The sequence below is a fragment of the Falco punctatus genome (genome assembly GCF_963210335.1).
Source record: "Falco punctatus genome assembly, chromosome: 16".
NCBI lineage: Eukaryota > Metazoa > Chordata > Aves > Falconiformes > Falconidae > Falco > Falco punctatus.
This window is the reverse complement of record NC_137596.1, coordinates 6896477-7183650: the sequence shown is the minus strand read 5'-3', so window position 1 is coordinate 7183650 and position 287174 is coordinate 6896477. Positions and strand designations below refer to the sequence as shown.

The following is a 287174-nucleotide window of genomic DNA, read 5'->3' as shown; positions in this document are numbered from 1 at the left end:
TCCTATCTGCAGGCAGTTCACTCTTTACTTCACCAGTTCATCACATTCTCTTTTAATGCCTTTGGTTTTGTCATAGTTTTTTTTGGTTTTGGGTTTTTTTTTGTTTTTTTTTTGTTTTTTTGTTTTTTTAATGTGTGTGTGCTCATGTTAAATCTGGGCAGGAATGTGTTTGAATGTTTAGCCAGATTAGCCTGGGTTTTATTTATTCTTGCTGGGACGTGCACTCCAGCCCCTGGCTGACATTATATTAATTGTTTCTGTTTCATTATCGTTACTTACGAGGAAGGGGTGTGCATGAAATGAAGAAAGCCTCATATGCCTTGCAAACACGTTTTATCTCCCCTTCCATTCCTCACCAGCCTGTTCCAGCATTGATACCTGCTGTGAGCTGGTAACCCTGACACTTCTTGCCTCTCCCCACTACCTGTTCGCCCCTCTCCAGGAGCATACTGACCTCCTGCTCTGTCCTCCTCTGCCCTCCACCCCAGCCCCTCCTGAATTCCTCCTTCTCTCCCTGGCCTGCCAGGGTCACCCTCCTCAGTGCCCACCCTGTGGGCAAGGCACCTGTCTCACATCCTTCGCTCTCCTGTACCGAAGCCCCTCAGCCCGCAGCCGTGCGCTCTCTCAGGATGGCACACCTGCGCTTCTCCAACAGTTTACTGAATCCTGGCTAATCCCAAGCCCACAGAGAAGAGTAGCAGGGCAGGGAAGGAGAGTCTGAGAGCATCCTTCATCGGGGAGGGACACTGCCGCTGCCTTTGCTCCCACCCCCTCTGCACAAACACTCGTGTTTAGGGCTCAGGTGGCTGCTGGGTGAATCCAGGATGCAGCAGAGCTGCCCACGGCAGTGGCCTGCCTGTCCCTTGCTTCCTTCTGGAGCAATAAAAGAAGATGCTACCGGGGCCTCTCGCTGCCTCTCTGTGCTGGCAGGTTATTTATATGCAAATTTCTTGTCTGTGCAGCTTCTAAACAGGATAAGGAAGCCTTCCATGGAGATGGGATGTGGGAGAGGCGTGCAAGGGCCTTTTGATCCAGTCAGGAGAGCCGATGCAGTATTATTCACAACCAATTAGCCATTTGCAGCAGGAAGGGATAGCTATACAGCGAGACACAGTTCGTCAAACTGAGATTGTGGCTGGGAGCTGGGGAAGGCAGAGGGGAAAAGCCCCTGGAAATGTATTCAGCTACAATTAGACCATATCCAAACACCAGCTCTTGCCCACTGCAGGGTGAGCAGTAACACTTCCCGATGGCAGCAGTAAGAACTGCGCCACTTGCATTCCCATTTGGTTCCTAGTTTCTGCAGAAACTTTTGGGCTTCACTTGCACTGTGACTTGGGACTGCAGCGGGATCAGCTGAGCCCTTTCTGTGCTGTCCTGCTGTGGGTGGCCCTCTCCTCTTCCTAGGATTCCATGCCCTGTGTTCTTTCCCTCCCCAAGACTCTGCATGAGGACCAAAGAAACACCTCCTTGATGATTTTTGTCTTGATTTTCTGTGATGCAATGCATTCCCCGTTTCTGTTCAAGATAGTGTCACCTAGGTAAGCACATTTTCAGCCAAGTTGCCTGGAGCCCTCTCCAGTCTGGTAGTGTCTTGCTGAAGGTAGGTCACAGCCAAGTCCTCTCTCTGTGCCTTTGTAAATTAAGCTTTGATTAACTGAAACATGGACATTTTAAGATCCTTAGATAGTATTAGTGTGGCTATGAGAACAGTAGATTCACAGACATGAAGAGGTCACACTTATAATGAAAATCTACTTCCCACCCAGAATAGGCTACAATTTCTGTGTGGGCAAAATTAGATAATTTTTTAAAGCCCCATAATCTTGAGCTTAATCCAGAGAGGTTCCTGGTCCTTAACAAATACTCTCAGCTGTCCATTACTGCTGAGAGTAGCACCTGCACGCCCTTCTCAAGTTAGCACCAAGTCTGCAAGTATTTTTTTATGGGAAGACAGGAACAGAGGAGAAGGGGAGATTTCCCAAGAGGGGTAATTTTTTTCTGGTAGAAAATAACTAGTTTATGACTAGTGCTATAAACTCCCTGGAAAGGTAGGACTGTTTCCCAAGAAGTGAGTGTGAGTTAAACCAAAGGTGTGAGAATAGGAACTCGCACCCCTCTGCTCAGTGCTGAGCCTCACAGCTCCCTACCCAGGAGAACCACTTGGCCTCACCGCTGGCTCTCCCAGGCCCTACCTGTTTCCCTCGCCAGTTAAGGAGCTGCTGCTTCCAGAGATCCCCCCTGGACTCGGGGACGCCAGGGCCGGCAAGCACAGGGGCTCCGTGAGCCTGCTGTTCAGGGTAGGTGAGGAAAGCAGCCAGGCGGAGGCTTTGCTACTGGCTCCTGCCCCCCTGTGCACCCCCAGGGGCCATCCCTGCTTCCCCATCACTCCTAAGAGGAGATGCTGATGGGATGGGCCAGCCAGGCACTGTGTCAAGCCTGCCACTCACTCCCTCTGCTTCCCCAAAGAGAAGGGTTAGAGGCGCTGCCTGTCACAGCGGCTGTACCTCGCCACGACAGACCCTGTCAGCTCTCGCTTCCCCTCTCTTGACAACTTTAGGAAGTTCAGAGGCTTCACAGTGCCTCAGGCGCCCAAACTTGTCTTTCTTTTCAGTGACTGCCGCTGCTGTCGAAGCGGGGAATGGTAGCAGGGAAGAAAGAGGGAAAGACAATCTACTCCAAGAAGGAAGGAAAGGCCAGCAAAGAGTTTGGCTAAACAGAGCAACATCAGTGACCAGCACGGAGAAGCCAAGACTAAGGGCACTTCTTCCTCCAACAGCTACTGAAAGTCACCTCGGTACCAACAAGCAAGACCCCCCACCTCGTCCTCCTGCCGGCCCCATTGCCTGCTCTGTTTGGCAAACGCCTTTGCCATGGAGGTAGGACCTTGGCAGCGCTTAAATAAACTCCAGGCCTGATTTGCCTCCAGCTTACGCCAGGCGAGGCCAGCAGCCCTCCCACACAAGCAGGCTTAGCAGTGCTGGCGTTACCGCCGCCTGCATCCCACCCCTCCAAGCACCGGCTCCTGCCTGGGCTGCACGCTGCATGGCTGCTCAGCCCCGCCGGCCCCTGCCTCAGGGCTTTGCAAAAAGGACGTTGCTTGTAAATTTTTTGTGTGCTGGTGAAACACTGGCAGACTTTGATAAGCACTAAGTCTGCTGGTTCCAAAGAGGCTGTGATGCTCACTGCATGATCCACCCATCCTCCAGAAACCCTGTTTTCAATTGCAATTTTAATTACAGATGAAAACAGGAGTGTTGGTGTGAAATTAGTCCCCCAGCCAGGCTGACACAAGCAGCTGTTTTGGTTTGCTCATTGCCTGTCCTCTCTCTACCTCTCAGCTGCTGAGTTATTGATGTGTCTTCCAAAGACATAGGGCTGCCAAGCCCTAAGATGCTTATTATATCATTTGTTTGGCATTTTGGAGCTTTCTCATGGTCTAGAGAAGCAACTTGCAAACGTGCACAAAGCCAAACCCTTGTTCCCCTTCACAGTTCTGAAAACACCCTTGCACAGAAACCAGTGAAGCAGCAGCTGTACCTGGGGGCTGCATCTGTAGCCCACCGTGACAAACTACCCTTGCTCCTTGCCTCATTTTTGCCTGTTTTCACACCTTATCTCCCGGCATGTTTAATTTGAACTGTCTGAGGAGAAGACCATCCTTTCTCCTGAGTCCTTATTCCTCAGCACCAGAGGGACTGAACTATACCTGAAGCTCCTAAACAAAACCACTGTACAAGTGATATACTTAATTTACAACAGTAATTCCATTATAGCAACACCAACTCTGATGGTACTGAAGTATAAAGGGGTCCAAAATCTCTCTACTGAGATCTCCCCCCTTCTCCTTGCCTTTTTTATTTTATTTTTTATTATTATTTTTTATTTTATTTAAATCCCTGCCTCATCAAAGCCAGGAGTGTGCTTCAGGGATTGCTCCAGATTTCAAGCCTGCTTTAATACTTTAACTGCTTGTGACAAAGACTAAGGCAGTGCTGGTTTCACATCCACCTTTGAAGACTGAGTGGAGAAAGGGATCTGTGTCCCAAGGCCATCCTTCGTGATTCAGAAAGCCTCTCCACCTTCAGCCCATGCTTTCTGCTGAAAGGAGAGCTTTGGTCTAGCAAATGGTGTCACAGGGAGACAGGGATTCCGTATAGCTACCTCTAGATATCTCTCTTCTCCAGAGTGACACGAAGCAGAGAGCTTAGGGCAGAAGGGATGGTTGTGGGGCTGCTGAGCCACCTTCTTCAGCCTCTGGCGTGAGTGAGACCTGCACACCTGGACGCCAGCAAGGAAAATGGATGGAGACCTCTCCCCTCTCCCAGGACTCACTCGGCAGATGCCAGGTGAACTACAACAGGGCATAGCCAGGCGGAGGGAGCAGCAAATGAGTCTAACTAGCTGTTTGCTGTCCTGGTGAGCAGTTCCCCTGCAGAGATGGGGCCTGTGATCTCTGGAGGAACCTGTCAGATAGCACTAGGAGCTGCACAGGGATTTATGCTGGCAGGGGCACAATATTTCACTTCGATGACACTTGCTTTCTTAATATTTTAATCATGCTGTTAACCTCAAGACTTGAGAGACACAGGCGGCTGCCACCCTTCCCACTGTGCCCTCCCCGATGGAGCCAAGCCCTGCAGTGAGCGCTGCGCTGACAGCGTTCCGCACAGCACAGCAGCTCCGAAGCTCGCCCAGCTCGTGCGTCACAGCGCACATCACACCAGAGACCAAGGGACCAATTACCCATTCTCTTCTGCTGAATTCGGTGGTGCTCATATCTCAGAAAAGCAACACAGAAAAAACAAGAAGGAAAGTCAAGGTCAAGGCAGCCAGGGCTGCAGAACTCGCTTCTGCATTCCCTCACTGCAGACAGCCCAGTGCCCCCGCACACCGGCTCTCCAGCTGGTTCCATGCTGCACTCTTATGAATGGCTGGTAATAGAGGCATCAGAGAAAGGCAAGAACCCCCAGCGTTCAACCCCACGTGCAAGATTCATCGGACCATTTATTGCCTAACAAATTCCCTGCTATTCCAGCGACTTCAGAAATTTTTACTTCCTTGCTCTGTTTTGCTTTCTTCCCTCAGGAAGCTTTAGCTTGGGAGATTTTGGGTTTGTTTTAAATGTATTATCCTAGCATGCGCATATCCTAGGGAAATGCTTCCAAGACTCATGCATGGAGAGGACATTTGCAAGATGTTTGTGGACATATCTGTTATGGAACTGCATATTTGTAGGGGACTGTATCTGATGAGCCCGATGATTGCTTCTAATCAGAGGTCCTGTGTTATATGTTAGCTTAAGCTGAACATTTACATTGATTATACGCAGATCATCCAGAGAGATGATTTCTGTAGTGAACTGGGTTTTCCAAGTCTAATTTGCAGCTTAATAAAGTGCTTTCTAGGAGAAAGCAGAAAGCAAAGGTGCTGAGGGCTCAGGTCTAACAGGCTGTACAGGTCAGCGTGGGGCTGAGCCACGGCAAGCCCCAGGCAAGGGGTATCACAAAGCAAGCGGGGGGGCAATGGCAAGGACCCCCAGGCTGCCCCGTGGGCTGTACCCAGCCCTGCACGACAGAGGATTGCAGGCAGGTGCCTGGTCACTCACAGGAGACAGGACAATAAATCCCTCCTGCCACCGAGCGCGTTCCTGCTCTTCACCAGTACATTTTGACAGGGAGAGAATTGAATAGTGCCACTAACAGACAGGGAAGAAATTATAAGGTTCATTTAGAAGGCAGTAAAGAGGGAATTTTCAATTTCCTTTTAAAATCACAACATAATAATTCTTTCCTAGTGGCTTCAACAGGGTGGCAGAAGCCAAAGGGACCTCAAAGGATTCCAGTATCCAGCCCCACAACTGGGATGGGTGCCTATGCCCTGGCTGAGAGAGCAGCTTTGAGACCCCAGTGGGCTTCAGGCAAACATAAGGGCTGGTGCCCAATTCCAACACCTGCAAATTCCAGCTGAAACTACGGGCTCTTTATACTGAAGCACATTACAAATGGATAAGGAAAAGGTTCTTTTCCTTAAGGAAATGGAACACTGTGTTATCACTGGGAAATAAACCCCCCGAAGACGCTAGATGACATGACCAAGGTCTTGTCTGTAATCTGTGGTGGTTCGAAGATCTGATTCCAGGTTGGGCTCATGTTTAGGGTGAATGTAAAAATCCGGCTTTTGCACCGTGTGTATCTGCATATATATTCTATAAAAGCCTAGGAGCGTGTGCGTGCTCACACATTAGCGGACAGTAGGGAGGGTACACGTGACAGTATTAAAGTCGGTTCTGCCATTAATTCCTGTTGGTTCCTTGCATGAAATGACTGTGATTTCAGGAGCATTCCTGGAAAGCTGGAGCAGATATTAGGCACGTGTGCAAGCATTGATTCAAGGTCTTTGAGTCAGTATAGATTGGTATGCATGAGTGAGGACAGGGTCCTGGAGAGGATATGAATACACGCACATGCTAGAACTATGGAGCTCCCGATGGAACAGGCACATAAGCAGAGTATGCCTTTGCATAGTGCTAGGCAAAGTAATCACAGGCTTTTCACAGTTAACTGTTTTCCTATTCTTCTTTCCATCACCATGTAAATAGCTACAAACCGGCCTCAGCTGGATGTACAGGGAGATGATTGATGCAATCAGTTTATAAGTAATTAGTGACCAAAGCAATAAGGGCAGTCTCCTGGTGTTTCACTGAGGATCTAATAACGATGCATACAGCATATACAGAGACATACACATACCATTTTCACACGCACATATATTTATAGTTATGCCTCTGGTTAGATGATTAAGAGCCCTGAACACTCCTGAAGGCTCTGTTTTGCTGTTGTATTAGGAGTTTTGAGGGGATGCCAAAAGCTGACTGCTCCTACAATGCAACAGTTCTTCTTTGGATCAGAAAGGCCACACAAAAATATATTAACTGTTAGTTAAAACCACTGTGCAATTGCTATTCTTCTAATTTATTCCATTTTGAATTAGTGTATTTTTTCATAATATGGACACGAGTTTCATTTGCTAAAGCCAAGTGTGATGCCACAGAAATCAATAGCATGATGATTAATTTTCTGTAGCTTAGGATCTCATTCCCAATCTTTTATCTGAATTACTGCATTGATCGGTGGAAAAAAATGGATTACAAATAAAAATACAAGACAATTAAATGCTATGCAATTAGCAGTAAGCCTCAAGAAAGATGATTTAGAGAGGAAGGGTAGAACTCGGCGATCAGCTTTCATTCCTACTTTTTTAAAGGATATAAACCCTTATGGTTCAGTGCTCAGGCCGGCCTCTATTGGGTGTATTTTAGGAGGAAGCTTTCCCTATGAGAAAACAGTTCTTCTAATTATCTACCAGTGACTTCCTCTCCACGTGGGGAGCCATTTACTGTGGGAGGTAGATACTGCTTTGGTAGACCAATGGCTTGATCCTCCAAGGCTCTTTCACTGGGACAATAGCCGGGCTTGAATACCAACTATCTCGTTAGAAATCTGGAATAACTCCATTGACTTTAATGGGAATGGTTAAATTTGGAATAACTTCATACAGTGGGATTATCCAGCCTGAAATGTGCATCGAGGACAGTATATTTCAGCCTAAACTAGAAGGAACTCTCATGCAACACCACTGGGAACAGCATGAGAGAACAGGGAGTGCTCTGAGTGCTGTTTTGAGGTAGAGCGACAAGAACATTCCTGCCAAAAAACCCAGTCGCAAAGTAGTTCTATAAATCTCTGCATTCACTGGTATCATTAAGGATTCGTGGATGTGGAAGCGGAAGAGAAAGGGCAATTTGATTTATTACTTTGGAAATAAGAGCAAGGCGTCCTCCAAAAGTAGAAATGTTTTGGGACAGATTAAGCCTGACATTTAGGCTATGCTATGGTAACACACTTGGCTACTATTATCCTTTAAAAGCACTGGATCAAAGTTGCCAATAGGCCTTTATTTCCAATGCATAAGCACCTATAAGTTCGATAGCTCACCATGAGCTGATATGTGGCCATAGGTCACTCTCAAATCTTCATTTCTGTCAGGTAATGCCATGCACCGTTGATTTCAATTGAGGAGACTTATTAGTAAGATTTAGTGTATAGGGTTGTAAGACTAGCAGAAAGACCATCTGTGCCACCACAGTGATCCAGAAAGCTGGAATAACTCATTGTGTCCCTATGTAATTTTCATTAGATGCTTGCCACAGTTTTCAATGTTAACAGCTTGCTTAGGACATGGGGGCTGTTCTACAGCTACGAGGATCTAAGACCTATATGGAAAATGATGTGAAGACTGCAAAGGCTTCTGTATTAGAAGTGATTAAAAATATTAAGATTAGATTGGTTTGGGGAGGAGATGAATAAAAGGTGACATAATAGGGGCATGAGAGGTAATAAATGGCACAGAGAAGGTCAGCTGCAGGCTCCTGGTTTTACTTTTCATAATACAGGGGTCCAATTAAATTAAAAGGCTATTCATTTAAAGCTGATAAAAGGAAATACTATTCTCACATGCAGTGCAGTTAGGTAGTGGAATTCATAAGTATGAGATATTACAGATGTAGAGAATTTAGGATGGTCCCAGGAGAGGGAGGCTTCACGGAGGCAGAATATGCATCTCTAGCGCTTTAGGATAAAAGGTTGGAAGGGGATATAGACTCGTACCTTAGGCTATACCTTAAGCATAAGAGACGTGGCACAAAGCTCAGAAAAGCTGCCCCAAAGACTCACTTTCATTTCAGACTTGTTCCTGTCCGGAGCAGCTCGGGATGGAAGGGAATGCCCTCACAGGTTTTCATTGCTGGCCTTAGTGCCAACGACACGCTTTCCCTCCGCAGAAACTGCAGCACCTCAGGCTTTTGCTGGTGCAAGTCCCAGACTAAAGCAGCCATCAATCTGAGTCTGGTGACAGTGACACAGGAAAAAATTCCCCTAATTCCACTCTCGAATGAAAAAATTCAGCCTTACAGTTAAGTGATAGAACCTCGCCTATCTTTGTGTCAGAAAAATGAATAATAATAATAAAAGACCGCTTTTTAAAGCGAACCTTTAGGAGGTACCTTTTTCAAGTTAAGTAACACTGTGAAGACCCAGTTAATACGTCTAATGCCTCGTCTTGGGATATCAGATGAGCAGTCACCACCACATCTACTATTATAATGATGCAGTATTATTTCACCGTTGTCATTATTTATTAGCATGCCAAAAAGCGCTATCCAGATTAGGCTCCTATTATGCTAGGAATTGTGTATACACATGGTAAGATAAATGCTGCTAAAAAGCACTTGTGATCTCAATTTAAATTAAGCACAACAGGTATAAGCAACAAACAAATGCAGGCAATGAAAGAAAATGGATAAAACCTCTAAAGATAAGAAGCGCCCAGAGGCTTTTCATGTTTGACTTTTTTTTTTAATTTATTTTGGTTTGGTTTTTTTTATAAGAATCATAGTAAATGAATTGCTGGGAAGAAGTGTCTTAGACACTGTGTTTTAAGGGGATGTATCACTGAAAAACAAATTCTGAGTTTCATAAACATTTATACGGGAAACGTGATGCTGTGATTTATGCTTATCCAATCAGGGATTTAAAACATGCCATGTAACCACAGACAAGAATCAAAGCTGCTCCAAATACACTTCGCAGACACTCACGACTGACAAGCTTTAGGCCAAGATTTATCAGTAAAACCTATTTTTTAATATCATGTTGCCAATAAACACCTTTCAGAAAGTTGCAATCATAGCGTGTTCACAGCAAGCAAGCAAGGTGGATCAAACCACCACCGAAAATTCATTTCAAATATAATGAATGAAGACTTGAATGGAACTGTTTTGCATTTGAAAACGTCATTCTTTCAAAATCAAAATACGTTGTGAAATTGTGCTAATTTTGGCCGGGGGGTATACAATAATATTGACAATGATGAGATGTCTTGGTTTGGCAGTTTTAGAATAATAGTCTTTGATGTCTCTTTGTGAGATGATTTAAGTTCATTTTTTTACCTGATAAAATAAGACATATATCAACACTGAAGCAAACCATTTCAATTTTGAAAGCCAACCAAGTTCCACCTAAAAACAGGGTGTTTTTTTTTTAATCTGTTCCTGTTATATCACTGCTTATAAAAACCTTCTTATGTCTAAGCTAAATGTATTCATGAACCCATCTGTTAGGTCCTTTTTTAGCCTAAACAAGACATGGGCTGAGACCTACGAAAAGTCATCTGCAGAACAAGTAGTACCTCACTGGAGCTGGCTACAGGAGGGAATCCATCCTGTGATGTTTTTTCAAAGCGATTTTGCTTAGAAAAACCAAAGATTTTGAGACATATCTCCCTTCCTCCACTCCATTTTGAAATGCTGAAACAGAAAGCAGTTCTTTGCAGGTCGGGGTTGCACGCTTGCCTTGCTCGCATTGGAGTGTTCCTAACTGTCCGGAGCCGTTTGCCCACTCGTTGCTACAAAAATCTGACCTTGTCTCTGACGGGATAGCCCATGTGGCCAACATGCTTTGGTGCCCTTCAGTATAATGGAAAGAAAGGTATTTGGCTCAGCTTCTAGAATGAAATAGCTGTGGCTGGGGACCCCCGCTCTCCCGCTTTTCTTTTTCTTACCCTGTTTCTGAGCGTCTCCCTCCATTCCTCCTGGCAACTGCCTGCCGTTGTACATGCTCTGCAGATGCACACTCCCCTAGAGACTGTGGCGGGAGGCTTTGACAAAGGTGTCTGAGACAAGCCACTCTAAAAGTGACAAAAATGTAAAGCCCTGCTGAGCTAAATGCAGCGTGAAAAGGGCAAAGCTAAAGTCAGCTCAGCAAAACCAGCCCCCCCTGTGCTCGGAACAGACGGCCTGAGCAGAGAGCAGGGCTGGCCCACTGTCACCTCACAGGTCTGAACAACAGGGCGTTTCATTTAGCACCCAGGGGGCAGGAGGGAAAGGTCTGTGCCTGGTGACATTTCTTGTCTCTGATCCCATCTGTGGCCACCAAAAGTTCACCTGGCATCTCTGAACATGATGTCTGTCTGGAAGGCGTCTCACTGCCAGCAGACATTCCTGAACGGCTTAGCCATCCCGTCAACTCAGAAAGAAAAACCTCTGTTTTGGAAAACCATATGGAAAACTATAAACTCAGACAGGAAAACCTTACCCTGAACACCTGAATTAAAAGGTAGGGCTGAAGGTCTTCAGAGCATCTGTGCCTGGTCCTGTACATCCTCTGTGCACTATGCAAGCAGCCTACTGCTCTAACCTGTGCGGAGACAAGACCGTACACAGTCATTTGTAGCAAAGGAGCAAAAAAAGATCTTACAGATTGATTGGGAAGAGAGGTCTAAGTGAAGATGTGGCTTCAGCATTAGCACTTTGGGATCACACCAAAACCCAAGGGACGTTGATCAGCAACAGATTTGGGCTGAGTGTTGATAGACCACCACCGGTGAAACGCCGTTCTTCACGTTGGCTTCTCTACTCGTGAAATAACTCAGAGAAGGCTCTATTGAATTAAACCTGCTTGCTAAGCTTGGGATGCAGAAAGCTAGCGTAGGGAGCAAACCAGGTGACCTGCCTTCACACCAAAGCCTTTGCCTCTGCTCTCCTGCGCAGGTAAGCTGCTTGCTCCCCCTCTGCCTCTATTCTGTGGCTCACGGCGCATGGTGAGATTTGCAGAGCAACGCAATCAAATAATGGAGCTAAATATTGTGAAAGTAAAACAAAACTTTGGCACTCATCAAGCAAAGCATCCATTGAGGGGTGTGTGTGTGGATGTATGCCTGTGAGTGGGGATTCTTAGGCTGGGTGAGGGGCTGGGATGGTTGACAGCAGCCACTCGAAGGCTGCAAGCCAGGCACAACAGCCACTGCTGGAAAGAGGGACGTTTGGCAGCAGCCGGTGCACCACACTACCTAAGGAAACAGTGGAGAAGACAAAGGGGTGAATTCAACGCCCACAGCTCTGGAAAAGTCCTGCTCGTTTCCTCACAAAACAGGCTCTAAATGCTGTGAACCACCCAATTCCTGATTTAATTCTGAAAGTCATTCAAGAGAGGGAGAACAATAGAGGAACATCTGTGCTGCTAAGATATACTGGGACCCAGATACTGAACATCATTTTAGTACAAATTAAACCCTGTCCCCTTCCTCATTCTTGCAGTTGACAAGAATCTTCAGACAACTACAGGGAAGGAAATAAAAGCATTTAGCAACACCTCAGTGGTTGCTTTTTCCCAGACAGCTGCCTTAGCAAGGCTTTTATCTGACCAGAGGTTACAGTTGACTAGTTGTGCTAATGTCATCAACAAGTAACATAAGAGCAGTTCTGGAAGAGACAAACATCAAATCGATCCCACTCCTGGTCCCTAGCGGTGGCCACTGGCAGGCATCTGGGGAAAGAGTACAAAAAGAGGACAAAGACTCTACTGCCCTCACTGGCTTTCCTGACCCCCAGACTGTGACTGTAGGATTTGACTACACTTCTAGACGAGGGATGCCTCTGGATACTTCTGACTGTAGCGTGAAGTCCAAGCATGTCCCACCCACCTCCATGGGGTGGGCAGGGAGGGATGCTCCCTCTGTTTCCCATGGCTGATCTCTGCAGCAAACAAACTGTGGTGTGGGCTGGAGGAAAGCTGTAATTGCTTTAACCAAACATCACCTTGGATGACAAGGGACTGAGGATGCATGGCTGCATGCTCCAACAGGGAAGGCTAGCTGCAGCTTTGGGGGCTTCTTTTGCACAACATCAGGATTTCAAATTACATTCTGATAGCTCCTTAGGATTAGAATAATGTTCTGCTTTGATGGCAGCACAGAGGCTGTGAGGATCTCTGTGCTAACTAATGATTTTGTATCAACTATGTTTTAAAAAACTCTCCCACAAAAGAGAGAGGAAAGAATTCACATCAAATGACTGGATTTCAAGAGAGTTTCATGGGACTTGACAGACTCAGACAAAATGCTAGGGAGGGCACTTCAGCTCACTACTTCTCTGTATGGGCTCATTAATTAAGGACTCATATGAAAGCATCCTATAGTTCTCTCCCGTGGTGGCCAGGCTGTTCACAGAGATGCTGCTGCTGTTCTTTCAGGGCTGTTACTGCATCACACACACGAGCTCTGAACTAGCAGAGGGACAGGAGCAGCTGCTCCCACAGGAACTGGAATCTGGGAGAACTGTTCCAGCACATCCATGCTGCTGAACACCTCATGGAGCTGCACCAAATTCTCTTTCTCCAGCGACGTTACTCCTTTTTGACTGATCAAAAGGCACCACCTCTTTGCCTTGCAACATGTCTTTTTGAAAGGCCCGGTTCATACAGTGACTTAATCACACGAGGACTGCTGAGCAGACTTAATTCTTCTACTGTGGATGAAAAAGAGTTTACTACAGGATGGGAGAGCTCTCCAACAACCCAGGAGACCCTGTTCTCATTGCTGCTGGGGGGGGGAGCAACGTCCTAGGAGTGCCTCTGCCTGAGCTGCAAGGTCCGTGTTTTGCCATCTCTGTAATGGCAGAGGGAGAGGGAGTTCTCCTCTAGGACAAAATACAGGCTGTGCCTGCTTCGTCCTTAAAAACTGACAGTTAATAATGTACTTAAAACTGGCTGGCGGCATCTTTAAGCTTGTAAGTGAATGCAAACAGCTAGGGCTTTAAACCGAGACCCTGCCCCGCTGGGAATTCTTGGTTAAGACAGTGGAATTATTCCCTGGAACAGTTTCATCCAGCTATTGCCTTTGTAAGATGGAGCTGGCCAGCTTTTATAAGTGCCTCAGAGCTCTCATTTCTAGCTTGCCCTAACTTGGCCCGCATCCTATTTCTTCCATGCCAGAAGTACGAGGAGAAAAGAAGACGTAAGGCAAGGTCTGGCGCAGCCGTGGGCTGCCTGGGTTTCTACACGGTGTTATAAGGAAGTCTCACTCTTGCTTCTCCTTGGAACCTGGGCTTGTCTCAGCTCTTTGAATTTACCCACAAAACTGTGTTGTTGCAGCCTGGTCCATGGAGTAGCTGGCAATAGGACAGCAGAGCGCTTGCCTCCACAATAAGATTCCTTACCTGACAACATAATTTTCCCCATTCCCTTTCCCCTGCTCCAAATCCTGCCCACTTCACTGCATGCACACTTAGAACACTGCCCAGTCAATCCAAAAAAACCTAACCAAAACCCAAAAAACTCTTGCACTGAGCCTAAAAGGACCAAACAAGGAAGCAGGCTGTGCGTATATCTATATTAAAAAAAATCAAAGAAACAAACAAAAAAATTCCAGCCACCACACAAACCACGCACAGGTGGTAACTACGATCAAAAGGCAAAGTTAATTTAAAACAGGCATTTCTATATGTAAGGACGAAGAAGTAGATATAAGGTTTCCATGAATATATTTAGGTTGAGAATGAGAAGGTTTCTACCCACCAGAGTGATGAAGTTTTGAAAGGGGCAAGGGAGGGCAACAAACAACCTGCACAGCCTGGCTGCCTTCCAGGTGGAGCCTGAACAAGGCACTATATTGCACTTTCACCAGGAGCCCTGGAAATGGATGAGAACTGCAGGCAGGAGGTGGGGAGGAGTAAAAGGGAGACAGAAAAGTGCCCTTAAAAAGGTCATTTCAGATGAAAGAGTATCATCTTCCATGGTCACATTACACTTAAGATTATATACTAAGGTACAAAAACGTCCCTAAATATCAGGCTGGGGCATTTACAGTCCTGGTGTAGAGATACATGGATCCCAAGAGCAAGGCAAATCTTTATCTATCAGTAGTCCAAGCAGAGAAAAAGTCTAGACACTCCTGAATTTTCCTCTCAGTTTAGCTCTATTTTGTTCCTAAGCCCTCTCATGCAACGCCACAGCAATCTGTCCTGGAAAGGGATATATTTGATGAAAGTTTGGGATAGTCAGTGATCTTTCCCTTCTTTCGTGGAATGGAAGGAGAGGAAAGGGGATCTCTAAAGCTTATTGGGTCTGCAGAACGCTTTGAAGCCCTGGGATGTGGTGAGCTGTGCATGACCAGATGCAAATTCCCATCATCTCCCTTTGGGTTTTCAAATAGCGTGAACATCATCATCCCTGTGTCAGACAGCTGGGGAACCGAGCCTGCAACCCAGCCCAACACGAAGAAAAACAGCAACCGTGACCTCTCCAGCCTCCTGTGGCCCATTTCGGGAGCTGTCTGCTGCTTTCCCACCCTACCTGCAGTAAAACTGGCTGCAAACCCCAAAGCAGACTTGTGACCCTGGTAGGAATTTCAGGCATGAGGGACTTGGACATTGCTGGTTTCAATTTCATTCCCTCCTGCCCTTAGCCAGCAATTTCCAATTGTCCAGCATTTCTCACCTCTCTCTTTTCCTTTCTCCCCTCTAAACCTATCAGACAGATGCTGCTGGTACTGAATTCCTTTTGGTAGAAAAAAAAAAAAAATCAGCTTCTTCCTTTTTCTGAGAGTCTGAGCTTAATTAGGCTCATTCTGCACCTGTCTTGATGACACATGAAGAAAATTAATGGAATAGCAGCCATTTCAGACTTCCATGTGGCCTGTGGGAGCCTCCAATTACATCCACTATTGGGCTATGTCATGGTTAAGAATAAAGGACTTTAATTATTGACCCCGCTGTGCTGGGGAATGGCAAGAAGATAGATATTTGGCTGCATCACATGATCAGCACAGGATCCTGACAGCAGGATTTGGAAGGGAATACAGCAAAGGTTGTCAGGAGCAAATAAATTCTGAGTGGGGAGCCTTCCAGCAGCCTAAAAAAAAATAAAAATCGGCACAGGTCTGCTTCTGCTGGCAAATGAGCCAGGGCAGCATGATGAACAGTGCTACTGAAGTACACGGGACAACCCGTGATGCATGTTTCTGAGCACTTGCCGAACCCAGTCCTGTAACAGAGTGTCTGAGCATCCACAGAACCACCTCTCCACGCGCAACTTCTGACTTCGCTCCCCTTTGCTTTAATCCTCCATAAATCGACTGACTACGGTGAATGCAAGCTATTGCATGACCTTGAGGGTGGAGAGAAGAGAGATTATGTGGAAGCAGGAACATGGAAGTCAATATTTTTTTCATCTAAGGTATTTTCCTGGAGCAAAATACTTTTTCATCAACATAGAGAAAAGAACAGAGATGAAAAATAAGAGCAAGAGGTTTCTTATATTTTGGGGGAGTCAAACACTGGCAACGCAAGGAAAACTTTCACAACAGAAATTATTTTTTACAACAAAAATTTCTTTGAAACCACGTTTTCACATGTTCTAAAAACATCTGTGAGCACACCTAATCTCATGTATGTGCACGCTCGCTTGCAGCACAATGTCAACAAAGCCATTTCTCACAGAAGTTGTAGAAAGCCAAAGGAAAAAACTTCCAAAGCACTTCCCCCACCCCCATCTCTAGACACGGAGGTTAAAATTCAGTTTCCTACAAATTCTAGCACAGAATTCATGAGTTGTGGAGCTGCCAAGGCTCCTGTACTGCTTTAGCTCACAGCAGTCCGTGGCTGCAGCTGTACACAGGCCCTATTCTAATATCTGGCACAAATTTGGCTCTTTCCTAAGGCCGCTCTGTTCAAATGAAAAGCCTGAAATGCTTAGGATGGATGAGCTAAGTATGTCATGAGGTTTTAAATAGACCCAGCTTTCAAGTCATCATCTCCAGTAAATAATTCACTATTTCATGTAAAAGAGGTGGCATTTATTACCTATATTTTTATGGAGTAGCCAATGAAATTTTATAGAAAGTGTTTGGCTCCTGATGAATCAAACCCAAAAAAGAGAGGATTTGTCCTATCTCCATCAATGCAAGTCTATATTCCAACCAAACAGGTTTGCTGTAGCCAAGCTGGCTGTTCCCCAGCACCGGCAGCATCACATTCTGCTGCAGACCAACAAAACCCGGTCTTTACGGACCCGTATCGCGTACCTGCCGCCGTCGTGTTTCACATTTCCCAGCAATGCGTCACACCCAGTTAGCATAGAGAGTGTGTGGGCTGAACACCATATGGAGAAACGCGAGCAATTTAGGGAGGTAAAGAAACATCTATTTGGAGTTAAATTTAGCCAGGAGTCAACTTCTTCTGTTTGGGTTTGCTTTGTTGGTTTGCTGTTGTTTTTTACCTAGGAAAGATTTTTAACTTAGGTCAGGAGAAAGTTAAAGCAGCCTCACATTTGCTTTCCCCCTCCCTATACCAGCTTATTTCCTTGTGTCAGCTCCCATCAGCTCCAGCAGCCAGCTTTCCCCCCAGCTCTTGGAAGACAGGGCAGATGAAACCGAGACCCACAACTCGGGCTCTGTAGTTATGAACTACCTACGCCAGGAAGGCAACTTCATCCTGATATCCAAAGCTTCACAGGCCATAGCCTTTTTTAACATAGTCACCCATCTGCAGGTCTGGCCACCACCTTCTCTTAGAGCTCTGAAGGAAGGTGGCAAGGAGATTGGTGCCTCTTTTCCCAAATACCTCGTTACAAGGAAAAGGGATGCCGTTTCTCTGTATCTCGGTTCCCAGAGTCAGCCACTCTCTTCTTTCTTGAATGGATATAAAAAATCTGCTCGTGTTTTTAAGACACATAAAAACAATGAAGCCTGAAATGATATGAAGATGTGTATGACGTATGAAGGACAACTTCACTCAATCCTATAGCTGAATAATGGTTCTTTGGGTAATTAGTATCAGATATTTTTAAACAGATGGGTCCCTCTGGCTGAGGGTAACTATAAGGCTGAAATCAATCCTGAACAAGTATTATATTAATTTCAGAGATCTTTGTCTCTGCGGACAAAAACCCGCTGTCTCCCTCTGAACGTTATAATGATGAGAACATTAATATTAGATAATTATGACTTCGAAAGATTAAATGAAGAATGGTGATGACTAGAAAAAGGCATTATGTTAAATAAAACTCCTGCCCATGTAGGCTGTAAACACTTGGCTGTTGACAGATTCAGACTGAAACAATAAAAGCAAGAGGAAAGGAGAGGTGGTTTTGTCTCTGCCCAAAGTGGCAGAGCTGCAACTCTGAGGCAGGGAGTCCCAGGGAAACAGAGTTATTCACACAGAAAAGGCATCTTCACTGATCTGTAGTAGAAATGCTTAGCCCCTTTTTATAATGCTTTTCATCCTCAGAGCTTTTAATCTTTGCAGTGCATGCTCAGGGTTTTGATTTGCACGATTATGCTTGTAACAATAAAAACACAGAGCACTTTTAGAATCTTTCTTTGAAGGATCCCAGAATGTCAGGGAGAACATCTGCCTAACCTGTGCTAGGGACAAGTCGTCTCATCTATCATCAGAGAGATGCAGTTGTACAGGACAGGGGTGCAGGTGGGCAAGCCTTGAAGTTAGAGCCCAACACATGAAGAAAAGATAAAGGCTGAGTGTCTGAAATAACAAACAAGAATCAAGGTAGTCACCAAAGATGTGGGGATGAAGAAAGCATCAGTGAGGTAAGGATCAGAAGACGGCACCAGAGCAAGCTGTGAGGTAGGAAAGACGCAGGTTATACCCATCAGATGCTCCAAGCTGTCCTCCCAGACAGCAGCTCTTGTCTCTCCATTGCCTTGAGCATAGGTACCACCCTCACTAGTCCATTAGATACATCAAGGAACAGGAACACAGTCCTGCTTGTCCACAGGGCTGATGGCTGGAGCTGGGCAGAGCTGCTGGTCAGACCCAGTAGCCTTGGCAAGGAGATATAAAAAAAAAAAAAAAAAAACCAACAACCAAAGAAGCAATTCCCTAGATCATTCCAGGAGTGTTCCCTCCTTACCTTAGCTACCGTACCCCTTACTCTCCTGGCCAAACAGGTACCACTTCTCTGGATGGCTGCCAGCCCCGAGGTGACAGCTAGCCCCCAGTCCCCCAAACACTGCAGCCTCACACATCCCTGGCACTATCATATTCTTTCCTTACCATTTCAGATTTTTGCACCTCGCCCCCTGGATGTGCCCAAACTAGGTTCAAAGAGTACTTAAAAGAGGTAGAGACTAACCTGTTCACACCTGTGTCCTTTGCTGAAGGCTAGCACAGGGCAGAATGCTAATTACTTGCCCAGCCCCATTCCAGAGCATGAGGCATGTTTTCTTCCTACCTCTTTTTATTTTGCTTGCTCCAAAGCAATTTTATGAATATAAAAACCTTACCACTGTGTAATAAGCACAATCCTCTTAGAGCAAATCTGACAGGCACTGAAGGTATCTTAATGGATGTATTATTTCAAATGTTCCCTTCTGTTTGATATCTGGCAAGCAGAGGGAAACGTGATTAGAGGATGCTGGGGACAGTGTATAGCTGGCCTGCCTTCCCACCTCTCCCATTCAGATCGCTCTGTTGGTGACCATTTGAAGCTGGCTCTGATCTGGACTTGAATTTAAAATCTATGACCCTTTGATGAGAAAGGTAAAAAAGTTTGTGTACGCTAAGTTCCTTTTCTTCTCCTTTAAGAAAAAAAAGTTCTTAAATAAGGCTCAATAAAATCCTTTAAGCCAGTTGCTTTTATCTATTTTTATATGGAATTTAACGATTTATGTCTTTTTTCCCCACCTCCCTGTTGGTTCCTTTTCGAATGAATTGCATCAGGAGCCAAGAGGCACAGCGTTTGCTGTAGCCATAGTGAAACTCCAACATCGCAGAAGCTGCATCGCACACTAGCAATGATTTCAGTGGCCATACCTCTGGGTAAGGATACAAGCACCTCCTTCAGCTTCACCGTCCTTAAGATTTTAATGCACATTTGGCTTGCAAGCTGGTGAGATGCTACATTTTTTTCCAGCTGTGAGCAGGCACTGATGTCCAGGCTTGCCAGGCTGTCAGTTATCAGCTATGCCTTTACCTTTGTCCTGCCCTACTTGATGTAGAAAACATCAGTGTTTCTAGCAGACCACTTAGTAACTTCACGGCTTGGGCAAACATACTCACTACTCTCCCTTGAGGAACACTATGTCAACAGATCCTCATCAAATCACTAATTATAATAATCAGGACAGGACAATCTAGGAGTTAACAAGCTTGGTGCCCACATCTGAGAACCAGCCAACATCCTCATCCTTCCTTACCCCTCAGCCTACTCCCCAGCCTGCAGTCAGGTCTAAAGACAGATCTACCTCCCCTCTTCTCCCCAGCTGGCTGATGGGATTCAGGCCACTGGGGTGCTCTGGTAAGGAAGAGGAGGGAGATTCCTGAGCTATCCCAGCTTCTGCAGTTAATCAGAATAAATTAGGGTATGTCAGAGAAAATTCAGAAGCTACAAAACGCAAAGCAAGAAAAACTCGTGGATGCTTTGAAAACTTGATTGACTGTGTTCTGGACTTCATATTTCATGGCCCTGAAAACCTCCTATAGATTTTAATAGCATAGATCAGATCCTGACGCACATTGATTTCCATTATCCTTCTGTTCTGCCACTAACGCCCATTCTCTTGGGATGCAGCAATCCTATTTTAACATACTGCTTTCTCTGCAGGGGATATCGCTTCATTAGCGGTCTCAAAAGGTGGGAGGGAACCAAGTTAGCTCTGGGACATATGGCTGAGACAGATCTATCCCTGGTGTTAATTCCGCTAACTCAACGCATTCATGTGTTCTAGAAGCAAATCTGGATTTGACCTATTTCCCCGTGGGACACGTGCTTTCAAGTTCATTGCTGGGTTCTGAGCCAAGCAGAGCCCCATTCTGGATATGCTGTTAGCCTGTGTTGAGGCTGAGACCAAGGATCAGTCATCTGCAGAGAGGAATACAGGGACATGAAGGGACAGATCAAGAAACGCCTTCTCATCTATATTCTCAAGGTCTTGATAAGAAAGTGGCAAGACAGGTAAAATGATGATAATTTGCCTTCTCTACTTTAGTTCTCTCCCCCACCCTCAAAAAAAAAAAGTTTCAAAGAAAGGAAGGAAAAAAATCTCAAAGCTAAAAAAGCACATTTTCTCCATTAAGCTTATCGATGGTCTCAGCAGACCACAGCAAGATCAAAGAGAAAGAGGGAAAAACTGCAGCTGCTTACAGAAACAACCGAGTACAAGACAAATACCAGCAAACAAGACAAAAGCCTGATATAGACTGGCATGAAGCCACAGTCAGACCACACCAGCACAAAGCCTTCAGCACGCAGCAGACTGCAGGGAGCAAACAGCCAGCCTTTGCCACAGCAAGGTGGCCACAGACTCAGCTCAACCTAAATGCCTGTCCCAGGCAAGATACACCTGCAGCATAGATCTAGCGGCGAATGTGGCGAATTCCTGTATGCCCCCTCTTCACCAGATCCAGAGGCTGATCCAACGCTCACCGATACCGCTGGCTCAGCCTCCCCTAATCTCAGTGCTACTTCATCAGCCTCCGCTTCCTAGCTCAGCCTTCATGCTTTTGGGGAGCTTTGAACATCCAGAGCCCCGGATGCTCCAGCAGCACCCGCAGCCTCTGCGCTGCCAGGAGAATCTCGTTGCAAGGAAGTTGTGCCACTCTCTTGCTTTTACAGTCGTCGGAGCATTTGTTTAAGGCTTGATTTTCAGAGGTGCTAAGCAACCTGTGGAGCTTAACAGGAACTGCTGTCACATTTGAAAAATCAGAACAAGAAACATTCTGTCACACTAGCGTGCTGGGTGCTGTATAAGTCAATAGGAGGATCAACAGAACAAGATTAGTATGGGGGCACGGGTGTACCAGCTTGTTCGTAACTCCTGGCTATTGGTAAACACTCGCACATCCCTCTTGAAATAAATACATCTCGCATGCAGATGCTTTTACACATGGATAAACCTACACAAATGCTCATATAAATTCAAATTAGGAAAATACTTTATTGACATGACAGGCACGATAAGCGCTGCCAAAACATAAGAGGAGAAACCTGTCAGAGGGAGATATGATTCAGCAGCCAGGTTGAACGTACAGCGCTTCACCTGGCATGGGAACTGGAGAGACAGAGCATAAAGAGTGAGGGAAGCAGTCCTGCATCACCAGCTACGCCAAGGTGACCCGGGGCAGAGGCCAGGTCCCCTCACCCGATGCGGCCTCACTCCCCAACACATCTCTGGCACCTGCTTGTGCCTCACTGAATCTGCTGTGCCAGAAATGCATTTCCGTATTGCCAGCACACTTTCTGGAATGCTCTTTCTTCCAACCAACACAGGCTGTTCCCTCCCTTCCCTGAAGTATGTTTCCTTCTCAATTGTCACACATTCCTGGCTCCTCTTGTTGCCTCACACCTCTACAGCTTTTCGGAGAGCAATGGGTAGGAGTGAGCCAGAGTCTCTCAGCACCTTGGCAGAGCTGAGAGAAACAAGGCACCAGTGAGTTCTGCATCCACCGACAGGTCTGCAACCAGCTGAGACCCAAATGTGTGAGCATTAAGGTGCAAAGCTACAGGTTATAAGAGATGTGGGTGGAAACAGCTGGGAAAAGTCCAACATCTCAGAAACAAATCATGCAGAAATCTGAAGCTGGAATGGAATTTCCCTGTGGGTTATGAAGGTGCAGCTGATGGAGACAATTGTGGTTGGGAAGGAATTTCCCCCAAGGGAACTTAGCAAAGTTTAACTTTGGGGAAGGAGGACCCAAAAAATTTAACATTTTCCTCTTGAGCACAAAGCAAGAATTCAGGGCATGTGCTGTTCACCTTTATGGAAACATTCCTCTGTAACAGTTCTCAAGTCCCTACAAACATCAGATTTGAGTGCTCCCTGTGGCTGTGCGTCAGCCTTTCGAGGCCCAGGAGGTCTGGGATTCAGCTCCATCTCTACTATGGATGTGCAGGGGAACAGCGAGCAAATGCTCTTCCACCCTTTGCTTTAGCTGACTTCTCCACCGGTTCCATGAAAACATGTAAAAGATTGGGCTGGGTCAGGCTGTGGGTCCACCTAGGCCTTGGCTCATCTCAAAAAGGGATGCTAGCAAATACTGAAGGAAAGAACAGAAGGTGTAAAAAATCATTCTACAGATTATGGAGAGCAGGGAGCAACAATGCCAAGAGACCTAATTTTATGCATCTGCAGATAAAAGCCAAAGTGTAGAAGATCAAAGTTAAATATTGCTGTCTGCTGTGTGCACATTGACCTGTTGTTCCGTGCCACTAAAGAGATCTTTCTGCTTACAGGAAAACGCACGTTGAAAAAAAAAATGTTTTTGATAAACCATTAAAAAAAAAGCCACTTTCTATTCCAAATGTTCACAGTATCTGCCTCCACAGGTGACTGCTAAGTAGACCTCTAGCAAGAAAGCACATTTTGTTTGCATAAAATGATCAGCTCTGTGAATAAAGCTAGATATTTATGACTTCTGAGATTTCCCCTCCACCCCAATTTCACTATGAATCTCCTCCAGCCACCGATTCAGCTGTGAATCATGGTCTCAGTCCCTGGGCCAGGCAGTCAACGTCCCTCATGTGGCTGCCTTCATGCTCCTCCTCGTCCAGAGCATTGAGCGACAGTGTGGCAGGCAGCGTGTGCCGTGAAAACAAGGGAATTTTAAAAATAGCACCCGTGGCACACAGAGCTGAGCTGAAGGCAGAGGGACTGCTGTAGAGGTGACAGCACTGACCACTTCTGGAGGGAGACACAGCTGCTGAGTGCCATGGGCTGTCACAGCAGGAGACACCCGTGCTTTCACAGCAGTCACCACAGCTCTTTGCATTCAGCCCTCGTGCACCTCTATCTAGCCACTGCCTGTGAGCAAGAACTGCATTCCTCACCACTCAATCCACTCTTCAGGCAGTACATAAACATCTATACACACCTAGCTCTCATCATCTATCCATTTCCCAGGGTGGAGCATGGCAGCTGGTTAAAACAGCGCACCGGGGCAAGATAAAAGGGGTGTTAGGCCAGGAAATGAAGGAGAACACAACATCCATTTGAAAGCACAAAATTTCAATTAGATGGCACAATGCAATTACTCATGTTGGAGTTCCGCCAGCTAATATTCATGCAAAATATCACAGGTCTGAACAGATAAAAGGCTTGGGGACCTCTGCTTTATATCACCGAGGACACACAGCTATCCTGCTCAAGGACAAAGTACAAAAATCTCGGTGGCCTGCAGGGCAGCCGGGGAGGCTGACATCCCACCCTGCAGAACACAAGTGCTGTCAGAACAACAAAAGGATGAATGAAAGAGCAGCTCTCTGATGGAGCAAGCACAGGTCACCACTGCTTTCTGCACCCTGTGGTTCAGCACAGCGGGAACAATCCAGGGGTAGAGCGCAAAGTCTGCTCCCTCCCCAAGCACAAAACACTAAAATGCATTTTGGGCCAAATTCTGGACTTCAACATGCAGCAAACCTGGCTCTCACTAGAAATCTTTCCATCTGCCTCTGCTCCCTGCCTTTAGCCTCGTACAACAACAGGTATCTGCCTGCTCTTCCCCACGTGGTGCCTCTGTAGGGTGTCACAGTACTGGAAGAGCTTGCATGAAGTGTAGCACCCCATTTAGTCAGCTCAGTATGGTAGCAGAAGAGGGTATGATGCTGCAGGCAACAACATCCACTTCTGTTTGCCCTGTAAAGGCAGAAGTGAAATGAAATGCAGCAAAAAGAATCCAGACAGGCAGCCCACCTCTTGTCCCATGGGAGGGTTCGAGTTAGAGGAGTTTGCATTGCGTTGGCTGATTGCAATTACACCATCCGCTGGCTGGCTGGAAATAAAATGAAATCGCAACAGAGTTCCAGCTTTAATTGAAATTTCCTGGGATCTGTTATTACATGGCAGTGATTGTTCTGCAGCACTAATGAGCCTTTGCTCATCAAGTGTCTCTCCAGTCGCTATTTCATTATTGTATTATTAATGATCAGATAGGATTGTCACAGCTGAGATGAAACTTGAACATCACACAACAGGCAGAGCAGTGTGCAGATCAGAGCACACAAACATGACTGCTTTGACACACATCCCCCGCTACGATGGCTCCAGCATCAGTGCTGGTACATGAAAAACCACACGCCAGTTTCATTGGAGGGTAGGTGGGACCTCCTGTATTTCTTTTTTGGTACACGGCACCATTAGTCTGTATTAACTCTGCCATCCAGATGACCACCTGTGTCCAGTTGTGTGTGGACTATTGGGAAGATGGTGCTCCCTAGACTTCATCTTCCAACAAAGAGTTTTGTTCTTTCTTGGTTTGCTTATTTTGTAATTACAAGGCTAAAGGGTTTTTTGGGGTGGTGGTGGTTTTTTTTGTCATTCAGTGAAGTGAGGACCACAACCTTCCCCTGTCCGTACTGGTATGAAGAACCTCCAAGATTCCCCCTGAGCGTGTATCTGGGTTGCGTGGCCTGAATTGATTACTAACATAGTTTTAACATTTAGGAGCTGCTTACCCAGCCCACATTCTGTTGCTTGGAAGTAATTCAGACCCCCCTCTCATTCAACAGATTGCCCTGTGCTGACTCCTGCATGAAATCAGGCAGGATCCTGCAAGCTATCCACTTGGCATGAGGCCGGGCCAAGACTGGGAGCTGTTAATTTTGGCAAGAAAAGATTTGCAAGATTTGGCAGCACAGAGAAAGACCTGGCTCGCTGCAACCCTAACTGCTTTGGGAAGCAGCTTTCCCTGCCTCCAGGAACGACGTTGTACAGAGTAACGTTGCTGACAGGACATAGCTACATCTGTGCAGTTACATTCATCAAATTCATCGCTCTCCCACTGCTGGCTCTCCGGTGGATGTGTGAGCAAAAAGTGACCCATTCCCTCTGCCAGCTGCAGGATCCCCCCATCTCAACACTGGGAGTCAGAAAGCCATCATTCCTAGAAAAGCCCTTAACAGTGTTAGATAAGCTTATAATCTCAGGTTCTCAAATACTCAGAAAAAGGTGTATTTTCATATGCCTGAAAGGCCTGTTTCCCTTTCTAAATAGGAGCGATAAATCCCACATCTCTGCTATAAACAGCACAACGTAGCCCACCACTACAGAAGACCAGCTCATCCAAACCTCACTGCTCATCAGCATCTCTTGGCTAATTGGCAAGCACATTTCAAACAGGCAGAAGCATTTCTCAACCAACTTCCAGCAACACTGCATCTGTCCCTAGGCTAATGCAAATCTTTGAAATACACAATCCTTTTCAGTTTTGACCAGAATCCAAAAGGAGTTATGGATTTGGTTGGTTGGGTGTTTGTTTTTTTTTTCTAATTTCACATGCTCCTTTTTGTGTGATGTTGGGCAAATCACTTCTCTATTTCAGTAACTTCAGATGTAAAATGGGGGAAGAAGTTTAAGCCCAAAGCTGTGTGACATTTCAGTTGTCTTGTGTAAATGTAGTCAGGAACAGAAAAGGAACAGTTTTAAACCAGCAGGAAGTAACTGCAAAATCAGGGTGAGCTCAGGGAACGGTTTCAGTCAACAGAAGTGTCTGTAAAAAATGCAGCACTGCCAAACTTTTATTTTTGTCACTGCAATTGCTTTTTATTTTTTTCTTCCTAAAATAACTTTTTCTTTCTGTTCCTACTTAAGCTAAATATATTGTTAACCCATGAATGAAAGATAATGGCTCCCTTGGGTCTCGCTGAGTGCTTCAGCCGCTGTTACTTTTTTACTGGGCTTTGTTGACCAGGATCCTAACCATGTATTGATAATCAGACAAAAAAAATTCTTTCCCTAATATTTGGTTTTACTGTTAAACAAATATTCCGATATTTGAATAACCTTCTTCACCCAGGACTGTAAAAAGTTTTTTGATCTTCCTGGGGGAAGATACATTGGGTAAGTGCTAGATATTGTTCTTAATGTTTATAAAAGACAATCTACATGTCCAGGAATCATTTTCTTAAAATTCTAGCATAGATTCTTGCTCTTTTTGTTCTTTCTCAGAAACATACCATACACGATTAGATCATTATGGTCTATCAATTTGTCATATTTCAGCAATTTTTTTCTTTAAGGATCCAAGATAAGGAATGCCTAAAAAGGTCTAAAACTAGAGAAAAGTAATTTTACAAAAACAATTGCTCCATTTTGATGTCAAAACACACAATATTCTTTTCCTTTGAAAGTATGTTAAAAAAAATAATCACATCCCCCTTAGCAGCAATCATTTCCCTGTGATTTTTACACACTGTGGTTGCAGATACCTTTCTCAGAAATGATAGTGAAGGCTTAATTTACACGGCAGCTGTTTTCCCGTTGAGAAGCTCCACCTTAAACCAAACCCCCGTTTCAGACTATTGCCATTTTGTGTATTTGTTTAATCTGCATAACACGTACATACACCCATACAGCTGTGAGCGCGGGCGAGATGAGAGAGTAGGTGAGATTCAAGAAGTTCCGTGTTAGCAAGAAGCTTGGCACAAGCAGACGAGCCCATTGCTGTCCCAGCTTCCCAGGCGAGCCCAGATGCTGCAGGCAGTACCTGAGCCAGCTGACTCCAAGCTAGCTTGGATCTGGCTACCCAAGCATCTCCCCCGGTCAGCTGTAAATTAGACTGGTTGCAGTGTACAAGAGCTGTGGGATTAGTTCGGTACGAAATAAAGATACGATGATGAGACAACATTGCATTAAACTGCTGGCCCAGGCTGACTCCCAGGGGAGAAAAGCAGCCCTGATCCATGACTTCATCTAAATGTGCTTCTGCAAGTTCTCCGGTGGTGCTGGCTATTCCCTCTGTCCCCAGGCTGTTCGCTAGCAGGTCAAGGAGGACAAAAGGTCCCTGCAGCTCCCATCTGCCCCGCTAGAAAGGATGAACTGATTATGTTCTACATTCAATCACAAGAAATAATCAATCTGTAATTAAGAGACTTCTCTCCCACCCCTCTGTCAGGCCTTTGCTTCTTTTCCCATCCCCCACCAAACCTTCCAGCATGAAGTCAATTTAATGAGATTTCTTGGTAACAAATGACCAGTTTGTAATAATTATATTTTCTTCCGCAATTGCAGTAAAAATGATTTAAAGCAGAGAAGGCTCCAATTTATTAAGCATCAAATTTTCTGTGGTGAACTTTTAACTATGAAAAGAGCCTTGAGACTGAGGGACCTCTCCTCCCCCACTCTGGGCTTTGCCATTGCCCTGAAGTATTGATGGTTTGTAGATGAAAATCTGACTCCTTTATGAAAATAAATCAATCTGGTGGCAGGCAGAGCCCAGCTGCATTTTCCACCCTTTCATCAAGACTTATGGCAGCATGGCAAGGGAAGTGGGCAGAGAAGCCATACAGAGAGCAACCAACCCATCCTCAACCAGCTCCAGCCCCATATTTTCCCAGCTAACGTTAGCAGGCATTAGCAGAGGGACGTCTAACTGCTGTGCACCTTTCAGGCTGTCCGGGAAAAGCTCAAAGCCAAAGGGAGTCCCAGGTTCTCAGCTGTGGTAGATCTGGGCTCAGTGATTTACAGAGATGCTACGAACACAACAGTCAGCCTGAAAAACGTCAGGATTGTGGCTCCTGTCCCTTGGAGTACCAAACACCTGCCTCAGCTGTGCTCCTACGCGCTTGCAGCTCAGGGACTAACTTTAGGGAATAGCCTTGAAGGTGGGGATTGACTTCTCTCTCCTCCACAAGGTCAACCTCCACATCGACAACATCCCTGCCCATTGGTGCTTCTTGATCTTTGACAGCCTTGGCTTTCCCTCAGGCCTTCCACCCTACCATTAAAATAAAACTCTCTTATATGTCCATAGTCTCCTCATTTTTTTTCTTTAATTTTTTTTTTTTTTTTTTTAGCTAACATGCCATCTGGACTTTAAAAGCAGTTGAGACAGAGCATCTGGCTGGAGGAGGCCTGGAAATGAAGTTCCAACTTTAATGCTTCGTTTGAAAGGCGCTTTATTGGCTTTGATAAAATACAATGTGCAGGTTCTGCAATTGTTCCTACTTTAGAAAGAGACCATAGCTAAATTAGTTCTTTAAAGTAATGCAGAAATACTGGGAGAGTCCAACATTCTTAGACTATTCCCTGCCAGCCAGAGCTGGGAAGAGAACCCAGGAGTCCTTGTTCTCCATCCCATTCATCTAACACAAAGCTCCTTCTTGCGTTTCCCTGATTGTTCCTGTCCATTAAACTTCAATGTAGTTTGCATCCTAAGTCTTTTCCCAGCAAATCTGGCATTCTTTCATTTTTATTGTGGCAGATTATTTATATCACAAAAAGCAGAGCCACCCAGCTGTGAGGCGATACAGAAATGTCACTAATGCTAAAGAAATGGATCCCACATCATTAATTTTCTCACGGCTCTCATTTTGAATCAGCAGTGTGTCCTGCATTTTTGGACCTTTGATACGTGAGATGAGCAGAGAAGATCGTGGGGATTTCACTACAACCGGCAAGCACAAGGAAGCAGCCACAGCAGTTCTGCCTGTTGCTCCTCAGGGGATGCACGCTGCAAGATCCGGCTATAAAACCGGACTCGATGCAGCCTGGCAGTGTCCTGGGAGATGAATTCCTGGTGTCTTGGTATTCTTACTGACATAGTGTACCTGAACTTCTGTCTGAGACAAAGAGTGCTGAAATGGGCATCTGACAGCTGAATATTAAACATACCAAGTTCGGATATCGAAGAGCAAGATTCAGTCATCAGTCTGGTGCGCGTTCCCTAATTAATGGGAGTTTCATCCCATTGTGCACCTGGAGAGCAACAACAATAAAGCAGATAAGATCTTGCCCTCAACTTTTTCTGGTTAGCCAGTGAAGTCTTGAGGACTACAGTTTATCAGGAGTTCCCACAAGTTTCCTGTGCAGTCAGTCCTGGTTTGTCTTAAGGACCTCTTGGGACTGCTGCAACCCATTAATAGCACAGGAAGGCTAGATACAGGTAGAGGTACTTTGAGATCCCTGTGGAAAAGATGCTAGACAGGATAAAAACAGGAAGGTGATTATGGAAACGAATGAAACCTGAACTTAAGGAACAGATCTGGAGAGGTGCATCTCTCTCCCTGGTTCATTTTAAAATGCCAGCAATAATTCTCTGTGCTGGGGAGATAAGTGACACCTCAAAAAAAAAAAAAACAACCCCAAAACCAAAACAACAACAACCCAAAAAAACACCACCCCAAAACCCCTCAAACAAAGCACAAAACCCAAAAGCCTGCAGCATCCTGATGCCTTCCAAAACAGTTCACAGCCAGACTGCAAAGCGCAGACCCTGGCTCCCTATAGTTTGGAACCAGTCCTGACACACGTCTGAACCCTTTTCACAGCAGAAGCCCACATTCCACGCTACACGTTGCTCAAACTACTCCCCAGCTGACTTAGCCCTACAGGACCCTTTGCAGCTCAGCCAGCTGGTACCAGCAGGCAGTCGTACCTCCCCAGTGGAGCTGGCCAGTGGTTAAAAATGGGCAAGTCCCAGTCAGTGGCTGCTGTTCTCTGAATAATACCATAAACCTCTCGTTCAGGCTGTGGGAGCACAGGCAGCCCAAAACAGAAGTGGTAGCAGAATGAGAGAATCAAGTCCATGCAATGAGATAAGCATATTCCTTCATGGATAATTACAGTATAAATAAAAATGCAATATTACTTCCTTTTCCCCCCACTTTGGTCAACTCAGAGGAACAAAGGTCAGTTAAAAGAAAATCTGCCCCGATGCAGTACACAAGTAGCTCCCCAAAACCCCAAAGCAAAGGTTTGCCTGAAGTTTTCCCCTGTGTCACCAACAGTTTTTGCAAAGTCCTTATTTTATTCTCTCTGGTTTTGCCCATACGCCCCTCACAACAACGCCAGGAATGAAAAAAGGCAGTTTTTCTGTAGCACAGCAGCAACTGCTGAAACAGCTCTCAGCATGAAGTTCATTGGAATGCAGACCAGCTCACGCACTTTCTTTTACCTTCAGCTGAACAGAAAAGGAAACGGTTTCTACCAGCTGATTGACCTTTCTGCTGAATAGGTTGTCTTGCTCCAAAGCGATGATCCGTGACCCCGAGTGGAGTGGTTTGGAAAGCCGTGGATAATTTTAACCCACCAAGGCCATCGTTGATAAACCAAGAGGGTATTCAGATAGTTGGTGCTGCTTTCCTACTTAAAGTGACAAGCGATGTTTACGGTAACTGATCCTCCCCATCTTTCTCCTCCTTGCCCAAGGAGTAGGGAATGGATGAAAATGGCAGATTTCTTTAATTAGAACAAGGGGTAAATCGGGAAGGCAGGAGGAGACTGAACAAGTCTGGCTCATGGGGGAAGAGATTATTTTAATACGACCTAATTCTATTACATGAAAGATGATGAACGATCGATGTGCAGTCATGCTGACAGGGAGTGGTTAAAGATTTTAGACTTTGGTATGCATGAAAAAACAGATTTTCTACACCTAGCGGAAAGAGAGCAAATATGAAAGAGAAGAGGATAGATAAAAGGAGCTGGGTCCTTGCATAGGGTAAATTGGCACAATTTGACTATTTTCTGATTAATACCAGTGAAAGACGCGGCCAAGAGTATTAACCTGCACTTTGTTTACCAACGGCTGTTGAAATCCAGCGTCTTGTTTCAAAGCACACTCATTACACGAACCTCCAGCACGCCTACAAAATGCTGTTAATTTAATTAATTATCCCTGGTAAATGGACCCCTAAGGGCTCCCAGAGGTAACATGCATCTTGGCAAGGAAACAACACAACTGACAGGAGCATCTGCCTTGCAGAAAATTACCGTGCCCACCTAGTGACATTAAGCAACAGAGAACCAGCCAAGTCTCCTTGCTCCTTCCTCAAGGGGAGCGAGGCATCAGTCACTGATCCCTGGCTCATCTCTGGATCTCTCCGAGAAGTTATACCAGTGTCTGAGGCCAGAGAAAGACTTTGATCAGCTGTGGGTATTTACTGTCCTGGAAATAAGAATGGTATATAAATATTTCACCCCTTTTTTTCTGATGCAGCGTGTTACTGAGCAGCCAGAGCACTGGGCAGGACTGGGTTCTGGAGCATGTTTTGCAGGATCAGGTTCTCACCTAGCACAGACCAATCTCACTCTTGTAGTCGCTCCAGTGAATCTTACTGCTGTTTTTTTTCACAATCTCCTTTTTGTTCTGCTACAGGCCAGGTATTTCTAGTCAAGTGTGTACAACGGCACGTATAGCTGCATACCCTTATATTACATGCTTAAGCAACTATTTGTGGAAGCACATCCACGATTTATGCATGCCCGCTAGCTCTGCATACATTCACGTGGGCACCCGTACTCAAAACCAAGGTTTTCATGTGTCTAGCTTGAAAATTTCTGTGCATAACCACCTCCTGCTCTGCTGGCTTAGTGCTCAGACAATCAATTTTTGCTTTAGAAGCTAATGAGGTCATTTTTAACAAGATGAACTCAATCACACCCATGGAATGGGACTTGGCTGCCTGATCATTTCCACCAAATTGACTAAAAACAAGGCCTTTTTCCTCAGCTATTTGCAGTTGCTGGATGAGCTCTAACTGGCGTAAATCAGATGAATCCCAGCATCTTCAGTGAAGCTTTGCCAATATTTGGAAGCTGAAGATCATGCTCAGAAGACCTTGGGAAGGTCATTCTACACATTATCTGCAAAGATCTTGTCTCCTTTATCTGGAGTAAGGTCTCATATATCCCTTGAGGGGAGTATTTTATTATTGCTCTTCTTCCTTACCTGCCATCCACACAATTCTCACAGTTTGTTTAATTTATTTCTTTACCTCTGGTGGAAGGACATAAAATACTACAAGTCTGGCTTGCCAACACTTCAACACTGTTGTTCTCAGTTATTGCATAAAGGCCAGAGAAGAAAGTTACCCTGACCTCCAATATACTATAATCTGAATTTTTCCAGTAATAATTCCATATTTGTTAGGACAGTCATTTTAGATACATGCACACACAAGCCTCCCTACACCTCCACGGCTGCAGTGGAACTTTAATATAACAAGAAGCCCAACTGCAAATGACTGATTATTTTTAGCTTAACAAGCAAGAGGACAAACAATAAAAGAGCAGGGATAATGCATCATGAAATGTACTTTGTTCATTTATTTGACAACTGCAGTTTAGTTGTAATTAATTATGATAATACTTTATGGCATACCAGTTAATGTTCTGTAGTATAATTTGTTAAAGTCTCAGCAACATGAGGCCTCCCCTCCAGCCTTATGCTGCTAAATCTTTACTGGGTAGTAGGGAAAAATGTGACATTTTGGAGGTGAATGTTGTGGAGGACACTGTGGAAGGAGGGTACAAATGAAAAATTCACCCTGGGAAATCTGTCAGAGTTACATGCACAGAGACAGGGGTTTGGGCAGCTCTGCCTTTGATTTCTAGGACAGATACGAGGGGCTGCACAAATCACTGACGCCATATAGAAGTCGTCTGCTGTTGCCGTTTCTCAGGACCATGACATTCCGCTGTAGTTCAAGATCTCTGCAATTAGTGCCCACATCTGACTGCCCTGGTCTCAGGCTCCCAGCTGGCTGCAGCACTTTGCTCTCCAGCACCCATCCCCATCACTGACTGGTATGGTGGCCATAGCCTACTGGGAGCTGCCACCGAGCACCCAGCCAGAGCCGAGCCCAGACCTGGTGCAGCACGCTCTGCCCCCCCACGAACACCGGCTGAGCCCCCGCCGAAAGACCAGGTGCCAGAAGTTGTCCCCAGGGAGCATCTCTGCCCCAGCGCCCGGACAGGGACCACGTGCCAGGCTGGGGCAGCTGCAGCCTCCGCTGAGGCTGGTGGCATCGGAGGCCACCGGTGAGAGCCGAGCCCTGACAGCCTCCTCAGCTGCTACCAGCTCCCCTGGTTGGGCAGACAAGACGTTTTTTGTGACAGTACGTCTCCCTGCGCGAGGGCCCAGACCTAGGGGAAGCCTCTTGATGCTGGTGTAAGACAAACAGTGAAGAGTCGTGTCTGTCAAGGTCACGAGCGGCGCACACAACGCTGTAGACAGCTCTAATAGCTTTAGACATTTACCCTTCAGGCCTACATAGGTTGGCTGTCTCTCTCATAGGCTGAAAATAGATTAGCTTCACACTATGTATTGTTTTTCTTATTAAATCTGGCCAGATCACCTCTTGTCTAGAAAGCCACAGCTGTCCCATTGGTTTTCCCTGAACGTGTTTGGTGCTCTGGACTGGTTCCAGCCTAGCGACAGATCCATTCCTTCCTGCATGGGTTAGGGCTGGCTTGTGTTCTTCTCCCTCCTTTTCCCACACAGCACCCTCCTCCACATGGAGGGAGTCAACCCCATCCTCTCTCCTCTGCCCTCTCCCCATGCTTCTCTGGAACTTTGCTGCCAGGTTCCATGCGTTGCTCAAGGAGATGTAGAAGCAGCCAAGGAAAAGGCATCCAGCTGCTGTTTCCCCTTGTAATGGCTTCACTTCGTGGGTGAGCAGAGGGCTATCAGGTAGAGGTTGCCAACTATCCCAAACACCTTAACATAGTCAGTCCTTGATAGAAGGTGAAAAAATAACCCTTAAAACCAGAGTGAGACCACCTCCCAAGGATTGCTCCAGACAAGTCTCTAACCTCAGGAAATTCTCTGCTGTAAAATCCCGCAGGAGGGTTAAAAACTTTCTTGTCAAAAAAAAAAGCATCTTCCTCTAAGAGACTTTATAATGTTCCAGGAGCCCCCTCATTCCCCATTAATGGTTTGTGCAGCACCAAAGCAGGCGGGCTAAAAAATCGCCAGGTACAGGCTAACATAGTTCCAGGCATTTAGACGAATCTAGGGCAATTTGCATTTATTTAGTGGTGATTTGCCAGGTTGCACTTACTCAAAATTTGGCCTTGTAGACATCTGCATAAGGTCCTGCTCCTTCTCTGCCTCACCTGGTGCCCTTGGCTGACAAGGTGACATCAGTCATCCTGAGAGCATCCTTCCTCTGCTGATATCATTGTTGAGATGAAGGTTGCTCCTCAGGTACCTAAGCCAGGCCCACAGCGAAGCTGATTCGTGTTACGCAGGGGTAAGAAACCTTCCCTGGAGTACTCATATTTTGCCCTAATAGTTTTCTGGATGGCAGCTCAGCAGGGAGGCAAAGCATACAACAGGCCACAGTAAGATCGAACCCTTTCCATCTTCCAGAGAAACTGGCAAGTGATTAACCGCTTCCCGGAGAGAAGTGACACAGAGACATGAATAAAGAGACACTAGCTGTTAGACTATAAGTGCAAGTGGAAATTACTGATAAGCCATGGGATTCAGAGAAATCTGTGATCGGTAACTGAGCATATAATAACTGTATCACCAGAGGAGCTCCCTGAGAGCCCATCTCTCCTCTTCCTCGCACCACTGCAGACGCCCATGGTGCCTGTCAGCTGCTGTGCTGAAACTGAGATAAAGAGACTTTATTGTCTTCATTAGGATCTGGATGGAGATTTACGTCTCCCCTTTTTTGGTGCCCAACATTATTTTACTTCATCGCTTCCATGGGATTCTTGGCCAGTCTCTACACACAGTGTGTTTTTACCTCTAGGGAAAGAAATCTCCTGAATCACCAAGACAGAAGCAGGAAGATAGGGGTGAAAAATATCCTAAGAGTGCCTTGTCTACCAATAGGTTATTTTTAGCTTCTGCTAAGTGCAACCACTGTTGCATCTCATGGAGTCACATAAAGTTGGAAAAGACCTCCAGACGTCACTTAATCCATCCTGCTGCTGAGAGCAGGACAACCACCATCAAAAGATCAGGTCAGCTGTGGCTTTGCCTCTCTCACAAACCTCAAGAAGAGCTGTCTTGAGGTAGCACATTTCAGTTTTGCACCGCCCTGCTAGCAAAGTTTTCCCCGGTATTCAACCTGCCCCTACACATTTAAAAATTGCAGCTGTTTCCTCTTGTTACTGCAGACAGTTTTCACTCCTTAATCTGTTTATCCAGAGACTACTTTCTCAGTTTCCAAATAAGAAAGTCTTGGGAGACATTGTCAGAAGCTTTATTAACACGATGGCAGACTGTATCGTCTCATCCACATAGGCAACCACTCCTTGTAGAGGGCTGTACAGTTGATCGAGAATGACCTGTTCATGGCAAATCTGTCCTGGCTGTTCAGAGCTTCCCCAAGCAGATTTTAGCTTTGAATCACTCATGAATAGCAAGGCATTGTCCAATGGAAAGGAAAAAAGAATCTGAGGCAGGGCTGTCTTTGGAAAATTTGAATTCCCTGCAACTGGTCAATAGACAAAGCTACAGTACTCTGAAGAGCAATCCACAGGTCTAATTAAGATCTTGTATAAAAAGCCAGGTGAGAAGACAAACTGCTGGCCACAAGGCTATAGAACTCATTAGACTATCTCAAGACAACCTTCATGCCTTAGGCAAAGCTACATAACAAGTCGTGTGCTGAATGATGCTGCTGCGCTCAAACCTTTTAGCTCCAGCATCTTGTCCTCTGCATTATGCTTCCTGCTTTGTGTCCTGAGACTGTGGCCATAAACTTAAATTATCATGATTATTCTTGCAGAGGTGCTCATTGTAATGAACATCCCAGCCCTCCCTGGGACGTGCACACCGGTGATTATGTTTATGTACAACCCACTATTACTTTAAAGGATCCCAGGAGAAACCTTCCTGAAAGCCACCATACTAAAGCAATCCGAGGAGGAATTTTCTCCTCACCAGGTTCAGGAAATCCCAGGACAGATTCATGGGCAAAGAGAATAAAAAACCAACAACAACACAAAACACAACCAACAACAAATTGAAGCCACTTACTGTGTAGTGCTTAGTGTGAAACGCTAACTGTCATTTTTAGGATTTTAGGATTGCAGCAGGAAAGCAGGGTCCTCTCTCAGGCTCTGCTGAGTGTAAGAGCACCTTGTAAAGGGCCCTGATGTTCTTCCTCCTCAACACACTCCCTCACCTCCCTTATCTTGCCCAAGTTTTCTGAATGTCTCTTATGGTGTTCCTGCAACAGTAGTCATTAAGGAGGACCCATTCTCACCGTGAGCCTTAAGCTGTACCCATGGTACAAGTAATAATAAACATAGGCAGATCTCAGCATAGAAGAATTACCAGGTTTCAGTGGCTGTAATAATACCCAAGTTATCAGGTGAAAGCCTTATGGAAAAGCAATTAGATAACAGCCAACTTGTATAAGTCATCAGAGACTTTTCGTACTGTGCTAGACAGAAAATCAGGACCCAGGATAAATTTGCTTGGATTTAATGAAAGAACTGATCTAACCTCCTCATGATCTCCTACATGGAACTGAAGCTTTACAGAGCTTTGAAAAAGCAATCACAATGCTTTGTTTCCAGATTTCCTTCATTCCTTCCCAATCTTGCAATAAGAACGTGAAATAGGAATCACCTCTGACCACCTTCTCTCCTGAATGCTTTCTGCTTTATCGCATTTTTCAGGAATTTATCAGAAAAGTCTCCAGACCAAAAATCCCACTGATAAATACAACAAGGTGAAAAACTGACCTCGCTCTTCCCGCTGATGCTTCAGAATGCAGAAGTGGAGGAGTTTGTGTCTCTTGTCCATTCCCAGAGTGCTTGGAGCTTGCCAGATGGAACTCTTGTTTGCAGATATACGCCGTGCCCAGCACTCTGAATCAAGCAAAGGCAACCAGCAGCCTGTGAGAGCCACCTGATCTGGGCTTTAGCCCAGCTGTAAAAGACACCACAAAGAAAAGGCAGTCCCGTAACAGGGTAGCGCTGAATACATCTTCATTAAGCACCATATTTTCTGCTCCTTTTTCTTTGTAGGATGTCTTCTATCCAGCCTCCTATATCTTCCAGAGGGTCCCATCACATCCTGGAGAACAATTATAAAAACCTGTTAAAAAAAAAGGCAGAAAGGTAGTAGAGACAGTCAGAGGACTTTCCTATGAGAAGCGTTTGGATGGAGGCATGGAAGAGAGTCACGCAGAACAAAGTTGTGCAGTCTGTGGAAAGATGAGAGAGCAAGGGTTACCAGGAGATAAATTGCAGAGGGCTTTGAAGGCGAGTACAAACCCATCAATACTCATTGACTGTGCAGGGATCCTGAAAATATTGCAATCATTTTAAGAAAAAACATAAAACTAAAACCAGAGACAAAAAAGTTTTCTCCCTTTCTGTGCTACCTGTAGCTATCCTAATCCCTCCTCTGCTCCCTCCCATCAGCTGAGCAATCTCTTGACTGATTTTGGTTAAACATAGCATCCTCTCTTGTTCTGGGGGAAGGGATGCAACATGCTTCTAACCTGTAGCTGCAGTGGACTCCAATGATATAATTGTGAGAGTGGACCAATTAGTTAAGAAATAATAAATATTTGTCTGATACAGTTCCTCCTCCACAAAATGTTTACAACCCAAACAAAGAGCTGTAGAAAAACTCCCTGTCCTAAGGCCCATTTAATCAGAATTCTCTCTCTCTTTCAGATAGTGTATTAAAGGTTTACGGACCCTCTAACTAAACCTATATACAATATTGTGTGACCCGGCCTCATTTTTTTCCAGTAAGGGCCAGCTGATGGTCTTGCCTTGCCATAACAATGTGCCTTTGCACAGTTCTGCAGCTGGAATGCCCTGTAATGATTGCCCATCGAGATCTGCTCCAAGACCTTTGAGTCAGGAACCCCAAAACAAACTGCAGGGATTGCAAACCTCTGCAAATAAAAAAAACACAAACACTTGTACATCTGCAAACTGCAAAGGCCCCAGAAGTTGCACTGCTACTCATTGTTTAAAAAGACGCAAGTGGAAATTGAGGGAAGTGGAAGAAAATTTACAAAAGACAACATGGATCTGAATGCTCTGCAAGAAAGGGGGAAGGCCACTGCAAAACAGGTTTTGCTTCCCTGTTTTAAGTCAACAGTTGTCAACAGGGCACTGTGAAATGCAATTACAAACCCTGCTCCACCCCCTACAGAGGGCAGGGGGATGCAAGAAAAGAAAAAAATAATATTAAAAAGTCTATTACAGTGCAGCAGTGAATGCACAGACCCACCACAACATTTCCTAGTGAAGGCAGGAAAGCATGAAAGCAGTGGAAAGTAGGTTAAGATTTGCATGAAGATAACATGCAGGACAGCACTGGAGGTTAGACCTAATAACCCTAGACAAGCTAAAATATGTGCAGACAGTTTACATTTTTATTTTACTCTGATGTCTTCTTTTTATTTCCTGTGCACCTGTGATGATTAGTATCAGAGGGTATTATTGCACTTCTGACATTCAAACCCAGCAATTTCAGAGCCTGGAATATGCACTAAAAAAAAGGAAGGGCAGGTGGCGAGGTCAGCTCTCTCCCGGATCTGAGCTCTTTTTCAATTTCCATTAATACATGGAAGAGCTGAACATGCAGAGGACACACAGGAAACGTCATCTCTGTTCATAGACTTTTGTATTAAAGATAAGACCTGAATATTTACCTTCCCTTCCAGCCACAAGCCTGTTAGCTCAGGGGCAGTCGTGTTTGACCATGGGGAGTAACGACGACTGCTGTGGCTTTAGGATCCCAAACACCTACCAATCCTTTCGGGTGCATCTCTCTCTTTCTTCCCTTAACTAAAATTGTTAACACACTCCAGAACTGAGAGTCAAAAGTAAGAAAAGGAACCAATGTTTTTTTCTTCAAGCTTCAGAGAAAAACCAAGTAATGTAGCAAACGTTACTTAAAATAAGCGTTCCATAAAATGACTTGTGCTCTGCTTTTTTTTTTCCTTTTTTTTTTTTTTTTTTAATTGTTTCTTCTTCCCTCTCCCCCTTACTTTTCTGGCACTGATTGACAGCTCCCTGATAATAAATTCTCTCAGTTGGCAGGCATTTTTTTTATAACGTTTCATTTGTGGCACTGCAAACTAGATGGTCCCTCTATAGCTCCTCCAGTTTCTCTCCCTTTCCAATTACTTCTAGGAACGATGGCAGCAAAGATTGCAGAAATCAAAGTGAGTGTATCTACATGTTCCTGCAGTGGCAATAAAATGCATCAGTTTCCCAACCTGTAAACCCTCCAATGAATGCTTCCACAATGACATAAAAAAATAGAGCAGAAAACTCAGATTGATGCAGGGGATGACTGTTTTGCTCTGCCATGTGCTTCTCAGCCCAGGCTGGGTCACTCCCAGCCCCACAGCAGCCCAACATGGACCTGCAGTTCCAGAACACTAGAGCAGAGCACAGACAGTCCATGTGATAAGCATAGCGTATCATTTCTTAGGCAGCCCAAGGGATGTGAACACTCAAGTGGCAGATTAATTCAAATTAGCACTGATCGGAGATGAGAAGATAACCATACCATTTATTTTGTGGGCAAACAGCAATTCCTTTTCAGCCTTGATCTCAACAAAATACTTTCCTTTTGTTGTGCAATCACAGCCTAGAACGCAAATTCAAAAGAGGCTCAAAATAAGTCCATATTTTCTGTAAGAGCAATTTGCACAAACACTGTGTTTTCCATGTTTACTTTGTTTGCCAAAATTAGAAGTGAAAGCCAGAGCAGCAGGATGGGAGACATTCCCCTGGCTAGAATTGCTTCCACTTTTCTTGGGGTTTCTTACTGACAGTGTAAATTTGGGGCTTGTTAACACATTACAAGACATCAAGCATCACGCAGCTTTTGCTTTGCAATCTGCTTGTTTCTGTTGCTTAGTTGTGGTGACGGTTTAAATCCGAGCAGGAGGGGGGAAGTATTGTAGTGGGAATGCTGGCTGCCTGTCTGTGCTGGTTTTGCTTGCAGTTTCGGGAGAAAGAAAGGTCTTTTCCAAACAACTGGAAGTCACTTCTACCATCGGGCTTGGAAGCTGGGACTGTAGAGAGGTTTGGTCATTTGATCAGGGAAATCTCTTGTAAGGGAGAGAGGAAAGGTTGTGTTTAGCCTGCTAATCCTGACTTCCAGGCTCAGCTCCCTGCTTTGATAGAGAACCCAATGAGCTATTTCAGCTAACAACTTTGAACCACCTCTTTAAAAGGATTAAGCTTCTAAATGCCTCAGTAGAAATGAGGCACCTAAAAGTCTTCGAGGATCAGAGCCTGGTCTACAGGCAGATTTGCAGAGAGATTCCTGTGCCTCAGGCTGTGGACAGCGTCTGATGAGACTCACAGCACGCACATGGCACGTCGTGCGAGCTGCCCCAGCCCAGCTTGGCACTCCAGCTTCCCATCAGGAAAACTGGAGATAACAGCACTCTCTTGTCTTACTAGGGTGGAGGGAGGAGAAAGACATTAAAGATTGTGTGATGCTTACCTAATACAGCCCTGGGGAGCAGATAAGTGAGATTTTTCTCAAGTATTTTAACAGAGGATGGCTCTACTGATTTCAGTGGCAAAATGGAGCCAATTTGCACAGCCCAAGGATCTAGCTCGTGATGCTTATCTAAAGCTTCTAGGAGTACAAATGAAGGCTGCAGGTATCACGGGCACATCCTGCTGTGCTGCTATGAAGTGCAGCACATAAGCAGTTGTAATAGCGATGTGAAGTTTCTGATGACACTGCCCTCAAGGTAGGCAGCGCAACATGTGCTTTTCCTTGCTGGCAATGGATGACATAATGAGGAATAATTCTTCTGCTCGTGGTCCTGGAGAGAACTGCAAAGTGCAGGAGCCCTTGGCAGGGTAAGAGTCATGAAGAACTTGCTCTGGAAATAGGTTCAAATCCAGCCATGCTTCTGTTGTTAGGGCAGTTGTTCTTCCACATGCTCTCCTGGCATATCACAGTGCCAAGAGAGCTGCGCAAGACCTTGGAGTTTGCCGTGCATCTCAAATGCAATCAGATTCCAGACTTACACACTCCACCCCCACCCTCCCACACACACTTCAATCAGAACCTGCCACCTCTCCATGGTCCCCAATCGAGGAAAACGTTCTCTTTTCAAAGCCTCACAATAAGTTGAATCGTTTTTCATCACCTTCCCCCTCCACAAAGCCCAAGGTTGCTGTTTCCAAACAGCCGGGTTTCTGCCCAGCTGTGTATTTGCCTGGACCTTGGCAACCCAAGCCAAATGCCTACAAACTGATCTGTCTCTTCCCAGTGCTTGCTGCTTCCACAGATGCTACTGAGATCTCCACGGAAGGTCTCCTAACACACACAAGAGTTTCGTTCCCGAAGGAGACACAAAAGAAATCATGCCCATCTTTTAACGCCAGCCTCATTCCCAGACTCACCGCTCCAGTATGATGTGTGGGTGTGACCAGCACTCCCTCCTGCACAAGAAATAATCTTTCTTGGCCATTTCCACTAATACTCTTACTGCCCACCAAGCCTTTAGGCAATCGGCAGTTAGGATATTTTTTGATGGTGGGTATAAACGTTCCAGAGAAGAAAGAGAACAGCTCTCTACTCTTGCAGTTAGAAACTAGCATGGGAAATCTGACTTGCGTCTGTTTTCAAGTTCAGAAAGATTTGACACTAAATCCCACATGTTACAACGAAAAACCTTAATCCCCATACAAGGGAAAAGGGAAGATGGGGAGATACAGACAGAATGAAATGCTGGACTTGAGAAAGTTTGGATTGAACAGAGCGTTTCTGCAAAAAGTTACTGCCAGTTGGCACGCTTGGGCAACTACGGGGCATTAAATTGATGTCTGATTCAGGACTGAATGGAAATGGAATATGCACTCAAAGCTGGGACCAGCAGGGGACATATTCTGCAGGTGGATAAGAGCAGGTTGCTCTGGCTAATTACTAGGTAATCAGGTCCAATGCAGTAGTTTTCTGAGTGGTAACCAATTTACCCTACATAGAAAGTTTCCCCTGAGATACCTCCGGCTCATATTGGATATTTCTTGATTGGAGGTTTTTCAGTTTAGCAAAGTAAAAGCAGCTGCTGTTTCAACTCTACAAAAAAAGTCTGAAATAGCATCAAGGGCCCAGCATGTGGTTGGTGGTTACAAGGGGGAAAAAAGCAAGTCCATTCAGGCTCAAATGCAAGGTTGGAATGGACTTCAGAGGAATTGTTGAGTGCTTAACTATCTAAAACCCACTCTGTCCCCTTTCTGGCAATGCCCACTGTGACAGCTGTAACTCCTGAGTAGTCTTTCATTCCCAGAGAGGTATGGCTTGAAATAATCCATATTTTATATGCAAAAACACTTTTAAAAACGCACAAAATAAACCAGTGCAAAAATGACAGCTGGGGGAAAAAAACCCAGACAATTCGATATGTTTCGAGACAGCGCTGGAAAGTTCTGCCCTACTAAGAGAAGCGTCATACCACTGTCCGAAGAGGGCAAGGAGCAAGCCTGAAAAAAATGCTTCTTGAAAAGCGCCAATCTGCAGGCTGTGTGCTACAGCTGAAACGCTGAGGTTAGCTGCCTATCAGACAGACAGAGCTCCTGGAAGAGTCTTTTTTTAGTGCCAGGCTGATATTCAAACATGTTAGGGCAGGTAGTCTTCCTCAAGAGGTTCCCTAGAGGGAGAGAAAGGAGCTGAACACCAAGAACCCAGGAATTTCTCTGGGAAATGGGGGTAGATGGAGAACAAGGGGTGGGGAACCGATCTCCATCTTCATTCTGAAACCGCTCTGGACTCGACAGAAATATGAATGGGATGTGGTTTAAGTATTGTGCAAAACTTAGAAGAGTTTAATATAGAACTAGAATGAATTCAGTTAATAACTATGAGATATTGGGAAGGACCAGGTGGTGCATATGCTATTTTACATGCCATGCCTTGAATAAGATTCATTGCATGTACTAACCCTTCTGCTCTGAATGGTCAAGTGACCCATCCAGTTAATTTAGCCTCTTCTTCAGACTTAAAACATAGTTCTGGTAAAACATACGAGAGCCACGCTATAATAAATAATTATGTTTTGCCTCTGCAGCAGCCTGGAGCTGCCCCAAGTCAGTGCACGGAGAAAAACTGAGACATATCAAGTGGCTTAGCTCCAAGCTGGCACCACACGAGGTAACAGAATTTCTCAGACAAGCACACAAGAGGTGGGGAATTTTAATATCTTCTTCCCCTACAAGTAATTTCCAGTGTTTATGCTCTGCGGAGCTCCTTACGAGTGTCAGAGCAGAACAAATGTCATTTTTAATGGACTTGCTAAATCATAAAAACCATTTGCAAAATTGCATCTGATTAAAACATGAAAACGTTCCATTATTCACAGAAAGATCCCAGGCAGCTTGCAACAGCGGCAGTAGTGGGCTGTCTGAAAAGAAATCTTGGCCTGCAGTACCTCAGTAACCAAAAGTAATCCTACAATGTACTCCAGCCAAATACAGAGGCATTTTCCTGGAGCGACAGAACAAAGCTCAACATTCATCATTACATCATTAATTCTTGTAGCAACATATGAAAATGCACGACAATATGCATTACAATGTACGACTCGGCAGCGTGCATTGTCATTGATAATATCCCAATACCTCCAAGATGTAGACAGTTCCCTTTGGGAGAAGGCCAGCTCTGGAACAGGCCAGACTATCTCATTTCTAGGGTGGTTGTCACTAAAAGAGTTTCCTGTTTTTTATCCCTATTCTAACCAGCCCGTATTCACCAAAAAAAACCCAAACTCTTACTCCATATGGAAGGGGAGTAAAAATTGGGAGCTCTTTCCCATATGGACAAAGCAGATGTGGCAATAGAGCATATATTATAAATAGGGATTGCTTTAGAGACTAAATAGCACTAAACCCAGAATGGATGCCCATCAAAATTACGATGTTATACCATTTACTGGCGAGAACATAGAGGCTTATTTCTAACTGTGCTCTCTAGATGGTGATGCAGAGTAATTATGCTTCAGTTTACCGAGCATGTAACCTTTGGTAACCGTGTATTTTGAAAAGTGACAGAAAATGATTTAGCCAGACACGCCACAGCTAGGTAACTGCGTACATCCTAGACATGAAACAAAACATCAATCAATCTTTTACTGTTAAGCTGTTATTTAATTTTCAGGGGATTCAAGAAGCGTGTTCCTTCCCAAAAGCATGGTTTTTAAATTTTATTTAACTAAATAATGCAGCTTCAGAGGAAGAGGTAGGAAGGGAACCTACATTATTTTTGGAAAGGCAAAACCATATTATTTAAACACATCCAAAGCCAAAACATTTCATTTCAGAAGGATCCAAACTTTCCATTGTTCACATCTCAAAATAGCATATTAAAGTCTGGTTTCGTGATAGCATTTCCATGACAGAACAGACGTGTGCTTTGTTTTCTAAAAGGATAGAAGAGCATAAATAACTCCAGCATTGAAATGATTTGTTGTGAGGTTACCAAAGCTGATTATTTCCCTTGTGGACACAGATACACCCCAGTCTGTCCATGTGAGCATGTCTGGTTTCAGGATTGTGACAGGAGATGCAGGACCACTTGCTGCACTGACTGGTGCTGATGAGAAAGTAGAGGGGATGTGCTTTTTAGCACCTCCAGATATTCCAGGGAGTATACCTCCAGATACAACAGGGAGCAGCCTCTGATACAGCATCCATTTACCTATTGGAAACGTCTGCTGCAGTCTTTGCTGTACAGAGAAACTCAGCTGTAACACATCACCTGGTAAAGGTTTGACCAGAGCCAAGGATTGTTGAATGGTTAAATTCATTAAGGCAAAGGTGCTTTAAAATAGTTGGATGAAACTGTCAAGTAAAAAGAAAAATCAGACTGCCAGTGCTGCTGCAGTATTTTCCCCACATGCCAAACAGTGTCAAAGAGATGCTGAAGTTCAACTTAGGCAAATTCCCTCCCATTGTGCAGTACAGTTTTCCTGCAAAGGTTAATAACTCCTGATACATTCTGTGAACTCAGCATTTCTCCTGAATTTCAGCTTGATGTACTGCCCTTTTCACCACGAACACATTTCTTCCTGCCTGCCTGCCTTCTGCTAATCAGTTTTATCAACACAGCCTCAGGTGAAGAATGGCTTTCAAGATATGTAGAGCCAGATAGAAATTCTTGTTTAATGCAAATTATTACAGTCAACAGAAGCCTACTAATGATCTACAGAAATCCAGCCGTGGCCCAGAATCACAGCTGATGGAAACCAAAATAGCAATGTCAATTTACACCAGAAGAGAGCCTAGCCTGGCAAGTTTGTAAAACTCAACGCTCTTTAAAAAACAAAACACTAAATCATTTTGCCTGGGAGATGAGAATATCAATTATATTGCTCTATATCCTTCACCATATTTCATCCTAGCAGCAGAAAATTTATGGCTCCATTCTTTAGAGAGGAAAACTGAGAAACTTGTGAATTGCTGGTGGTCAGTCAGCTGTGGGAATCTAACTTCCCATGTTCATCCCAACGGAGTACAAATGCCACTCTCACCATCCTGAAAAGCTTCTCTCTCGCAGCCAGAACTCTCAGCCAGCAGTGTTGAAGGTGCTCATTTTCGCAATAAAACTGTTTGACAATGCCTCAGCAAGACTGTAAAGAGACTGTGTGTCTCCAGGCAAGCTTGGAAGATGCCAGCATAACATCTAATCCTCTGGATTCCCTGCAATGAATAGCTCCAAGAGAATAAAATACATCATATTATCATACATTGTGCAGGCATTACACTTAATCCTTTGCTCATATTCAATCGACAGTTTCTTTTGAATCCTGTGCAGTCTGATGTCGGGCCAGAGCAAAAGAAGCTGGGCAGTTCACACTCATTGCAAGACCTTTCTTCTTCTGCTAGACTGGGACACGAGTACCTCAAATGCTGTCAATCTTGTTCTCCAAAAGGGCACTCAAGAGCTTTTGCTTCATGGCAGGCGTGTGTTGATATCGCCAGGATCAGGATGTGTACATTTCAGGCTTAAGTCTGCTGGTACCAGGGATTCATCTGATTTCAGGCATTACAGAAGCAATATATTTGTGTTCCCTTGTCCTGAGCAGCATTCAGCTGCCACCAAGGACAGGCCCTTCCATACCGTGGGCAGGCGGGAGTGAGGGGGGAGAGGATGCCAAGCAGGGTTCCTCCCAGAGGATGCTGGCAAAGGGATGGACTGGTTCTGTAAAGGTTGGAGTAAAGCATCGGTGGCTGCATGTGCTTAAAGGTTATGTTAATGTTTTTCACAGAGCATTTTTCATCCTGAGATTTAAAGTGATCAACATAACCCAACCTTGTTTAGAGTGTGAAAAAGTGATGGGCTTCAGTTCATGTAGGTAGAGTCCCGGGGGGACAAGGATTAGACCTGCGTCTTTGACTAAAAATAGAACTGAAAAATATCCTGCTTCCTCCCTAGTTAAGTTTTCCCTTTAAAACCTGTTTCTTGGGATCTGCATCTGGAAGGGCAGACTTCTCTGTGCAACAATCCCCGGTGCAATCATGGTGATGAATGCCGTTCTAGAACATTCTTTCTGATCTGAGAGGTGTATCCGCTATGCAGACACCCCCACACCTAAGGGAACAGGTGAATGACAGGGACAGACCATGCTCCCAGATCTTGAAGCATGTCAGGAGCAAATTTAACTGGATAAGACTGGGGTAAGTGTGGTTCCTTCCATGCAGCACGACTCCAAACGGTCAAAGCAAAAATCTAATCCCATCTTACCGTTGAGAAGAAACCATATGGAAAGGTTTATGTGCATCAACTTCTCCAGCTCTTAATTAAGGACAGGAGGTACTTGGCTGTTTCTTTATAACCATACAGGCCTTTTCACAAGGAAGAATGGGCAGCCAACACCACCTCGTCTGCAAGGTGCTGTTAGAAGCCACACTTCTCCTTCTGGGAGACACCCCAAAGTGACCCCTTGCTCCCCAGGTTCTCAGCACAGCCAAGCAGCACCTGACCACAGTGAGGGGCTACAGTCACACCACTGGGCACAACGTTAGCCAAAACCAACAGGACAACAAGCAACAACCCTTCCCCTACGTTATCTGTTGTAGAACTACAGCTCCTCTCTTTGCTTGACACTGAACTTGGGACAGAGCTAAAAACACAAGCCTTTCCCTGCTGGGATAAGCAATTAGTACCTCTCAGCTCACTTCTTGAGTCCAAGTTAGTCAGACGGGATCGCATTCCCTAGAAACCGAAGTACTTCTGCTCGATATCAAAAGACATTCTTAGCTATTGCAAAAAAATGTTATTCCTGTCACCCCAGTGTGTTGCCAGCCTACCCCAGCCGAGAAGTTGGGCAGCTGCAGACATTACTTACAAAATATCAGTTCTTTGCTTTACAAGCACTGAGACAGTTCATGAGCAAATGAAAGTGGATCGCTGCATTGGGTAGTTTTGTTGTTTTCCCCACATGCTGCCTTCTCTATGAAAGGTTTATGACAACATTAATTTAAAATCTCTATTAAGATCACTCACTGCCATGGCTAGAGAGCAGAATGCTGTGAGGCACATCGAATAATATGTTGCACAAGGAAAAAGTACAACCCATGAAGACAATAAAAGCAACAATTACTCTGCTTTTTAAGGTCTACAGAGGTGTGTAACAACATATGGAAAACCAGTTTTGGCACGGGAACTCTTTGGCCCTAGGTAGCAAGTAGTGTCTCGTATTCTTGCTATAGGTTTAAGTTAGGATCAGAAACCAGCAAGAAAACAAACAAAAAGGCAAAGATGAGTTTTTCCTGCTGATTCTCCTGACATGCTTGCTGGTGTGTGATGTGACAGGAGCTTCTCAGCAGGTGCTACAGGCTCTTGTCACAGGATGGCTCGTCACTGCTTTTGTAAACCCACTAATTCCCAAGATTTCAGCACAAAGAAAGAGGAATTTCTCCATGCAGGAGATCTCAGGAATTACTTCAGCGAGCTACAGCTGAGAGCCAGGTCATAGCTTGGGAACAGCTTATGTCCCTGCTAGTTCCTGCAGGGAATGTCCCAATAAACCCTTGGCAAAAGAAGCAGATAACCTCCACAAATATCTCAAGGATAACAGGCAGTCAAGGACACACCTACTGCAGCTTTGAAAGGCTGCAGCCAGAGGTGACAACAGAACTGAATGGACGAGAATCATAGTTTCTCACTTCTATATTCATTCCATAAAATTTACAAGCCAATGGCTTTTCAGCTCAAGCTGCAGAGAAACATTACTAGAGATCGACTTTGACCAAAATGGAAAAAAATGAAGGCTTCTAAAGATGCAAGAAATAAATTACACTAACTACACTGTAGAAGGCATCAGCAGTTTTCCTTTTAACTTTCTGCCCTCAGTTCCCCAGAACTTCGGTTAATTTTGAGCCAAAGCATTTCAAAGCTCAATTCTTCTGAAAAAAAAGCCTGATGGAAACTAATTGATGTGAAAGAAATTCAAGCATGAAACAGAAGTGCCTTTCTCCCTATCTATTATTCACACTTTGTGGTGAGAGAACCTCAAAATAGGCAGTAGGAACTTCTAGTTCCTCTGGTTAGCATAGGTTTGCCAAATTCTAACTCTCAAGCCACACCGTTTTTTCCCTAAACGGTCAGCAGCCACAGGAAAAAAAGGACATAGAAAGCCTCAAAGGTTTCTAATAGTAACAGACCAAAAATAAGTTGGAAGTTATAGAGAAGGAGACTATTCTGTCCAGCGGCCCAGCATTTTCTAGAAACCACCATCCAAGTTGATGCAGCTAGCTCATGGTGCCAAAAGGTCTGACCTTTTCCTTCTCCACTGTTCAGCAAGTGCCGTTGGGTGGGAGGATCTGACATTCCAGAGCTCGGGCAGAAATGCTGAGCAATAGCACTGCACCTTCTGCCAGGAGCTCCCGCTCAGGCTGCAGTCTGCCCATTTGCTTCCCTCCAAACGGGGAAGCTGTTTTGTTTTTTCTCTTCAGACTACAGCATAAAAACAAGCCAAGAAAACAGATATAAATGTCCACAACATGACAAGATTATGCTCCAGAGCCGAAATGTGGGAAAGTGAGGGAGGAGAAGATGTACTGGTAACTCTTAATAGAAACCACAGCCAATAAACAGTAAGGAACAGGGAAATCTGTGCTTCCTTCCCACAGCCTTGTTTATGCTGACAAAGGTTTGGTAATTAATTACTCGTAAGTGGCCTCCTTACATGGGAAATTTTTCAAGCAAACAGGTGTGGCTTAACAAACATTTATCTTCTTCTGGCTGCAAGGCGCGCCGGGAGAGGCACCGGCAGGACCGTAAGGCAGCAGGTACCTGCACAGGCATCCCCAGCAGGGCGTTGAGCAGCAGTGACATGCACAGGCAAGAGACTGCTGAGTGTATGTGGGCAGGGAAGGTTGCATCTGCTCAGGCATCCATCCCACTCAATGCAAGTGCCAGCTCTAAATTCAGCACCCTAAACAGCATAGCCCTTGAAATCTCGTTGGCCTCCACGAAGCTTATTTTATTGCACAGAGAAGCCCATTTCTAGGTTGCTTGAAAAACTTGAGGAGGAGGGTTTGAAGCCCCGAGCTAAGATTTGGGGTACCTGGGCGGTGGTACCCGAGTTCTGGGTGCCAGTGGCTTTGCGCATGCCTTCTGGCAAGCTGCAGCAGGCCTGACCGGGATGGTTTTGCCATCACATCTCCCCACAGCTCCCACACCACCTCAGTTCCTCTGCTTTGCCCATGCTAGCAGCTAAATCCTATTTTTGCTTGCAAAAGGATCAGGCACTAATACTGCACTCCTCATTTCACTTCCTAGTTGGATAAATATTCTCACTGCCACTCTAAGCTGTCAAAAGGATTTGTATCTGCCTTCATTACATCCCTTCCAGTCACAGTATAATTAAATCCAAAGTTGCTTTAAGTCTTGGTGAGCAAAGGAAAATTCAAGAGATTAATCAGAATATTTTTCAAAAAGAGTTCTAAAAATATTCTAAATAGACCAGAAAACCAAATGAGTGGCATTCTCATTTACTACTGAGCCAAGCTCTGGATACAACAATCAATTGACTTGATAGATAACAGATCTTCTGCCTCTCCTATTTCGTTCTAGAAGCCCTCATTCAGAGCCAGATCAAGATGCAACTCTCTGTATTATTGTCTCTCTCACTCACTGGAGATTATTTTTGGATGCATGTTTTCAGCATCTCTCAAGGGGTGTGCTGTTGTCATGACTTTGAATTAAGATTTTTTTCCTTTCTCGTTGTCCTTATCCTGTAATAAATTTTTTCGGAGCACATGTGTCCTAAGATACTGTTCAATTCTGTCCTCCCAGAAGCCCATGAGAATGATTTTGTTGCTTTCAGGGCACTCATGTTGTAATTGCAGACATGCAACAGAAATTTCCCATAAGATTCTCAAGGCTTTTTTACACAAGCCTGGACCAGCTTCCAGCAACACACAGTCTGATGTTTACAAAGCAGTTGTTGCTGTTTAAGCTCTTGAGCTGTTTGCTCCCGGCTGCTTTCGGCCCCGATATGACTGATCACCTTTCCACATCAAGTAAAACAGGTTCATCTATGCCATCTTTAAGAGTAACTTCATGAGCTTCTTGGCAAGCTAATGTTCTGACTGTATCATTGCATGCTTTTGTCACAGTGGCGTAAGTCTACTGACTGGGCAAAACTTACAGCTGATTTACATCCAGAGCACAAGAACAAAAGCAGACACTCAACATTTGCAGCTGGGCCAACTCAACTGTACAGGGGGACTGTAAATATTCCCACTGGAGCAACCCACAGAGAGCTCCGATCCAGGAAAATTTCAGCGCTTAGATCAGCATCGCTTTAGCTGCTACCAAGAACATTTATTACAAATATATAATGCAATAAAATAAAGCACTTGCTTTTCATGGTGCAAATGACCTTGCAAAGGCACGAGGGGATGATGGAAGAGGGCCGTCAGTCTCTGTGCCTTGCCTGTGAATCCCCGCACTGATTCCTGCACATTAACTCCTGAGAAATGCCAGATGCCATTGGCGGCCCTTAGGGCAGCAGCTCTGCAGAGCCCAGGCTGCCAGCGCCACCTCAGCATCCTCCCCACACCTGCTCATGCATTCCCGTTCCAGAGAGGGTCTGACAAGCACCAGCAGTAGTCAGCTCACAACCAGAAAGGAATTCAAAGCTCCTGACATACCTGACTGTTCATGTGGCTGGAACACAGCCCCCAGGAGAGGTAACTCATTCAGAATTAAGAAATAAGCAAACCCCAGTGTAAGCTCCAGAGGAACCCAGCCTGCAGTAGATTGCCTGAATACACTATGAGCAAGGGGAATGCAAGCTGGGCAATGTGCCTGCAAGATGGAAATTACACGGGAAAGAGGTAGGTAGCACTGGAGGAAGGAAAGGATATTAAAAACAGAGCATCATGATTCAATGCCAAAATTATTAGGAAAGCAAAGGAAACATGTTAGAAAGCAGCATAATCCGTATCAGTGACTGGATGCTGTTCCACTGGGAAAGACTGGAGGTACCAAGGTTGAAAAGCCTGCCATTCATTATTTTTGATTTAGTACTGCACAGACAAGAGTAGCTTGCGTGATGCATTGGTTGTATATTCTTCTATTGATCTCAGACTTAGTTTTCTAAACTTACCATCCATCACCCCCACCAGTCCTGCTCAAATTCCCCTTGAGAGGAGGCTAAAGAGAAGCAACTGTCCTGTCTCTCAGGGCCAAGGTCCACATGGTTTATGAGAGCCAAGGACATATAAGAACTTGGGTTGATCCACTACCTTTGTGATGGATTGGCAGCATTTGCAGATATTGCTTTCTCCCTACTAGGATGGCTTTTCTGAAGGGCAAAAGAATCCTTGAGGAAGCTGTGCTCCCAATCCCGCTTAGGTGAGACAAATTGATCATGAGAGGGGGAGAATTCATCTCCAGCTCGTACAGACCTAAGTTTTCTGTCTAGCTTGGCCACAGCCTCAACTTCAGGTTTTTAAGGACACGTCACTCTCCCCCGTTCAGCCTATTCCCAGACATTTACCAGGGAATAGGTATGTCTGAGTGGGGGTGCACAAGGAAGGAGACAGCTTGTGAAGCAAATGCAAATGCAAAGCCCCATGTACACCTACGCATCTGCTTTCTCATCTATTACCCTTGCCAGCAAGTGCTATTTATGCCTGTGTTGGCCTGGCTGGGGAGGGCTAGGTGGGCAGGCAGCAATGTAATCTAAAATATGATTAAGCAAGTACAAATTTTGAGCTAGAGAGTCATATTTTTGCAGTCGTAAAGTAATTCAACTCTCAGATGTTGGGATAAGACTTAGTATGGAGGACAGATTAGCATTCATCTCTTGGGAGCTTTTTACACTTTCACCAGAACAATTTAAAACTAGCCTTTGCTAGAGAAAACATGACAGCTCCCACAACTCAGCTTTCGTTACCAGCTTCTCATCTGCTCCGTGGAATGAGGAAGGCACTTCGAGAGCACTGGAGGCAGAATGGAGCGGTACGAATATCCTCTACACATCCAATAGTTATTCCTCTGCTGCCCCATCCCAAGCAAGAACAACCCCTGAAGTCAATACCAGACAAAACTCGTGAAAACCAGTGGCAGCTTTGCCCCAAACAAGGACTAAGAAAGAAAACGTCAAGTGAATTGTTTCAGGATTCATCTCCCACATGTCCGGCTATCCTTTTCTTTTGCTGTGCTCTGCCAAACATCTCACAAAAGCACTGGTAGATCTCACGGTCTTGAATCCATCACCTTAATTCCTACAGAAACTCTGGAAGGATCTTTACAAAAATTCTCACAAAGCTTCTCCCCCACCCATTTCTTGTAAAAGATGCAGATGTTAAGAACACCAAGCATTACTCATTTCCTCCCTTTCTGACATTTCAGGTATAAAAAGGAAGCCGGGTATGAAGGGGACATGTAGGTTAAGAGCAATCTGTCTATGTCAATAAGATGGAAAAAAAAGAGAAGTGAAATTGTACATTATTAGATGATCTTCCGTTGCCCCCTCAATGCAAAGAGCAGCAGCATTAGGAGACAGGGAGTGTTTAAAAACCTGTGAATGGCTCCAAGGGAGAAGCGCTCACGGGGGGAGGGAGAGGTATTACTGCATAACAGGTTACATGCCAGGAAATCTCAAAAGTTTAGAAGAAAGCTGAAGGTTTTTCAGGAAAAGTTCTTTAGACAACTATACAAATTGAGCCTGTGGTGTTGTGCTGGGGGTTAGTTTACTAACTTATAGTAAACCTTCCCATGTCAACATGGCATACACTCAGCAAAAGTCCCAAACACACACTTTGCAGTTAGGGCAAGCACCAAGCTAGGAGAAAAGAAAGCAGGTGCTAACTGTGCCCTGTGCTGCATTGGCCCAGGAACATGTCACGGGTTCAAGATAAAAGTGTATCCAGAACAAAGGCAGGAATAACACTGTCCAGAGGAACATCTGTGATACAAGCTTTCGGTTTAGAAAAAGACAGATCTGTTTATTTATTACTGAACAGCTCTACTATTAACCAATTACTGAGAGGTAGCTCTGAGCAGCAGCACTTGCTGGCTTGACTATTACAGCTGGAAATTTCAGGGTCTGTTAATGGGAGACAAATTCATGTATGGGAAATTGGATGCAATTAGAGTAATTTTAGTAATAGTTCAGAACAGAACTGACCTTTGCTTTCACGTGCAGGGGTCCAACAGAGATATTATGTTTAATATTGTTTTATTTGTTGTTGAAGAAAGCTTTTGTGTTTGCAAGTACCAGGACAACTTACCTAAGCAAAGAAAAACACAATGTGAACTGGGGTTTAGAGAATGGTTGAGGATTCAAAATTCCTAAATTCTAGCCTCAAGTTTGTCATCAACTCAGTGTGACAGTAATTTTGCCTTGCTATGATTCATTTTACCCATCTTTAAGGCTTGGCTGACTCAACAATCCCTTGTAGCTCCTGAATTTACCCTGCTTTCTCTTTGACGCTTCCCTCATTTGGTGCTGACACCTCCACAGCGCTTACTGGCAATTACCAGTTTCCATCAAGAATTCACTTTGCAAAGTCAGCTGGTAGGAAATCAAACCATTCCAATGGGGAAGGTCCTTTATCAGGAAAAATATTAGGGGTCTTTTCCAAGGCTGTTTTCTATAGCTGATACACAAAGCAGTCCTTAGATAGCAACTGAAAAGTTTGCACCAGTCTTCAACAGCACTGCCATTTCAGGGGTGACTTTAACCAACATAGCCGTAAATGAAAAACCATTGTATGCAGCCAGTCAGAGCTGGATGGACATCAAAAACAACCCTCATTGTATTTTTAAGCTTATATATCTTCGCCTTTTTTCCTCTGCTGTTTTGTGCACCCAGCAGTGCTCCCCAGTCATCTGTCTAACCTCTGGGTCTGCAGCTACCAGTCAAAACTCTTGGAAGCCTGACATCGTGGGCTTAATACACAAAGTGCTTATTTTAAACACAGACTGATGGCTTTTCTCCTAGATAATGATGATTGATTCTGTTTTCCATCCTTTGTCAAGGCTCAGCACATGCCTAGAATTTTAACTAGTCCTTCTTCTGATACTTCCAAGCATCCATCTGTTCCTCTGGATCTCTCTCGTTCTCCTGCTTTAAATAATGAACTTTGCTACACTCAGAACAATCTATTAATAAATAACAATCTCAGAGATTACACAAGCCAATTAATAGTAAAGCAGCATCAGGAACTGAAGTGATAGATGCCACTGAATGGGAGAGGTGTGGGAGGGAAGTGAAGTCCTTGTACACACAGAATTAGCAGAACTCTACAATAGCTGGGGGGCAAAGTTGTGCAAACAGTGCCATAAACAAAAGCACTGTGATCAAGCATGCACTCACTTCGGTGCAAATCAGGCCTGAGCAACATGAAGGAGGGAGTAGAACTGCATTAATTCTAACATTCCCTAGCAGACAAAGTGAAGATGTTATTTGCAGCTACAGTTCAGGCACATCAGAGAGAGAGTCCAGCTCACTGAGCACTGGGAATACAATGCCATTGATGAATTTTTCTCCTTTAACTTCTTCGAATGTAGCACAACTGACCTGGTAAAAGACATCAAGGATCTCCTAAATCTGCTCTGTCCTTTGTCCTATCAATCCCTGTGGTTCTGCTCCCATTTGCAGGGATACAGCAAAACCCAACTGGCACGGCACTATTCAAGATCCCAATTAAGACTCGTTCACTTTCTTTGCCTCCCAGCCTGGTGACACATAAAGCAAACAATGAGATAAGAGTAGCAAAAGATGAAGATGATGTATGGGATACACACTATCTCACTTCAGCTAGCTGACTCAATGGACACAACAGCGTTACCTGTTGCCGCTAAAAGGGGACAGAAGCCTCCACGGAGTGACGGAGCCCACCTGTGGTCCAGGAGCACTAACCCCTTTGGCAATGCAGGGAGATATGAAGCATCACCCATAGACAGCTCTGTGGGATCCTGGGATGGCTCTGCAGGGCTGTACTGTGCTCCGTATCTGTCCCTTGGGCGGTACTGTTCCCTACGCTGGCCGAGCATTTAGCAACGGTTTAAACCTTCGACCGAGCTACGTTTTTGCTTCACTTAATGTTAAGCACATACTTGAATGTTTAGCTGAACGGTCTGTCAATATCTTGGTTTACTGTGTTTGCCATCGCAGGTTTTTTTTCCTTTTTATTTTTGCTTTTCATTCTTCTGTCCTCGCCTCCTTTCCCTTTCATTTCTCAATCCAATTCTGGTGGATTTTTTTCTCATTTCTCCTCCTCTCTGCCCTTCATAATGACTTAATCTGGCAGGCAGTGTGACAAGCGAATGAATCGAACACGGAGTTTTCCTGCACTCCAGATTCATTTGAAGATTTCTCCCAGATGCAGCTCTAAAGCCCCAGATTCAGTTTCCCTTTGACATAATAACAGAATTAGTCTCATATTGTCATACATAAATTACTCGCAAGTCTGGTGCCAGGAGAGAAAGAAAGAGGGGGGAGAAAAAAGAATAGGATTCAAAGGAAGGTGTGACTGTGACAGGCAACAACAGAATAACAATAGGCGACCAGTGGGTGACATCTATCATATCTGACAAACAAGGAGAAAGCCATCTCTGTATCAAACATAAGAATTATTTACCTCTTCTCTCAGCCCTTGAGCCATTAAACCTTATACTGAGGCTTTCTGTGTCTTGCAAAGGACACACAAAGTCTAAATAACTCTCAGATTGAAAAATACTGTATCTGACTTTTAGTTTAGTGGGGTTTTTTTCTTCTTCCTCACAAGACACCATTCATGGAAATAACTCTACTGCTGTTAGCCAGGAGAAAGAGACTGCTCCGTAAGAGCTGGACGATGCTCTTCCCATCCCCCTGAACTGGCTTAAAGACCTCAGCTGCTCCCAGACCACAGCTCTCCTGGGATTTTTCCAGCGGGCTGATGGCTGGGAAGCAGGATGCTGCAGGGAACCGTGGCTCCTCAGTGCAAGCTCTGAGCCTTCTGCTCTTGAACCCTTACAGCTGCCGGCAGCTTTCACAGCACTGGAAGGGACGGCTCAGCCCGGGCTGTGGCTCAGCTCCCACCTGCCCACCAGCCTGGGAGAGCCGACAGCCAGCAGAGCCAAGGTAGCCAGCGCTGGAGGTGCCCAGCTCCCCCCGGCCTGGCCGGGCAGCACGGGTAGGTGTGTGATACCCGTCTGTTCCTGCTTCACTCAATGCTGCCTCCCAACAGATGCTTCTTCCCAAATGCCACAGAGCTGATTTGTGGGGTTTGTGGTTTGTTGTGTGTGGGTTTTGTGGTTTTTGAGGGCAGAGAGCGGAGGTGATTTTTTGTTTTGTTTAACAAAAAACCCAACAACCCAAACCTAATTCCTCCCACTTTCCTGAAGAGGCTGTCAGCTTGGCTACTCCACAGAGCAGAAGAAGCTTAACCCTTTGCACGTTGCCTCACAATTTCCCCATCGCCATAATATTAAGCAGCTCTTCCATCACCTTTCCCTTCCCCTGCCAACAAAAGTAACACCTTTTGGTCAAAGTAGCCTTAATACACACAAATAAGCTGAAGCCTTCATATTAGAGAGCTTTGCCTAGACAATCTGCAATGAATCAATTACAAAACGTTATGCTGGCTTCTTTGTCCACTTGAACAGAGGCAGCACATGTGCACGGGACACACTGCAGCTGAGAAGGTGGCTGCCAAGCCAGCAGAGCTGACAAGCTAGCCCAACCTCATTGTCAGGGTGGAGAAGTACCACATTGTATTAGCCATTGCTCCACTTTACTGGCCCAGCCTGGAAGGCTTGACAGCTCTTTGGCTGCTGAATTAGTGCTGAAGGGTCACGGTCACGCTGTTTCCTCCATCACTTGCATTTTCTCTAGGTAACAGGGCAAGGGAGGCGACTGACCGAGAGAGCATCCATCTAGTTCAGGATTCTGCCTTAGGCTGAAATTCCAGAAAGTTGCTACCCACTGCATAAAAAATGCCTTGCTTTTATCTGCTTCAAACTGATCCGTTTCCAATGAGTGCTCCACTGGTTCTAATACTGTGGGAACTGATGAGTAACAGCTCACATTATCGGCTATCCTCGTGATTTTATAAACTCATAACTCCCCCCAGCTTTCTCCTTGCCTCCGTATCACAAGGAAAACAGCGCATTTAGAAAGGGTACAAGGAAGGGCAGCTGGAATAACTGATATGTGACAGAAATGACAGTTTATTATTGGTGTACAGGTAGAGAAAGATAACAGAAAGGAGATTCGGAGTTCTTCTGCTGAGTTCAGGACTGGAATGAAGCATCCAAATGTTAAAAACATTTGGAAAATGAGCCTTTATATGCTTTTTTACCCAGTTATAATTGCAACTAGGTTCCAGTGAAGTTCCAGCCTGCAGATTTTAAGAGGCTGGCAGAAAGACACAACCATTGTGACTATATGATCGACAGAGCGGGCAGCTAGATGGTTCAAATGCAGGTTGATTTATAGACTTTGGCTTTGAGGCTACTAATTTGAATGCAGCCCAGAAGTTCTACTGTGCAATGGATGCTTGATAGCATTTGCTGCATGATTTTCTTGGGTTGGGCTCATCCCCAGTGGGCAAGCGCACTCATCTGGAAAGCCTACCTCCACAGCAGATGACATTAGGGGATATGCCAAGGACTGGCAGGTGTGGTGCAGGGACAAAACACCCTCCTGCTTTCCATAAGGCTGCTCCTCGTTGCAGAGCTGGTTTTACAGCTAGGACAGAGCACACCGATAGCATGCCTAGCCCATGAGTAGTCTGGAGATGGCAATCTCTCAGGCTAGCAATAAAATCAACAGCATTCATACAAAAAGTAGCAAACCAACAAAACCTCCTCTGTCTACCCATCCTGTCCTTAATTCTGCTGCCTGCCTCCTGCACCAGGAGCAAATAGATGGGTCTATAGCTCTAAGTAGCAGAATGGGCCCTGTAAGAGCTTCCTCGCCCTAGCTGGAACGCCACAGCCGTTCAGGAGCGCTTCCTCGCCCGAGCAGACAGGAGAATTGATACTGAAAGGCTCATTCATCAGCTCAGGGTTCCTCATATCAGAAGACAAGGTGCAGCAGTGCTCCGGGTGGGAGGGTAAAGTCAGCCATTGATGCAGCTCCTTGTCACGCAAAGAAATACAGAGCATAAAATATGGGCAGTTATAATCTCCATTTTCTAACACAAGGGAGGCAAACAGACATCAGCTGTTGCCTGGAAGGTCTGGGTGGCTGGTGACTCTGTCAGAGGACATGTTGTCAGCACAGAGTGGATTAAACCTGCCACTCTGACCCACCTGCCAGGAAGATATTGCTTAGGATGGAGCAGACCAGTTTCTGCACCGCATCAGCCTGGCCGGCCAGACACCCCTGGGAAGTGCCTGCCTGGCACTGATGGCACAGGAGGGCACTGGGAGCACACGGTGACACAGCCCTGCTTTCCATTCATTTGAAAGACTGGCGTTATCCTATCACAAGGAGGAACTGGCCACTCATTTTTAATAGGTATTGCCTGAATTTTCAGGTACACGTACAAAATTACTGAGACACAGTGGGAAAGGAGGGAAGAAATGGAGAGAAAGAATCATTTAATTGCCATCCAAACACAGGCATTCAGGATAAGAAGTAACAGTATTTTTTTAAAAAAAAAGTTAAACCCTCTGGAAAAATCTATGAAGTTCTATACAACTCGATTGACTTCCTTAATAGAAGTGAATATATTAGTGAATAAATGGATAACTCACAGTTGATTACAGTTCTGGTCATCTCCCAGCATTATTCATTTTTTATTTCTGTCTTTTGGGGTCAGAAACCAGGAGCTACACCTATCTGTAACTTACCTAAGGGAATCATAAATGCTTCAACCTTTTGCTCTCCCTACCACTAATGCACACAATGTTGGTGCAATTACTTACAACAGATTTGGGACGTAGGCGTCAGCCAGATTCTGAAGCTGACCTGAGCACTTGAAGAAAGTCAGGTAAGATGATCTGGGGAGGCTTTTTTTCATAAAAGCATTTGCAAAAAAAATTCCAGGTAATTTTTTCTTTGACAGTTGAAATTTCAGGCTAGTTTTGAGATAACGCACTAAATAACGGAGCAAGCAGAAGACTAGCAACAGAGCAAACGTGGCAGGTTAAAATAACTCTTTGCAAAAGAACTGAAGACTGCGCACAACACGTAAGGCATAGGCGTTGTTTCCAGCATTGATACAAGCACTTGCAACTGAGCACGAAGCTGACCATGAAGCACTCAATGTTTGTGACTGAACACTGTATTTCACCAGTTTTTTTTCTGCCTCACTGCTTTGATGCATGATCATACATCAGTGATGTGTGTCAGATATTGCACGTCACTGCTGATTGTCATTTGAATGTCACTGTGACACGTGAAGGCATACGCGATGCTAGAAGTCTGAACTCTCCCGAGCAGCAGTCATCTGAATCTTCAGATCACATCTGACTCTTGATCTACCAAACCGCTCCTAGTAATAAAACAAGCTGACCTAAACAGAGTCGGCTTTGAATTTTCAAGGAATCTTGACAACCTTATGTCGTTGATTAGGTGGCTTCCACCCTTCTCTTTTGGTCTTTTAGCACTGGCAAATTGACAGTTAGGAATTGAATATAGAAGCTGAAATGTGGAAGATGTCAGCAAAAGGCACTTGAGTGAGCAATTCATAGCACAGCTGTACCTGTGAATACATACAGGCTGTGCCAGGTCAAAAAATGGTACCGTCTATTATACTCCAGCTGTCAGTCTGCTTTGAAGCCCCTCAATTAACTCCACTTTCTGAGGATGAGCGACTGACAGGATGTTCACAGACCCCAGAAATCCCAACACCTGAGCATCACTTCTCACAGGTACTTCTATCTAAGGGGGAGAGGACAGTGAAAAAGGGCTGTTTTCCCTGGTGATCCACCCTTTTGTTAGCTGTGTAAATACTGACTGCTGAATGATACTACTATGCCCCCCCAACCCCCCAAAAATAAAAAAAGGTACAGGGACCCCCTGAGTTTGTAAACAAGAAGGGTGGGTAGGATGTCCAGACCAGTGTCATCCGCAGAGCAATAAGTATCAGCCGCAGGGATGCTGAACTTCAAACCAAAGCCAGGTTTTATTTGCCTGTTGACAGAGCAAGTGGGTTTGTTGGACTTTCTAACCCACCTCTGAGACAGTAAAGGTCTCTCTAATCTAGCAAATGCACAACAAAAACTAGTGGCTTAAAGTTGAAGCTGAAGAAATCCAGGCTGGAAGTAGGAGATGCATTATTTATTTCCAGAAGAAAATATAATAACCCATTGGAACAGCTGGCCTAGGGGATGGAGTGGACTGTGTCCCTCAGTGTCTTCCGTCAAAACTGCCCATCTCTACCTTAAACAAAAAATGAATAAAACCAAACCTCAAACTCTCTTACTCAAGGCAAATGACAAGCTAGATGTGACTATCAATATATGTTTCTTGCCATGGCTATGCACAAGGCTGGAGTACTTGATCCTAATGTCCATTTGCTTTTAAAAATCTGCAGAAAATTTAACGGCTCTTTGGATCACCCAGTGTTCTGGCTTAAGATCAGCTTGGAGAAAAATCAAGGTTAGCAATCTGAGCTATCAAACAAACAGCATTTGCTGTCAGTCCCGTAACACACACAGCCTGGGGAAGTCTCAGTGGTTATTAAGACTCATGATGCTCCTGGCTGAAACCATGGCATATGCTTGGGCTGGGTTCAGGTCTGACTCTTCCTCTACCTTCCAGTTCAACACAACTGGAGTGCACATGGGCTGCCCATCTGGATGTGGTGCCTGCAGTGTTCTGATGATTTATTCCCTTGGCACAAAAAAAAAAAAAAAAAGAAAAGAAAAAGGCAATTTCAGGTCTCCTCCTGGCCTCATCCAGTAAAACCTTTTACACCCCAAGCCTGTCTCAGCACGCTGCAGGTGGTGGAGCATCTCCCGAAGCCATCATGGACCACCACGTCAGCCCTGGTGGCTGCAGGGGCAGGCAGAGCTGACAAGGTGCTTTAGTACTAGAGTTGAACCACCTCTGCTCAGAGCTGCCCTGAAACCCCAACAGGCAAAATCCAGTACTCAGCATCCTCCTCTTTACCAGGAAACTGAGGGACTTCGTTGTGTACTCCGCCATGAAAAATTAATCAAGTTTTCCAGAAATAGTAATGAGGTAAATTGGCAAATCAGAGAAGTACCTTCAATGTAATCACACTTTTCTTCTTCTTCCAGAACAGCCCTGATACTAGGGCAGTCATTTTTCACCATCTCTGCTGATGGACCCAACACCCCTGGTCAAATCCTTTCTTCCCAGTTTTGTCCAGCCCAGCACCACTGGAACCGACAAGGCTGTGCAGGGAGGGTCACACAGCCTGTGCCCACGCGGTGCAGCTCAAGCAGCCTTCCAAAGCAGCAAGACTGATTTAGGTTGTGCATTAGGAAGCATTATCTCTCCAGTTGGAGAGAGCACTGGAAAAGAATTGTCAAGAGCAGGAGTGGAATCCATCAGGGACCTGTTTTCCACGCATTTTAGGCAATCAAAAGCAGTTCAGGTAGCACCACTCAGCCTGGAGGTCCTGGCAAAGCCAAACGCATGCGAAGCTGTTGGAAATTCAGAAGGTGCTCTGATGGGAAGAGGCTAGGCTGACTTTGAAATCGCCCTTTTCCGAGTAGCTGGCACTGCATGAAACCCCCTGTTTCCTCCCAGGAGGTGCCAAAGCCTCTCAACAGAACTGAAGGAACTTTCCACAGCAAGAGGCTGGGGGATATCTCTCCCTCCTCCTTCCCCCTTCCATGAATAACGTCAGCCATTGACCTTTTCAAACACAGTGCTTGCTGTAAAATATTACATTACAGTTATCACCAGCACCAGTGGAGGAAGGGGCTGGGGAGAAGTCTCAAGCCTGCCAGCATGCCAGATAAAGGGCTCTATGGTTGTAACAACCTACAAGGCAATTTTATTACTATATCTCTGGCATTTAAAATTAATATAGTTATTAAGAGAGATATTGTTTTACAGCATAATGGCTTTTTAACAAGGTGAATGCCATGAACGCTTGCCTCAGAGGAGAAAAAGGAAAAAGGAGTATGGAGGGTCTCCATGCGTTTGTGCTTCTTGAAAGAACTCATCAGTGACAGAAAAGCTTTAAGGACCAGTTGCACCCCACAATGAGACCAGATTTTAATATACGTCACTTCTGTGTTATTAACCCTCTGACTGTGCAGAGGTCCCTGAAGAGCAGAGAAATGGGACAGGACAGGTTTAGCCCAAAGATGCTTCCACCGCAGTATGATGACAGGCTGGTGACAGACTACCCCAGGGCCCATAAGCTGTAGTTTCACCTGGGCTTTCAGTCCTCCTCTCCTGCCCTTGCTCCCTTGGCTATTCAAAAGGTATCTCGGTGCAAAGTGGTCCTTGCTTGTCTGAACAGTTTCTGCCCAGGGCTCCAAAAAGCATTCCTGGAGCTAGGGTACAGAAACGAGGGGTCTGCACTGATTTTAACTCACTGAACTTTATTGCTGCTCTTAACCAGATGATTTTATTTTTTCTAATACAATAAACCAATGAATCAAGAAGTGAGAGAGACTAATTTTCCCACTGGCTGGATGGCTGCTAAAGCATTCTTTGCAAAGCCACCAGATTAAATTCTGCTAACCCAGGCATGGTCTATTCACAACAATGTCCCTTAAAAATGCCACAGACTGTGTTGCTTCTTCCAGAGGCTGCAGAAGTGCCAATATTTTGAATTGCTGGCCACAGAAACAGCCTGCATTTCAAAAACGTCTCATTTAGGGGCTGGATTCTCTCCTTGCTTACACTGGTTTGGATTAGGATTGGTTTTGCTACAAGCAGGATACTTTCAGACCAGGGTGTAATTACATCCCTTGTTATGTAGGCAGGCTTTGACACCAGAATGTTGTGCAACATTTATTTGGTAGAAGCAGTGCTGTGGAGTAGCTGACTCTGTCCAGCAGGGTAGGAAGGTCTATCTCTGGCAAGCTACTGAGCTCCCAAACCCTGGAATCTTTGTTCCTAGATGCATTGGATGCTTTCAGCTGCATCAGCGCAGTATGTTGGACCGTGACCATTTAACCGGGCAGTTTGCCTCTTGCTATAACAATAACTATGTTATTTGCAACATCACAAATCTTTACCTCATCTGCAATCTAGCCCAGCAAAGGACATGGATCATCAGCTAAATCATTAATAAAAGTATTGAATAGCTGCGGACAAAAATAATCCATCCCTGGGGAACCTGCTTGAAACAACCTTCTTCACTGATATTGTTCCTCAAACAACTGCATTTTGAGCTGTTGCCGAGCCATGCATCTTTCATCTAGCATGTACCCTATTAATTCCACCTCATGAAAGTTTTTCTTAATCAAAATGTCAGGTGATACCAAGTCAAATGCCTTAGAAGAAGCCAAGGATACGCTACCAGCACTGTTGCCCATATCAGCCAGATTTGTACTCCTGTCAAAAAAGACAACAGGTTTGTTTGATGAGACCTACCTCGAAGGACACTATGCTGACTCATATAAATTTTATTTTTATCCTCTGATTTGTTCTTGCCGAAATACCAGATCAGCCATTCCTCTATGTAATCAGGTTTGACCTCAGACTGCTGCTTCTTCTCACCATCTGGCTTGCCTCTTTTCACCCTTATTTAAATCTTGCAAGTCTCAGAAGGATTTGGCAGAATGTTTCAGAGCAAGGACTGTGAAGGGGTTTCATCTTCAGCTAGGCTAGAAGCTGTATAACCACACGGACACGTGCCATGCTCAAACATACATCCCTCGTCTTTTAAAAGGCCTTGTTAGCTGATGTAGCTGTACGGCTTCTAGACACCGGAGCTGGCTTGCTTCCAGCCAGATCAGTGCGAGGGCAGAATGAGCTCATGTCTGTCTGTACCCACCCATGTAGATGTTCTCTAAAGGGGGAAGAATTTAAATTAACACCTTGGTTCCCAAGTAGGTTTCAGTGCCTCCGTTTTGCACATCTCTAAGCAGAGCCGAGCCACAAGTAACAACAAAGCTAAGCGTCAGGTGCGCCTTCAGACGGACAGGGAAGCCTTCCTTTTTGGGTCATTCGGGTGCTCTGACACACAAAACCGTGTACAAAAATATCAGCATTGAGACAGCATAAAGCTGATGACACAAACTGTCTTTTGATTATGCGAACCAAACTATTGGGATTCTTTTTGTCCCTGCATTGCACACCAAGAGCATTTTGTGGAAGCAGTCAGATTAACCTCAGTTTAGCTGTGCAATGGGGGAGGAGGAAGATTCCAGACTTCTGAAGCCTCCTATGTTGCTGTTGCTCCTTCCTAAATCAAAGGTGCTCCCCTAAATCCCATAGAAGAGCAACCACCTAGGAAAAAGCTTGAGAATCTGAAAGAAATGTTAATTCCAGGCTATACGCCTTGCCAGGAGATAACTTCTTGAGAGTGTGATCCAGCAGAGCAGGTAAACAAGCGGTTAAATTTCAGCATAATCCTTCAGAAGAAATCGGGACTGCTCACCTCTCTGAAGTTAAATATGCAGCTGCTAGCTCGTCAGGATCTGAGATGTCAATGGTTCTCCCTTTTCTTCATCCTGCCTTTCAGAACAACGTCTCCTGCAGCCTAACGCTGCCGAGGCACTGAGGCATGCAGGGCTGGCGGTGCTGCACCAGCCCAGAAGAGCAAAGCAATGCACCTCTTTGCTTTACAGGCAGCAGGCACTCCAAAAGTCTTTGCAAGGAGAGGGAATAAATAAGCTCTGAGTGACACAGTTTTTAACAACAAAATCATTCTATGGACAGAGTGTGTAATGAGTTCCAGTCAGAGCAAGTTATGGAGGAATAATTTCCTAGTACCTGGAGCTAGCAACCGCTTCACGGATGCTTTTTATTCCTAGGTTGTAAATTGATTTTATACATCATTTATCAATGGAGGCCTGGCTATATAATAGGCATATTTTAATATTTATGCCTCTCCACCCTCATGCTCAGCAAACAAATGGGAACAATAGAACATGGTTGGTGTTACAAGTCACTGGGATATCTCTCCCTGCTCCTAGGTAAGGGTGATGAAGGTCTGCAAGTGACAGATAAACCCAGAGAAATTTGATTATGTGATGCATAAAGAATGACTCCTGTGTTACTGAAGAGGATTAAAGAAGTGCTGAGGGCCTAAGTTTTGTGCTACATTTCCATATATTGCCTTTATAAGCCAAAGGCACCACCCACAGAGGGACGTGCACCCCCCCACCGCGTCCATGAGGCTGCAAATCTGCAGCAGAGCCGGTGAGCGCAGCGGCTCCCCAGGACCGTGCTTGTCGTGAGGCTCTGGGGGGATGTGCTTGGGCAACTTGGGCTGTCGCTGCAGTGTAATGATTCCTCCAGATCACGCTAAACAAAAGGAGCTGAATGCAGAGAGCGGGGAAGGTCTATCTTTGCTTCGGGCAAAGGGTATGGCTTCTGCTTTGTGGGCAAAATTTGGCTACTCTGCAGGTGTGGAAGGACAGGTAGCAAGCTGTCCTTGCACCTCCTCTAAACACTGACCTGTCCTCCTTTTAGTGCTCACCCACCTACAGCTTTCAGTTTCAGTAGTTTACCTGCTGGGAAGCAGCTTTTTTGAATGTTTTCCAAAACATTTCATGCCTCTGTTTATTTTCATCAAAACTGTAAGTAAAACATCTGATAAGTTTCTTCATTCATGCTTGGACTGTCAGCTGTACTACAGTATACTCAAATAGGACTCCTGCACAAAGATCTTGTGCTAAACCCCACTGCTCCAGGGATGAAACATTAATATTCAGCAGAGAAACTAGGAAAAAACATTTACTCCCTACTCACAGCCAAAGCTGTTCTTCAGGCAGCTACTTAATCTGTGGACACTGTGCTATTTTACTTCCAGAAAGGAGATGAATACTCAGGGCTCTCACACTGGTTCTGCTTCAGAAAGCCACACTTAATTCATGGTCAGGTAAGGCAGAACCACGTTCGCTGCTAACAGCACCTGTGTCCTCTCCTTTAGCGGGAAGATGCACCCATCCAGAGCCATAAACTCCAGGAGTTACAGTGCACAGCTTTCAACTGTGGTAATTATCTCCCCATTATTGACGATGATTAGATGAGATATACTCTCTGCTATGTTAAATACCGTATTTGTTTATAGGTGTAGGTACAATCAGGAAGTATCACAACCTCAGCCAGCAACAGCAAAGCAGGAGCAGCTAGAATACGCACCTCTATTTTCCTTCCCACCCACTCCAAGCATCACTGCTAAGAACAACATCTTGTTCACACGGTGCAGCCCCGCTTAGCTGTGTACCTGAAAAAGCGCCTTTCCAGCTCCCCAGCGGCAGTTTGCCTTGGGAACATGAAGCAACAGACCAGGGAGATGACCTGACCAAAATCTGTATGGCAGAGTACACCTCTGGAACCCTTCTTGCCCCTGCTTTAGCCAGGAACCCAGACGCCCTTTCCCATGGGGTGCAGGAGACCAGCAGCTGGTCCTAGCAGGCCGAAACATGGAGCTGAAAGCTGGAGTTACAGCGCTCCAGTCTAATGCATCGCCCTGCGTCGGTCACGCGTGCTCTTAGCTTGCAGCAAACGTGGCCAGCCAGGCTTAACATCACACGCATTCCTTAAAAGATTAGCCACCAATTTATCTGCCTTTATAACTGGCCATTGTGAAAGTTGTGGGGGAGGGAAGCCTGGGGGGTGAAGGACAGCAGTGGTTAACCAGGCAAGTAAACAACCTGGGTCTGACAGCATACCGTAGCTATTGCCAATAAAGGAGAGCATTAGCGAAAATTCAATTGAGAGGACAAGGCATAATACAGGTAATGTGATGTGCTCATCACAATCTCAGACTCCAGGTAATGAGTATCTGACAAATGCTCTGCAGAATGGGAGCACTGAGCACTCCAAGTAAGAGGCAGGAACAAACCCACCAAATAGTTCCACTTAGTAGGGGGAGTCATAAGGATCCCGAGGCTTTGCCTGTTTAGGAGGACAGCCTGCAAGTGCCTCTCACTCTCTTTTTCCTAGCTTCCCTCTTAGCTAGTGCTCTCCCCCTGCTACCTCTCCAGATTTTAGCGAAAATATCCCAATTTCTATGAATTGGAAAGGCTTTGGATAGCAACGTGGCTTTGCTCAGTCTCTTACCTTCTGATCTTAATATCCTGTCTCCTGACAGATGCTAACTTAGCAATGGCTAAGAGGGTGGAACCCGGTTATTGCTTTTTACAATGAGATAAATTCGAAGTTATTGGCTAATTAGACAACAGATAAATTCAACAGCATTCGCCTGGAATCATCAGTGGAATTAAAACAGTAAGAGGCTGGATATGACAGATGGAGCTTACTCAAGATTATACAGCTCTGAAGTTTCTTTTACTTCTGATGGTCCCCCCTCTGAAGGTTTCAGAGGCACACAATAACTACGCAGAACTAGACGGCTCCTCGGCTCTTTGCAAAAGTTGATGGTGGAAATGTGGAGACCTGCCCTGCAGCACACCAACAGGCTGTAACTCCCAGACCACAAGCTATTCCACGCACTCCTGCCGCCACCTCCCAAAGGAAACCAGCCGTCAGAGGTGTGAGCTCTGAATCCCTTCCCTCCCACACAGTTCCTGCAGTGGGACGTATTATTAACAAGAATAATCCAACGATGAAGACCACCGCTGAAAGAAAAAGTACTTGGGAATCCTGTCTATTCCTACTCCGTTTAGCACTCTCAATGGAGATGCTGCTTTTTCAGGTCACAATATTAACAGAAAGAACAGAAAAGCTAGTGTAATTTCATCTATCAGGTCAATAGCTAAATACACAAACACATCACTGCAAAGACAATTACAAAGGGGAAACACAGGAGAAGGCAACGAAGTCAGATAATCATGGACATCTACATTCTTCCTTGTATGTTCCACTTACCAAGGAGTGTTTTGGAGGGAGGGAAAAAAGTGTTTTCAGTCTAAAAACCTCGCATTGTCAGGCAGGAACAACCGCCTGCCCCTCCCCACCTTCCCACAGTGGCTTCCAAGGTCACTCCACAGAGTTACTCAGCATGAAAGCCTCTGAACTTATTTGGCTTGACACGTCGATTTTGTCCTGCCAGGCCACGGGCCAACGTCTTGGGGGAGCTGCAGCCCGTGGCGGCGTTCGGAGACTAACCAGGAGAGGAGCATTGGAGTTACAGCTATGCCCTGAGCGACACCAGCCTGACAAATATCATTGCAACGTAGCTAGAATGCAGCAAAGCCAGAAGGGGGGGGGCTGAACTGCCACAGCCCTGTCCCTCCCAGGAGCCCGGAGAGTTTATTTAGACGGACGCATTTAACTGTTCCGTTTAAAGAAAAGCTGCGGTGTCGGAGGCTGGACTTGCAAACCGATCCTTTTCCTACCGTCTCCTCCAGCAACAAGGGTGGCAGGTGAATCAAGGTCAAATTTGTTTTCAAACACAAGGAAGGATTTGATGGGCTTGGCCCTTGGTGCCTGCACCAGGGCAGCTGCATGGCTGGATGCTGTGGCAGGATGCTCGGGGGCTGGTGCCAGGGCGCTCCGTGCGCTCCACTCCCCAGAGGGAGGTGGAGGTATTCCAGGTCCACCACAAAGTCCTGCCAGAGCCCAGATACGACACTTAACCCTCTGGGGCCTGCGTGCTACTTCTGTGACAAAAATCAGCGTCACTCTTGCCTGTGCTGCCCCTTGGCCAGGAGGTGTTTGGGTCTGCCTGGATGCAGCGCTAGCGTGATGGGGGGCTAGCGTCCACAGGAGCCTGGGGCACTGGTGGAACATAAGTAACCATAGTGATGGGGACTAGAACATTTGTAAAGGGAAGAGCACCCAAAAGGCTCCACCGCTGGCTCTGCCCACCCCCAGCTGTCTCGTTCAGAACCAAAGCCTCAACCCCCCACCTCACAGATTAGTGTCGGGGCCAGATATTAAACAATGTGCGACAACGGCAGCTGCCTCCCTCCTGCTTGGGTTTACTTATCCAGCACAAGCAGAAAGGGGCAGGGGAGGTACAAACTTCACAGCCCCCTCTCAATCCTCTCCCTTCTTTATTATTGCTTTTCCATGACCTCAAGCAACACATCTCAGTTCTGGAACCAAATCCATCCCTCAGCACCTCTGGCCAGACACAGCCTCATGTCACTGAAAGAACTGCAGCACAGGGCCAGCCTGGCACCAAAACGCTGGTGATTAAGGTCTAATCTCCCAGACCCACTTGTCCCTTTTTAATCCCTCAGTTCCCACTAAACTCCTATTTATCCTAAATCACAGCTTTAGCCTGCAAGTTCTGGGGTTCCCTGGCAGCACCAAAGTCCTTCCTCTTGTGAACAGACTCTTATTTGGAGGCTAAGTCATCTGGTTTGCAACAACAAAGAAACACAGTGGTACTTAAGTATATATTGATACTGAATACCCTGGAGAAAGGGCTATAGATAGGTGGCAGATCCCTGCACAGCCTTTCAGCCCCTAACACTTTCCAGTGGCTTGGTTTCTTTTTTGCCACCACTTTTCTATTCTCACACTGGTGCTCGGAAGGATGCACAAAGCTAAACAGGTCCTGATAACTCCCAGCTGGCAGGGCAGGGGGTCGCTCCTCTCCTTGCTGCGTCTGTCTCTTATAATACACTTTTACATCAAAACAATTTTGTTCCTAGAGGGGAAACATACCCTCGCCTTGAAAGATCAACCCAGCTTCCTACTGATGCATTTGTAATCTGTCACTCCATCCTCTGAACGTGTCAGTCATCGGTAGAAGTGCCACCTGCCTCCTGTTGCTTAGGCACAAGAAAGGTGTGAAAGGGAAAAGAGATCCCAGCACCCTTCTGCACAGATCACATTCAAGGCGTTATGAGGGAGAACACTTCTGGAAAAGGAACAGACTCTTTCCTCCCATGACACAGTACCCATGTTGCAGGCCTCGGCTCGGTTGCCTAGTTTTTGACAGAAACAACAACAACAAATCACATATAATGTTTCCTGTCACTAATTTGTTAGTTTTAACCACCAAGATCCTTTGCAAAGTGCAGAACACGAGAAGATGAAGTGGCTTCAGCTCTTCACCCAACACCAGCATTATGCATCCACACTACTTATGGTTTATACAGACATTCCTTGCACAAAGCCCTAAAAAAAAAAAAAAAAAAAAATAGTCCTTGCTCCACAACAATGACAAGCTAAGCAGGAGTTTTATCTACCGCCCAGTATAAAAGCACTTCTCCACTGGTGACTTCAGTGGGGCTTTTTAGGGGACTCCGTTCCCCTTGTGAAATTGTGGTAGAGCATCCCGCATGCTAGCCCTTACTGCCTCTGCTCTCCAACCTATTCCAGAGCAAAAAAACCCCAATTGGTACTAAAAACACTTGCCTCTACAGCTGGTGGCCTTTGTAACCATCCCAGTAGGCTGAGGGTGGGTGGATAGAGAAGCTGAATTAGAAACACTGCCTCCGTAGCAGAAACTGGCCCGTAGGGCAGCGCATTACAGAATCTTAAATACGTTTTAGCTGCTGATTGAAGAATCACCTCTTCCACCACAGGAACACAACCGTGTCTGGAGTGGGACCTGGCAACTAGCTAGCAGCAAAGTGACACTGTGATTTTTGAGCCATGTCTTCTTTTGATGCTATACTGAATGTCAGCCAGGAACTTTTAGTCAAGCGCTAGAGCTCACAGCATGGGTCTGTGTGGTCGGGAAGGAGGATGCTTGCTACTTCTTGATTGCAGGGCAGAACCTCTGTGTCTGTAAGCTACAGGAGGAATCCCTGATAGCCTCATTCAACAAGCCCTCAGGAAAGAAATGAGGTTGAACTTTGTATTCATTGATTATGGTTTCTCCAGACCTTCAGTAACAAACACTCACTTTTCACCCAATCCCTTTATCTCTGTCTTTATTTCTTTTTCTTGAACTGAGCTGCCAGAAATATTTCTTTCTCAGCTCATAAACACATTTCCATTTAGGAAAAGAAACTAACCTTTGCTGCTGAATTGCTTCACCCTTCTTAGCTGCAAGAGCTCCTGTTCTTCTGTTTCCACAGATAAGAATTTCCCAAGGGAGGTGGAAGCTGCAGGCAGAGAAAGGGGGTTTAGCATGCGCTGCAGATTCCCCCTCCTCCCCAAAACACATCCTGCTTTGTCACCCCACACAGCGTTAAAAAAAGCCTGAACAACACGCATTCTGTGAGGCTGTTTATTGAAAAATCATTACTGGGAAACGGTTGATATTGGGATCGCATATGAGGACACGCGATCTTTTTGAATACCATACATGAAGCAGTATTTCTGTTGTGCAGATGGGGAGCAGCAGCACAAAGGAATTGAGCAACTCCTGTATAGTGAAATCAGGGAAGTTGCATCAAAGCTATGCCCACTTTCCCTCTCTGAACCTGCCTCCTTTCTACGCTCTAGTGCACATTTCTGATAACCAATTAGGTTATCAAGACAGCACTTTGTGGATCTTGAAGTATTTATTTACATATTTACCATCCTCTATCTTGCAGGGAAATCTCAAAGGCACTTTCCCACTGCATCCCGTTTTTTATGGAGAACAACATAGCATAGACAAATTTTAGCTGATCTCAAAAGAGGTTCTTTTCTATCGGATGGAAGATTAGGATTTCCAAGTGTACTTTCCCCACAGCAGCCAGACGGCAGGAATGGAGGATACTGGCCCCTATTCCAATGCTACTTCCATCTATGAAAATCTAAAGCTTTAGATCTTTGATTCTTTGTCTTCTCTTGAGAGACAGTGATAAAATGCATTCATTACCTCTACTTCAGTGGATGGAAAATGAGGGAAAAGTGGTTGTTTATTAGATGTCGAGAAATACCAAACCCTTTTAACTTGTACTCTAAAAAAGGTAAAAAGGTAAAAAGGTAATTTTCCAGGAAGCTCCTGTCACTATTTGAAAAGAGAGAGTAAAAAAGACTGCTTTTATTATCTGCTTTATTTATGGTTACTTCATAATGACACAGACAAGTACATTAGTTGCTCAGCCACTTCCCTGCTGCTGCCTTTGTAAAGACAAAGAGGCGATCAAATGTACGCCGGTTTGCTAAAAGCTGAACTCGACAGTCAACCAACAGCATTTTCCTGTGTCTGTCCTGGGGAAGTGGAGGTGCGGTGCAGGGCGTTAATGGAGATGTAGGTGATCCTGGAGCTTAGGGCAGCAGGGTTTAGGGAGGGAGGTCAAGCAAGGAGGGATAAAGAAAGCAAGAAGTGAGTTTTACAGTATTTCCTACTGCTTTCTGGGCTTATTTTCATTTTAAAACTGTCAAAGGAGAACATTCGCTAAGATGGGAAGCAGAGATGGGTCTGCAGCGCTGTCACCCACAACAAAGGGAGCTAAGGCATTAGCCACACTCCTTACGCCTCAGTTTAGGCTTGAATTCTCTGGAGCCAAGTGGATTCAGAAGCGGAACGGTTACAAGAGTTGTTCCCAGAGGTGATTGGCAGCTTCATTTCTCAGCACAGTGGAGGGTCAAGGCCAGCCAAGTACCAGAGACAGTAGGGAAAAAGAAAAAAAAAAAAATAAAAAAATTAGAGCACTTCAGATTTGGGTTCAGAGCATTACAGTAGGCTTGCTTCAGGATACTTCAACATCAGTTTGAGAGGTGAGTTCCCAGACCAGAACAAAGACAACTGAAAAACTGCAGCCATTCCTACAGGAGATCAGATGTGGGGCCAAGAAACTTGGGAAGGTTTGGGGGATCCAAGGGAGCTGGTTTGGAATTAATGTCCCAGTCTCCGATACTTGCTCTAATTAAAACTAGTACTTAGCATCAACGTGAACAAATGCTGGAGGACAAGACTCAAAAGAAGGGAACAGTAACCCTGTCTCTATCACAGTCCTTCGGGACCCTGTTGGGGTTTTTTTCTTCCCATATTTAAAAACCAACTTACACATCATACAACCTGTCTAGCCAGTGCCAGAAGCGCCTCCCCTAAGCTGATACTGCAGATATATTTGTCCAGCCAAGTGTGTAACATTGCATAGGAACAGCAAAGGAAAGGGATAGGAGGGGAGGGCCATGGAAGGACAAGGCAGCATTCCTTCCTGGCCTCCTCGAGAAGCCTAAGCCATGGCATTTGGCATGGAGACTACATCCACTTAAATCCAGAGGGATTTTTTTGGGTGTTTGATATAGATTTTTTGATCACCCTGTACACACTGATACAGGACAAAGCTTTCTTCCTACCAGGTACAGGCAGTTCTTAATTAAGTGGCTTAACTGTGTAGTTATTTATACTGCACACAATGATCTCTGGATCCAGTTCTGTATCACTAGGGTACTGTTGACTTTCAATAGCGAGTACTTAAAGAGATTGGAGGTCTTTTATACACGGCGGTTTAAGGTGAACGAACAATATATCCCATGAACATTACAGCAGCCAAGAGGAGAGAAGTGATGTGGCTATTAAAGTCTCTTTCTAATAGTTCAGAACAGACTCAGAGCTATCCTGAATATCCTGCCATGCGGCAGTGTTAATATGCTATTAACCCATCATGAAGCTAGCAAAGTGGGGTGCCACAGCTATGAAGGGAGTTGGGAGCAAAGCAATATGTGTGGGGAAAGGAAGGATGAGAGCATCAGGATCTCTGACACCGGGGCAAAATCCTGTCCAGAAGGCAAGAGCTAAGGTTTATGCTACCACCTGCTTGCTGCTTTTTCCCTTCAGCAGTTTTTGCAATCATTGTCTAGCAAAGAACTTGTAGCTGTCCTGCACCTTTCTGGCCCCTGCAGCTACCTCGGAAGAAAACGCAGGTTTGCGTAGCAGGTATCATATGCTGAGAGAGCGCAACAGGTTGCTGCTGTGTGGGTCACCTGGTTAATGTATCACTTCCCACTGCAATCTGCTTGACACTTCTTTACTCGAGCACGTAAAAGCCAAGCTGTTTATTCCCTTGCACACATTCCATCTGGCCTGACAGCTTCAGACATGAGGTCTGGGGAAAGGAGAGAAACATCCTCTAGCAGCATGTGGGAAGGCATAGGGCATAGTGCTCTTCCTTTGGCTGGAGGGGTGGATGCAGGGGAAGCTGGAAAGAAATAGCGTAGAGGTGTATACTCACGTACGGGGCTCTTCACAGAGCAAAACCCCCCAGAGCTATCCAATGTGTTTGTTAGCTAGCTAGCTCTCGGATAACTCCAGCACTGTTAACTGGGAAGGGTAAGGGCTTTGGTCTGACTTCAGAATAAACAATCCATTGCGTTAGTCACGAAGTAACTATCCTGACTTTCTCCTAAGAAACAGTTGCTCTGCTGACTCAGGCAGATTTGGAACAATTCAGAGCAGGATATTATTTGCATCCTCCAGGATAAAGATGCAGTGTTTGCATCTGTGTTCATACGGAGTCGGGCACCGCTAGGAACCGGTAAGGAAAGAAACTGGGTACCACCCTCTCCAAGAAAAACCAGGACCACGCAATTTCTGCTTCTCGTTTCGTCCTAAGAATCCTGTCTCTGTTTTGTCGTTGTATTGTTCTTGCATTGCTCTTTCTCACGATGGTGTCCGAGTGCAGTGCCCAGCAGAGTGGCATCCCGACCTCTGGTAAGGACTGTCAGTGCTGCTGGAATACAAATGCACAGAAACTATAGCAGAGCCACAGTTCCCCCATCCGCTATGCCATTACCCACAACGTGACGGCTGCCACAGCGGGAGCTTTTTCACAGAGATGATGCATTGAAGAAAGGTTGCACAGGGAGGGAGGCAATATTACCTGCCAGGTGTTACATCATTTCTCTGGTTCATGACAATTGTATATCATGGCATTCAATACCTGAGACCAATAGCAGCTGTTACAGATGAAAGAATATACAGCTACCCAGCTGAGAAATTATGTCAGTACAGGAAAGAGTTGCAAACAGGAGCAAAGCAACAAGGCAGCAGCCCTTCCAAGTAGGAATGCCTCGAAGTTTCTACAAATGTAAAAGCACTTCTATGCTAGGCACCGTACATATCTGGAGACAGGAACAGCCTTGGCACACGGAGCCTGCTCGCTAAAGGTAGAAGACAAATACAGGGTAGGTGAAAGGACTTATTTTGGGGAAATTAGTTTAAGAGCAATGGGGCACCATTCCCTGCCTTAAACACAGCCCAGCAGCCCATACACACGCTTGCCAACACCTGGCAGCAGCCTACACAGGTGCACAAGCATCATGCCACGCAGCAGCAGATTCTCTGCTGAGTGTCCACCACGGCTCTTCCCCGAGGCATCCTGCCAGAGGATAACGCTGCCAAAGCACTCAAGGTAAATCTCCTTGGGCTCCCCGAGAGCCCTCCTCGGAGGCCCCGACTCAGAGCTCCCAGCCAAGCAACGCGCTCCCGACTCACAACCGGCAGCAGCCCCAAGGCACACGTATGTCTCCGTCCTCCTGCCACACACGGTCCTGCCCCTCCACGGACAGAGCACGGACCGGCTTAGAACAGGCCAGCCCAGGGCAGAGGGGAGAGAGGCCCGCCACCGAGCCTAGGAGCACCAACTACGCTGCCTCGATCAGAAAAGCTCTGATAAAGGGTTTGCAGGGAATGGAAGAGAAAAAAAATGCCCCGCAAAGCACTGCAGCCCCATCAGTCTCTGACATGAGCAGGTACATCGGGCGTTAAGGAGTTTGCTGTTAGATGTTTTTCCTCTGCTGATTGATAGCATTTCCAGAGTGTTATTAACTGCACTGGACTTTAACACTTTGGGGTGATCTATGGAGCAGTAGCAGCTTTAAAGTATTTGGCACTCAAGCAGTGGGTTATAGAAAAGAGTAAAAATTGAAACAGTTCCTCAGAGCATCACCATCTGTCAAGGTGTGTGCACGCACACGGGTGTGTGTGTGAACATGTGCATGTAATAGAAGGGAGCAGCTGAGGAAGGGCAGCTGGCTGGTGCAATGCATCACTTCTCTTAAAAATGAAGACACTTCAATTTGTTTCCAGAAGCCCCAGCTCTCACAGGAGTGAGAAATTGGGTGACCACATTCAGAAAACCAAAGGAGGAAGGAACAGAGACGGGTGATGGAAGGAGAAGCCAACATTTCCAGAACAGAAATGTCTAAGGAGGAGCCTGCCCAGGACACACAGTCTTGGAGACCGAGGGCAGACGAGAACGTCGGTTTGAAGGCAGGCAATCCCCATTTCCCACCCCATATGAAAGCCACATTGCAGCATATGGCTTATCCTCTCTATTTTGGAAGTTAAGCAGCTGCGGAGCTTGAACATCTTATCCAGCATTCCCAAAAGCAGAGGAAGGCACAGGGTGGCTTCCACTCCCAGTAACTAGGCATTTAATTTGCGCTGAGCTGGGATGCGGAGAGCAGGGTGCTTGGCTGGAGAAGACACTTGCAGAATGAAGCTGAAATATATCCCGAGCAGCACCTGACCACCACCACTTAGCTCTGTTCTGAAGACAGAGTTGTAACCTGTAATCACAACAGTAATTCTGAAGAGTAATTAATCTTATTTTAAACAGTTCTCACTTCTGGATCGTGATCTACAATACAGTCACATTTTCAAGGCTGTCTTTTGCTGCACCTTAAATTTACTATGGCATAAAAGAACAGTCGGCCCGATGCCTACAGGGTATTGGTACTGCTGAACTAGCTGCAAAGGATCCACACAGCATCACATTCCCTCCCTTTCTTTCCCCCAGCTGAAACAATTTGACAAACTTTGCACTAACAGATGAATTATTTCAGTCAACTTGAAACTGGCCTCCGTAATATGTGTTTGTCAGATATTCATCCACTAAGAAACACTGCCTTGTTCCAGTTTCAGGGGCCTAATTAAATCATGGCATGAATTGGGAAAAGCCATTCTTCTAGCAAGACTAAGCTGACCTCCTCAACTCCCTGATCCACTGATAACCAACATGGCAACATCCAACATCCCGGACGCTACCCATCCCACTGATCCCAAGCTTTTTCCTGACTTCTGAAGCAGCTCTTACTTTTGTGGTACAACCGCATTTACAGATCAGAAATTATTTGACCAGCTAGAAGAATCTTCTCCCTCACCCACCTCTCCCAAGGAGCCAAAGCTGTAAGAAATCACAAGCGTGGGCTCAATTGTTAGGAGACATGGGCGAGCCACAAAGTGGTGTTATGAGAGGCGACAGTTATTGCTGTTGGACAGCATTTGAAAATGTGAGTAATCATCAAGGTGTCATTTGTATTCTTGCTCTGATCAAAAGCAGGAAAGCGATGGACAGCAAAACATCAGCTTCTGCAGGGGAGACATGCAGAGGTGCTGAAGAACCCACAGCACTGGCTGTTAGGCATCCAAAGCATTCCCCAGCTGTCAAAAGAAATTTAACTGTTTACGGCCTCCTGTTCCTGTGAGCCATTAAAAACCAAACAAACAACAGCTGCTTCCTTCTCCTTCTCAGTATCTAGCAGGACTGGGTTTGTTCATTATTAATTCTGTTTGGCATTTATATCACAGGGGTACAAAATCCCGATCCCAGACCTTGTGTTAGACGCTTAACATTCCTGGAACAAACATGTGCTTGCTAACCCACCACACTTACAGCCTCACAGCGGCTATGGCACGGTGCAATTCATCTAGAAATCTTGACACATCCAAAAGGAATCAGTGCCGAAGGAAATTCATCATCCCTGTCCAGGTGGGGGAAGTGAGACACAGCAAAAGCCAGGTGAGGTTCCCTCTCCTACACGTCCACCTCCGAGGTTCCCTGGGTCCTGCTGGCTCCGTGAGACCACAGACAGGTAATAGCACAGAGCTGCCTCGCCACACTGGTGTCAACGCTCAAAGTCATGCGCTCTTATAGCGTGGGACAACAGATCTCAGAAGCCCCCGTGATGGTGCAGTCAAAGGGTTGATGGTGTGAAGATGGGATAAGAGCACTGAAGAAAAGATCAGGCCAGATTTTCAATGGTTGCAATCACACATGGGGAGAGGCACAGAAAGCCAACAGGTCATTAGAGTGTTATCTCTGAGCCAAGGTCCACCTCCCATTGGGATGTGGCCACCTGATTTCATTAGGCTGCTTTGGAAATGTCATCCTCAGCCACTGTGAAATGAAAAGGCCAAAGGAGAATTTCAGAAGCCTGAGGCTCAACATGAGCAAAAGGAATTGTTGTTGCCTGTGCTTGCAGAGGCTTTTACCCTAAGAGGAGTAGTATGATCTGTCCCACAGGAGCAATGAGTCTTTTGCAAGATTCTCCTGTCCACTCACCCATTCAGTCCTCCTCCTTCAGAGGAATATAGGAGGATTTCTGTGTTTTGCCCAAAGATACATACACCCTGTTCCCCTCTACTCAGTCAGAAGCATGAAATATTTAATCAGGGGATTAGCTGAGGCTTCTACGTCATCCCTGTCCCTAGCAAAGGGAACACTTGCCACACAAGAGCGATGAAGAAATTGGAAGAATAATGTGGCAGGGCAAAAAAATTCCACATACTGCTCAGGGGAAAGAATATGGCTCCCCTACACAAAAGCTCATTAGTCTGCCTCCGCCTGGCTGGGCTCCGTTCTTGCCGCAGAGCTCCAGAGCCTAATTCCTACCCTCTATCTATAACACCCCAGTCATGGCCAAAGTCCTGGCTCAGGCAAAGAGTCGAGCTTCTGCTGCTGTGAATGCCCATGCAGGGACAGGGGAAGGAACAGACCCATCTCTGCATTTTTATTCATGGAAGCACAGCCTGTGGGACGGTGCAGTGTCCTGCTGTGCATGGACACACACCAGCCATGCCACAGACATGGGTTGGAGAAAACATCACCCTGAAGTCACACCTGGGATGCCCACAAAGCTGAGGATCCAGAATGAAAGCTGACATTCACACAAGCAGCTGAAAAATAAGCTGAACCACAGGATACCACCTTTTTGCTGTAGTCAGCTAAAGGTTTTTAGATCCAGCTGTTCCCTGTTAATTCCAGTTAGCACACTGATGTGGGCTGGGAGAAGGAAGATCCTGCTTACTGGATGGCTACAAGTGTGGCCAAGGATGGTTCGGCAACATCTTGCTTTAAAAATCATGCCGCTCTGCATCTGACACACAGTCATCCCTCCAAGATAACGAACATCCCTTGGGAAGGAAGCAGCAAAAAATATACCTCTGTAGTGAAACTCCTTCTCTTTGGTTCCCTCCCTCCCCACAGTGAAGTCAATTTTTGTCTAAGTGTTCCTGCACTATCTTCTCCTCTCCTTGACCCATGGCCATGCCTGAGGGAGTTTCTCCACTACTTTCTTCTGAGTCAGTTAAAAAAGTCTTGGGAATATTCATCATTCTGACATAGCCCTTAGCTAAAACCTGTGTATAGAGTCACCATCCATCTTCCTCGCTCTCAGCTGCCCGCTTCTGCAGGCTGGGGGGTCTGGACATTTACTCCCTAAAGTGGTGTATTATTCGGCAAGAGAGAGGGGAGATGATCTCCCCACCATCCCCTTGGGATGGGTATGTAGAGAGCTCCAAGGATTAGACACAAGGCTGGCTCTGCTTCCGACCGATAAAGTCTGTTCAGATCTCTCAGCCCAGATAGAAGCAGATTAATGTCTCCTTCTCTTCCTCCTGTTTTTTAAAGCACACTCTATTACCTGTCCAGCCACACTGCCACATTCATTACCTCTCTTCTGCTCCATCTAATCCTTTGTCACCTGTGCTTTTCCAACTCTTTGGAGATAAGGAGCTGTAAAATGGCTTTTTTTACCCAAATGGGAGGCTATTAGAGGATTAAGCACAGCAGATGCTAAAGAGGACTTCACACTGCTCAGCAGATTTACCTGTGGAAGTGGAAATATTTGGAAATATATGGATGTTAAAAAAACCCCACCGCTTACGCAATGCATTCTCCTTGCATTGGGAGAGGTACCTTCATTGTACCATTTTGGCACCTGTGTGCCCTTTCTCTCAACTAGGTGTAGAAACTCTAAGCGCACCAAAACCATTCCTGCTCAGCAAAGAACAGAGTCCTTGCTTCCCAGAGAGAAAAGTGAGCAAAGTAGCATCCTCACTTCCGAGCAGGGATCGAGGGTGTGGGTTGGCTCACCTGGGCACATGGTAAAAGGATGCACTTTCTAAAAATAGCATCAGTTTTCACAGCCTTCACCTATGATCCAGCACCCCAGCTAAACCAGCTCTGCCCGCTGGAGTCCCCTTAGACCAAGGGAACCACACATCCATCATCACCTCCGTGCCACAGGATGCCCAACCGAGGACACAGATTCACACTCCCACCCCAAGGCAGCCAACATCATGACACACCCCTGCAAAGAACTGACATCAGCCCAGTTTTCAACCAGAAAACACCCACTGCAGTGCAAAGATTGAATTACTTTTGTTCAGCTGTCAGCTTTTATCTAAACTACAGAATGTTTTCTGCACATAACCCACCCTTCGGGTGTAGCCAGAGAGGGCAGCTCAGGAATCAAAGCCCTCCAACAACCCTAGCAATAAAAAACCCCACCCTCTTCTCCACTGCACGTAGCAGTCAAAAGCAAGAGAAGATGAGTCCCTGCAGTGCCTGCCTCTTCTGCTCAGTACTCTTGACTTCTTTAATTTCCATCCTCCTTGCCTTATCCCTCCCTCCCCTGCTATCTTCCCTGCCATCAGCACTAGCTGTTCTACAGCACACAGATTCCTGGGGCCAGTACCAGAGTCTGCTAAATTTGGTGTGCATAAATAAGATTTTTTTGTTACAGCATTCGCATGGGATGTACTAACACATTTTGGACAAAAAGTCCCAAAAGACATGCTGTACCTTTGTTCCCAATGCAAGGGGCAGCCCCATTCAGAAGTTCCTGAAACTGAAGCCATTAGAAACCTCCTGGATTTTGCTGAACCACAGCATTTCTAGATGTGCATGTCCTGGGCTACCTACTCCATACTTTATTCTCCACCTTACAGTATTCTAAAAGCTTATAGTCTAGGATCAGGTCCATAAGCCAGGTGAAATAAAGCCTTGGACAAGCCATTCCTCTGTGCTAGAGAGCCCCCAAAGCTGAGCAGATGAAGCAGCCCTGGGACAGAAGGGGAAGCAGGGGCAAAGCAAACCAGTAACCTGACTAGCAGAAGAACCCTGCCCAGTGGAGAGTCATCTGCTAGGGTAACAGTCTGCGGTTCCTCATGCTGTGGTCAGAGTCTAACAGAAAGAACATTTCAGTGTTGGGGTACACCGCTGATCCTTGCATTAGTACAGCGTTTCCCTGTGGAAGGCCTCGGCAAGAAAGCCAACAAGGAAGAAAGGGTCTGCTCTTCCATGCTTATTCCAGTGCTACACCCTGAAGTGCTGGCCGATGACTGGGACATAAAACCTTACAAATGCAAAACCTATTTACAGTGTAAGCAGCACTGTATTTCTGTATTTTTATTATCCAGAACTCAGAGGGGTCACAGCAGAATCAGGCATGGATCATAGTGCTGGGTCACAAAAAAAAAAAAAAGAATAATCCATCTATAAGGAGAATAAAGGTATAGCAAGAATAGAAATTCTGGTTAGATACCGTACCAAAAGGCAAAGGAAAAAAAAAAACCACAAACAACTAAGCTACTTCCCAACACTGGGCAACATGGTCCCCCACATTACAGAGGATAGAACAGAAATTATGGAGAAAAATTCCTAGTGAAAGAAGAATTTTTTTTCTCCCCCTTTCTCTAAGCCTTTACAGAGTTATGCAAGTTGACTTTATCTATTGCAAATCCTCCTTTCTGTTGTCAGTGCTTGGAAAGTTAAAGTCCTTAATTCTCCTACACACGCTATAGGCTAGGTTGGGCGATATCGGTTTTATCCTTCCTATAATGAATCCCATCTCCTTCTCCCTGGGCTGCCATGGCTATTGATTCCAGCCTAACACCTTGGCTTGTTTTCTGTCAGCTCAGACATTCGCTCCTCATCCGGCCAAGCAGTTTTTTTATCTGTGATTTTCTTCTTACTTCTGGATTTGCTTAGTTTTGCCACATAAAGTGACGCTGGCATTTTGTATCAGCCCAGTGGTTCCTATGCAGGAATCTATTCTGGGATGCCAGAGTAGATCACTGGCCACAGCCAGCAATAGGATGATGCTGGAGGACATTAAATGTTTTTCCCCTTTAAGCTCTTTGCTCTGTAGAGCACAGTGGATGCCTTTGCTCTGCAGACCCACCGCAGCTGCAGGTTCCCCTGGGCACTGCTCCTCGCTTGCAGTTGCTGGCTGGTACCACGCCAAGCTTCAGCTGCGCTGCACAGCTCTGGCTCACTGTTAACCGGGACAAGTGCAAATATGCCCAAGACTGAACCGCAGACTTCCAGGTGACAGCAGGAGAGCACCTGCAAGGTTTAGGCATTTCAGGAGCAGAGCTGAAGAGCATTGTCATCATAAGGGCTGTATGCCAGTGCAGACCGGGAAAGGCTTTATGCACAGCTCAACTTGCCCACTGCCAGAGCTGTACCTTGCCCAGGGTGACGCATTGCAAGCCACCAGCTCTCGAGGACAGCATGTTCATTGCCAGCTGAATGCAGCAAGTCACAGATTGACAAGGCAGCATCCTCCGTTTGGAGCAGCAACACCTAGTTTAACTTCACTGTACTGCTCCAAGCAGCACTGAACACGGTGGGGCAGCTCACAACTCTGCGAGCAAATTAACACCCAAAAGGCACGGACACCCCAGTTCAAACATGCCGAGAGCCCCAGGTGACAGAAGTGTTTCTGCAGGTCCTGAGAAACATCTCGGTATGGCTCTTGCCTGCAGCACCTGCACCAGTGACAGGGCTGGTGGGAGCGCGGTGCACATCGCTGCTCCCAGGCTCCTGTGGGTGCCAGGCAGAGGTGCCAAGAGGTAAAGAGGAGTCAGGCACAGGAAGAAAGAGCAATGAGGGCAAGTGGCAAAATGAAAGGCTTTCCGCAGCTGTCTGGGGGTGTATGTCTGCAGCTGTGCAGCAGCCTGCGTGCATCTTAGAGGGTCCCCGGCTATGTCCAACCCCGGAGGATAAGTTTTGTTGACATCTGCAGGGCCTGCTCACACCGTAACAGCTCGTGCTTTTAGCTCTGGAGGTCACAGCTCCTCTTCCAGCAACTGAACTGGAAGCTTAGGTGCAGTTAGTAGCCTGAGAACAACAGCAGGAACAACTGGCCCTACCATTAAACTTGGGATGGTGCTGGTCACGACAGGGAAACCAGGCTGACTACTGCCTTGGTTATCATCCCATGTGCTTTTGCAGGATTTCAGTGGATAAATAGCAGCCGTTGGGAGAAATGCTAGGTCAGTGACTGGCATTAAATCCAGGCCCATGGAACTTGTGCAGACACACACCCACCCTGAGCTCTCTGCAATATGCCTGCTCCCCTCCCCTGCACAGTTCTTTTGTGAACTCTCTCAATCTCATCCGTGGCAGATCCCTGTTTTGGAGATAAAAACTCTCTTCAGCAGCACTAAACAACAGAATCTATCAGCCTTTCTGGCTACTGAAAATCTCCTCCAATGAACTTTTATCTGTATCTCTCCCAGCATCTCAAACGGCAGCCTTGTTTTCATTGCTTCATTTGTTTGTTTGCCTTTCAAAGGTTTAGCTGCAGAAGAGTTGAGCCCAATTCTGATCTCCGTCGTGTGGTGATGACTTGGTGGCCTGATGCATCTGCTCAGATGCAGAACTGAAGCTGGCAATAAACTTCAGACATTGCCCTTGGGAGCACTAAGTCTACAGCTGAAGCAGGGAACAAACAGCAGCCGTAAACATCACCCTGATGACTAAATGGAAACAGCAGGATAGGAGCATTTCTTTGCAGGTGGTAAAGCCTCTCAGCAGAGATCCCATCAGAAGCTGGCATTCACTCCAGGCATTTTCCCCACAGCAGCTGTGGCACCTGTGAGCCCCAGTGCCTGAACCCTGACTGGCATCAGGTCACCAGCGGTGGGACCGATGCTCTTAGAATGCCCTTTTCATCAGCTGTTTGCTCAGCACCCAGCCAGGTATCCAAGCAGGTCCACACCCTCTCCAGTGCCAAGCAGATCCCTCCTGATCCAGAGAACGTCCCCAGCAAGCAAAAATGACAATGAGCCTTACGGCGCAGGCACCGAGCCCGGAGAGCTGATGCCCCGCACCACTATACGCTGCGAGCCATCTCCAGCAAAATGACTTCCACCTCATTCAGCTGCCTGCATTATGTGGTCACCTATGTGCAGCCAGAGGCACAGTCACACAGCAGAGACCCCCCCCAGCAGCCCTCAGGTGACAGCCCTCACCTCGGGGAACTGGAGGGTTGGTTGAGGACAGGACGCAGCCAGTGGAACCAGCCAGCTCCCGCGCTCTCCCTACCACCAGCTCACCTTGCAGCTATTTATAGACGTGGTATTTAAAGTTTTAAGTCTCTAATAATACATCACTTATTCCTGTGCTGGGAGCGGATACACGCTTAACCCTGTCAGCTTCCGCTTTGTCCTTGTTCCACGGGGAACGCAGCCAGGTTAGGATGCAGTGACAGATGCTGCTGCAGCTCACAGTGGGGCTGGTGGCGCAGGGACACAACTTGTTCCTGCTTCAGAGGGGCCAGCATGATGCTCCTTTATCAATTTGTGCAAAAAGCTGAGAATTGATGAGGAAGATGAGCGCCTCATGCTTCAGTTCCTACAGCCACTTTTAGAGTTATTGTACAGGACATCATCCCCCTCCCCCCCCCCCCCCCCTTTTTTTTTGGTTTTTTTTAACTGCAATATAAGACTTAGAAGGTCAGCTCTTTTTTGCAAGATTAAATTAGACTCATTATCTTTGAAATGTCTGACTCTGAAAGAAAATGTGGATTTGCCAAGGAAAAACAAAAACATTAATGAGATTCAAGAAATATTAACAAATCTGGAAACTAGAGAAATAATGTGGCAGCGTTAATTAAAGATAACAGGCTCCAACACTGGCAGTGGGGACATTCCAGTGCTACTCAGAGGGGAATAACGCTCACAGGTTGGATTTTCCTGAGACTGTAAAATTAGGGGAGGATTTGTCCAATTCTTCGCCTACACTTGTGAGCACACGTGCATGTGCTGCCGCAGATTTGCTGGTGCTATGGGGCAGTTCCACGTGCTGTGGCGTGAGCAGACTTTGAAGTGAGACATCTGGGCCTGGAGGGGAAGGGCAGAATGCACAGTTATGCCCTGGTTTTTTGGGCTGACCTGGAGCAGGCCTGCTTTACTTCCTTGGTGCATTTCATTCGCCTGGAGCAGCAGACCGGTACCTTGGTCTCCCCTCACCACTAAGGAAACATGCAGAGTGGGGAAGCTCCCAAACCAAATAGAAATTCCAGGCCTAGAAGGAATGTTCCATATTCTTCTAGCCTAAATTAATGCAGACATCCACCAGGATGCTGCTGAAACCCTCTGCTGTTGTCAGAGTGCTGCTTCCACTGCCTCCCAAAAACTGCATCATCGCTGGAGATGAGCTCTCTTTCCCCTGTTTCCCATGTCCCCCTCCTCCCGTCACCCATAAATCTCACCGCAGCATTAAACAAAAAAAATGTTACCTTAAAACCTCCTATGATTAAAGGACAGGCAGTCTAATTCCATAGCTGTTTAAAGTGAAATCCATAAAGGTTAAGTTTAATATCAGGGAGATGAGATTTCACCTCACTGGAGCTGTCAGTCAGACCTGGGCCAGGGAAGCTCTTACAAGAAATCTTTGGTGGTCTTTCCCTTGCCAGGACTCGGGGCACACTCCACAGCCTGGCTTACACCTAAAGAACTGGCGGCTGATGGAAAACTGCTGGCAGAGCACCCCAGGAAGCAGGCACAGAAAATGTTCTTCACTCAGGGACAGAAGATAGATGCATCTGCTCATTTCAGGTTGTTAGCTTGCACTGCCTTTGACTGCTGTATTTAAAAAGTGCTTCGTGTCTTATAATAGTAGCTCTCCACTTGTTCATCCACCTCACCTTGTGGCTCGCACATTCCCTCCATCCCAAAGCTCTCCAGCATCTCTGCCCACCCTGACCCAGTCCATTCTCTGTTGGAAATCACTCTGCACACAGCTATTCAGAGTCTGAACACACTTGCCTTTGAATTCTGAATTGCTGCAGCTTCACTACTGCTGCATCACTAACGCAATGTGAATCTGTCCAAATCAATAATAATAAAAAAATTCCCAACAGGAGACATTGCTGTATCTGAAATTGTACGCCAATGAGAAAGAGAGAACAAAAAGAAAAAGCAATGCTTGCCCCCCAAAGACAACAGTACCAGCGCCGGCTGGCTGAAGCTGCTGCTGGCTCTGGCTGTTAGAATCCATAGGGGTGGGAGGGAGGGAAATCAGTGGACCAGGCAGAGGGTGCGACGGAGGCCAGCTTCACGCTGGAGTCCTAAACGATCTGACACTTCAATCACACAGAGCTCTGGGCAGTTCCTGTTGGAGGAGGAACCAGCAGCTTCCATTAAAATTCCTTTTCAAGCCTCTGCCAGCCTCTAACTCCAAACAAGCTGCTCCTCGCTGAAGGCTTTGAAGGAGAAGTTTCTCTTGGGATTATTTCCAGGCAGCTGAAAGAGCCCTTGAAACACCCTGTCCTTGGCACTATGGGGGCGTAGGACACGAGAGCAGCTTTTGAAAACTTGAGTTCTCTGCTCAGGAATCTGATAGAGGAAACCTTTACTTTCCCTCAGGAAGAAAGGACAGGTTGAGGGAAGTCACCTGTCATCAGGTACGAAGGAGTAACATTAATTTTCTCTACTAACAGAAATACCGTAGGGTTAACACACTGCATGGGGACACCAGAGATCCGTGCTTTTGTCTCTATCACAAATCCCCTCCGTGACTATGACAAGTCACTTCGCTGTTCCACAAAACAAGCGGAATAACCCTTCTTTTCTCGTTCTGTCTGCCCACCTCATGGAGATTTCTCAGCACAGAAAATGTCTGTCTCCTGCCAGTGTGCAGATGGCACCTGAAATTAAGAGGCTGTTGGTATCAAAGAGAGCACTACCTGCAGACCCCTAGGAATACAGTTGCTCAGCTGAGGGTCTTGAGCTGCTGCGCAGTGCTCAGCCCACACCCCAAGCCCCAGATAGGAGTGAAGTGTTGCTATACCCCTCTAAAACATTTAAAAATTGAACATGGGGTTGTGCCTGCGAAGTGGGAAGCGAGAGTGGAATAGCTCAGCCCTTGCCTTCTGCTGGATAATGCCCAAGCCAACTGTCCTCATGCCTCTGGATGCCTTATGGCACTGCTGGTGACCACCACCAACGTGTAGATTAGACCCAGACCCATCTCTGAGCATGCACTTTGCCCTGATCCTGCTTGCATTTGGGGTGCTACTATTGGAAAGTACAGCCTAAGACTGCAGTTAACCTCACTTCGGTACTAAACCAGCTCAATTGTCAGCCTTCACCCCCTATGGGGTAAAATTCTGCTACCCCTTAGCAAAGACTCCTTTAGAGCTTCACTGGCAAGTTATTTTCCCACAAACTAGTATTTCAAAGAAGAGTGGAGCTGACTAATGCATTTGTAGTTAGTTCAGAAGAAGCAGTGAAAGCCACAAATGTCCGTGAGATATTGGGAAGCATTCAGGTCCCGACATTTTTAGACTGGTTTAGACATGAGTCGCATTCACTCCAGTATACACGCTCTGCCCAAAGCTGGTACCAGCAGCTCTGCTGGAAGGCTCAGAAAGCCTCACAGCAGGCGGATAGAAAATCAACTTTCCCCAAGGAAATTTTCTTCCTGACCCTGATTAATTAGAAGCTGCCTGATGCCCCGAAGCATGGAGATGAACACTACAGGAAGAAACCAAAGGTAGACAAAAGGTTGCCCAGGGGAAGCAGCAGCTACCTGCCAACTGACAAGCACTACTTGAACTGTAAACCAGTCTGCATTTTCCTGCCATAAAAGCAAGATGCTTTCTTCCTCGGGAACAAAATGGGGGTCTCCTGGGCTGAATTTCATTTCCTCTGTAATGAAAATTAGTAGTAAAGACTAAGGCAAGGAGAAGCTACAGCTTCCTCCCACTCCGCAGCTATAAGCCTAGCACTCTACTGCAGACCTGCTCCGCTCAGAAAAAACAGGCAATCCCTACATTTTAATTATGTTGGTAATGCATTTGCAGCCAACATCCCCCCTTAGAGTCAGCACAATAACCATTTAAATACAAGGTCAATTTGCTTGCTGTAACAGAGCACAGTGCTCTAAGATTACTGATTTCCACGATGGTTCTTTTCCAGACAGACAACTTTTCTCCCCTGTGCCCACTCCTCTCTCTACTGTTACCCCTCCCCTATCACAGGCAGGCAAAGATCTCTGCAAAAGCCAAAGCAAACCAGGGGGAACGTGCAGCCTTTCCATAAAGGTAACTAAAAGGCACCTCCTCCAGGAGAAGCCAGGCCTTCACAGGGAAAATCTTTGGCTTCAGGCTCAAAAGGATGCACGGTTGCGTAAGTCCCAGCATTTTTGTGAATTAGGAACACAAGGTTAGAAGGGAAAAAGGAAAGGGGACTGATAGTCAGAGCAGGCGACCATCGTATGAAAGGACCTTTGCACCAGACACGCCAGGAAAGGGCGGCAATGAAGGTTTGTGTCACCTGACATTAAGAAGTCCTCATAAGAACAAATATTTTTCATTGCTTGGAGCCTGAAATTTTAATAGTAAGATCATGCAATTAATAGGAGCGATATGAAAAGGATCGAACAGCAGAGCTAAAACACGGGGATAAGAGAAAGAAAATGTAGTTTCCAAAGGGCAACAGTGAAATAGGTGAAGCCAAAAGGTGATTTGGAGAAAGTGGATCAAAGTTTAAGTTCTCACCCCAAAAGGCCTGGAGGGGCAGGACATGCCGAGTGATCTGCAATCCAGAGTTGTCGTGGAGGAAGCATGGAGTACAACGTCTCAAAGCCAACTGCCTGCTTATGGAAAAGCTATTTCTCCCAGCTTCTCATCCACCCTGCTTATCGTCCATACTTGCAGAAGGGACACTGCCAGGCACGGCCTTGGCTGCCTGCTGCCTGTTGTTTGCCAGCTGCTGCTATGAGTCTGTTGTCTTTTAAGAGGCTTTGGATCCACACCGACCAATGCCCCGAGCCCTGCAGCACGCCAGGCTCGCTGTGCAAGCCGCAGATGTCCACCTTTGGCTGCAGAATCCAAGCCCTGGCAATACAGGAGACCTGACAGCAAAGTAAACAGCTACCACCTCCTTTATCCCTCCCCCCCACCCACCCCCAATTTCCTTGAAGTCAATAAACCTACATCCACATATGATCAGCCAGCCCTGAGGTTTGGAGTACAGCACAGCCGCTATGTTCAAAGGCTGTTCAAGAGCTGCTTGGATGTTCTTGTCAAGGAAAAGAGAGGGCATCTGCTGAAGAGGCCCGATGCACAGCTGCGTACCTGGCTAGCTCTCCTCCAAGTATCAGATGCTGTGTGCTGCTTGCAGGAGAGAAGGAAGGGTCATATTTATCTGGAATGCTGAGTCACAGCCAGGTGCTTCGGTTAGCGAGTCACATTTCTGGCAAAGGGCAAGCTGACCTAACTGAGAGCGACCTTCCTGGCCCAAATCTGGCTGGAAACGACAGCAGAAGGAAATCTGCAAGTCTACACACTAAAAGCAAATCTTGGGACAGCAGGGGCTGTACCTGCTCATTCAGTAGCTTAATAACCCATGCTCTATATGATTCTAAGGAACAAGGTCAATTAAGCACTTAGGAAACAATCCTGCAATTTCACTGAAGATAGTATAGTCTGTCTTATCGTTTCCAGCCAGAGAACCCCTTCTGCAGAAGGGAATTCCGTGCTGCTGGTGGAGGCTGGACTGACAACAGCCGTCCTCCAAACATAGAAAGGAAAGTTGTCACCTCTGGCTGATGTGCCTCCAGTCTTTTAACAAAGGTAAGTACCAATCCCTTCTCCAGAGCCACTCTCTCCTGAACCAGGGAGAGTATTACAAGAATGCGTCTAGGGGAAGCCTGTTTGTATCTAGCCACTGTTTGAGAGATGCCGATGGGCTAGGGGGATTTCAGCCTGGCAAAATGCACCAGCTCTTACTTTGCAGGGAACAGATACCAAATGCACTGAATGAAATGTTCCATTTTGAGTCAATACAGATCATAAAGCACTCAGGGAAGTGCCAGTGGAGGGTGGACAGCCAGTACAGGCTGACTCACAGCAAATCCGTTTCCAATATCCACATCCCCGTGGTGGTGCAGGTACAGCATGGCCTGTGCCACTTCCGTAACATAAAGAGTTGTCACATTTGGAACACCTCTAAGTACGACGATCTGAAAAGCAACAGGGCTGAAGCTGAGTCTGCCTTGATTGTTTCCTCTCTCCCTTCCCCATCATCCCCCACCGGCTGTTTTTCCTCTTAACCCTGCAGTATGATAATACCTTTTCTAACCCATCTCAAAGGCTTCCAGTAAAACACCTATTTCAGTTTCTCTATATCTTCCTTTTGCAAAGCTCCTGCCTATTCTTCCTGCTTGCAGCAATTTCCACTCCTTCCTGGAGAAAAAAGAAATACTGAATTAATTACATCTTCATGCGCAGCTTTTTTCCTTTTTCCCAGCTGCCACAGCTACAGTGGTCCCTGGATCCGATGCAGGAAGGTCAGTCCAGGTTATAGCCACAATGGGGAAGGAGCAGTGCTACCCAGCTGAAAAGCTCCTAGCACAGCAGGTGATGTTCTGCTCTCTGAATCGAGGCAGGCCCCCATGATGAACTAGACAGAAAAGGGCTTGATATTGGAAAGATGTTTTTGTAGACTGCAAGTTAAAAAAAAGACAGACTCCTTTGAAGACTCCAAGATCCTTGGGCATTTCTATTAAAGATTCAAAGGTAATTTGTCAAGAGATTAACTTCGATGCTATGGCCAGCTCCTAGAATGGGTAATTGCTTCCAGTCCCCACTGTCACGCTTCCCTGCTCTGAAGGCCGCCTGCCTCCCTTTCACTGCTCAAGACCAACATGCTCGAACAAGTGTATTCTGGATGTTGGGATGCACCACCACCCTTTATCCCACACAAGAGAAATTAAGGCAGAAAAAGGTCAAGTGATGTAAGAGTTTAGGCAGATCCAACAGTCAGACCTAGGGCATGCTACGCTCCCAAGGCAGCTGTGGGTTTTGGGTGAGAGACAGCAAACTGAACCACGCAGAGCCTGCAAAACAGTTGTGCTTCCCATTGCTTCTTCCTGGCTTTTAAGGGCTTTCCAGGCTGGGCATCTATTCCTTTGAACTGCACCATCAAAACCCCACGGAGCCATTTTGCTTCCTGAGAAAACACTTCATCTCCTTTTCACCTTTCTGTGTCTCAGGCCATTAGTTCCTAGTCACAGCTGGTCACTTCTCATTCAGCGTGGCTCTCCCCTGCCCCGCGGGACACTCAGCCCTGCTGGCTCTTCCCACCGCCCCTCTGCAGCCAGGATCGGGGTCCCACTTGGTCACCCAGCTTTTACACCTATGGGGCTGCTGCCTCTTGGTCAGCCCCACCGGCACTGGGCATTATACGAGTTAAGCTAATCAATACCAGAGGAACAGATTAAGGGGACTGGTTTGCAGCCATCAGTCAGCACCATTTACACAAGAACTGTCAGGCTGCAAATAGAGAAAGAGGTGATGTGAAAAAATCCTGTCTGAAGGTTTTTAGCACTCTTTACAAATTGCTGTGGTGAATAACTTGTTGCCTGTATTTATCCCTTTTCAAATTGTCTCTTAGCTACAGTCATCCATCTTCATTCCTCTCCGCTTGCTCCAGACACTCTCAGCTACTAGCTCATTATTTTACATTTGTACACTGCCACTTGGCTGTGCCTTGCTCGGATATGTAGAGCAATCTCAGGAGAACAGATTCATCCCTGGGGTGATACCACTGGCTGCAGCACGAATCCAGCACGGCCTTTCACACATTTCCCCACATCTCTCCCATTGAAACAGCGTGTTTGCAAAAGGTCAAAGCATTGGCACCAGGACACCTGGGTCCCAGCCAGGCCAGTGCTGCCGGCCTTGGAAAGCAGAGCACCTGCTCTGTCAGAAGGGGGGTTTACAGGGCATGAGGCAGGACTTCACTGAAATGCTTTTACGGTGACAGGCTCAAAGGTCTTTGAGTTGGGTCAGATCTTCGCAAGCCGGAGTTGGTGTTTGCACGAGAGCGCCAGCTCAGCGTGTCACAGCAGCAAAAATTCCTGTGCTTGAAGCCCAGATCTCCTTCACTTTTCAACTGCCAGCAGCACAAGGCACCTGACAGTTATTCTAACAGTCCCTCTTTGAGACAGGAGTGGCATGCACAGTCCGTTTTAGAAGGAAATTGCAAATCAGAAATGTCACTGAGAAACTGGCATCGCGCTCAGACGAGCTTCAGCACTGCTGTGCTCCAACACACTAGAACAGCACCAGACATGCAACTAGTAAGAGTCTACCCTCCCTCAGCAGACTAGCTTACACTAGCTCAGCTGTTGCTTCTATTCCAGTTTTCTCACTGCTCCCTGTTGCAGGAGTGCGGTCATCTTCCATCCATAAGGCCCTTCCCACCATAGGCAAACACCCTCAACCTGCTCTTCAGAACAGTCACTCTCACATCCCATCATGCCTCCACCTCTGTCCTGCTAATTTTAAAAAACCCCATCTCACAAATTAAATGTACTGGTTTTCCTGTCCTTCAGATTTTCTCTCCCCTTCATTTGCCAGTCTCAAACGTACTCTGTGGCTGACATCCCAAACCCACCACTTCCCCTAATTTGTACTCCTGCACTGCCTCGTTTTTATTTGCCTCTGAAAAGCATTTAGGGGATGGATTTTGTATGAAAGATGTTATATAAAATAAACTTGTATTGTGCTATAAATCTCAGCCAAAGATAGGTACAAAATTATAGGCTACAAGTAGGTGGTTTGACAGCGCGTATTTATGTAGGGGGGAAGAATGATGCTGTTCACAACCACCATTGCTGGGGAAAACTGTAGCTTCAGCTGACCGATCCAGTGGTCAGGCTTGTGTCTTCAAATCCGTAACTCAAAAGGCAAGGTTTTGCTAAAACAACATTGACAAGATCAGGCCCCCAAAGCCCTAGAGACTGTATATGTGTCTCTGCAGAGGACCCTGCCACTTGAAACAGCAGAGAAATGCCTTGGCCAAGGGCAGCGTATGAGTCAGTGGCAGGAGCAGGACAGACCCAGGGAGTCTGAAATTGCTGTGCTGTGACATATAGAGAAAGAAGAACGGGAAAATTTGAAGCCGGTCCTGTTTGGGTGTGGAGTGGGAAAAAAGCAACCACAGGAGCAGAGCAACATTTTGCAAGGGGGACAGCTTTGGGGGAGAGGACCTACCTTTCTCAAAGGCCAGAGCAGAAAGGAACACTGAAACAGCCTTAAAGGCTTTGTTGTGTATTTCCCAGGAAAGGGATGTGCCACGGCTCCATCCCACAGGCTCCCAGGCAGTCAGTCCATCCCCCCACACACACCTCACCCAGCTTATGGCATCGCCACAGCTCCTCAGCCATCCCCACTACTTCCCTCTTTGACTTTATGGAGAAGCGGAATGCAGTCAGATATCATCACTGTGGGGAGCATTCCTCAGTTTCACCTCAAACTCATTCTCGTTTCTTCTTGCCCAGACAATCTCGGCTTCCCAAATAAAATGACGAGGGGTTGAGCACCAGAGCCTGGTACCCAGTTGCCCCATAACCTCTGCACTGTCACAGGGTCCAATTTATTCAGCATCAACGCTCCCAGCCCGCTAACAGACAGCCCTAAGAGCTATCCTCTCCAAACCAGAGCCTGCCTCTTGCATTATGGAACATCTCTCCACCTAGAATATTCCCCAAGCTGAAAAGCTGTTCATCTATTAGATGAACGCTCTGGCTGGACACTTATTTTTATTATGTTTAATTCACTTTATCCATTGCTAATTTCCCCTTTGCTGTGTGCCTGTCAGGAATCCATGTCTCAGCAATTCACCGAGCAGAGCAGCCTAAGCATATATCAAGGCTTCATAAATAGCACCCTAGTGGCTCGGGCTTGCTGACGGAGCTGCCAAGCGCTGATCTACGGTGATCTGCCTGGCGAGGCACGGTCCTCCGGGGTCAGGCAGGGTAACCGCCTTCCAGCTGCACTCCCCTGCTTGCTCCCTGCAAGTCTTTCTCCCCTACGCCTTCCCTTTCTGGCATTACTACTATTATATAGTAGCCACAACAGACTGCTGGCAAAAATCTGAAAACCCTGTGTGCACTAAGTGCCGGAGGAGGATTTGCACCAGGAGTGTCTGCAAATGGATGGCAACGGGGAGGGTACAAAGGGGTTGTGACCTGCTGTTTCACAAAAAGGGGGAGAAACACAAAGATAAAAGGATTTGCCCGTTGGGAGGTTACAGTGAGTCGGTCGCCAGCTGATTCCCAGGCTCAGGCTTTTTGCACACAACCACCCTCTTTGCCAGCAGGGGAAGCAGGAGCATCAGCATCCTACGTGCCTTCGGAGGCAGGCTGGCAGCACTGCGCCGAATAATCCCACGGAGGTTACACGGAAGGTCAGGGTAAGAACTTCCCAGCGGGAGCCGGAGACAGGCAGAGCTCACCTGCCATCCCGATGCCTAGGACTGTCGCTGCAAGGACTGCTGTTCACCTCACAGCTAGTTTAAAGTCATTATTTCCCCCAGACAGAAACTGAAATAGGTTATCACATGGAAGCAAAGAATACTAGAAAGAGTTTTGTGCAAAGTAATTCTTTTAAATGCTTCAAGTTTTGGCTAGCATATTAAAAAATGTCCCTTTCATGCCTATGGAAAATAAATATACCCTTGTTTCTCATTGAAATAATCCCCTCCCCCTCATGTTTTGACCCCTGTATATGTAATCATATCATTTGGAGTTGAGCAAATGTTTATCTTCCTGCAGAGAACTATTAGTCCAATGTGGCATGAGCTCATGAAAAGCCCCTGACAACACAAATTGTGTTTTCCAGCAGAGGAATATCTACAGCCTCCTCCACTCCTTAAATCTGTTCTAATTATGAGAGTGCAAGAATCAGAGATGCCCTTGGAGATGGCAAAATGAATGTTACTCGAAACAGGCAGATAAGGCAAAAAAATCTTCCTGAATAGGGAGCCAAAGGAGATGTCTGGGGTCGATTTAGCTTCTTAGCTATTTTTGCCCTTTTCTGAGGGTTGTCGTATGTGTAAAACAATGATTGCCCTTCCCAGCCACATCCTTCCTATTTCCTCCAGCACTCTGTGAAGGAGTCGTCTCCATAAATGCCAGGACAAACACACCTACGTGAAAACAGAAACCTCTAGTTGCCCCAAGCACAGCACAGCACCACTGCCTGAAGACCACGCAGGAGCATTTGCAGCCGCTGCAGCCACAGCACCCACCTCTAAACCAGAGGAGACTGCAGTGGTGTAGCCAATGAGTTCATCGCTGCCTCTCCCCCGATTATCCACCTGCAGGTCTGGCAGGTCTTGTAACCCTTCTGCATCCCACAATGCAGCATATGCGCAGCTATATGTTCAGGGCGTTCTGCTCAAGGGTCTGCTGCTGAGCACCTTAACCGAGGACACAAGAACTAGTGACAGGATAAAGCGTTGCCCTCTAAAACTCACTGGTAAACCAGAACCATCAGTGGTTTAGACAAAGCGCTATGGACCAGAGACTGAGGTTTACCGTTGGGCATTTGAGTAACTGGTGTGATTTGGCTCGGCTGGAGTTTTTGAACAAAAGTATACACAATTGGCTAACAAAGAAATCAGACATATCCCTCTTTGTCAAAAGTTTGGAAAAGGTAACCACTAGGCAGAAGTGCTTCAGTCTGAAGATCCCAGGAAAAAATCCAGAACCCTGAGCATCTATCTGCCTCCACAGCTAGGACAATAATCATGTGGGCCAACATAAAAACTAAAAGGAAACTCTGCGATTGCTGCAGATGAAGAAGAAAACATTTCCTAAGACCATGAGAGCTCAACAGCCTTTGTGCAAAGATGGAAAAAAATGCAGGTAGCCTTTGTAGTGTTTTTGAGATTATTCACCATTCAGCAAAAGACCCAGAGAAACTGCAGGATCACAGTGAAGAAAAACATTTGACCAAGTTGGGGGTTTGGTTTTGATATTATTTAGAAATTCTGCCCTGGACCATCATTTGAGTCAGGTTGGGATTTGGGGGGGGATTTTTTTAGATTCTTCCTGTCTTGCCATAATTATATTCCTCTTAAGTTTTCCCTTGACAAACTGAGGATACCCGGTCTTACTGTTTCTGTTAAAAAGCAAACTACAATTAAATAAAGAATTTAAAAAAACAACAAGGACATAAAAATATGCAAGTGATTAAAATTTACAGCCAGTAGATAAACAGTCACTATGTGCTGCTGATTTATTTTGTCTTTCCTAAATCAATTTCTAAGTGATCATAAACATGAACTCACATCTGGCATTAATATTTTCATAGATTCACATCAGACATTTGGAAAAAAGCCTGCAAAATCTGTTATCCCAATGCATTCACACCAACAAAACCCTCTCATCAATTAAGTTGAATACTGAATAATCAGAGAACACAAAAGTAACTGGGTAGGTGGATTTTTCCCCCCCCACACACTGACATGTAAACAAAGCTTATAATTGAAATTTATTATTTTCTTTCCTTTTAAAGTAACTATGAATGAGCTTTTAGATTGCTGAGCCTTTTCGTGTTTATTAGACCCCTTGGCCGGGTGGATGTAATGCCCAACTTACTTTCCAAAACTTTCTGCTTTCAGAGAGAAGAAAACAGGATGGGCAGCAGCGGTAAGGGCACGGGAGCACCCTGGCTTTGCCAGCCTTCCCTAAAGCCTGTACTTCTGGCCAAAAATACACGACAGCCACCAAGTGCCTTACCAGCCGTAAGACACGGACCCACTGCCCCCAGACCTGGGCACAGCAGCCAGCAAGAGGCAGGTGGGGGACAGAGGACAAGAAACTGCACGCGTGTCTGTCCCTTTAGGTGTGCGGCTGGGGAAAACGCCGCAAGGGGACACCCGGAGCGGGTCTGGAGTGTCACGCTCATTTTGTTCCTCTGTACCATGCGGAGCCAGAGCATAACTGAAGGGCGACCCTTCCCCTGCCCTTGCTGGCTGCATCTCCTCCCCGCCAACACCGAACACGCCAGGTACAGGCCACAGCAGAAGGGAAAGGGTTTCCAACAGAGAAAACTTCTTTTGCAGGATCTCACTAGAAAATCAATCATTTTAGGACAGCCAGCAATCTCCTACCTCGGAGGAAAGTAATAACTGAATTGCATTTTTAGAAGCAGAAGAAATATTTTGAGCTACATGCAGAAGAAAAATACTGTATACTTGTAGTTGCACAGGAAGAAAAAAAGTTACTTGTTCTTAGCAGGTTAGAAACTGATATACAAATGTGACCAAACCTGACAGGCAGAGCTACAATACAGTAATAACACCAATGGAAAAATTACAAGCAGCAAGAATAATAATAATATTTACAGAAAGCAGAAACATCAGGTAAATATTTTTATACAGTACAAACTATATACATCTTAAGTGCTTTCAGCGTTACTCTCAGTGTAATTATTTGCACCTCACAGAATGTAATGGGTCTTGGAAAAAGGCATTGTGCAAACGATAAATATGCTATCCACTACAAAAAGGTTAAATATGGAAGTTGTAAGGCAACAGACTGTCAGACAGAAGTGTGTTGAGTCAACGAGATGGTACTGCTCAGTGCACTCAGAGGCAGTTTTAGCTTGCCCTTTAGCAAAAGTCTGTATATATCAACACTTTATAATATTATGGTCACTTCCCAAAGCACTAAATCAAAGTTTGGACGTTGTTATCCCCAGCACATTGCTAACACAGCAAAGAGCTCATCTCCAGCCAAATGGCATAAGCAGACAGATGGGCAGAGGGGGAAGATTCTGCAGAAAAGCAAATCAAGAAGGAACAGTTTGGTGCTCACTTACAGACTGCAAAGCTTGTGGTTTGGTTTATTGTCTTTTTGAATTGCTGGCCTTAGAAATAAAGGGAGAGGAAAGAAGGGAACTAGTAAAGTCACCTGGCTGGCATGCAGTGCGGTGGGTAACTTGCCCAAAGTGGGCCTAAAAAAAAAATAATAAAAAAATGCAGCAGTGCTAAATATCTTGTGGTCAACATAAGCAGGTGCTCCCCAAGAGACATGCTGGCACCCTCAGCTTACTGGGCACTTCCCACAGGGCTGCACTTTTCCATACTCGTGCTGCATTTTGCCAAATTCCGTGCAGCTTTCAGTCAAGTGAAGCAGGGTACACAGAGCAGAGCTGATGTGATCGCAGAGTTGTCTGAAGTAGTTAACATGACACTTCACGAACATAGGGATGCCCCAATACAAGAGGCTTACTGCCATATGATTTTCTGGGACAAGACAAGCTGCGCCTCCCCGTCACCTAAGCAGTCTCGAAAAGGTTGCGCTCCACACTCGAGAGAAAAAGGCTGCTGAAAACAGGGTCGTTGATTAGCTGCCTCGATACTCTCACTGAGCTCTTCTGAAAACTCAGTCCTAGGGAAGAATGAAGCTAGAACAGGCAGTGAAGTATCACAGCAATGTGCTTCCCTTAGTAGCTATTACAGCAGGAAAAAAAAATGCCTAAGTGGATTGTTCAATCCACATTCAAATAGCATAACAGGCTCTGTTTTGTTTGGGTTTTTGTTTGTTTTTTTTTGGGGGGTTGGGTTTTTTTGTGTGGTTTTTTTTTTAAGAGCAGGAGATAATTTGATGGAAAGCAAGCCCTGATACTAAAATATTTTGATTTCCTCTTTATTTGCTGTTGAAGTAGAAGAGGATTTAGTTCATTATTTTTTTTTTACAAGGACATGACCAAACAGACACAACTGGTATTATATATTTCTATAGGCAATGTGTCACAAAAGCTTTGCTGCTGATTCAGTAATGTTCTCCATGAGCACACTAATAAAAAAAGTATGAGCGCGTACGCGCACAGAGGCACCTAAAAACAGTAGAGCAAAGCAATTCTCTGGGAGTAGCAATACAAGTCGGAGTCAATCTCCTTTCACCTTATGCCTCATTAGAAGAGACGTTCTTTCTGTGCCTGCACTAGGATTTGATATTTGCTTTCAATTACCTAGTGTACATTTTAAACACTTCCCCAGTTACCTTTGCCACGTCTCTCCCATTACAATCCCACAATCGATATATAGGCTATAGTCCTTTCCCAAACTCCACTGGAATCTAAAAAGCACTCTAGGTAATAACACCAGCCTGCCTACAGTCCCAGGGAAAGGGGACATGCTTTCTTACCCTCTAATATAATTTCACCCCCTTCCCAAGCCGAGCTTGCTTTGGTTGCTGGATTTCACTTCAGCTCACTAACGATTATTATCTCCTCTAGCAATAAATAGAAAGACTGACTTGATTCTGCAAGGATATTTATTACCCAGGGTGCCCTTTGATCCTGTTTAGTCTAGTTGAGCCTGGCACGCGGCTCCAGGTTGCTAATGTATTTCCACCATAAACTATATTTGCAGACAGATGGAAGTTACATGATTGCCTCCTTTCACTGCTATTAGTGAAGCAGTCAGCTCCTTACTTTTACTCACAATTTAATTATGAGGCATATGGGTCGAGAGCACTGAAGCCAAGGCCCTTGCACAGATTTTAGGGCTCGTTCTTTCACTTTCAAGCCACCCTCTCCTTTTCAAAGGCTCTGATAACTCCTCAGAGCCTCTTCAACAGCATTTGGAGGCAGATCCCTTTGCGCGCCGTGCCGGGGTGAGCTGCTGCCGTGGGGAAGCTGCTCCGAGTTCATGTGAGTTCAGCAGGGTGGAAGCAGCAGCTAGAAAACATCTCCTGCTTTTCCACCATACGGGGCAAGGAACAGCGGCTCTGCTGCTGGCAGCTGATCCCCATCCCCAGAAGATCACCAGCTCTACCTCACTAGGAGAAGGAGCTCAGACATGCCCCAGCTGTCATTAGACTAGTTAGCTTGGGCAACGATCTCAGCATAGCTGGAGGTACTTAGACCTCATCAGCTAATCGCCCGAGCATTTATTCAACAACAGCTCTCTGAAATGTCAGAGACCTAGTAAAAATTGCAATGCTCCAACTCCTGCCTGTTTTTAAATATCAAGATGCCGCTAGCTGAGCTCGTTGCCCTCTAGGAAGTAAACGGAGGGAGCAATGGCAATTCCTGGGCTCTTCGTGTCTCTCATCTTCCTCGCCAGATGCCCATGGGGAGGAAGACACTGCTCTCCAGGGCCCCCACTCCGTAAAGCAGGCAGGCACAGGCTACGCTGGACCAGCAAGGGCTGGGTGGGGGATGCCTTCCAGCCATTCCATTCCTCTCAACATGCTTTTCATCCCAAAGCAAGTGGCACAATCGCTATAGCCAAGATACAAATAGCTCCTGGCTGGTTTAGGTGCTCCTGGTGCACTGAAAAGGTAACTTTCTTTCCCTGTTAGTGATGGCATCTTCCAGTGATCTGATGCCATAGCTCCTGCTAAAGGGAATCCGTTAAAACATGCCGCACTGCAGCCCAGCCTTTCCTGCCATCTCATTACCCAAAGTTTCCTTGTTTTATTTGACTGTTTTGAAATTGAATCCACAATAAAACAACCCTGAGAGTGGAAATAAACCAAAGAGTATGGGGGAGGGGGAAGAGGAGGGTAGAAACATGACATTCATTCCCCCCCAAAAAAAGATGCCTGACAATTTCTGTTGCTGAATAAGTGACAGTCGTATTCAGGGGGATAATTGAATCCCTGCCAATTAGACAAAAATCAGAACAAACCTACAATAAGATCCCTGTAAAAATATACAAAAGGAACAGACAATGAAAGTGAATAAATTGTACAGAGTGGTCCTAAGGCACTCTTGGCCTGACCCATCCCAAGACTGAGTTGTATCCCACTGTGTGGAAGGATAGACATGAACCTTTTGGACAGCAATGGGAACGTAGCCACAATTTTCCTCTGGCTCAGAATCACTTCTGTGGTCCCACAGACCTTATGCACCTTACACAGGGCCCTGCAGAAGGATGTTACACATGAAGAAGCTTCATCTTTACCAGTTAAGAGATGAGCCTAAATGTCTGGTGACACTGATCATGCAACATCTGGGCAGCAAGGGTGCTCTTGTTTCACTGTTTGCTCAGGACACAAGGAAGTTGTCACCTGCTGCCATGCTCCCTTCCCACCTTGTCTCAGCAAGCTGGTGCTCCCAGTTCACCAGTATGGACATGGAAATTCCACCCTATAATCTTACTGAGAAATTCAAAAGTAAAACTGTTGCTGTCTTTGGCAGAAACAGGCAGGACTTTGTGTTCCCAACAGCATCATCATGTCTGTGCATCCTACTCTAAACACTGATCCCATGCTGGGTTCTCTGTAGCCATGAGTCACCATTATGTTTCCACACTTTTGGATTTTTGTCTCCCAACCTTGCTTTTTTCATCTTTCTCTCCTTCAGAAAAATCTTTCTGCTAGCTTGCATGCTTCCTCTTTTGCTTTCCTTCACCCCCCATAGAAGCTTACACTTTGTTTTCCCTCTCTCCATTTCCATTCTGTTTCACTAAGTTCAATTCAATTTAAACCAAATTGCTTTATTGGTGCCACTGAAAGACAAGGATTGCAAAAGCCATTGTAAACATGTACAATATGCTTTATGTAAAAAATATTTAAGGAAGGAATACTCCAGTAAATGCAATCAATATATTCCACATAAAACATTACCTGGAATGGGGAAGAAAAAAAAAAAAAAAAAAAAAAAAAGAGGAGTGCAGTCAAACTCTTAAGAGCACTATAAGCCTACTCAAAATTCAGAGCTGATAACATGTTAGCACATGATCAGCAGCATTCCAGTTCCCACTGCTGGGCTCCCCCTGGCTCCTGTGCCCCGACTCTAGCAGCAGCCTTTCACAAATCAATGATCTCTTGCTATTTCAAGGATTCTGGGCTGAGAACTAGAGCCGTTTCCTTTGGATCTACTTCACTGCTTCCAATAAAACTATAGATCTCCATCTCTGTCGCTTCTGAATCACATTTTAGATGTGTGGCAGGCAGGCACTGGGAGTGGGGAGAAGGCATTTATGTAGTCATTTTAGACCCAAAGAGAGAATAAGTCTACAGCCATTTTTAGAAGGCAGCCTTGTGTCGGATCTGCCTCCTGACATGTTGCCTTGTTTGTCTTTGAGTCTTCTCTAGAAATAATTAGTAGATGCCTAGGGATGTCGGTGGCAAGGAAGACTCGCACCCAAAAGAGCAAGCAGATCCCTAATTACAGTCCAAGAACTGTGCAATTCCACCCTTCTCGGAGCAATAAGTATTTCCCCTCAAACTCATTTTTTAGCAAAGCCCTTCTTCTTACCTTATCATCACACAGCCAGCTAGCAAAGCTTTGCCTGGTGCCCTTCAGAGAGTCACCTTGAAGCAAACAGCACGCTGTGCGAAACGTGGCACCGCTCAGCAAAATCAAAGCTTTAGAACCCGGTCCCCAGCGCCCAAAGACAAGGTTTCAAAGGCTAAAAACATCTGAAGTCAGTTTTAGTGGACAGAGATTTTCAGAAGCTACAAGCAATCTGGAGGCCAGATCAGGTATCTTCTGGCATCTTCTCTGGAACGGACCTAAGGAGGACAGAGCCTCCCCTCACCACCAGGGATTTCCACTTCTTCCCGATATTTTCCTTCCCTAACCCACTTCTGTTCCCCCACACCTGCGTGCCCCAGGCAGCAAAGCAAGCACAGCACCAACGGTCCCATCCTGCTCCATCTCCCTACCAGGGCAGGGACAGTCTTGCTCAGAAATGCAAGGCACTTCATGGTCTGCCCTTCTCCCTTGCGACTGTTGTTGGATTATTGGCTCATTTTTCTGACAACTCCTGGATGCCCCAAGAATCCCAATACAGACAAAATACTCTCACCGCTCTGAGAAGGAATTAAGTTTTCTCTGAGGAAGCAATCAGTCAGTGTGTTCCACTTACTGCAGAGATTAAGAGGCCTCTGCTAATAGTTTGCTTTCTAGAACAGACTGTGTCAGTGCTGCCTCCCTGCCACGGCACTGCCTGGCTCAGCCTAACAGCACTTCTGGGGCCACCTGGAAATTTTTTTTTCCAGGAAAAACAAAAAGGGGAAACACAGCTTTTAAAGGCACCTCCAATTTCAGATCATGCAAAACACATGAGCACCTGCTCTTCCTTCCTCTCCTCCTTCCCCTGGATACCCTTTCTCAAACAGTTTTGGGGACAAGCAATAATCCAAGCAGGGAGATGGTGCTGGAAACAAATGGGAAGTTACTCTCTTTGCACTTACCCTTGTAACATTTTCTCACTCCGCTGGGTAGACAAACCCTTACAGCTCCAAGCTGTGATTTCAATCTTGCCCATTTAAGTCTTCTGTCTGGTATTCATGCTCAGCTCGTAGCCACAGCTGTTGACCCGTTAAACTCCTGATGGTCAGTGGTCCAGAAATATTTTGGATTCTCATCCAAAAACAAGCAGAAGTTTTTGACTTAAAGGACACACAGTCCTAACTCACAACATGCCACTTCTCATGGGAAGGCTTCACAGAGTGACAAAAAAAGGAGGAAAAGCTTTGCAAAGTCTTGTGGAGCATGCCCATGAAAGAACAAAACCCTTCCATAGGACAAGTCTCTCTCCCTTTGATATTTGTTGGGATACAGCAGTGCAACACTGAGTGAACCATTTAAGTGACCGTCCAGATGCATTCAGACACAGCCCTAATAAGCATCTTTTATTCTTTACTCGATTATCAGCTGATAACTGTGTTCCCTGGCTTTATCCACCTGCTAACTGAAGTGAAAAAAATGTTTGCTCCCCTCCCTCCCCATTCAGTTTGCTACATGTGCAATTTACTGAAGGGTAGGAAAGCAAGCTGCGACAAGCAGTCATTCATACAGCAAATCCATCCAGCAACCTGCTCACAAAAAAGCTCATCCTCTGCCCCAGCACCTGGCCAGCTCCTGCAGAGCGCGACGTGGGGTTTGGTCTGCAAAGCCACCACCGAGCAGGAAACTACAAAGGAGCAGCACTCGTGAAGCAATGAAAAAAATATTGCTAAAAGTGGTCAAAAAGTTACAGCAACAAAACAATGGTGGTAAATACTAATTGCTGTTAAGTTCTGAATGGGAAAGAAGTGCACATCCAATGTCTGGTGTAAGTGGGTATCTAAGGATACGGCTGTCTAACATGAGCCGTTATCCGACCCCAGAATGCAGGGGGGGTGAAGGATCTGCAGTAGGGAAGGAACAGCTGTGCTTTTGAACACCTGATGTATAGTACATCCCGTAAAACACTGCTACTCTGCCAGCTGTGCCTCTGCCACCCCCACCTGGATTATCCCATATCTGACTGACATCCTCGGGGTGCGCCCTGCCAGGTGAGGGACATGGCAGCATGACAACCTGCAGCCCTGCCTCCCCCATCAGGGAACCAGCATATCCAGAACACAGGAGAACGCTTGTGATTTTCATTTAGTTTTGTCGGTCATCACTGGAAACAGGGCGCTCTGCCCAAAACACCACCTGCCTAAACTTCTGACAGCTCCTGGCCTCCTTTCCAGCAAGTCTTCCATAGAGGGGCTCTGTTCTCCACCTTACCCTCGCTGCAGCATTCCCCTCTGTTCACCCCCAATATCTAGCCTGAGTGACAAGCCCGGGACAAGGAGGAAAGCTGTGGTTCCTCCCCAAAGACCATTTGACACCCTCAGCATCACACACCACCTCCCAGGTGTCTCCATTACCATTAGTTGTGCCCGATTTATTAATCACTCCAGATACAGTGACAAATGACCCTTACTCATCTGAGCTTCACTTCAGTTTGTTCCTTGACTGTGTCACCTTCTGTTTCAACATGCCGGGGTTACAGACATCACACCACACACCCCCAGTCAAGCACATGTCCTACAAACACCTGCAGTAGCATTTGGGGGGGGTTCAAGGTGACATTAATGGAAGCCAACAGCAGACTAGCTCCACTTCTGGGATTTAAAGCTAATGAGAAGATTAGAAAACATTGCTGATAAACATTCTGTTTTAAGCTGGAAAGCAAGGCCAGAACAAACTGGGATTCTTCAGCATCTCCCCACAGGCTGCCAGCTACGTGCCAATACAATCTCAGCTTCAGTCCAACCAAAAGCAAATGAGCACACCTGAGGGGGGACAGACCTCTTCCCCAGCACCCTTTTCCTCATCCCAGGATTTAGACAGGATAAGGAAGACCAGAATGATGCATGTTAGCCAGAAATACCCTGAAAGAACCCCAGCACATGCTTGTGTCCAAAAGCTCCTAATACATGTTACATCACCCTTAAAATACTCCAGTTATGCCCACCAGACTCCATGACCTGGGAATGAAGCTCTGATTTCTAGGAGCATCAGAGGAGTGTCTTTTGAGCTTGTTATCCCTTGTGTCTTGAGTTCCAGCAAAGTATCAGCCTCCGGTTCCTGAAGAGCCACCTGCCTGTAAAGAATCCTAATTGGAAACAAAGCAGATGCATCACAGGAGCGGGAGGAGCACCAAGGACTCTCACATTTAGAGATTATTTGCAAAAACTCAATCCCAGGCATATCCTTGCAATTTGTTTTCAGCCAGACCTCCAAGTTTTATTATAAATTACCGCTTGCCAAACGCAACCTGGTACTTAACAGATGCAATGATTTCAGGACAGAATTCTCTGCTTTGGGGAAATGACTGCCACAAACTATAACAACTTTTTCAGATCTAGAGTGGACTAATCCTTATTAATGGGGAATAGTTATCTCCTCTGGCTTATGTGTCCTCAACAGCAGATAAAATGCTTGTAAGATAGTTTCCTATTCATTATATACCAATTTCTTTCTTTTGAAACATACTATTTCTCAGAGCTATCACTGTGTGGGACTCATTATCCAGAAGGCTTTGGTCATTGACAAATCTGGTAGACCCTGCACTGCCTCGAACAGGGGCTGGTAATGTAGCTTTTGTCTGCACTTTTCTGTAGCTGGTTTATTGCTCTTCCCTGAGAAGCCTCCAAGTACAGATGAATTTCATAGCGTACTGCAAACAAAGCATGCCCTAGAAAGGCCTCAAATGAAATTATGGATGATGCTCTTAGTCTAAACAGCATCTTCACGGCTGCTCTTAACAGACTAATTACTCAGCATTTGGCTGGGTACTACAGAACACTGGCCTGAAAGGGAGAGGGGTCACAGACATGACTGCCCCAGCACTCTCTTCATTAGTCTAAGCTTTTCCAAGATTACCTGTCTACTAACCCCCCCAAATCGCCATCCTTTACCCTCAGAGACAACAATCATCTGCTCCAGTTAGTCTTTGAGGCGAGGGCAGAGACCACCCCATTGCTCAGTTGGTTGTTGAGACGCAGATGGATCCACCCACTGGTATCCATCAGATCCATCCCGCTGCCACAGCACCTCTCCCGAGGGAGGGAGAGCACAAGGCAACATCAGCCCACCACAGCCCTCAGTTACAAAACAGAGGGAAAGCAGCAAGTCACACAGCACATTAAAAGAAGAAAAGTCCATCATTCCAACAGCCTCCTTGGATGGAAGAGAAATTAATAGTTCAGCGGCTGGTACACAGTTCTCCTGTGTTCTGATCAAGCAGATACTTGGCAATATTAATGCTGAACGGGTCACCGTGCCCTGCAGGTAAGTCTATCCAGACTGACATGCAAATTACAGCCCTGCTTGCTCATTGCTTTCTCCTCAAACGGGCTAAGGAGCCCTCAGCAGTGGTTCTGATGCCCATCTGACACATCACAGTGAGATCAAGTTGTTCAGAAAGGGATAATTGAAGCCAAGTACTTGTAAGGAGGAAAACAGAGGTGGGCTGTAGCCAGGAAAAAAACATCCTTGAATCTGAAGATCCATGGAACATCAGTGAAAATTGTTCTGTGCCTGTATGGACTGGGATTTAGAAGGCAGCTGGAACAATCCACCTGTTTTATTACTGCTACTGTATAATATCACTAAGATCCTTTCCCTTCCAATGTTTACAGGCTGAGATATTAAGAAAAATACTGACCCCTGAAAAAGAAACAGTAGATCTAGATAAATTCTTTTATTTGCCCTTCCTCCACTTATTGCTGCTAATGCCTTTGTAACCCAGGAACCCAGCTCAACGAGATAAGGACAGTTTCTTCACAAGCAGGTTTAGCTGAAGGAGAGGCACCCCTTGCTGTGGTGCTGGGCAGTCACACACGCAGAAGGCCGCCCAAGAGCTGCCATCAGAAGAGCACGGTGAGGAGCACAGGCTCGCTGGGCTGCGTGCGCGGCTGATGCAGCCGTGATGCCCGTGTGCTACGTGAGAAATCTCACCGTGCTTTGCACGTATCATCCAAAATGAAGGCAAGATGAGTATATGCAGGCAGGTAGAAACACAGCAGGAGAACAAGATGAGTTGCACCTGTACATCGGTTCTTTTCCAATCAGAGCCCCACGGAGGCAGGATAGCTGCACAGAGCAGGGCACACCAGCCGAACAGCTTGCCCTGCTAGTGTGCAAAAAGCCGGCAAGGCGCCTGCTACCAACTTTCAGAAAAACCTTTTTCCTTTTCACTTTTCAGCCTTCTGCTGTCTGAAATGACTTCCCTGTGCTCTCATGCAGCTATTTACTGGGGCCTGCTTGCATTCTTTTCTTGTTTGTGGCCCCAGGAGAGTAGGATCTTTCATTCCATACGTAAAGCACAGACTAGGTCTCACCTTCCCTCCCACCAGCCTACAGGACAGGTAGTTCCGAGCCTACCTTGCCACAGGAGGTACCACAATTTTTCCACCGCTGTCTGTCAAGAGCACTTAGATGAAAGGCCAAAGCAGCAAGTATCCTTACCTCCAGTGGAGAGACAGCTGCATCTCATACCATTAATGCCATGACCTGAGATTTGTTTACTGCCTGGCCAGAGACAAGCAGAACAATTGGTAGCAACAAATGCACCCAGATGCTCCAGCACAGAGCCCTGTAATTCACCAACTATGTTCATCCCTTCTTCCAGCAGGGAGACCAGAGACAAAGGTAATAGCTTCAGAGAGCACGCTGTGAGCTAGTCTGAATTCCCAAGAAAAAAGAAGGAAGGCACCAGATGTTTCCCTCCCCATCCCCCAAACTTCCTAGTAAGCCCCTGCACCACTGAAAGCAGAAGGAGGAGGTAATCTGAACCCCAGGTGACAGGATAGTGATGGGTGATACAGGATTTTTGCATCTCAAGCCAAACCCCATAGATGACCTCTAACTTCTGCTGAGCTACCAAATACACCACGCTAGAAGACAAGTCTCATGGAAGGTGATTCTAAATATCGTGTCAAAGCCTCCAGAAAAATCTTTCCTTCTAAAACAAAAACGTAGGATAGCGTCTTCTGTCACCTGAGGGGGTGTGAAATCCAGCCCTTCCAGAGATTAAGTTACCATATAGTAACTACGAATGGGGAAAAAATACTAGGTCTGCTGCATTCATGAAGATAAATCCCTTGTAAGAATAATTCCACTAAAGCAGACAACCTAGTTTCTAACTCCTCACTAGAGATGTGCTTTAAGATAAAGCTCCAATCCCAGAAAACAAGAAAAAAATCTACGCCCTTTGATGTTATCAACTGCCTTTCATTCGTACATAATTTTTCATTTATCTAGTCAAGAACACCTGGTACCCCACTAAGTAATTAAAGATAATTTTTAATCCTAAACATTATCAACTGCATAGTGTTTATCACCTTTCTTTCCCCGGCCCTTGAAACATCTAGACTGTTTAATTAGCAGACCTACAGTAAGAACCATTTACTTAAAGGCACTCAAGCATAGAATTCCCATTTAAATCAAATAACCACAGTACCTTCGCAAATTCGGCCTCAAACCTTGTTTCAGAAACAGAAAATGGAGGAGTTCTCCACCAAGGAAATTACTGTAATACTAAAGAACCCCAAAGAAAGACTGGGTCCTTGCTATCCAAACAAATAACCTAAGACTAGGCAACACAATGAGGCAATTAGAGATAATGACCCAGCATTTACCCTTTTCACTGAAGCTCATTGAAATGAGCAGCACTATGTTGGAGGTATATTTAGCTTTTGGAGGGGCAGAACAGGAAAGGGACTGGATGGTTATTTCCCAATTATCTTTCCTTTTCAGCACTGAAAAGAGTTCTTTGGCGGAGACCCCTATAATGAAGAAGTGAACAGATAGTGAAGGAAAAGCAGTGAATGAAAGCGTTATTTATCTGTCCTGTCCTAAGCCTGGATTCTTGGTCTCTCGAGATGCTTTTACTGTCTTGCAGGTTCCAGCTCGGAGCAGATCCTACCACAACAGCCTGAGCCAACCTGCCCCTAAACAAAAAACAAAGGGATTGTCACAAAAGTAAAGGAAAAACAAGCACCCTGCCGAGCCTGAGCCCGTACAGCTGTTCACACGGGGAGACACGTGTGTGCTCAGCACCCTGTTGAGCCAGGGACCAGCTCAAGATAAACACAACAAGAGGAGGCTACTAAGAACAACAAATATTGAGCCTTTCTCTCAACTCAGTGAATTAAGTAGCATGAGAGAGCGGGGGTTGCTCAGCCTGGAGAAGAGAAGTTTCTGGGGAGACTTTACAGCACCTTCCAGCACCCAAAGGGGCCACCAGAAAGCTGGAGAGGGGCTTCTTACAGGGGCGTGTAGCGACAGGACAAGGGGGAATGCTGTTGAATGGAAAAAAGGCAGAATTAAATTAGGTATTAGGAAAAAAATCTTCACTGTGAGGGTGGGGAGGCGCTGGCACAGGCTGCCCAGAGCAGCTGGGGGTGCCCCGTCCATGGAAGGCCAGGCTGGATGGGGCTGGGAGCAACCTGGGCTGGTGGGACGGGTCCCTGCTCATGGCAGGGGAGCTGGGTCTGGGTGGCCTTTAAGGTCCCTTCCAACCCAAACCATTCTGTGATTACACAGAGGTGATTTTAGCTCACGGATCCATAAGGTTTTGCTTTTCTTCTGTTCCAAATTTATACTTACCAGTATAACTTGTAGCAATCTGGAGGGAATAAGACTTCTCAGGGATATTTTGCAACTTCCACTTAAGCTCAGTCTGTCTTTATATTCACTGTCATCTAAACTGTGAATATTTTATAAATTTTTTTCCCTAACTTTCCAATTTTATCATCTACCATCAGTGTGTCATTTATGTACAATACTGCCTAGATGGGAGCCTGAGATTTTTATTTATTTATTTCTTATTCAGGAACTTCACCTTAATGTGTTATAATACAAAACATAACAGCCATTACTGGGTTGGATAGGAAAGTTAATATTTCATTTTCTGTGTTTTATGTCCTGATGGCTTCCTACTAACATCCGAGGTAATTCTCACATATTTCACTAGGAAATGTAATGGGGTGGAAAGACATTCCCTAGCTCAGCAATCACTATTCCAGCCGAGACACAGATGGAATAGGGACCTGCAGAAATGCATTGGTGGTGTCTCTTCTGGACAGACTTGCAGCGATTTATAGAAGATGCTAATACATTTGTCAGGGAGACAGCATCAGGCGTTTTCTTTTTCTTTTGTTTGTTCACAACACAAATGAGAGAAAAGGAATGGGTGCATTTACTGAGATACAATCTTTAAGTTAGTGGCATGGAAAATTGCATTGATACTTCCTGAGTAAAATGATCAACTTTATTGAACAGCAGCAAAAGCTGAACATTTGCATGAGGCTCTTAAAAAGAAATCTTCATCTTTTGTGACAAGGAAAACAGGAAGTAAAGCAATTTTATCTGGAGTTTCTCCAAAGCACAAGAACTTAATTGGAGACCAATTTCTTTTTGGGGCAGAGGAAAACTTATTGACCAAGGGCTACATAGAAATAAGATGTAAAATTGGAGACAAACTGAGTTGAACATGCTTTGAAGAGGGAAATTGATGGTTTACAGATGTGGAATATGTAGTATGGGCCCTTCAACCTTAAGTTGCCAGATTGACTCTAACTCACATTGACTGGGGAGCACAAGACGCTACTACGTGTGAGCAATGCAAATTACTTTGACAATCTCACTTTTTTGCATCAGTCTACAGGTAGTCTCCCCATAACCAGCAATAACAATGGTACACGAAATTTCAAAATTCATCAAGAAAAAAATAAAATCTAGAAAATTAATCAAATAACGTGGTCCCACAAAGAGACCAGCTAAACAGTCTAGAAGCAGCTGAAAAATGTTCATAGCCAATATCAATTCTACAAGCAGAAAAGACCTCAACCCCCCCATCCACAAGACTGTCTGTTTAGGTAAAGTCTATATAGGTTCCCTCTAGACAGCAATGAAACCCATCACCTCTTCTGTACGTGGAGAACTCTGATGCATTTGTTGCATGTTACCAAGTAGGTTTCTACGGAGAAACTTCTGCCCTGTTCAGCCCTCTCCATTAATGCTGCACATTAAAGTTTAAAGAGTTATTTATTTACAAGCTACCTTTGCCTTCCTGCCTATAAGCTTTTAACCCTGTTGTCTTGATTGACATCTTAACACTGGCAGACCGCCCTTGCCTTCTTAAAATTCCTGAATCACTCCAGAAGAATACTTTCTCCTATGGACCAGGCAGACTATCCTTAGTCCCACAGGGTTCACACTCTGTCTCCAAAAAAAAAAAAAAAAATCACGTGGCTTTGCTGATGCCCGAGTGCAAAAGTTCCCTTTCCTTCCGTGAACGTCATAGGCGCAAAGAAATTTCTTCTGTGAATGTGAGTATGCAAGTCTATCCAGACTTCAAAAAGCCTTGCTGTTGGGTGTCTGAAGTTTGTCACACTGATTTCCAGAAGCCCTGGGAGTATATGAACCTCACATTCCCTGTTAGATCTCATCTGTCTGGAACATTGTGGACAGATAGAAGTCCTCTTTATTTAAAGAAAAAAATAAAAGCATGTAGAAAGCCACAGCACTCCTGGGACTTCCATTACCATTCAAAGGAAGAGCTCCCTGCAGCGCGGTTGCATCCCGAGCAAGCCCCCGCCACCGGTACAGGGAAGCACAGCCACAGGCAGGGGGGTGACACAAATAACCCGGTGGTCACAACAGGCGCCATCGGCTGAGGTTGTGTTTCGCAGTTCCCTTCCTCAGATCGGAAGCAGCTATGCCACACATTCCAGTGTGAAAGATGGTGCTGGGGTCCTTCTTTTGAGCTTGGCTTTGTCCTGTTTCCCGCCCCTTCCCCTTTCTCTACCCTTGCTTCTCACTTGTGCTCCGAGCCCCCCCCCCCCCTTACTCATTGATTTAATTATTTATAAAGTGTAGTTCTAATACTCCAGTTAATCTCTTGCATTCTTTTCTCCCCAGTTTAGGTGAGTGACAAACCCAGTGATATATGTAACGTCAATTAATGTATTGATCAGCCTACAGCATTCACCATCTCAAACTGGAACAGCCAGCGCCTGTCAGCCCCCACTACACCCCAGGACATCCAAGCTGCAGAGATGCTTTGGCCCACCTCACCATGTTATTGCTCCACCTGCAAAGGCAGAGCCACAACTCGGTGCTAGGACACAAGCACCAAGGTAGTTTTTAACGCTTGCAGCCTGGTCCTTATCGTGGTGCCAGCCCTTTCTTTCAAAATGCAGCACGTGCAGAAAGATGTGCTTTGACAGTCTGTCATCCTTCCCTCATGCTCAGAGTCCTCACAGCCATTGCCCCCTGGCCAACAGGCCTTCAGCCAGCGCTGAGCAAAGGAGTAAAGTCTCCTCAGCACATTCACTCCTTTGTTTTTGCTGGGGCTGCCTACTCTGGGTGCCCAGAAAGAGCCCAGCCTCCCCCAGCTGCAGAATCCCCCGTGTGTTGGCACCAACTCCCATGCCAGAGCTTGAAGCAGAGGGAGGAGCGGACTGGTTTGGGCGCAGACAGTGCCGTACAATAGCTCTGTTTGCTGAGAGACACTCACATGCTGCCTGCAGCGATGCTTAGGGCACAAAGTAGTAGGGGGTCTGCCTCGGAGCGCCCGCGTGATGTTTGCGGGGGCAGCTATTGAGGAGGTTAGCAAAGGAAATTAATCCTCAGGCTCAAAATCTTGCTTTGGCAATTGGGATCAATAGCAACTATTCACTAAAAGCACAGAAGAGGACAAGCCAAGCAACCTTGCCCTGTACCACCCAGACACACACCTACGCTGGCCCAGGACCTGGGGCACTCTCTGTGCAAGTCAGCAGGAACAGACTCGTGCAAAGCAGCAAAAGAAAGCAGAGGCCTCTCTCTTTCAGCACTTGATTTTCTTTGCAAATCCAGCTTTTGATTCAGGCTCTGTAAGGAGGAGCCATAACATGATCAAGTTCGGGCAGAACTTGCCCTGAAGATGTAAAGACGTACGCAAAGGGGAGCAAGCAAGGGATGCGCTCAGCCCTGGCTTGAAGGCAGCCACCAGCTATGCCCTAAAACGGTCCAAGGACCAAATTAAGCCAACAAGGCTCATTTGCAGCAGAAACTGCTCAGCTGCACTGGTGAGAGGCTGGGCTGGGCAGCTGTACACCTCAAACACCTCTCCCCTTCCCTCTGTCAGCAGTGACCCCTGTACCTCCTCCCCCCCCCCCCCCCCCCCCCGCCTCCCTGCTGTAAGGCAGCTTTTTAAAGACACATATGGATGGCTGTGACTAACGAAGCCGCTGGTTTCACATTCATTAAGGGGTGTTTGATCTGTCAGCCCTGGACTCTGCAGCCTTGGCGCTCGCTGCCTGCGATGTCTGACACCAGGAAGGGATCAGGCCCTGAAGCTGGCAGAAGCTACGGAGGGAGGGACGCTGCATTGTGAAATTAGAGGACAGCAACCTGCGATCGTAACTTGGCTTAAAGCAGCAGGAGGAAGAATTTCTCAGGCAGCTATTTCTGACACCAAGGATTTTGACAAGGATGTCTCTTGCCCTTCTGTGCTGCCTTTGTGCCTATTCTGTTCTCTAAGGAGAATTTAAAGGTGAGCCGTAAAACAGAGAAAGGGGGGAAGAAGAAGAATTGTGTTGGCTTAAAAAGCTGCAGTAAGTGCCAGTGGTGAGGGCAGGCTGAGCACCTGCTTCCCACCTGGGGAATGGCCCATATTTTCAGTGTGCTGAGGTGCCAGCAAACACTTCTGAGGCAGTATCTCAGGAGGTACTTATTGAACATCTTGGATTCACACACAAATGGGTTGAGGCTGTAACATCTCCACCCATCAGGAGACATTTCTAGTGCTACGCTGCCCTGAAAAAGCTTCAAGTCTCAGCAGCCTTTCCGACCCTCAGGGGCCGTGAAGCCAGAGCTGAGCACCCACGTTTAATCCACATCCCCAGACACCATCAGTGTGATGAGATGCGCTCAACATCAGACGGCAGGAGAACCCAGAAGTCCTGGCTCCCACTTTCAGGTTCCCCCGCAGCTTACTTTTTATACTTGTCTAAAAGGAATACCTCCATTTTTTCACATAAAGGAGCACGAGCTTCTTTCTTAACCAACAGTGCAAACATTCCCATAAAACCTGACCCTGAGGGGCAATGAACAATTGCAACACCCACTGACTCCAGACAGATTCACGGTGCCTTCCTTCCCGAGGTGCTCCCCTCATCGTCCGACAGCTATCTGTTTACTTTTGGACACAGCACTAGATGAGGGTTTCCTCAGAAAAGCAGCTAGCAGGGCTGAACACCGAGCATGTAAATTCTTCACTTAGCAACTCTCAAATCCAGAGCCACAGGGTTTTTTTTTTGTTTGTTTGTTTTTTTTTTTTAGGAGAGGTGCTCCTCCTGATGCCATCAGATAGCAGCTTTCAGGTGAGACCACGGGAGACCACAACACCCGAGCCTGCAGAGGCTTCTGCGTGGCAAATCCTCCCTTTCACCAGGTACTGCCTGTATTCTTCAAAGGGATTTCATTATGCTATATTAAAAAATCGCCCTCAAGTAAAGGAAAACCCTCAAACAGAGGAGCACAGCGAATTCATAACATCAGTGACAATTTATTTCTTCAGTCTCTCATCTCAGGCTGTTGCCTACAGGGTTGAGATGAGGTCTCTGTGTGTGCGTGTGTATTTTCATCTCATCGCTGCTGAAAAACAGCAAGGCTTTTCACACGGTTTAATGAAACAGCTCATCCTGTTGCCCAGCCGCACAGTGTCTCTTTATCTCCCCTTGCTTTCAAGGGCAGGGGAGTCCACTGGCATAGGCTACAGCCAGAATTCTGGAATACCTTTGAGCCAGTCTCTTGCACACCGCCTTTTCATCTATGAAAGGTGACTGGTAATGCCTTCATCCCAGGACAGGCTGTGGGATGTCAAAAAATTAAAACCTGATGGGGGAAAATTCTGCTGTTGAGGCACAGCTACAGGGCTTTAGAAACGCACCCATGATCCCAAGATGTGGATGGATAGAAAAGCACATACTTCAGTGGTGTTGCAGGGACTCTCAGCAGTGTGTACCTGCAGTACTAGCCCTGTCAACTGACCCCACAAAATGAGAGCTCACTTTTAGATGTTCTTCCCAGGTCTGTTTGTGCCTCACCTCTCAGGATACGACAAGACCTCTTCCCTTCCCAGGACATCTCAAAAGTTTTCTATAGCCTGACACCTTTCAAATTTTGCATTGGAATTTGAAGACGGGAGGCATGAGCTGAATATGCTGCAAAGTCAGAGCTGATTGCCATTACAATTCTCCAGGAACATATAAATGAACATTTCATTTAATCATTCCATATTCTCCAAGGACTCTGCCTGTCTCGCTGTCCAAGGAGGGTTCCTGCACATGCAAACACACTTTATGTATAAAAAAATCACCCTCAGTAAAAGCACATAAGTAAACATATGCCAGAGCATGTCTCTTATCACAAAGACACCGTCATGTGTGTACAGAGCCTCCTTCACATCATAAACAGCCAGGTTCAAAGCACCCTGAACAAAAGGGCAACCCCCTAGGGTCTCACACCGCGTTTGTACAGGCAGAACAACTTACGGTCTTGCTGCAGCATCCTCATGATCCTTACTCCAGGAGACAATTTCACTACACAGAGCTTGGTGAATCCCAGCACCTGGCCCTGCAGGGAGCTTTCTGGGTACAAAAAAACCCCCAAAACCAACCAAAAAAACAACCTTAAAAGTACCAAGGCTATGCTCAATCTTTCAGGAATGAGTAGGAAGAGAGGGATACGCACCCATCCCAGAAAAGAAGCAACGTGAAGAGCCTCAGTAGTTGTGTTGTTGTAGTACCTGCATTGCCTACCTGTAACTGAAGCCTGGCTGCAATGGATGGAGTAAATATCCAGTTACTCAGCTGCTCTGAAGTATTTTGTAACTAAGCAGACAGACGAGCACAGATAATTGCATTTGTTTTGTATATAGAAAGGAATGATACGGATGTCATAGAGGAAATTGTGGCAGGGATGGGATTTTTTTTATCAACTCAGTGTAGGTGAAAGCATTAACTGAGGGGCCTTTTCATACCCTCCTCTGCTCTAGTGGAGTTCTGGCATTTGGAAAGACAAGGTGGAGAGGTATAGCTGCTAGAAAACAGGATTTCATGTCAAACATTGATAGAAGTCAGCAATTCCTCTCTGGAAATGCCAGGAAGGAACACTTAGGTAACCAGACAACTGTATCTCACTACATTAGGTAATTCTTCAAGGGTACAGTGAAGTTGCCTCAAGCAGGCAGGCTCCAAGCCACTGTTCAAAACCAATTTCTTCAGCTTCAACTGTCTGAAAACAAGCATGGAAGAACAGCTAGGAAGCAGGAACAAATACAGGTATTCACATGACCTAACCGAGACACTGCCAGACTAACGGTTCTAGCATCCCTCAGTGGTGCTCAGGGAAGAGAAACTCTCCAAGGGTGATCTACAGAACCTGTCGGATGGATGAAGGAGGACCGAAAACGCTATATAAAGCAAGCAAAGGAGACTAGGAACTGAGATTGCAGAGCTTGAAAAGGAAAATGATGGCCCCTGAGCCTGACAAGGATGAGGCTACATCCATAAATCCAGGCTCCCACCAAAGGACTTGCCAGCTGTGCAGCCCAGGGATTGGGAACAGCAGGACACTGGTGGCTGGCTGCACTGCCCTTGTTCCAGTCGCTCCCAGCCCTGCTTGACCCACCCCGAGGAGCCAAGGTCCTGCAGATCCTTGTGTCCTATCTCTCCCACTGGCACCAGTGAGCCCAGGACAGGCAGCAAAGCTTTCTGGCCACATGCCTCCGCACCAGTTCTGCCCAGAGCACCCGCACCGGTGCGTCAGTGCCACAGCGGAGCGGGATGGAGGAGCATGGAGGTGTGGAAGATGCAAGAGACTGTCACAGCCCCATGCCTGCTGGCACAGTCAGGAAAAATAAACCTTAATTCTTTCTCTCCCACAATTTTAAATTTAAGTCTGTCTCCTTGACAGAACAGGCTGCGAAGCATTTTTTTTTCCTTCCTCCTCTTTCATCCATTTCAAATGTCAAGCAAATTGAGGCCAGCTCTGAAGGGCTAAAAAAGTGGGCCTCTCGCAGCTCCAGAACACTGACTTGCATCACACTGGGGATCTTAGCTCCTTGTTTTGTAAATAAGTCAAGGGCAGCTGGAATAATATACCTGTCAAACAACAGTGAGCTTCCAATTCCCCTTGACAGCATCAGCTCACATGTGCTGCCTGCCTCTTGCAAGAGTCTGCTAGAAAGAATCAATTCTTTAAACATACGCTGGTGTATAAACACGTTACTCTGTTGCTTTGGTATGTTCTGGCCATTGACCATGGACCTGAGAGAGGCTTCAACACCAATCTTCATTTCTCATTTTGGTTTCAGGCCAGATCTGGTTCCAGCCTTCCACGGTGAGATTTACTACAGGCGATGCAGGTGAGGCACGCCGGCGGCTCAGCCAGCGCTTGGGTTTATGACCCTGTTCTTCAGCTATGACTGTCACGTGCTAATCAGTTCAGCTAAAAGTCTCCACGCAAGGGGCCTGTCTTCTAAAATCTGACAGGGGGAGTTTCGTTTGGGTAAGTTTGCTGCTTCTGAGAAGGTAGGTAGGTTTGTAGAGAAAAAAAAACCACATCCCTTACCTACAGTGAAAAAAACAAACTATTTTGGCTGAATTTTTGTCATGGCCTCCATACTGATATGTAGACACTCATTAGAAAAGTAGAATACATTCAAGAAAAATAAACAGCTATAGCGCTTTGCAAATAGAATTTTATTAAAGTTTGTCGAGCACTCATATTTTGACAGCTGTGTCATGGTGAAGCTCTTGTGGAAATTCAGCTTTATGTTGTAGTCAGTGCAGGCATTAGAGACTGCGTCATAAATAATGCATGCAGGAGGTTTGTGAGGAGAGCAAGAAAGCACTGAATAACAACCACGCTGCTACCGCCACCAGTTCTTGCACAGGGAGAGGCACACAGGTCTGGCAGAGCAAATTGTAGGTGCTTAAATATATAAGATACAGTCATAAGCAGGAAGAACTCAAGTTATTTAAAGCAATCATTGTCCTGATGTTCAGAGTCTCTTGGAGGTCTGGCTGTTTCCTCTGTGTTCTCTCAGAGAATGAGCGTAATGTTATACAGCTTGTGTTTATTTACTTCAACAGCCATCCAGGCTCTCAAAGCACACTGCGAACTGTAGCAAACTAGGCTGAACCCTGTGGTCCAACAGGTAAAGGGAACAAGGCATCTCCATCCAGGGATGGAGAAAGTTAACCTCGGGGAAGTGAATGTTTGTTCAAGGTCAAAAGTTGCCTGTGTTAAAAGCAGAAATAGAGATGGCACAACTTGCAATATATGGGACAAACCTCTGGTGCTATAAACTGGAACAAGTCTCTGCATGCCTGCAGAGCAAAGGCAGCAGGCACCTGATTTCACCCCCAGGATTAGCCCTTCATCTTTACAGACCAGCCTCTTTGTCTTGCTCCTGACGGATCGCAAAGATGCAAGAAACGACGTAACAGCAGCAGAACACCTGACACAAAATAAAGATAGGGAAGCACCTGGGCAAGGATGCTCAAACATCAACTGTGCTCCTGGTTACTGAGAGGCGCTGCTCAATGCAGCAAGGAAGCAGCTCTGACCTCCCACACCGCCGAGAATAAAGCGGTCAGAAGTATAGTAGCAATGGTGGAAACTCACAGAAAACGAGGCTTGATTATTAAGGATGAAACAAGGCATTTCTGCTTACCAGTCCAATAAGTGATAGAGTGAATTTGATGACTTAATTGCAGGCTTAACAGGCTGTGCTGGGTCAGACCCACGATCCCTCTAATCCACTGTCCTGTTTTATACAGCGGCCAGATGCAGACAGGAAAAGAGAACAGAGCAAACATCCAAGTCTTCCCTGGTCTCTGCTTTGAGCATTGATTTATCAGACCATAATACTGAGGGTAATTGCATTAAAATCATTAAGACTCAAACTAAGATTTGGACCATTGAGCATAAGCTTAGCCAAATTATTTTTACTTCTGTTCAACTCAGTGCACGATCATCTCATTTACTAAGCTAAATGACCAGAAGTTTAGCAACTCTCTGCAGAAGGTTTTTATGATATTCCCTCTACCGAAGGGCGGCCCTTTGCTGCTTGAGCAAGCAAAACAGCTCCTGTGAGTAGAATACTGTTACCCCCCACTCAGAGTAGGGGCTGCAACAGACATTTTACAACTTCTTTAGGTGTCAGTGCCTGCAGACCAACAGCTAGAACAGCCATGGACATCACGGCAAGTGACACTGCAGGCTGAGTAAGAACGTTAGCCAAAATGCTGACCAAATGTTTCCGCTTTGTGTCAGGAAACAAAAACAAGTGTTGACAAATAAAAACACAAGAGCTAGGCTGGGCAAGAGATTCTTCAATATTTCCCTGTGTCTGGCTTTTGCTTTCTAATGTTGACACATGCAAAAAAATCCCTGCTGTGCCCAGATCTGGGAACACATCCCAGAGCCCATGGAAGGTGCCAGCCCTTCCAGCAGGCACTTGCCTGTCACCGTTCACGAGCAGAAACCAGGGCACCAGGCTCGGCAGGGTCACATGCAGCTTCACTTTGAGCACCTGAAACAGCCCTTCCCCACCACCTCCTGGCAGCAGGCAAGGGGGTGGCACTGGCCAAGGGGGGGGTGTCACCTGCCCTTCCATTGCTGGAGCCAACGCTACCCAGCTGGGACCTTGGGGAATCGGGTCCACTGCGCCCAGTTTGACTCTGCTGTAGCACACACGGGCAGGGCTGTTGCTCTCCCCATCGCCAGCAGGACAGGGACCTGACAGCACTAGCAGACCTGCTGCCTGCCTTCACTGCTGTCCTCCACCCAGACCCCCGCCCCGGGCACTGCCTGAGCTGTGGGGGTTTCTCATCACGGCTCAGATGATCTGAAGGAGCATGATGGGACGCAAAAAGCAGCAACTTTTCCCAAAGCCACACCACTCCAGGTCCACACACACAGAGCTGGCCCCATGCCCTCGCCACTTGCCAGATTCTATCCTGCCTGTCTCATCCCTTAGCGGATGGCTGCAGCACCCTCCCAGCGTGGTCCGTTTTCCCACATCCCAGGTAATTCAGTGCTCCCTCACCCCATTGTCTTATTCTGCAGAGTCACTGCACAAGGATCCGTACTCTGCTCGGAGCTAAAACTCACTAAGCAGCCCCAAAGTGTTCAAAATCCAGGAACGTGTATGCCTCCAGCACATCCCATTTGAGGGCTCCATCCAGAGAACATACACCCCTTCAAGCAGATGCAGTTACAGGCATCTACCTAGAGGGCTAATTTTGAGCTGCCTTTATTTTTTTTTAATGTTCTAAAATTTCTCTTCCCAGTCCTGGGTTTCCCTGGAGCATGTCACTTTTTTCAGTTGATTACCAGCTGCTTCTACCTCAAATAAGTTGCATTTTGATGGTTGTTACTCACCGTTGCATCATCTCACCACACCACACTGGGGGACAGGCTGCAGAAAGAGGGATCTACTTGTCTAAATGTAAACATCGACCAGGAGAAGGTTTTCATTTGGGCACAGCACCCAGACGGACTCCTCAGGCAGTTAACCAGAAGTAGGTACTTCTAAGGAGCAACATGTCCCATCCACGTCCCAGAGCAGACTCCTAACATCAGGCAGGAGGACCTACCTCCTCTGTTCCTCTTTCTCTTCATTGACTGAGAAAACAGAGATGAACAGATCAGACCTAGTCATAGGTGCTGCCTTTCTCAGTGCAGTGGCGACAGCAAAATTAATCTCAACCAAAATGTTTGTTTTGGCGATGGGAAGCAGGGACCTGCAAACAATAGTTCCCCCTGCCCTTCATTCCACATGGCAGCTGTGCAGACCTGAGGGGGACAGATTTAGATTACACTGTCTAGCAAGGCCTTCTAGTGAGATTGCTTTTGGCTGCAAGCGCAGAAATACATTTGCAAAACCACTACACCACCCTGAGATGCCATCTGACTCCATTTAGGGAGGTTTGCTGCAGAATTCCCCTTCTGCAGATACACAAAAAAAAACCAGAAAAAACAATCCGAAGTGGGAGGACTGCAAAGAAAAATGTTCTGGCTCTCACGAGTGAGCCTGGGTTGTGAGTCAGGCTGGGACAGCAAAATAGAAAGGACAGAAAATAGAAAACGAGCGACACTTCTTCCTCCCCAGAGCTGGATACATTTCAGCATTCCAGAGAACAGTTTGTGACGCTTTAAGGAGTAGCTGAAGATTTAAACAACCTAACACCAAGAACAGAAGTCTTTATGAACACCAGGAATCAGTCCTGTGGATCTGGTGTTGATGGGCTTTGCCATTCGGGAAGGTGTTAGCCTCCTGCGGAAAGCTTGCCTTCCCATGGGGAAAAGGTTTGGCCATCGTGGGATGCAGGTGCTCTGAGGTTTGATCCGGACTGTGGGATGCTGCAGCCAGCCTCTCCCTCAGTGCGGATGCCGTAGGATCTCTCTCAGCCACAAAACTTGTAGAAATCTTAACACTTGAAACCTCCCGTCCTCTGCTAAATGCGGCTGGAATGAGCTAATGGCGCAGGAGCGATGGGAAGCATGTATACAGGCACCAATTATCTAAGCCTCATTTCTTTAAGAAACTAAGCTAAAAAATGGTAATGAAAAGCTATACAGCCTTCCACATACTCTTAGGTTAACTAAGTCCTGCATCATAAGCATCACAGAAATCTGCTTAGATCCCTTTTCCTCAAATGTTGTGCGGGTTCAGCCCCAGAACAGTCAGCTGTCACCACAGGCTGCGCCCCTCGTCTGCCAGGGGAAAGCATCGGGATTAGAGACTGCTGGAGCAACTACTCCATCAGGACTCCCAAAGGACATTATGACAGCAGGTTTTTATTCCAGAATAAAAAAAAAAAAAACACTCCAAAGTAATTAGCATCCTTCCAAAGTGAAGTAATTACGCTACAGTAAAGTCACTTATGTTCCACAAGAGTGTGTCCGTGCAGGCAACTACTCTGGAAGGCTTCTGGCTGAACAGCTTATTCTGCAATAGCTATTCCTGTCAATCCCTCAGCGTAGGCAAGCCCAGCGAATGACAATGATCTCTCCTTTCCCCTCCTACAGGGAGGAAAACCAAATTAGGAAAGCTAGCGTTCTTCAGGAGATGTTTGAACCAGTTTCCAACCGATTTCACAGTTCCACCAGTTTAAGGGAAATTAATTTTTGCAGGGTTTATAATCACTGGCAGGAATTAGAGGAGAAAGGTCAAATTCTTGCCCTGCCCCTAAAGGAAAAGCAACAACTACACTCAGCTGCTATTAGCTATCAGAGCATCCACAGGGAAGAGTGGTTTTATGAACTCTCTGACCATGCACAAAGCTTCAGAAGCGCACATTTTATTAGACACTGGAGACTCCAACATAAATCACAAGTCTGAAGGCAAGTTGGCGCTGTTACTTCTGCAGCTCCTGGAACTGCTTGTTCAACAATAAAAGGACATGAAAGACAACTGATATTTGAACACATAACTATGTGTCACCATAGGCAAAGGGCTGTGCCCTGTTGATGGGCTCATGGTGCAGAACGGTGCCGCTGATGTTCATCTGTTGTAGAGATGCAGGAACTGGGAGAACATCCCCCAGCACTGCCTACTTGCCAGGCTCTAAGCTGCAGAAGGGTTAATTGAGATCAGAATGGCCTGGGCTGATTTTGCTGTGGGCTGGCACGTACTTAAGTGTACCGATCTATCTTTGGAGCTCCTTAGCATATTTGCTCCACTTATTTGCATACACAAATATAAACTGTACTCTCCAAAAATTGCTCAAGCAGAGTCTGGAGCAAATTAAACACTCAAGCTGAGCAAAGAGAGAGGGAGAGTGTGAAAGAAAATTGTAGCTATTGCATGTTCTGGGCCTGTAGCCGACATGACTTAAAGCAAAGAGACTTGCAAACATCGAGTACTAGGAGAAAACACTGAAAACATGACAGGAAAGTCATGCTAGTCTAAGAGAAGGAGATACACGAGTGGTTTATTTCTGCATATTTTTTCAGCTAATATGGAAAGCCGTAGCTGTCAGTGGTGATAGGGATTATATCTCAATGGAGAAAGACTTGGGGAAAGATCAAGGCAGAGGACCTGACCCAGAGCGTCCTGAGAAGAGGGATGCTACTGCTTTCCATGACCTCCAGTCAAGCTTTTACTGGTAAGGAGACTACATTGCACTGGTCCTGCAGGTGCCAGCTTCAGAAAGCTGTGAGCTGGCCAGGCTGGGTGAGCAGATCCCACCCCCACAGATGGAGTCAAACTGGGAAACACATTTTGTGTCAAAAGCCAGATGGGGAAAAGGCTGGTCCATTCCCCTGCCAAAGCCAGCTGCTCTGCAGTGCAGGGAAACACAGCTGGGTTGGTGGCTCCGTGGCACAGGAATGGGCTACCATGACTTTTAGCTCAGAGCTGTAACTATTTGCAATTTTTACCATCCCGCCCCAGGGAGGAGCGGGAAGTAAATTACTTAGTCAAATTCTGGTGGACAGAAGCTCGTGTCAGGCTCCGTATCAACAACTTGCACATTGAGCTTGAGGAGGCTGGTGGGGGGTGCTTAGAAAATAGAAGCCTCAGAGAACAGCCAAGTGGAATTGGCTTGCTCAGCCCAGGTCAGAGTTTTCTGAACTGGGGACATAACAGACTCCTGGTCACGGAAAGGGTTGTTCTGAAAGGGAAGCAAGCAATTATCCTTCAGGCCACTCGAGACACAACAGGGGAAAAGAGGGAGAATCTGCAGAGGAGGAAATAGAAAAAAGGTAGGTCTAGGTTTCTTGTTAAGATAAACTTTTTAATGCTGAGGATAAGCAAGCACCGGTACAGACTGCTCAGTGCACTGAATCCTTGTTGGAGGAGGATTTTAAGGACATCTGTCAGGGTTGGTGCAATACAGTCAGTTGTACAGAGGATAAGGGGATGGATTAGATGACCCCTGAGTCCCACCAGCCCCGTATTTCTATGGCTATACACCTCCTCTGCATGCACAGAACCACTAAGAGTTGAATGTGTTACAAAGAATAAACCAAGAAGGAGAAATTAGGGGTTTTATCCATGCCTTAAGGAACACATTACATGAAACACAGCATATGATCACCAGGCAGGGCTGTGCCTTGTGTCACAGAAGAAAACCCTCCAGCAGCTCCTGTTCAGGGTGGAGCATATTCCTCCCTGACCTCATTGCTAGTGATCAATCAGTCCTCAAACATGTGAGCAAGGCAAGTTAAAGGTGGGAGAAAAGTAGGAAGACTGATGGTCCAGATTCTTCCTGCCCCTGCAGACCAGGACCACAAGTCCTGCACAGGGGCTTCATTCAGCACCGTACAAGTAGCAGCCAAATTCACTTTTGGTCTTCCCTCAGCCAACTAGAAGATGCAAAGCTCCCTCCATCAATCGGCACTGCAAAACATGTCTCCATTCTCCATTCCTCCCCAAAGCAGCTGACAATATCCCAGTTCAGCATTGCCTTCAAAACCTGCTCAGCCCAGCAACTCTACTTCACTTTTAGGTTACAAGAGTTAAGCAGGGTTTTCTTTGAATGAGCTTGCTCTTTCAGGGCAGAAACAAAGAGTAATCAGCTCTCAGGAGCAATGTTTCCCTCCAGCCCCCACTCCCCCAGCAAGCCACCACTGGGGACTTGAATTCATTTCTTGCCTCCCTTCCCCCATGACAGGCAGGCTCCAAGCCCCCCGCCAGCGCTGCTCGCAGTGGGATTCTCCAGATGCACCACGTAAGGACTGGAGGGAATATTGTCACACAGGAGACTGAGGAGGAACTGACGGAAAGGGAAGAAAAGAGGTTTCGGCTCGCTTTCTAGCAAAAAAGTCAGGTCTGTTGTGGGAGCGATGGATTTATCCCATGGGGACAGGAAAGTGCTGGAGTTTCTCTAGGCTGGCAGTCTGCTGTGTGTCAAGGGGAAGGGGCAGAAAAGACTATGGGGGCTCTTTGTCTTTGTACCCCCTCAGCCCCTGACCACTTGAGCTCCCAGGTGGAAGTCAACTGGGGTAGATGAGCCTGAAAAATGCAGAAGGACCTACCACACTACCACATCAAAGAGTTACAGAAATCAGCCCACACTGGAACGACTTTGTCAAGTTTTTTCCCCTCTAGCCTCTCCAGATAAATCAGCTTTGGCTCAAAACAGCCTTCACGATGATACGCAAAAAATGTCTGTCTGCCCTTTGCGAGGCTTGAAGTTTTTGTGACCAAGTCTTCCCAGACACTTGCTCTGATCAAGCAGTTCCAGAACCATCTCTGGAACAGATCCAGACCCAATCTCTGCATCTTATCAATGAGCTTTTCATTGGGAGATTTCAGCCTACGTATCTGCAGAAGCTTTGTCAATGAAAGCAGAGCTGGCACTACAGCAAGGAGACAAGCCAGGACACCTCCGTGGCTCTCCTGCTATATTTTGACCTTGCTTTGCAAACTCCCCTTAAACATGTTGCCGCAGGGCTGAAGTGCCATCCCCATCAGCCTCAGACATCCTCTGCAATGTCATCACCAGGAAAACCATCCCCATCTAGAGTGCAAACCACAAACCAAGATTTTGCCCCTGGATTTTAAGCTTTGAACTATACATGCCTGACTGAGTGGAGATGGTTATGACCTTGAAATGCATTTGCAAGCATATTGAAACTTGGGAAAATTTTGAATTAAACCTTCATTATGGTGGCAGGTGCTTAGCCTACTTGAATCAGCAGAGGAGTTTCTCCCCGACAGGGATTTTTCCTGAAGTTTTGAATCCTGCCCATTCTGCCTCAAAATTGCCATGCTATTCTTGCCACGCAACAAGGAAAGAAACTTAGGCAAAAATAATTGATGTGCTTGAGGGAACTTGGGCACATTCAGCTACAAAGATAGGAAAAGATCCAAACAATTCATTGCTGCTTGCTTTGATCTGCTGAATAATTCTTGCAAGGCCAAGGAGCATCTTGGGCGCATTTCTGAAGGAATTACTGGGGAATCCTGGAGCCAAGATTCCCGGTGAATAGCACAGTTACACACAAAGGATTCTCAAACATTTACAGAGGAGCAGAGTGAGGAATCCTTTTTGTTCTGGGCATGTAACATTAGAGAATCTGTCAGCTCTCATTTCACTTGATGACTTGGGTAAATCTGTCTGTCTCTTTGTCTTTTTCTGCTTTTCTTTCTTTCTTTTATTGTTTTTCCGAGAAACAGTTGACATGAAAAATGAGAAACAAGAATTGCATTGTCAGTTAGAAACGCATACATGTAATGAATGGTAAGCTGGTTGACCCTTCTTGGGCATTGATTCTGCTTTTTAAACTTGGAGGGGAAGCATGGACTGCTTTGCAGAAGCTGATAAAAGAAAAAAGAAACCTGCCAAATAAAATTTGAAACCAGGATTTTCTTATTTTTAAGCTTAAGCTTGTCACTTACAGGGCTGGCTGGAACAATACAATACAGTGCAATTCTTTCACTGAAAAGAGGCTCCCCCAAAATACTACTTTTTGTGTGCGTGAGAAGCTTGCCCATTTCCATTTATCACAGTTTTTATCATAAAGAAAATGTAAATAATTGAGACCATGAGCAAACACAGTGTTCTAAAAAATAAAGCTCAAAATGTTTTGCTTTCTGGGATTCTATCTCCCATCAAAACCTTAAAGATGCTCATGAAATATTTTCACTCACTGAAGAAGCATTTTTATGAAAAAACATATTTCCTGAAAAAAATTTGCATTTTTCAAACAGCTGCAGTAAATCCTTATCTCACAAGGATGCTGAGAGAGGAATGCTAAGCTTTAAACAGTTTTAGAAACGCATCTTCAGCTAGCATAAATCAGCCTAGTTCCACTGAAACAACAGACTTTGAAGCCCAAATGTGCGTATTGCAGCTCCAGAGAAGCTATCCCGACTTACACCAGTTAATCATTTGGTCCTCTAATGTCCTCTCCCCCCACCCCACCTGAAACAACAGAAGCCATTACAAGCAACACATTCCTAACTTAGAGCAACAAACATTTTTAATCATCCCAGCAGAACACTGAGTAAACCTACACTGCTTACACTTAGAGCCTTCAGCATATTCATCAGCATCGCGGCTATTACTGTGTATTACAAATGATTGGAAAGAGGTAAAAAAGTGTTCCAGTAACTTCCTCTGTCACATGATAGATGTTGTTTGCATTACAGAGAGCAGCACCACGATGACTGACTGCACACAGTAGCACAGGACAGGTGCTTAAAGAAAAGCCTTTCAAGTGAAAGCAGCAACACCAAGTGAATTTCCAAAATACAGGTAGACTCAGAGGTTATTTCCCCCCCATACCCTATCTAGGCCAGCAAAAAAGGCTTTTTAAATAATCTTTGGCAAAGATGCGAAACAATGAACCTTCAGTGTTGGCCAGGAGCACCAGAGGAGGGCAGGCAGCTCAGAGCGTGCCGCTCCCCAGGCGTTCAGCCTGCTGCTTCTCATCACCGTTGCCTGTGTTAGTTGTGTGCTGCAGTTTTATAGAATCATATCACAGCATGGTTTGGGTTGGAAGGGACCTTAAAGACCACCCAGTCCCACCCCCCTGCCAGGGGCAGGGACCCATCCCACCAGCCCAGGTTGCTCCCAGCCCCATCCAGCCTGGTCTTCCATGGACGGGGCATCCCCAGCTGCTCTGGGCAGCCTGGGCCAGCATCTCACCATCCTCAGCGTGAGAATCGCTCAGTTTCTCCCTCTTTCTTTGCAAAAGCAGTTTGTCAATAACTGTACCGCTCTCTCCTTCGACCGGCACAGCCCAGGGCGTGCAGAGCACGAGGCACTGCAGGCTCCCCTGCAGCCCAGGGAGCAGACTTACCGCAGAGCCAGTGGGCAGCGGCTCCGCACCTGACAGCAGCAAACCTGCGTCTGCTCCGACACGTGCAGGCATCTGGAGGTGCAAAGGGCTACCTGCCAGCTCGTGTTTGCCTACTAAAAGGGTCCCTTTACTAATATTTTGCAGAATGTGGCTGCAGATGGCCTCGCATGGAAACAACGTTCCCATTTCTAGGAAAACGTTCCTGCCAGAGTGGGACGTGGGTTTGCACCGGGCCCTGGGGCATGGTCTAAGTTCCTCTGCTAGTGCCCTGTACAAGCACGGTGGGAGCTGGGCAGCTCAGGGGGCACAAGGTGCTGATGGAGATCTCCGGCACAGGCACACTTACAGGCCAACAGGTGCAAAAAGGCACCACACTGGGATTTGGGGAAAGCATTAGGAATGCAACAGTGCGAAGCAGAGTGGCCCAGAGCTATATCTGGTGAGCTCAGCAAGCACCAGAACTCCCCTTCCATATTTTGCATCCAACAAAACCCACTGACTTATTCCCCACCTTGTGCAGCCCTTCCTGCGAGCAGCCTGGCTGCTGCCTGCACCTCCCCGAAGCATCCCGAGCCATGCCCCGGGACACACGCAGCACCCTGCGGTCCAGCCGACCCCGCTGATGGCTGGGGAGGGAGCAGCAGAGGGACGGGCTGTAAACGCAAAGCCAACAACAGATGGGCATTTTTGGATCAGTGTTTAGCTGTTCACCTTGGTACTCTACCGATGCAAGACCCCCTGAGGCACAGCCCTGGTAAACTGCCACTCACCCACCGCTGCACACTGAGGAGGAAAGTCCAGGGAGGGGGGGTGGGTCTGAGTTCCAGAGACAGCAGAGCTCTCTCTAATTTTCTTTGTCCCTTCCTAGATATAGCCCCTAGATGCACTGAAAGCAATAATAATAATAAAAAAAAAACCTCAAGAAACAATCCGAGAGATAAAAATGCTGTGTCGACATTTCTGGGGCAGATGAGGAGACGGAGATGGAAATGAATTACTGTGCAGCTGCTGCCTCATTGACAGATATCACTGCTCTTTAAAACGCACTTATCTCACTGACAGATCTGCTGCATTTTTCCACTACCTCCCCTAGCTCTCCAGGCTGGAGGAAGGTATAGGAGATGGAAAACCAGAAGTAGCAGAAAGTTTTCCTACCTTATCAATGCAGCTCCAAGGTTGAGGGAGGCAGCTTAGAGCAGATCAGAAAATCACCTTGTACCTACAGTCACAGTGAGGTGTAAAAAAAGCTAAAAATAAGCTAAAAGCTCTAGCAAGACACAAGACAAGAAGCAGCACTGCACTTGCAATACAGGAACCTGGGAAGGGGCTGTGCTGCTCAATAAATACTTTTTCTGCAAAGGCGGTGCCCCCAGCTGATGGTGCTGATTGAGGCATGATGGCCCTAACAGAAACAGCTGGGTAAGGGGTGCCTGAACCGTGGTTTGTTCACAGCCATAACAGCTCACTCCAATGCCATGCATAGGTCTCACATGGAAGGTAGATCTTTAGATGATTTTTAACAGACTGAAGAAATTGATACGCCAATATGGAAGAAAATATTTTCCCAAGGAGATGTCTGAGGAGCAAACTTTATTGTGCTAATTAACTGAACTAGCTGCATGCCCAAGTGAGGCTTGAGGCTGCTCATCATCACTTTCACCTGATTTTCCATCAAACAAACCTGCTGTCTGTGTTTCTACTGGTTTGCTGTTTATCCTACAGAATTCCTGAAACCCCTGTCCAGTTTCACCCTGTTTACAGGAGACAAGATAGTGTGTGAAAGTGAAGTTCTGACAGATTTCTGCAGCTTAGGGCTGAGGGAAGAGACTGTTCCTGGCGCTGTCTGTGCTTAAGGGAAAGCTGCAGCATGAGTCCGTTAGACACTGAAGCAGCCATGCAAACGCTCGTCCTTTGGAACTACAAGCCCATAGGTTCCCTGGTGCAAGGACCTACTTAATGAAGCATTTTGATTTCCAAAGTGGATGAGGATTCCTTGCTTGGATGAGTGGGAAAGATCCCCCTATGCCAAGCTGATTCTCAGGCGTCCCTAGGGAACAGCTGCGATTATTATCGAAATTGCACCGCAATGCAAACAATGACTGTGCGTTTGAAATTTTCCGTTTATTAATACTCTCTGAAAAGATTTGAAATTCCTTAATTCTAACAAAAATACCTGGGAAAATATTGGCTTGAGCAAAAAGTGTCTTTCTGACACTGTGTTGTACTGGCTGAATTCTTGAACTACAGCTGCAAAACTGGCATCTAGACCCAAGCCTAAAATGAGCTTCAGCTCGTGCCCATCTTTTGATCAAGCTTTGGAGAGAAGAGCCGCAAGGTCTAAATAACATTCAGAGTGATAGGGGCAGCAAGGGAAATGTTTTATGCTGATCACATGGAAAATAACATCAAATCCTGAACAATAAAGTGAATGTATTAAATTGGTCAAAAAAAGTTTATTTTAAAATCAATTCATATTGAACCTCCATAACAAAGAAATCATAAACTCCTTGCAGTGTAATGAACTTGAATTGACCTCAGCCACTCATCCTGAAACATCTGAAGCCACTAGTCAACACAGACAGCCCCCTCACCTGCTTAATCCATACCCTGCTCAATTCATAAAAGCAGTAGCTCTATAATTTAGAACACAATCTCTCCAATCTAGAAGTAAACTGCCCTCTAAGCAATCAAATTCAGAAACCACTAAACCGGTCCATTCCCCATTCTAACTACATCCTGGTTTAGAACATAGTGACTGTTTTATCTATAAAGTAGTAAACAGCATAAATCTAATACTCAGTAAAATACTCTTTCAGAGAAAGGATGCCGTGCTATCAATTTGTACAATCTACCAACTAGCATCTAGAGACTCTCTCCAGCCTGGAGTTTATTATCTGTAGACATTAAGAGGAACAGATCTACACTGGATCCAGACTAAAATCACAACCCACTCTAAAACTTAATATCTCACCCAGATAACAAAATGGATCAGCCTGGAAGAGCACTTTTCTTTTTTTATCACACACACATACCACCCTGCCCCCTGTTTGCTGAATCCTTAGAATTTTCTCCTGGAAATACAAGTCCAAGTACAGCAAATTTAAGTCCACTGGCAATGAGTTTGTTTTCACCGAACAATCAGAAACAGTCAGCGGGTTGCCTGGAATCCACGGACTGCAGCTTGAAAGCCAGCACAGATCTAAGCTGATGTGGGACCTGGCAAAACACCTCCTGGCGTATCTGCTGACCTGCCAGCCCTGCAGAGATGCTCAGAATAAAGCAAAGCTCCTTGCTCAGGAAGAAAAGGCACTGCTGGATTTGGCATACAAGATCAAAACAGATTTTTTTCCAAGTGGTCAGTGACTTGGGAGCCTGTCTAAATACCATTTTCAACATGGTGCTGGGAGCTCGGGTTTAAAAACATGAGCTGAGATTTAAGATATCCCGTTGGCAAAGAAGAAGTACTCCTCTGAGATGTGCAGCTAACAGAGCTGTGGTTGTTTTCTGAGGCTCCGTGCCACACAGATTTCCTGTAACAAATGAGTCACAAGTTCTGACCGAGATTTCTCATGGCTGAGCAATCAGCCTGTACGCGGCCGGTGTGGATTCTCTGGTGCCTATTACTATGCTCACACCGCAGCTCTTCCTTTAGCTGGGGAAGTAATTTCAGCCTCATTCTCCCGGCTAGCAAAACCCATCACAACTTCTGCAGGGATCTGCTGAAATCAGCCAATAGTTCAAACTGATTAAGAACCGGAGTGGCAGAGAATGACAGAGTAAAGGGAGCTGGGCTAAAAAATGCTGCCAGGTTTGACTGTAGTAAAGAACAAATGCAATGCGTAACAAATATCTGTGTGCATTTCTACAAAAGGTGGTATCCCCCTTGCTATTCAAGAAAGTCTTTACTAAGCAAACTTCCCAGATTGAAACCCTGTAACCTCTGTTTGGCTCTGGAGCACCCCGGGGCCGGGGAGCACCACGTCAATACCAATTACAAGTGAGGGGACAGAGGTTTGCCCCGTCAGCACTTCTACGGGTGCAATTAGTCTCCCTAACTGTCTCGTGGACAGGTGAGGCAGCCTGCCGCTCTCGGCAATGGGAGAGGGATGCCGAGTGCATTACAAAAAGGCTGGACCTTGCTCTGGGCTCCCGCCGTTCACGGAACCAAGTGGCTGCTCAAAATCACATTAGCTCCTTGGAAAAGTGCTATAGCAAGGGAAAACCGGAGAAAAGAAATTGGCATTGCTCTTCCCCTTGCCTCTGGGTTCCCGCAACAACTGCAATCACTCTTGGCTCTTTGAAGGCACTCCGGTTTGGCTGGAGAGAGGAAAGGGGATTGCAAAAAGGAATGGGCTGCCTGCATCGTCCCTGTGCGAGAGCGCACGTGGGCAGGTGAAAATAGCTGGAGCCAGCTCTTCAGGCTGGCGCATGAGTGTGCTCGTGTCACTTCACAACAGCGGGTACCAGGAGGGATTCCTCCAGCTGTTGAGTACCACCTCCTCCCGCCTGAGCCCCGCTGCCTCAGCCCCCAGGGGCTGCAGGTCTCCTCTCCTTGCAGGACATGAAGTGGCACGCGGGGTGCTGTGTGCTGGGGCGCTGGCTCCGCCTGTTACAGATGCTCACATCGGGCCAGCAGCTCTGATTCTCAGCCTCCCACAGGGCTTCCTCAGCTCAATTTGCCAGTTGAGCACAGCGCGTCCATGGCCTGGGGAGTCCATGGAGCATACAAGCAAAGCCTTCACCCAGATGTTTAAAATAAAGAAAAAAAAAAGAAAAATCCGGCGATTGCAGAGAGCAAGGCCATCTTTATCCACCTGCTTCTAAAATTATGTCTCCTCCCATATGCTTCTCCCAAGCCTTCGGGGAACAATCAGAGACCTGGATCCCATGCCAGCTGGCCATATCCCAGATGTGTGACCCTTGCTCCCAAGACTGGCCTTTCCGCAGCCTTGCGGGTGTCCCAGTGAGCTTTCCCTTGTTCCGCAGAGCTGAATGGCAGCACACTGATGCCCTGATGGAGGGATCTGCAGCAATCACTAGAGAAGCAGGGACTTAGGGACACTGAGAGGTTTCACCAAATCACCAGCAAAACTCTGAGTGCACTGGAAACAAAAAACCCACTCACATGCCCAGAACAAGTGTTTAGGGCATGAGAGAGCTGTCTTTTTCCCAGATTTCTGCCAGACTTGGCTGGCTCTGCTTCCCAGGAAGTTGCTAAGAGTGGCAGTGAAAGTGGAACTTGATAAAACAGCTTGAAATTAAGCACTAGACTTTCCTTCCCCACCTTCCACCTAGCCATCACAGATCCACCAGCACTACTCCTTTCTGTGATCGGATCCCGGCCAAAACCCTTGGGAAGTGCTTCTCTGAGGACTGTGCCCAGGTGGTTGGTAGCTGCGCATCACCAGGGCCAGGCTTATGAAGAACTAGTTTGAGATGCTGGTTTATTTTGCTACGTTCTCAGATACTGGAACAAGACCAGCGTGCACGGACAGACGGGATTTTCTGAAACTTATGGGAACTTCATACCTCAGAGACATCTCTCTGTGTGAGAGTCAGAGGAAAGAGGCAGAAAGACAGCAGAAGTTATCAGTGGAGCACAGCAAACCCACACGCAGGCAGACAGCAGGTTGCGTACACCTTGCTTCCCTGGGGAGTCAGCCTTAACTTTTTAAAAAGGAGCAACCAGCAGCACAACGTTTTCCCTACAAGCTCCATCTTTATTTTTAGAGCTGTAATCAGAAGAACATTTTGTCTCCCAACCAGATCAGAATGTCTGGAGATGTGCAGGGGGAAAACTCTGCTCCCCTTCTCTCTTTTCTTAAGTGGAAGAGTGGAGGCAGTGAAGAGAGCGGGAGGAAGGAGGCAAGCGCGCATCTCGGTGCTGAAATGGGCCAGCAAAGCGATCATGCTGTTATCAGCGCTGCTGTGCTTTCTGCGAACGCCTGTGGAAGAATGGAGAGGCGCGCAAGGCAGAAGAAAAGCTTCATTTAGAAATGCATTGCATTTACATTTTTATAACAAAACTTCAAAGTTCTGATTGATCATAAGGGCCTCGCTTAGTACAAAGAGCAGAATGATTAAAGCTCACATAAGCAATGATTGTGAGCCAGAAGTGAAGTCATTCTCCCTCACTGATGGAGGTATGTTTATCCTGCAGAGTTTTACACCTTCTCCTCAAATAAGGAAAGAGCTTCTCAGCACTCGGTATTTGTACTGAAACCACATGTGTGCGGGCAGGGTCTCCAAGACCAAGGAGAGAAGTTTCAGCCTCGTTCCCAGCTGTGTTTAATAAACGACCCTGCGACCAGAAGCACAGATGAACCTGCCACGGAGATGTTCCCAGACGCGTTACAGGTGGGCGCTAATCCACGTGAAGAAACAAAGGCCAAAGGACCACACAGACGGTGGGTGTGAGCGAGCAGAGCCCGGTGGTGCTTGAAGACCTAATCCCTCACCTGACTGGGACAAGGAAACCCACCGGGCCCTGCAGGGCTCCCAGCGTGGAAAAGGAGCAAAGCACTGGACAGCAGGACTGGGCAGAGCCTGTGATCCTGCTGTGCCTCAGAGCCTGCAGCTGTACAACAGGGGGAATAACTCCTTCCTGCACATCTGCCTGCCTCCCTCCCTCCCTGAGGTTCCCCAAGGCACCTCTGGGTGCCCATACAGCACCCCACACCGTGAGGTCCCGGCTGCAATTTAGGCAAAAAATCCCAATATTATAAAGAGCAGCCACATTCACAGTTAGATGCACCATGCTGGTAGAGCCATCAGAACATCTGTGTAGTGTTCACAATGCCCACCACAGACCAACACACAAATGTGATTTGAAGTGATTACCACCCGGATGCACAGATTCTCTTGCTTGTAAATCTAGCCTCCTCAGCATCGAGAGGAAGTATTATCACATTAAAACCCATCTCATAAGCCTTATCAGGAAAGCGGATCAAAGGTTGCATCATAGCTCTCTTCAAACTCAAGAGTCAGGTATTTTGGAGCACTGGTTTGGAAATGACCCAAATGGTGTAATTAAAGGATCAAGATCAAGTTAAGCTCGCCTTAAGTATCTCTGAAACACTATCAGAGACATTCAAACACGAACAGTTCTGCATTGCAGCACCATTAAGAGGTTCTGGCAAAGAGGTCCAGGTTCTGTCGTGATGTTCATCTGTATATTCAGATGGGGCTTAAATTCCCCAAGCCAGACAGGTCTCTGTTATTTTACACACTGCCAAGACCTCTACAGAGGAGCAGTCACCACCATAGTGACTTCAGTGTCTACGCAGCTTTCACCTTCCGTTTGCACATGCCTACAAATTTACCAGTAGAAGTGTGCATCCAGTGTAGCAAATTTAAGCCTGGTAATAGTGGACTTTGCTTTCCCTAATCACTTTTGTAGGTCCTTCAAAAGTAGCCCAAGCACCACCTAGACTTGCAGAACACAGTTTTAAACCAGCAGATTAAAAAAGCCAGGCGGGTTGCATATATGAGAAAAGGAGGTACCATCAGATTAAGTTTTGATGTTCAGGATAAACCTTCTTTTTGTTGGGAAATGGTCATTTTGTCAGGAAACCTTTCCTGTGCTCCACATTGGAAACCATAGCCCAATCTATATACTAACCTGCAATAATAAGAGGTAAAAGGACTGATAACCCAGAAGTCAGGACCTCAGACATTAAATTCTTGGCTTACACCCATCATTGACATTTTCAGCCTGCATCAAGTAGAGCGAGAATTAAATCATCCCATAAAGATAAAATTTTATGTGTCGAGAACAGCTTAAAACTGTTCAAAAGCGATGAGCAATAGTGACTACCTTCACCGGTGTGATAGGGGAATTCGGGAAAGCTGGGGTTCAGTCTCAGAATTCGAGGCATTCCATATTACTTACCCGACTTTATAATCCTGTCTTGTTCCCAAAGCTTCTCCCCTAAACATCAGTTGAAGAACTAGCATTTGGAGACCTGAATGATTTAGATATTGCCCAGATTTTTTATCTTTTTGATTCCTGAATATGTCACATCTTGATTTAGAGTGTATCAGATCTCGAATTATAAGTATTTTTTTTCTGATTGAGAATACATTTGTGGTGAAAGGAACACTGTGTATTTTATTTGCAATGCCGTGACTGGGTTTGAGATTGGCCAAATACAGTGATATATGCCTGCTTTGTTCTCCTCGTAGCATTTTTCTGGCTCTTTAGTGGGAGGTTTATGGCTTTTGTGTGCAATATGAATTCGGCAGCCTGTATTTTTTTTTAATAATAAATACAATGTTTACAAGAATAAAACCTCAATTCCAGATAGAAATATGCACCCGCATATACGTGTCAGTGCCAGAGGCTCCGATCTCTTCCCATTGGTAAGTACCAGGGGTAAACTCAGAAATGCACGCGGTCCTCAGGTGTTCAACAGCTGGGCTGGGCTGGCAGGGAGCTTCACCCCGGCCCTGGTGTGGCTCACCCCAGCTTTGTGCAGGACCGGGGGGAGAAGCGGGGAGGCTCCTGCAGCCCCCAGGGATCTGTCACAGCGCGGGTGCTGTGCAGCACACGGGTCACACGCCTGGGAAGCCAACAGCTGCCATGTGCCACATGCCACAGAGCTTCTTGATGGAAGGGTCCTGTGAGGTGATGCTGGGGCTGGCGGCAGTGTCGTGCAGCTGCCTGCCCCCTGGGCTGTGACCCTGGTGCCCGGCGTAGCTGGTCAGCGAGGGGACAGGACAGGCCAGCCCGCATGAAGACGATGGTGCTGGAAACAGGCAAGCCAACAGCCCCGGGAGGGCTGCAAGCTGGAAGAGCACTGCTAGCAGTAGCCCTGCCCTTTGGAGCTCCGCTGGCAGAGAGGCGTCTCTTACAGCACAGCCCAGGAGGAGCAGGATGGCACAGAGGCGATGTCCTTGCAGCAAGGTCCTGATCCCACAGATGTGCACGGCTGCCATGCACCAACAACAGCCGTAGCAGCCCTACAGGCAGAGAAGAGCAATTCAGGGCAGGACTCAAACACCTACCGCAGCCCAGCCGAAATGTGGCAACCAGGCGGACACGTCCCATGTCTGAGCTGGGTGTTTTAGGGCTCCCACCAAGCTCTGAGCTAACACATTTCTTTCCCGCTTGCGGTGCCAGATAAAATTCCGGTTGCCAAACTGGAAAAGGGGCTTAAGGCATCGTATTGCCGCTGTGAAGGACACACACAGCCTGCTTATGAGAACTTTGTGTTTAGCACACCCGGTACTCAGCTGCCCAGAGCAGCGACCCAGAGCCAGGGAGGGACAGGTTTTAGTACACTTGTCACTGCTAAGCACAGCCATAACCCAGCCATCGTGAGTATAATTACCAAAACCACACTTAAACCTAAACTGCAAATGGACTCTTTTGCTGGCACATCTCCTTAATAAATGTATTTGGAACAGCAAAGACAAATATATGATGCTATAGGAAATGGCACCAGAGAGGCTATGGAGAGGCCGTAGCCAATGATTAGAACTAATGGATCACTATTTAATAATAATACTTCGCACTTGAATAGGTTTGAAGCTTCAAAGAGCTATGCAAATGGTAGCTAATTAATCCACACAAAATCCTACCCAGGTATTACCGGATTCTTCCCCTCCTTACACAACGCTTAGAAGATTACAGCTACTAATTGTCCCCAGCATCACAATGGGGGAGTGCGGAGATTGCTAAAATAGGAGGAAACACATTCATGCCGATGTGAACCCCACGATGCACAAAATGAGAGTTTTAGGCCCTTGGGAACATTACTGGAGCTAATGATTCATCCCCTTCCAGTGATCCTAAGGGCTACTGTTATTATTACTCTCACTTTCACAGGGGGGAGAGAAAGGCGCATCAGAAGATGAAGAGCCCACGTAGGAATCTGGTAGAAGAGCAGGGTTAGAAAGCAGACCCGAGGGGTCATTCCTCTGCTGGTGAGCAGCAGCAGGGCTCCACTGAGCAGCAGAGGCAGCGGTGTGAGTGCCGCTGAAATGGTGCACTGAGCTCTGGCAGAGGAGAGGGCTCTCCGTGTGCTGTATTCCCAGCTGCTCTGCCTGACTGCAATATTTAGCCATGCTGGGTCCGGAACACCAGCTGTCCAGGTGATAATAGAGCTAAATCCCTCCTCAAACAACCAGCCACCTCCTCCCTCTGGAAAGGCCATTTGGCTAATGCAGCATTTGCACATTTTAATCTGGAGCAGGCTGAGGCAGAGCCACCCGCGCGGGGGCAAGGGCTGTGCAGACGCAGAATGGGTGCACAGGAGCTGTGATTCATCTCCTGGTGATGAAATCCAGCAGCACTGGTGGGCCCTGCTGAGACCTCTCCGGAGGAATAAAGCAGGAGAAAGCCCCATCCTCAGGGCTCTGGCAGCACAGGGAGCGTTAAAGAGCCCAGAGGAGAGGCTCCCAGCTCCTGGCACTGGCGGCACAGCTGCTTTCCTTGCAGAGCTCCAAGGCACGCATCCTGCCCGGGGCATGGGGCTCTCAGTGGGGCCAAGGGCAGCAGGCTGCCCCAGCCTGGCCGTGGCCTCACCACTGAGAATCTGGGAAGGACCAAGAAGAAATGAGGGGCCTTCACTTGCTCAGCGGGCAGCGTTTGGGGTCTCTGGCTTGTCATTTGGTCACCAGGCAGAGTCTGTGGCCATCCTGCCACTGGCATGCGGGGGGACTGTGTCACCATTTTGCTACTGTTCTCACCAGTTCCGTAGTGACACTAGCTCACTCATTCGCGACAATGGTATAAACCCTTGAAGGTAGGGGATGTCTCCCGTCAGGGCTATGTGTAGCATCTTCACTGCAGTCTGTTACTGATGGGCTCGCATCTCCCCCTCCGTACTGACATGTGTGGCGGTGGAGTCACCGGCAGGGACAGAGGGAAGCATACCAGCCAGGAGATTACAGACCGGAGAGCTGAAGTGGTTTGTTCCCTGTGCTGCAATCCAGACTAGCTGCTGTGTCTTGCAACTAGAAAACCCAGAGCAGATAAAGCTGCAAATACTTCTGTCGCACAGAGAAACTTCCAGCTCATCCCTTTCCCTGGCTGCTCTTCAAAGACCATCCCAGACCATTTCCATCTTCAGTCACGAAACAGATCAATAGATCTGAGCATTCCTGAGTCATTATGGATTTCTCCAGATCCCTCGCTGTGTAGTTCTGTAGATTAAAACCAAAAAAATAAAAAAGCTTGCCTTTCCCTTTTTGCACGTGGTTTGTGATCATTCAGTTGGGGGTCACAGTACAGCCAACTAATCTTCAGGCTTAGAGGGCATTTTGCCATCAGCAATTCAGCACAGGGGAGGGGAACAAAATTATTTCTTTTCTTTGTCACTGGCCCTCACACTAATATCACAGTACTGAATGGGATCAATGAGAATGTGCTGCTACACTTCCTTAATGCTTTATTACAGGCACCAGGGTCCTGCTAAACAGCATAATAAAATATCAATAAATAGACTGTTTGCTGTAAAGGCTCCTTCTGCTTCTGCAATTTCTCCACCTTAAGCATGATTTCCACAGCTTGGTATGTTTCAGCGTAACCAGAAGGTAATCTGGTATACAGGGAGAGATGGGAATAGGTAGATGGATGAAGGAATGCATGGACTGGCAGCAGGCACAGGGATGTCGGTTTTCAGAGGCTGGAAAGAAACAAGCACGTCACCAGAGAAACACCGATGCCCACTAAAACGGTTCTGCTTTCAGCTTCCTACAAACAACAAAACCCCAAATTGTTCCCGAAAAAGCCAAGACCTTGATAAAAATCCCAGAGAAAAAGAAACATAGCAATGTTTTTCTTCCAGTTTTTAAACCAAGATTTTGGGGAAAGGTAATTAATACACATACAGAAGTAGGGGGGGGGGAAAACAAACAAAAACCAAAAAACATGAAAAGGCCTACATGAATCATTGTGACTTAAACTCAGATAAAAATGGGTTTTGATGGCTGATGAAAACCATCACGATTTTCATTTTGGAAAAAAAAAAAAAAGGCTTTGACCTTCCCTCGGAGCAGGATATCCTCTATCCATCCTGCTCTTCTAACCTGCACCATTTTTTATATAATCTTTTCTTTAGCATCTCTGCCTAGAACATTTCAGGAAAGCTCCTCTGCTGAGAGACAGCGGGGTCTGCAGTGCAGCGTGGCAGAAGACAGACCTCTTTTTTTCTTGCTAGCCAGCGGTCTACCCAAGCCTTTGGGTTACTGAGGGCTCCATGCAGCCGGACGGAATCTCAGCCAGTCTGTGCCTGAAAAATCTCTGCTGACCAAGGTCTGTCCTACAGCTTCCCCCTGGGGGCTTTGGCAAAGTACCTGATAAAGATGTCTTCAGCCTGTCTGACATCAAGCCATTATGCTGTTTACAAGAGATCTGTCACAGACAAGTGCCTTCTGCACAGAAGCCTTTTCCTCCCCAGGCAGGGAGCAGAGGACGTCCTAAATTAGCTCCCGAGGATGGAGTTATTCCAACACACCCAGACACAAAGTAAGCCATGCTTCAAGCTGCACGGAGCTGCGCCCTGTTATGACTTTGGCTTATGACTGGTAAACTCTCATTTCTGATCCCCTTCCTTCTTTGTTTGGCTTAATGATCTTGCAGTTTACCCAGAAATCCAACTGGAGAGAGGGCAAGATTTGGAGAGGAAGGACAGGAGATGGCAAGGCTGAGAAATGCCTGCTGGGAACGCTTCGGAAATGACCCAAAAGTAGGAACACCTCGTTGTTAATAGGACTGTTAACACGGAACAAAGCAGTCAGGAGCCCTGCCTGGTGGGTGCAACCCACACCTCCACCCAGACATACATGCAAAACCCAGGAGCCCAGCTTACAAGGGTGGCTGCAGTGCCAGCTTGTAGATCTATGGGCAGAGCCCAGGAACTTTGGATGTCCAGACCTCTGTTGAACCCTTTCCCTGATGCTTTCATTCCTGTCTGCAGCCAGGGGAGCAGATACCCTCCATGAACTAGGGTCTTCCGTGGGCTCTCTTCCCCCTCTGCCACTGTACTGCGGAGCTGCGGAGCCGAGCGAGGTGCGTGCGCCTGCGTGCATGTGTGTACAGGAGGGGGGAGCAGCATGAAGTGGTGAAGGGTTCATTTCTCTAATCATAAATTCAGCCTCCCGTAAATTCAATTCCGTGATGCTGCGCCTGTGACGTCAGTAAATCACAGCCATAAAGAAGGGAAGGCAACAGCAGCATGCAAAGGGAATGTAAATGCATCCGGGAAGCCAGGGCCATCACTCACATCGGGCTGCTGCTGAGCTCAGCCTGGAGAGGCAGGTCTGGGGGCTGCATGGGCAGAGAGATGCCCATGCCGGCTCCGGCCCCGTGAGCGCGGGAGCAGCCCGCATTCCCACCAGCCGCTGGCTTCACCCAGCGAAGGCAGCATCTTGCAGAAGGGGATGGGAAGCATCTCTTTGGAAGCTGACTCAGCTGAGTAGACATTTGGGTTGTGGAGGATACCTTGCATCTCCAGCAGGCTTTTAACAGCCGGGTCTCATCAGCTCTGTCTCTCTCCATAAAAGCTGATATTCCTCTTGTTTTGCTGACCAAATTTTCCCCAGAGGAAAACCAATTACTGGACGTTTGACACGGGCTGTACAGAGCTGGGCATGTAGCTGTACAAAAGCTGGTGGATTGTTCCTGTTAATAACAAGTGAGTTTCTGCCACCAGCAGCATCTTGACACTCCCACTGAAGGTGTTCCTGCCCCACTGCAACACACAAGATCCCCTCAGATCCCCCAAAGTGGGAAGGGACTGCAGATATTCTCAGGGGTGAATGAGGCATTTGTGGCCTGACATCTGCACAAGATCCCCAAAGACTCTGGAAGACGCTGAGTGCTCTGCCTCCCCCCGTGCACTGAAAACATCCTGATCTGTTATCACGGCTGATTTCACCCTGCATGGCTCTGCCCAAACCACTTGCTTCTTCAAAAAGCAGATCCCAATTGGCTTCCGCACCCAGGTGACCTTCTTCAGGGACACTTCCCCCTTGCTACCCTGCTGCCTGGCCATCGTATGTGTGGCTCTTGGCAGCCCAATGTGACGCTGACCTGAGCTTCCCTCCCGCACAGGCTGCTGCTCCACAAAGCAGAGGCCAATGCAGCCGTGGCTTGCTGACAGCCCTCCGGGTGATGGTGATGAGCAGGGAGAGCCTGCCGTGCCCTTTGTGCTTACAGCACTCCAGCCTCCTCCACCCTCTTCCCAGCACCCCCTCTTCCAGCCCCGTGCTACACCAGCACAACCTGTTTGGGGTTCGCCCCCCTCTGCTTTGCCGTGTTGCTCCGTTGCCCCCCCTTGCAGCGTGGCTTTGTGAGCCCTGAGCTCTCATGGCGACTGCCAGCCACCTCCGCCCCACCGAAAGTGAAGATAATGCTGTGTGACATCGCACTCCCAGCACATCACACACCCAAGATGAGACCAGCTGAGGCTGCTCCCTGCTTCCTGTCCTGGAAACTTCCAGCACCAGACACCTAAGTCTCCCTGTAAAGAGCTTTTCCAGGGTGATGGAGGGTTTTTTTAATGCATCTGAAAGCAGCCTGTCACAGACTTTGCCGCCTCCTTTCTCCCCAGAGCAGGGCTGCTAACTCAGCAGCAGCAGATTGGGTCACAGGCTGATTCCTACTCTGATGCAACCGAACCAGGAGAGGCAACGTTAGAGATTCAGAACTGCCAGGAGCAGACAGTCTCAACAGCTTCTCCATACCAGAGGCTGGCTGTATAGCCTTTGGCTGTGCATGACAAAAGCCATCAATAAGGTCTTCTAGCAAGGAAGCTGGGTAAAAGATTCTGTCCTCTCCTGCTTCTGTAGAAAAAACTCTTCTCAGACCTGCAGGCTTTTTAGCTGCCTCCATCCCTTCTCTGTGGAGAGACTTTGCACGGGAGTCTCAGGCAGGCAGGGGCTATTTCTATTTGCAGCCATCCCGGTGCCTGTGCTTCACCCACTTGCTGATAAAATGCCCCTCACCACAGACACAAAAAAAGCTTCTAAAAAAAGTCTACCCACCCTCTACCTCCAAACCACGCTTCACTTCTGATTGACAGCTTGGGAAAGTTCCTAATTATGTCCCCTGGACACTTTGGAGGCGACCCACCCCAGAGCGTGATTTGATGGCTCAGTGAATGGATGGCCTCGTTTGTACTGATTTATATTACAGAGCCAGATCTAGCCTCATCAGCCTGGCTTGACCTAGTTTTTCTCTTGCATAGGTCAATAAAAACACAGCAAGTAGAGCTAATCAGACACTGAGGATGCACAGTTAATTTGGGCTGGTCCAAACTTGCAGGAACACTGCAAACTGCTGCCATGAGAAAGGAGAGAATAAATCTTTCCATAAAAAGTCAAAGGGGGAACTGTACAAAGAACATGCTATTTCCAGGACAGCTAATGCATGAGGGTTGCTTTTTTTTTTCTCTCTTGCTTGCTTCCCTTTTGGCCTGTCTGCATCTGATGGATGCTGCATGACTCTCCTTCCCCTGAGAGCAGAGGAGTGATCCCTTCTCTGCGCTGGGGTTATAAGCAATCACCAAAAGGGCATGAAGTCAGACAAAAAACAAAACAAACAAACAACAAAAAAAAGTGTGCAGCTGGCTCTAGAGTGTCCAAATAAATCCTGGGTAAATGCCAGGCTGCCTTAGTCACCAGCTCTAGCTGGACAAGGACGACCTCCTTTAAACTGCCTGTGTAGTAAGAGGAACAGTAGCCACATCAGAGGGCTGGCTGCATTGCAGCACTGTGCCATTGCTGCGGGCGCACAGCCGGCAGGACCGCAGGCAGGGCTGGGCCGACAGCGAACAGACACACGGGAGCACGCAGGCTGCAGAATGTGCCTTACAAAACAAGCACGTGTTAGGCACATACAGCAGGATAACCCACACACATCGTCAGGGACATCCTAACCAAATGCTTAGGTTTTGTGCAAACACTGACTCACACGTGACATATTAGAGATCTGCAGAAAAACTCATCTGCCGACCAGGATGCAGAGAGATGCAATGCCTTACAGCCACACACATGCCAGCCCTCCTCAGCCTCTCACACCACGTGGACATGACGTCTGCGTTCAGACATCAGCATAAATATGTCCAAGGGACAATGCTTACGTGTATCACCCATGCATGGAGGTGGTGAGCAGGGACCCAGCCCTTTTCTGTGCTCGTGCAGCTATTGTGTCCCTCTCCGATCCCACTGCAAACATAGCACAGAAAAGGTGTACCCTGTGCAAATGTATTTCCCCGTATAGTCACGCTCAAGCATCTGTGACAGCGCATGTGCTGGCCTGTGTCGCAGTAGGCATGCAACACAGCTGCGTGAAAGAAACTAATAGGTGTGTGTTACACAGACCACATAGATGCATGTAGTACCACACGTACGCACCCAGCACACCCCTATCCCACAAAGACACAGTCTACAACCTGAATACTCTTACCTGGTGACCTGCACGCTTCCAGCACCTCCACTAGCCCTTTTCCTCCCAGAAGCAGCCAAGATCTACCAGCAGCCCCTACAGCAGTGGAAAAAGTGGGCCATGCCTGTCCAGCTGCTCCAGCCCTTCACCCTGCTGGGACTGCATGCCAGCCTGTGCTCCTGCCCCTGTTATCCTGGCTCTTCCTCACGTGGAGATCTCCATGCCTCAAGGGAATGTGCCCAGGCCTGAGCCGTAGCCCAACGAGGGCTTCTCACATCCACCTGCTGATGAGCACCACGCACAGCAGCCGGCAAGAGGAGCCCGCCGGGGTTCAGGGCTGGCCTGGGCTCGGGCTGGGGTCAAGAGTGCTCCTTTCCCTAGGAAAATTCATAGCTGCTTTCTCCCGTGCAAGCCCGCTTCGCAAAGGGGCAGGAGCCGGTGCCTTCCGCAGGGAACACTCCCCTGCAGGCACTCGGGAGAGCCGGCCTCCCTCTCCGCAGCCGCTGCTGCCATCCCCGCTCAGGGACTGCGGCTTCAGCGCTGCAGGCGCTTGGAAGCAGCCTCGTAAGGGCAGGCAAAGGGGCCAAGGTCACCTGTGTCCACACTTGCACCCGAGTGAGAGCAGTCAGCGCGGCACTCCCACAAGAATAAAAGCTGGCACCAACATGCCATTAGTGATAAGGTCTCCACTTCTGGACAGAGCTGTGATGCTCAAACTGGCCTCAAACCACCCTGGGAAAGAACATCAGTCCCTGAGGCACCGGGCAGCTGGATCCCCAGACCGGAGGTGGCAGGGCTGTCTGCGTGGGGGGAGAAGCAGGGAGAACAGCAGGGCTAGCTGGAGTGGGCAGAGGCTGAACTGATCCATGAAGGTCTGCAGGGTGGCATGGCTGCCTCCTCTGTTGCGCAAGTCACCGAGAGCTACAAGGCAGGGCAGAGAGGGAAGGAAGGGCTCCCAGCCCACTGCAGGGTGTGCAAAGCCCACCCGCATGCTCCCCTGAGCCTGGACATGTGGGGACTGGGCTCCATTTGCCACCGTGGGGAGAGGGTTTACCAGCCACCAGAACCGCACCAAAGACCTTCACTGGGGAGAGGGGAAGAAGCAGCAGGCTCCAGCTCTGTCTGCCCGTGTGCTGGCTGCTCTCTCAAGAGGTGCTCACGTGTTCACAGTGAGGGAGAAACGGCAGCTGGCAAAAGCTATTCCCAGGCAATTAGCCCCAAGAGGCCGGTGAAGGCTGCAATTGCTGTGCTATATTGCATCCATGTTTTACTGTACCGTTGCCAGAGCAGGGGGAAGGAGCAGGAGCTGAATGCACAGAAATATGCTTGTGTGTATGTGTAGGAGCTCCCAGTGCTCTCGTTACAACGCGTGAGGGTATTTCCACATGGGAATCCAGACCTCCTCCCGCTGCACGGGGAAACGGCAGCTCTGAGACCTGGCCCTTGGCTTCAGCTTGCTGTGTCTTGGCCCATTCATTGCAGCAGCTCAAAAGAGCTTGGTGCTTTCCGAGACTCGTTCTTTAGGGAGGGAGTTGTGCAATCCCAGATGCTTGCAGTGACACAGCCTAGCTTTCTCTAAAGAACTGTTCATTCAAAAGATTACAGCATTTAGTGCCAGCTTGGTAAGGGAAGGTCTATCAGCAAGGCTGGGCTCCTGGGCCAACGTCCTCGCACTGACACAAAAGCAAATGGAACATGTCCATCCAGAAAAGAAAAAGCAGAGCAGTGTTTAAGGACATCTGAGATAGCTGGATTTTATTTCCCCCATTTTACCACTGTAGACCCTAGCTCTACTGTCCCTTGGAAAGCAAAGCAGGGCCAGGCACAGGAATGCAAGTGCCAAGTGACACCACCAGCTGATGCCAGCACCCATCGGAGGCTTGCCTTTCCCCCCTGCCTCCAGGAGAACCCTGCCTCAGTGTGCCATGCTGCCAGGACCCCAGCAAAGAACCAATATTTGCAGAGAAAACCATCTTGCTGCCTGCTGGCCCTCACCACATCCCACTCCGCAGCATTGTCCCTGCATCTCTGGCGCCGGAGCATCAGCATAATGTGATGTGACACCTTCCCCCACACTTTGTTATAAATATCATGTTTCACTGTAACTGTGTCTGACACCCCCTTGGAGGCATTTTCTCATGCTCCCAGCCAAGATGTGGGCACGTGCAGATCCCCCCAGCACGCGCCGTCTCCGATGGCAGGGGCTGCCCCCCGCAGCCTCCCCTTCCCCACCAAGCAGCGGAGTATGAGTGGCAGTGGGATGGGGTCGCGTAGGGTGAGCCGTCTGCAGCGATTCCCTTGTGCTCAGCCTAAATCTCCAAGAAATGCCGCTGCTAGATCACAGATCGCTCCCTTTCTTCTTCTACAAGACGGATGCCAGCGCAAGGGACAGGGGCTTGTATTTCCCTGTGACTGCAGTGTGTTATTTATTTGGAGAGCAGAACCATGTCCTTACCACAACGCCCCGCCACCCCCCCAGGCACCCCCTCCCCAGCCATATGTGCTTGTAGTTGTAGCCCGATGCCACTAGATGTCTGTCAGGGCCCTGCACATGCCGCATGGAACAGCCCTGGTTAACGAGGGAGACGCGGCTGGGGCGCAAGCTGCGCAGAAAGCTGCGCCTGCTCCTCACTTCGTTACCCCAGACAGGATTGCTGATATTTCTGGACCTGTGGAAAAATCTCGATTTTTCATTTATCTCCTCCTAAGAAATGCAGGGATGCTGAGCATTACCTCTGTGTACCATAAGCTCTTCTCCGTTTTCATCACAGCTGTTTTTAGACAAGTTTTGAAGTTTCCCCTCAGGACATGACTTCCAGGTAGGCACTGCTTAGAAAGGTCTTCAGCTGCACCCTACCATGGGGACACGGACAACAAGATGCTGTTCCAGTACCAGCCAAGAGCAAAATCAGCTGTGCAGCCACAGAACAAGCCCTTCCCTGTAACAGGGCTGGTCACCCAAAATCAGTCCTAGAAGGGCAAAACGTTCCTGCAGCTCTGGTTCTTTGAAGAGCTGAGGATGCTTTGCAAAGGCTACATCATTTTTTTGCCATCCCACTGCCAAATGAGTGTGTCCTGTCCTGAATGCATCATGGCTGAGCTGACCTTCTGAAGACAACCCCGAGCTCACCCCTCTCGCCCTCCCAGTCTCCTTTTACCCCTGCACTGCTCGCCTTCCCCTTGCCCTGGCCTGGCCATCCTGGGGGACCTGTCCTGGTCCTGCTGGGAGCCACATCCCTCCGTATCGATGGAATGGATGATGAATCCATGATGATGAATCCGGCCTCACTCTGCCAATGCTGCTCCGGAACATGAACCACAGTGACGGAAGCCCTCAGAAATTGCCATTTGCCACACACCTGACCCCTGCCACCCTGAGTCCTGGGCACCCCCGGGGAGGACAGCAGGCTCAGAAAGAGGGAGCAGCCACCTCCATGCAAACACGCGTGCCTGTTCATTCCCCAGCTGGGCTTTCTTTCCTGTGGGTGGGACCCCAGCAGCGGGCCGGCAGACCCTCTGCACGTGGCAGGGAGAGGGAGGAAGAGGACCCAGGAGCTGCAAGGTGCAGCAGTCCCAGCCACGCTGGGGCAGCGGCTGCAGCTGCCTCTGCTCGTGGAGCCGCCCTTTGGTGCTGGCAGCGGGGTCAAGTCATGCAGCAGGAGCCATCACTGAGGCTTCTTCCAGCAAAAGGGCAGCTGCATCTTTATGGTTTCACCTCTTGGGTAACTCTCAGCAGCAGATGCAATGCAATTACTGTCACTGATGTAAGCGCAATTACTGCTTGAGCTGCTTGAGAAATGCCAGTTATTTTTCAGAGGAAATTTAGGAAGGAAATCATCTCTCTTTGTGTTTTGGGGAATTTTAAATTTCCACTAGCTTCTTTTTCTCTCAAAAGAAAAGTATGAGAAACATGCTTTTCTTAATACTGTTGATGTGAAAACACATTAAGGAGATACAAGGAAAAAAGAGGAATTTGTAAAAGGGAAGCTATTTTTGAGTGGAAAAAAAAAGATAATTTTACATATTTTACTTTCTTTTTTGAAATCGGTAACCAAAAATTTTTATTTTTTTATATTCCAAGGGATTCTATGTAATAAAGTTAGTTTGAAAACATATTAACCAGCTTTACATCCAGGTCTATCCTGTAGAGGTCAGGGTAGCATAGGAGCCTCTGCATTCCGAGCTGTCCCTCCCCACGGCTGCACTGCCCAACTCCAGGCCAAGGAGATGGTGACAGTCATCAAGAAACGTAAATTTCCTTCCCTTTTGCTTCACAGCTGACAGCCCAGTATGGGACCAAAGGGGACACCCTGTTAAAATCTCCCAGAAAGCCAGCTGGCTGAGGGCTGGCTGGGAGAAAAATGCAAAAGGCAGTTAAAAAATAAAGGAGAAGACAGAAAAGAGAGAGAGAAAGAGGTAGTTGGCTCCCAAGATCTGGGGATGTAAGGAACACAAAGCATTTGGAAATGCTCAGAAGTTGTGTGTGAAAAGCTCCCCTGGCTGATGTGTCAAGGAGCTTCCAATCGCCTTTCAAAAGCTTCCCTTCTCTCTGCTGCTGCTTACTCCCTTTGTAATGGGTGGCTGTTTCTAATTATCTGCAAATGTTAAATGTTCCCTAATTCAATCAGAACAACTTGTTCACAGATGGCAAACCCTTCATCTGCTCAGCTTTCAGTGGAGTCTCTGACTCAAGAGCCATTGATCTCTTCCTTCCCGGTGAGGCTGGCTTGAGACATGCAAGGGGTGCGGAAAGGAGTGTGTAGTCTCTGGGAACAATTCCGCGTCTTTCCCTTTTCCCTTGACAGCTCTCATGCCATCCTCTGTGCCCGTGTAACCCCGTACTCTCTTCTGGGCGGGACACTGCAGTCACGAAGCTGGCAGATCCACCTCTCCTCCTCTCCCCACTGCCGTATTACTGCTCTTTGTCTCATCTGACTGAGCTGTCCCGTTCCGTGCCACCTCGTCCCACCCTGCAGCAGGTACACAGTGTGGTGGTATCTTGGATCCTGATGCAGTTATGTCACAGACCGGTGGTTTCTCTCATCCTGCATCCCAGCTCCTGTCACCACTATGCTAGCTCACGCCAAGCTCGTGCCCAGCTGATGCTGATCCCGTTGGACTCCGCATTTCTTATCTCGTTTCCTGCTGGTGAATGACACATGCTGACCCTCTGTGTCCTTTCTAGTTCCCTGGTCCTAGCTCACTCACATCTATCCCCCCCTCAGCTATAGCACTTTTTTTCCCCTTGCTGCTGTCCAGACTTGTTGGTTAGGAGAGAAAACCACTGCCTGATGCCCAGGAATAGCTGCAATAGGGATTCTAAATCAGGTATCCTTATTGGTGTCACTAAAATTTGCAATTAACACTACACAAGCCAGGGGGCATGGGGGAACAAAGGAGGGGGGTGGTGAGGTTTTCTCATTAAACCTAAGGGAAACTCTCTTTACTGCCGATTCCTAATGATTTATTGAAGCATTTACTCTTCCACCCAGACCTAGAAAAGGGTCCTGCCTTTGATCAACCAGTGACTCACCATCTGCAGCCGAGGTGATTTACGACAAATGCAAGCTATTTCTGCACATGGAAGGGGAGAAAAATAGGCCTTATCATCACTGAGAGTGTGGGAAGGATGAAAAACAAGCCGCCCACAGGATAATGCTGGCTGGGCTGCTCCTCGCAGCTTTGCTGCTCCCCCAGCACCTCAGCGGAGCGCATGGCTCCCCACGGCAAAAGCGCTGCTGCAGAGGGTTGTGCCGGGGAGACTCTTACGTCTCCAACATATGGCTCCACGCCGGATAAGGAACAGAACAGCTTAAATTATACTCTTCACGTTGCATCGCGGGGCTGGGGGCAGGTCTCCGTCAGCCACGCTAACGGAACAGGGCTGCAAGCACAGCCCATGGGGCGGAGAGCATCAGCAGCCACTGCTGAGCACGTATCCTGATCCTGCTTCCAGGTCTGAACCTGCTCTTCCCAATACCCATCTTTCCCTCCCTCATGGCATAGCCAAAATCTCCTCACTTCAGATCAGGAAACTGTATTTCCAGGAAACTTTTGTTGTTGTTGTTGTTGTTGTTGTTATTGTTGTTGGCAAAAGTCTCCAGCCAAATCCTGGGACAAAAATTAGCTTAATTTGATATAAAGACCCCTAAATTCTTTCCGTGGCATGCCTAAAACCTGAGGTATCACCTTCACCACCCACCTAGCCTTCACTTTCTGACTCTGCAAAAATGCCTTTAGCTAAAAGACTGTCCCCTGTTTAGAGAAGGCACATGTTTCATTGCTCAGGACGTGAGCAGATTCACAGCTAACTTCCAGCCACCCATGAGGGACTCCCGGCACAGCGAGCTCTGCGGAATCACTGCTCCATATCCCCAAACAACTGGCTAAGGAGAAGCAAAGCCATTAAACTGTGTGTTAGACTCGCTGGAACAATCCTTGGGCAGAAGCTTCATGCAGAGCCCCACGGGGCAAAGTGCTCTGCTGCTCAGGAGCAGTGATTAGGGAGAGTTTGTTAATGAACCAGATTTTAGTGACTAAAGGCAAGGAGAGAGAAAAGAGAGCAGACTCTTCATCAAATGGTATAATGTGGGCTTGCTGCAGCTGATCTTCGGTGGACATAAATCAGTTCATTTCTCCCAGCTTTTATCAGCTGAGGATCTGACCCACGGGATGTGCGAATCATTGAAGGGCATAGCACCAATCACATCATAATAAAATTTCTCATCTTTGGCAACCGGCTGCTGCAAATCTCAAAGCATTTTGCAGACGTCCAAAGCTGCTTCAGAGCCATAAAGGTTTTGCTCGCATTTCCAAACTTGCCTTTTTCCTACACTCCCTGAAGGTTCAGCTGCCTTAAATCAGGGCGATCCCCTCGATGCACAGGAGGCGGGTGTAAAGGGACCCCAAGCAAAAGCATAGTCAGCCCCGCTGTTCTGATCTTGCTGGGCCATCCGCCTCTGTAATGAAAATCAGCATCACCCTGTGGATACCAGCAGAACATGACCAATTTACTCTGTCTGAGGCTCTGTTCCCAGCTCTATGGTACGTGTTTTGCCCTGCGTGAGAGATGAAAGGGTGGATCAGTGCTCTTAAAAGACCCAACATCGTTCTACCAGTGCACAGATGGTATGTACAGGAGGCTTGCACACGCAACATCCCCAAATACAGGAAAATATGCTTCCTGTTCCCTTCTTCCCTCTTCTAATCTGTCATCCTCCTCCCCACCTTCGTTCCTTTCCCCTCAAGCAGGAGCAATGGGTCTCCACAGCCACCCAGGCAATTCCCACTTCCTGCAGCAGACTGCCAAATACCCAGGTGTGACCTTCTGCCCTTTGCCTCTTTCCCTCAGTGATGTACCCCTGCCACCCCCATTACCCTTGGAGTTGCAAGTCCCTGCTCACACACAAGTTCAGCATGCGGTGGGGGAACCCGTGTCCCTGTTGCAGAGTAGAAAGGCCACAGAGGAACGAAATGAGTTGCAGGCGAAGGGGTTTAGCAAAGGGCAGAGAGGCAAGTGTCCCAGAGCCACTGGAAATGGATTTCATGGGAGTTTGTTAGCCCAAGTGAAGGCAAGATCAGGACAAGCCCTTCCCCAAAATAACTGCTGTTAGATGCAGGACAGATGTTCCAAACTGCTCCAGAGCACTTCTCAGAGGACCCAGGCACCAGCCACATGGCTTTCCAAAGGCTTTCTGGTAGTGCCAGCCTTTAGCCTCTGATATTATGCACAGTGTGAGCGCTTCCAGGAGCTCTAGCCTCCCTCCCCATCCCGAATCAGTTGTGACAGCAGGAAATGATGTTTGATGGGAGCAGGGATGGGTGGGTTTGGAGAGACATCTCTGCTTCCAAGACGGAAACTGGGAAGGAAGGGACAGAAGACCCTCTGTGGTGCTAGGTGGTGTACAAGCATGGAAGAGAAATAGAGAGTGCAATCAGATCTTACACAGGCTTCCCACTTGTCTTTCAGGCACAAGTATCTTGGGTTGACAAGCCCTTCTAAATCTCTGCAGCTGGTAGTGAAAATGAGGCATTTTCCCAGCCACCACCTGATCCACTTCATGAGCCACCACTCTGCACTGGCCACTCACCCACCCATCCCTACTCATCCTGAGGATAAAACCCACTTAGCCAAGCCCCTTCCCATACGGCCCCTTCATCACTGGGGATCGATTTTCTATATTGACTGAGCAGGCCCCAGCCATTAACGAGTTCATTTTCCATCACTTAGATGCAGATGGATTCCCTCAGGAGCCCCAGGGTCACCGAAGTTTCATTAACAGACACTGTAAAAGTATTCAAATACGTTAAAAAAAAATCACTTGATAAATGGAGCGAGCCCATCATCCTACTCCTCTCACGTTATCTTAAAAGATAAAAGAAACCTTTGCTGCCCACAGAAGGACAGAAAGCCCTTAACAGCTTGTTTCTGCTATTATCCATCTCACAACACGTCACCTCTAAAGAGGTCCAGTTTCCCATAATGCTCCCGATGGAAACCATCTATTCATTTATCCAAGCTCTGGCTGAGTGTGTTCCAGCCACTAAGGGCTTTTGGCCTCCAAACTTCACCGTTAGCTGTGATGCACTGCCTGGTGGTAAACTGAGGCATGAAATGATGAAGAGTCAGACCCAGATCTGGATGCTCAGATACACTAGCAGAAGAGGTATCATAGACAGGCATTGGTAGCTCTGCTGAAAAGTGAATTCTTGTCCCAATTGCCTATACCAGGGCAAAAATATATATATATATATAACTAAGCTCTATCTGGCCTTGAACACCACACAAAAGATTACATGGGAACATACGTGTCAGAAATACAAGTTGAACTCAAGAGTCTATTTCTACTGCTAAAAGATTTCTGTCTTCTTGCCACAGATCTCTAGAAGACACACTGAATTTTACTACCACGAAACTCCATGTAGATGCTGGCTTAGCTGTCACTCTGTGAGATGGGGAGCTTGGAACGCAGAAACATCACCAAATCCCCACCAAAAACATGGCCATGGAAAATTCAGCCCTGCAGACAGTTTCCACTGTGAGCTCATTTATGTCAAGAACTCAAGCTACACCTTTGAAAAATTTGCAAACAAAAATTTAATGTGACATTTTTCTCCCAGCTTGGAAAGAGATGACTCATTAAGTCAGTCTACAACTCTTACTGGGCGCCCAGGATGGCAGGGTCTCACAGCACTTTGAAGTATAGTGGTATTATCCCCAAACATTAGGAGGTAGGGCAAATAAACCTGGCTTTCTCAAGTCCCAGGCCTGCATGAATCCCTTCTCCTCATGGGAAGGCTGTAAAGTACCACAGATTGACCAAATTTTTCCTAGTATCTTTTTTCCATCACAAAAAAAAAAAAAAAAAAAAAAAAAAAAAACCAAAAAACCAACAACCTCTACCAAACAGCTAGTAGGATTTAGTAGGCAGAGGCTGGCTTTTTGGCTGGTTGAGTGAAAGTTTGGGTAGACTTGCCATGGGGACAAATGCTCGTCCTCAGTGCCAGGCCAGCAGCTCTCCCAGGGAGATGGGCAAAGCCACCCTATCCAGCATCTTTGGACAGGTCTCACGATCTCCCAGGAGCTCAGCATAAGGAAGGTGACCTCCTCCCTCCAGCACCTGCAGAAGAAAGCAGAAGCTAATGGATGGAGGAGAACGATTGCTCCCACAATTAGACAGTAGGAAGGAACTGGCCCATGAGGAGAGGTTTGTCCTCTGAGACAGAACAGTAATGTCATTTCACTGGCCCCTCTGCAGCTACTCTAGGCTGAAAGAAACATTTCCCTTGGAGTCCCTCCAAATTCACATCGCTAACTCCTCAGACTGCAGCAAAATTCCTCTGAACAGACATCAGCCAGGACCAGTCGGCATTTACAAAAGAGGCTGCAAGGGGGATTACTCTAGGTTCACAAAAGCACTGTTTGGAGTAAAAACCCCTTCTCTTCCCTGGGATGGTGGAGGAGCATGCAGAAGAGACCTCCACCGCATGCCCAGCCTGGCAATAGTCTCCTCTTGCTCACCAACAGGAGATTCATTAATGCCAACAGGGTAAACTCAGCCTGTATTATTCATATCTGTATTTATCAAGTATTTATGCTGACAACCTAGAGGGAGATAAATCAGCATCGCTGGGATGTGTTGATTCCTGTGGCCGATTCTGACGCTGACAAGGCTGATGCCTGCCTCGCCGGGTGGAGGGGGGCAGAGGGGCTGCTCGCAGAGAAACAGCTTGTTTATGACAGCCAGAAATTAATGGCCTGGCTGGAAGCAGAGGGGAGAGAGGACAGTCTTTGCTGGATGTGCCTCCGGAGCAAATGGCAAGGTTTGAATGGGGACGCTGCTTCTGCAGCAGAAATGTTTCCCCACCTGGATATGGATTTTAGCAAAGCTTGCACCCGCACGGCTGGGCTGGGAATGGGGTTGGAGCTGCCTGCTGTGTCCAGCCGTGCCAGCACGGACAAGGCGCGAGCTGCCGCACCACAGCTGGGCTCATGCCAGAGTGCCAGTAGAAATCCCCACATCTGGGCTGGATTTGCTGCAGGTTTGCTAAAGCTGATGCATCGGAGTTGCTCCAGAGGTACAGCTCGACACGGGGGAGTTGATCTGGTTCGACTCCAGGGTCTCCAGCGGGGTGACAGTGAAGTTACCCTGCTGACAGCGATGTGTCCCCCCAGACCCATCGTGCTGGCTGCGGGGGCACCCTGTGCTTCCCCTCTACAGCAGCAGCTCTGCTGCTGTGGCATGAAAATTACACTCTTGTGCTATTGACTTGACAGCCTGCAAACGAGACTGGCCTGCAAACCTTCTGACTTCTCACCCTGTGATCCAGAGATGAGGTCTCCCAGAACAGCACATGCAAGAAGTAAAGCCTCTTTGCCCAAGCAAAGAGTATTTTCCACTTGTAAATTTACAGCAAGTTCTGATCCCAATTCAAACCCGAAGCAGAGCGTGTCGCTGAATTTCCAGTCCAGAAGAAATCCTCTCTGTGGCTTTTCGCTTACGGATGACTGCACAGCGGCGTGTAAACCCCTCAGTCAGGTGGCTATTCCGGGTATTGGTTTGGGACTCGGTGTCCTGCCTTCCTCGCCACGCATGGGCACTGCCAAGGCGCTGAGGAAGGCAGGGCTGCAGCGCTGTTCAATAATGCACACCATTTTCTAATACAACAGTCGCTGAGGCTTGTGCACACCCTGAACGAGCTGTGCCAGTGCTGGAGAGCGTGCAGTGCGGATGCTGGGGCCGAGGGAACAAGTCTTCAGGGGAGAGCGAGCGAATTCCCCTTGCCGGACTGCATTAGCAATGCCGGGAACACACGCCCTGCAAAATATTTCTGCTGATTTCACTGTATATTTCTCCCCTGCATTTATTTTCTCTACGCCACGTCTCCCTGTACGTGCTGTCCCAAACCTTCTGCCCAGCATGGGGGGCACACGCAGGACAGGAGTTTTAATTCCTGGGAGAGGCCAGCTCCGCCAGGGAAGGCCGTGGCTCCTTCCGCAGCGCTGGGGCAGCTTTCCCGCAGCAGCGGCTCCTGGCTGAGGCTGAGCCGGGGGGTGCGGGAGCCGTGACCCCCGCCCGGGTGGCGCTGTGAGCTGGCACCGGCTGTGCCTCCGGGGCCGTGGGGCCGAGGCGCTGAGGGGCTGAGGGGCCGCGCCTCTGAGTCTGTTGGGCCGTGGGGCCGTTGGGCCGTGGGGCTGTTGGGCCGTGGGGCTGTTGGGCCGCGCCTCCGGGGCCATGGGGCCGTGGGGCCGTTGGGCCGTGGGGCTGTTGGGCCGTGGGGCTGTTGGGCCGCGCCTCCGGGGCCATGGGGCCGTGGGGCCGTTGGGCCGTGGGGCTGTTGGGCCGTGGGGCTGTTGGGCCGCGCCTCCGGGGCCATGGGGCCGTGGGGCCGTTGGGCCGTGGGGCTGTTGGGCCGTGGGGCTGTTGGGCCGCGCCTCCGGGGCCATGGGGCCGTGGGGCCGTTGGGCCGTGGGGCTGTTGGGCCGTGGGGCTGTTGGGCCGCGCCTCCGGGGCCATGGGGCCGAGGGGCCGTTGGGCCGTGGGGCCGTGGGGCCGTGGGGCCGCGGGGCCGAGGGACCGCGCCTCTGAGTCTGTTGGGCCGAGGGTCCGCGGGACCGTGGGGCCGAGGGGCCGTGGGGCCGTGGGGCCGAGTGGCTGTGGGGCCGAGGGGCCGTGCCTCTGAGTCTGTTGGGCCGTGGGGCCGCGGGGCCGTTGGGCCGTGGGGCTGTTGGGCCGCGCCTCCGGGGCCATGGGGCCGTGGGGCCGTTGGGCCGTGGGGCTGTTGGGCCGTGGGGCTGTTGGGCCGCGCCTCCGGGGCCATGGGGCCGTGGGGCCGTTGGGCCGTGGGGCTGTTGGGCCGTGGGGCTGTTGGGCCGCGCCTCCGGGGCCATGGGGCCGAGGGGCCGTGGGGCCGTGGGGCCGTGGGGCCGCGGGGCCGAGGGACCGCGCCTCTGAGTCTGTTGGGCCGAGGGTCCGCGGGACCGTGGGGCCGAGGGGCCGTGGGGCCGTGGGGCCGAGTGGCTGTGGGGCCGAGGGGCCGTGCCTCTGAGTCTGTTGGGCCGTGGGGCCGCGGGGCCGTGGGGCCGAGGGGCCGTGGGGCCGAGGGGCCGTGGGGCCGAGGGGCCGTGGGGCCGTTGGGCCGAGGGGCCGTGGGGCCGCGGCCGCCCCCACTCCCGCCGGGAAGCGGCCGGAGCCGGCCCCGCCGACACTAGGTGGAGCTCGGCGGTTGCGCTGGGCGCCGCGGGGCCGGGCCGGGCCGCCCCGGGGGCTTGCTGGCAGGCACGGCCGCTCCCGCCCGCCTCCGCCGCGGCGAGGTGCTGCGGCCCGGCCGCCCCACCGGGAAGGCCCCTCCTGCCCGTGGCCCCTGCGCCGCAATCCAGCGGGCACCCAGGGCTGGGCACCTTGTCCTGAGCGCCCAGCAGCCCGAGCCTCCCGCTCCGGGAGGGCACAAGCCCAGACCACCCCAGCAGCCGCTCGCTGGCCGTGCCCGGTGGCCCGGTGGCCGGTGGCCGGGCGGTGGGTGCGTGTGGCACAGGCAGCCAAGGAGGCGCGTGGCCCGAAGGCGCAGCGGGTCTGGGCGAGGCGCGGATGCTGCCCGCAGCGCTCGCACCCATGCAGGGGCACCCTGGCCCCCAGTCGCTCCCCGTTGGGGCAGGCTGGGCCCAAAGGCTCCGCTGCTGCCGGCCGTTCCACCACGTGCGTCCTCCCAAGCCCACCAGCCCTGCGCTTCCAGCTGCTTCCCACCGACAGCCCGTAGCAGAACCCATACTGCTCTCTGCAAGGCTGGAATTCCTAATCTCCCTGGGCTGCTTTTCTCCATGTATAATGAGGATTATGGTTTAATTCCTGCCTCACAAGGGGGTGCTGTGCAGATTGAGAGGGTTAAGGTACTCAGCGTTGCAGCAAGGCTATTACAAACCCTTCGGCAGAGGGGGACAGAAAAACCCCACTGCTGTTTGCAGGCTGCTTACAACTCGCATCAGCTTCCATTAACTGGGAGGCAATTTTCTCACCAGTTCAGATTTAATTTCTTCTCCAGCTGCTGGCCCTATCCAGAGAACAGCAGGACAGGAGCTACTACCAGCACTGAATTGCCTTGTAAAAGGACGGTGCTTTCAGATCTGAAGGAGTGTCTGCTGTCTGGTGTGTATGTGTGGGTACGTATGTGCGTTCATGCAGGCATGTAGGAGGCTGTATCAGAAGAGCTCAGAAGTGAAGCCAAGCAGAGAATCAGCTCAGGAAGCCCTTTGCACCTCTGATCCCTCATTGTTGACTGTGCCGCAGACACATTATGTGTGTTTACAGATGAAAAAGCAAAAATAAAACTGATGCCGGCTTTAGAATTCTGTTCAGCACAGCCTTCTGCACTGATTCAAAATGTTTATAAACACAGAAGTTAATGTAATCAGCACTGCAGCAAATACACACCAGGTACACAGCGGAGACAGGAGTGTCAAAAGCGCTCCCAGCTCAGAATGACAGGCCTCTGCTGCGGGCTCTTCATCAAACAAAAGCAGCTGAAAAAATCCACTGAGGAATGTTTTAAAGAGCAGCTCCTCCCCCCCTTCTTCCCTCTTTTCCAATCCCCTCTGGTAATCATAATTGTCAAAAATAATATAAGATATCCATTCCCACTGAGCCTTTCATGTCGCAGGGCCTTGCCAGACTGCGGGTGTGCAGGGAGCCACTGGAAAGCGGCCACTGCTCGGGAAGGGGAGCGGTGGCACAGCCCCAGACACTGGCGGGAGGAACTGGAGTTCGCCAGTGTGGGGGAATTCCTGGGTGACATTTCCTCCTCCACAGGCAGGCAGCAGCCCTGAGGATGGAAACGAAGTGGTCCCCTGGGGGCTATCCATCAGCACAGCCCCATTGTTCCTGAGCATGTGCTGTGCTCATCCCAGGGCAGATAGGAGCTGCATTTACAAAGATCTGGGGCAGCCAAAAGATTTGGACTAGCCATTTTGCCCGGACTCCAGCCCAGCAACTCTTGAGCCCTGGGGAAGGATGGGTATCAGCTTGCCAGGGAAGACCGCATCTGAAGGAGCTGTGTCTTTGCAGAGCCCTTACCAAACCATCCCGTCTCCTCCTGCACATCGCTATAAGACCACACTCAGCCATGGTAGCCAGTGGGAAGGATTTGGGGAGGTGCGTGTGAAACGTCCTATTACAGCAGGTTGCTGCAGAGACGTTACCTCACATGTCAGCATCAGCAGAAAACTCTTATGCTGGCTGAACAGCCAAAATGCTGGGCGGACAAAACTCGACAGTGCTTGACTTCAAGCAAGCCTTTTTTTTTTTTTTTTCTTTTTTTTTCTCCCCCAGCCAAATGTTGTTTCATGCTTTAATGGCAATTTTCAAGAACTATATTAGCATGACAACTTATGTAAGTGTCGGCCAAGTTACTACACCCTTTCTAGTATCTGTGCCCAAAACAGATTTCACAGGGGTATAGAGGAAGGGGCTTGTATAAGTTTTGGATCTCTGTTCTGATGGCTAGTTGCCGTCTAGAATGAGACTTCTGCCATCCCTAAAAACCAAGAGGGGGTAAATATCGCTTCTGTGCAGTATTGCAGATGATTTGCTGTGGGGAAGGGGGGATTCCTCACAGCCCAGGCCTTCAGACTATCTGAAGCACCAGGTGGGTTGTTTTTTTCTCTCTTTGTTTCTAGTGGAATATGTTTACGCATTTATGAAAGGGATCTCTGAGCCTCAGCATGGTTCATGTGTTCCTGTGCTAGGAGTAGAAAGGATGGGCAATCTTTGAAACCCCTGTCCTATCATTGCAAGCACCATGGTATACAGAGTAGTTTGGGCTTCTCCTCCGCATCTCTGGCTAGGATGCTCTTTAGAAAGCTACTGCTTCAAGGGTTAGAACCAAGGAAAGAAACAATTGGCTAAACCAGCTGATATAGCAAGGCAGAAGGCAGCCCCAGCAGCCCCTCAGAGGACATACACAGAGACCTCCCCAAATCAAAAAAATAAGTATGATGCAATTAAATATGTTACATATTATGATCTTCCTCCCCTAGAAATAACAAAGACTGCCAAACCAAAGTATTGTACCCCTGCCTTTCCTGCTCATGCAGAAGTCCCCTTGGGCTTCACGGAAAGTTTGGACTCGCAAAAAGCTGCAGAACAGGGGCCCCATGGCACTGTGTAATAAATCTTAGAAGTTAACAGCCAGAACTGTGCCAAATGTGATGGGTTTTGCTTTGCGCAGGATCATGAAAATAATACATTCTGGCTTAATAAGTTAGGCCTGATGCACCAGGGCTAACAGTCTGCTGCTGCTGCTGGTGCTGCTAATGGATTTACCTTTTTGTCTCAGATGTTTGAGGTCTGTGATTTGGGAGGCCAGGGCCCAAGGCTCTATCAAATATTGCCATATTCTCAAAGAGAAATCTCAATCGTACCCTAGACGTCGCACTGAAATGTCACCTTGCTTAGATCAAGCTCTGATCAATCCCAAGTTTTTCTTCCTGCGATTGATTTCAGATGTGAGTTTTGCAACTAACCAGGAGGGAATTCTGTGTGTTTGCCTTGTCTGTTCTGTGTCACCCGCAAGCCCCCAGGAACAGCGTTCCCCTTCCCTCATAGCGAACGACTCAGGCAATTTTGGTGTTTGCCAAACCATCACCGCTCCCCGTGGCCAAGCACTGCACCAGAGGGTTGCAAGGGTGAGAACAGACCTGCCTGGTGTACGGCATAATCACAGCTTTGGCCGCTCTCTTTCCTTTCCCAGAGGAAAACCTCTTGCTGCCGGGCCTGTGAAGCAAGCGCTGAATGTGCGGAGCGAGGGTAACCGACCCAGGGGGTCAACGCCGTGGGAGTGCAGGGAGCTTGCAGCAGTGGTGCTGAGGTCTGGCCTGCCCCACGCACCCCCGCAGAGGCTAGCCCAGGTGCCGGTGGTAATGCTTTGAAAGGGAGATGGGAGAGGATAAAACGCTGGGAAAAACATAAGTCAGAACGTTGTATAATGTGGGGGACTCGATCGCAATTTAGAGAGACCTGCCCAGGGGAGTCATGTCTCATCGGAGGTATCTCTTTAATGAAGTCGGGAAAAGAAATAATGAGATTTTATGGATTAAAAGTGAAACTAGCCAGATAAACACTCCAAGGACAGGAAAACCAACCGCTGAAACAACCGTTGCAAAGGTGCGGGGAGCTCTCCATAGCTTGCCTGTCCACAAGGACAGGGGGTCACGCTCCCATGCTCCGGCCTGCAGCTTTACCGAGGCAGCGGGAGGCAGAAATCATCGGGGCAGGCTCAGCAGCCTCCGCTCCACAAGCAGGATGTCCAGAGGAATCCCAGTGGCTTTAAAGTCTGCGAATCTATTAACTAAACCGCATTACTACGTAATAACTTTTGTTATTTTGGAGCAAACCTTGTATCTGGCTAATCCGCTTTGTTACAGAGCTGCCCATCCTTCCCTCGAACAGGAATTAACTTCTAAAGGAATTAAAAGGAGGAGGAGACTGCTGAAGGGGTCCTTAGAGGTATCTTTTTATAGCTGCTGGCTGCTGCCCCCCCCCTTCCCTTCTCCACTACGTGTGGTATCCTTCCCCACTGGTTCTGTCCTTTTCTGCTTGCCAGGCATTGATTTATTCCTGTGTTGTTCTAATGGAGCTTGAAATCAACATGACTTTGTTGTTGGTTGTTGTCATTGTTGTTCACATCTTTGTTTGGGGTTCAGCAACCTGGTGGAGGCCGGGACAGCTCAGGACTGGCATGAGCAGGCTAAACACCTCTTTAGCAAAAGAGCCACAAAACCCACGTCTGTGTCCACATAACAAGGGCCGATACAGAGCGTAGCAAACCAGTGCTGCGCTTCGCTTATCGGCACGCGCAGGATGTGTCCAGAGCAAGCTCCTGCTTCCAGCAGGCCCCATGGGAAGCTGTGTATCGCTTAGGATCTCCATCCAAAGCATTCAGAAGCGTGAATCCCATAGGATAGCCGCATCTATTTCTCACGTGATTTATGGAAAGGGTCTTTTATGTGGCAGATCAGCAGCCCCATAGGTAGGCTGCCATCACTGCCACCACTGCCACCACTGCCAGCAGCCCAGGCGTTCCGCCACCCCGGGGGGGGTCCGCAAACCAGCCCCAAGCCCACAAAGCCCGGGTGCCCCGAGAACACCGGGACCCCGCAGCGGGGGGGGGGGGGCGCGGGGCGATGGGCGCTGCCGAACAAAGGGCAGCTGCCAGCAGCAGCGGCGGCAGCCGGGGGGGCGGGGGGCGAGGCGGGCCGCCCCCATCCCCCGGCCGAGGCGGGCAGCCCCCGCGTCCGGGCGCGGCCCCCGGGGAAGCAGCCGTGTGTCCCCGTGTCCCCGTGTCCCCAGGCCGCGTGGCAGGCAAAGGGTTAACGCAGCGCCCTCCTTCCGCCTGCACTGACATCACGCAGGAGGGCGAGCGCCGCCGCCGCCCCGCCCGGAGTGCGCTGCGCTGCGTGTGCGTGTGCGTGTGCAGCGGCCGTGCCTTGAGCCCGGGCAGCCCCCGCGCCCCCCGCCCCGCGGCCGGCCCCGCGCCCCCCGCCCGGCCATGGAGCGCCGCAGCCGGCCCGCCGCCGCCGCCTGAGAGCCGCCGGGCTGCCGGCGCCCGGGACCGGAGGGCAGGCAGCGGGCGGGGGCTGCCGAGCCCCGCCGCCGGAGCCACGGGACCGCCGCTGCGGAGCCCGCGGAGGGCTCTCCCTCGCTTCCCTTTATTTGTTTTTCCTCCCCCCCCGCCCTCGGCCCCGCTTTTTTTCTTTTTTTTTCCTTTTTCCTTTTTTTTTTTTTTTTAATATTACAGTTCTCCCCTCCCCTTCTCGCCCGCCCGGCGCTGCGGACGTGCTCGCTCCCGCAGGACGCACCCGCGGTGCCCGGCCGGAGCGCCCCGCGCCCGCGGAGGGGGCCCCGCGCCCCGCCGAGCCCCGGGCCCCGCGGATGTGCCAGGCGCCCCCCGCCGCCCCCCGCCGCTCGGCCCGCGCCGCCTCTTTGTCCTCCTGCACCTACGTTTGTGGTTTTGTTTTTTTTTTTAATTTTTTTAAGCAGCCCTGATCACCACCGGGGGCGGGGAGGGTGGGGGGCCCAGCGACGCTGCCAGACCGACCCCTGCCCATTTCTCCTAAGGAACTCTCATGGCTTCACAGCTGCAGACAAGTTGCCGTGCATCTTGGTGGACTATCGGAGTTTGCATCCTGGCGGCCGCGCTCCTACCAGGTGAGCCGCTGCCGGCCGGTCCCCCCGGGAGGCGGTGGGCTCTGCCGGGGGTCGGGGCAGCTCCGGGGGAGGGCTGCGGGGTGCCTCGGGGTGGGGGGGAAGGGGTGCGGGACGTGCTGCGGAGCGGCGGGGAAGGCTGGGATCGGCTGGTGGGGGTGCGCGCCCGGGGCTGGAGCAGGTGTGGAAGCATCTGCGAGAGGGTGGGAGAGAGCCGGAGCCGGCTTCGCCTCTGGCTCGGGGAGGAACAACACGATCGTTTGTTTTGGAAGCAGCTGCGGGCAGTGGGCTCCGGCGGCCAGGGAGCCGAGGCCGTTTGTTTGCTTTTTTGGATCGAGCAACGTCTAGCGAGGCAGAGCAGCCAGGCTTCCCGGGAAAGGGGGCCACGAGGCTGGGCGATGAGCAGCGGTGTCTGGGAGGAGGGATGGAAGAAGCCCTGGGCTGTCCAGCATCCCTGAACTCGCCGCTGCCCCCAGGCGCACACAGACGCTTCCCCCGGGCGCTTCTGGCGGGGGGGCTGGGCTGCTCCCGGGGCTCAGACCTTCCCCTTCACTGCTTTTGTGCTTGGGAGCCCCACGGCGTCCTGAGCTCCCCCACACACCCCCCGCGGTCCTGAGCTCCCCCCCCCCCCCCCCAGGTCCTGAGCTCCCCCCCCGCCCCCGGTCCTGAGCGCCCCCCCCCCGCAGGCTCTGAGCAGCCCCCACCCTCCTCCGGTTCTGAGCCCCCCCTGGGAATGAGGAGGTGGGCAAAGGTTTGGATCGCCTTCTCCCCAGCTCCCTCGCCCCACGCTGGTGGCTGCAGGAGAGCCCCGCTGCCCCCCGGCTCGGTCCTGCCCGGGGCTCTGGCACAGCGCGGGGGGGCGCAGGGTGACCCCCTTCGCCCAGTGCCCGGGGGGCTTTTTTATCCTGCTCCAGTGCAATGTGGATTAATGCCATCCTGGGGGGCTTTCCGGAGCCGGCTGTCGGAGAGGTGGCCGGGGAGCCGGCAGGCTGGTCTTACAGCGCTCGTGAATGAACTGGGGAATGCAAACAGCACCGATGTTTGCCTTGCTGAGGCCAGGCTCCTGGGGGCTGTGGCTGGAGGGGCTGGCAGCGGGCACATGTGCCACCCCCCCCCCCCGGTCGGTGTCCAGCCTTCTGCAGGGGTGAGAGGCAGCCTGTGCCTGCAGGACTGGGATCTGCAGCTGGAGAGAAGTTGCAGTGAAGGCAGGGTGGAATTGCCTCCGCTCCTCCTCTGGCTCGGCTGGGGCAGCATCCTAGAGGAGCCGCCAGGCTGGCTGGGCTACCACTGTGGCCACCGTTAGCAGGGTCTGGGCCAGAGGACCGGCCATCGGAGCAAATGCCAGGGCCCAGGGTTCTCTAATGCTAGCAGAGACAGTGATGATAACATCCAGGGCTTGGGGGATCAACAGAGCAGTGGCTGGATGGTCCAGCTAAAATGGATGAGGGCAGAGGTGAAATGGGAGGAGGTGGTGGTCAAGGAAATAGGAAAACTGTGAGAGGGAAGGAAGAGGTTAGAAATGATGAGAAACCAGGTCTGGGTACACCTCTGTATTCCTAGGACAAAGGGATCTGCTGTGCATTGCAAAAAGAGGTGAGGGAAGGGACAGCCTCGGGCTCCCTGCACTCTGTGCTTCCAGGCAGGTGCCTGGCTGAGCTCTGCCTCCTCGCAAGGAGTCTCAGAACTTTCCATGCCATTCTTCACCTGGTCTTCCCTCCTTCCCATCCCTTCCCACAACCCCTAGGAAAGGTGCTGGAGGTGGAGTAATGCTGTGGTGACTGTGCTGGGTAAACCAGGAGGGGTTTATGCTCCCCCAGTCCCGCAAGGAATTGCTTTCACCAAGGAGACGCACCGACAGTGACCCCTGAGGCAGCCTTGCATCTCACCTTGCCCTGCCAAGAGACACTTTTTTCACCCCAGTTATCCTATTTTTGGCTGTTCTCGAGGCTTTGCTGCCAGCAGTCGGGCAAACTCATCTCCTGCCACTCTGCAGTAGCCTGGTAGTTTGTCTTGCACTGTCCTGCTGACAGCTCTGCCAGGATAAGCCAGTGGTGCATCTAGTGGTGCTTTGCCAAGCGAAGGGTACAGCCAGCTCTGCAATGCTCCGGGAAGATAATCCTTCCTGACCACTGTCCGTGATCACCGAGTACCCTGCAGCCTGTGTGGGCGAGACTTTCGGCTGGACCAGTTCAGTGGTGAATGCACCACATTTGCAGGAATGCCTGATTCTCAATTACGTATTTATTCATTCATTCGTTTCATTCATTCGTGGGCTTATTTGTACTGTGGATGCATCCCAGAGCTGCGGGCAGGGACCAGCACAGTGCTGTGCTAGGTGCTGCACAAAGCCGCAGCAGACGGACAGACCTTCCTACACCACAGGTCTGAATGCTGTACTGAGGCGGGCAGTTCCTCAGGTTTGCAATGCATTGTGCCAAAATCAGCCGAGGGTACATATCTAACAAGCCGTATGTAACCTCTGAGTGCAGACAGGCTTGCTTATAAAGGAGAAACGGAGATGAGAACTTGGGGTCCTCTATTATAAGCAAATTAATAGCTGTGGACTTTGTTGAAAAATGTGTTTTGGTACCTAGCACCAAAGGAGGATGAGAGGAAGGCAGGAGACAGTACTTGCTTTCTGGAAAACCTTTCCTGCTCCTCTGATCAATGCCGTTTCATTTTGTTGCCATCCACGTATACTACCTCCCCCTTCTGACAATGTTAGCTTTTTTTCTGATAAGGAAATAAAAGTTCCCTGCTGTAAAAGCTGAAGGAGTCCCTTATAAAAATCTGCCTTACAAATCGTCTTTAATGTGATCGGCTCAGTCGTCCAGAACAGATTCAATTCAGGGTTCCTCCAGCCTTCCATGCAAATCTGTCTGCCTGTCCATTTGGAGCCACTAACCGGGTATCAGCTCAGGCTACGGCTTTAGGGCTTCGAGGTACTGATATGAGCAGGGCTTATTGAAAAGCCATGGGGTGCTGGGGAGGAGAGATCCTAGGCGGCTGATCTTCAGAGGTTAGGAACACTTGCAGTTAAATTTATGCTTTACATGTCTTAACAATCTGTCTGTTTATCCCCGCCATGAAATTCGGTACAGCTTGAGTTGCAACCACGCAGAGCAGAGGCATTCATCTTGTGCTTGGTCCTGCATCTGCATATCTGGGCCCCTATTTCCAAATGCTCCCCTCTGTCTGGGGACAAATTCCTGTCTGCTACCACTGGGCCACCTCTTGGGCTCTGAGGGGGCCTGTGAGCCTTTCTTTGCAAAGTGCTTTGAGATCCTCAGCAGGGGAGAGCGGGAGAGGTGGCTGAAGGTTTGACACAGGGTTTTTGCATCACCGTGCTTGAAAGAGGCTTTGACGGAGCTGTAGTGACCTGGAGGCCTTAGGTCAAACTTGGCTGCAGCTGGAGGGAGGGTTCCTTGTTGGGGAGGTATGACAGCCCTCTGGAGTGCTGGCACTAGTCAAAGCGTGTCACTGCAGGATCCCGTCCGCCTTGTACTCTGTAAAGCTGCTTTAACATCCCAAGGCAGGTTCTCAAAGGCAAAAAGTTGCCAGAGTTTTGTTCAGCCTTTGGTTTGAGTTCTTTGTTACTTTTTCTTTCCTCCACATATCTCCTCCCAAAACTCAAAACTGACATCATCAGGCTATTTCAGGAAGCAAAAGTGTGTCTTTTGCTGATATTTTCTCATTAAACCTCGCTTCTTGCGGTGGAACCGACCCATCGAGTTTTAATCTGGAGTGAATTGATGAGCTCATGCATGTGTCAGCGTGGGTGAGGCGACAGGCTGTACTGGGAGCCAGCTCAGCCCACAAGCAGGAGAGTGTCTGCCCCATGGCCAGAGCCAGGGGACGACCGTGGTTAATGCTGTTTGCTCTCTGAACCGGCAACGTTAATCAAGCAAGAGCTCCCAGCCCGGTGCGCACGGATCCATTTGCAGAGACATACAGGAGCGGGGGCATTGCCACATCCAGCAACGCAGCTAGCGCGAGGCAAATACTCGCAATTAACTGGTGGCTGACAAGATGCCGATGCTGGCGGAGCCTGGCACATCCCTCCTCGCATCGCCCCTCCTCTGGGCTGCAGCTGTACCAGCCACAAAGCCAAGTTTACGGGGAGGCACCAAAAGGATCCTTTGGGCACTGCTCACACCTCAGCTGAATCACGAAGGGAACCAGAAGAGCCGGTTGTCGTGACCTGCTTCCCAGGCCTGCCTTTCCACTGGCACCCCTTGCCCTCTGCTAGCGCTGCTAAGGCTGAGGACAACTGGGGCAGCCCATCATAAGGCTGGGGGAGAGCAGCGTGTGGCCACCACTAGCCGGGGGAAGGCTCCTTCCCACCTCCAGCACCCCTGGGGAGTTACACAGCACTGCCAGCAGACAGGCTTTGCGGGGGAGATGGTGGGGCAGCACCCGGGGAAGATGATTTCTTTATTTTTTGGAAGAAGAGAAGTCAGGCTGCCTGTGAGTGCTGCAGGGATGAGCTGGTAAGTGCTCAGATGGACGGCCACCATCCTCGGGGCCTCTGGGAAAAGATTTGTGTCTTGCAACATCGTTGCTCGAGGTGGTGATGGCGCTTGCTCAGTCCCTTTCACAGGCTAGCAAGGCGTATCGGTGCAAAAAGCAGAAACAGATGAGAGAGGGACAAAGGTACTCCAATCTGAGCAACCCCTGGAGATCTTCTTGCTTTTTTGAGTAAGTCAGATTAAATCAGGGCAGCTCTGATGCAGGGTGAGTTGGTGGCGCCAGCCACTGGAGCTGGGACCCAGTTTGCATTTGAGACACCTATTGTGTTAATTACCAAAGCACAGCCGTCCCAGCACAGAGAATTCACAGCTCTGCAGTGAACGCTCCCTAACCCAGATTATTGTTGCAGGTGAAAATTTGTTTAACTAAGGAATGAAGCCTCTCATGATACATCCCCTTGCTTTCGGCTCGGCTGCTGTTGAGCTGCAGATATATCCTGGCCTTACAGTTTTCTTCACTTCTCCCAGTGCAGGTTTAGTCCAGGTTAGGTTGATGCACGTACCCTCCCAGCACACACGCACGTACCCTCGAAGTTTTCAAGGGGAACCCCTCGGCTGCATAGGGGAAGAGAAACTCTTGCCCAAGCTGCCCAAATGCAGAAGTGTCATCCACGAGCGGAAGGAGAGTTTCCCCAAGTGAGATCCCGGGGCAGCCGGGCAGGCACCTCCCTGGCCTTCCACGGTGCCACCATGCTAGGCTTGAAGTCCTGCCTTTATCATGTCTCTGTCACTCACAGAAACGGGAGGCGAAATCTGCGGGCGCGAGGGCTGCTGCCCTTCCCCGCACTGTGTGTGCTCCGTGTGTTTCTGTGTGTCCCTGCCTCCGCGGGCCCCGGGGAAGCGTGGGGAGTTTAATCCCCTGGCTTCCATTCACTGCTTGTCCCCATTCACTGCTTGTCCCCGTCTCTGGGGCTGATGCAGCCATTCATGCAGGCTGGCATCACAAAAGCTGCGGCAGCTCTCGGCTCTGCAGCAATCCCGAGGCAGGCGAACAAGAGCTACTGGGCATGTGAGGGGGAGAAAGAGCTTCGGTCCCTTGCTGCTTGCCCAGCCCAGGAGGACAGGGGTCCCAGGCTAGGGCAGCTGCTTGTGCCCTGCGTGGCGCAGGTCTGAAGTGGCTGGGGCCAGGGGGAATCTGCCCAGCGGTCTCTTGTCCCTTCAGCATCTCTGTGGGGTGCTGGGGATGGATAGGAGGAACCGGCCCAACTCAATGAACCATCTCTACTCCATTCCCCCACCATACAGCTGTCCCTGCGGGACGTTTATAATCCTCCTTTGACATTATTTGGTGTGATGCAGGAGGACAGCCTTTCTAAGCACTATCCACCCAGCTCTGCCTCTCTCCCTCGGCTCCAGGCCTGCCCTCCCTGCCTCTGGGCCAGTCCAGCTGGAGACTGGTGCACAGCACTGCTTCCCATCTTCACTCGACCTACAGGTGGGCAGGGAGGGAGAGCTGCTGGAGAGGCAGGATCCGTGCGGCTCTCCTGCCTGAAAGAAGATGGGGTTTTCTGTTCCCCATCCCAGCCTGTTTGCCTTTCTAACTGCACGAAATAGCAAAGTGCCTCCATCTGCTCCCGACCATGCAGAGATGCTACAGAAGGACCTGCAAATCACATCACTGCCTTGAAGCAGCGGCAGGTACCAGATGGACCACCTGGCTATGAGACAGAAGGTGCTCCCAAGCCTGGTTAGTCAAGAGGACTCTGCCTCCATCTCTCTTCTCAGCAGTCCTCTCTCTACCTGGGAAACCCCTGTAATCAGACTTGGTTTTCAGTCTGTTTTTCTTTTCCCATGGAAGATCCATTCCTCCCCCGTGCTAGAGCGTGGCATCCGGAGGCACGGCCGGGAGCGACAGAGGGTCCATGCAGCTCACAGCCAGTGGCTAACATCCAGCGTTTCTGCTCTGGTGACAGGCGAGAGCGGTTCCCAGCACAAAGGCCCATCTGTGTGGGAGACGAGGGGGCTGGAGCGGAGCATCGTGTGGCCACCTGAGAGCTAAACCAGCCTTCTTCTCTGTGTGAGGCTAAAGACGCGGTACCCGATCAGCCTGCTGCAGTGGAGGGTCCGTAGCCACGTCATGTGGATCTGGGGGGGATGCTGGATTTCAGCCAGCCTTATAGGTGGATCCTTTTGAGGATCCCACACGTGGTAAAACCAGTTTTTTTTGTATCCCCTGGCAAGATACCTTCTGGACTAGGGGGATATACTGCTTGAGAAGCTTTTCACCGACCACATTCGCTGTCCCTAGGAGAGGCAGCCTGAGGGGGCAGGCTGGGGGCAGAGTTCTGGCTATGGACTAAGTTAATGTGTAGCAGAGGCTGGTGGGACTCCAGAGCTCAAGCAGAGGTCTATAATTAGAGGCTGTTGTGCTGAGTGTTGTAGCAAAGCCAGGGGTTACAAACGGTCTGTGGCGGGCAGAAGTCAGACCTAGGGGAGAGTTTATTACGACGAACAGGGTTTACTGGGAGGCACGTGCTGGGTAGCTGAGGAGACGGGTCAGGGTTTCTGACACTGTCTTCTCCAGGTTCCTGTGTAGAGCAGCTTGGCACACGGTGGTTATGCTGGCCTGTGCGAGGCACTGTGGCACTCGGGTCAGGGGAGAGCAGCAAGCTAGGAATGAACCCTGCCCTGTCCTTGAGCAACCCAAGCAAACGAGCTAGCTGAGCTCAGAGTCCGGGTCCGGATAAGTTATCAGTACGCTGCGGAGTCATAACTCACCCCTTGCCCAAACCCATGGCCTTGACGGAGGTTCCCCCTGCCTTGAAACTTCTCCTCGCCCTCCCACCGGGCTGGGACTAGAAATAAAGAGACTGTCTGGGTGCCTCAGTGTGCTACAGCCCTGGCTTTCCTGACAGCCACAGCCACAGCCACTGCATCAGAGGCTGATGTGTGCTATATGCCCAGCAAAGTGAATGCTGTGGGTGGGCAGGAGAAGGGTGCGCATTGCTGCCAGCACGTTAAACATCCATACGAAGCCTGCAGTCAGGAGTACACTGTCTTCAGTGGAGAATTAAGCTGCATCAAGCTATGGCTACTTTTTTCTTAAGGAGAGGCATCTAATGGGCTTTACTCTGTGACTTTTCTTGGGCTAGATAATGAGCACTGAGACCCCTTGTAGGCAAGCCCAGAGTGACGTTCCCACCAGAGTAGTTGTGCTGATGGCCTTCCTAGCCCGGGGGGGGTGCCCAAACCAGAGGAAATGTTAAGGACAGATAATCAGAGTTGGTTTAGGGGTTGTAAGTATGCACAAGACGATGATTGCCCCTGTTCCAGAGAGGCTGCAGCACATGGTATTTCCTTGCTTCTCTTGCCTGTCTTAACTCACTTAGCCAAGGCCCGTGTCATTTGAGAAGCAATGTTGTTCTAAGGGATGGAACAGAAGGCAGCAGCTAGTGATTTGGTGGTGTACAGCAGAGACAACTGCACAAGCTGTTCATGACTGGGCCTGTTCGTGTTCTTCCCCTTGCCAGCTGCAGCGGGTGGTGGCTGGGGACTGCGCTGCAGGATGGGGCATCTTCTGGGTGCGGGGCAGAACCAAGGCTGTGCCCATTTATGGTCAGTGAGGATCAGGGATGTCTTGCGGAGCAGCATCCTTGCCATGCCGTAATTTATATCAGCTGCCACAGTTCCCGTTGGATACAGGACCCCCCTTGGCTCTGTAGGCAGTGGTGCTGGGTGCTGTTAGTTTGTGCATTGCATCCCGCAGCTGGACATGCTGGAGTTCTGTGTATTTTACTTGGGAAGGGGGAGTTCATTTTTGTGTGCCAAGGGGCTGAGACCTAGGCGGTAGGGGCTGAGGAAAGGGCAGTCTGGGGCCAGCCCGGGAGGTAAATCGACAGCACAGCTATCGTCACGACTTCAAAGCCAATTGCTGCGCTTGTTGTGTCATATTGGTGAAGTGCATGGTGTCTTATGAAAGGCTTTAGAAAAAGCTTCTTGCTTTTCTCTTTGAGGCCGTGGTTGTGAAAGACACTTGTATGCACCAACATGTGAATCAACACGCGTGTGCTGGAGCAGCACTTCTGTCCCGGTGTTTGCAAGCATATCCACCCACCGCCAGCGCTCCCCTCTCCCTGGGCTTGCATTGATTCTCTGCTGTCTCCCAGGGGGAAGCAGGGAGGGGAGGGCGGCGAGGGTGAGGGGACCTGCTGCTATCGCTTGTGCCATCTGCGGCAGCCCCCCTTGCCCAGCCCAGGTGGAACGCTGCAGCTGCGGGTGGGGATGCGAGACCCAGACCTTCAGGGCAGCAGCAATGCCCTCCTTGCTGCAGGGCACCAGCGCTGGGGCAGCCTCTGAACATCTGCTGCTGCATCTCTGAAATGGAGGAGAGGGCTTGCAGGGGAGCAGGGAGAGGCCAGGAGCTCTGCGTGTGCAACTCCTGTGAAGAGACTTTTCCTAGTGATGGGGCTGAGCCTGCCAAAGGCATCTCATGTGCTTGGGTTCTGCAAGAACCCAGAGAAAGTGGGGGCAGGCTTATTGGGATCTCCTTGCAGAGGGAGTGATTACAGTGTGCTCTGATCTTTAGAGGAGGCTTGTTTGGGGATTTGCTCGATGCTCTGATGGGTGTGCTCATGTATCCCTTTGATACAAGCTGAAGAGGATCCTTCTGGGGAGGATGACTGCAGTCCTGGTAAGGGGTGGGAGGGATGGTAGGGAGAGAGGCTTGCACAGAGCACAGCTTGTAAAAGGGAGAACGTTCTCAGTGCCTGAGGACCCAGGAGGGAATTAGGGAGCAGGACTGAGGAAAGCTGTTGTGGTTGCAGAGGAAGGCAGCGCTCTGGCTGTTTATCTTTGGGTCCTCTAGGACCCCTCTGGAGCCAGGCTGAGAACTCCCACATCATTACACCTCCTGTGGCAGGCTGTTGCTGTGCAGCATCATTCAACCTGTGATTGGTTGACCTGTGATCAGTCAGCTGTTGACAAGATTTCCTAGATGCCTGCCAAAAAAGGAGCCCACCCCACTCCCCACGCTATGCAGGGAAGGAAACACTACCCAACCCAAGGAACAATAAGGCATCAGGAAGGAAAAACTGGCCTGGCCATCCTGCACAAGCCAGTGCATGGATTTCCCTGCCCCAAAGCTCAGGTGGCCTTGCCATGGGGAACAGCTGGGACACGCTGCTCCAGCGGGCCAAGCACCACGTGGGGTGGTGCCCTTGCTCCAACTCCACGGCTTCGTCCTTCAGTTGACATCCACGAGCTGGTCCCCGTGTCCCGGTGTCCCGTCCCCGCTGTGTCTGGTTACACGTTTGGGCTCCTGGCCCAGCAAACCAGGCTGCTGTTCCCGTGAGGGTGCCGCTGTGCAGAGCCACGTTGTGTCATTGCCTATGGGACATTATTGCAGACACTGAGTAAGCAGGGGCAGTGCAGAAGTCACCCTTCAGCATTCAGAGGAGCTGGTTTACATTTGCCACTGATTCAGCTGGGAACTGACCTAGCAATTTGCCAGGGAAAGAACCTTTATCCCCTGACCCCCCCAGGTCCTTCTGGGAGTTGGATTTCTCAGCCTACAACAGAACGATGGTGGTAGGAGTGAATCCTCTGGGGCTAATATTTCCAGCTATCACACTATAGAAAGAAAATTCTGCCTTTCTTGGCATGGCAGGAACAGACTTTCAAAAATGTACCCTGATTTTTAAATACCCTTTTTGCCTGTGGTGTAAATACTAAAATGTGGGTTTTTTCTCTCTCTTCTCTCCCGGAGTTTAAAAATATCGCTAGCCTGGGGAGGTGCATCTTTCAGTGAGATTTATAACGGCTGCTCGCAAGTGATGTGGAAAATGAGCCTCCCTCTGCCCCATCCAGCCTGGCACCTTCCAGGAATTTATTTCCTTTATTTGCGTGAACCTAAGAATACTTAGAGGCTGCATCTCCGCCCAAGCACTCTAATTATTTAAGTTTTGTTTATGGCCAATCTCTGGGGAGCTGAGTAGGTCCGGGTTGCCGATCCTTCCCTCGCCTGGGTAATTCAGCCCTGCATTACTGCCGTTTGATAATGATCAACAAATCACAGATGCCGTATCTATTGCCCGCTATGTATCACCCTGGCTCCGTAAATTGGCCGAGCCTTTGGCGGAGCCTTGGGAGCGGGTGTGAGCGAGACACGCACGGCCTCTGGCTGGCAGGGCTGCTGCGCGCAGGCGGGAGCCAGCGGGGCTGTGGGCAGGGGGTTGTGAGTCAGCCTGGTGGGGAGCTTGCTGGGGCAGGGACTCCTGCACAGCACCCAGCGTGGCAGGGCTCCTGACCTAGCTGAAGCCTTTAGGTGCTGCCTCAGCATTGCTTGCGCTAGGCAAGAAGCGGGCAGCTCCTGATGCAAGCACAAAGCTTTGGCTCGTTCCTGTTCCCTGGTCGGTGCCCGCTGCCGTGCCCGTGCCAAGCTGCTGCATTGCTTATCCCGTGACCCCCTGTGCGCTTCTGTCTCTGGTGGGAAGCCGCTGCCGTGGGGGAGGCTGAGCACTGCGGGGGAGGCAGGAGCCAGGGGGTGAGGGGGCAGTGAGGAGGCAGTGCCCTCCCCATGCACTTGGTCAGCACGGGCGCCGGGAGGCTTCTTCCTTGGCATGGCCAGGTGAGCGTCTGGGCTCTGCTGCTGGCCAGTGCCCAGCTCTGCAATCGGGCTGTGGGTGCTTCTGGTCTCAGCCTGACTCTGCACCTCCTTCCCGCAGCACCTGCTCCGCCAGCGCCCCTCAGTCCCCATCTCCATCTCCCCGCTGTGCCCACCCAGGTCCCTGCCCAGCTCAGGGGCTGAGCCTGGCTCTCCCGTTGATGTGCTTGGCCAAAGGCAGGCCAGAGAGTTTTGGCGGTGAGGGGCTCTTTCCCCCCCACCCGTGGCCAAGCTTCCCAGCCCCAGTCTGATCCACAGGAATGTGCAGTCTCCAGAGGCCGCGTGGTTGCCAGCGCCTCTGCTCCCGTCACGCTCCGTGATAAAGAGAGAGTGAGAGAGATTTTGATTACATTATGACAAGCAACAGAGAAATGGAGTGAAGGCTGCAGTCTGCCTATTGTAATTCCAATTAGCAGGGGTAATGTGGCCAAAGCCTGACAGCTGTATTGATCCAAACTTTGTATGGGGAGAACCTATAATGCAGTTTCAAAAGGTCCCTGGGGCATGGGGCTGAGCAGCTGTGCAGCTGTGGGGCAGGAGAGGGGAAGAAAGGCCTGTTGATAATGGAGCACATGAACAGGCGACTGCATCCCACCATCCGAAATGCCAGAGCCAGCCCGGTAGCTAGGCTCTCTCTAGGGCTGGATTTGCCTCAAAATCTGTGCTGCAAAATCCCCTTGAACCCCTTAGGACTTCTTTCTACCCACGTGGTGAAGCAGGTTGTCTGGCTGTGCATGTGGAATGAGTTTGTCAAGACTCAGTTTCTTCTTTAGACGGAATGTACCGAAGTCAAATAAACCAGCAGTGATCTCCCTGCCGGGGAACAAAAGCCCAGGGCTCAGGGGAAGGGGGGGGGTGGGGGGAAGGGGGAGTTTCCTTCTTGCACTTCAAGGCAGCTCCTCAAGGTCAGAGCTGAGGCAGGCTGGCAGAGGCTGTGGGCAGGCTGTTTGTGCAGATGCTGGCTCAGCTGTACCCTTCTGTGGCTAAGGGGAGGACTCCAATTTGCAGTTTTGCTGGTATCGATCTGAGACCTTTCACTGCCTCTAAACTCACTTTGGAAATACAAGGCTAAAATCATTCTTTTTTAAGTATAAATACATTTTTTGTATTCTTGACGTTCCGATTGCGGCCATGCCTGTGGAGTACCTTACAGTACCCCACTGGAAATGGGAATTTCTGCTGCCTCACACTGACTTCTACCAGGCGTGATTCAGCTTTTACTTAAAGGGAAAGAATGGCCTGGAGGTGATGGCAAAGGCAGGCTGAGCTCAGAAGGGCTGGCACCATTTCTTGGCTGTGCCACAAGCTCCCTGGAATACCCTTGGCTAGCTCACTTCACCTCTGTGTGCCTTTTCTTGTCAAAAGCTGCTGGTAGCAGTCCCTCTCTTCTCTGCTCGTATTGCCCTGTGTCTGCAGGGTGCCTTGCACAACTGATCTCGCCGACGTTACTCTATACAAGCAGGAGACCATCTGCAAAGCACAGGAAAAGGTGACTCCCCTTTATTTTGTCATTTTTCGTAGCAGCCGGGAGCCAACAGCTCCTTGCCCGGGGGTTTTAGAAGACAAGAAATTGTTTCGCATAGATGGATGTACAAATATTCTGTCAGTGCAAACACTGGACCCAGTTTCTTACTGCTCTGAGTGTGTGATGTGTGGGTTGGAATCATGGAAGTGGGTGAACATGGTCCATTGGCTTCCCTGCCTGGTTTAATTCAAAAGTCTCTCGATTTCTCACTCCACTAGTTTTGCATTTGGGTCACTTCAGGTTTCCAGTCACCATCTGGGGGGGCTGCAGGTAGGTGAGAGGCACGGGCTGGGCATCCCTCCGCACCCCTGCTGTGCTGCCATCCCGGGGGGGGCAGCTTCCACCCTCACCCTGGCTCTTTGCTGGACAACGTGCCAGGCAGGACGGGTGACAGGGGCTGTGCCCTCTCCTGGGTGGGTTTGCTGTGAATGCTGGGGCAGGAGGGATGGCTGCGTCCTGGGGACAGTGATGTAAGTCTTCGGGTGTCTGCACTGCGTTTTGCTTTTGCTACCAATTTCCTAGGTGCCTGTGAGCAAGTTTCCTAGCACCTGAGCTGCCCCACTGTAGGATGCAGGTAACAGTAATACCCTGCCTGTTGCATGAACAAGTGCTTCAAAACCTCGGCGGTCCTTCCATGGAGAGGAGCGGGCAGCAGTGCAAACCCAGGCCCTATGAGCCGTTCAACTTGTTTCACGTGTGAGCCATCACATGGTACTGATTATAGTTGCCTCAGACAGCAGATGGATTTAAACAAGTGTCTTTATGCTATAAAAGCTTTCTAGTCTATCTCCTGGGTAGATTATGGTTTTAGTCATATGCAAGAGGCTATGGTATTCCAAGGCTGGGGGAAACTTGCCTAGGAAGATGCGTATCACAACAAGCCATTTCTTTTTGTGGCCAAAGGAGCTGCAAGATGCATTGAAGGAGGGAAACAAGGAGGTTCGTAACCAAACTCCCTGGAAGCTTGGAGCTGGGAGGTTGCAACTCGGTGTAAAAGCAAGGAAGCAGGCCGAGCGACTGCCTGCCTGCCTGCCCTGGAGTCTGTCTGCATCCCCCTCCTTTCCCCTCCTGCCCCAGTGTGCCTCGGCAAACCAGGCTGGGAGTGTTTCAGACTGAATGAGTTATTACAAAATCCTGGTCAGGACAGGGAGAGAGACGGAGGGTTTAAAGTCCAATAATTGTTAATTATTACCCAAGCTTCCCATGAGACTTTCTGAGAAAAAGCCATGCCTCTCTTTTGCGAAGGTGTTTCGTGGAACATTCGTCTCTGTCCTGGCCATGCTGAGTCCTTTTCACTCTGCCTTCTTTCTGCCTCCAGTGGGATTAATAAAGAGCTGCTGGAGAGCTTCTTATCTAGCAGCTGAATAATGTTTGTAATACAGGGAGGGGAGGCAGCTTTGATCCGGGAAAGAGAGCAGAGGGGAAAAAAAAAAGATGGGCTATTGGGGCAGGGGGAGGGTGTGGGCCAGGCTGGGCTGTGCTGATGCGTGGGAAGCGGGCACGGCTGCTCCTGCACCCAACCTGTTCTGCAGAGAAAAGATGTGGGTTTCCCGGGCTTGTCGGGAAGAAAGGGCTGAACCCAGACGCCAGCAGAAAATAAACCAACTGGGAACCCCCTCGGAGGGAGAAGACGCACAGAGAAGGGGTGCTGGGCCAACGCTCTCCACACCAGGAGGCTTTGCAGCCTCCCAGGAGCTGGGCACGGACCTCCATGGCAGGGTGCTGCCACCCAGCAGCTCCCGCTCCCCATCTCCCACCAGCCCAAGTGGCCGCATCCAGGCTGGCACCAGCGCTCTCGCCGGGCAGGAGCCCGGAGGCGATGGGACACACCTGAGAGGCAGGACGGGCTCTTGCTCTTCTCACGGGTGTGGGCTGGGAGCCGGTTGGGCCGGGCCGGGCCCCTGGGGCCAGGATCTCTGCGAGCGTGCCAGGCCGAGGGAAGGGGAGCAGCCTGGCGCGGGAGCCGTTGGCGCAGGGAGAAGCCGCTGCTATTAGGCAGGAGGGGGTTTTGCTCCCCCTTCCCTGCAGCGCTCCATGCAGCCTCCCAACACGCTCATCTCTCGCCCTGGGACCGCCAGCTTTCCATCCCCAGCCTCTTCTGGCCCTTGAGCCCTGAAAAACGCTGCTTCCCAGGTGGGACAAAAGCCCCCCCGGGACTCCGTGAGCAAGAAAAGCAGCTGCCTGGCCCCCGTGTATCTGGGGACAGGGCTGCAAACTCTGCCGTGATCCACAGAGGCTTAACTTGTCTGGATCGAAGGAAGTTGCGATAATCTTGGTAACAGCTCCAAAACCGGCTCTGGAGAGCGAGCGTTGCTGTGGGGTTTTCAGGAGAAAATGCGTCGTGCGAAGTTGAGACAGCCGGTGCTAGGATCTCAGGTTCCTAAAGGAAAAACCACTTCTTTTTTCTTTCTTGCAGCAAGGTTCCTCAGCGTCTTTAGCCTGTGTTTCCCCATAGAGAGCCCGTCGCCTTTGCAGGTCCAGACAGCTTTGTAGGCTTTGAAGTGTAGTTTCACACTTGCTACTTTGCCCCAGAATGCAAGCAGTTTTGGGGCTGCCCACACCAAGCTGTATCGGGTTTGCCGCTCACCCTGCAAATCTGGGGAGAAGAAAGAGGTCTGCGCCCCTGAGAAACACCCTCTTCTCTCTGGGTGCCTGGGGCATGCCTGGCTGCTGCTCACAAACACTCCAGAGGCGGCGTGGGTATCTCCAGGGGGGCTTTAGATGTTGTTTGTCTGCTCCAAAGCCCCACACCACGGCCCCACGTGGGCAGGCTTGACAGTTAATCCGCAGGGAGATTAGCGGCTGTTTTATCTTCACCCAGCCGGGTCCTCATCCCCGGTCTGCTCAGATGAATCTGTCCGGGAGACCCGGCGAGGCTGTGCCAGCTGGGCCGCGTGCCCGCTCGCTTCACGGATGAAAAGGTCTGGCCCCCGCGCCCACCTGCTGCGCAATCCCCCTCTTAGGGGGCGAGCTCGGCTGTAGGTGGGCAGGGGGATGCTCCAGATGTCTCAGAAAATGTGGCTCTTCCCATAGGCGGGGAAGCCCAGGTCATGGGATGGTGGGTCTTGGAGGGGTCGTGCCCCTTGGGAGGGGAGCGGGCATGTCCCTCCCTCCCACGAGACCACCCCGAGGTGGCACCAAGGCTATGGATGTCTCAGCGTGGCCGGGGGGCGAAGGAGGGGAGCGCAGTGGGGGTGACCTCGCTGTCCCCCCAGCATGTGGCCGGGGCCCGCTCCTGCCCTGCCCCGCGCCCCAGCGCTGCTCCCCCTCGAACTGGGATTTGGCTGCCTGGACCATCTGTTCCTCTCGGCCCGTTGCCATGGTGACGGGGTGGCTTGAGATGGGGTTTCACCAGCGCGGCCGGGGACGCTGGGAAAAAAATCCAGGCAGGGACAAAGTCTTCCTATTTTTCCTGGGCGGAAATGAAGGGGAGAGGGAGGGACCCTCCCCCTCCCTGCAGGGGCTGTGTCCCTTCCTTCCTTCCTCGCCACGCTCCACGCGGCTGTCCTGTCCGCAGGCGCCTCCTGCGTGCCCCCCTTTCCCTCCAGCCTGCGTCTCCCGTGCACACATGCAGCAGCAGGGAGCGGGGCTGCGGCCGTGCAGGGCTGTGCGGGGAGGTGTCCTGCCTCCCCCGGCGTGGTGGCAGGCAGCGAGCCCGCAGGGTGCTGCAAGGAGGGGCCGTGGTGCCGCCCCGAGCAGCCCTGCTGGGCTCTGCCTGCCCCCAGCCCAGTTCTGCACCCGTCCAGCACCCGTCACCGCCACGTGTGCCGTGGGAGCGCGCTTGCTGACCCTGCAGAGGAGCTGCTGCGCGCCCCGACAAGCTGTGGCCGTGTCTGTGGTCCCGCCACTTCCCCACTTGGTGTCTGGGCTGGTGACTCGCTCGGGCTGAAGCCACACGTGCGATGCTGAGCACGAGGACGTTCAGGATGGCCGCTGGTGGCTGGCTGCTTTGTGCCCATGCTTAGCCCAGGCAGTGAGAGCGAGATTTTGGGTTTCTGCTTGCTGGGCTGTGGTCGGGCTCCTCCTCTCCCGACGCAAATCGTGTGGTTGAATGGGAACATGTTGGCTGGTGGGCAAGTGTGGACTGGCAAATGGGCCGAGATCTGCTGCTGGCAGCGCAGGCACGACCTGGCCTCCTGCTCTGCCTCTGCACCAGCTGAGCACAGGCTGGGCAGATGCTCTTGCCTACCCGCCTGTGCAGCCAAGGGGAGGCTGTGGCCGTTTGGCTTTTGGTTTTAATGCAAAGAGTCACTTGTCAGACCAAGTTACTCCTAGTCTTTCTCATTAAATAAGCCTGGAATAGAGAGTAACCCCGGTGAAAATAGTGCCCTGCTATTTGTGTGTGTATGCCTGTGTCTGCTGTGTGTCGGTATGTTTCAAGGGGAAATTGTTTTTAAAAAGAAAACAAAAGAGGAAACAATAAATAACTATCTGCTTGTAGACAGTAAGATCTGAGATAATGTGTGACACATAAAAATGAAATGAACGCGAAGTGACAGATTGACAGAAAGACAGACATGTTTTTGTGCTAGTTTAGCTTCCTGATAGAAACCGAAGATAATTCAGGATGCAGAAGACCTCGGGAGGTCATCTGCCTCCCTGCCAGAGCGGGTGGGCATGCTGAACGCCCTCCATCAAGAGCCCCATGCCCCTTCCCTTGCGGCGGATGCTCAGAGGTGGCTGTCGGTGGCAGGGCTTGGCAGGGCGCTGGAGCTGCGAGGCTGCGCCCGGGCGGCCCCTGCGTGCTGGTTGTGGACCGATGGCCATGGGGCGGTGGGCAGCGTGGGCCCTGAGGGGGGCAGGGGGTCACCAGGCAGTGAGTAAACCAGTAGCAAGCTGGGGGAAGCCTAAACACAGGGTTCCTTTTGGGTACGATGCTTGCTGGAAAGGCAGTCTGGGGTTTTCGATGATGAGGCTTTTTGTTTGTTTCTACTAAATCTAGGGAAACTGGATCGATGAAGCCAGTTATCACTGTACACCTTTGTGTCAGAGTCCCGCTGTGCTGGCTGCAGTCCCAGCCGGGAGATTTTCCGATCTCTGGCTTTACCCCTGCACTGGACACGTCTCTGGACATGTTTGCTCCCAGGGCAGTAAGGCAATAGGAGGCGTTCGGGGCCAGGGCTGAGTCTGCTGCCTTGAAGATAAGTCTTGGTTTCCCATTGAGAGCTGTGGGAAATGGAGTATCGGACCTGAGACTTCCTGGCCTGTTCTGGGAGCTGGGAGGAGAAACCAGGGGCTCGTGTGGCCCCTGTGAGCGCAGGGCTGGCTTAAAGTCATTTTTCTCTTCCCCTTGTATCCCAGACCTGAGTGCAGCAGGACTGAATGTCACCTGTTCCCTTGTGACTAGAGATTTACAAGCGCTCATCCTGCTGCTTGTTTGCAGAGCAAATGCCCTTTTCCTGTTGGCTCTGCCCTCCCTGCAGTGGGGAATCAGCATATTCTGGTCTTGAGGCTTCTTCCAGATTTATGAGCTTGCTCTTCACCTTGAGAGGAAGGCTCCCTTGCCCTGAGAAAGCTTTGAAAGCCAAAACACCAATTGCTGACTTAAGCAAATGCCATTGATCCTCCAGCAAGTAAAATTTCTTTCTTTTTCCTTTTTAGGACACAGGTTGTTGAGATTTTGTTGTTGCCCTCTCTGTATTTCTCGCCTTCTCTGGAGGCACGAGTCCCAAATGGTTCTGAGCAAAATCAATGCGATTTGAAAAGAACTCATCGATAACACTTATGGGGAATATTACCTCCTTGTCAGGGACCAACAAAAAAACCCACAAAAAAACTCCTCTCGGTTTCCTGTCCCCTTGAAAAGCAAGGTTCTTTAATTGGCTTTTAATCTGGGGAAGAGGAGAGCTGTTTGCATTGAATTGGTAATAGGGGATAATATCTTACCGTGAGTGATGGGTTATTTGATCTCTGTGCGTCAGAAACCTGAGCATATGGCTGTGAAATCGGGGGGCGGGGGGGGGATACCAGGGCTGGCTCAGGGCCCAAATAGGAGCACAGCTGCTTTTTTATTTCCAATAATAATTAGGAATAAGATGGGGAACAATCACCTTTTGTCTTGTTGCTTGAGGGCATCAAATGATACTGGGAAGCCTGGGGAAAAGCCTTCAAAGACATTCATGGGGCGTACAAGGGGTGTTAGCACTACCCAGCCACTCAATGGGACACAGCCGAGCCAGTGCTGCGCCAGCTCAGCCTGCCTGCACGGAGGCCGCCGTCATCCAGGGCTGCAGATACCTGCCCAAGCAGATGCTCAGCAAGGAGGGCAGCTCCGCTGCCTGCGGCCCGTCGGCACTTGCTGCACTCTGAGCACGTGAGGAGCCCGAAGGAGCGGCAGCTGCAGGAGCACCGCGTGCCGCAGGACAGGGGTTGCAGCGATGCGCAGACCTGCACCCCCTGCCCTCCATCACTGCTGGGCGGCACGTGCCTGACGGTTTGGAAGCAGCCCTCATGCCCGTGCCACCGCCCCTCCTCCTGGGAAGAGGAGGAGGCGAGGTGAGGGCTCTACCATCCAGAGAAATGTGCGATCATTTTTTTTAAGAGACAAATCTCTGTCGTGGTGTCATCAGGTGTTAACAGGGCTGCCAGAAATGGGCAGTTTGGGCATGGGAACATTGTTCTGACCCGAGTTGCCACTGGTGTCCTGTGCTTGCGCCCTAGCTGTCACTGCACAGGGCCAAGCGTCGCAGCAATAGCAGCCTCATTGACCTCTGTGGCTCACGGTGCTGGCCCAGCACCCCTCCAGGCAGCGATCCCACCGTGGGGTCTGTGCCTCTGGCAGGCGCTCACCCCCTTCTGTGTCTCTAAGTGTCATTGTCAGGCCTCTGCGGCTTCCAGACTGGGCTTGGAAAAGGGGATGAAAGGGGGATAAATCAGGCAGTCACCAGTTTACCCTCCCAAAGTGCTATCAGCTCTGCAGGCATCACAGGGGTTTTGTAGCGAGCTCCACAGTGAGGGTCATTGACGTCATGTGCCTATGGATTGGGCCCGTAGCTGGTGCACTCATGCGGCGCAGGGAAGAGCGGGAGGTGCTGGGAGGCAAGTGGGGCTGGGAGAGCAGTGCAGCGACAGTGCCGGCTCCCTGAGCGCTGAGCCCAGTGAAACGTGCTCTTAAATGCCTCCTGGCTTCGAGCTGACTCAAGCACACATGGGAAACTTGTTGATGTGGATGACACCGTTCATTCCTGGCTGGTTTTGTTTGTTTTGTTTTGTTTCTTGCTGCAGCTGCCTTTGGAGCAATAAATAGCTGTGGATCTTGCTTGTGGTCTGTGCAAAGTAGTTAATATTTAATCAGAGGTCTGAAGGTGGATTTGTTTGGTTGGCAAAACATAAAAATTGCTTTTTCTGTTTTTAGAGCTAGGCAGATAGGGCCAGACTTTCAGAAAAGCTCAGGGTCAGGTTTTAATTGATTGATTATTTTAAGATTGTAGCACACTGGTCAGTGACAGGTTTTGTAAACACCTCGGCTCCCAGCAAACCACCCTAATAAATGCCAAAGCATCTGAAGTGACTGGCATCCGGCATGCCCTTGGTGTGAAATATTATTTATAGAAAAAGACCTTCTGACACATGCTAGCAAAGTGTTATCTGCGTCCACTCCCCCTTCTCCTGTTCCTTCTTGGGGTTTTCCTCCTGGTCCGTTCACATGGTCGGATTCTGCTGGCCAGGATACAGGTGGGAGGCAAGAGGGATATGCTTCCTGCAACAGGATCTAGCTTTCTTAGGAGGTCTTCCCTCTGGCTTTGTTGGTATTAGGGATCCAGTCCCTTTGCAAGTGTTGGTGTAGAAACCCTGCCACAGACTCCTAAGGGAGAAAGGTTGAGCTTTGATTCCCCCATTCGCAATTCTTGCCGCCTACAGAAATGTTTCCAGCAGGTATCTACGGTTGGACTCCATGGCCGGGCTGTCTGGAACATCGCCCACATTTCTTCTGACTCCTTCAGGCCAAGGTCAGAGAACAGAAGAGGCACACGGGCTTTTGAGGGGGCTGTTGCCAGCCTGGAAGGTAGCAGCTCTAACATTTAGTGAGAAGCATCCAGCAATGCTCCTTTTCCCAAGCCCTGAACCTGCTGGGGTACCAGAGGCAGGATACCGCGCGCCTGGTCTGCAGCCTGCCTCCCCTGGTCCCCTCTGTTGCTCCTTTTGTCCTTTCATTTGGGAAAGATGCAGGCACACCAGCCTTAGAAATCTGCTGTTCCCCCTCTTCACCTCAAAGTCCATGGTCTCTTTCCAGGGAGATATGAGTGAACCCTGTCTGTACTCGGAGCCAGCCAGACCCCACAGCACTGTGTTAGCAGAGAGCTCAGTCCCTGCTTAATGGATCCTGTCCCTCTGCAGGGCGCAGCTCCGGGGTTGCATCCTGGTTGCTCCCATGTGCAACATTTCCATGTTAACTTCAGATTGCTGTAGGAATTTGCCAGTCCATGGGGTTCTCTGGTATATTTTGCGGTGCCAGGTCTCTGGATTATTATCCCTTGAGACTAAGCAGTGGGATGGCCAAGACTTAGGCAGCTGGTGTTTTCATTGTGTAGGAGGGCATGGTTTATTTATGAGAAGGACCAAGCACCAGCATGTCAGCTCTGTTGCCTGATGATCAGAACATCATGCCTACTAAAAAACAATGATTGTATTAGGTCATGGAGTCCAGCAGTCCACCTCCAGGGGCCAGTCCCTTGTCAGGTCTTGTTTCTGAGGGTGCAGAGCTTTGTGCGCTGGCCTGTCCGTGGACAGAGACCTTGATTCTGACCCTGTTGATCAAAACATTCCCTGCTGGGGCTGTAGCACAGGGCTGACTGCAGTGCAGCAACCTTTATGAGCTACTTGTAGGACAGATCGTTTCCAATCTCACCTTGCACTGCCACATTGATCAGTGTACAGGTGATGCTCAGTGCAGGATCCAGCCCGCAGCCCTTTCCGCACAAGTGCAAGGGGATGTGAGGACTGGAGGATGGGGTTAATGATCTGCCAGGCATCCTTTGTTCTGGGCAGGCTGCTGAGGTTTGGAAATGGAATGCTAAGAAGTGAGCACCACAAAATATATACGTCCGCACTTTATGATGCTGATTTTCAGTTTCAACAGCTGTTCCATTTGGAACGGATGAACGCGTACTCCGGCTTAGTAGGAGTCAATTAAAAATAAACCAAGGGAGAAGGATTGGTGTTGGAGCCCAGCGACGCTCATCGGACATAAAAGTTGCATCCTTTCAAGCCTGGATTTTCACTCCAATTTGCCACAGGCGGCAGGATCCAACTCGGAGCTCTCATTAGCATAGAAATGCTGCTGGTTGCTCTCAGTTCCAGGGCTCATCGCTTTGTTCCTGCTCCTGGCAAAGCCACCTCCCAGCCTATCTGGGCTGGGAACAGCTGGTCCCTCCGCTCTGCCACCCTTCCCTGGTGCTGGGTGACACTGCTGGGTGACACTGCTGACCAGAGCTGTCCCATCAGACAGCAGGCATCTGCAGGCAGCGGGGAGGGGGCTGGGAAGGGCTGCTCTTTTTTGTTCTTGCTTTTTTACCTTACCGTGGCCAGAGCGTGGCCATCATTGCGGCCATCCTTGGGGTTTGGTTTTTTTTCCCTTCAGCTTCCCCAAAGCAACGAGGAAGGCAAACTTGGGCTCAGCCCTGCATCTGCAGAGGTGAGCATCCTGCTGTGTCAGGTGCGCAGGAGAGGAACGCTTTGAGCAGGAGCGTTTGACTATGGATAGGACTCCTGTAATGTCCCTGCTCTTATTCCTGCTCTCATCACGTATTTTTTGGCAAAAACCTCCTGTCTTTCTGTGGTTTTGCCAGCAAGGAATTGTAAGCAGGGTAGGGGGAGGTACAGGATCATTCAGGGGTTGTAAGGTGGGCTGTGTGCCTTCGAAGTAGAAAAGACCTGATGGCCCACAGTAGAACCTTAAGTTTTCTCCCCTTCCTATTACTGTTAAATGGATGTGGCTCTTGAGCCCCTCTCGCTGCTAAGGTGGGAAACATGGACAGGTCCTTGCAGCATCAGGCTGTCAGCGCCTCTTCGCCTGCAACAAATACATGTCTGGTTCCCACTGCCTCTGTCTCTCAGGCTGGCCGTTCGGGAGGGCAGCAAGGGGTGGGAGGGAGAAGAGGCCAAGCATCACTTTACAAAGGCTAGATTGAGCATTGGGCCAAAATGCATCATCTTTAAGTGATGAGTCAGAAATCTGATCCACAGGCAGTGTCAGTTTTCACAGAGGGGGTGTTTGCAAAGGGAGAAGAAAAAAGACAAGTGCTTTGCTCAGAAATTTGGGCAAGAACTAGCACTGCCGAGGCGGCGGCTCTGGGGGAGGAGGTGGGTTCAGCTGATGTTCCCCTTGTGGCTTGTGATTTGGGCTGTCCAGGTTAAGACCGTTAAGGAGGCCAGCGCCTGTCGGTAATTTCTGGAAAGAACAGGCTCTCATGAAATGGGGTCTCCGGCTAGGCAGCCCCCTTAGAACACGTAGGCCAAGGTCTCCTGAAGGAGTGCTTTGCGCAATTGCCGGGCAAGTCGCTGAGTGAGTGGAGCCCTCTCGCTAGTCCAGGTCAGTGAGAAAGGCTCCGTTTCACTGGGGAGAGGCTCCTGCAAGACCCTGCTTTGACATCAAATGGGAACATGGAGCTAATCATCCAGGCTGCGTGCCCAAGGAAATAAAAAGGCACTTTCAGGCTAAGATTCATCCAGCCCAGGGTAGATTCCTTGTGCACACGGTGTGAATTACGCAGTAGGAATTTCTCTTCATTGACTCCACGGTTAGTGCAGCCAGCCAGCTGGGATGGAGGTGTCTGCGCCATGTGGCATGAGCTGTGTTTTTCCACGAGGGGGGCTGCTTGTTGTGCAGGCAGAGTTTCTACTCCTCTCACCTTTCTGCCACTGCAACTTCAGGAGCCGTTTCAGTAGCTTGGCATCGTTTGCTGGAGATGCTAGACAGCTCCACAGAGGGGAAGATGGCCCCTTTCTTGGAACCTCCTTCTGCCCTTCCCTGCTTCTCTCAATCACTCCTTGTGCCTTCCAGCACTTTGTAGTAGTGTGTTTGTGTGACAGGAAAACACAGGGATGGGAAATTAAATCTGGAGAATAAATGAGAGGTTTATTAATTTATTAATATGACAGAACTGATTACTGTCTCTCCAAGATTCATCTTCTTCCCTGGGTTCCCGCATGCCAGTGACTGGGTCCCGAGAGTCGCATTACTGTGACAGCAAGGCTGGGAAGAGCCTCCTGAGGAGAATGAAGAGCAAAACACACAGCCTGGGCAGACAGGGCATGGTGGCACCCCAGCACGGTGGCACCCCAGCACGGTGGCATCTCGGCTCTCAGGCTGGCTGTGCACAGAAGGCTGAGGTTAAGACAGAGCAGGAATGAGTGGACAGAAGCTAAGCCATTGCCTCCCTTTCAGCTGCGTGTGCTCACTGCGGGTAACCCCTGGTGCAGTTCTTCCTCAGGGACAGGAGCAGTAGTGTTGCAGAGGACAATCCAAGCCAAGTGACCTGGCTGCAAAGTGGTGTCCGCGCTGCAGGAGTTACCCTCCGTTCATCTAAAGGACGGGTTGACTCTGAAAACCAAAGTCTCCCGGGTGCGTCTGGCAACAGCTGATGTGGTACTTTCAGCTGCTGGGAGGCCTTGCACTCCTGCTCGCACTCCTGCTCCTGTTGATGTGTTACTTAACACTAGCACGGGCAGAATCCTGCAGTCTTGCGGGATGCCAAAGCATGCTGATGGATCCCCTGGCTTCAGCCCCTGCTGGCATTACCAATGGAAAAGCCATTTGTCCTCCATGTGTGCGTTGAAAAATTCTTGGTTCATTTTATTCTTTGTCACCTTCAGTGTACAAAGGGCTGGGACTCTATTTTAAATCTGTTCGAGTGACGGTTCAGAGGTTTCACAGTGTCTTGGTGAAGTTTCGTAGACTGTGTATTCAGTCACTGAGTTTTCTGCACTCATCAAGATCTTTTACTCTATTTCTACGTCTTTGTACAAAATAGAGGCAGCAGATTGAGATCAGTGTTCAAACAAGCTCTCTGCATACCTGGGCCTGATCCTTCCTCGGTGGGCAGCAGCAAAAAAGGACAGCGTGGGCTGTTTGCTGAGTTGTGGCTAGAAACTACTGTTGTGGTGCTTCCAGTTTGCTGGATGTCTTTGCATTCGTGTTTATTAAATGCAGATGTTTTAAGGCGGGGTGGGCACGGAGAAGTTTCTGCAGTGAGACGGGGTCAAGTGGGCCTGCTCAGCGCTCCCCTTCCCACACACCTGGCGCCCTGTGCTCCATTGCTGAGTTTTGCTGCTGCAGATTGCTGGTTCTGGCAGAGAACCACCATGCTGTTGTGTGCAGAGGTGCCAGAAGGGCAGAGCAAGAGACAGTGTGGAGGGTGGGAGAAAAGGAAAATAAAGAAAGTGTAAGTCAGGTGCGTGTTTCTGAGCCTGCCACTCTTGCTTCCCCTTCTTCCCGGGAAGGCAGAGCTGAGAGACGGAGGGGGAGCTTTGGCTGCCCTTGACACGCAAGAGGGAAATCACCGTGCTGGCAGGGACCCCAAGGCAAGCAGCTCCAGCACAGCTTGCCTCCCCTGCGCGCCATCCCCCAGGAGAAGGCATGGATGCTGCCAGCCGGCCCTGGCACCACAGTTACACTGAGCGGCTCCAAATTGAGCCCCGGGCTTTGCTTGGTGCAATACAGCCCTGGCGGAGCCTATGCTGGAGCTCAGGACCCTGGCCCTGGAAGGCCAGCCCTACCTCCTAGAAACATCTGGGGGGGAGCTGGGGCTGCTTCTTGGTCTGTCAGAGCTAAGCCACAACACAGGCTGAAGTTCACAGAGGAGCCCATCACCTCCTCCTTTTGTGTGAGGATCTCCCGGCTCTGCGGGTGCTGATAGTACCTGGCATTTCCTTCATTGCAGACATCGGTTTGCAGGAGGCAGTGGTCAGTGGGACAATTTTGAACACTGGTGTGAGATGTCAGCTGTGGTTGTCAGTGGGGGTGACTCACCAAGTCACCCCGCACAGCAGTCTGCATCCCATCAGGATGCTGGGAGCTGTAGGAGCTTTTTGAAGTCTCTCCTTTATGGGATATAAAATAACCCAGTTGCCAGCAGGCAGCAGGGTTGCAGCCCCACTTCTGCAGATACTGGCTTTGGACCGAGGTCCTGCCTTTCAGCCAAGGGAAGGTGGTTGGTATTAGCAGTAGGAAAGAGTGGGCAGTAAGTAACATGCCTGGAAGGGGCAGTTCCTCCCTGGCATGCCAAGCCGTGATCAGCTCCTGCTGTGAAGCACAGGGGCTGAGATGCCGTGTTCTGCTCCCGAGCCCTGGCTAAGGGCCCCGCAGGTGGCCTGCCTCGAGGGACAGGAGGAGAGGGAGGACGCTCATGGCAGGGCACCCTAGAAAGAGGCTGAGGCACGGCTGTTACGGCAGAAGCCATTTCCAGCCTCGTGCCCTCCCTCCTTTGCCAGCCTGGGCAGCAGGAGGGCAGAGCAGGCTGCAGGAGCAGGACCTGGGACCTGCCGGAGGGGCACCCCCGGGGAGGGCAGCTCTGGGTTTGTGGGGCAGGGGGTGAGCTGGACATGGCCCATGGGAGCAGTGCGCTGTTTGAATTCTGCCCAGAGCAGAAGGGGAAGCCTGTCCATGACGGTAACGTGCCTGTGATGGTAACAGCGTAGGCCAGCTCCCCCTGCATCTGCCGGATCACCCCCTTGCTTGGCTGGGGGGTGCCTTCTGTGGAGAGGGACCTCTCTGTGTGTGGTCTGCAGCAGGGTATGGGTCCTGTGGGGCAGGACAGGCCCACCAGGCAGCCCAGGGGCTTTGCCACCAGGGCAGTCGATACAGATGAAGGTGTCGTGCCTCCCACCGCGCTGCAACCCAAGGTAGCTCCTGCGCAAATGAGGTCAGGCCAGGAAGCCCCAGCCCTGCTCTCCTCCCGCGCTGCCCAGCTGCTCCGTGCTGAGCTGTGTCTCTAGGAAGGTTTCTCATTTATGGGCTGGGTTTCTCTTTTGGCTGCTTTGTTTACAGGGGAAGAAGTGACACAATCAGGCAGCCGGATCTGGTGTGTTGGGAGGGAGGAGAGGATTGATCCAGATCTTCATTGCTGCTGCAATCAGCTTAGCCGTTCCCAGGATCAGGGTCTGTAGAGATCAGCCTTGGCAGGGAGACCGAGACCCTGCTCTGCCTGCAGGGAGGGGAGGTTTTGTGGGAGCACGACCAACCCCAGTGTCACGCTGCCACTGCAGCCAGATTGCTTTCCCAGGCTTCCAGCCCTCTCCTTTCTCCCCGCTGCCGTGCCGTGCTTTTCAAGCCCATCGCTGTGGACAGACACGAGCCAGCCTGTGACTTCCTCCCTGCTCCTGTTCTCCGTGCTGGTTTGCTCCCCGTCCCATGTTTCTGGGTGACCCCCCTCGCTGTGCAGCTCCTGGCGCTCCGTCTCTCCCCCTATCTCACATCTAGTGTTCCTGTTTGCTCAGTTGTGCGGTGGCTGGGGGGATAAAGCAGAGCGCACGGGCACACAACCTGCCCGCCTGCGGTAGCCGCAGCCAAACGTAGGGCGGAGAAGGTGGGTAGGGAGCGAGTGTGGGAGAAAAGAACCTGTGCATGAAATATTCCAAGTAGGGAAAACTGGCACATTTGCTAATGCTATAAAGAAGGAGGCAGCCTTTTCTCAAGCCCTGGGGCAGACAGGTAGGCAATAAAGGAGGAAAAAAACCCACTAGAAATAAGATCCGCCAAGCTGACGGCCCAAGCAAGCCGAAACCTGCCTTGTGGGGAGGCTTGTTCCAGAGTGGGAAGGGGCAGATTCTCAGTCAGGACTGGCTCTGCGCAGTCCCTTTCTCATGGTAATGGAGCCCAAGGTTTCCAGGAAAAACTGGGCTTTCAGTATCTGGAGGGAAGCTCTGCCCCCAACCCATCACTCTGACTTCAGGCTGCTCCAAGCTCGAGGAAGCCTGTGATCCCAGTTAATGCCCAGTTTGAAATGCAAGCCCAGCCCAACAATTTCTCTCTGCAAGTCACAACTCAGAGAGCTTATCTGGGTCCCATCTGAAGCGACGCTAGGGCTAATTTACTGTGACAGTATAAAAGCAGGCTCATTGTAGCACCGTGCCAGGACCTTTCACTTGTGCTCAGCCATGGAGAGCCCACCAGAAAAGGAATGCGAGAGAAAACCTTTTTGGTGGATCCTGCTGTGACAGCTGGATTTTTTCCTCTACAGAGGACTCATGAAGCCCCGAATATCACCCCACTGCCAGGCTCCACTGGTCCTTCCCCTGTTTCATATGCAATATTTGCAACTGTCCTTGGTTCTCGCACCAGAGCAGCTGTGCTTAGCCTGCCCGCCCTTGCTGAGGCTGGAGGAGGCGAGGGCAACGGTTTTTCTGCATTAAACCATCCCTTGTCATTAGGGCTGGGAGCCAGAGTACATTCCTCAACAAGCCAGCACAGACCCTCCCTCCCGTCATGCATGCTGCTCCTTGCTTTGCACATCCCTGGGTTTGCGATGGCCCTTGTCTGATGGGTCCCAAGCAATGGGGACCAATTCTGTGGCCCTTCTGCTTTCTCGCTGATGTTTCTGAACTAAAGCTGCATCTCTGGGGCAAGTCAGAGCAGGCAGCCCAGTTTCTGGTTGGACAGGCTTTGTTTGGGAGAAGCGGAGAGGTTGGCTGCAGGCCTCAGCTGGGGTGGGAGCTCAACAGTTGTGGCCGGGGAGAGTGGGGACCTGTTGCAACTTGCTGCCCGTTGCTCCCCCTCTCCCCAGTTCCCTCTCCGGTTTTTGAACTTTGGAAATGTCTCCCTGCAAAAAGGGATGTGAAATGGTGCCGGAGGGAAGCAAAGAAGGAAAAAGGGGAACAGCAGAAGCAGGTGATTCTGTCTTATGGGAGTAAACTTGATGGAGTCTGAGCGCCGAGCACCTGTTGAGGCTGTGCAGTTTGGAGTCTTAGGGAAGACCAGCCATCCCCCATGAGCCAAGTGCTCCAGGCTTCTGGAGTCTCCTGTCCCCTTGGGGAATGCCACCCCAGTGGCGTACCACCTCTGGTAGCTCAGGCCATGTGGATCCAGGAAGGTCCTCTGGGTTCCCAGGGCCCACACACAGCTGGATCTTTGCCTTTGAGTCTAGGCTCCCCCCTGCCTTGTTGCTGTACCTGCCGAGAGCTCCGTGCAGCTTCAAGCTATTTCGTAGATAGCAGGGACGTTGGATGGGTAGCTTGTAAGAAAGGCAGGGGAGCATCATGGGGCACATTGAACGTGTGGCTGAGGGTCCTGGTTTCTCTCCATCACATGGATCAGCCGTTAGACAGGGCAGTGCTCACATACGATGAGATGGAATGGCATTGTTTCCCTTTCCTCACTTCCCTCTCTTCTATTCAGCTCCTTCTCCATTTTAAATGTGGATTTTTTCCCCCAGCCCTTTCTCTTTCTGTCCCTCTCCTCTCCCTACTACCCTTTTGTCTTTCTCTGTTTCAGCCCCCTTCCTACGTGTCTGCAGAAAGCCTCTGCCCAGACACAACAGATGCTGAAGGGCAAGACTTGAACTACTCTAGATGCAATCTCCATTTTGCTCAAGGATCATTAATTACCTTGATGATTAAATACAATTAAAGATCCGTAAGACCTTTCTGATATCAGAGCCTTTAGCAAGGGCAGCTTTTAGGAACCTTCACCAACAGTAAAACAAAAGGAGGAGATAGACCAGTAAATCAGGGAATCCCAATTAAAATCCACGCTTAGCTCATTAACCTAATTACACATTGTGTCGTGCTAGCCTCAGCTCCACTGAGGGGGAAGAGGAGCAGCAGTGGGGGCAGGCAAGCGTGCTAACCGTACTAGGTTGTTTATGTTAGATCTCTATTGTCTCTTCGGCTGAGAAAATGGCCTTTGTGGGGGATTTGTAGCTGGGCTTGGAAGCTGAGAAGCATTTGTGCCAAGCCCTGAAAGGCGGTGTGCGTGCATGTGATACAGCATGGATTTCCTCTTCCCTGAGCTGTTCTTTCTACACACGCCCTGCTCCGTACGCTGCTTGGCAGATGGCACCAGTGCAGGCAGGAACCTTCCCACACCCAGTTCACCCGCATCCCTCACCCTTGCAGAGGCACCGGCAGAGCTGGTGGAAGAAGGAGAGCGCCTGAACGGGATGATAATGGAGTTGAGGAGGAGAGGGGGTCTCAGAAAAAGGGGAAAAGGGAGGGGGTTGGTGCTGGGCATGGAGAATCCTTCAGCGGAGGCAGGCCCCTTTGCTGTGGGGTCGAGGCTGAAGCACGCCAGGACTCGGTGACTTGCGGCTGGCTCTGCAGAGTGCCGCCTGCTCCAGTTACCTGCTGTGGCACCAGACACCCCTGTCCTTTCTCCCCTTCCCCTTTCTCACCAGGTTGCACAGGGGCTCCCCTTTGCCCATCCTGAGGTCTGGGTCCGAGATCCTGCTCCCAAGGCCCGGCACAGCCTGGCAGGCAGGAGTCGGTCCCCCCAGGGAGCTTGTGCCAGTTACTGGGGAGGGAGGAGGGAGGCATGATGTCCTGGGAGTGTGTCTGTCCCACTGAGAAAGGGAACAGGAACATTTGCGGGCCCCTGTCTCTGCTAATCCAGGTGACTCATGGATTTGTGGTTTTTCCACATGAAAGTCTGAGGGCTGGATCCTGCGGTGTGCAGCTGCATTCAGTGTGCTTTGCTGCCTACGTGTCTGTGTTCAAAGGGACGGGGAAGAGCAGCAGGCCCCAGCATGTCCTACCCGTAACCAGGCAAATTTGGAAAAGCAAGTCAGAGCTCGAAGAGGTCAGGGTGCGGCTTCCCACATGGCCGGGCACGGGAAGCAGGAGCGTACCGGAGACCCTGAGTCCCGTGGGACCAAGCTGTGACTTCCCTAGTACCTGCAAACGTGGACGGAGAAGGGAAGGAGACAGGGAGCCAAGAAGGCATGCTCCCCTCAGCAGAGCAGCTCTAGGGGGGGGTCTGTGCAGAAGAGCCATTGCCAGCTGGGAGGGGACAGGTCCACCCTGGGGAACATCACTGGATTCCCTGGATCGGCAGGGCTTGAACAGCCTGCAGAGCGCTTGGGAAGAAGGCAGGGGAAGAGCAGAGAAGGGAGTTAGGCATGTGCAGGAATTTTAAGAGGCACAGCACAGCTTGCCAAGCAATATGCCACGTATGGGCTACTTGAGCCTCTGATGGGGAACGCTGCCATAGCCTCAGGTGACTTCAGACAGGGCCAGGGCAACCCAGCTGGCAGGCAAATGGTCATCCCTGCGTTGGGAAGAGCTCCTGTTCAGCACCATCTTAGTCTCTTGGGAAAGATCTATTCCTTCCCTTCCCTCTGCCCACATATAAACACACCCAAACACGATTTTCTCTCACATGGGTGTGCTGTGGGCATGCGAGAAAGGTGGCAGGGATACGAGGGGACCAGAAGCCGTAGGGAGCTACTGGGAGCTGGCTAGGGTTAGGTAGGATGGGGACAGATGGACTCAGATAGGCAGATGGAGCCCAGAGGCGCAAGCAGCCTGCTGAGTGGGTGAGACAGGATCATGACAGGGTGAGTCCCCTTGCACAGCTCCGTCCCACATTCGCGCTTAGATCTAGGCTGAGCCGTGGTGAGGGTGTTTGGCCTGGCACCAGTTTACTTGAGGACAGTGTGTACGAGAACAGCTGTTCAAAAACTTCCACAGCGGGTGCCAACCTGAACTGAGGCTGCAGAGGCAGCCAGGAGGCGTAAAGGTGATCAGAATCCTTAGAGCTTCAAGAAAACAACAAATAGAAAACAGGTTGGGAAGTTCAGGATGCTGCTTCCCCTCCCCCCCCCCCCCCCTTTTTTTTTTTTCCCCTGATTAATTTGTCCTTTCTTTGGAAAGAAAAGAATCTTCCCCTGCCAAACGTTTATCAGACTTGTAGGGTTACTGTGCTAAACGAAAGTCCACTGCCTCTGCCCCAACAACAGCTGTTTCTGGGCATGACACATCCTGGAAGAAACACTGATATCCTGAAGCTCTAGGGCTCTGAGACAGTGGGATCTGCCTCTCTGCGGCGATAGGAATGGAAAAGCAACTTCAAACCCTGCTGAAGTCACAGTTCCTGGGATTTTGCAGGGCATGTTGTCATCCAGATGGGAGGTTTGCAGTTGCACTGCTCTGGGATTACAGGCATTGCCCCAAACCAAACAATGGATTCTAGGGTGCAGGAAAGAAGTTATCCCTGTTGCCATAAAACTGTGGGCCAGCTCTCACAGAAGAATTTAATCTAGCAGGAGATCAGCAGGCAGCCTTCCTGAGACATCCCAGCCCCACTGGGACAGCAGGGCTTGCTTTACCCATTGACCATTCTTTGGCTGGTGCTCTGCTTACAGGTAATTAAAATGGCTTAACCCTGCAGCCCAAACAGCTGCCTGCAGATAACTCGACTGTATGCCCAGGGGACCCTTAGCTCATTGTCTGCTCCAGAGAACCCCTTAACTGCGAGGCATGTTTGGAGGAGACGAGGATTTCATTACACAGTGAGAGAGTGAAGGCAGAAACTCAAATAACTTTTTCTGGGATCAGGGCAACAGAAAGAGAGAGGACATCGAGAGAAGAGAAAATACAGATCCTAGGGATGTGAAAGAGCAGGGGATTTGTAGATTTTACAACAGGAGAATTTGAAGTCTATTTCTCAGTTATGCCAAGCATATCTGGAGTGTTTCCAGAGCAAACAACGCAATTACTTTAGATGCACACTATGCCAGTGAGTTGTCAGGCCTGAGGTTCAGGCTCCCAAAGGGTCCTGTGCAGACTTGCATATAAGCTGTTATGCTTTCCTAAGGGATGTGGAAGCTCTGAGAGAAAAGACTGCATTCACTTTTCTGAGGACAACTGTAAACTTCCTCTTCCTCTTGGGCTTCCTGCTGCTTCCCTGTCTGAGTCCTTCACTTGAGGAGATCCACAGCAAAAAATCCCAGCCCTTTTCGTCGTGCTTTTTGAGCTTGTATAGCCCACAGGGTTGAAAACAGCCTCGGGGATAAGGCTGGGCTGCCTGTTCGGGTTGCCTTCAGCCCTGCCAAGAGGTAGTTATTTTCTATTTCAGAGGTGTTACTTCTTCCTGATGGGATCTCTCCTGAGGAAGGTGTGTCTGTCCCCTAAATGAAGTCTCTTCATTTCTCTTTGGGGCACATCATCCTTACCCTCTGTTTCCTCCATCTCACTGCCTGTGTGTTTCGCTGGCTCTGGGCACTGGGTGACTTCACATGCAGAACCCACAACTGATCTGCTCGCCACACTACTGATCTGTTGAGACTTCATGTCCAAAGCCCTGTTCCGTAGAACTGTCGTAGATTTGGTGCTGGGACAGCATCAGAAACAAGAGATTCTCAAGCCTGGTGCCTTTCCAGAACTAGGAAGAAACTTAGCTTTTGATTTAATTAATGATTCTTTCGTTCCATCCACTTGCGGATATACTGGCAAGGCACCAGCCTGTGTCTTGCAGCAATATTCCCTTTGCTTAAGATCAACCAGGCTGCTTAGCATGAGTCCTTTACAGAATGGCTATACCATTTTCCCAGAGCCCGAGCTTACTTTTAATGAGCAAGTTAATCTATTTCTGCATGGCACTGTGCTGTGCCAGGAGGACATGTCCTGCTCCGCTCTGTGTTCACACAAGGTGACATCATGCCTTAAAACTGGTGTTTCTTTGTGCCCACCTTTGCCTCCTCCCAGAGTTTCTGCAGACCAGACCTCCACCCTTAACTGAAGACTGACCCTTTGAACTCTCTAACCCCCACACTAATAGGAGTTAATGACATTTATCTACATACTTATCTTTCTTTTCCACTGCCTACTCCTTACTCCTCACGCTGGAGTATCTGGGTACCTTACGGGCAGTAATGGTTTGTGGCATCCAAGTGACATTAACTCTTTTTCCAGGATGGGAGAATTGCTGTTTAAACAAATGAAGAAGCTCCCTTTAACTCTTATCACTTTTCCCTGGTTTCTTTTTTCCTCCTTCCTTTTTCTTTTCTTTTTCTTCTGCATTCATTTAATACCCAGGTGGTTATTTCTGGAACTGTTTTTCCACTACTATTCTGGTCATTCTTTACAAAATTGGAGATGGGACTTTTGTCCTCTTTTCTCTTGCTGTTAGCTATTTATATCCTTCCATCCATCTTCTTAGGCAGTCAAGAATCCAGCTGTGTTATATCTGTCACCTTGGTACCTAAGCAACAAGTAAAGATGTTTCTTAACAGCTGTTAGCTCAAGCAATGGCTGCTGTAGAGCAGGGGTGGCAGATAAGTGACACTCAAGCTGCTGTGCAGCTTGTAAGCAATTCAAGCCCAGCTGCCATGCCCAGAGGTGGTGAAGCACCAAGAGGAGCCCTGGCCGGGCTTGTCCTGTCCTTCGCTGTAGTGTCGGGACCCCAGGGGAGGTGTTCTTGTCTCCTGGGGATTGATTCTGCACAGCTCCTCCTTCCCTCGCTCCCGCACTTGTGTGATGGGACTGGGCATGGCAGGTCGAGAGAGCCCATCACATCTGACCTCCCAGCCTCCCTCTTCTGCCTCCGGTGTTCGGGGCCGTTTCCCGCATCCTCAGGGGGGACGGGGCTGCTTCTGGGGGCGCGCTGGCTGCGCGGTGCTGTGGTTCTGGGGAGTGTCTGTCCTCGCTCCAGTGCCGGGGGGGCAGGCGGGGAGGCACGCTGGTAAGGAAGGTCGGGGGGCTGGGGTGCTGGCTGATGCTGGTGCTGGGGTGGGGGTGCAGGCGGGAGGCTCTCCGCAGCGTGGTGCACAGCAGCTGCTGCGGGCAGTAGCCAAGGCTGTGCAGCCAGGTGCTGAGAGATCTTGCCCAGTTGTTCGCAGCTTTCCAAGGGGAAAATATAAAAGTTCTGCTGGAAACCTGGAGGACCCTTTCTTTTCTTCATTTTTCCTCCCACCAGGGCAGCTGGCTGACATTTTCCGGGTAATATTTGTCTTGAAAAATGTACAACGCTCTGCAGGAATTGTGTCCGTATTGTCATGTCTGCTAAAAAATGTAACAGTCTGGTTTGTGTTCTCTCTCCCTCTTTTTTTTCCCCCAATCTGAAAAGAACATGAGTTCTCTTAAATAGCCTCCCATGTAGCTGTTATCAAGTGGGAAGACACAAACAGCAGACGGAGGAGGAGGTGGACACACCAGGCAGGTGGAGGGTGGGAGCAAATCCGTCTGTCGGGAAGGAGGACGAGACGGGGAGTCAGAGGGGCTGGCGCTGGCGCGGGCACCCCGCAGAGTGCGGCCGCACGGTCCCGTGCTGGGCTGCGGCACACGGCTGCATGGGGTGGCCCGAGGCCCCAGGGACCTGACCCGGGGACAGGACAGGATGAGACTCTTGCCGAATGAATCCAGATGGATGGAGCTCGGAGCGGGCTGTGGAAGACGGTGCGGAGAGTCATAGGCAGGCGTGAGGTGCTTTCTCTTTGGGTGTGAAAGCTGTTGAAAAGGTCAGATGTGAAGATGACTGTAACGCAGAATGGGCTTGCAAGTGGAGATGTTGGGTGTTTCAGGATGAATTTTCCTTCTGCTTTGAAACAAACTGGCATTTGAGAATTTCCACGGAAATGAAATTTCAAAAGAAAACTTTGGCCTGGCTTAATCCAAAACGTCCCATTGCATTACAACCAAAATATTTCATTCTGGTTGCAGTTCTGGTCAGTGCTTTACCACATACCATTTAAAAGAAATGGGAGTTCAAAAGAAGTTGTTCTACAATAGATTTAATAAGTCTTAAAATGAGAAAAGCCTTTTTTGTTTAAATGGGAAAAACTAAAACCGCAGAAAAAGGAAACATTCTGTTCCAAGGTTAGCGCAGACCATTTCAATCTTATCAAAAGGCTTTTTTATTTTTTAAATTAATTTTGTCAAAATCAGCACGTTCCAGTGGACAGTTTTGGCTCGGACTAAATGGTACTTTCCATCAGAAAAACATGCTGTGTTGGAAAATTTTCCACTGGCTCTAGGTTTTTTTTCCACATGCTTTCCATTTTTGTGGCAACTTCGTCAGTCCCCAGTTTCAGCTAGGAGGAAGCATGCAGAAGCCCCAAGAGAGCAGTTGACCTCCTGGTCTTTGAGGACCAGGATGACTCACTGGAGCTCGCCCCAGCGGTGCAGAGGGAAATACGTCTGCCCCCCCCTCCCCCCCCCACAGCAGCCTGCTGTTCCCATCCCCACAGCCAGCCTTTTGAACACAGCCTGTTGCTACATAGGAAGGAAACGGGGAGCCTAGTGCTGATGCAATTTTGACAAAAGTCAATGAAATAACTCTGAAAGTCAATGAAATATGTCAATTAAGGCCAACTGAGCTATTTAACCCTCAGTCTCTGGGCCTAGATTCTCCAGCATGAGGCTGGAAATGGGATGTTGCCTCTAAGCTTGCTCTGTCTTTATGGGGAGCTGATGGCTTTTTGGTGCTGGCCTGCCCTCTCATCCATCTAGACTTCAAGAACAGTTAGGTTTGGAGGAAATATGTGATGCAAGCCTGCTATAGGGATTCAGGCCTTGTAGCTACCTGCAGCTCCTGTCACAGTTGTTGATATCCCAGCCTTCCTGCTCAGGCATCCCCAGACTGGGGAAAAAAGTGAAACACGCTGAGAGAGGCCCCAGAAACCAGCCCAAGCAGCAGCAACCCAGTGCAGATGCTTGCAGATGCATCCATCAGACTCCGGGTGATGCACAGCTGAAATGCCTCCCAGGATGCTTAGGAAGGGACATCTTCGTACCTGGGCATAAGAGACCCGATGAGTCACTCAGCACAGCATGTCATGCTGCCTCCTGAGTGGCATTTGTCATCAAATTCCCCTGGGTGTTGTATCACAACGCAGCTCCCTCCCTGGGGCTACCTGGAAGCGCAAAGCCAACCTTGTTTGAGGAGGGGATAATAAGGCATGGAGAAGCCCTTAGTTTCTCTTCCTGGAAGTTTGCTCGCCTCCTCCATTGCACTACAGTCACTAAGCATATACAGCTCATAAATCGAAGTCCCCAGTTACCCGTCTTTGCCCCATCAGAAAGAGCAAGCCTTGCTCCCAGTAGGACCAGCATGGACTCTACTTGGCAAACTCTTCGCTGGAGGACAGACCTTTCTGCAGGGACGTCCCTTTGAACTCCTGCTCTTCCTGCCCTGCCCTCTGCTCTGGGCTAAATGCTGCCTGTCCTTACAGTGCAGTGAGCCCTCGGTGACTGCCCTCACCCTCCTGGGCAGGGAAGAGTGGCTGTGACGGTGTGTTGGTCTCCCTTACTGTCCCCAGAAGAGCAAAGCCACTGTTCCCTGCATGCCAGAGCTGTGGACCAGGCAGGATGAGGCAGGGAGCATGACCCCTGGGGGAGGCCTCTCCGCAGGGTTCTGACCCTCACTCACTGCCTTCCCCCCCTCCTTCTGATGCTCGCGATTGGGGCCAGCACAGCTGCCTTTAATGGGTGGTCTTGTCACTTGTTTACAGTCCTGAGTCTTAGAAGCTCAGCAGGCTCCTCTAAGCCCCAACCTGTGCAGGCGTTTTGAAGCTCAGCAACCATTCCTGAGACAGCCTGGATGGAGTCTGTGACCTTAATAGATACAAGTGCTGCGTCTCCATCCAGCGTGGAGTTGACCTCTGCCAGCTGCCCTCCGCTCAACCCCACCAGCTGCTGTGAGGTCTGGAGTCAAAGGGACCCCCGTGCACCCAAACGTGCCCTGCTCAGGTCTCTCTCCTCGCTGAGATGGCATTGCTGCTGAGCTGTAGCAGGCCATGCCAGATCTGAACCCAGGCTGGGGGGGTGGCGGCAGCCCCTGATCTGACAAGCGAGAGAGATGAGGCAAACCCGGAGTGCATGTCGGCTGCTCGGGGCAGTGGGGTCTGGAATTGTGGAGCTGGCTTTGCTCAGCGGTTGAATGGGACGTTCACTGTCAGCCTCAACATCTCTCATAATTTCTGGCATGTTCTTAATACAAAATGATTTGTATTTGATTGCAGCCACTTTGCATGTTCTTAATACAAAATGATTTGTATTTGGTCGCAGCCACTTTGCTCATCGTTGAGAAAAATGTGAGCCATGTTTTGGGAACCTTTACTCTAGCTGTTGACTTGGGTAACATTCAGGTTTGCTTCCCGGCTCTGCCAACAGAATGGGTTTTCCACTTCATCTCCCTGCACCTTCATTTCCTCAGCCATAAAAATGAGGGTGACCTTTTCTATTTGCGTGAGTGGGGTTGGGGTAAGATGCCTCCATACCTGCTTCCTTAGGTGAGAATTGTCACCATAAAATGCAGATACCCACATGTAAACCAAGCCATTCAAGTGAGATTGCCAGTGATTGCCTGGCTGGCCCTGGGCACATCTCTTTGTCATTCAGCACCTCTGATTTCCCCATCCCTGAAAGCAGGGGTAAAATACTTTCCTGCCTCTCAGGGTGTTGGAGGATTAATTAATTACCGTTTGAAAAGTCTTTTGAAGATGCAAAGCTTTCCATAAATATGCAGACTTATTTGTACAGATGGGGTCCAGGTAGGACTGAAGGGCCGCACTGTGGAGATCATAAATGCGGGAAGAGCTGAAATTTGTAAAATTAGTTCCTTGCAGAGGACTTGATAAGAAAGCTGAGCAGCAGCAGGCTGGAAATCAGGCAAGGCACTGAGTTTTGGTTTATATGTACACACTGTTCTTTCCAGCCTGTTGTTCATGGGCAGGACTCCTTAAACAACTAAGGCAAAGTTCGAGGTCTGAGTCTTTTCCATCTTCCTGCAGAAATTATCTCCAGGGCAAGCTAAAACACATTAAGAGATTAATCGCAGGCAGTCAGCCAGCGAAGGGTGGCTGTCCATTACATCTGTTGGGTGCCATGTTTGTGCTCATGTTGGGTTTTTTTCACTAATTTCTTTCCTAGATTTTTCCTAGTTGTCAGTTCTGATGGGTCATGAGCTGCCAGAATATATATCACATCTTCCTGGTCACAAAAAAAAAAAAAAAAAAAAAAAAAAAAAAAAAAAAAAGTTGTTTCTATCTTCAAACAATTTATAGTAGAACAGAGCATAACATTCCTATTTGCAACAGTAGAAAACATTTTGCTTCAGGAGATAGTGAAATATCAGCAATGCATTATATACTGAAATGATAATGGCAGGAAAGAGAAGAGGAGAGCCAGACCACAGAAAGTTGTGACGGGTTCACATGCATTTAACCTACAGGAAAGTAGGAGTTTTGATCTTCTGCACAAAACTTGCAGGGCTGGCCAGCACCAGCGTGCTTTGGCAGGGATGTGTTTTGCACCATGACTTGGACAGAAGACCAGAGAGTTTGTGTCCTCTGGTTATTTCCCATTGACCTGGCGTCTACCCCTCTGATAAAAGAGGCTTGATTTGAGTGAGGACAGAGACTCGGGAGTGGCGAGGCTGGTGGGGGCAGTCAGAGGAGGGCTGCCAGCTATTAACCCCGGTGCTGAAGTCACGCCTGAGTCAGCAGAGTTTCGGCTTTGTCGCGTTCCCATTGTGGAGCCGAGTGAGTCACCCCGGGAGCCCTGCGAGCTCCCTGGTTTCCTGCTTCGGCTCTGAGCTGTCAGCCCAGGGAGAGAAGGACGGATCTGATGTTCTCTCTTTCTGTGCCATCAAGTTTATTTTTGTTTTCACTGAATCTCTTCAGTCTCAAGTTCCTTCATTTCGGAAATGAGACTCTCTATGGGTTACTATCTTGATCCTCACTTCACAGCTCTTCATTAAATCCCTCCTTCTTAGCACCTGGAGAGCTCTAATAGCGAGATATTTAGTCCTGGACCAGGGCTCCTTGAACAACATCCAAGGCAACGCGGAAGTCCAAGAAAGAGGCAGGGCAGAGAAAATACTCATGTACATGTGGGGACTCAGCCCATCAAGATAAGGTGTCGGGACAGTCTCGGCTTAATTAACTTCTCCTCGCTCAATGCTTCAGCTTCTTTCCCCTCCTCCATGCTTGATTTTCCAGCTGTACTGTTCTTTTCTGCCCTCACTTCCCCACCCAACCACCAAATAAGCATTGGCTCTGAACTTCGTCCCCTTTCTCAGTCTTCCCTCTTGCTTACAGGTCAGAGCTGGTAAGCAAGAAGACCCTGGTTTTTCCTTGCTAGCAGACAGAGAGGTGACTCTTGAGAGGAGGGCCTTTGCTTTTTTGTTCGTTGGCCACCCTTGCCTTTGCCTGGCCGGCTGCCTGCTTTTCCTAGTGCAGAATTGTGATCCTGGACATATTCTCTGGTGCCCCTCCAGAGTAACCAGTGGCTAGGGATGAGCAGAGGCTAGTGCGTGGCCTGGGGTGTGGTGATGATGATGCTGGGGAGACACAAGAGGGGTGGGAAAACCTGTAAGGTTGAAATGGAGGGAGGGCGAGTCAAAGAAACCAAGTGTTGCAGACCAAGTTGAGGCAGCCCTCTCCTGGCTCACGGAGGCAGGTGGCAGGGGCAGAAGGGAGTTGTGACTTAGCTGTAACAAGCTGCACGAGGCCACAGGGGAAGGGAGATGGGAGTCCTCTGCACCCAGGCGCTGGGTGGGTGTAAGAGCGTGCGGTGGGACAGACCGGCGGAAGGAGCTGGAGCGGGGTCCAGCCCGGAAGGCTGGGGGACAGGGTGCACGGAGGGGAGAGGGGCCAGGCACTGAGCACAGGTGCACGTCAGGTGGAGGCGAGGGGCAGCCTGGTTCCCTGCTCAGGTGTGTGGGAACCGGCAGCTCCCGCCGGAGGATTAGCCGACATGCTGGCGGGGCGGGCGGGCGGCAGGAGCCGTGACTGAGGAGCCTTTGTGCTTTGTTGCTGAGCATGGGGTTTCACAGCTTTATTGCAGGAAGGCCTTTCCCAGTGCTGTGTCAGCGCTTTCAGCAGGAGCCCTGCTCTGCCAGCCTTCCTGCTTTTGCCATGGGGCATGTTCCCCTCCCCTTGACTTGGGGGTGAAGCAAAGCAGCTGTGTGAAAGCCAGGAAGGGTACGGCAAAGAGTGAAAGCCGGGAGCAAAGGCAGGCATGGTTGTTCCCTTCCCTCTCCTCTGGTTTGCGGCCCTTTTCCTAGAGCACTAGAAGGTTGGCTGCAACAGAGGCTGTTTGCAAGGTTGAAGTACAGACAGCAAGAACTAGTGGTCTACTTGGGTGTCCAGCTCTGCTTCTCGCTTTCTGTTTAACCTGTGGCTGGTCTCACCCTGGCATTTGCTATTTTTTCATCTATTTCTGCGAAGAACACCTAGGACAAGCATGGCCTTGGCCTGGCTTAGGGCCTTTGTGTGAACAGGCTTCCCGAACCTTAACAGGCAACAAGCAGAGCATCAATGGATCAGGCCCTTTAGGAAAGATCTTTCATTCAAGTAGATCCTGAGGCTGCTTTGTGCTCTGTTTATCCAAAGAGGAAATACAGCACAGGCAGGAGAAGGCAACCCTGCTCTGTCCCAAAGGCATCTCCACTGTCCTGTCCCAGCAGACAGCCAATGGCAGGCTGTCCAGAGACCGCACTCAATACAGGCCATTGACTGGTCCTCAGATAATAACATCTCTGCTGCTGCTACTATGTGCTGGTTCTGGATATGAACCAGTGACCTAGAGAAAAAGGCCCTGTGTTTCCCATTTGCGAGCCAAAGCCAAGCCGGTTCTCTTTTTTTGAGAGGGATTTGAGTGAGAGCCAGATGGGCCATTGTACACGCTGCCATTTCCCAGCTCCTATAAAGCTCTCAGCTGGGGGAAGGGATGCTTGGGCTTGCAGTTTCTCTTGCTGTGCCCCCACCCAGTCACAATGTTATCTCAGGCCTTTCACTTTCATGTGCAGCCACGTCACCTGGAGCTATAATCTTGCCACATCTATTCCTCATCTTCTTTCTAAGGCCCCCTCCCCTTGTGTTGGAAACTCAGTCTTCCTCTTCTAATCCCGTTGGTGTTCAAACTCCACACTTCAGTGGGGCAGGACTGAATCAGTGCATGACAGAGAGACCTCCGGTGAGAGTCTGCTGCTGTGGGAAGAGCACGTTGGTGAGTCACTGGAGACCACTCCTTCACTGCAGTCGGCTGCGAGCCATTGACTAAGCAGGGTGAGGCAGGCACTGTGCTCTTCTGGAAGAGCAGCAGAGTACTGATTTGAATGCCTGGCAATCAATACAGAGCCTCTCTGGCAAGAGGAGAGGTATTAACCCCAACATCCTGGCCAAGCGCCAGCTCAAACCTTTGCTTCTTGCCACCTGAATTCCCCCTGCTGGGATTTAGGATCTTCTTTCCCATTTCCCACCCTGCCTAACACACCTGCGGCATTTCTTTGAGCTGTTGGAGGCTGGTTGTGTTCTGCCCCACAAGGGTTGCATTTCAGACCTTGATTTCCACCTAAAAATAGGGAAGATTTGCAAGATGAATTCAGAAATACCAGAAGAAAGATTTATATGCGCCACCAGCTGGAAAGTTTTGAGCTCCTGTTCCATCCAGTTTTTTTCCCCTCATGGAAAGTTCTTGGAGATCTGTTTGGAGTGTCTGTGAGGTGCACAGAACCACGCACAGTCGTTGCCCATAGCTGAGGTGCAGTGCAAGGGGCTCTCTCAAAATCAGGTGCTTTGTGTAGGGTTTTTGCAGGTTGAATCGTGATGCTTTGTTTTGTGTTTTTGTAAGGTCCAGCTACTGTGACCCTTCAGTTTAGTTCTAAGTGATGCAAGGAGTATTAGCACTGATTCCTCTGACATTCGCATCAGCCCTGATATTGCCACACCGAAGGGTGGCTCATCACACTTCTGCCAAGGGCTGTTTCAGTGCCCTTGGGGTGAGATGAGTATCAGGGAACAGGAGGGAGAGAAATCGGTGGGAGGCTCAGCAGAGGCAAGGTTGTGCAAAGCGGCGTGGAGTTCACATGGTTCTTAACAAAGAGGCATTGATTGGAGGCTCCCTGTTGTGACAGAGCTGACTAGTGCCTGGAGATCATTTCCAGAGCTTTCTATATGGGGGAGCAAGAACCAGATTTGCAAGTGTGGGAGCCTCAATGTAACAGCAGCTCCCGGGCTTTTAGGGAGAAAGGGTTTTCAGGTTCAAGAGCCACCAGCTGCCACTTAGCCTGCTCCCTCCCCAGCGCCCCTCGCACCCAGGGAGTGCAGACCTTCCTTCCCAGCCCGCTGCCTGTGCCGCAGGGCACCCTGCCTTCTGCACAGTGCCCCCCAGGCCTTGCATGACCTAGTAAATATCTGGGTTTGGGATCGTGGGGAAAGGCATCAGCGCAAACCACTTCAGAGGCCAAGGTGGAGGAGTAGGATCTCAGAGGTCTCCACTAATGAGGTCTTGGCACCAACATGTCTTTGGCACTCGGCTGGGCCTTTTTACTGCTTTTGGCCCTTCACAAAATATACCACCAAAAAAACTAATGAGTAAAATGCAACTCGACAAGCTTCAACCTATACAGCTAATCCTTCCTCGTGTGCTGGCTGCCCCCTGGGAGGTGTCAGGGTGGATTGGTGGGCACTGGGAGATCTGGCACAGGAACTGCACATGACAGGCTGCTCCCAAGCCTTTTCTCTGCCATACCAACCACATAGATCATTCAGCAAAGAAAAAGCGAGGCAAACCCCAGGACTGCACATGCACACACACCCCCTGCTTAATATGTTCAAGCCTCTCCAGAGGCTGATTAGTGATTTTATTTTCTCCTCCTCTCATGGCCCTTGCATGCTCACTGCCATCAATTATCTATGCATTTGCCCTGATGAATTATTGAGTGCATAACGGGGCGAGGGAAGACCCGCCATCCCAGCTCAGTCACCTTGCAAACAAATGCTCCCCAGAGTGTGACGGCAGCTGGTTTGCCCTCTGGCTTCTGATTTAGGATGGGGAGCATGGGAAGCTGATCAGGCAAACTTGCAAAAACCCCTTTACTCCGTCTGTTCCCCTTCCTCGTCGCTGCTGTTGAGGTGTGGGTGTTGTTGCAGTGGTACGGAGCAGAGCAATGGGTGCATTATTTCCCTGATGAGAGGCTTGGAGGAGCGGAACATAAATAGTTTACCATCTTGCAAAAGAGCCGTGAGTTATTCAATCACCTGGAAAGGAAACACGATTTCCGCACAGTGTTTGGGGTTTTTTAGGGTATTTTTTGTTTGTTTTGTTTTGTTATTTCTTCTGCTGGGTTGGTTTTGGTTTTTTTTTTCCCCTTTTCCCCTGAAGCCTCTAGAAAGTTTGGAATGTGTTTTTGTTAAAATTGCTACATGTAGGGGCCTGAATCCCAGCTTTGGCAGCGTTTTGTTGTTGGCAAGCAGTCCTGAATTGGCACCAGCTTTTTCCCTAGCCGAAAGTCTGACTCTGTACACCTGGGCAGGGGAGGGTTCTGCAGGACCATCCTGAAGTCTGGTTCAGGGTCAGGTTTGCCAGCACCAAAGTCTGCTTTTCCTCCAGTTTGTGTCCAGGTGCAGTCTGCGCTGATGCATGGATCCTGTGGCTGGGGGAGGGCAGAACTGGGAATTGTTGCTACCACTCAAGGTCAAGAAGAATCACTTGATTTTTAAAAGGGGTCATTCATTAATTTGCAGGGATATCACAGCATAAAGAAAGGGCATAGTAATGATGAAGCAAGGGATCGGATTGATCTCTGCCCAGTGATATATATCCCATTCTCTGCCAGGCTGGCTGGCAGTATCTTTATTTAAGGGGCACGTCTTAGGTGCCCATCCTTGGGCGGTGGTGGCCTTTGGCCTGGCATAGCCTTCTGCCTGCAGTGCTCGGCCGCACGCCCTGCCAGGGAGGGACTGGGCTGTCCTCCCGGCTCCCCTGCAAGGGTGACTCCGGGGAGAAGCTGGTGGCTTTCCATCCTCTCCTCCCTGGGGTTCAGCTCGTCTCTAGCTTTCCTGGCGCCGTGGGGAGGCTCTGGGCCATGACTTCCTGCTGTCGCGGACGGGGCCTCCTTTGCTGGGATGTCGAAAGCCTGGATCAAAGGGAGCCGCTGAGGCCTGTGGGGGGTCAGGGAGCTTGTGTGGGAGCGGGGCCAGCCCTGCCATCGCCCCAGCCCCCGGCAGGCTCTGCCTGGGGGCATTGGGCCCTTCATGAAAGAGGTGGGGACCGTGCTGATGAATCTGTTCTCCTCCAGCCTTGGGAGAAGGAGGGAGCGCTGAGCACACCTACAGCCCGGCAGCCGTGAGATGGGTGGCAGGTTGTTCCCAGGGCCCTTGCTACGTGATTGCTTTTGCTCTCCGGCAAGCTCCCACACGCTTTGCAAGGCTCAAAAGACTTCAGAGCCAGACTGCTTGGCAAAGCTGTTGCTCACCTCCGCGGGTGTGGGCAATTCTGCAAGAGGCTCTCTCACCTCCAGGGTAGAAGGAGCAGCATATGCTGCAAAGCATGTTGGAGACATCTCCCCCCTCCCCATCCACCCATTCTTTCCTCAGATCCCAGCACATCATTATCTAAACTCAGCCCTGCTCTGCACCCAGTGCCCTCCTTTCATCGGGAAGGCTTTTGTGGGCCACGGGGTCCCACCAGGCACAGGCCAGACTAGCTTCAGGGAAGTCTTTCACCGTGTCTTACTGCCAGGACATCCTTGGCATGGAGAGACGGGGTCCAGCTGTGACTTCATCAGAGCAGGAACGTCCCTTCCTTCTGGTTTCTGGAGGGACGTGCATGGCAAAAATGGCCCTGGGTACACTGGGAGGGGAAACGTGCAACCCTGCCAGCTCAGCAGACAGCCTCCGAGGGCTCGACGGCTTCATGCAGGCAGGCACATGAGGGCACCAGTGCTTTGCTGTGGCTGTAAACAGCGCTGAAAAACATTCCTCAGCACCCAGCTGCAATGCTAGGGTGTGGGGCAAACCAGCCCTTGACTCAGGGAAGGGGGCAAGTTCACACAAAGCTCTAGAGACATGAGTTTCGGTCTTAACTGCTGGTGACTGTGGTCAGCTGATGGCGTCTGCTGGCCCGGCTGGATTGTTGAGGCTTGTCCTCAGGGTCACAGGCTTGGTGCGGAGGGAAGGAGAAGGGGAGAAAGAAGAGGCTTAGATGAGATGTGGGGACTGAGATCAGGCCGAGTACAGCAGGCAGGCAGTGAGCTGGCAACGCGGGAGTGTGCCGAGAGAGCGGTAAAGGCAGTGTTTGTGCATGAGAAGACTTTTGTATGCCTGCATTGGTGTGTGTGTGTGTGTGTAAAACTGCAGGAAGGAGGCTCTTGCTCAGGTTCACTTGTAGAAGTCGCTGGGCATGTCTTCAGGGGTCTGCAGGGGCTAAGACTGACTTCATTTTGGCCTTGCACAGGGAGCCCATTTGTCCCCTGGAAGAACAGGGTAGGGGTGACATTTCAGAAATGCTCTGTCCCCTCAGTTAGAAGATGCTCTCCTGTTTCTCTTGCTACGTATTTTTCTCTTTCCCAGCTTCTCTCTCATTACCCTTTCATGTTCCTCACTCTTTGTACATCTTTCTTTTTATATTACCCCTTTCTTTACTCTCAGTCTCCCAGAATACATCCAATTTCAGATTCTGCCAGCAGTGACAAAACCCGCTTTTCTTGTTCTTGCCACCTTGCTTCTCTATTGTATTTATCATATAAATACAGGCTGTATAATTACCAGAGCATTATCTCTAAACGTACAGATTAGGGAAAGACACAGTGGCAGCCAAAGATGTATTTCAGGGTCAGTCCTGGTGGGAGACATTTTCCTCCAGCTGTCAGGGGAGGAATCAACAGACAGAAGAGCAGACATGGACACCAGCCACCACTTCTCCCAAGCACCTTTCATCTTTACCCCGCAGAATCAAGATGGAAGGTTTCTAATTGCAGCCACTTCTGGGGTTAAAAAAAGGCCACAGAAATGACCTAGATCATGCTGGTAGATCGTGCAAGGTGTATAGGCACCGCGGTAAATCTGTTCTTATATGGGAACTGTCGCTACTCTGAAATCAAGCCTGAGTCTTTGCAGCTCATTTAATTACTGATGCATTTCCAATAGGATTAAATGGATGTCTGAGTGTGTGTTAGCATATGTTAGGATATGCTATGCTTATAAATATCAGTGCTTTCATATGCCTCTAGATATGCATGCCCTGTATTTTTACAATAACCGAATTTAGTGTCATCCAAAGTTGAAGACAAAAGGAAGGAAAATTTTATTGATTCAGCCTTGTGCTTTTTGTTGATCACGAGCCCTAGGTTGGCTGCAGAGCATTAGGGCTGGTTGTAGTGATGTATGAACAGCAGTTGCGGGAAGGAAGGTGTTTATGAGCAGGAATGAAGCTGCAGGTGGATGCAGGTAGTTGCAGAAGGTACTGAGTGCCTGTAGTCATAGACTGTTCTTGTATCAGCCACGCCAAGAAGCAGCAAATGGAATAAATAAAGGGGTCTGTGGGCCTGATGTCCAAGAACCATTGCTTTTCTGTCTTTCTCTGTCTAAGAAGTACACGTATATTCGTGCCTTTCCATTTAATTGCAGGGCTGCAAGCTCAGACTGTCTTAGTCAATGACACAGTCTCGGGGTTTATCGGAACAGACGTGGTCCTGCATTGCAGCTTCACCAATCCGCTCCCCAATGTGAAGATCACGCAGGTCACGTGGCAGAAAGCCACCAACGGCTCCAAGCAGAATGTGGCCATCTACAACCCTGCCATGGGGGTCTCCATCCTCTCTCCCTACAAAGAGCGGGTGACTTTCCGGAATCCTTCCTTCAAAGATGGCACCATTCAACTCTCTCGGCTAGAGCTGGAGGATGAGGGAGTTTACATCTGTGAGTTTGCCACCTTCCCAACTGGCAACCGGGAAAGTCAACTGAACCTCACTGTGCTGGGTAAGATACTGGACAAGCTTTGTAGTATGAACCATTGCCTCCAGTTAAACAGATCTGGAGGAACACAGAACTCGTGTCCTGAGAGCTCAGGGCAAACGTGGATCTCAGGTGTAAATTTTATCTGTGATGATCTTTCAAGTTGACTGTAAAGAGGTGAAGAGCAGGGAACGCAGGGTAGGTGGTTCACTGAGCTATCACAGGAACGCCGCTTCCCTTGTCAGGCCTCACTTCCCCTATCTCTTAATGCAGGTGCAATAACAGGGACCGGTTCCCTAAGGGAGTGGTGAGTTTTAATGAGCTGGTGGCTGTCAGGTGAACAGAGAGAGAAGACTACAGATACCCTCAGCACAGATAGAGCTTTTCCATGGGGCTTAGGGCTGTGCGTGAACAGACCCCACGCAAGGTCTGCACGGTTTATTTGCTCTCCAATTTCAGTTTCTCATTCTAACATAGGGCTGAAAACCTATAGCAGGAAAGGATTGACTTTCCATCTTGGATCTGTGCGTCTAGGGCACCTCCACCATTCTTTCCACAGAGCAGGTTGCTGGCAATTTGCAGCAGCTCTGGGTTCACCACGAGGTCTGTCACAGGCTCAGTGCACAGGCTAGGTGTCTCTTGGGTTGGTTGTAGTAGAGAAGGTAGTATGGCTTTTCTAACCATCTCTTTGTACTCTTTTCTTCTCCTCCTTCGCCTCCTTTTTGCACTTCCTTGCAGCGAAGCCCACAAATCGGATGGAGGGCACCAAGCGGCCACTTATTGCTAAGTCTGGCAGGACAGAAAAGATCTTGGTAGCTACCTGCACCTCCTCTAATGGGAAGCCCCCCAGCACTGTCACGTGGGACACCAAGCTCAAAGGGGAAGCGGAGTTTCAGGAGATCCGGAATAGCAATGGCACCATCACAGTGATTAGCCGGTACCGACTGGTGCCGAGCCGGGAGGCCCATCGGCAGCAGCTCATGTGCGTGGTTAATTACCAGCTGGACCGCTTCACCGACAGCATGACCCTCAACGTGCAGTGTAAGTGAGCATGCAGTGTGAGTGAGTGCAGCAGGGCTGGAGAGCAATGCTGCATGATCAGTCCCTGGGGTGGGTAATAAAGTCTGGCAAGAGGATTTTTCTGAAGGGAAGGTGTTGGTCTGGTGGAGGGGGTGAAGCAGGGGCTGCTCTCTTTTTCTGGAGAGTGAAAACTGAAGTGATCCCTTGGAATAATCATGTGCTTTCTTTTTCACGCCTTTTTTCCTCTCTGCCTCTGCTCTGTCCCTTTGTTCCTTCCCTCCTCTCTCCTTCATCCACCCTCTCTCACTCCTTCTCCCATAATCTTTCCCACCTTCTCCCACCCTGCCCCCTCATCTCTTCCTGTTTCATGTTCTCCCCCTTCCTTTTCCATAACTCATTCCTTTTCCATCCTGCTTTTCTATCTTTCTCATCTCCCTGCAGATGAGCCAGAAGTCACTATTGAGGGCTTTGATGGCAACTGGTTTCTCAACCGGAAAGATGTGAAGCTGATATGCAAATCTGACGCCAACCCCCCAGCTCACACCTATGAATGGAAGCTGTAAGTGCCTACAGTGCTTCTGCTCTCAGTAGCACATAATGATCTTCAGTCTTCGAGCAGGGCTAAGGAGTTTCTAGAAACCTCAGTCACCCTCTGGTCAATTAGGGCACGGTGCCATTACTGTCAATGGTGTCACTCCAAGGTAAAACCTGTGCATGTGAGTGGGGAGTTGGACACTTGTAGTTGCTGGAGCCACCGTGCTCCTGCAGAACGCTCGGGGATGGTTCTGGTTCCCTGGCACAGCTCTGCCAGGAGGCCTTCATTGCACAGGGACTGGAGCTAGTATCTTTATTTGCGGACCTGGGAAGCTGCTGTCTTCAGCCTTGGCCTTTCTGGCTCACCCCTCCTGTGCTGGCCATCCTCTGAGGCTGAGCTTGTCAGACCCGAAACAAGACCTACGGGGCAGCCGATGCTTTCGAGGCAGGCAGTGCAGTTTTGAAGCGACATGGGCAAGGGACTTGTTTCGGGTGGATGGGCTTTATCAGATGTTTCCTGTGGCCCCAGCTGACACAGCTGGCACTAGCATTTTAGTTGAGCCACACACACCCACCTCACCTTGCGATGGACAGGGGTAACCCCCTGCTTTTCAGCTGTGTCCTCCTCCAGCATCTTCCAGTTCAGGCTGAGGAGGGAAGAGCAGTGGGTAAGGATCATACACACCCCCTCTCCACCAGGCTGGGACGGAGCTTGCAACCAGCACAGTGCCACCTCAGTACCCAGGGTAACTTCCTATTCTCAATTCACTGGAATAGTATTCTGCCCCAGTGATGTGAAGCAGCTGAGGTATGACAAGGTGAATCATTTGCCTAGCACCACTAAGTGCTTCAGTAGCAGAGCTGGAAAAGAATCCAGGAGTTCCCTTCCTTAAAGGGGCACAAACAGCCCAAAATTTGTCTGCGTGTGAAAAAACCTTTCTCTAGAATCAGCCCCACTGTAAGCAGGAGCTCCCCTTCGGAGCACACATCTCCACATGACTGACATTAAACAGCAGCAATTCCTCGTCCTCCAGGGTTTCAGCTTTTGGCTGAATACACTAAAGGGAGTGAAAAGTGAGCGAGGGGTGTGTGGGGAGTCAGATGGGAATTGATGCAACCTGATGTGGTTCTCTCTCCCTCTCTTTTCTATAAGCACTCATGTAGCTTTAAAAAAGAAAGATCAAATGGATCCTTTCTTCTTTTCATCTGGCATTTGTCATCAGGAAAGAGGCTCTCAAAATGGCTTTGCAAGGAGCTAGGCATATTCTCTCTCATTTTGCTTCCCAGATCAAACTGTTCACAGTGAAAGTCTGAAGTGAATTGTTTTTCTTGCCTTTTTTCTAGTTCTCGTCCTCAGCTCTCTCCCTCTCTTGGTTCTGCAAGTTAAACTTAAACTCTAAGGGGGCTCTCGGGGTTCCTCACATTACCAGGAAAGCATTAGAGGCAAAGATGCTCCTTGTGGTACCCAAAGCAGAAGAGATCCTGGTTTAGGCTGTCTCTGTGTAGCAGGGCTGGAGAATGGAGCTGAATCAAGCCTTGTGAGATGGATCTGGGGACAGCTGGTTTGTGGCAGGTTTTTGGTCTGCTTTTGGACAAGTCATTGCACCCCTTTGTTCTGCTATTGCTCACATGCAGGGCTGGAGGCTGAGCGCTTGCTGGGCTCCCTGGGCACCAGGCTGTCTGTGGCAGGAGCTCTGTCGCTGTGTACAGACACAGCCAGCAGCACAAGCGGACCCTGATCTCTGTTGGGCAGTCTGCTCCTACTGTGATAATGATGTTGAAAGCAGGCTGAAAGCTGAAGCACAAGGTAACCAGGTGCCAAATGTCTTAGCCAGGTGATGTTTCTATAGCTCAGGGCAAGAAAGAGGGTTAGTTACCAGCTAGGCTCAAACACAACAGGGGATGCGGGTGTCAGGACTGAGCGTGGTGCTGCATGACTGAGTGAATATGATGTGTCATTTCCACACCTGGTTTACACACTGCGCTGGTAATAAATTCAGCTCTGGCAGAAGCGATTCCTGGGAACAGCACATCTTTGAGCCAGGCATCGAGCTGGTCCCTGTGTGCTTGTGTGATGGATGATTTTTTAAATTATTTTTTTTTAGCACTGGAAAGAGTTGTTTTCCTGTGGATTCTCGTGTGAGCTGTATGTCCATTTGTCTGTCTTTAGCCTGCAAGCGTTTCTTAACTTACAGCTAAGAGACTGGGAGTATCGATACTTTGCTTTGAGAAGGAACTGTGAGAATAACAGAGAGAGAGAAAGCACAAAATTGAAGAGTACAGGTTTCTAAGCCTGACAGCACTTCAGTCCGATGCGCCAGCCTCTCCCTTGTTGCACACTTGGTGGGTCAGTTAGGACCAAGTATAGGTTTATTGGCCTGACAGGATGGAAAGGAAAGATGGAGTGTGGCTGAAGGTGAGGAGCATGAAGGCAGAAGAAGAGGATAATAGACAGTGAGAGAGAGAGAGCGTGTGAGACTGGGGGAAATGAGGCAGGAAGGGAGGAGGAGGGAAAAGCTGAAGCACAGAGTTGCCCGCGGCTCTTTCAGCCCAGACTCCTGCTCTCCCAGTCCTGGCTGCAGGCTGCCTGTGAGCAGGGCATGCAAGGAAGAGGCAGGCATAACAGATGGGGTGAAAGCCTGATAAATAACTGTACTGCAGCCAGCTACCTAGGCATGTGGCCCATGTGTACATGTAAAGAGGTAAGGAACGGGAATAAGATCCATGGTCATCCCCTTCCTTCCTCCAGTGCCACGTTCGTAATATCAAACCGATTCCTTATTTCTTCGGCTGGGCAGAGAGAGAAATAGCCATCAGCATCTTTGGTTTATCCATGTGCTCATATGTGCCTCTTCCCCTTCCTGGGGGACAGGAAGCAATTACTGCTGCTGCTGGTTTGCTCCTGCCTGGAATGTAAAAACCAGCCATGCTTTCCTTTCCTCCCATTTGGATCATGATGAGCAAGAGTCAGGGGAGCTGTTAGAGGAAGCAATAGCTGCCTTTAGCATCCCATACCACAGTTTTTAGATGTGCCCTTGTCTTTGTAGCTTCAGGGTCCCTGTAGGCAGAGGACCAACTGTAGGCAATTCTGTTCTTCCATCAGCTTTGGGGTGATTGGCTTGATGTAGCTGGGAAAGACTAACATGTTTGCTGTACATGTGTGCCTGTGTGTATATGTAGGCAGGCAAAATATGTGTGTGTGCATTTAGGTGCTTCTTTACAAACCTAATTATACCCCCATTATTCCCTTTTGTTTCTTACAAATTGCTGACAATATGTGCACATTTTTATTGGAAGGAGGGGAAGGAATTACTTGAGTAATTTTTAATTGCCTAAGAGAAGTAATTACTTTACTTTGCTTCAGTAATTAAGAATAACCAGGCCATGTGTGTCTTTTCCTAACACACAAGGGTTTTTTTATTTTTCATCTGCCTTTGTTCATTTAATCTATGTATCTCCAGACTTAGTTTTGCATTATTCCAGTTTCACACTTGTCTGACTATTCTGACATAGGGAGGTTCGTAGGTGGCAGGGCTCTAAATCAGCACCACTTTACTCGAGCTTGACTTGCAATTAACACTGGCTGATCAGCTGCCCAGGAGAGTTACATGGGCAGGAAATTGGAGTAAAGCAGGGTCAGATTGGTGTCCCCTTCTTGTGTTTTCCATCAAATGGAAAGTCAGGGATGGAGCAACGCTCTGAAGATGAGCCTGCTAGAGGTGAGCCACCCGAAACAAGAGAGTGACCTGGACATCTTACCCTAAGCTTGTACCTGCATGGGGACTGTGCTGGAAAATTAACTGCTTTAAGGCTCTGACTCTGTTTTCTGGATAGGGGAGAACATAGACTAGAAGTGCTTCACATCCCATTAGCCAAATCCAAGGAGGGGCTGTATGTGACCCAAGTATGTACAATCTACCTTGTAATCACAGAGAAGGAAAAAAACCCCAATCCATGTAAAGAACCTGATTCTCATCATGCAGTGGATTTACCCTGGAGACACTCTACTGACTCTTTTCTGTAATGCTGCTGTCTGAGGGTTTGGTTTCAAGGCTGACTACATTAATGGGTATTTTCTAGCCAGCACCACCAGGTTATAGAGCTGCCCAAAGGCAAGCGCAGAACCAGCGTGCCAGTGTCACTTCTGCAATACTGCTTGACCCCACTGAGTATCATCTCGGGGGTTAACCATGACTTTTGTGTTTCCTAGGCCAAACGGGACTCTGCCAGGGAGCGTGGAAATCCAGAACAACACCATCTACTTTAAAGGGCCCGTCTCCTACAATGTGGCTGGCACCTACATCTGTGAGGCCTCCAACGCCATTGGTACACGGTCGGGCTTGGTGGAAGTCAATGTCACAGGTAGGAAAACACTTGGTGTGCTTTGAAAGACAGAAGAAGAAGAGATGAGGAGAGTGTCAGCAGCTGACAACTACCAGTCAGTTAAATCTCCTTAACATCAGTCTCAATCACCAGTGTCTCCTTCTAGGGGTGGGGAGTTTCATGATGCAAAGGGAGCAGTGAAGTTACTGGTTTTGCACTGGTTTGGCTTGGATTTTTTTCTCCTTTCCTCTTGTTGTCTTTTCCTTTCTTGCATCAAGATATGTTCAATTTGTTTTCCCCTTGTCTTCTGCTTTGGATTCAGGGAGATTGGTGGACATGTTAAAAGCGAAGGCATGTCAGGGATGTATTTGTTAGAAGGTAGAAGAAGGAGTAGGATGAGGATATAGACTGCCACTGAGGCAGTAAAGTGTAAGATGAATGAGTCATTTGTTCAGGATGATGTTTGGTGTTTCTGATGTTAGGCAATTCTCATGATTTTTCATTTGTGCTCCTTCCAGTGCCATGTTGGGTCTGTGCACTTGCTCACCTGGCTGCCACAGATTACCAAGAGGCTGTGAGCACTTGACTAGCTTTGTCTGGGCTCCAGAAAGGAATAACATCACAGGACGCAGACAGTGGGAAGTGATGCTCTGTGATGTCATAGGAGACAGAAGGATTTTGATGACTTGCAGATCAGTGTAGCCATAGGAGTGAGGAAAAGACCTGTGGATACGCTTAGGTAGTGTCAGGGAGAGAAAGTGATGTCAAGAAATAGGTTAAAGAGGAGAAATAACGTATCATAGTAGCCTGATTTCAGAGAGACAAAGTGATATCGCAAGGTGGCACCGAAGGGGAAACATGGTAGTGCTTTGAAAGCAGGGAAGGGAACTTTACCCCTTTCCTTTTGGAGTAAAAGAAGCAATTCATTTTGTCAGTGGGTTAATGACAGGCAGCGACCAGCGTGTGGGTCTCAGGAGAGATGGAAGCACCTCTTACAGGAGTGAGCTGGAGCACTGCCACACTGCAATGGGCTCTGGGCTGTCAGGGGACAGGGGAGGGAGTGACTCTGATGAAACGGCGCTGCCTGCCTGGGAGACACGCCTGGGGTGACTTGCTGGGGCTCCCCTCTGGCCCCCCAGCTGGGCAGCAGCACTGTGGGGACTCAGCGCTGGTCTCCTTCAGGTGCTCCCCCTGCACCCCAGCACCCCAGGTGGGCAGGCAGCACAGATCACGGCACACGGCCACTGCTCTAGCTGGGCTCACAGCCCGGACCGTGGGGTGTTGGAGCTGCAGACCTGCTCTCTGGGGAGCCCAGCAGGACTGTGGCTGCAGCCGGGTGAGCTGGAGAGCAGCCGGCTGCCTGCGTCCTGCAAATACCACAGGTACCTGTGGGCTCCATTGGGAATGAGACGCACTGGGGGCTCACAAGGCATGGGAGATAGCGGCCAGGTTCCCGGGGTCGTTAGCCTTTCCTGTTGTCCAGCCCGAAGCAAATCAGAGCGCCTGCTGTTCTGATAGCAGGCCACCTCTCTGAGCCACCCTAGTTCTTGAAGAATTGACTAACCTGAGAGTGATGAAACGGGCTTCTCGGCCCCCTCCACCCGCTATCTAAGTGGTAAGTGCTGAGCAAGCATAAAGATGAAGCCCAGGCAGCTGACCTCCTGAAATCAGCAATAACACTGTTTGGCACCCTCACCACCTCAGTTCCCCTGTTCTGTAACATGGGTAAACCAGGCTAATCTTCCTCTATCCAAGTGCTTGGAGGTCAATGGATGGGATGTGCTAATTAGATGCTAATTACCAAGTATTTATTTATGATCATTATCACTGTAGCAGGCCTTTAATTCACACCTCCTGTCCTGGATCCTTGCCTGCTGAGTTGTTCCTGATATATGCTTTTCTCTGGGGGATTTTTCATTTGCCAAGTGAAAGGCACCAGAATAGCAAAGCTCTTTGTTCAGGGCAGCCATGGAGCAGCATCCACCCTGCCCAGCCCTGCCCACCACCCAAAGCCGGGGAGGGGGGGGGGGTGGCGGGCAGAGGGGAGGTCATGGACAAAATCCCAAAATCCGTTCAGCCACTAGCCTTTCCACGGGAGTTGCCACCAAAGGTGCTGTGTTTCTGGGACAGTGCAGGCAACTGCCAGGTACAAACGGAGCAGACTCGCTTGCCATCGGCAATAGAAAACCATCCTGTGCAGTAACTAGCACCTTGGGTCACGTTTGAAACAGCGATCGGAGAGAAGAAGCCTCTGAGCTCTGTCCCCAGTTGCAGAGGAGGTGGGATGGGTATTGCAGGAGACTTAGAGAGGAACAGGCTGTCTTCACCACGTCTCATTTCCCATTTCTGCATAGCCTGTATATCCTTCTCTTGCTTTCGTTCTGTCTATCCAACCACCCTGTATCTCTCGCGGTGTCAGGACACATGCTCCCACACACCACGTACAGCCCTCTCTTCGTATTTCCTGCTGCCACTTGCTAGCGTTCGGTCTGTCTCAGCGCCACACTAGCATCGCAGCCTGGGTGGGCTGCACCGACTTGCTCGCACCGGCACGTGCTCCTCTAGGGATGAGGGTCTGTGGGTTCCCCTCTGGCCTTTGGTAAGTGTCTCCCTTCCTGGTGGTTTCTCAGGGGACTGGTAGAGCATCATTCTCATGCTCGATCAGCACAGTGCTGGCAAGGGAAGCGAGGACTGGCAGGATTTCTGGGGAATGACTTTGGGATGATGTCTGCCTGCCTGTAATCTCAATTTATTCTCAAAGGTCCGAATTGTGGGGTTGAGGTTAAATGAGGAAAGGAAGGGCACACCCGCAGCTGCCCTGCTAGGAGGGATTAGCAGCCAACCCATTAGGCCAGGCTCCACCACATAAAAAAACGTTTCAATAATTCATGGATCTGAATATGTTTATCCAGCTCTCCCTAAGGACCGATTAGGCCAGTGCTGGGGAGGGCTCCGCCGTCCTTGCTCAGCTATTACAGGTACATTTGTTTGGGTCTTGCAGGCAATTTAGGGATTGTCAGTGGACCACAAAACCTCTTTCAAGAGCTCTGTGCAATAAATGGAGTTCAATCTAGTGAGCAGCCAGCCTTGGGAGAAAAAAAAACCAAAAGGCTGATGCAGAGAAAGCCCTGCAGCGGCTTTTCCCCCTCCTGCCTCCCTGGGTACAGACCTCCCCCTTTCTGCCACCCAGCATCCTTCCTCCCAGCCCCGGGCCCAGAGAGGAGGAGTGCGGGGCTAGTTCAGCCCACTCATGGGAGAGCGATTTGTTCAAAGGGAGAAGGCTGAATGCTTCTATTAGAGTTACAGCGCATTAAAGAGATTGATAAGTGGAAATTTAATATTTTATTCCAGCAATCTGTTCCTATAATAGCGTCTCCTGCCTTGCAGGACCTTTGTCAGTCTCAGCCAAGCCATGTAGTGTGACATGTAACTATTTATTACAGGTGGTTGGGTGACATAATAAAAGGCTGTGGTTATAGACTGCATGTGTGTGTCCCTGTGTGCCTGCACACGGCTGCAGTGGTCCTAACACAGCCAGCTGGTCATGTACATATACACACATACGTGTGACCCTGATGTGCATCCTGGCATGCAAATGGGCCTCTCAAACCTGCATGCTCGCACGGGGATGCCCTGCTGCACAGTCACATGTGCATGCAGGACGCGAGTGCATCAGCGCATTGGCGTGAGTGAATATGCATGTATTTATGAACATGTGCTTGGCTGTATGGGCTTGTGTGTAGCAATGCGTATACATACCCCAGCCCTTATGTGTGTGTGTACATACACATTTGTGTGCGTATGCAGGGGGGACATTCATGCATTTGTGTTCTGGCTTCTGCCAGAGGAAGCACAAGGAGAAAGATGTTGTTAAAACATCTTTTCTCCCTCTGGGCCTTCAAGCACCAGGCAAAGATCAAAACCGAAGGACAATCACAGTGCTGGAGGTGGGGGAGCAGGGAGAGCAGAGCCTGTGCTGAGGCAGTGACTGCTATCAGCCTCCCTGCTGCACTGCTCCCACCTGTTTCCTGAGGCCAGGAAGGGGTCTTCTGCCGGGATACTGTGGGCTCCCCCGGTTGCTTGCTTGGTGTAGCCCCAGCTCTGCACCCCCCGGGTTTCCAGGAGATAGGAGGCGATCTGTGGGTGCCCCGGGGAGGGGCTGTGGGGGTGTGAGGCTCTGTGCAGGTCCCTGCCCAAGGCGGGCAGCCCTGGCCTTGGATGCGAGACAGGCTGTGGGGCAGGAGGAACGGCTGGCAGGGGCTGACGGCCCACCCCCATTTGCTTGGCTTGAAGCAGGGAGTTATTTCCACACCGCCAGTGATCTCATCCCAGCAAGGTCACTGCAAACAGCCCGTGGGGCTCACTGGAGCCCTGTGCCATGCGGCAGCAGGCTTTTACTAAGGCTATTTTGCTAAGAGAAAGCCCTTTCTGGGAAGCGTTAAATCCCGAGCCCAGAGCAGGTGCACCCATAGCCCAGCCACTGGCCAGGGGCGACAGCAAGTGCTTGTGGCTGCTTTGGGTGGGGAGGCACAGGGCTGGGGGCTAGGGAGGAGCAAGCCTCGGGGGTCTCTCTGATGCTAATCTTCCGGATGGCGGGCGGGCAGGAGCGTCTGCTGCATCCTGTCTGATGGCATCTGTGCCAACGGCCCCTGTGGGAGCAGCGCTTGATTGACAAGCGATAGGTGACCTGACAGAGAGATTAAAACCTAAGACACGTTTGGCATCTGGCCTAAAAGCCGTCACACTCTGAAATGCCAGTGGCAGCTGCTAAACTTCTGGATTAATTGCCAGTGGTTTTTCCACCCCCACCGCCTCTTCTCCCCCCGCCTCCACCCCAGTCTGCACAAGGATAGCAGAAATCCCTGGTAGGGAGAGGGAAGGCAGGATAGCTTGAAGCTGGAGATGGGCATGCATTGGTCGGTGCAACGGCTGTTGTGAAGGAAAAAGGACAGCAGTTAGGTGCTGTGGGCTTCTCAAGTTGCAGCGCTGTCTGGGCTGAGGCAGGTCCAAGAGGCATCTCCTTATCTTCACTCATGTCCACGTCTGTAACACAGCAGGTCAAAGTCCTGGGATAATTTGGCGTGGACTGTACTGGCAGGGAAAGTTTGCCGTCAGCAATCTGTCTCTTAAAAACCCACATGATCACCACTGTATTTGCTGAGGCCATCTGGGAACTGGGAAGCTCCATGAATCCATTGGAATGAAGGTTGTTCCTCCTCCTCCCCGGAGCTGCTGCTCGCCCTGGCTGGAGCCAGCCAAAGGGCCCCCTGCTTCCCGTTGTGGGTGCTTGGTTTTGCAAGGCAGAAGGAAAGCCAGGGTCTTCCTCTGGAGGAGGTTGAGTGTCAGTCCCTTGGGCTGACACATATCCAGAAGGTAATTTCTCATGGGGTTTGACATTTTCCTCAATGCCCATGGCTACAGTGAGAATCTCAGCTGGTGCTGGCTGTTTCCTTGGCCCATATGATTGAAGGGAAAAGGTTGGAGATGTGACTTCAAGAAAAAATGTGTCCATGGGAAGTAGTATCTTTTAAAATATCTAAGCAGTGCGATGAGCAGAAGGGCTTTTGAAAGCTGGTTTCCTGTGGATCTGCATATCATAGAAGAATTACTTGGTGACTAAAAATACCCTTTTTCTGATCTGGGCCCTTCCTGCCCTTGGGAGCAGCCTCTTGTCCCTGTGGGTTCTCTGATGTCTAATGAGGCTTAGCTCCCACCTCTGCCAGGGATCCCACTCCAGTTCTCTCCAAGACCTTTACGATGGGGATAATTTTGGCTCGCTCTTCTTCTGTCAGATAGCACTGAAATTGGCCAGCAGGTTCAAAAAGCATTAGATAAGGAATTGATGGACAGGCGTGATGATTTGCATACGTCTCATTTTTGTTGGGAACCAGGCATTAAAAGAAAGATGTGATGTTTAAAACGTGTGGTTTTGAAGCCACTCGTGCGGCGGGGAAGGCCTGCTTTGCCTCCTGCGCTCCTGGGTGCTGCAGGGAGAGGCAGGAGCTGGGACAGGGGGATGCTCGGAGCGTTCCGCCTCGCAGGGAGCGGGGATCAAAGCGACCCTGTGTGCTGGGCCGGGTGCCAGAGCGCAGCCCAGGGTGACCCCCCGCCTGCCCGCGCTCCCAGCTGCCGCCCCAGCGCCCGGCTCCTGGCACCGGAACAGCAAAGCGGGGCTGAATGCAACAGCTGGCAGCGCCAGGCAGCGGGCAGATATTGTTGCTGCTTTAATTCCTATTCATACAGCGCTCCCTCTTTTTATGAGGGCTGGGGGGGTAGCGGGGGGGGGGAGGTTTTTTATGCTGGCATTAAAGCTTAGCTTGTTCCCCCTCCCTCCTCTCTGCTGTCTCCTGTTTCTCCAGTCCGCTTTTCACAGCAGCTTTAATTCTCTCCAGACTCTTCCTAATGGATTTTTCACATGGGGCCCCCAGCACGCTCAGGCCTCGCACCACTTTCCAGAAATTTCACGCACCCCTCGAACACAAAAAGGGGATCCTTTTCCCACAGTTCCCCCTGGCTCCCCAGGCTGCAGTCCCCTCCTTGGCACTCCCGGCACGGCGCTCGGTGGGTAGCGGGGTGGATGCCCTCCGTGGGGCTGGCACCGGGGCACCGTGCGCGGCGGGGGGTGCCGTGACGGAGGCCGCGGGGTGCCGGGGGAGCCGGGCCGGGGCGCAGGCCGGGGGCACGGCTCCCTCCCCGGGCCGGGCCGCTCCTGAGCCCGCGGCGCGGTCTGTGCCGCCATCCAGCGGCGGTGTCAGGTCTGGGCCTGGCCCGGCCCGGCCCGCTCCCGCCCGGCCGCCTCAGGCCGGCCTGCCCGCGGCCTGCCTGCCTCAGGCCCCCTGCCTGCCCGCCGCCCCCCGGCCCGGGCTCCCCCCCGCCGCCCCCCGGGGCCACTGGGCTCTCCCAGCTGCGGGGGAGCGCCGGGGGCGGCCGAGGCGGGGGGAGGAAGCCATGCGGGTAGCAAGGGGCTGCTTTGGGCTCACACTCTTCCCATCTTTCTTCTCCCTCTCTTCCCACAGTTGGGTTTTGTTTTCTCTGGCACGGTTACTGGGCCGCTGCGAGGAGGACGGGGATGGGATCCGAGCAGAAAATAGTTTGTTCCCTGCACAACGTGTGAAATCCAACGCAGCGCCGTGTCGCTGCCGTGGCCGCCAGCGGCGGGGCTGGCGTGTGGGCGAGTGCTGGGCCCAGAAATCTGTATGGAGCAGGCAGGAAAACATTCCCCCTTTGGCTTCATGCGTCCAACTTGGGCTGTTACGGAAGCTTTTAAGAGAAGAGTGGGCCAAGCTCCTTCAGAAATGGTGCACGGGCTTCTCCCGTCTGGGCTGTGCCTGTCCCAGAGGGGGAGGCAGCGGGGACCGGGGTGGCCCTTGGGACGCCGCTCCACCTTCGCAGGGTGGCTCTGGGACCCTGTGCGCTGTGGGGAAAAGTGAGGTCGGAAGAGGCTTCAGATCAAGGCTGTGGGGCTGGGGAAGCTAAAACATCTAGCCCCTGGGGTCTGAGGCAGCTTGCGGGCCTTTCCCAACACTCACTTTAAGCTCCAGGTGGACCCCTGCTTTGTGCCCAGTTTGGGGAACTGGGCGCCGGGGTTGCAGAGGCTGTGGTGGCAAGGGACAGGCCTGGGGAGGTGGCATGGGCAGGGGGGGAAAGGGCTGTGTGGATGCTTGTGTGGTTCAAGCTGAGCCCTCAGCAAACAGGACTACCATGGGATGGACGTGACATTTCTTGCTGTGTCTGCAGAGAGGTTTTGCATTAACCAGCTGGCTGTGACAAGCCTTCTGTTAATGCAACATGTGGTTTTGGCTTTCCAGAACCCAACCCTAGCTCCCTGTACTGAAACACATGCCCTCGCTCCTGCCTTGAAGGCTGTCTTTGGAAAGAGATGCTGCCTGCACAGTGTCTTGCTCCTCATTCTGGCTGCAGCAGGGACCCCCTCCATCTGTCAGTCCCCCAGCCTGGTCTGCCCGGTGTGCTGTTCTGTGTGTGGTTTCAGGCTCGTGGGGCTTTGCTCAAGGCAAGTCAGCACTGCAGAAACCAAGATGCTGTTATTGGGATGATGTCTCAGAAAAGGCGGGAATGAAACAGCTCTCAAACACAAGCGAAACGTTTATGCTGCGAGGATCAGGATCAGGCCAGCAATTGCTCGAATTCAGTATCCTTGTCCAAAATCTGCAGCTGTTTCAGGAACCGCCTCTACCCGGGGGAAGCTCTTTTCTCCCCTCCCTCAGCTGATGGGCTGAGCAGTGCTTCAGGGAAACCCACTCCCTGCCCAGCTCTTGCTTGTTCAGGACTTCTTGCCCTGATGCAGAAAGGTGGCTGCCAGCAGCAGGCAGTCCCACAGGCACATGAAGAGGGAGCAGGAAGCAGAATCTGCCTCATATCCCTTTCAAATTTGCTGCCTTGGAGCCCCTCCTTCCCCATTGCCCCATCCTGGCTCTTCTGGGAGGGCGTGCTGAAATTACTACTTGGTCTGCACTTCTCCTTGTCTGCCAGGGTAAAAAGTGAGGGCCAGAAGACTCCAGAGCAGCAGTAAAGGCTTGCAGCTTAGAGCAGGGCTGGCAGACAGGTCTTGGGCGTGGAAAAAGCGGTGTGAGGGGTCTGAGCATGGTGTGCGAGGGGTCAGAGCATGGGGTGTGAGGGGTCTGGGCATGGTGTGCAAGGGCAAGGCTGCCAGAGGGCATTAACCAGGTGCCTGCTATCAGAATTCAGAGGCAGGTGAAGGACTGAGGCAGCCACGTGGTGCTTAATGCCTCACGGACGTGGATGCTCAACAGGCAGCGTGTGAAAGCTGAGTTTGGCCAGGGGCTGTAACTGTGTCAAGGGAGTGTTAGGAAGGTTGATTTAAGTCCTGGATCGAACTTTATCTGTGCCAAAGTGTAAGTGTTCAATTGCACGAAAGAGAACTTTCTCATCTCTTTTCTCTTTCTGTTTTGAGTTGTTTGTTTTTTTTTTTTAAATAGGTCAGGGTAACTGTAGGAACAAGGTTAGCATGAGTAGCGGTGCTATGCTGGCCACAGCAACAGCAAAAGAGAAAGAAACAGTGGGGAGGTCTGTGTTGCTGTGCCAGGACAGCAAGTGGGTTCGGGAGCCAGCCGTGACGCTGAGCAGCACCGTACAGCCGCAGATCACTTGTGGGGTGGGTGGGAGGGGAGATCACAAGGTGCTGCTGCCTTCTGGCCTGACCTAGACTGGTTGGGGTCAGGCCAGGCTGGGATGCCGAGGAGGGGGATGCAAAGCTGGTGGGCCTAGCGTGGCATCTACGGGAGCAGTTGTGGCAGCTCGGTGCCTACCACTGGCTGGGGTTTGGGTCATGCTCCCCAGCAGGAGACTCTGGGTAGACTGGACCTGAAGTGTCACCCAGTAAAACGGAAAGCGTCTGGACTCAAGGCACTGGGCTTGTGGGATCTGAGCACGTCTGGAGAAACCAGGTTGGGTGGGGAGGGAAACACTGCTTCCAGCCTGCTGGGCTCCTGCATGAGGCTTGGCGAGCTTGGCACGGCACGCTGCGTTCCCCTTGCTAAGGCAGAGCTCCTGTGCGCTGACCCCCGGTGAGGATGCACCCTTTTCCCCTTTCCCTAGTTTTTCCCTTCCCTGTTCCTTACCCTCATCTTCCCACCCCCTCACCCCCCAAAAATGGCAATGAAAGCATGGAGGGAGGGCGCGTTTCCGCATGGTTTGACACTGTTCCCCCTTCCATCTGTCTTTTCCTACCCAGAATTTCCCTACACCCCGTCTCCAATCGATGATCGCAAATCCATGGTGCAGCCGAACATCCCCACACCGGTGATTGGGGGCATAGTGGGAGGAGTCTCGCTGGTCCTGGTGGTGGCCGTGGTGCTCTTTGTGGTACTCCGGCGCCGGCGTCACACCTTCAAGGGTGACTACAGCACAAAGAAGCACGTGTACGGCAATGGCTACAGCAAGGCCGGCATCCCGCAGCATCACCCCCCCATGGCCCAAAACCTCCAGTACCCTGACGACTCAGACGACGAGAAAAAGCCAGGCCCGCTGGGCGGCAGCACCTATGAAGACGAGGATGAGGATGCAGGAGGCGAGCGCAAGCTGGGTGGCCCCAACAAATATGAGGAGGATGCTAAGCGGCCTTACTTCACGGTAGACGAGGGGGAGGCGCACCCTGAACCTTACGACGAAAGGACACTCGGCTTCCAGTACGACCCCGAGCAGCTCGACATAGCGGAGAACATGGTCTCACAAAATGATGGATCTTTTATTTCCAAAAAGGAGTGGTACGTGTAGCTCGGCACCCCATTGCTACACACACACACAGAGACACAGACACACACACACACACACACAGACACACACACACGAGTGATGCCCTCCCACTCCCCCTGCATCCCTGCCAAGCGGAGCTGAGTGGAGCCGAGCGTGCCGCAGCCGCTTGCACACACACTGCACGCACGCCCACCCCCCGCACACGCACGCACGCCCCCGGCCAGCCCCAGGCGCTCAGCAGAGACTTTGGACACTTCCAGCACTGGCAGGACGGGCGGGCTGGGGCGAGCAGGGCGGGAGGGCAGCTTTGCTTACAGATCATTTTTGGGGCGTATGGGAGGTGGGAGGTTGGGTAATTATTTTCTCGGTTTTGGTTTTGCTTTTTAATTTCTCTTGACGACTTTCGTCCCCTTCTGTGGTGTTTGTATTGGTCGGTGGCTTAGGTGTTACTATTTGCTTTAACGACTGTTGCCCAGCCTGTATATTACACTCTGTTTGTGTCTTCATGTCTCAGAGTGCCCTTCAGCCCCACTTCCCTCCCCGAGGTTCCTCCTCCCACACTTCTCCCCTGAAACACTGGAATTTGTTTGTATGTTGTCTTCTTTGTATTTTTTTAACCTTGGGAGGGAGTCAAGTGGGATGTCTATAGGACAGAGGCCAGGAAAGCTTATGGCAATGGAAACATAGGTGCCGTTATCAGGTGAACTGATTTATTTTTTTTTCCTGATCACTTTTTTTCCAGTGGGGTCTGGGTAGCGTTCCCGTTGCCCACTGCATGCCTGGGGAGATCCACTCCCAGTTTTTAATGACTCAATAGAAGGAAAATGAGGAGAAAGGGGGGAGAAAAAGCCCTAGAACAAACCCCAGGTGCATGGGCTGATAGCAGGGCAGGGAAACAGAGCTGCCATTTTTCTCCTACAATTCATTATTTCCTGGCTTTTCATTTTCTGTCTTTGTTTGAGTGTTCTTTTAAAAGAAAGAAAAGGAGTATTTATTGCTGACATTTTTTCCCCTGTGATGGCTCAGAGAAATGCTGGCTCTTTTTGTTCTTGTTGCTGTTGTTGCTAGTACCAGCCACAGAGCAGTTAACTCTGGCACAACAGTTGTGCATGGCGTGTCATGCACGCACCCTGCTGCCATTGCCAGGGGAGGGGACCAACCGATACCACTTTGCTTCTCCCACAGACTCACTGCCTTCAGCTCTGGTCTGCAGACCCTGGCAGGGCAGATCTCCCAGGGTACCATTCAGTGTCTTTGAGGGCTTCAGTACAGGATCAGGCCCCTAAGTTTTATTATACCACTAAGACTTAATTGTCATGTGTTTACACTTATTTTATTTTTTTTTTTTCCTTTGGGGTCAGAGCACGGGGGTGCTTTTCTCTAACTCTCCTAGCAACAGCCTCGGCCCTTTGATATATTGCTTAGTCTGCATTGATTGCCACTTCTTCAGTTTCGCATCCCTCTTCTAAGCAAAGGCTTGGTAGACTGCACAGGAGTGAGTGAGCCTGGGGTATTGATCTCGTCCTCCTCCCCCTGAGCCACTGCATTGTGATGGGGAGGCTTGGATTGCTGCTATCTCTGCTCTGTGAATAAATGGGATTCCAGACTTCAGGGCCCTCTGTCTCACACTGACCATATCCAAATTAAGATTCACTGGGTTGGGGCTTATTTTTCTTTTTGTGGGTTGATTATTTTTTTTTTAATTTGATGTATAAATAAATCTTTTGTTTGAAAAGAAATCCCCAGTTTTCTGAGCTGTGTTATCATGCACATCTAAAAATAGCAGGACTAATTCTCCTCCTGCCTTACCCGCTGGGTTTTGTTCCATAGCATCCAGCAGTTATCCTGCTACAAAAGGGAGGGTGGAGAGTTAGACCCACGCAGATGAGTCAAGGTCAGATCTCTGATCCAGGCAGCCTCCAATGCTTTCCTTTAGTGTGTGGTGCTTGGTCCAGACAACGTGAAGCTCAGCCTGAGCCATCCACAGTCTGTAGCTTGCTCTTATTGCGTTAGTGGTGTAGGGGAGTGGGAAATCCAATTGTTACGCTCTAATCTTTCTGCTGTTCCTGCCAGCCCTCCAGGCTTCCTGGCTTCTGGCGGAACAGCCAAATGACACAGGAAGGCTGCTCTATGTCCGCTGGAAGCAGGGCACAGAGGTTCCCTTGCGATCTCTTCGGCCAAACCTTAAAAAACACGGGTAAACCTTCACATGTCTGTCCAGTGCCACCAGAGCACCCTGCTACCAAGCATTGTCCCAGTAAAGGAAATGAAATCTCTAGCATCTCTCTGTATCTTGATTACTAGTAGGGGCTGATTATTCTAGCGAGGTGGGTCTCTTCTTCCAAATAACAAGCAATGGCACAAGAGGAAACGGCCTCAGGTTGTGCCAGGGGAGGTTTCAATTGGATATTGGAAGGAATTTCTTCAGCAAAAGGGTCGTCAAGCTCTGGAACAGGCTGCCCAGGGAGGTGGTGGAGTCACCACCCCTGGTGGTATTTAAAAGACGTGTAGATGGGGTTCTTAGGGATGTGGTTTAGTGGTGGGCTTGGCAATGCTGGGTTAACTTCCCTCTGGTGCCTTGGGATAACAGCATACACAGGGCTTTAATTCCCCCAAGTGTGAACCCTGTAATCTGGATCAGGACAGAGCAGCATTGCTGAGCACTGAACCTTAGCCACAGCTTACTTTAATGTAACATGGGGTGTGCTCAGAGCCTGCACAGTTTGTGGTTCAAAGATAATTTTCAACAAAGTCCATCTCTCAAGTGAATAATCCTTTAGATCTAAATTTCACAACTAGGCTCTAAAAAGGGTTGTGACAACGCCTCCAACACCAGACTCTGGGTGGTTCATGACCAAGCAGAGAGTGGAATTTGGTGGCACAGACCCTCTTCTGCAAATTTCCCCCAGCACAGATAAAAACAGCAAGGAGATGTATTTGGAATAAAACAACCTTTTATAAAATCTGCAGGGTCCAGCAGCAATTCTTTCACGTTCTGCATTAGTCACAGGCAGGGGCCGCTGATCTGATCTAGTGAATTCACATTGCACTGACTCCGCAGCACAGTGGGGCCTTAGCCCACAGTGAAGCTGTGTCCTAAACACCAAAGATACAAAGCCTTGCAAATGGAGCAGAAGGGCCTGGGAGCAAAGGGACGGTATGACTCAGTTCCTGAGTTAAGATGTGGCTTGCAGGAAATACGAACAAGGTGCCCTAAGAAATATGCTTTGGTCGTTATTAGCCCTGCACTTCGAGGTGTCGTTTTTTGAGATGTAGCCTCCTTGGCTTATTCATTGCCCATTCACACACTGTCCATGTAATTAGCTGAATGGGGGCTCAGAAAAACAGTGGGACTCAGAGGAAGAAAAGGAGACAGCGGAGCGATACGGCATTTCCAAGCTAGAGCCTATATACGGTTCTCTTTCTGCTACATCACGTTTTGCTCCCCAGTACTGCACCAGCACAGGTCTAGGAAAGAGCTCAGCCACTTAGCTTATCAGAGTGGTTCAGAAGAGGGCTCAAATGATTATTTTCCATCCAGAACCTGGGAAAGACTGGAGTGGAAGATCCTCAGACAGTATCGCCTGGCACAGCAGCAAGGTATCCTGCAAGTTCAAGGTTCAGCAGTGCATTCTACTCATCTGTGGGCCCCTCAGCATTAGTCCATTGGTGCAATTATCCCCACAGCCATGGAGTAATGCCACCTCTGTGCAGTGATTTGCATCTTGCTGTCCCTTGCAAAGTCAGCTAATTGGCCAAGAGACTCTTGGGCTGGTAATTAGCCAAGTGATTAGCCATTAATCCATAGCAAGGTAGAAGAAAAAAGAAGTGTGGGGGAAAAAAAAAAGACTGATGTTTCATCTGAGAGCCATTTTGATCCAGTAATAGCATCACTCCCTTCTCTGGGTTAAATTGCTCTGCGGGGGCCCTTGGAGGGAATTAGATCAGCTTTTCCACCAGCATCAGGAAGAAAGTGGTACCTGTCTCTACCCAAATGTGAGGGTGAGCTCAGGGGAGATGCCAAATTGAAGACCATGTGCATCCTGCTTCCTGGGAGGTTCTGCAGCAGGGTGAGGGTGATGGAGACCCCAGGGGCCTCCTGGTGCCAGGGCTGCGGGGAGGATGCAGAGGGGAAACCTGTTCTTTCCTTGGGGGATGGCGGTGGTTGTCCCTTTGTGCCTGTTCCTCACAGCGGGCCAGATTTCTGGCAGGCTGGAGTCAAGCTGTTGATTTTAAATGGTGACGCACTTTTCATGTGCGCTCGCAGGCTGGGCCAGCTGGGTCACCTCCCCGAGGGACCCTCCGGCTGCCTCAAGTGAGGCAGAGGTGCTAAGACGGTATAAAACATCCCTGTGGGACCCAGCAAAGAGCAAGGGGAAGCTTCCAGTTGGGAGATGGAAGGTGTTCGTTGTGGCATCCCTGCTTCACAGCCAGCGGTGGAGGATGGGGTGGGGACCCCAGGCTACCTCTCCAGTCAGGGTACTGTACATCCCCATCCTCTCTCCGTTCCCAGCACTGCCGTGGGCACAGCGTTGGCTGCCTCTCTGCCTAGGTGCTAGGGACCTGCTGCTCTCCAGGAAAAGCTCGGTTTTACGCTGGACCTGAACTGGTGTGTCACATTAGTTACACCTGAGCTGGCTTTCTGCCTGGGAAGCACCGTCACACTGCTTGGGGACTGGGTGTTGGCCTTGGAGGCACGGCCAGTTGCTGTACCTTCACTGCAAGGGATCATTGTCCAGATCCCTTTGCTGGGTTCTTGCCAGTGAAGAGACATAACAGTGTGGAGCTTTTCCCTTCCCAAGCCCTGATCTTGGATGGCAACTTGAGGCAAAACTTGTGGTACCTCAAGATTAAGATGGGCAGATGGGAAAGCTGAACAGGCAGATGAGAGGGAGGTCAGTCTGAGCCCTGTGGTACGTCACTCAGGGTCTCCCCACCACCTCAGCGAAGAAAATGCAGGTGAATTTGTGCTGAGCTGAGCCCCCAGCTCCTTCCCGGTGTGTACTCAGGGAGCCCTATTGAAGCAGACACATCTGTGTCACAACCCAAAACAAGCCTGTAGTTTATGTACAAAGACACCCCAGCTGTTTTCCTGCTGGGGCTTATCTCTAGGATTATTCATTGCAATTCACCCTAGTGATGTTATTTTCCCTTATTTAATTATGAGATATTTTTTTTCCCTGTTGTTAAATCATTTTTTGTTCAGCCAAGGGAAAAAAAATAAAACAAAAAAAAAACCAAAAACTTGAAGATTTCTTAGTAAAAAAAATCAAACAAACTGGAATGGTAGCACCAAATTGATTGCAAAGACATAGGGGACAAAGGGAGCCATTTTCCTGATGTTGAGTCAAAAAAGAAACACAACAACTGTTCAGCAGAAATCACTGAGGGTTAGAGAGAGAGGGATGCAAAAGATTGATCTCCAAGCAATTAGAGAAGGGAATGCAATTAGAATGGGGGCTGCTGCTCTCCTTTGCTGTATTTCTTTTCTATATACAAGCGCACACACAGCTTCTCGGCGTTTCAGCACTGGTGGTGATGCTCAAAGAGCGGAGGGGACCCCCCCCCTGCCCGGCTGAGTGCGGGAGGTGGGCACGAGTGGTGGGCACGAGTGGCGGGCAGGCACGAGTGGCACGCCTGCGGGCTGCACGGCGCTCGGAGGTTTCTTACTGTGGAAATGGGGTTGGCATCCCAGGCCCATCTTGTCCCAGGAGGAGAAGCAGTGGGGCAGGTTGTCGCCTTTTGCCAGCAGCTTCAAATTCACTGCAAGGCGGCCACCTTCACTTGGGTCTGTTTGCTCTGCTGGGCGGTGAGCCCCGCTGGGGAGAGGAGATGCTGCCAGCATCATGTGCACTGATGCATGTTCTTTATTCTGCGGGGCTTACGATAGCACTTTACCCTCCCCCAGCCTGCAGTTTCACCCCCCTCTTTCCCTCCCCTTCGTATTTAATGCAATTTGCTGTCAATTTGAGCTACTCCTTGGGAGAGGCAGGCAAAGCCTTGGGGCAGGGGAGGGTGCGAAGGAAGGTCTAGGGTCCAACCACTGCCTCACCATCACTCCTAAACCTCCCGGCCCCTGCCCAGGGGCTGCAGCACGGGGTGGGGAGGACCAAGGGCTGGACCTGGCGGAAGGGCCGGGGCACAACACAGCCAGGGCTGGGGTGCCGGAGCAGGGGGTGCTGCCTTCTGCCACGGGGCAAAGGGGAGAATTCAGTCCACCAGCAAGGGAAGGAAACCCAAGCCTTAGAGAGGGGGATGAGTTTGTACTTTGGACCAGTGTGACTTTCCATATGTAATTTACCTGGGGGTGAATGTAACAAGCATATGGAGTCAGATCCTCCACTAGCATGAACTATTATTGGTGGAGGTGCTCTCGCTGAGGATCTGGTTTTTCTTTTCTTTTGCCTTTCTTTTTTTTTTAACATGATTCCTTAACTCCAGTGATTTTATCTCGCTTTTTCTTCTTCCTCTTGCTGTAATTATCATTGTGGAATAAAGACTACAGACAGACAAACAACCCCAACCCCACCTTTTTTTTTTTTTTGTAATCTGTGTTGTAAGTGCTTTTGTAAAAAATAAAAAATAAAAATAATAATAATGTAATGGACTTTTATGATTTTTGTTTGGTTTTTGTTTTCCATCCTTTGTAATTTGTTTGTTTGGGGTCGGGGGGGGGGGCATTTTCATGGTTATAATTTGTGTGGGCGGGGTGTTGCATCACCCTTCCTTTTACTTGTATAAAAACCAATAGTGGCTCAGCTGTGGAAAAAAATGTACTTTTTTATAAATAAAGAATTTTAAAAAAAAGAGGCATTCTCCTTTTTTGTGTGTGCATCTATGACTGCGTCGTTCCGCAACCTGTGACTGGTAGCTGTAAGGAGAGTCACAGCAGCAGAACTGCTTTCTGTGCCACAGAATGGCATCTGCTTTCCAACAAGCTTGGTCTGTTCCCATGATATGCTGTATTGTGTAACGGGACTTGCTTGCAGGTGAAGGCTGAAGGCTAAGGGTTAAGATCTCCAAAACAGCAAGCAGCCTGGAGAAGGTAGGCAGGGAATGACTGGTTTTGCCATTGACATAGGTGATATTGCGTGAAATTCCTGGACAGCAGATTTAAGATAGACAAGAGGAGGTGGGAGCGTTTCCCCTTATCACTGTAAGCGGAGAAATGCCTTGTCAAAGGATGCTGCTCATGCCAAAAGCTAACCTGAGCTAGAAAAGTGGCTAGAGAAACCTAGGGAAGAAAAATTCATCAAAAACTATTAAAAGTTGCTACACTGTCTCTAGCTTAGGAAGTCACTAAGTTGCTGTTTGCTATAGCAGATGGGACAGGCTATTGGAAAAATGTCAGTACACGCTTGTTCTCTTCTTACATTTTCTCTAGGCATGTGAGCTGATGTCAGGGCCAGGATACTGGTCCAGGCCAATCTTTGATTTGACACAGCAGGATGTTCCTATAGTGCAATACTGGACTACCATGACGATTGTGCATCAAAAACATCTAAATGCTGTAGGGATGCTAAGGCTCCATTGGGAGGTGGGGTCAGTCAAACCGCATCCCTGTATCTCCATTACTGATCCCTGCACTGGGAAGAACAGTTTGCCTTTCCCCTTTCCTCCTGCTTCCTGACTGTAAATACACGCTACAAAGAAAGCCTTGTTCCCAAAGAGCGAGCCAGACACCTCTGCAACACCCAGAATTTTTCAAGGGAGGGAGAGGCAAAGCAAGCAAGAAATCAGAGGAAACGTGCGTGCTCGTCCTTGCACCGTTATCAGCTGGCACTTTGCTATGTCCCTGGCCTAGAGGGTGGAATACTCCCTGGAAAAGGGTTTTTGCACCCAGCTTCAGCCTGTGGGTGATCTGCTGGAGATCTGAACCAAAACACAGTACTCCCCAGAGTGAGAGGGATCCTGATCCAGATCTGCACTTGAACTGGTCTCCATTTTGAAGAGTTGAGCTGGATGGAGAGGGAAGTGTTCAGAATTAGGCTGGAAAGGAGTGGTTTGGTGCAGACTGTTCATTCCGTCGGCAGCGAAGCAGGCCTGTAGCATGTGCCAGAGCAGCAGGAGGCTCTTTGATAACAGGCTCGATGATCAATGCATTGTGTGCTGCTTGGCACAGGCTCCCTCCAAACCCCATGCCACTAGCGGAGCCAGTTCTCAGTCATTCTGCTGAAAAAGGTGTGTGCTGAGCATCTCGCTTTGGAAGAGGTTAGGGATAGCCTTGGGGGAGGCTTTCCTCAGATGAAAAGGGAGGAAAAGCCGGGAACACTTATTATCAGGCTTCCGTGTGGCCAGCAGAGTTGTGACCACTGTCTGGGCTGTATCTATATATCCACATATTTTACTCCTCTCATTTGCCCCTCTCTGCCAGGTCCTCTTAGCAATGACAGCTGTTGGAAGTGCAGCTTTGCTTCAGCTGCAGTTCAGGACAGTAGCCCCAGGAGCAACCACGACAGCAATGCAGAGGGGCAGCATCCTACAGAACTGGATCCCCAGTCGCTGGCTCAGCCACATCAGCCAAGTTTGGGGGTGGGGAGAAAGGGGAGGAAGAAGAAGAGCACCAGAGAGCCGAGATGGGGGGTCTAAGATGGAAAGAAGGATAGGAGGGGCTATCTGCCCATGGTCCTGCTGGGATGAGCCCCTGGGAAATGCTGTGCTGATTTCCCAGGCCACGTCTTACAGTTAAGCGTTGATGGATAAAACCCATTGCATGGGGCCTCTTCTCAGCAGCTCAGGTTGCAGAGAGCTGAACACAGCGGGAACAGACTCCCATGCAGCCCCTAAGTATTGTGTTTCTCTGGAACGAAACAGAAACACGTTGGGGACCGGAATGCCAGAATGCCTGTAGCCCATGGAAAAATGGCAGCGTGGCTTGGATCTGTTCTCAAAGCCACATCTCTGCAGGCGAGCGCTGCTGGCCACAGAAGCAACTTCAGAGCCCTGGCAATCAGCAGAGGTGCCAGCAGGGTCAGGGGAGGAGCTGGCTCAGGGCAGGAGGAGATGAACAAGAAGCTCGTGTTTGCGTTTAGGCTGTATGCCCACAGCTGAGCATGTGTCCAGTACATCTCCAGGGAGGGAGATGTACACAGAGATCAGGGATGAAGTGTCCGTGATGAAGATACAGAGCCAGGTTCCCAGTTGGTGCAAGTCCAACTTTTCCGACTGTGGTGCAGTTACACTTATTTCCACCCATACAAATGCATGTGACCCAAGGAGGATTTGTAGGGAGAGTGAGATACAGTCCAGTGTCATCAGGGAGTTACCAAGCAACCTGGGGTTAATGCCTGGCACAACGCTCAAAACCAGGTGGATCTCCCAGGGATCCGAATTCATGACAGAGTCAGAACTGGAAGTGCGAGAGCCAAAGGGCTCCAAGTGACAGAGGAAAAGCAGTGTAACCAGGAGATATTTAACCAGGAGATGTTAAACCAGGCTAGCTGTGACGAGGTGGGAGCTTGAGGGGCACTGGAGACAGGTCAGGTCATAGAGCAGCAGTCCAGAAATATGTGAGCTTCGATCCAAAATTCATTGTGAGTTAAGAGGCAATCTATGCTCGAGTTCAAGTTGGAGCACTCAAGGTGACATATTTAATTCTCCTAGAGCCAGTGCTGGATAAATTGAACTGAGAGAAACTTGCCAGTTTAGAACAGCGCGGGGTGAATTACTTGTAGTAACAAATAAGTTTGATTAGTTTTTTTCATGGTTTCAGAGTATTTGCAATCTTGAGTTTGATTTGTATGAACATATTTGTTAGAGGAAATTATTTTATGCAAATGTATTCCAGCCGGGGGACCTGTGACATGGAGAAGTGCTGTTGAGCCTCAAATGCCCTCGGCGGTGCCTGGCAGAAGGCAAGGAGGGCTGGTTCACTCCTCCTCCAAACAAGGCATTTCACAGCCTTCCCAGACGTGTTTACTTGCAGGCTCTTTCTTACATAGTATTTGCAGAACAAGGATCAGCCCGTAAAAAAAAACTGGGTATGCGTTGCACTCCTAAAATTTTACATGCTAGCTAGCAGAAATCAGAGTCGGGCATGGTTGTGCAAGCAAAGCAGGGGCACAGCAAGGTAAATGTGTACATGATTAAAATGTAGGTTTACAATGTTATACCCGCCCCCCCAGGGGCTAGTTATTGAAAAGTAGTAATTTATGGATACCAGCCATTGGAGTTGCTCCCTTAGCCGCAGCAGTTGAGGTAGATGTTGTGGCCTCATCCAAGCCCAGCGCCAGGTGAGTCAGGCACACTCCCTGCTCCAGAGAGTTCACAACTGCTGAACCAAACCCAGATCCTCATAGGAAACAGGCAGAGGTTTTGTCTGGACTGTATGGAATTTGGGGAAGAAAATGGCTTGCGTGGAAAGAGGCACTTAATGCTCTTTTTGCAGAAAACACCGTCCTGTGGTTTGCCGGTGAGATCAGGAGGGGCAGTTTAGTGCTGGCTGAATTCCGGGAGATGAGTATGGATCAAATCTTAAGAGATCAAAGGCAGTACCCTTTGAGGAGCTGTAAGAGGAAGGGCTTTCTCCGTTTCATTAGTGCCTGGTTGTCAAGCTTGCTCCTAGCCTTGCACCTGAGTCCCTGGTATATCTGGAGCTTTGCAAAGTGAATTCTTTCCCCCGTCCATCTGCCTGTGAGACACCACTAGCCCCATGGTAAAAGGGTACCTGAATGTTTCCATTTCTCCCTTATCTCTCTGTTCCTCTCAAACTCCTGCCAGCCTGTTTATCTCACAGTTTTGAAAAGAAAATTGCCAACTTCACACCTGTCAGGTTTAACTGATTGCCTGTCACTTGGAGGGAAGGAGTCCAGCTGTACGGCCCTGGCTGCACAGGCTGTGCTCACCAGGGGAAATGTCTCCATCGCACGAGGGAAAAACCACTTCATTTCCCATCTCCTGGCCTCATCTCATTGTCCTACTGTATCTCCCAGCCCTTTCAGTTGCTGCTTTTACAGTAGCTTTCTGCTGGCACAGAGTTTTGTCCGCCCAAGGAGCTGATCCCATCATGACGCACTCATCCCCCAAGGTCCGTAATTTCCCCGCTGTGCAGAAGGGTGCCCTTCCCCAAGCAGGGCTGATACAGAGAAGCGAAATGACTTCAGCAAAGGTGTGCGGAGGACCAGGGAGAAGGCTCAGAGCTGGTCTCAGGAGATTTAAATCCAGAGATCTATATCCTTATCTTGCTCATTGGAGCACACTTCTGCTGATGGGACACGTACAAACCACACTCGCTGTCACCATCCCCAGCACGTGCATTTCCACGGCTCCGGCGCAGACCCATTCCACCATCCCGCCTGGATCTGCAGAATCTGGAGGAGACTTAATTCTGGCCGTGCCCATTCTGGTAGCCTAGCCAAGGAGGAGGCAGGAGAAGGAGCAACAAGTAGGAGGGGCACCCCATCCAGCTGCTGCCAGCTGTGCGAGGGCCACGGCTGTTGATACGACTGCTGCAGCTGTCTGGTATTATCAATGGATACTGGAGCGGGAATGCCGAGTCTGAATGGCTCGAGTAAACACTGCAGAGCAGTTCAGAACTAATGGCATGGGGGCTTTATAATAGGAAGGAAACATAATTAAATAGAAATTAGTCACTTAAATGGTCACTTCCTGGGGTTTCGTTGATGTCCGATTAACTTAACTTTTAATTTGCATAAGCAATAAATGTTTAATTATGTTATTAATATATTTGAGTTGAGGAGCTTATGGGGTTTTATAATTGGCATTTAACTAGATAGTTCCAGCATATTAACTGATGTTTTATAGCTCCATGCAAGGTTTCCCAATTATAACTGACCTAAAAATTTGCTTGGAGGACCTGCCTTGAAAGTGTTACCTGAGCAACAGAACAGGGGGAGCTGAAGAGGAGGATGCGTGGAGGGGACTGAGGAGCATGAGCAGGCAGCTCTGCACCCTCCACTACAGGGGCTCTGAGACCCCTTTCCCCCCCCTAGAATGCTCTTTCCTCAAGGCCCCTAACCCTCCCTGTGTCGGAGAGGGTACAGAGATGTAGAGGGGGGGAAGGCTTGTCCCTGGGTTCCAGCATGACCTTGTGACTGATCAGCTCTGGCAGCCTCTGGGACTCTTGCGTTCAATTCCCAGACCTTGCTTGTTCCCCTGCTGCAGGTCGGCACCAGTTTCTTTCTCACCAGGGAGGCGTTAGGGAACATCATTTAAAGTCCAGTTTCAATAGACTTACCAAAAAGCTATACTCAGGCCTCTTCTCTGTTCCTCCCTTCTGGGTCCTCTTCCTTTTAAAAATACAGGTGCTGCAGCAGCGATGCGGAGTGTTGCAATGGCTGAATTACAATGTCCTGTGTCTATTAATGGGCTTCTTTACAAATCCGCTGACCCCTCTCTCATCCAGGCATTGCTAAGGCGCTGGGGTGCTCGTTGCTCCCACAAGCCCTGTGAAAGGACTGAGCAGCATCTGGCCCACCACCCCTCCTTGCGGACTCTGTAGAAATGTGCCCACTGACAGTGATTCCTTCTTGACAGCTCCTTCTAAGACCTGTCAGTTAGCAATCCTTAATCTACTTTCTATTCCATCTCTACGCTTACTTTGATGAGATGACTGGTTTAGTAGGCAAAAGATGGCATTGTGTTTGACTGACAAGACCTATTTCCCATGAACCACGTAGACTGGCATCGACTGTATTCCTGCCTTTTAATTCTTTATTAACTGGAACCTGTGTTAGGCTTTTCTTTGGTGCCAGCATATCACCCTATAGTATTCAAGTAATTCTCAGTCCTCTTCCAGTCTGCTAGAATTTAACCTTCTAGAATTTAATTATTTTAACAACTAATAGAAACTAAGAGCAGTGAGTTAGGGATCTCCTCAGCTAAGTCTTTCAGCCTGTTTGCTTATAATAAGTGAAGTATCCAAGGAGATGATGTCCAGCAAGCTCCTCAGCTTGTTCTCCTCAAACACGCAGATATTGTTTTGTCATCTCAGAAACCACAAACAAATGTCTGTTGGTCTCCAGAGACAGGTCATGAATAGTTATTCCAATCTTTTGCCTTTTCTGAATCATCCTCTTGGCCACATCCATCTGGTAAAGTGCCTGTAGAGCATTGCAGAGATTTTGGTTATTCCTGTCGTATTCCCCAGGGTAACCCTAGCTCTTGTATCAATCACCTGTCCTTCACAACTGCTCCTTCATACCCAGCTTTTCCATTTGACCTGTACTGGAAATGAAGGAAGCTCCCCATGTGCATGCTAACAAACCCAGCTGAATAAGGTTACGTGGCTAAAGATCGGTTACACGCTAAGGCAGAGGATATCCTGCAGAACTTGGGAGGCTTTTAATAAGTTAGGAGGGAAGGTAAGTTGGGAGTCTTTAATTGCCATTAACAGGATGGAGCAATCAGGAAGAGGGTCAGGAATATGGTCTGAGTTGCCTCCTGCGTCGCTGTCTCTCTGCTGGAGCACGACTGGATGGGGGCAGCCAGGAGGTGCTGCAGCTGCCCTGGCGCAGTCAGTGCAGGCACAGCCACTGTCCTGGCTTGGCAGAAGCAGCTCTCACCCTCTGCGCTGCCAGGAAGATGGGTGTGAGGAGCAGGAGGGGAGGCGCTGGCACTAGGGTCCAGGTCAGAGCCACATGAGCATCCAGTAGGTCCCTTCTGGCACATCACTCCAGAATGGCTGGCAGCTCCAGGAGCTGAAGAGTCATTCTTTTGTCGGGACTGCAGCAGGTCTCAGGGGGATTTGGGAAGCTGTGGGAGAGGAGAGAAGGGAAGGGGGGGTGTGAAGAGACACAGCAGCCTCCAGCCCTACTTGCTGCTGCAGCTAGCAGGGGAGATGGGGGAACTGTAGCCCTGTCCACCTGCCCATTTGCACAACTCTTCGTGCACTTTTGGCCAGATGACAGAAGCGGAGCAGTTCCTCCTCGCCCTGCCGCACATACCCTGTGTCTGCACCTAACTCCCAGCCGTCTCTCTGCATAGATGCTAACAGAGAGCTGATCTCATCCTTTGGGGACATCCAAGATACAGCTGCCCCGTGCTGTTAAGCACCCCAGAGACAACAGGAGACAAATATGGCCCAGGGCATGTGGCCAAGCAGATCGAGACCTCCCAGGAGCGCTGCTGAAGACTGTTGAGCAAATTAACTCTATTAACGCAAATGATAAGACTCTGAGCTGCAGTCCCTGTACCTTCTATTTGACAGAATTCATCTGGTGGCTGCTTGTAATAGCATGACCTTAATGGACTCATCAAGGGAGCAGGGCTGTATCTCTGGCTAAACATGGATTTGGGACCACGCTGTGCTCTGGGCAGCTATAGCAGGCTGCTAAGATCAAGAAAGACACACTCTGGTGTAATGGGGTTCAGGATCTGGCCCCTTCATCCCTCCAGGAGAGGCAATTTCAAGTGTCATCACCTCCTCGAAACCGTACAGCACAAGAAATAAATTACTAAAGGGACTTGATTGTTCATTACTCTGCTGAGCTGCAAGGAAATGAAGCAGAACTAAAATTAAGGGCTGGGAGGCAGAGGAAACGTCAGATAACATTTCCCATCTTCTCCAGGGCCCATCTTCTCCCCCAAAACAGGCTGGGGTACTCTCCGTACTGCTGCACTGAGCTGTGAGGGCCCAGACTCTGGAAAGGCAGAGGGGTCAGTGGAGCTGGCCAAGCAGGGTGGAGGAAAGGCAGCGTGAGGTTTGTGCTGGATTTGGATTGATGGGTTAAGGCAACAAGGTCACTTCTGGCCCCTCTTTGCTAGAGCCACCGAGTGGCACAGAGAGACAGGGACATCCCAGAATCCGGGGTTAATGCAGATATTCCTTGGCTGGGTGGAAAGCGCAGTGAAGCAGCATGCGTGTGCACATACAGAGGGGCTCAGTTTCTGTGGGTGGGCACCACTGCAAATAACTGCTTGCTGTTGCACCCTCTTAACAACTGGCTCTCACTGTTGCGCAGAAACGACTTTGCTAAGCTCCTTCCTAAGCTCTCAAACCACATTTCCAGGTGCTGTTTAACAACTGCTACATTTTGCTCCAGGAGTGGAAGGAAAACCAGCCCAGTAAGAGGTATCTGCAGGGGACCTCCCACTACAACAGCTACTCTGCAGAAGTCAGTCCTGCTGGATCCCATGGGGTTAACACACTGCTCCTATTGCTGCTATCCAAACCCCATCCCTGTTAGTGGCCACTGGGAAGCATCGCAAGGCAAGGTCACCAGGAGTTAAAGCCGCATTCCAGACATGCTTTTGCAGCCAGCAGCTACTTAACCAGATGCTACTTAACCAAAGATGACTCTGTTGCTTCCTCTGCAGGAGAGGAAAGGGAGAAAGCTGGTCATTACTGGAGAGAGCGGAGATGCCTCCACCCTCGGGGAATGGCAAAGCAATTGCCTTTGCTGGAATGTGTGTGAAATCTCCACTAATATCAAGCATATCCATGTGTCCCCTTGTAGTGGGCATGCTCTTCAAAGCAGGCACCCCAGCAAGGGCTGGATCTGCATCACACTGCCAAGCTCTCCCAAAACCTCATCAGACAGGCAGGTGGTTTGCGAAGTCTTTAAGTGCCGGTTGGGCTAGCAGAAATTAGAGACGAAAGCGAAGTGGGCAGAGATCTTAAAGGGATGCTGTGATTAGTACCCAGACAGTGGGATGGATCCCCATGCTCCAAATGCACTCAGGGCCCAGGGGCTACCCGGTCATCTGGTCTGCAGCAGAGAGGAATTAGAGAGGGGATGTATCAGGTCACTCCTAGAGGGGCTTGGCCCTTGTGAGGGATTGCCACTTGTGGGAGGGAGAGGAAGGACAACACAGAGAGCAGTCAGGAGCATTTGTTTACCTAACCACCCTTGGCGACACTGGGGTTTTGGCCCCGCTTAAAACACACCATATAACTGAGACCCCCCCAGCCCCCGTTTGCTTGGGCCATGCACGGGGAGGCACAGCAGCCAGCGGAGCAGCCGCTGTGGGAGGCGAGCATCCCTGGGCAGGGGGGATTTCCAGGGGAAAGAGGCTGAAGCCCTGTGCAGCGGCGGGACGGCAGCCATGGCTTGGCACTCCCATGTGTGGTGGCTAATTGTGTAAATGAGTTACATCAACAAACACCCCTGGGGAGAGGCTGTGACGGCTTTAAAATTCCTTCTGACTTATATCAGGGCATGGAGGCAGAAGAGCAGCTCTGCCTTCACTTTGGTGTTTAACCTTTGTTTGGCTGGCTGCATCTCCAGCTTGTGGGGTGGCACAAAACCAGAAGCACCTTCTCGTGCAGCAAGTGGGGTGGGGTCCTGAGCCCTTTCTGTAGCTGGAGGAGTGTCTGGGAGGCAGGGATGGGGAGGGTGACTGGATCAGCTCTGCTCTTGCTATGCTTTTGTCACCAAGTAGAGCTCAGACACTCCTCCTGCTCAGAAAACCCTGTCAGCCACCTTTGCTAACCAAATTGCTCCTCTTGCCCATGCTGATGTCTAACTCCCCCTATTTCTCTCGCTACATGTCACCAGAGGAACAGCACTGGCTGATAGAGCTGGTTCTGGATACTGCAGGGGTCAAGTGGTGCTGCAGGCTGCAAACTGACCGGCAAACGCTGATTTGTGTTTGCACAGGGATGGATTCTGCTCACCCTGAAGTGCTTTTGCAAATGTTTCTTGCAACCTGGTCACCTCCACCTGCAGTCAGGCAAGGATCTGAGCTGGAACAAGGCCTGAGCGCAGCTTAGGTGGGAGGAGAATGAGATGCTGCGCTCCCCTTCTCCTCTCACTTCAGGCCGGGACAAAAGGAAGGGGCACGAAGATTTGGAGCCGGCTCTGATGGATGAAGGCAATGCTGCTGCTGAGGAGGCAGGGTGGCACTTCGACCTCACATGCTAATGTCCAGTGCCACTGGCTCAGCTTTCCAAGCAGTGCCTTTCCCTTCTTAATCCCTTTTATCTTCTGGATGCTTAGCTGTCCCTGCAAGAGATTCACTTAATATACACAGTGAGGGAACTGCCCCCAGAGAAACCTACCCCACCTCTCCTCCCTCAGACTGCAGATCTCTAAAATCTCCAGTGAGTTGCAAGCCCTGCTGTTTATCCTACCCTTTGGCCCATCAGCTCTACCAGCTCCAGTCTCCGGCTCTCCTGGGAACAGCATTTCATTAACTCTTTGTAAACACAAGGCTCATGAGGCTCTGAACCCGCTTGTGCCTGGGGGCATGTGTGCTATTGGAGCGTGTCTCAAATTAGCCAATCCTGCTCTTGTCTTTAAAACCAAACTGGAGATGTGTTTGTTCTGCCAAGCTTTTCAACTCAGTTTAATTTAGCTCTGTGAACTTGCCTGTGTCTCAGGCTCTCTGGAATGTGTCAGGTGGGGTGTATTATAAATATGCATCATCTGATCTCATTGTCTGGCTCAAAGGTTCAGCAGGCAGAAAGAGTCCAGCGAGTGCTAACTACTTCCACTGGCTCAGGGTGACAGTCCAGGTCGCAGACAGGCTTACCTCGAGCTGGCTCTGTGCCAGGACAGGCTGCTTTGGACAGGCAGCCTGTATCAGCCTACAAACAGTGATGCAACAGCACAAACGTAACATTAACTCTAGCAAGGCTGGCAGCTAGAAGGCTTCAAAGCCGCCAGCATAAAGAAAGGAGAAGAATCCCGACTCCTTCCCATTGATTTGCAACGTGTCTGTGAGCAAGGCAGCACATTGCTGAGCGCCTTAGCTAGCCTGCTGTGAAATAGGTGGGGATTTGTGTGGGGAGGTGATAAATGGAAAGGGAACCCTACTGGTTACAGATGCAGGCAGATCTTTGAGCAAATGGCTTATCAGAGGTGTTGTGTGTGGTTATGCTGGTTTTCTGCAGAGCATGGAGGGATCAGGTTGAAGTGAGGAGGAGGCAAGGACAGGAGAAGAGTGTGCACTTCTCTCTGAGCAAACCAGCTTCACTCAGAGCTGCAGTAAACGGGGCCCAGAGACTGACTCGGGTTCCAGATTTACCTGGGGGATGCAAGTTAGTGCACCAGCGATTAGATGGGGCTCTCCCTGGGGCAGCTGAATACACAGCAGACAGGATAGAAAGACAGAACCGGGGTGAGACCCAGCCCTTTCATCCAAATGAAACCTTCCTGCCTGCCAGCACCTCTGTCCTACCCCACAGCTGTCTGTGCCATTTGTCCAGGACTATTTCATAGATCTGCTCCTCCCCACCAGCTCAGGCTGGATGTCACTGTGCATACAGTGCAGCAAGCGCACAATTACCTGGCTGATCCCAGCTTTGCATAAGAAGTCAATCCCAGACAGGCACAGACCCTTGGTGGGGATGTAACATATCTCGCTTTTAGGTCTTGATCCCAAGAATATCCAGACTGCTTCATGATGCAAATGTCCCAGCCACACAAGTAGCCTTAAGGGAAGAGACCTTACTTCCAAAAGTGTGACAGACGCTGTCTCTTCTTTCCTTTCCTTTTGCAAAATCCTCCACATCACTCTGTTCCATACCAATAGCAAGTGAGTCACTTCTGCTCTGGCATACCCCTTCTCTGGAAGCTCTCCAGTTTATCCATCTTTGCCTCACTTCGAGTTCCCTTTGGGAACATCTCTCTTGCTTTCCTGCAAGCTGGTTCTCCAAAGCTTTCATTGTTCCTCTATTATTATTTACTATTGCGCTCTGCAGCTGTGCTATTTCACCCCGTGGGCACGGCGCGTGTGGACAGCCCCGTCCGTTTGTCTCTGTGCTTTGAACCACCACCACGGCTGTTTGCAGTAAATCTGAGCCACGGCTCTGTCCATACAGACAGACTCGTCAGCCCTGCGGCTGTTTGGACAAGGGTTTTTTCATAGTCAGTGCTATGAAACTATGTGTCAGTTGTGCGCTGCGATTGTGCCTGATGCATCTCTCTGGGATGGGCATTCTTGTCTCGTGGACATTCTTCACTTGTTTGGGAGATGTGAGCAACTGACAGCATTGGACTGCTGGACGAGATTTAACGGAGTCTTGGGACTGGTGAATTACAGTATCAGCAACGCACAAAATGGTTTAATTGATCTGGTTGGTAGAAAGATCCTCATCTGTTACCGGTTACTTTTGGAAACCCAGACACACACACCGCCAGGTGACTGGGGAGGATGCTTTACAGATAGATAACCACTTTCTCTTCCTTTCTTGTGTCTGCTCGCATCTCCAGAAGAGCTGTGGGAGAACAAAGTAATGAAAGAAATTCTCTGAAAGAGACGGGGGATGGGGTGTCCTTCTTTTCTCCTTAATTGTAATACTGTGAATTAATTCAGTTTCCAGCAGGAACAAGGAGTTCCCAGCAGCCCTTAGACATCCAGATAAGGCTGAGCTGTTCGTTCAGCCCCTTTGGGTTCTCTGGTACCTGCCTCACTGCCAACTGCTTCACACAAAACTTTTTTGAGAGTTTTAAATTATTCGAGCATGACACAGAGCAAGGGCTTTTGCATTCTTAATTGGCAAAGCCTTTTCCCACTCCAGTCTGGAGGCCCCTGAGCTGTCCTGGCAATTTATTCTGATCCTGATTCACAAGCCTTGCAAACATCTTCCCAGGGCTGCCCAAAAGCCCTGTCAATGTAACTGAATCCACATCTGCCAGTTCTTATAATCTTCTCCTGAGTCTTTCCCAGTGTCCTCCTGTTTGACTTACAACACCCCTTCTTGCAGCCACCCTGCCCTCCAGAAAAATCCTCATGGTGCCTCTGGCTTTGCCTGTTAAAGAGGCAATGCAGACAGAGGAGGGAAGGAAATCAGCTGAGTTGCAGATGAGCCTTCCAAATCAGAATAGCCACAGCTCTTCCCCAGGAAGCAGAGATTGAGGAAATAAACAGCTGGAGATGCAAATGAAAGATTTTAAAAAGGAAAAAAAAAAAAATAGAAAAAAGAAAGAGGGAAGAGCCAGCAGAAAGGAAGGTGTCTCTCTACCTCTTCCCTTTTTCTTCTGTTCTCTGCACTTTCTTGCTCTCTCAGGACCTTCACCTCTAATTTATCTTCCTTGTCTCCTGGAGTTTCCTCTTATTGTTGGCAGTTATCCCTGTCACCTTTCACAGCTTCCTAGCTGGACTCCTGCAAAGACGTGACCAACACTTTTGCAGGATGGCTCAGCCTGTCCTCAGGAGAGACCTGCACGTAGGGGCAGGCTTGTTGTCATACGATTGTGTCCTTGTTTGGTACTTGCCGTTCTGTGGAAGCACTGCATCGCCACACAGCCCCCTCTTAGGCAGCTGGATGGGTACCACCAGTGGGATGCTCATACCATAGTCCTGAGAGCTTGGCAAGAAGGACGCACTCTGATAGACACCCCGGAATATTTGCATTTCTCCTTGTGCTCCTTTGTTCTTCCCCTCTCCTCATCCCCTTACTGCCTTTACCCAGTGCCCTGTATTTACCTTTCTCTCTTCTGCAAACTGATGGCTGCATTTTCCCCTCTTTAAATTTTCCTCGCCCCTTTCTGCCATTACACAGCCCTGTTCAAGTTCCTGGAGATTCATTTTAGCTTTATTTATTTATTTCCCTCTTTCTCCTTCCACCACACACATATACACACCTACTGATTTACAGCGGTAGCAGGAGGCTGATGTTCTCTGCTCACTACCTGCCATCCAGAGAGCCATTAGGGGCCAATTCATCATGGAAATGCCCCAGCCAAAGTGACTGGAAAATTCTTTACAGTCGCCATCCCTGCCACAATCTCAAATGCTGTCCAGGGGTTTGGATTGCAGCATGTCAGCTGTCTGCCTGAGCGTGGCTGTAAGTGAGCTGTCTCAAGGCAGAAATATTATTTACAAGATAATGTGGCTTATGGAGAAGGGAAGAGAAAGAAAAGTGACTGCCACTGCTGAGGACAGTGGGAGCAGAGCCTCACATTCCGATGATTATGGCATCCTGTCACTCAAAGACCCACAACTCTGAGCTCTTAATTAATGAACAGGAAGGTGGGATGTGGGATGCTGACCAGCAGAGGCTGCGGGGTGTCCTTGCGAGACAAGGGAAAGCCAGGTTTGCATGGAAGGGGATGGGGGATCAGTACCAGGACAATTCCCAGGGCAAATTCTTCGTTGGTAGCAATGTCTCAGCACGGTGCTGGGAGTTCAAGCGTTTTGTACTGATACGGTAAACAAGCCAGTTCTCTGCTGTGCAATTTGTCGGTATTGACCAGGGAGTGGATTTCCCTGGGAAATGTTTATACACCTCAGTTCACTCCGGGATGACAGCAGCAAATCAGAAAGGTGAAGAAGGCTGGCTGTGAGGTGAGGTCTGGGAATAGGCTGTTGGCAACGACTCAGCGCAGTCAGTTCTGCAATTGCACCCGGTAGGTGGGATTTCAGGGAGCCCAGCCTTCGAGGGAAGCAAGTGCTGAATCCGTGGATGTGAGGTGGGAGTAGGTGGCAGATTTTCACCCCAAAAAGTCCTGTATAAGTTGTCCTGTGTGGTTGGGGAATCTGTGCAGACATTTTATAACCGTGCACACATGTAAAGTGGGTAGAATTTTGAGGCCTTGGGGATATGTAGTTTAGTGGAGATAGTGGCTACCACCATGATACCCAGAGCCATTACTCTTATGGAATAAGGTCCACATAGTCCAGTATGTAGTCTCGTAAGAGTAGCCAGCCAGTGCATTAAGAAAAGTAAAAAAATAGGTGTAACAGACAAGTTCTGCAAAGCACCTTGTTCCCTCATTCCTGTCTCACTCCCCTCCCCTGAATTTCTTTTCCTTCTCCTCCTCCTCCTTCTTCCTCCATTCCAATTATCTCTTTCTTTCATCATTGCCGGAGCTGTAAGTACAAAGTACCAATTAGCTAGTTTTCAAGTTTAATTAGGTTGGAAGGTAGAGCAAATTAAATCCTTTTATCGTACATTTCAAAGCGCTTTCCCGTCAGGCCCATGGGATAGGCTTCCTTTGAATGAGGTCCATGTTAGTCACCAAGGAGCTGGCCCAGGTCACAGAGCTCTCCAGCCATGGGGCAAGCAGAAGACGAAATGCAAGATGCAATGTATCTCCCCCTTGCTCCTAAATCCTATGCTCAGGACAGCTTTTTGTTAAAGTTTAGGGGTGCATATACCTCTGCTCCACCTTGATAAACTGAGCATTGGTCCTTAGCTCTTCTAAGGTCTACATGAACAGCAAAGCTCTCCTTCATTTCAACAGCACCAGGAATTCAGTGAAGACACTGTGACAAAGCCCTGCAGAAGGCTTTCAAGATAGTTAAATATCAAGTGGCAGATCCACACGAGTCCCTCCACACCACGTGGGGTGGCTGCTTGGAAACCCCTTTACTCTCTAAACCCTTCTTCCTTCGAGGACAGAACAAAAGCAGAAAAACAGATTCAGGAATAACCACCTGATTCAAGGAGAAATTGCAGAATAGAGTAAGGAAGTGGTTAGCTCTTGGAGACACAGTGGGCTGCAATTGTGGCCACAGATTTCTGTTCCTCTTGAGCTCTGACTAGTGCGTCTCAGTGTGACTTGTCTCCCTCCGTGAAGCTGCCTGCACACAGCTACCTGAGATGGTTTCAGAGCACATCGGTGTCTTTTCTCCTGGAGTCCCTGGCTCTGCTGGTCTTTGTGCCTTCCCAGTTGTGTTGTCTGATGCTCTAACCTTCTCTCCTGTGCTTCCCTGTGTGTTGCAGATAAGCCACTGCCTCAGGGTGCTCCAGGAGGCATTATTGGGATCGTGGGAGGAGTCATCGCAGCAGCTCTCATCATCGGCGTGGCTGTCACCGTAATTATTGTCTACAGGCGGCAACAAAAGAACCGCACTGAAACGGACAATGACCTGTAAGTAGCCCCAAGCTCACAGGAGTCCAGCACTGGTGGCGCAGGTGCTATCGGATAGGGCAGCAGACAGAGAGCACCTGTGCACAGGAAAATCTTGGCAGCAAATCGTTTCTCCTGCCATTTCTTCCTGCCTGCCACCCTCTGGCTCTTCTGACTCTCTTCCCTTCCTTGGGGCCCCCTAGCACTTTCCATCCTGCCGTGTCCTATTTTTAAATTCTTATCGCAAACCTTAAGTGGAAACTGAAGCACAATGATGTTCACTCGATGCTGCTTTTGCTGTAGCATATCCTTGGACATGGTGCTCAGCGCCACTCTCACCTCCAGTGGTAGGAGAGGATCCTATCCTTCCTTCTCCAGAGAAATGGCTTCAGGCTCCTGAATTAGACTGAATCACGTTCCATCGTCAGAGAGGGGTTCCTGATAGACCCTGAGCACCTCTGAATGTATCCCAAAGAGTCCAGAATGGATTCACATCCACTCAGCTTTCCTGTTTTATACATATGGTGCCAGCCTGAAGACACAAACTCTGGCAATAGTAGCAGTAGGGGCAGGGGACGCCCCAGGGGCCCCTCTTTTGGCAGGTACTTGCTTTGCTGTGCCCTGTACTGCGCAGCACAGATCCCAGGCAGGGAATTCGGTGGTGTGGCGTTCAGCCCATGCAGCATGAACAGAGCCCTCTTCAGAAGTGTTTATCCTGGCCTCTTCCTGAAAAGCTCCGTCTTGTCACTGCCTTTCGGAAAGCCCAAAGGCCAGAAGTTGCTTTTATCTTCCACAACCCCCCACCTTATTGTTGTTACATCTTGGCCCCATTTTGTGCTCCATTTAATCCCATTTGAGAGAGGGCATCGAAGGATAACAGCAGAGGGAGGGGAAGAGAACAGGGAAAGCGGGAGGAGAGACAGAAAGGCACACAAACAAAACAATAGCACCACAAGGTGAAATTGCATCAACCGCATCAGCCCGATGATAGAGATGTGTTCAGACAATCCACTTCCCACAATGACCCTCCACCAGGCACAGGGAAGAGCCACTTTAGCTGAGAATAGAAACACAACGGTGCCCTAGTCTGCAGAGGTGCTGCCTCTATTGTGGAGCCTGCTCCAAAGCCTCTGAAAGTTAATGGCATTTCTTTTCTTCTGAGCCAGAAAGTCAGTGTTTTGCAGAGCCTTGGGGACCCGTTTTACCCTCACCCATACACTCTGATCCCACGCTGGAATCCGTTGGGTTGCCAAGGAAAGTCACCCGTTGCTATCAGAAGATCTGGTGAAGTTTGTACAAAAGGAAGGGAGGGGGAGCCAGCTAATTAGTGCATCAGAGTTCTAATAAGTTTTGTAAAAGGATTAGACACATCTGTGCATATGAACAGAATGCACAGAGACAGTCTCTAGGCTGGATTATAATGGCTGCCAATCCGTATGCTCTGGGGCAAAAGCTGGTCCCCTGACAGGGGTTCAGGGATCAGTGTCCTGCGTGGCAGAGCGTGGCTCTGAGGAAGATTCAAAGTCCTACTGAGAAGCCTGTGGCAGGGGATACCGTTCCAGATAAGCTCCCGGATCGAGGGTGATGTTACCTCGTTGATTTGCAGTGACTGCTGCCAGACACTTCCTGGTACCCTACAGCCATAAAATAAGCCAGCTCCCACGGGATGATTTGAAGCTATTCCAAAACACTGCCAGGGGACAGGTATCCCAGCTGCACCCCGAGGATCTGCAATCCGACATGGGGATTTGCTTGGAATTAGGAATAGAATGCTAGGAGGTAGTATATTTCTATTAACAATTCTAATTGGGGTGAGAAAAAGGGCATGGGTGGGGCATTACTGAGGATAATCTATATAATTATATTGGCAGTTTGGTGACTAACACAAATCCTTGGTACATGGCGGATCCGGCTTGTTACAGCACATCAAAGCAAGCAGACCCCGTTCTCTTGCTCTCTAACCAGCAGCCACTTCTTTATCTGCAGAATTGACTTGCCTCCATCCCACAAACCTGCCCCTCCACCAAAGAGGAAACAGGAGATGAAAAGCCACCTGACTGCAGAAGACATCCAGGTACGCCTGCCCAGCCCAGCTGCGAGTTCCTTCCCCAGCAGCAAAAACTGATTCCAAGCAGTGCCAGCAGTACCTAAACTTTGGAAAACTGGGTTTGTAAAAGCAAAGAAGACCATGGCCTAAGTGTGAGGGCAGAAAGTAAGGACTTGTCTACCCACAGTTCCCAAAGATTGGCACTAATCAAAAGCTATACTTGGATCCTGTTTACTCCCTTTTGTGGGGCTTGAATTCCAAATGAGATGGTGTTCAATGGGCTCTCGGGTATGAGGGTTTAGGAGGACTTTGGAGCATCTCCACCATATTGAATGTCATGAGTGGTAGAGGGGTGTGAGAACGCAAGAAAGAGAACAGAAGGCAAATAATATGGTAGGAGCAAGGGGGAAGGTGAGATGATCTTAAATAATTCTATGCACTGCCTTTCATCGTGATACCTTGTGGTGGTGTCATCTGAAGCAGATGTTGCCCCAGGCTGTGACAGAAGGATAGTACTTGCTCTTCTCACCCCTCTTCTCTCTCCTCTGTTACAGGTTGTTCACTTAGACAACATGAAACACGAGGAGGAAATACAGAAACTCCCTCTGCAGCCTCCATACTACGACATGGCAGCCACCGAGCCCTCTCCCTACACTGACAAACTGGTAAGGAGATCAGGGTGCTGGTACTGCTGCCTGGCCTTGTTCTCCCCCACCCCCCCCACCCCCCCTGCCTCACTGCCTTTCACACAGGGTCTCTCGCCCTAAAAAACAAAAGACCCCCCCAATGCGCAGAGGTGAACAAGCAGCCTTCACAGCCCAGGAGCATCCTCTCCCAGAGGAAGGGAACCTCCACACTGACCTCAGCCCACCTCTGAAATACCAGTGACCCTGTTTCAGCACTTGCCCCTTTACCCTTGGTTTCCATAGGACCTATAGGTGTGTCTGTATGGGTCATTCCTCAGTAAAATGCCCTGCCTATTCCAAGTCTGTATCCGAGGACTATCACAGCCTGTGTAGTCTCATCTTTACCTCGATATGAAAGCTAAGCCTATCCGTCCCACCCCGGTTACTCTTCATCTCCTGCAACTGACCCCGTTAGAGTTTGCAGCTGAATGAAGCAGCTCTCCAAGAGCAGCGTGCGCTGCAGTGAGAGCTTCAGAAAGCAATTATCTGCGGGGCAGAGCGTGCCAGTCTTTGACTCTCAATTGACAACAAGTTCTTTAAAACCCCTTTTTTTGTGTGGATTTGTTCGGCTTCAGATAGGGAGATGCTAATGTGAGGCAGCAGCAGCAGCAAGATTAAGGGTCCTGGAGAGATGTTAGCAGCCATGCAGGAAAGGCTGGTTTTCAAGGACTGAGGGTGAAGGAGGAAATGTTAGATGCAAAGGGATAGGAAACAGAAAACAGGTAGGATTAGATTCCTCCCTTGACAAGAAAACAAAACCCCTTCCTCCTCCCAGGCCTGGGACAATATCCTTTCCCTCCCTCCCTCACCCTGTGGCATGGGGCTGCTCCGCCCACCTTCCATGGGAGATGCAGGTTCCCCACGTAAACGCTGCAGGTCTCTCTCAAACTCTTCCTCAATGAGCGGTGGTTCAGAGATCTCAGCAACGTGAGCCCATTTATTTGAGAAAACAGTACAAATACCAGGCCATACTAGAATAATATTTTATGAACATTAACTAATTATAACCCTCGCTCCAGTTCATCCTGGTATGACCCTTTAATGCATATTCCTGTGCAGATAATAGAAGGACAGGGCCCAGTGACCTTTAGCTAGCAGAAGTCTGCAGTGAGACAGATGCTGAGGGCGCTGGAAATAAAAAGACACAGTTCTGTGCCAAGCTGTGTTGATGTGATCCTATTTGCTTCATCCTGGCTGGACGTGGCTGATGTCCCTAAAGCAATACTTCCCTTTGGAGCCCTTCCTCAGTCCTGGGGCTTGTCTCCAGCTCTTTCTAATCCTTGCTGAGTGGTAACTGAGTTTTAAATGAAAGAGAGGGTGCTAGAGCGAGATGGGCTGCTCTTTGGAGAGCATCTGAGAGCCAAATTTCAGGCAAGCAGGAGGACGGAAGAGCTCATTTTGGGAAATAACGAGCAGTCAGTTAATTAAGTGGCAGAGTTAGTGATGTGAGATGGGGCCTGATGGGTAGCTGCTTCGTAACCATGGGAACAGAGTTTGCTGCTCTCAATCCTGGTCTGAGGTGATACATTTCCATGTCCCATGCTTGGCACTCGCTACTCCTTACCCATGGTTTTAGCCAAGAGGTGATGGACTGTGGAGCCCTCATTTCATTTGGCCCATGAAGAAACTGCCTTTGCAGTAGGGATGCCATGTCTAGGTGACTCAGCCACTGCTGCCACAGCTCTGCTTGCTCTTGGCACAAGTCTAGCACAGCTGTGAATTGGACCTGTCCTCTGGTCAGCTTGGCTGACCGTCCCTGTAAATGATATCAGGCTCCCCCATTGCGCGCACACATCATGCTTTGGCTTTTTGCCCCAGGAATGAGATGAGGCTTGCTCCCGTTTCTTGCTAAATCAGTGTGTCCTTTGGGCAGGCAGCAGGCTATTCAAGTTTGTGACTGGCAAGGGGAAGGAAGGTGTCGCTTTGCTGCCAAGGAATGCTGGTTTTGCTGGATTTTTCCCAGATAACACAGGCAGCATGTGCTGCCATGGCCAGGGCCAGGTGTGCATCACGTTGCCCAGCCACGCTTTGCAAAGGATCCAGCTCTCTCCTTCCCCCCTACAGGACCACTCACGGGCATCACCATGTCACACACATGCGCTTCCCTGCGGAGGGGACGCTGAGGAGTGTCTGGCTGGGACAGTGCTCACATGGAGCCCTCCAGGGAGCAGCCGCAGCGATAGCGGCGGTTACCAAAACCAGCACGCGCAGCTCAGGCCCAGTAAGACACTCCGGCGGTGCGCTATGGGAGTGAGCAAGGCCAGCTAGACCTGCGCGGTGCTTCACATGAGAGATGGGCCAGTTGGAGGATGAGGAGGGAAGCACATTCCCTTCAGCTTCACTGAGTCTCTGCCAACCTCCCTTTGACACAGCCCCGTTCCTACTGTGTTCAGACGCAAATGTAGGCAGCTGCTCTGCTGTATATGGGATTCTGGGATCCTTTAGAGGGGAAGACACAAAAGGCAGGCAGGATATTCTTGTTCTGCTTGTACTTCATCTGTAGATTTGAGCTGGGAAGGTAGTGAAGAAGATGAGAGTTGAAGGGAATGGATTCTGCAGGAAAATGGGGCGGGTGCATTCAGCTTTAAATGAATTGTGCAAAGCCTCGTAATTTGGGATAAACCAGCTTCATCACAAGGCAGCATGAAAGCCACTGCCTGGGGTTGACAATTTCACAGCACTAGAATGGGAGTCAGAAAGCGATTAGAGATGGCAAAGAGCGAGGGAGGGGGAAATGGGAGAGGTGCCAGGAGAAAATCAGAGAGGCAGGTGGAGCAGGGATCCACCGAGAGGGTCCGCAGGCACGCGTGTGTGGACAGGTACAGATGCGTGCTGGCAGGGGACCAGGTGGAAGGGAGAGGCTGGAGCATCTGCTGGGACAAGATACCTGCAGAAGGGAACTGTGTCAGAGGTTAGAAATGAATATGTATGTTTACGTGTTGCAAACTGTGGGAAAGATAACATGAAGCTAACTGCACAGAAGTAGGCAAGGAGGCTGCAGTTGACGACTAAAGGTACAGAAGTGGGCACAGGGGTGGTGGGGTTGCCTGTGGCATTGGTGTCTCAGCTCTTGGGTAAAAGCTTCGGTTTATGTGAGGATATCTAAGCAGGAATGAATGGGGTGGAAAGGTGAGTGTGTTTCAGACGGCACCTGCAAAGACTATGCATGTCAGAGTGCTGGTACCTGTGCATGTCAACGTGCAGAGTAACGTGTGTGAGTAAAAGCAGAGCTGTGCTCTGTGCATATGGCAGTGCCTATGTGTCATGTAGATGCTGTGTGTTGTGTGTGAGAGAGCACATGAGCAAGAGAGGTGGAGGTACAAGTGCCCGTAGGAGCACAAGTATGATTAGTGTACGTGTCAGCAATACCCATTTGCACAGATAGAAAGGAAAGTTCCATTGCTGCAGACAGCAAAATAATTCCTTTGAGTTTACAGGGCAATTACCAGGGTGCCGATGCTGATGATTTACACAGAGCGCTTGCATGTGGCAGTACTAGACCTTGTATACAAGTCACATTATTGATATTGTAATAAATTTTGCTCCAAACAAGCAGCAGGGAGCAGTTGCAAGCCCAAGAGTGGCAGAAAGCAGGGGAATCCCGTGGATAAAACACCTCCAGGGCGAAGGAAGCACGATTTGGGAGAGGAGTGAGGCAAAGTAGGATAGAAATGAGGTGGTAAAGTCTTTGTCTTTCTCCGGGACTAGAGGAAGTACCGAGATGTAAGGTTCAAGGGGAGAGTTCTGTGGAGCATAGGTTTAGGTTTGAGACTAACGGAGATGGAGTTGGCATTACTAATTTTCTTCAGTGTCCATAGACGCTTAGCCTGGGTCCAGACACGAAGCAGAGAGGCCGCGGGACACAGAGCTTTCACCCAACAGCTTGCCACTGCCACCTGGTCACCTCCCCCTGGGCAGGACAGAGGGCACCCCAAGCCTCCTCCAGCTCCGCTGAGCACCGCGGGGAGCCCCTGTTCCCCTTCCCCCTCATCCCTGTGGCCGAGAGGCACCACCGGGGAGCCGACCCCCGCCAGGGCACAGCACCGAGAGAGTCACTCACTGAATAACCCCTTCCAGCAACGGGCATTAAGCCAGCTCATAACAGGGCTATAAACTTCTGAAAACGGCTCTGCCACAGCTGGTACGTGGCTGAGGACACTTCTTCCAAACAAAGAGAAGAAAAACATTTTCAAATTAAACACCTTTTGCATAATTGCCATGTGGTGCAGCCATTTTGGAAAGGGGATAGGGAAATTGGAAAGCTCTTTCATTTGGAAGAGACAACTCTCTCCTCTCAGAGAGGCTTTAGCAGATGCTTGGCTGATGCTGGCACAGAAACCAGACCCAAAAGTGAGTATTAATGAAACTGCACAGGGCAGGTAGCCAGAGGACCCCCTCACACCTTGGCTACCGACACCAGGGCTCCTCCTGGTGACTCGTTTTCCCCACTGAGCAGTGAGGTTTCCAGGCCATCCTGCCTTCCAGGGATCTCTGACCATTACTATGTGCAAAACGTGAAAGATGTCTGGATAGGAACGATCCGGCAAATTGGATAATATTCCATTCATGCAGTTCTTGCTGATAAGCCTGCTTAGTAAGGGAATACCCATAAATACTTTCATGCCAAAGGAGGATGCTTTTAGCGTCTGTTAGACATTATTACAATGAGAAAATCATGCTGCACAGTTAATCTGGAGTAGCATACTGGTGCAGTCAAGCCTCGTGTTAAAACGTAGCACTTAAGAACTCTAACAGCCCCCGCGCTAGGGCAAAACAGCAGCATTGGCTAAGCAGTGTCGTTTCCCTACGGTAATGCGTCTGCTGCAAACCTGCCCTTGGAGCTATGGCTTTGAAACCTCTCCCTCCAGATTTCTCCTTCCCAACACCCAAAATTCAAGCCTTCCCCATGATTTTCACTCACGCCCCCAACCCTGCATTTGCCTCCAGTGTGCTGCAATGAACCCCGAATTCCAGCTCAGGTATCCGATAAGGTTTGAATTCACCGAACAACCCCCGGCTAAGGAAAATGCTGATCCCCGAGGGGTTGATGGGGAGATCAGTGCAGCGGGATGCTGCTGGGAGCAGCCCCAGTAAAAGGGGCAGCTGGGGCAGCTGCTGGGAGTGCTGCCCGCCTGGGCTGAGTCGCTCAGCTCAAGGGTGGATTTGGGGAGCAGTGCCATTGGGACCTTTGCTTTGATTTGAGATTTTACCTGACTGATTGTTCATTACCTCCCTACCTCCCTCTTTTTAACTGTTTTTTCTTCCTCCCCCCCTCCCTTTCTTCTCTCTCCCTCCACCCTTCACACACTCCCTCTCCCGTCTCATTCACTCACGCCTCACCTTCTGCACGGTTCCTGTGTTCTCACTTCCCTGCCTCCCCACTTCAACCCCAACTCCTTCCTCCTGTGTCCCCATCGCCTTGCTGCTCTCTTCTCTCCAGAACTCTGGCAACAAGGACTGTGATGTCCACTATGCAGAGCTGGACACTTCAGCTCTGGCCTCGTCACCCAGCCCTCGGACCTCCATCCATGCTGGCGGAGACCTAGTCGAGTATGCAACCATCCAGCCCAACTTACGCTAGCGCATGTCACTCTAGGCCCTTTCCCCTCAGATTCTGGCCTCAAGGTACACGATCGCACTCTGCCTTCCTCACTGCACCCCTCCGAAGTCAGTGCTCCCCCCGCATCTCCTCCCCCCCTGTGGAGTGACCCCTGTGCATCCCATCCGTCCTCCTGTCCACTCCCTCCACCTCCTGCACGCTGCCCACCGTGGCTGCTCTCTTTGCTACCCTTATTTCTGGGGGTGCCGACAGGGATGCCTTTGCCTTGTCTTGCCTTCTGTGCATGCTCTTTGCAGTGTTTTCCTTTGCTTTCTACAGCGAAGTGAGGCATGTGGAGGGGGGAAAGGGTTAATGGCTTTGTTTCAGGACAGGGGTCTGCCCCCTCTGCAGTCAGTGTGACTGGAGACACAGGGAGAAATGAGGTGGGTTTGAAGGGTCCAGCTCTTGGTGTGGGACTTGGTTTGGGGCATTTTTGTAAGGCTCGGCAGCATGAAGCAGAGCAGCAATACTAGGAAGTGCAGGGGCTGAAGCCAAAAGCCTCATGGACACGCTAAGAGGCCCTTTCCAAGCTAGTCGGTACAAGAAGGGGAGGGAAAGAGAAGGCGGCTGTCTGAAAGAAAAAAGAAAAAATAAAAAAGAAGAGTTTGTGTGCATGGAAGCAACTATAGATAAGATGGAGCATATGTGCATGTGTGAAAGAACAAAGTGGGAGAGTATGTGAGAGAATATGGGAACATGTAAAGGTTCCTGCATCTGAAAGAGTCAGTGAATAAGAGACAGTCAGAGAGGGACCACGTATGTGAAAAGATCTCGCTTTGCGTGAGGTTGATGCAGACAGTATGTTTGGATGTTTGAGAGAGAGGGAGAGAAATTATTTTCTTTGGTGCTCTCCTTCTCAAAACTAGAGACTAGACCTGACCGTTTCCCTGTTCTCATGTTTTTCTGACCACTTTAACCGTCACCAAGCTCCTTCAAGCTCAGGTCCTGTGGCAGGGACCGCTCAGGACTCAGCTTGCATTTAAACCTACAAGTGGTTGTTCTGGACCATCTCTAGATACCAGTGACCCTTTGAAATGCAATGGTGTCTGCAGTGGAAAAAGGTGTCTTCGGCTCTTCTTACATTCCCTTACCCTGTAATCACACCCTTTTCTCAGGTATTAAAGCCACCAGGTTTCTGTCTGAAAGGCAGGCAACTTTCCCGCCCCATGGGACCTTTGCTGGGTGATGCCAAAGCTGTTAGCCAAGAAACTGCCACTGGCAGCCCCGTCCTTGGCCGTGACTCTCCCTGGGTCCCAGGTATCCCCTGAGTTGTGGTGACTTGCTCCTTCCCCTTTAACTTGCTGCCTTTTAAATGGGAGGAAGCAGCTGTGGGTTTAACGGGGCTACAGCCCCACAGGGATGCTCCATGAAGAGGTGCAGAGAAGGATGGGGAGACAAGGAAGAAAGGAAAGGGAGAGATGAGGCGCTTTACAGCTCACTGAATCCCTCCCAGGTTGTGCAGGGTAGATCAGGAGGCACACACAGCAGCAGTAGCTTGGGATGGGGATGGGTGGCTTGGAGAAGAAGATAAGAGGCAAGGGAACTGGGTCCTTAGGAAGGAGGGGGACAGCTCTGTGCAGGAGGATAAGCAGGAGAGACCCAGCGTTTTTAAGAAGTCCCACTGGACAGGGCCGTTGATTGGTGCCTCCTTGCAGGCTAGGAACATCCAGCTAAGGGTGGGTGAAGGTGGAGCACAAACCCCCGGGTGGAAGGCGTGCAGCGGGCTAGTTCAGTTTGCCTTTGTCCCTGTGGTCCCTGGTTTTCCTGTGTTGGAAGCAGCCCTGTAGCTCCCCTGCTGTAGCAAAAGCCTCCTAGGTAAGTGTCTGCAGCAGTCCTGGCCTGGACCAGAGCGGTAACCTCTCTCTCTTGCGGTGTCTCACCCACCCCTGCTCCCAGAATGAGGATCAAGGTCTTCGTAGACGTAACGAGCGAGAGTGGACAGTAAGTTTTGGATTGGTTTGGGGTTTCTTTTCTCCATTCGGTTGTGGGGTCTGCCTGTTGCTGGAGAGAGGTGCCGGTCAGCCCCCAGGCACCTGCCAGCCCCTTGCACACAGAGAGAGGACCAAAATGCCAGTCCAGGAGAGGATGTGGCTGAGGCAGCCACCCTCCCGCACGCGTTCACCTCCAGCTCCCAACAGCTTCTCGGGCTGTGCTGGAGGAACCACTCCCTCTGTTACAACAAGGCAAGTGCTGCCTGATCCATCTTGGAAGGTCTCGCCTTGTCCTCCCTGGGATGGGGGATTTTATTGTCAGCAAGAGGACAGTAATCCTCCAAATCCAAATTTGGAAATCCTCCCAGTTTCTCTGAAGTAAAAATAAAGCCAGTCATATGGTGCTTTGAAGGTGTAATCTCACCGCCATAAAATCTCCCTGCTAAGACACACCACAGATCAGGGTGATTTATTTTTTTTTTTTTAATACTTTTTGAATTATTTCCTCCCCCTTTACCTCCCCACATCTGCTCTCAGGTTTGTTTGGGAATTTCTTGTCCCGGTTACAGAAAGAAAAGCTCAAAATCATGAGACTTGCACCAAGATCCCAGCAAATTAGTGACCATGGTTCAGATTGCCAGCTCCGCTTTCTGAATGTCACTATAAAATTATTAAATCTGCATCAGTTACAGATTTGGTGCAGACTGAGCTGGGGATATTGGGGAACCAAAATCAGCCTTGACTCCGTTCCCATTTGCCACATTTCCTTCCTATCGACACCAGGGTTGCCTGAATACCACCCCACATGCCGGGGTCAGTATCCCCATTTCCAATTTTCAGGAGGAATAAAACAAAGAACTAAGGTGGCTTCTTATTAGTTTCCCATTTGAAAACGAGGATAACAGTCCTGCCCTGACTCCAAAAGGGTGGAGAGGAGGACTCAGGAGAGAAGCAGCAAGGAGGGAAATGTTTAAGATTATTGATGGTCTAAGATGCTATAGGAACGCAGAACAGGTACGTACTATAGACAGCAAGAGAAATAGTTCAAAGCATGCTGAAAGATGGAATGCAACTTTATAAACAAGTTTTCTGCAGAAGTAATACTTGCATGTGTCTGTGAGTGCATCCCTTGTCATAGGTCCCTGCCCTGTACTTGGGGAATTTCAGCCTTCCTCATGCTCAGTCTTTTCCTTTCCTGAACCCAGGGGTAAGCCCCTCCGTCCCACTTGCCCTCAGTTTTGTCCTCACAAAAGTCCACCAGTGCTAAAGCAAGCTCAGGGCCACTGGTTCCTGCTCATCCCCGATATGTTAATGTTTGTTCGTTACTTGGACAGTGATTATTCAAGGAAGTCCCTCACCAATAAAGTGTCAAGCAGAGCAGGAGGGTGCCAAGAGATACCTAAAGTTATGGCCATAACTTGGAACATGAAAAGCAGCTCAAAAACACTGAGTAGGGAGTTTAGAAACAGGGAGGAGAGGATGTGAGATGCTCTTATGTCTTATGCACCATGATGACATGCTGCTTATTTCTGGTTCCCATTATATTTTCTAACACCACCTACATCCTCTCGACCGAGCGGTCCACAGCATGACAACAGTCTTCTGCTGCTGTCACTCAACAAAACTGCTTCTTTCTGTTCATCAGCCTGTTCTGCATTCCAAAACTCAAAATCAGCTGATGGAGATGGTTAGGACAGTGGCAGCCCAAAGTCTGAATTGTTTTTGAGCAGCAGGGACTTTTCCCAGCCAAGGCACAGGCCAACACATCCAATAGGGACACGAACGCGCACTGTTCGCCTTGAGTCTGGCCAAGCAGAGAAAACCAGCCTACTCCTAGCCTTCAGCATGGCTCACAAACAAAGTCTAGTTTAAACTGCATGAGAGGTTATTAATTGGCTTTTGAGCAATAGCAGAAACCACAGTCCTCTGTAGCAGTATCCGTCCAGCTCTCACATGTCTTCAGATTTTCCAGAGACTATAGCAGAGAAATCCTCAGGACCCTGAGAAGGAGTCTTTCGCTTTAGACCAGCAAGAACTCATTATTTTGGGATGATTAAAAGTACAGGATACGGTCAGATCGGAGGGAAATCTGTCTGCAGCACACCTAGTTTTACCAAAGAGATGATCTGCAAATAGAAGAAAAGCTGGAGACAGGTATATAGGGGGTGGAAAAGGGTTGTGAGTAAGTCATAGCAGAAATGAAAGCTCTCTAATTCAATCAGATAAAGACTGTTTAAAGGTAATCTGCCAGGCTGTCTGAAACAGATAGATTGCTGACATCCCCTTTAATCAAGCTCTTGAAAATAAAACCGAGAGGGGAGGATGTAACCCAGATAATGAAGAATCATATGGAGTCATGCTGGAAACAAAGGCAAGTGGGAGAAAGTGGCAGAATTGTGTGCCAGTTCAATTTAATTAGTTCATTAGCCCTAATTTAATTTCAAACTTTGTTAAAGATAAATTAGATTTGGGAAAAGTCACAGTGGGACTGGGGAAGGAAGTCAAAGGGCAGTGGCTGCTAAATATGTTAAAAAACACCAGGCTGATTTGGCTCTCTTCCCTTTTGCTACGTAGAAATGAGATCAGGGAACAAAGCTGGAGCAATGTGACTCCTGGCTTCACACGCTGAAGAAAGGTAAAAGGAGTCAGGGAAGCCTCTTCCCCTGACCCCTCTGCTGCCATTCACCAGCTGCCCTGCTCTGGCCCCACTCCCACCTGCGGGGAGCAAGCACAGAACACTGACCAGAAGGAAGAAAACTTTTTCGTGCTCACCTGGCCAAACAGAAGCACTGACAAAATTGTGCTCATTTTCTTTAGCCCAACTTCACAGGTGCTTGTTTCATGCCCACATTAACCGATAGATAAACAGAAAGAAATATGCTTTGCTCACCCAGTGTATTGTCAATATGCAGCCCATAAAATAGCATCTCATGGCCCTTTCTGCTTCTTTCAGCGTTAAATGCCAACACCCAGCTCAATTTATACACAAGATGTCTATTTACGTTAACTGAGAAGCTCTTTCCTATTAGGCCTTTCTGTCTATTAGACCTTTCGAGTGCACCTATTAGTGTGAAGTCCCGTGTTTTTCTGTTGCATGCTCAAAAAGCATATAAACCGACCCTACCATTTAATTGGGAACAGATTGCTACCCTTGCTAAGAGACATTTTGCCTGCCACGTCTTACCAAGTTTCCATCATTGAAACAACTTCTCTTGCAGGTTAGCTTTACCCAGAAAGTTGAGCTATCAGCTAATGACTTACCCCCATAAAGCAGGCACAGAGCTAATGCTTACCCCACCCCCACCCCACCCCCTTGCAGGTATGAAAGCAGTTCTGTTGTGGTTAAGATTTCTTGAGAGTAGCTTGTTCCAGGAGAGGACTTTTGCACAGTCTGTACCAACCAACACTCTCCCTAGCTGTCAGCCCTTCTTTATCCCTTTTTATCAGCTGGTGCAATCTGAAGAATAGCAAACAGCCGTTCCTTGTTCCCTGCCTCCCTTATGGTATGGATCCTTGTTTATGCTATACAATTTGTATGAAGATAACTGTCTCCAGGCTTGACGTATGCGTTGCCACAGCTTGCCTGCTTTTCCAGCCACAGGGTTGTGTATGGTACAGTGTAAACCTGAGCCTTGAGTTGTGTAGAGGCATAAACTTTCCGCGTAAATATAGATCCCACCTGGGAATGGGAGAGCTGTGTCAGGGCTGCCTAAAGCAGCTAGGAAGAGATGGCAGGGGTTAAGGTAAGGTTAGCGAGGCTTCCTCATGTTCTGTGGCTTGAGTTCCTCCAGTTATACAGCTATAATGCTGCACAGCACCTCTCCACCTTTTCACCTTGCAATTAAAAGCCAGAAGTGGACAGAAACCTCATGAGGTAGCTGTGGGGACGTCCCACTCGAATGTCAGATACCAACAGAGCAATTCTAAATAGAAGGGGCCTGGAGCCTGTTATTCTTTGCTATCTGGCCAGGTCAAGATCACTGACTTTTAAAAGCTTAAGCAGTGGGACATACAGTTTTGCTAAGGAAAGGGAAATGAAAATCAGATTGACCTTAGCATTGCTGCTGTTTGCCTGGTTTGCAGACAAACTTTCCATCCTCTAGCAGCCTTCATTGCTCTTAGCGAGACCGTTCCTGAAACTGCTTTAACCGTGCAGCCCTCCAACTTGCTTGTTGCCTCTTTCCAGCAGTCTGAACCATCAATAAATTATTGTTGACACTTTGTTTTCTATATGACTTTTTTAAGTGTCCTGGTGAAATATGTATCCAGGAACTGGCAGCAGATAAGCAGATTCTTCTGTTCCTTCAGGCATTTTCTCCTGAGGGTCAAATCCTTGTCCTTTTCACTAAACCGACTGTTTCTGGTATTTTGAAAGAGAGCAAGGAAGGACTCAAGGGCAAGTTACTCGCTTCAACCAGCCCCAGTGAGCACAGGCAGAAGAGGTGACTGCCAGTGCCTTTGCTCTCTGAGACGCCCCTGGGCGAGAGCCCAGGAAGGTGGGTTGATTTTAAAAACCAAAGCCGCTGTCCTCGCTAGATGTCCCTCCTGCTTGGGTCATCTTGCAGGGCTGCACACTGGAGGAAAGGCTCTGTGAGCAGGGAGGAACCCTTCCCATCAGCTGCCCCCCCCAGGGGTCTCCATCTGCTCTCCCTGCGCCCCTGCAGCTGCCCCTGCCTGGGGTCTCCGTCCCTCGCCCCCAGCCCCCAGCGCTTCCTCAGCACTGCTCGCTGCACCTCTGCGAAACTGTCCCAGTAGGAACCAAAACACTTTGGGCTCGGAGGGGTTTTCATTTCGTTTGGCACTTAAAAGAGGAAGAATCAGAGTTTGCAAAGCATCCGTAGGGGTACGCTCCGTCGGAGGGGTCGTGGGACCACGGAGCAGTCGCAATCTTGCAGGTGCTTTGTATTCTCTGTAGTTGATGTGACCTACAAAGCTGGCCCCAAGGCTTTCAGTGGAGCTGCTCACACAGGTGGAGCTTAGCACATGCGTTCCTGCCTGCTAGGTAACCATCAGGCACAATAACTCACGTCGCCTCCAAAGTCCCTGCCCGGACACGTGCCCTTTCGATGGAAGAGCGTGAGCCTGGGTTAGATTCATGATGCGTACAAGCACTGCTTTTTCAAAACTGAGGCGTGGAAGAGTTAGGAAGACTGAAAATAAACTGTCCTTTCTTGGCCAACTGCTTATTTTGTCCAGAGGGCCAAGGCATTTACAAGGGGCAAACCATGCAAAACCTATACATATGTGTGGGCCATATGGATATTTTGGGAAGTGAGACAAAAATTTTGAAATGTGAGGACTGATCACCTGGCTTTCTATTTTCCTGAAGCAGTAAGCAGAACTACTTAATTTTCCATCCTACTTGTTGTATGTGTGTGTCTCAGCAAGGAGCTGGAGAGTTGTATGTTTTATGGCTGACGATCCCAGAGTTTTCACCCGCTGACTTTTGTCTCTACTTACAGAACTTTGGAAAGTGTCACTCAGAGATATCGAATGCGAGTGATTACCTGACCCGCTGTTACTCACATGAAGATCGATATCTGGAGAAGATCCCTCATGTCTATACCCCCTTGTCAGATCTCCCACAAGATCTTTATCCTCATCATTCTGACATCTCCTTCTGCTGCCCACCTCCCGGTTCCCGGGCTCCTTACATCTGTCCTAAGGAACAGTATGTTTAAAGTGTCAACACAGCAAAATCAAGAAGCTAATGTTTTTCACTTCTCCTGACCCTGTTGCTCAACAACCAAGGCCTTTTAGATACCCCCTTTGCCATTGCTTATTTTATTTATTGATTTTAAAATTTTGGTGCAATTGTAATTGACATGATTAGGTTAAGTATCTGCCTGGCTTGCTAATGCTCAAGGGAACACTCTGCCTTTGCCCACGTCTCATTCAGTACTTGCATCTTTCTTTTCTCATCCTGGCCCTCCTGTATCAAGCTGGCTACGTGTGTGCATGTGTATGTGGGTGACAGCTGCCCTGTGTCGGATGGGACGTGCCCAACCTCATTAAATGTCCGTAGGTTCCCTTGTGTCAATCTCTACACTGTTTGCACCAGAGCAGCCAGCTGTGGATTCTTCACAGCCCTTGTTCCAGCTTGTCCGAAGTTTTACAGCACAGCCAGTGCTCAAATCTAAGGCTGTAGTGAGGTTTGGGATTTTTTCCCCCTCCTTTGGAGAAATTTGTTTCCCCCTTGGCAATGGGGATAGGAAATCCCTGTTGTAAATGGCTGAACAGTCAAGATTGCTGAACCAAATAAGATGCTTATAATGAAAGATGCTCAAAACCAACCCAAGAATAGAGAAAAGGGTTTGGTTTAGGGGTTTTGTTTCTGTCCTTGTCCCCTCCTGTTCCCACTCCCAGTCTCTTGGATTGACTTTTAAATCCAGGCAGCATGGGGACACGTATTTTGAAATCAACACATTTGGAGAAGGCATCCTTTAAATAACCGTCTTATAACCTGAAACCCAAAGGGGAAAAAGAATTAGAAAGGGAAACACTCTCTCTAATTTTCTTTTTCAAAGCCTAACGTGACCCCCCACTAGCTTTTCCCCCTCTCTTCCTTGCATCTGTTGATTGGAATTTTAAAATGAACTCAGGCAGAATATAAAGCATAAATCGTGATTTCAGGTAATCTTCTTGCTCTTAATGAAGGATAAAAGCCAATAGAGGAATCTGGCCTTTTAACTTTTTTAAAAGCATCTTAGTTTTGGGACTACACATTTTTTGATATTGAAATGTGTGTGGGTGTGTAAATCCAAACGTGTACATTCCTGTGACCACAAAGTGTTTTAGAGAAGGAAATTTATCTCCGCATCACATTTGTGTTCACTTGTATTAAAAGAAAAATAACTATAGATATACACTTAAATGTACATAAAAGCAAAGAAGAGGAAGAGGAAAAAAAGGAATGAACATCCTGTATACGAGCTTGGTTTCAAGGATAACTTTCATCTGTTTCACCCAGGTATGGCATAGAAGAGATGACGTCTGGGACAGTTCTGAACAAGGGGATATGCCTTCTTGGCGAATGGGCATTTACTTTCCTTTGTCTCAGGTTGGGTATTTGGCATTCCACAGACACTGCACACGTAATATCACTCTGGAAACCATGAGGATGTTTGAGCAAAGTGCATGTGGGAGGGAGACATGGGAACCACACCATTATCCTGCTGCCCAGACACCAAACAGCATTTCAGCGCTACTTGTACAAATAAGTGAAACTACCATCAAGACGAAAGCCTCCCCGTGAGAGGAGGCGTGAATACCATGTTGGATGCTACCAGCCCAGCTCCTGCCATGCCACATGGACTGAAGTACCATTTTATTTTTGTATATCTGAATCTAAACAGCTATAGTTGTTCTATGCACTTTCTGTGTCCCCATCACCTAGAGCAGCCTTGAGACTCACCTTGCTTGTCCCTCTTCCTCCACAGAGAAGCACATCTGTGTTCACACTACCTCGTGGATTCCCTGCAGGCTAATAAATAGATCTGTATATAAAAGAGAAGTTTATACTTCTGTTAGTTAGGCAATATAGCACTGTGTGAGGATGACGGCACATGCATGGATGCCCCGGTGCCCTCGCATGGCATACATCACACCCGTGGAGAACTGCCTCTTCCCACCCCTCTTCCCCTGCTTCCCCAGTGCATGTTGCTACTTCGTACTTTGTGGAGACGGCATGGTAGCTGGTCACGCGGACAAGGTTTCGTTTCTGTGGTGGGAAATCGCTGCACCATGTGGGGAGGTAGTTTCCCGCTGGGAGCTGGTTTCCCACCAGACTGAGAGGTGTTGTACCAGCTGGTGGCCTGGCTGGGCTTGGCTGGGTGCGGTGTGGATGAAAGGGCACTGGTGCATTTCTTGGCCAAGCTGAAGTGGCCAGTACCTCCAACAGGCACAGCAGCTTCACACATGCTAGTGCATGGAGCGCTCTCATTCCGAGAGGATCAGGGGACTACACAAGACATAGCCTTAGAGCGTTAAACACAACTTTTCCAATACCATCCTTTTGGTCTTTAATGATGGGGCCCCTTCCTGGAGTCATTTGGATTCACATTTCCCCTGCCAGTCTCCAGAGAATTCAGCCAGTCATTTCCCTATACCAATGGACTCAAGCGCTATGTGTCTCGATTCAGATAATGTATTTCTCTCTCTTTTCTTCTCAACATACCTTGGGGTACTTTCTGGTTACCACAGAGCTGGAAATTGGATTTACTCTGAACAGAAGCCACAGTCAACACATTCACCCCAGCAGGGGAACCATGCTTTGGAGTCTGCCGAATCTGCCTTTGGTCACTCTGGAAAGGTGATGAGGTGCTGGAAAACCCAGGTGTCTCTGACATCCTGGAATCAACCCAGCACCACTGACCATGGAGAAAAAGCAAGCAGAAGTCCATTACACGCTTCCCTGTTTGCATGCCTGTGATAGCAGGATGCTGCCTGCGCAGTGGCAATTAGAGTGGATTTGACTGGGGCAGCCTTCGCCTGGTGCAGTTTCAGACAGATCTAAGAGTTTAAATAAGAAATAGAATATGGTCAGGTCTTCAGATACAGAAGGAACCAAGTTAGACAAAATGCTGGCTGGCCTGAGGAGGCATAGGACATGTTGCAGGTGGTTTTCTGCGCTGCCTGTGGCTGCGATGCCTTGATGAGGAAGGGGAAGGCAGAGGTGCAGGCTGCAGCGTTACAGAGAAATTCTCGTTGCCTTGTGCAGCTTTGAATTTGAGCTACCCACAGAAGACTGCCACAAAGGGGTTTACTGTGCTTTTCAGCAAAACAGAAGGATTTCAGTCCTCCCTAGAAAGGGGAAAAGCAAGAAAAGCTTAAATTCAAAGCAGTAGTTTGACTTATGCCAGCGCATATATTAAGCTTAGCAATGTCTTGGTTCTCTTTGCCTCTCTTCTCCTTAAGAATTGGGTTGGTCTAAAAAAAATTGCTAAAGGGAGTCTCCACACACTAACACATTCCCTTGTACTCTAGGAAAAGGGGGGAAACTCCTGAAGAAAAACCCTGAAGAAAGAGATAGTGAGGTTCAGGTCCATGTTTTGGTTTTACAAAGCTGCATTTAGAAATGGTTCTGATTCAAGGCTCTTATTCCTCCCTCCCTCTCCGTACAGTTGCACAATATTTGCCGTTTCCAAACTTCGCTGCACCTGTTGCCACAAGCTCAACACTAGCTTTGCTCTGTGATAAGGCTACCCTGTCTGTGGTGACCTCTCAGGCACAGAAATCCTGCTGCAGCAATGCTAATGAGAGGCATTCTCCTCCTGCCATGGTGCAAATTGATTTTAGAAGAGCCCCTCTCCGGGAACGGAGCCATCCAGTAACACTGTTGGGCGTAAATTGCTGACCAAGTTGAACAGGCAACTGGTGGAGTGTGATCCTGCATCCAGTGGGCTAGCAGTATATGGGAGGAACTGGTGCTTTATTTCTGTGTCTTACTGGTGTGAGACATAGAATCATAGAATCACAGAACCATTTCAGTCGGAAAAGATCCTTAAGACGAAGCCATTCTTCCTGTTACTGGGGTGAAATGTCATAATTTCTGTTCCATATGTTGGTGGCAATGACACAAGAGCTCTTGCAGATGGAAAAGACTGATCACAGAACTTAAATAAAAGTCAGCTGAAGAGTTATGACAACTTCTCTCATAGCCGTGCAACTGGTGTGAGGTGCTTGATCTCTTCCTTTCTCCTGGTGCTGACTTTTTCCCGAGTTGCTCACGACACCCACCATCCCTTGCAGGTTCACTCCCCAAAAACGTACACATGTGCACACACACACACACCCTGCCTTCGCACTGAGCCCCAGGAGTTTCTGGCTGAGTTCGTGAAGCTGTCCTCAGGGCTGCATTAATCAGCCTTTCGTGCTGCCTCCTTCCCTGTCCGCAGCACTGGTGGGGATGTGGGGCTTCAAGGTAGACAGAGGAGCAGCGTTCAGGTGACCTGCAAGGCCATGCCTGGTGCCCTTCACTACTACAGCTCTGCCCTCAGAGCAATGCAAACATAATTGTGATGCCCAAGTGCTCTGTGAGAGGTGCCTCTTTCACTTCATTCGGTTCACTTGTTACCTTTTTGGGAAGCCTCCCCCCAGCCTCCCTGTGCAAGTAGGTGGAATAGATTCACTGTCACAAACAGCCGGTCCCCTGGGCCAGCAGCTATTTAGGGAAGGTATAGGTGAAGTCATCCCCGAAGCCCCCTCCTCTCTAGCCCGCTTCTCTTGCAAGTGCCCAGATTTCCTTCTGCAAGCAAGCGGTCCTGGTTCTGTATGCCGGTAGACACTGAACATTGTTTTAAGACAACAAATGCATTGCAGCCGCCTTTGCTCCAAGGGACTGCTGGAGAGCCCCTGCTGCGCTCTGGTGCGCTGTGGGGGAGCTGTCAGAGAGGGATGGGGAGCCCAGAGACCCCCTCCTCTACCCCATCCATAACGCAGGGGGAAGGCGACTACTCCATCTCTGCTCCTGCTTAATTACATGCTCCACTAACACCCATGAATCACAGTGCAGTGAGCAGGCAAGCGCTGGAGTCCCGGGTGGCTCCTCACCAGCAGCACACGGCGATCAAATGTACCTCGGTCAGGGGCAGGATCGGGCCCTGCACCAGCTGGCAGGAAGCACTCCCTGGCTGATCTGGGATTAGCAATAGCTGGATTCACATGAGAAAGAGGCAGCAGAATAAACCCCCATCTTGAAAGGGGGTCCTCTAGTTAAAGAAGAGAGAAGCAAGCGGTCTGGTGAAAGGATGGGGGACGAGCCGGGGAAAGCGCTCCTGCCCAGGGGATTCGCCCTGCAGCCCCGCGGCTGCGGGCAGCACCCCAGGGACAGGTGGCCGTGGTACTGGTGGCACAGCCCCAGCCTGGCTGCGTGTCTCCACAGCCCCAGCACCCCAGCCTTGGGCTGGGACCATGGCAGGAGGAGGGCCCAGCAGGCTGCGGGATTTCCCGGCCGTTCCCCTTCCCAAGCACTGCTCCCATGGCTAGGGCTCGCCTCGCTCAACCTGCAGACCGCCCTGGAGTGCCTGCCGGCCCTGCTGAGCATGCTTGTTACCGAAATCTCGGAATAAAGAACTTATCAACACCAATGTGATGCAGATAAGCAGACACTTCTTTATTGAGGGCCGGGTGCATGAGTGAGTCCTCTCACGATCAACGCACACCAAGTTTCAAAATCATACTCCTTATACAGAACTTATTCATACATATTCATTAAGTATTCATGTATAAACATAGTATTTCCCGAAAATCATTAACATACTCTCCTCCCATATCCAATTCTGCGCAGTAAAGGTTAGAAAGGTCTAGAAATGGGTCTGGGGTGTTATTCGGGTAGGTGGTGCATGAGTTGGTGGCCACGCTACCCCCTGCTGGAATTACCTTTTACCCACATTTACTTGTTTCTTGGCAGGTAACTAGGAGTTTTTCCAGTCGACTCTCCCCAGTTGCCATTAATTCTACATTTTGACATCTCAATGCATTCTCCTAGTCTACACGTAAATACTGTATCCAATCATTTTGAATCTGAAGTCTGTTATCTAAGTTCTAATCATTCCTACTAGGTGATTCTGACCTATTCTTTCGGCCTTGGTACGGGGCTGTACAAAGGATTTCATAGCAGCTGTCGGTTGCTATGCAAACACAAGCTCCACTAAAATATTTCTTATAACTCTATATTCCTAATCAAATGTGGTTAATTAATTCTAACTAATAGCAGATCTGTAACATGCTGACATCCGTGGTGGGCAGAGGAGCTACAAGCAGAGAGACACATTGGCCTGTGCTTGTGCAAGCACTTGTGCACGCACGGGGGAATGGGGCACCAATCCAGCCCAGCTGAACATGAAGCTCACGCTCGCTTAGGAGGTGCCCTATCAGACAGATCTGATCAATACACCATTACAGAATTTTTAGCACAAGCCACTAACTCTGAGAATGAAAAAACCCCAGGATATTTTTTAATAAAAAAGCTCCACTGCACAAGGACAGAGCCTCTGCCTCTAGATAAAGACCTTTTGGAACAATTCAGCCACAGATCTGGGCTAGCAAATGGCAGGGGGCTGAGTGGGGGGTCATAAAGGGAGGGTAAAAAGGTCTCTGCCTTGCAGCCAGTGGACTGAACACAGCCTGCGTCAGCAGCAGCCAGAGCTGGTCATTACCGGGTAGGTGTTTATTGGATTGCACGAGATAAGCTGTCATGACCAGGGCACATTTTGCTGAGAGCTCCGGCATTGCTCTTGGTTGTTTCTCCGAATGGTTTGAGAAGAGCCTCAGGGACAGTGTGGCCCAGGACAGCGTGCAGATCCGAGCACTAGTGGAGGATGGTGAAAGCAGGCTGCTGGCAAAGTTATCCTCACTTTGCACAGAGACAGACAAGCTTATCCTGTATTTCTGGAACCTGGCATCTCCCCCCCAGGACTGTATTTACTTTCTGAATGGGGAAGAGACTCTGGATTTACCTCGTGCATGGCAGTCTGCAACACAGGTGCCATTTGCACAGACTCCCACCAATGCCCAGCAAGAGCTTTGCTCATCTGAGTTGAAAAGGCGCACAAACACCGAGGCTAGTATCAGAGACTCTTTGCACAAATAGGTGGAAAAGATGCCTGCTCAACCAGAGGTGCTGCGAAACACATCCGTTCCTGCTTTTTTTTATTTCCCCACCGCTATCAGATGTGCAAGCAGGGTCAGCACTTAAGATGAGTTTTGAGGTCTCTTTCTCCAGCGATGGATCTACTATGATCAATGCCTCACTCAGAACAGAGAACCTCCTGCTGGGTCACTATGTATCTATAGAAATTTATGTATCAATCTATATGTATAAAACTAAAATATTGGTATTACTGCCTCTTGGACCGCACTAAATATATCAAAGGTATCAAAATGCTCGTATCACTAAGGAGCTGTTGTTTTATCCTTGGAGCTAGTCACCTTCATAGAGCTTTTCCTATGGAAGCAAAAAATCGGCACCGTGGATTGCAGCCGATGCACCATAAGCATGGAGTGGGGTGGGGGAGCTGCAAATTAAAGGACAGCACAGGGAAGAGCTGCATTAAAGATTCCATGTCTCTGCTGCAAACAGGGATGGCTGATCCCTTTTTTGCTGTGCTGTCATGCTCTATTTTCTTTCCCTTTATGGAGGATGGGAGGTGAGGTTTCAAAGCCTGCCAAGAATGCATCCAGCCCTGTTCCTCTGGGTGAACAGCACCATAGACGGAATGAACTTTCTCCAAGCTTCTTCCCACCCCCATATCCTTCCCTCCCTCTTGTAATCCAGGCTCGAGTACCATCATTTTCATATCAGTACTAATTACATTAATTATTCTCCTCAGTATAAAACTCATTAAGCTGGAATTTATGGTTCATTAACTCCGAGCCAGAGTCCTTCCTCGGTGCGCTGGTGTGGGGCCAGGATTATTTCTGTCCTGGCTGCGGGCAAGTTTTAATCTGTGTCCCTTGGCCACGCTCGGCATCGCCTATTGAAGTGTGAGCAAAGTCGCGTGTGTTTGCAGAGGGGTCTCACACCAGGCAGGGAACGTCTTTCTGAGCCACAGGAGGACGGGAAAGGTCAACACCTCTGGTGCAGACCCGGTGTGAAGTGCATTTTGTTACAGTTCAGGGAAGATCAGGTGTGACAACCGGAGTGAGAGCAGCCAAGGGAATACTTGCAGGTGGGCTGTGTGCCAGGGTGGATCAGGATCGAAAAGGACATGTTTGGTGGTGTGGGAAAAGGTTTGTACTTGTGCTCGCTCGGGAGATCCGGCTCCAAGCCTGGCACAGAGCTGCTGTGAGCCTGCGGAAGCACAGGACCGAGAGGATTTATGCTGCCTGACCTCAGGCAACCTGGTTAGGTGGCTGGACTACAGGAGTGAGATGCTTCTCCAGACATCACACCTGCTTTAAGGGCAAGTTCTGATCACATCCTTAACACGCCATGGATGGGAAAGGCCTTATGCCTTTGGGGTGATGGTATGCCCGTGTTCTCTCCCCCGTCAGCTCCCAGACACCTTTCCTCGGGGCGCGGGGCTCAGCCCGCTGTGCAGTCCCACTTGGACTCCCTGTGACTCAGTGGCCAGGCTGTGGTGAGCACTCCCACTCTCCAGGGGGGTGATGGTAAGACAGGTCCCTCGCTGTCACCGTCTCTCCTGGGGGCACCTCTTTAACCAGCAAACAGTGCCCAAGTCTTCTAAAGAGTAGCCAGGATCGGGCTTTCGTGGCCCTGATCTTGGAGTGTAAAGGTAGTCCTGGGAAGGGGGGGAAAGGAAGGAAGATGGGAAGCTGCTGGTCCCCTGCCTAGGACACCAGGTCCAGCCCAGTATGCTCCAGGCAGGCTTCCCAAGCTTCCAGACTGGAGCACCACAGGAGATGGAAGTGACAGGCACTCACCTCCTGATGGACCCAACTGACAGAGAATCCATTTTCTGAGTGCAGTGCCTCCTTCACACCGTGCAGGTTTCTACCGTGCTCCCTAATTACTGTAATTAAGCAGTCACGCTGAGGGATGTTAGACAGAGGGTTCGGAGTCATCACAGACCTGCAGAAGATTAAATCAGCCCCGACTATCAGAGTCTGAGCTCTTCTTTTTGATGGTGATGATGAATATTAGAGTAAGACATAGAGCTTTATGACACGGGGTCATGTCATTTCTCACGGCTCTCGGGTCTGCCCTTGTCAGACGTGGCCAGCCCAGGAGGGGACACAGCACTGGTATCCTGTCCATTCCCAGGGACCTCTGCATCCCTCTGTCTCCCAGAGGTGGACAACTGTCCTGAACAGCAGTTTTGAGGCTCTGGAAGGGAAAGGTCGTTGTGACTGGCACAGAGGTGATAGTGATGCTCCATGCCCACGTGTCTATTTTGCCATTTGTCAAGCATGAGAATAAATACGCAGTGGGATTTGTGCAAGTGAAAAGTCCTGTGGAGCAGAGGAGAGTCCATGTTCACTTTATTCACTTGGTATCCATCATTTTCTCTCCTTTCTGGTCCCCTTTAGCTGGTATGTCTGAGGTTAGTCTGTAATCTTGTACGTCAAACACCCTGGTATCATGGAGTTTAAATCTATTTCCCTATGGTTTTATACAGCAGCCTGATTAGTTGAGGAATGGCCTTCCCTAAGGCGCTTGCTGACAATAGCGAGGACTAAAGTGGAGACAACCTTTTTAATCCCACAGTTGTACTCCCTCCCTCCTCAACCCTTTTTTTCCTTGAGGGCACCCAGTGTTTCACAGACCTACTTCTATTCACACAGGTGGTGAGACACACTGCGTACAAGAGGCAGCGGCTCAGTTCATATACAATTGGCATCTAATTCATTTCTTTGTGAATGTGAAAATCAATACTGTTTATAGAATCCACAAAGGCTCTTCAATCGGTCACTGTCCTTGTTAAGTTCGTTTCTGGCTGCCAAAAGATCCTTTCAGGAGGTGATTCTATGAGCTGAAGAAGGAAAATAATGATTCTCATTTCTCTAATGAACCCTGAGAAGTCTCTAGGCTTCCGCCCCTGCCCCCAGTAGAGGGAAAGTGTTTCTTGGTAATCAACTTTATGGGATGGACTGGCTTTTCTTGGAATTTTGCCTGCCTGTTCAAATTCTGGTGCTAGGTTTTGCTCCAATTAAGGTCAAAGTGTCTTCTTACGCATGCAAGAACACGCATTTCTTCAGCAGATGTTAAATGAAATCAGCTCTACTTGTGCTTGCAAATTTTGTGGGCCTAACGCTAAAAGCCAAGTTTGGTCTGTCCCAGAGCATCAGAGCTCCACGGTTTTTTTTGCCGTTTCCGATGCCTCTGATTTTCTTTCTAGCAAGTATCTTCAAAGCAGTGTTAGATCTCTGTGTCCTGCTCATTCTGTCTGTGCTAGGAACAATCCCAGCCCTGTGGTCAGCTGGCCCACCGATAGCTCCTTTCCATCTGGGATGTTGCAGGGCCTTGCACAGCTGTCTGACTGCTTTCCCATTTCCGTCTGTTTATCTCCTCCATGACTCATCCATTCAGTCGGCAATTTCCAGTATGGCTCTCGTGATGTAGTGACATGGCAACGCCACCTGGAGCTGTTGAACAAGTGAGTTTAGCAGCCCAGCCCGGGAAATCCAGGCTGAGGTCTCCAATTTGCAACTGCTCTTTTTTTCAGTGTTCACCTGCTAAAACCTACAGAATTGTTACTAATATTCCATCCCTTGCTTATTGATGATAAACCAGCTGGAGTGTGATTGCTTGTTATATCTCAGGGTCTACTGATAAATGTCGCTCTTAAGCTGGCTATTTTCCAGTTGTCTCAGTACCAGAAAACCTTTATTTTTCATTTCCTTAAAAAAGGGAAAAAAAAAAAAAAAGAAAAAAAAAAAGGAGCCAAAGACCTTAAAATAAAGGTTAGTTTTACCTTTTCCTCTCTTTCCTCTAGAGACTAAATAGATGGGTGCTGGCTAGGGCAAATGCAAGACAGTTTTTAAAACTGTTTCTATTGTTCTATTTTCTACCCCATGGCTTGAAGTGATGCATGGTGCGTTCCTCCAGGCTTTCACCCCTGCCGAACTGGCTCCCTGTGTGCTGGGAGGGCATTCAGTGACACAAAAAGAGCTCAGCTGCACCTCGCCGGGTGTCTTAGGGTTTTTCTGAATACTTTCAGCTCTTCCTTAGCTGTGTGGAATGGAAATGCTTCCTGGGCTTGAAGCCACTCCATCCCTCTCCCAGAGGGTGACAGCCTCTGGGAACAGGCGTAGCCCCGGGGCAAGGAGCCCAAGCCCACCCAACGTTCCCTCTTTGGGAGCGGTAGGTGAAGAGAGGCAGCTGATCCCCCTCTGTGCTACTCTGAAAGATGCGACTTGTCTTTTCTTCATCACCGGTGCTGACTGAGCCCCAGGACCACTCACTTTTCACCTGCTGTTCCCCAGGGAAGAGCAGGGCAGTCAGCGTAATGTGTAAGCATTGCTCCGAGTCAAGCCCCAGGGCAGTACAAACCAAAAGGAACAGGATTCCATCTTGTGACATTTGCATTTGAGTATCTCATGCGGAGGAATTTATTTCTCTGCAGGGTATAAAAGACAGCAAAGAAACTTCATGGTAAATCCAGAGTTCAAATTAATTCTTTTTCTGTTTGGGGTTTTTTTTCCTCCCTTTTTGGAGAGCAATTTCCTTTTTTCATAAAATGCTACGAATACAGCCACAGAACTCCACAGAATTTTTAGACTTTTTTTGAGCACTGGATTCTTCTGTTCCTGTTCGCTCTGCTAATTACCCTTTTAGTTTGCTTTTGCTCTATTTTCACAGATCGCTTGGTTTATTTATATCTACCTATCTATAATGATTTCAGAACCATTACTCACAGCAGCACCAGGAAACATTACATTTCCCAATTTACAATTGCAATTATGATATCCGTCAGAAACAAATGCAGCTGCCTTTAATTTTAAGCAATATTTTGATCATCATAATTAAAAAAAGAACTTATGGCATTGCACACATTAGAGAAATTAATGTAATTTCCTGGCTGCCTTAAAAGGCATGCAAAGTGGTGGTCGCTGGATGAGAGAATTAGGGGGAGAATTAACCCTTGTGGTTGCTTTTACCACTCTTCAAGGAATATTGAAAGCTTTAATGATATTGGTTTTAAGAGTTAACTTCACTGTAGAATTTAACACGAGTTCTTTGTCCTTCAACTTTTTTTCTCTTACTTTTCTCTTTCTGAAATTGCTAGTTACTGAAGTATTTGTGTGCAAACAAGAACATTTTCCTGTCACTGTTCATTTCAGCTTGCATGTTTGAATGTGCAGGGACAGATGAAATCCAGTTGGCGATATTATAATCATTCCCACAATTGCATATTACAAACTCAATAACAAACTGTGGCAGATCCTGGGTCTTTTGTGTCTCATTGTGCTTTGCAAGAAAGAGTATAGCAGCGCAAGTTTAGATTATAGACACAAAAGCATCTTGAAGGGAAGCAAGGATTCAGATGAACAGCCATAGCACATCCGTTTCATGAAAGTTGGGGCTCATTCAATTAATTTTAATGTGCTGTCTTAGTCATGAAAGGTGAAAGTGTGACTTCTTGTCTTAGCAGCAGGAAATTCATCTATGCATGACTTTTCTCGCTGTATTATTTGCTAGCTACTTTGAACTCCCCTCTCAGGACTCACCTTGGGCAACTGCTCAGCGCAATGCAGTGGCATTTTGTCCTCACCATTTCACAGGTTGAGGCACCATCTCCCCTCCAGCCCCCGCAGAGGTACCGAACCGGAGCACCCAGTCAAGCTGCAGCCTAGCACTCCACCATTGGCACTGAATGCACTGGGTCTGACTCTCCGTTTGCTCCTGCTTATTGGCCTCTAGGGAATGACTCTAGATTTACATCTACACTGAAGGAAGATGCAGCCAGGCTTAGCTCTTTCTCCACAAGATGCAGGCTGATGCACATGACATATCACATACCCTGCAAGCTTCTAGGCAAGGGTGAAATCTGAGCTTCTCTCTTCACTGACTGCCCCTGCTCTGGAGACCTCCTGGTACTTGAGATGTACGTGTGTCTCATTCCATCGAGCTGTGCCCCCACCATGCTCCTTTAACCACTGGATGCCTTTCTCAGCTGGGAGCTTGTTCTGCAGAAGTGAAATGTTAATAACAGGCACATAGGAATTGCAAAATTTGATCAAGCCTGAGGTTCATCCAACTTACTATCCTTTCTAAGACTATGCCGACATCATAAAAAAAAAAAAAAAAAGCAAAAAAACCCAACAACCGGGCCTTAAGGTACAAAGTTGCAGTCAAGGCATCGTATTAACCGCAAACCCAGCCTGACACTGTGTATAGACCCATTGCATTGGGCTCAAGGGGTGAAGGAGAGATGCGCTCACAGCTCTGTTGTTAGCGGGTGGAATTTAGTTGTTGCATTTGATTATTGTTTGCACTGTGACGGTCTCTGCGGGTCCTGTCCAGCTGGGTGCTGTACCAGGTAGGAAGTGTCCCTGTTCTGAAACTCATATGGCCCAACCAGACAAAGCATCTGCAGAAGGGAAGAATGTTGAGCCTGGCCAAACGGGCTGATCGATGGGCCCTTCGTAGTGGCACAGAACAGGACCTGCCTCTGTGTCTCCCCTGTTCCAGCCTAAACCTCCAGTGCCAGAGCATCTGACCCTGGTGTCTTTTGTGAGTCTGAAAAGCCTGAACGTGTTCGTAAGCACCAGTCCTACAGTCAGAGCGAAACAAAGCAAAGAGCACAAAGTGATGCCCAGGGAAATGAGCTAATGACCAGAGGGGTGTAACAGAGCAGATGGCACTGAGCAGATGTCCGCTGGTGTCTGCTGAGGTTTATATCCCCTCCAAAGGACCTACGCTGCCGAGCAAGGCTGGCCAGAAGGATGAGCGCTCCTTACACGTTCCTGGCCAGTGGACATAGCACTAACAGGCCTTGTGCCTCGCCTGCAAATGCGTCCCCTGTCATGCCCCTCTGCTCCCAAATCGCTCCTAGCAGCCTGCCTTTTGTTCTGTCTGAACAACTCTTCTCCCGCACTGGCAAAACAAACACACCCGAGCGGCTGCGCCTGCACAGGAGCTGATGGGTGCTTGAGTGTCACGCCAGGTAAGCTGAGGGAGAGCAGACTGATACTAAACTAAATGATCTCATCATAATTCCCTCCACTCTGCTTCTTATTTCTGCCAGGGTCTGAAATCTGATCACTCGTCTGACCACGGATTTCCATCAGATGCAGGATGATTTTGAGATAATTTGGTATCTGCCAGTAGCAGGTCAGGAAGACAAGAGCTTTCTTTTTTTGCCTTTAAGCACGAGAAAGAACCCTGTTTCAAACAGAAAATGGAAGCTTGAGAGAGGAAGGACTAAGGACTGACTGCTTTTACGAATCTTCCTTGAGGTTGGCACCTCATCGTACCAGCCAGTGTGATCACATTCTTAATTTCAACTCAAAAGGTCAGTTCAGTTAAAGAAAATCAAGTTGTAGTCAGTTCTCTGCACATCAGCGCTTGGAGCACGGAGCAATAATCACTCCCTGATCAGAACTTGTTTCCCATTATCTGCCTGGTGTTGGTCTATGATATATGAAGCAATTTTGGCTGCGACAGTTCTGTTCTGTGTGCATGCAGCTTCTTCCTGGTAAAAACTATACAGGATTGGGTTTGGTTTTTTCTTTGTGCTTTCTTTTTTCCTTACCATGGAGCAATATTTTAAACTAAAAGGAGTTTTCAAACTGTAGTCACTATCATTCATCTTTACAGTCTCAGGGTACGAACAATCTCTTCATTAGACACTGAATTTTTCTCCATTACAGCACTATCTGAATGCATTTATTCGATCATTTATTAGAAGTCACTTGATGGGGTGCAGGAAAGGAGAGAACTAAATTAAAGCAAAAGGGTCATGTGTGTATGCACGCTTGTATATTGTAAGCGGAGAAGCCTATAAAAATATCCAAACTTAATAACAACCATAACACTGTAACTTAGACAAATACGCAGTGGAAACGTTCCACTTGCTGCAAAGATGGGGAGGGAGGTAAAGGGGTAAGAGGGGCTGTCATGGACCCTCCTCTGCCAGCGGTGAGAGCTGGGGCTGGGGAAGAGTGATTTCTCTTTAAATGTTGTGAACAGCATGAAATGCTTTGTTCACAGATAGCACCAGCGGCTGCTGTGTCTGTCTAAGGACATGACTGTCTCGTTGGCTGTACTTTGTTTTGAAAGATCCGCAGGAAGACAGGATTGAAGCGTAACAGGGACCGATGGGTTTGATCATGCCGAGTCGGTGCTTTTAGGATTCCCTAGGCCTGTCCTGTGCTTTATGTTTTAGTAATGCCTCGGGGCCAGCTGATCAGAGGCTGATTGTATAAATTCAGCACCCATTCATGGCACACATCAAGATCATATGCATATGTAATGGGCAGACCAGACCTCAGCTGGCCTTTCACCAAGCAATCATGCATTGCAGGTTAATCCCCTCCTCAATCTAGGGGAGCAGAAGCGGCTCACCAGTGCTAGAAAATGAAACACAGGAGACCTTGCATGGAAACGTGGGGCACTATCAAGGTAATGCCGGGAACTGCAGACCGGTCCTTTATGGACAGGCTGCCTTCTCTTTTTCCAGCAGCCAGCAGTAGAGCAACCTCCCGGCTGGGTGAGCTCACTTTACAAATCAGGGTGTAGCAAGGATGGAAAACAAGATCCTGCTCTCTCACAGCACAGGCACACACAATACACCGAATATGTGTTCTCCCTTCTGCACTGTGTTAATCTGCTCCTAGTTTTCACCTACACTTACTTCCCACCCCTTTGGATCCTTATATTTCTTCTCTCGGATATTGGCTCAGACCAATGATCCCCATTTCCCCCCACTGCATGAATTCAGCACTTCAGCACTGTGCTGACAGAGCTGTGCTCTAAAAAAGAGATCACACCAGGGGCTGCGTTTGACTAGGGTAAGACCACCGCCTTTCTACCCAGCATTGGATTTGAATGATGCCTGATGAGATAAAAAGCCTCTCCCCCATTTCTGTCTGTGTCACATCATCATTCCCAAGTTAGTTCTACTAGGATGCCTGACATTACTAATTTCAGGGGATGTATAGTTGTTTCTGGGTTTATTTTGTTTCTTCCTTCTCACTTTTATTAAAAAAGACAAGTCTTTCCTGCATATTCCAGAAGGCTGCTATGGTTCCTCAGAGGAGATTTGTAAAAACTAAACCAAAAAAGGGACGATTTCCATCCAAATACTCTTAAAAATTTAACAAAACAACACAACAGCTCATAGCTCAACAGGAGCATTTAGTCTTTTGTGCTTAATTTCCACTGTGAATCTTTCCCTCAGAAGTGTGCTCATGTAGCAATTGCACAGTGAAAATGCCAGACTGAAAAACAAATGCGTGCAGGCATTTGGCCTATCCAAAAGATACCAGGGCATAAAGCAGGATTATGATCCCAGACTGCAATAAAAAGAGATAAAAAATTCAAAAGAGATCAAAGTAATTTCAGAAGCAAATGGAACATTTACATGGGAATCATACCTTATAAATGGAAACACAGCAAATGGTATTAGCCTGTATTATTGACAAGTGGTCTGAGGCCAGATATGCCTCTGAAACTTATTTAGGTGTTAGGTGCATCCTGAGAGCTAAAGCAGGGGCAGGTAGGGTAGGAAAACTGAGCCGTGTCGGTCACCCCATGTCCCCCATGAATTGTGGATGGGCTGTTGGTAAGTAAGGGGGTAGCTCGGAAATGCAATAGAATCAGGCTGTGTTGGTTACACCTCCAGCTGATTTTCAGGTGAGTAGTCACGAGAAGGTCCTTCGTGCCCTAGAGCTTGACAGACACCCAAGTGAGGGAGATTTTTAGCTCTTCCTGGCTTGAAATCCTTTGTGTGATGAACCACCCCAGCTGGGGAATCGCCTGAGAGCTGCCGTGACTCACAGGTGCCACGTTGGAAAGGGGCAGCCACAGCGTGGACTAGACAAAAACATGATTTCATGGTGTAAATCAAGGAGACAGCTGTGGAAATTACATGGTGAGCAAGGCGTAAGCAGTTGGAGATGAAAATATTAATACAGCCATCTTTCAGCCCTTCCCTCAGGATCTCCAAGCGAATGGGAGGGCAGGCATTCTCCACTTTGGAGGTGACTGACTAAAAAAATGCAGAGAGGGAGAGAAATAGCTTGACCCTGACTCAATAACCAGGGTAAAGGAGGAACTGGGAGCCTTGCCTCTGTGCGAAAAGGAACGGAAGGCAAAACGAACACGGAGGAAAGCAAGCAGGCACCCAAGTGAGAAGAAACAAATGTCCTTGGAGGAACCTTCCCAAGAGCAGCTCTGTGCTGAAGTGTCACCAGTCTGGCTGAGGGGCAGGTGCCGGGGGGGTCGGAGGTCCTCAGCACATCGCTGGCTTTGGGCTGCAGTATCTATGCATAGAAAGGGCCTGCTTAAACTTGATGGATGGGGGGGCTGCCGGCAGTCGGAGCTAAGCCTCTAAAACAAAGCCCTCTGACAAAGTCTTTAATTAGATTCAGAGCCTTATCACCAGCATGGGCTCACGATATATTTCCCCACCTGAGTTAGTATCAGCCCCAGATGAGAAACAAAGGGGAAAAAAAAATCTCAACCCCAAACCAAGCTGCGATCAATTCTAATTTGCCTGGGACATGCTGCATTTTTTGTCTCACCTGACACAGACTCAGAGAAGCAATTTTTTAATGTCACAGCTCATGACCTCCGCCTCTCCTGTCTGCTTTCCGGATTCTTCCCTGCCCGGGCCAGGAAATGAGGCTGCCGATGAAGAAGGTAGAGCATCCCTTAGGAGACGGTTTCAGTTTAATGCCCAACATGTTCAGCTTTGGATATTCTATTGAAATAGAGGGAATTTGTTAAGCTGATGAGGGAAGGCTGCAGTAGAGAAACACAATAGCAGAGCGGGATTAGGCCTGGAGTAAGTGTCTGTACTTTGGAGGATTAATGAGAAAACTGCAATGGATTTTACATGGTGAAAAGGATTCACTGAATGCTTTAGGTGAAATGAAATTAGTCCCACTCATGCTCTCTGAGCCCTCAAGCAGGAGAAGAGACTGGAACCTGCCCATCACATGTAATAACCAGATCCCCTCCAGCTGCTCTGCCTCATGGAAAGTTCCAGTGCAACACTGCAGGCCATTTATTTCCATTTACTATGGCAACCCATGCACTGTCTCAGGGCAGCGTCTCTCCTAATGGGCCATGGGACACTGCCAGGAGGCCTCTCTGGTCCAGCCAGCCATTGCTGTCTCTGCTGACCAGCAGCTGGGCTCCTCTTCACTCAGGGCAGCAGGACTGGTGTAGATGGGGTCCTGGAGCCCCCAAGAGAACAAGCGCCTTTAGCAACACTGGCCTGATCCACACCAGGAGAAGAATCCCAGGGGTGACAGGTTCTTCTCCACATCTCCATTGTCTGCCCATGGACTGTGGGTTCCCTTAGACTGCCCGGTGCCAGCAGGAGAGCTGAGCCGCTCAATGACACCAACTCCATGCCCTCAGAGGAGGCCAGGGACTCAGGGGGTCCCCTGAGTGGAGAGCAAGGAGAGATACTTGTCTCAGAAATTCCAGATGCTCAAAGTACTTGCCGAAGAAAAGGCTAGGAAGGATGGACGCCGAAATGAAGAGGAAGGAGGAAGGAGGATCAAAAGTTCTTTAGCACATTGATTTTTCAATGGTAGGATTGAAAAATGGGGAAAGGTAGATGGATAAATAAGCATGTGGACGGACGAAATCTTCTTGGGGCCACGCTGGCACATGAGAGTTATCAGAGAAGGACTTCCCAGCTCCCCGAGTGAAGGAATGGGGAGCGAAAGGGGACTCGCTGATGCTGGAGCACTTACATTGCATATAGCTGATGCTCCTGGATATGTGGAAGAGGCCATTAAGAGCAGCTTGGGCTGGCTCGTGCCTCCTGTGTGTTGCCTTCCAGTCCATCATTCTTTCTAATTAGGCACCTCTGACACACAATTAATCCTATTTGCCTTCAGGCTTTTTTATCTTTCCTTCTGCTTTTATCAGACAGGGAATTAGACTCTGTTAGTATGTAAAGTGCATTGCATGGACCTGGCTTTTCATGGGGATTTGGAGACTTTTAAGAAGGCAGTGTCTAACCCATGATCTTAAAAGTTTCTTATGAGTAATTAATTTCTTTCTCTTCTCCTCTTTTTCTAATCACACTGCTTATTTTGCCTACGCTCATACAAGCTAAAAGGCAAAGATGTGAGAGCGGGACAGAACTTGATTCAATGCTGCAACATCCAGTTAATCCCAGCTTTCAGCCTGCTCTCCTGAGCCCTCAGCAGCCATCCGCATCCCACTGTCCCCATCCTGACTCTGTCCCCCATCCCAGGCTTCCCTTGCAAAGTCTATAGACCTGCTGGTGCGGCCCCCGCCGCCGGGACAACCCCACAGCAGCTCCGGCTTTGGCTCTGCTTCTCCTCCCCACAAATACCCACCTGATTTAATCTTCCTCCCACACACCCCCAGCACTGATGTCCTCTCCAACTGACTCTCCAGTCCCACTCTTGCTCTACCAGGTGTGTGCCAGCGAAGGCAGAGAAGGGGAGCCACCTTTTGAACTTTCGGTAACGTCTCAGACTCTAGTCAAAATGCAACATGATGGCTGATGCCCCTCATCACTGGGAAGTTAATGAAATAATGTTAATGAAACACCCAGCTCCACTCGGTGAGCTGCGAGTGCAGGCAGCAGTGGCCACCACGCCAACTATTTATCACTGTCAAGGTCCCCTGCAGCCTAAAACCAATTCCAGACCCAAATGAAGAAGGTTTGGCTCTATCCAGAGTGTAATCTGCCTGTCATTTCTAATACATATTCCTTTGCATTAAGTGATGAATTGCAGGGGCTGCCAAGGCTGAAGGGTTATGAACCACTGAGAAATTAAGTGCTCCACATCCTGCACAACTCACTCCAGTCGGTGATGGTCCACATCACGCACTCCTCCGCTCCTGACTCCTGCTCTGCTTAGAGGCCACGGAGCTGCACTTTCAGGCCACAAATTCTCCACCTGGAAAGTAGCAGGGGAACGAAGGCTTTCGGTTGCCTCAGGCTTTTCTGCCCTTTTTCACACCCTGAAAGGATTAGCCTCACCAACCTCCAAGCAGAGAAGGAAAAAAGGAAAAAACAGAGCTGGCCTTGAACTCATGGCATGAGCTTTTTGGTAATGAGAGAGGGTTAAAACTCAATCCTTCCTGGGATTTCCCCGTGAGAAAGAAGGAAAGTCTCGCTGCAGTGAGGCCAGGTAAAGCTGGACTGCAGACAAGCTCTAGTGACAGCCAAACTCAATACTTCTTCCCACGGACTAGGTCAGAGGCAGAATACGGCCCTTATTCTGGGAGCAGTTAGTAGGAATACTTTCCCTTCTCTTAGGCAGTTAAGTTCCCCCCCCTAAGCAAACGCATCCTTCCTGGCCCTTCTCTCCACCAGCCTAAAACATCTTCACATACACCTGCAGTCATGCCTGCAGCCAGGTGTTTTGTTGTTGTTGGGAGTGGGGATGAGAAAATTGCAAACAGGGGGTCAGCGAGTGTTACACCTTACCTAGGAAACAGAGAAGCAGGAAAAGGTCATATGCCCACCCTCCCTGCTACCCATTCAGCAAAAGCCGTCTTGCCCAGTCAGCCCTGCTCCCAGCCACCCTGCAGATCTCTTAGTCCCTCTTGGTACCGACGTTTGTTTGATTCCTGCAAAACAATGATTAACAAGACACTTCTGACTTAGCAGGTACTGCAGAGAGCTGCACCTTCTTCACGAGCTCCCTAAGCTGCCTTTTATATATCAAACTGAAATGTAATTATCTTCACAGTGCAGGGTGTAAATCAAGGTGTGTGTCAAGACGATTTCCTTCAGGGTTTTATTTTATTGCATAATAATATTTGACACAGGGCTTAAAGGTGCTGTTACCTGCCTAATCGCGTGAAACAATTTCATGTGCAAACAGCTGGGAAGTGTGAAAACCTCCATAAACTACCTCCAGGAAATGCTCTGCTTCCCTTCTCTAGAAATTCTTCCTGGAAAATAACCCCTGGCACTGAGAAAACCATCAGAGAAACCAGACTGGGAGAAATTGCTTCACCCTCCCGGTGCCATGCTCCGGCACGGAGCAACCAGCTTGTAACTAGCTTGTCTTCCCAGGGCGGGGGCTGTGTGCTCTGTGCCTCTTCCCGCAGTGGGTGCTCTGTGCT

General features: G+C 49.1%; 1 protein-coding gene across 5 annotated transcripts; it reads left to right on the top strand.

The window, feature by feature from the left end:
- The first annotated feature begins 157893 nt into the window (after positions 1-157893).
- Positions 157894-285255, top strand: NECTIN1 (nectin cell adhesion molecule 1). Of its 5 annotated transcripts, XM_080366876.1 has the most exons (11): positions 157899-164141; positions 211077-211427; positions 212142-212444; positions 212865-212982; positions 217168-217319; positions 250087-250234; positions 252200-252287; positions 252815-252925; positions 258387-258496; positions 260442-260486; positions 265939-266103. In XM_080366876.1, exons 1-11 carry the CDS (start codon positions 164060-164062, stop codon positions 265985-265987), a joined length of 1557 nt encoding a protein of 518 aa, XP_080223002.1. In that variant the 5' UTR covers positions 157899-164059; the 3' UTR covers positions 265988-266103. The 5 variants fall into 5 exon arrangements, with proteins under 5 accessions (XP_080223000.1, XP_080223002.1, XP_080223001.1 ...); XM_080366874.1 differs by lacking the exons at positions 258387-258496; positions 260442-260486 and adding an exon at positions 267447-285255 and having other exon boundaries at positions 157894-164141; positions 265939-266147; XM_080366878.1 differs by lacking the exon at positions 260442-260486 and having other exon boundaries at positions 157902-164141; positions 258387-258571; positions 265939-266045.
- Positions 285256-287174: the final 1919 nt, after the last annotated feature.

Excerpts from the sequence above, each read along its gene's own strand:
- NECTIN1 (XM_080366874.1), top strand. The coding sequence starts at position 164,060 with ATGGCTTCACAGCTGCAGACAAGTTGCCGTGCATCTTGGTGGACTATC. Across the intron at positions 211,428-212,141 it reads ACTGAACCTCACTGTGCTGG|CGAAGCCCACAAATCGGATG; the intron begins GTAAGATACTGG and ends ACTTCCTTGCAG. Across the intron at positions 250,235-252,199 it reads ACTGAAACGGACAATGACCT|AATTGACTTGCCTCCATCCC; the intron begins GTAAGTAGCCCC and ends CTTTATCTGCAG.